The following is a 241674-nucleotide window of genomic DNA, read 5'->3' as shown; positions in this document are numbered from 1 at the left end:
TTTTTTTCCAAAGCGACTTACATTACTGTCATTACAGTATATTGTTTGAGCAATTGAGGGTTAAGGGCCTAACAGTGGCAGTGGTGGGGCTTGAACCAGTGACCTTTTGATTACTAGTCCGGTCATTCAGTCACAGTTGAAGAGCCGCAGCAATCATTAAATGCCAAGACAACCACAATACACGTTCCTTACAAGTGTGTGTAAACCTTGACCTCAGTCGAAACCTTTCTTATGGCCTCCTGTAGGCTTTGTTTAGTCAACTTGCTGTCAGGTGCTCTGATTTATACTAGGATAGTGGCATCTAGATACAGACAGTCAGAATCCCTTACGCAGAACTCAGACTTCCACCTTAAATACACACACTGACACAGGACATCAAAAACACGTCACACCAAAGAGGCTTCACACCGCAACACATCGGAGCCTCCGGTCACAGCCACACATCGGAGAATCGCAAGCAGCAACATGGAATCCATGGAGATATGCTACCTAATCATTTTTTATGTTCTTTATTTTGCTTTTCTTTTGGTGTATGTTTTTCCTTCTTGGTGAGCGTCTCAGCGTGTGAGCTGAAGTTCTTCCTCGTCCACTGGCCAGCACAAACGGCCTCACGAACTCGCCCCAGCTTCCTTTCCGGCTCTATTTACAGTAATGTCTTATAACCTTTAGAACCATCTTCTATATCCTGTACACTGAGGGGAGATTACGAAGTAACCAAATACTTCTTGTACTCTATAATGAATCGAAGTAGCCGGGGGGTCATTGGATTGGGGGATTGGAGTGCTGGGGACGTGTTAATGGGCTCCAGCCTGTTCAGTAGGAGTTTGTGCTGGACGGTGGCAGGAATGTGGCCATCACTAACCAAAGAGAACCACATCTCTCCCTGGTTACTTGCTGTGGTCACATGATCCCCATTGCTGTAAGGTGGAAGCCTTACCCATTCCTCATGGTCATCCTCAACTGTGTCCACTCAGAAACCAATGGGGCCTGTTCTCTTTGATGGCGATGGCATTCATTGTACTATACTCTCTCCTAAATCACACTGGTTCTGATTTGTCAGAGTTATGTACTAACCACATCTGTCTAGAACTTGGAAGTTGCCACATACTTTTTCTCACACATCTGCTTTATCTCGAATGAATAATTTTAATGGTTTATCTTTTTTTATCGGAAAGTGATAACCAGTGCAACTTAAGTTGTTGATGTGTTTTATTAACGTCCTCGAACGCTTCCAGTTCAATGAAAACCCCACATACAGCCTGAAAGAGCAGAGACCCCACAATCCACCCCTGCAGCCCTCCCAGCCCCGCCTGTGCCCATCAGAGTGTTTACCACTGCCTCATGCTGGCCCACGCAATTAATCGCAGCTCTCTCTGCTCTTCTCCTCACTGTAGGTGGTCTTTTCATTGACAATCCCTTTTACCAGCCACGGACCATCGCACCTTTTATTATTCACTTGGGTCCTCAAGATCTCTTCTCTGACTTCTAGAACCAACAGGTTGTGTGGCTCTAAAGCGTTGTACTGCTCCAGGCTTGACCAGGCTGTCTCAACCGCACAGAAACGTCCAAAACAACACCCCTCCCAAACTGATCTGTACCCAAACTTAAGGACGTGCGTGCACACGTGCAGCTCTTACAAAAGCAATACCTAATTAGACTCGTTCACCTCAGTTCGACTTGACAAATCGCTGGGGACGTTGGCAATACACCTGAACTTTTTTTAGGCTTTAAGCTTACCTGAGATTATGTGAATGTTTAGTTGAGTCTTTACTCCAGATCCGCACTGCAATATACTCATTTTCACTGTATATTCAACGTGTGTGGATGTGTAGTCATCATATAGATGTATGCGTATACAGATAGGTGCAAACATTTGCACACACTCACTTTAAAATGCTAAAATTAGTAAATAAAAAAATATTTATTTGACCGACAAGAAATTGAATGCACGTTGTGTTGCCTTATTATTACAAATAAGTAAATGATTTAAAAGTTTGCTTTAGGGAATTAACAGAAAAGAGATTAAAATGATACCTGCATTTCTAACAGGGAAAAAAAACATGTCAAGGATTCACTAATATTTGTGAATGCTGTCTTCTACTTTCTGCAAAGCTTTATTGCCTGGAGAAGATAGTATAACGTCATTAAAAGACAATATATTTAAAATAAAAGCCTTCTATCCTCAGTCAAGTGAAATAATTATAAGTGGGTGTATTCTGCAACGAGACAAAGTTCTTTAGGCTCCACAAACATTAAGGTAATGGGGCTTTGTGCTTATTCAGATCTCTATAAATACCTCTGTATGCCTGACGACATTAATTCCCCTTATGAAAATGCTGCAAACCACAAACGTTTTGGGCTCTTTCACATCAAAACTGTGTTGAGAGCTGATTTTAATTTATTGCTTTAATGGCACCAACTTGGTGACCAGAACCTTTTGTATGGAACACAGTTAAAAAGGGCAAACGATGCATCCAGGTGGCGCAGTGAGATATTTCGCTAGCACACCAGTGCCGAGATTCTCTCAACTCCTCGCTTTGAAACTCAGTGCTGCCACCGGTCGGCTGGCATCATTTTGATTGGCATAATTTTGATTCTTTTCTTGCTAATTCCTGAACATAAACTTTTACATCTTTGTAATAATAAAGGAACATCTGTAAAACTCAGCTTAATAAAATTTCTTGTTGGTTAAAATACACATAGATATGTACGTATGTATAATTATAAACTATATAGATTTAAATATAGTTGGTATAAATGATTGTAAAAAAATGTAACCCTTATCCCAGCGTATAGCTTCCTTACCATTTTATATCTACTGAGCAATTTAATCCTGTAATATAATGTATATTAACCTGCAATATGAAAGCCCTGTCTTCAATCTCTGCACCGTCATTGTTTGGTGGGTGTGACCAAAGCCTGGCGTTTTGGCTCCTCAGTGGAAATCATTTCTCACTTTCTATATGTAGCAATACACAGTTGTTCTCTCAGTGTGTGTGTGTGTGTGTGTGTGTGTGTGTGTGTGTGTGTGTGTGTGTGTGTGTGTGTGTGTGTGTGTGTGTGTGTGTGTGTGTGTGTGTGTGTGTGTGTGTGTGTGTATATACTTGAACACAGGTCTGAAGAAAGCACACATTTCTGCACAAATGCTTTCGCTGATCCTCGTCTGACTGGGGTGCACTTAACTCACCGTGCTACACAGAGGAGTGTGTGTGCGTGCGTGTGTTTGAGCAGCTAGTGTACACCGGTCATTCTGCTCGATTTTTTACACGAAGCACAATCTGGCTCATTTACTTATAACCTTAGACCCCCATTTACCCATCTTTACCCCACATTGTACAGGCTGTATCTTTTACACTCGGGCTGACTAATTACTATCATGCTGTTCAGTTCATTAATACTGAGTCCTATCCACTCTGATCCATCAGAATAAAATAATCACATGCTGTTTTAAATACAGACCAGTGACAAATTAAAAGAAAAGCAAATCAAGTGTCTCGGTGACGGCTCAGTTTGGCATTGGGTCCCCACAATCTGACAGAATAGCTTCAGCCATAAATTCTACATAATAATAAGTATTACAGTACAGATAAAGCACAATTCCTCCTAAAGAATTCCCAGAACAAATGTACGAGGGATCTTCACTCAAGGTGTTCGCACTTTTTAGGGTTAGGGTTATTCATGAAGAATTTCAAAAGCAGTTGACATCACGTTTCTACATGTTCACTTTCTGATGCATTTTCCCAGCGTCGTACCAACTTTTAATGCCATCAGCAAAAAACGTTGTTGGTTGAGCATGTAGCCACTGATGCAGCGCTAATTCACTCATCATCACATGAAAATCTTCTTTCCCCTAAAGCTTCTTTGAGCGTCCAAAAAGGTGGAAATCAGATGGCGCTTAATCCGGACTATAAGCGTCTCTCAGACACGACCGATTACTCCTCCTCCCACCCTCACCACTTATAACCAAAATATAAAAGTGAGGAAACTTTTTGAAGATCTTTGTTAATACAGCAATTCAACATTTTCCACGTTAGTTTAATTAAATTGTATTCTGCTGACAGTGAAGGTCAAATCATGTTATTTTCATATTCAAACCATTTAGTAAACCCTCATGCCCTGTAGATAAAGGCTTTGTCATTTTGGAAGAGGTCGCTCCTGTCACTATGGAGGGTTTAATCAGATAATCAGACAGAATAACTTGGTGAGAATTGGTTCGTTGACATTTGTTGACAGTCGCCTGGTGAACAGTTTCTCAACCGTAAGCTCTAATTATTCATGATGGCACAATACATTTATAAAAGCTTTCCTTTTAGTCACATGAGGGTGACACGGTGGCTCAGTGGGTAGCACTGTTGCCTCACAGCAAGAAGGTCTTGGGTTCGATCCCCAGGTGGTTGGTCCAGGTCCTTTCTGTGTGGAGTCGACATGGGTTTCCTCCGGGTGCTCCGGTTTCCTCTCACAGTCTAAAGACGTGCAAGTGAGGTGAACTGGAGATACAAAATTGTCCATGACTGTGTTTAACATTAAACTTGAACTGATGAATCTTGTGTAACGAGTAACTACCGTTACTGTCATAAATGTAACCAAAGTGTAAAACATGACGTTAAAATCCTAATAAATAGTCACATGATCTGTGCTTTAATATTAAACCCTATTCCAGAGACTCAGATCTTTTTCTTTAGATATCTTAATCTGATAACCTGCTCAAAATTTGTGTACATGCTAGTGCACTGTAGGACATTAAATGCTTAATTGTATTATACAGCTGTCAGGAAGCATCTGCACTTCATGTGGTTTCACACTCATTTAATCCATTTAATTCATCACTCGTCTGTACTTAAACAATGCGAGACTAAATGCTAACGCTTGACCGGATTGCCTTTAATTAAGGTTGTTGTTTTTTTTGCCATGAAGCTCAGAATGCTTATTAATGATCACTAAAGTAAACCTGTAAATACTGCAAAATGTTCAGTTGTAAGTACTTAGCAAGTATCTTTAACAATAGTATATGCATATAATGCTACCGAATAGTTGATTGTAGCTTTTAAGTACATATATGATTAAAAAATAAGAATTATTATATCTTTGTTTGATATTTATAAATCTATTGTTATATGAGCCAAAAAATGTCTCCATTAGAAGCAAAAAAAAATACAGCTGATCTCAGTCTTACTCAGTTAAAAAAAAAAGGTTTTATTTGGTTTAAATATATAACATTATGAATTTTTGCTTTTTATTTTACTTATCATTTAAATTGGTTCTTTTCAACACTTTTGAATCTCAAAAGCCCCCCGTCCCCTACCAGAAGAAAGACTTCAATCACTTTAAAGATGGTAAGTCATGATGTGGGTAAGTTCTGTGTGCCATGTTCTACGTAGATTAACGATTAATAAGCAACTGTCAAACACCCAAGTCTCTTTCCATGAACTCTGTAATACAACATTAATAATTATTAAAAAAAAATTAAAACTGGTGAAGAAAAATGTTATTGCATAGTTGTATGCCAAATCAAATGTAATTTAATCCTGTATTTGATTACTATACATGAACACAATATCCTCCTTCCCGAGTAGCACTGTTGCCTCACAGCAAGGAGGTCCTGGGTTCGATCTCCAGGTGGGGCGGTCCGTTTTATTTATGTCCTTTCCTTCCCCGTGTCCGTGTGGGTTTCCTCTGGGAGCTCCGCTTTCCTCCCACAGTCCAAAGACATGCAAGTGAGGTGAATTGGAGACACTAAATTGTCCATGACTGTGTTTGATATAACCTTATAAACTGATGAATCTTGTGTAATTAGCAACTACTGTTCCTGTCATGAATGTAACCAAAGTGTAAAACATGATGTTAAAATCCTAATAAACTATACATGAACCCATAACCCACCCACCCTTTGTGGTGCAGCTGGGAACTGATTGGCTTCCCTTTCTGACGTTGCTGTTTACTAGTCTCCACTATCTGCCATGCCATTCAAACCTGGGCGTTTGTAGGATTGTGTGGATGGTATTGGGTGTGTTGACATGGCCAGTAGCATCGCACAATATACATTTCAGCCCCTCTAATGCAATACTGGTGGCTGTTTTGTGATATGGGGGGGGGGGGGTGTTGGGGTAGGGGTAGAAAGTGATGCTTAAAAAGCAGGTGGGAAATGCCACTGCCTGACGCAGAAAAGTTTCAGAGCGTGTCAGCAAGAAGGTCTTGGGTTCAATGGTCCAGGTGGAGCAATCCGGGTCCTTTCTGTGTAGAGTTTGCATGTTCTCCCCGTGTCTGTGTGGGTTTCCTCCGGGGCTCCGGTTTCCTCCCACAGTACAAAGACGTGCAAGTGAGGTGAATTGGAGACACTAAATTGTCCATGATTGTTTGATATAAAACTTGTGAACTGATGAATCTTGTGTAACTACCGTTCCTGTCATGAATGTAACCAAAGTGTAAAACATGACGTTAAAATCGCTCCCAGCAGCACATGAACTGTATTTTGGACCTACTGACAGAGACTGGTTATACAGTAGAGTTTAAATTGACAGCAGATAAAATGAGTTTGTAGACTTAAATTTTAGATCATGTTGCTCGACCTTTTAACTTTGAATAAGGCTTTATAATTACAGCAGAGGACCTGCAGACATCCTGTTAAAAGCTTTACTTAACCACACATTTTTAGTCTAGTAAAGCTGTTACACTGAGAACTGTCTAATTAATGTAGTTTTTTTTTTTTTAATCAAATAAAATCAAATGGTGAATTTATGCTTTTTGTGCTTAGTGCTGTAGTGCACTTGTACAAAATGCAGCAGAAGTGAAAGCGCTTAGCATGATTCCATTTGCATAACAAACTTTTATATTAAATTTTTTTCTCCTTGTATAATCACGCTAATAATACAATGTTTAATTATAATAAAAGTGTTTATTAATACACTAAAGTTTGATACCCACCACCAATAATATATGGCACAGAGTAAAGCAGTAGCTGTGTTGTTTATATAATCTATAAAACATGAGTGTGTTTTAGGATGTGGTGGGGTAATAATGTACAGGAAAGCTTGGTGTATATTTCTCCTTGACGTTAGTCCCGTATCTCCAGGCAGCTTAGAGTTACAGATGCCTCCATTAACATGTGAGGAATCATATTTTAGTTTAATTCTGTTCACCAGGGGCGGCCGAAGCTAATCAGGCTGGTTTCAGATCTCCATCACGTATTAGAGAGGGATTTATTAAGGTGTGTGCACAGCTGCATCTCAGGTGAAATTAAAGGTCTGAAGATTAAGTTTGTCAGGTAGCCATTAAACACACAGAGCCGTCCCGAATTCCCGAAAGTAAACTGATCCAGGTTTAACGAGAGGAGAACAAATGAGCGAATTATTTTTAGCTTAATGGATGTTCTGTCGGAAATAACCAAGCGTCTTTGTTTTTCCAACTAACCCCTTTATACTTATTTCATTAGGATAATTTAGACTTGGATGAAAAAAAATAACGTTTATATTTTAAGAATGTTAGCTTAGTGGTTATCGTTTAAGCTTGTGATGGAAAGTTGTTTAAACCTCAGAATTGAATTAATTAATTAATTGAATTATCTTTAATAGTCTTTAACTAAACTTTAATTAAACTTTATCTTATCCTAAAAACCTCATTTTGGGAACCATAATTGGGCATAAAAGGAGGATCCACTAAAGGAAGTGGGTTGTGGCTCTCCACTTTGTCCCAAACTTGTTAAAATATTAAAGTAAAGTTAAAGTAAAGATTGGCATTAATGTGATTCAGTTAGTCGGTGAGCAAATTGACATGTTCTCCCTGTGTTGGTCTTTGGTTAAAACATACATAAGGTGAAGTGGCCAGATTGTATGAATGCTGTCCAGGTTGTATTTTCTTCCTGCCCAGACTGTTTCCCACTGTAACCATCATCAGGATAAAGCAGTTACTAAAGATAAATCAATATTAATTCATTACTTTTTAAATATTTAGTCTTTTTGTCAGCGGTTTCTTTGAAATCATTAGAAATCAGTTAATCAAACAGCTGATTTCTGGTGCCCTGTGCAGGTTCATGCCTTTCATTCAGTGTTTGCAGTGTCAGTGTTTGCCCCTGACCAAGATTATTTTATTTATTTTATTAGGATTTTAACGTCATGTTTTACACACATTGGTTACAACTATGATGGAAACAGTAGTGTACCGTACTGCACAAGATTCATCAGTTCAAAATTAATGTCAAACACAGTCATGAACAAAACTGAGTATCCTCAGTTTACTTCCCTTGCACGTCTTTGTACTGTGGGAGGTTTGTTTATTTATTAGGATTTTAACGTCATGTTTTACACACTTTGGTTACATTCATGACAGGAACGGTAGTTACTCATTACACAAGATTCATCAGGTCACACAAGGTTATATCAAACACAGTCATGGACAATTTAGTATCTCCAGTTCACCTCACTTGCATGTCTTTGGACAGTGGGAAGAAACCAGAAACCAAATTCACAAATTGAATTGCAGTAGAGCCCCGGTCTCCACTGTGATCCGAGGGCACGGGGTGCCACCCGAGCCTGGGTCCTTAAGGTCCCAGTCAATCAAAGTGTTGCAAAAGAGCTGAGCTTTGCTTTGAGTTAGGAATGTACTCGTGTTGAATGTATAATCAGTAAAAGAGCTGTGTGTGGGTATTTATTGAGGGTGTAACTGAAATAATTCATGTCCTTTTTTTGCCCTTTTGTGTTTACATTTCATGAGTGTGGCAGATTTTCGGCCCTTATGCTCTTCCATGATATGCTGCTGTAGATACGCTCAGTCTCAGCTGGGACTCGGCCTGTGCGCTGTATGATTCTCACTTATCGGGTTTAGATTTTTTAAATGTGATTTGAAGATGATATCAAAGATTTATCTACACTTGAACTGTTATTAAAAGGATATAATCGAATACTGTTATGTGGCATTTGTGCACACGTTGCGTGAGCAAGCTGTGCTTGAGTAGAATCAGTAAAAGACGGCAATAGATGTCTGCTAGCTGTGATTATTACGTTTAACCTTTTAGTGAAAACGTCATGATGGTCTCTGTCTGTTACCATATTTGCCATAAATTATGCTTATAAAATATCTGAGATGTACAATTTTTTAAACAATTAAACTTATCTACTAATTATAAACCAATCTGATCTGTTGTGTATTTTGTTTTTGTTTTTTTTATCTATTGTACCAAATTTGCACTAAGGGTGTGTATAAGCACATTATTATTAATTAATTATTATTATTAAACCAATCTAATCGAATTAGGGGGTTAAAGAAAAGCAATATAAATGTAATGGTAATTTAAAACAAGTGTGTCCACCACTGGTCAGTGAGTGTGTTGGGATACCTGTGTCACCTGATCATTAAACAAAACACAGAGTGGCATGGTGGAGCAGTGGGTAGGTCTGTCGCCTGCCAACAGTAAGAGCATGGGTTCAATTCCCAGTCCATTCTGTGTAAAGTTTGCATGTTCTTCCTCCGTCTGCATGAGTTTCCTCTGGGAGCTCCGGTTTCCTCCCACAAGTCCAAAGTCATGCAGTCAGGTTGATTGGCGCTACTAATAATTGCACTGCAGTGTGTGTGTGTGTGCCCTGTGATGGACTGGCGACCTGTCTGATTTATTGTTTGCCCAATAAATCAGAACCAATGCGACCCTGACCAGAAAAGGAAAAAAAAAGCAGATAAAGAATGAAGGAATGAATAAACAAAGCCTGATACTATTGTAATGTCTACCTATTTTCTATGTACATTTTTGGACCATAACATATAGAGTAACTTGTGGATATACATTTACTGACTGTTATTTACTGACTGTTATTTACTGACTGTACCCTTAACTACCACCTTTAACACAGCTATTAACAAAAAAACAACCTTGTGGAACCTCCACTGACCAGATGTTATTAGAATGGTGCACGCACATGGTAATGAGATGCTGGTGTGTGTTTATCTGTATGAGTGTATCAGATGCAGCAGATTGTTGGGATTTTTAAACACTTCAAAACTTGTGTAATGCTGTTTCTGGGTGGTACTGGATCCACTGTGACCCTTAAAATATGCACTTTAAAAGCACATGTAGTTATTAATTCATCTATATTGAACCAAAAAGAAGAGCAAGAAGACTAACAAACGCCATCACCACCATCACTGATTTAGACAAGAAGAACAGTCAGTTCTCTGTAAGGAACCTCCAAACCACAGGTAAGAACCAGCTAATGTTCTCCAGATCATGTTGGTTTTTTATTATATTTTATTTTGTAAAATTAGCATATTTCTAGATGTGTATGTCTCACACTGTTGTAAATGTGAAGCTGATGTGAAGCACTGTGAATTTTACTGACTCTAATTAAGAGACCGTCCCGTGTGTCTCAGCAGGAATTCCCAATTAAGGTTTGTTTTTCCTTTTATTTCTCACTCGGAGGTCCTGATCTGTTTTTTCTTTGCATTTAAACTCAAAACTGCAGGTCAGCATCACAACATCAAAACAATGTAAAATGTAATTTTTTTCTGAGAACAAATATGTAGTTTATTATTTGAAAGAGGAAGTGTGGTTTAAAGATTTTTTGTATTATTTTAAGCCTCTCTTGAATGGAAAAGCCATTATGGATGGTGGGTGTGTTTCAGTATCTGTCTCACTGCCAGGGATATTGGGCCCCATAACCCCAGGCCATGCCAACCCTGGAAATATAACAGTGTGGACGTGCATGAGACATTAGTCTAAGACTGATTTTCTCTGTTAGAAACATGTTAAAGGCGTCTTTTACAGTTTAAAGGTACATTTTTTTTTAGACCCTTATATTTCCTTTTCTCTCCTCTTTCCTGTCTTCTGTATAGTTTTATTATCATTCTGTTCTTAATAACCAGAATGTATTTTAAAAATGAGACATGATTCTCTGCTCCTCTTATGGTTTACTTTAAATAAAATATCCTGTTAATGATACAAATTTAATAATTTTCCTGTCAGTTAAAGGCCTTTAGAATCATCCTAATGTCACACCACACCCATTAACCTTTCATTGAAAGTTTCATTGGAAGTTCATTGGTCACTGTAGTTCAGATTATATTTTATTTAAGCTACCTAAAAGTAGCACATGTGGTTCAAGTCTTTTAGTCTTTGTTTTATTTTTATTTTTGCACAATACACCACACAATTGCACCTTATGATCGCTGCTACTTGCACAAAAATACATTGCATAACTGCACCTTTACAATGACTGCTGTCTGCCACTGTTATTTAATCTTTTATTCTTGTACAGTAACTAGTTTTAGCTTTTTTTAGTTTTAGTAGTTCTAGTTTGTCTTAGTTTCTATTTTTTTGCTGTCTTAGTTTTTGTATATAAAAAGTTTTATTCTGTCAGTTTAATCCTGTTTTATATATATACACACTGATCATCATAACATTAAAACCACCTCCTTGTTTCTACACTCACTGTCCATTTTATCAGCTCCACTTACCATATAGAAGCACTTTGTAGTTCTACAATTACTGACTGTAGTCCATCTGTTTCTCTGCATGCTTTGTTAGCCCCCTTTCATGCTGTTCTTCAATGGTCAGGACTCTTCCAGGACCACCACAGAGCAGGTATTATTTGGGTGGTGGATCATTCTCAGCACTGCAGTGACACTGACATGGTGGTGGTGTGTTAGTGTGTGTTGTGCTGGTATGAGTGGATCAGACACAGCAGCGCTGCTGGAGTTTTTAAACACCTCACTGTCACTGCTGGACTGAGAATAGTCCACCAACCAAAAACATCTAGCCAACAGCATCCCGTGGGCAGCGTCCTGTGACCACTGATGAAGGTCTAGGTCATCTAAATAATACTGTACCTGATCTGTGGGGGTCCTGTGGGGGTCCTGACTATTGAAGTAAAAAGTAAGTAGAGAAACAGATGGACTACAGTCAGTAATTGTAGACCTACAAAGTGCTTCTATATGGTAAGTGGAGCTGATAAAATGGACAGTGAGTGTAGAAACAAGGAGGTGGTTTTAATGTTATGGCTGATCGGTGTACACTCGCAATTGACATTCGGAGAACAAGCAAAGTAAGTACTATTAGTCAGTTCACCAAATCATCATGTTGCCAATCCTTACAGGAACAAAACAACCTGCTGATTCCAATAATCTGCCACATAACCGATATCCATTACAGTTCCTGTCATGTTCAGGTCTGAACCCTGCTGGATTGTTTACAGGGTCGAGGTTATATGAGATGAAGTGGGCACTGACTTACAGCCCGGGTCTGATTACATAATGCTGACGTTTGAGTTTCTGACTTGAGCCGGATCAGCTTTTAGGGTTTTAAGTTCCCACATCATCATGATGTACACAAGCTCCCGGGGTGCTAATTTTACAGGCATGTGCTCTATTTAAAGAGTTCTGAACCTGCACATGCTGAAACAGGGAGGATAATGTTATAGAAAGATGATCCAACAAATCATTACAGTGTCTCAAGTGAAAAAACATCTGGGCTCAGGTATAACTTATGAGTAATATTAGGAATCTTCCCTTTTTTATACAGTATATGAACTTTAGACTTGGGTTAGTGGGAAGTGCTATCCAAAAGCTATTTAGTACATTTATGTGCAATTTAAGAAGCAGCCAAACATCTGCAAATACCATAAATACCATAAATGTTAATATTGTACAATGTATTTGTATTTTTTCCAATTGTACAACTACAAATAATGTATAATGTGAATAGAATTCTTAAATTAACCTGTAAGAGATGAAACTTAATGTATTAACCATCTCACAAGCTGCCCCATTATTTTGATCCAGCAGTATCTGTGCTAAACAGCTTGTCATTAACTTAAGAGACACTATTTTACGATCACAAATATATTAAAGTAAGATATGAAACATGAAGCCAGTCATTAATTCTGACCTGTTAACTTCCCCCTCTGACTGCATGCGTGTTTTAGACCTTGTGCCACTGACAGTCACACATTCTTACAGAGCTCATGGGAAATATTTGGGGTCAGGTATCAGTGCTGTGCTACATATTGCAGTAAGGGGTGTCACATTCTGGGTGTGTTTGGGACTCAACCAGCTGACAGGAAATCACCTGACAACACTGAAATCTTAATATTTTATTAGATCATGGCTCTGAATTAATGGAGCTACGTTCTAGTTTATTCCTCACAAAAATAACAGCTAAGTAAAAGATTTTTAGGTTGTACAGGTATCTACATGGTTATTATGGTCTTTTGACCTTTTTTGTCATGTTTGGCTTCTAGTCTGCAAGAATGAAAGCATGCAAATGAATCGTCCACTTCTGGCTGTGGTGTGTTAAGGTTACTAAAATAAAATTGTATTTATTACATCATTTTCAAATTGCTGGGCAACAATGAAAATAAACGTATTAAGATCTTGATGTCTTATTTGGTGATCTGCAGGCTTATGTTCCTAATAATGTTGTTTTTATGGTATAATTTGCTGTTTGGCTGCTAAATAAAGGATAGAGAATAAATACAGATACTGTACATGTAAGCAGTAGTTAGTTATCTGATAGTGCTTGTAAGGGGAATTAATTCCAAATTGTTCCAAATTGCACACTGTAGTTTTAAAATAGTATCATTTTATACAATAATGTTAATTTATGTTAGACTGATTTAAAAAATAAAGCATGTTTGTCTACTGGGCGATTTTACGTTTTCTATCTGTAATGAATATAGTAAAGAGAACAGTGTAGCATATTTATTAACCTTATTCAATAAACTTTTCTAAGAGCAGTACATGGCTGAGAAACACAGCATCTAAAACACAGAGCTGGTCTGGTTTATTCTTCTCTTTAGTTGCATTACAGACTTCAGGAGCTCTTTTACTCCTCTACAGTAAATAAAACCAAAGCAGTGTAGTTTAGTCATGATTACAGTAGATAAGTTTGGATTTTGTAGGAAACACTATCCACTAAGGTCACTGGACTGACGCCGCATAACAACGTGGTTCTTCTGACCTGGAGAAACTTGCAGGTTATTTTGGGTTAACGGTGGGTGGGGACACTTTTATGAGGGCAAGACCAAACAGTTAAAATTTTACAAGGTAATCCATGCCCTCAGAAGATGAGACTCAAAGTGACCACAGCAGTTGAAGTGGACAGTCAGTACTTTGCTAAATCATGTGTCTAATTATTAATGGTACAGTTACACACTGTGTAAGCATGTAGGATGTTGTTAGGACACAATCAGGAAATGAAGTGTGTGTGTGTGTCTGTGGGTGGCATGACTAAAACATGTGGAATATGTGTTTTCTTCTCTGTCTCGAGTGGGAAGAACAGTGTGATAAAATAAAAGCTATTTTTAAGACAAACATTTGGGTTAAAGCCGACTGTGCTGTAGCTTTACAAAAACGCGTCTCTGTAGAGAACTGAATATCAAGTGAGCAGCTGTCAAGTCTTCAGATGTATTATTTTAAAAACCTCCAGTGTTTTAAAAAAACTGTTTATAGCCAAATTTCCAAATTTTCGGCAGACGTCTGATACGAGGGATTTTCAAAAAGTTTCCTCACTTTTATGTTTTGGTTGGAAACGGTGAGGGTGGGAGGAGTAGTAAGTGAGTAATTAGTCGTGTCTGAGAAACTGAGAGATGCTTATAGTCTGGATTTATAGATCTGATTTCTACCTTTTTGGACGCTCGCTCTAAGGGGAAGAAGATTTTCATTTGATGATGTAAAAGCAGCGCTGCATCAGTGGCTACACGCTTAACCAAAAACTTTTTTGCTGATGGCATTAACAAATACATCGGAAGGCGACTATGTAGAAAAATAATGGAGTTTGTTTTTGAAATTCTTAATAAATAGAGTTAAAACGTGCGGAAACTTTTAAAAGTACAACTCATTGCCAAAATACACACTAATAATAATAATAATAATAATAATAATAATAATAAGTGTACATGTGTATTATTCAACCACCAGAAATAAAAATAACAAATAACTGTACAGACACCGCTGGTTCATTTGTATGGGATCTTTATATTGAAACTGATGAAAGTTTACACAATGCAGCTACACTATTAGCATGTTCCTACATATGTAATGCTGGGGTAGGGGTACATTTTGGCATGTAACATGAGACAGTAGTCTAGTCTGACGTTTAAGACACAACAAAGCAAAAGAACAAAAGAAAAAGAAAACAGCTCATTTATACAGTAAAATTAAGCAACATTAGTAAAGTTATCATAGAATAAAAATACAAAATTAACAAACAAAAACATATACGCTTCTTATGTACAAGCCAGTGCCTCGTGGAACGACCCCCGGTCTCTCTCAGGTTTAAGGGCTTTTCTCTGAAATAAACAGAACCCAAGCGAGCCCACGACCCTTATAAATATGTCTGAAAAGGTGCAAAAACCTAAAAACCTACAGAGTGTTTCTCACACAGTTCACACACACACACTCGCTCACGCATACAAATTGTGACCAAGAGTAGGTCGGACACAGCTGTAGATTAGACTGTGGTTACAGAATAAGTGCATTAAGTGGAGGTTCACTAGTGTCATGTAAGACTAGATGAACTCATGATGAATAAGTGTGCAGTTCTTCCTCCAACCTGCACTAACAGACCAGATAAACTACAACTGATGCGGTTTGCAGTGTGTGTGACTCGTGATCTATTCACACTAGTGTGTACAATGAGAAAACTGAAGCTTGATCTTGTAGTAGTTTAATGTGCGATTATCTTTCCTTGCATTGATGTACGGAGTGTTTTTTTTAACGTAGGAGGAGCCAGAGCCTGTAAGTCCTTCAGCTCATTGTTTATCTCCTTCTTTCATTTGTACAAATGTGCTTTGTTTATAAAGGTCTCCCTCCTTTAAGACTAACACAGAACGTATCTTCACCAGACTGTCACTTTCAGTCAACGGCACCAAGTTCCTTAAAAGAAATACGTCACAGTAATTCAGCCGAACCTTCATCCACCACATCTTTACCACCCGTGAGAACCACAGAAACAAACTGCTAAGCATTTCGATAATTATTTATTAATATTTATTATTCATTCTATTAAAGATGTATGTTACCAAAAACTTTAATTCTGTAATGTTTATTTACATTTGCTGTGTTTAGGAGACACTTTATTACTTAGAATTATTACTGAATTTAATTTTAGGATTAATGGTAGCTCAGTGGTTTAGGTACTGGACTAGAAATCATAAAGTTGCCAGTTCAAGCCTTACCACTGCCAAGCTCCACCACTCCACCCTGAGCAAGGCCCTTATCCCTCAATTGCTTGCAATGTATTCAGTGATAACTGTAAGTCACTTTGGTTAAAGGCATGTGCTAAATGCCTAAAATGTCAAAATGTCACTAGTTTAAGTGATTGAGGGTTAAGGGCCTTGCTCAGAAGCCCAACAGTGGCAGCTTGGCGGTGGTGAAGCTTGAACCGGCAACCTTCTGATTACTAGTCCAGTACCTAAACCGCTGATCTACCGTTGCCCATGCACCACGGTTCATCTCTTCAGAGGCAGAAACATGTGGTTAAGCTTTATGGATCTAACTGTACATGAATAGAACAGAATCAGAAGCTGTAGCACCCCAGTGTTAATAGATGATATAAAGATAACTTAGCTTTGGTACAACATTCTATCTAACATATCTAACAGTCTAACATATGCAGCAGCCTGAAAGCTGGAGACACATCTTAGATGACTCTACTGCAGCGCAATATCACCTAACAACTTTATATATTGCTTGATTTTGCTTTTTTCAGACTTTTCTCATGTGTTTATGATTAGTCAACTCATAAAATAAAATGAAATAATAGTGAAATGTTGTAAGTGCTCTATTACAGTGGTAGCCACAGTGGATAGCGCTTTAAGCTATCAATCGGAAGATTGTCAGTTCGAATCCAGGCTCTGCTATGCAGCCTTGAACAAGGCCCTTAACCCTGTCTGCTCCAGGGGTGCCGTACAATGACTGATCCTGCACTCTGACCCTGCGCTCTGACCCCTGCTTCCAAAACAAGCTGAGATATGTGGAAAGAGTATATATGACAAATAAATGCATTCTTCCTCTTCATTCTTCTTCTATTACTCTTAATGATTCTCAGTGTCATCTGTTAATGTCATTATTTACAAAACAATCACTTATGCAGCGCTTGCTGTGCAGTTTTTTGCTATTTGAAGCCCACTACTGCTGAGATCTGAGGATCCAGGTTTCCAATCTCAGCTGTGCTATCGTCCAGACGGGTGTCTGCTTTGACATGATTGTCTAATGTCTGGAAAGAGGAAGGAGGTCTAAAACAGCCTAGCTTTTGGGACATGCACTTGCTAGTGTGCTCTCAGTGCTGATCCCAAGCCCAGATAGAAACATGAGGGTTGCGTCAGGAGGGGCCAAACTGTGCCAAGTCTGGTTTGCAGACCAGATCCACTGTGGCGACTCCTGAATGGAGAATAATTGCTATAACAAAGCAGTGGATTTAAACTCTGGTAAGCATGTGTGGAGTGGGTGTGAGAGTTACACCCGCTCTTAAACGTCCATTATAAGTGAGCTGATTGGTCGATGGATTTTCTGCCATCTGTGGTTTTTATATGTGCCAGATGTGGTAGATAAAGATTAAGCTAAAAAATGTGAGTATTGCTTTAACACACACACACACACACACACACACACACACACAAATATAGAATATAGCTCAACTAATCAATCTGCTAAGCTCATTGGCATCTATACAAACAAAACAAACAGAAATTAGAAAGTCTTTTCTCACTAACAGAGGACTGAGAGTTTATGGTACATGGGCGTAACTGAAGTGTGTGTGTGAGTTTTTGTGCAGTAGTCGTGAGTAAAACAGTAGCTGTATTGTGGTGTATTGTCCTGTGCGTGCAGCAGACAGGTCAGGTAGCGACAGAGCCCCTCCTGGTCCTCACTGCTACTCTTCAGTAGTATAAAGCCTAGCGCTACAGCCTTCTTTGCTTTAGTATAGTCAGTTCGTTTGGGCGAAGTTTCCACCCAAAGTTCTTTTTTACAAAACGAAAAAAACACGTGGTTCGTTTTGGCACAGTGGAGGGTCAACGCACCGGCCAGTAGAGATCAGACAGAGAGATATGGATAGATGATAGATAAAGAAAGAAGATTAGGTGGTCTCCTTGCCCTGTGCCCCCGTCACTGTCTTGATGGAGCTTAGTGTTCGGTTGAACCAGGTCTTTTTGGCTGCCTGAACCTCGTTGAGTGCCAGAGCCAAATGATGATCCAGATCCTACAACACAGACGCTGCATTTTAGTAAACGTCACGTTTACAAACATACAGGTTTATGTACAAAGTATTGATGTTAGTGGACGAAATCAGTGTTCAGTAATTGGGTCACAGAGGTTACATGTGTTTAAGTCACCTGATTTCCCTCTTTACGACAGTCATGTTTAGTAAGATATTTAGTAAGTTTAACCCGTGTTTTGTTTTAGGGATTAAAACTGTACCCTACTATACTTAACAGCAGAGAAAATACCCTAAATTATCATTTTTTAATTTGAAATTCCAAGCCTTGTTCTTAGAAAACACCAGATATCCCCAAACTGTATAATGAACGACAATTAATAACTTTAGTACCAGTTTCACAATAGACTGACTGTGACTGAATAATTTAACTGCCTCTATACAATCATACTTTACCAGAAATATACAGTGGTCATGACCACAATTAAAAACTAATTGTGTTTAATTTCCTCACAAATGTGTTTTATTTCCATGCAAATGTCTTGCGTTCCTTCACTACTGTTTTGCATTTCCTTGCCATGGTTTTTCATTCCCTCACAAAAAGCCAAGTTTCATATAATCACCAATATCAATGCTCTTAACTCTGAACTTCCTTCAGTTCATCCATCCATCAGTTCATCCTTCTATTCATCCATCAATCCATCCATCCTTCTATACATGCATCCATCAGTTCATCCTTCTATACATCCATCAATCCATCCATCCTTCTATACATCCATCCTTTTAAACATCCATCCGTCTTTCTTTACATCCTTCCATCCATTCATCCTCCCTTCCATTCTTCCATCAATTCATCCATCCATCCTTCTATACATCCATCCATCAGTTCATCCTTCTATACACCCATCCATCAGTTCATCCTTCTATACATCCATCCTTCTATACACCCATCCATCAGTTCATCCTTCTATACATCCATCCGTCCCTCTATACATCCATCCATCTATACATCTATACATCTATACATCCATTCATCCATCCATCCATCGTTTTAGTGGAGAGTAAAAATGTACAGCAAGCACACTATTTTAGTGGCAAGTTAATGGATTAATTTAATGCCATGTCTCCTATACAATAAAATATCCAAAAAGTTACAACCATTTGGAATTTGGACGAATTGCATTGGGATAATAAAGATAATAGTCAGCAAGCAAAATTAACGTGTAAAGAAACAACCAACCAAACAAGAGTTCCAGTGTTCACTGTGGCGTTTGTACCTGTATTTTACACTCTGCTTCCACCAGCTGCAGTTTGGTCTGGGCGAGTTCGAGCTCCATCTCTCTCAGCTGAACCTGCAGAGCCTCCTTCTCCTCATCGGCCTCGTCCTCAGCCAGCTCCTTACCAACACCTCCCACCTTCAGCCGACCCTCCTTACTGAAGAGACTGCTGCACTTCTCACAGCCCTCCACCTTCATCTACACACACACACACACACACACACACACACAGTTATCAGTGTCAGAGCAGGTGGAGCAGAGCAGTCTGACTGTGTATCTCTATCAGTGAGCTGGGAAATCGGCCTGAACCGAGCACAATATGTTTGTTATCAGTAAATGCATGAGCCGCATGATGGTGCCTCCCGACAGGAGAGGTCGACTCCCCAAACACACACCGTTCTGGCTTTTTCAATACGTGAGGCCATGCTGCCGACCGCAAGACCGCCATTCAAGATTTTCCACCTCATTAAAAACAGCTAGTCAATCAAACAGGTGGAAATATTTTCCTATAATACTAACTAAAATAAAATCGGACATTAATGAAGTGTTTCAGTTTATAATCCCAGGGTTACTAGCCCTGGCAAATTCACAGCTGAACTAGTGACACAGTCAAGCCAAATGAATTTATATAGTGCTTTTTACAGTATACATCGTCTCAAAGCAACTTTACAGAATCCAGAACCGACAGACCAAAAAACCCTGTTGAACAAACCAAGGGCGACAGTGGCAAGGAAAAGCTCCCTTAAAATTACAAGATGGAGCCGCTCAGGTGGTGCAGTGGTAAAAACACACGCTGTTCACCAGAGCTGAGATCTCAAATACATCAAACCTCAGCTCTGCCTTCCGGCTGAGACTGAGCGGCCACATGAACAACGATTGGCCGGTTGTTCAGATAAGGGGCGGGACTAAGCCGGATGGGGACTCTCTCTCAGACTAGTGCGATTACGACCTCTGCTGGCTGGTTGGTGGCGCCTGCACGGAGATGGGAAAGGAGTGCGGTAGAGGGTGTGGCTCTCCGTACACAGCGCTTTACTGCACTGCACTCGTCAAGTGTAGGTGATAAGATGTTCGATTGCTGTGCACGTGTCGGAGGGGGCGTGGAGCAGCCTCGTCCTCCCCAGTCAGGAACAGGGACCAGCATTAGTGAGAGGATGATTGACGGGCAGAAATTGGATGTGCTAAAGAAGAAACTTAGAGAGGAACCAGACTTAGCAGGGACCCCCAAAGTGTTTTGGCTTGAGCATCACGGTGAATCGTCATCAACAGTGTCACTGTGTGATGATACACTTCTAAACTAGTGCTGAGAAACAGTGTGAATCAGCTTCTCCTCCATGTTTGTACCGCCTGAGTTGCTTTTTCCACGTCTATGAAACAGTTTTGTCTCATTGGAGGCGCTTTGAAAGGGTAAAAGATCACTCAGACTGAACTTTGAGTGCCGCAGCATGTGCTAAAATTGTGAGCCAACATGGCAAATGTCTGCTACGCAGGGATATGCAGCGCCAAGCTAAATGGCACCACCACACTAAATAGGAAACATGGGCATAGCCAGCACGAAATCCGTTCTGCTCCGTATCTGGTAAATGTCTCGTAATTTTACATCACACTGTCGGCTGTGTGTGTGTATCGTGATGAGTTACTCACCCGGATCTTCTCTAGTTCTCCCTTGTTGGCTGTCTGTTGTTTTTCGAGTCGCTCGCTTAGCTGGGAGCAGATCTGAGACACGGACAAACACAGACATCAGCTTATTAGAGGCCTTTTTAAGAACTCAGGAACTTCAGTTCACTACTGGAACCAGGACCAGTTTTCTAATATTTACAGCAAGACAATAATAGATCAGCATCATGCTGGAATCAGTATTCCTCAGTTGGCATCAGTTTTACATAACATGGTTTCTGCAGAACACTATCAGGAGAACTATCAACTGAATTCTTTGACCATGTTTACATTTACAACTGATCAGGATTATTTATGGATGTGGTGTAAACGTAGGTGTAAATGCACCCAAGGCCAACACACTTCCTCACTCGTCCTTTCCCCCATTTTTAGCCTCTCACGCCTCTCTAATTAAATCATATCTGCCTCCGTTCTCTGGTCATTAGAAAATTAACAAATGGAGCACATTCATTCTTTAGACCACACATCCTCTCACTCCTGAGCATCAACACGTCTTCATTTAGTCCCTGCTTAGTCACTACACTTCATTTATCTTCATATGGAGGATATTACGTTAATGTGACCCACATGTTCAGGGGTAAGAGTAGTTTAAAATTTCTGCTGGTCCCCTCGATTTAAAGCATCATTTAAATTTTTTTTTTTTTTTTTTTTAACATTTAGTTTCTGCATTCTCTCCCTTTTTCTCCCGACTTTAACGCGTCCAGTTGCCCGATTGCGTCATGGTTCCTCTTCACTAATGCTGACCCCGGCTCTGATTGAGGAGAACGAAGTTAACCCACACCCCCTCCGACACGTGGGCAGCAGCCGTATGCATCTTGTTACCTACACTTGACGAGTGCAATGCGGATCAGCTCTGTGTATGGAGAGACACACCCTGATCAGAACTGTGACTGGTTTTTAATTTGGGTTTGGACAGGCAGCGGCTCTTCTCTTTCTGGTATTTCATACCACCACTTAATATTTGAACAGTACAAGGTACTGAACCGTTCCAGCCTGGTTTCAGCCTGAGTTAACAGACCAAATGGAGGCTGGTAATTAAAACATGTGGTAGCTCAGCGGTTAGGGTACTGGACCTGTAATCAGAAGGTCAGTTTAAGCTCCACCACCGCCAAGTGGCCACTGTTGGGCCCCTAAGCAAGGTCCTTAACCCTCAATTGCTTAAGTAATTGTACAGTGGTACCTTGTAACTCAACGTCCCCTAAACTAGAAATCTTTGTTGAGCAATTTATACCCTTAAACTCGATGCCACTCCCAGAACCAAATGAAGTCAAGTTTCAGGGTACAGCTGTATACTGCTTTGGATAAAAAGGTCTGCTAAATCCCGCAAATGTAAAACACACGGCTAGGCCTGAAACAGCCTAACCATTGGGAGGTGGATTGGTCAGTGAGCTCTCAGTGCCGTTTCCAAGCCCAGATAGAAATATGGATGGCATCAGAACGGGCATCTGGTTTAAAACGATGCCAAGTCTGATGTGGCGACTTTTAAATGTGGAAGCAGCCGAAAGAGAAAAAAATAATCGTTGTGGTTTGATGTTCCTCAGACGACACATTAAACATGGCTGATTCTAACGGTCACTTTGGGAGCATTAAACCATGCTGTGTTAACCTGCACATGTTACCAGCGCTCAGACGACTGCACCGCTGCACTTCTACTGCTGAGCTGTGCTTCCTTCTCCTAATTAAATACTGTGTGTGGGTCCTCTGCAGACTTGTGTGTATGGTGTGTGTGTTCATGTGTGTATAGTTGTACTCGGAGTACCCCATTATGGTGCTAAATCATGAATCATGCTGTCAGCAGAGCCATTAAACTCAGCTTTACAGGGACATAAGCATGACTATTTTATTCAAACATACACCAGTATCAGAACACACACACACACACACACACACACACACAATATTGCTAATGCAGGGGTGTAAATAGTAGTGATATACGGAATCATGTGTTTGGGTCTTATTTATCTAGCAAAAAGCAGGACACACACACGCACACACACCTAGGCCAAGTTCAGTTGGTCCATTAGGCCTGACTGCATGTCTCTGGACTTCAGAGCACCAGGAGGAAACCCACACAGACATGGAAGAACATGCAAACTCCACACAAAAAGGACCAAAGGACCCAGTATGTCCCACAGGAGAATCAAACCCAGGCCTTAAACTGTTGCTGCAAAGTTGGAAGCATATCATTTCTTTTATACAATTGATTTATTAAACCTGGTAGCGATTGTTGTGGCTGAATTCAATCATTAGAAGGGCTGTGCCAATATTCCTGTCCATATAGTGTGTGTGTGTGTGTGTGTGAGTGTGTGAGAGAGAGATTGTGTATGTGTGCTTTAGACTAACCTGTTTGTATTCTCCAATGATGGAGCCGTTCTTTCTGATCTCAGACTCTGATTTGTCCAGCTCTCGTCGACACATCTCCTTCAGCTGAGGACACAGAGAGGAGATCACTGGAGCGCCATACAGACATACATTTTGAAAATTGAAAACGTCATGTTTTACACACTTTGGTTTCATTCATGACATAAACGGTAGTTACTGGTTACACAAGATTCATCAGTTCAAGTTTTAAAGTCAAACACAGTCATGGACAATTTAGTATCTCCAGTTCACCTCACTTGCACATCTATGTACTGTGGGAGGACACCGGAGCTCCCAGAGGAAACCCACACAGACACAAGGAGAACATGCAAACTACACACAGAAATGACCTGGACTGCTCCTCCTGTGAATACACCCACCCACAGTGCTCAACTTGAGGTAAGTTGGGTGAGGGGGTGTACAGAACAGCAGACGGGCTACAGTCAGTACTTGAATAATTGTGCTGTACGTTCATCTGAGCATTATGTGTAGCTCATAAAATAATAAATAAATGAAGATATCAGACAGGTGTATCTAATAAAGTGCTCATTATGTGTAGTTTAGCATTAATCAAACATTTTTAACATATCGATACACAGTCTTTGATTAGTAAACGGTATTTCTGAAAACTAAACGTTGTTCATTCGTTCATCAGTTCAGCCGTGCTGCTAATTTTTACTCGCTCGGGTGTGAACACAGTCTGCTGCTCAACGTTTAATCTGCATAATTATATTTATTTGCTAAGTCTGATTTAATGTGTAAGCACGCAGCAGGACTGAATCCTCTGGTGTCACGACAAACCGGAAACAAACGTTTCTAATCACGTTACTGTGATTCTCTGCTGGAATTAAACAACAGGTTTAAAATGTGATCGTGCTGTAACCTCTAAAATACCTGCGCTCAGTTTAGACCAGCAATTTAATCATGAGTCTGTTTGTTTATGTTTGTTTTAAGGTCCGGACAGGACAGGTAGTTACAGGTTACCCATGATTCATCAGTGAAAATTCAATGTCAAATGCAGTCATGGCCAATTTTGTATCTCCAGTTAATCAAATTACACATATTTGTACTGTGGGTGGAAACCGGAGCTCTTGGACATGGGGAGAACATGCAAAATCCACATGGAATGACCCCTGTGTGTCAGGGTGAGCTGGAGGAAGACTTATTAAATACAGCTTTCACTGAATACATAAGCTAGGTGATTGATCTTATATAAAACTTTTACCCTACACTCTTTTACACCTGTACATCCACAAGGGAAATTAATCAGATATTAACCTGACCTTGTATGATCCAATATCTCCTCCAGTGTACAACACTAATGTTTTTAGGACTTCTCCATACCGTCCTGTATAACGTATAAACCCACATCCTACACGATCCTGCTGTGCTTTAATCCAGCATCTATTCTCTACACTGTCACTCAAACCCACTCCCCCGGATCTGCTCCCAAAGATGCGTCAGCACAAGAAAATAAATATACATTTTAATAGTGGGATGATTTCCCCTGAGTCACATGTGGAGGGATTGAAGGCAGAGAGGAGATAAATGGCTGACCTGTGCAGCTTCCTCCTCCAGCCTTCTTTTCTCGTCCTCTGAGTCGATCAGCTTCTGTTTGGTAATGAGCAGCTCTTTGTTCAGAGCATCAGCTTTCTCCTCTGCCTAAACGAAAAACATACACGTACATACGCTTACTTTAACACACTTTTCATAGAATCAATAACCTGTTTATTTACTTTAAGGATTTGAGACTTTCACCCTCGCAGCGTTCACACAGTTTTTAGAATTCACCTATTTATATTTACACCACATTTAGAAATTCTCTTTCATAACAACAAGAACAATGACAATAAAACTAGTACTAATACTATTACTAATAGAAATTATGATGATAAAACTGGTAATAATACTACTACTACTACTAATAATAATGATGATAAAACTAGTACTAATACTATTACTAATAATAATGATGATAACACTAGTGCTAATACTATTACTAATAATAATGATAAAACTAGTACTTATACTATTACTAATAATAATGATGATAACACTAAAACTAATACTACTACTAATAATGATGATAAAACTAGTACTTATACTATTACCACTAATAATGATGATAAAACTAGTACTAATAATACTCTACTACTAATAACAATAATGATGATGAAAACAATACTAGTAATAATACTACAACAAATAATAATACTGATGATAACAACACTAGTACTACTACTACTACTAATAATACTAGAACTAATACTACTAAGAATAATAATAATGATGACTAACTAATAATAAAAATATTCATGATAATGACAATTATGTATGACAATAAAAGTAAAATAATAATAATAATAATGTGAAGTTCCTCTTTTTTTTTATTATCTTTGGGACTTAAACACAAATGGACGTCCCACACCAGACAGGAAGCTCTACAGCACAAGGGTCTGATAAGGTGCATTGTTACACTCCAAGCCTGTTCATTTCACACAGGTGAAACTTATACACACATAATGTGTTCTAGATGTTCACACAGCACAGATCACACACTTCACACTTCAAAAACGGACAGAATTACACACTTCACCAAGTCTGTCCAAAAATAGCTAAAAAATCCATGAGTAAAGGAGCGTGAAACAGGCAGACTGGAGCACAAAAACAATCACTGGATAATCTTTTACTGCTTTTTTTGCCCCCGAGTGTAAAAATAAGAATGAGAAAAAACTCACAATGTCCAGATCTTTCCTTAGTGAGATCTTACTGCTGACCAGCTCGTGTGCTAGATCGTCGTTCTCCTGTTCCAGACGCATGTTTGCTTCCTGTAGACGTCGGTTCTCCCTCTGTGAACGAGAGCAGAGCGATTGCTTGAGCGTGTGATGATCTTGTGACAGTGTGTGTCTAAATAATGGTTAACTACAGCCAACAAAGTAAGCTTTAACAACCGTCCACATCATAACGGAAATAGTAAACAATAAAGTGAGAGCAATTCAGTTATTCAATCTTTTGAATCTGTTAGTGTGTGTGTGTGTGTGTGTGCGTGTGTGTGTGTGTGTAGATATACAGAACACTAATCTTCACTGGTTTATTTACACCTTGTGTGTACTTTTCTCATGAACACCTACTCAGAATAGGTAAGAGTGTGGACATCTGAGCATGATTCAGTTGAACATCTAATTCCAAACCCTGGGCATCAATCTAAAGTTGTCTCCCACTCTTCTGGAAATCTTTCCACATGATTTTGAAGTGTGTCTGTGGAAACTTGGTGGGTGTGGCACTGGGTTCGAGGACAGGGCAATGTGCACACCCCTAAAGTTTCTACAAACTACACTTAGATTACATTTAAAGCATTTAGCAGTCACTGAATACAAATTGAGCAATTGAGGGTTAAGGGTCTTGCTCAAGGGTCCAGCTGTGGCAATGTGATGATTATGGGGCTTGAACCACCAACCTTATGATTACTAGTCCAGTATCTTAACAGCTGAGCTACCACCGCCCATAACTAAACAGGTCTTTACAAACTTACTGTGCTTTGTGCACAGGGGTGAAGTCATACTGGCACAGAAAAGGGCCTTCTGGTGCCCAGGTGGCACAGGGAGACATTCCACTAGCACACCAGCGCCGAGATTCTGAACTCCACGGTTCGAGTCTCGACTCTGCCACCGGTTGGCCGGGCGCCATCTATCGGGCATAATTGGCAGTGCCTGCAGCAGACACTAATTGGCAACCGTGTCTGCCAGGTGGGGAAATTATTGGACTAAAAGGGTGGGGTCTTTAAACACTGTGCAAGGACCCTGGTTAGCGGATAGAAGGGGTCAGCTGGGCTGTGCACGTGTCGGGGGCACGTGAGCAGCAATATACCCTCCTCAAACGCAGTCAGGGATCCCCAGCAGCAGAAGACAAACTGACTATGCTAAATCAGGAGAAAATAAATAAATAAATAAATAAATAATAAATAAATGCATGAATAGAAAAGGGCCTTTCCTAAATTGGAAGTGTTTCATATAACAGATTTTATATACCTTGTAGTAACAAATAAAACACTTGGGTGTCCCAATACCCGATAAAATAAAACAGTGATTGTAGCTCTAAGTGAGGTTGCACCAAAAAATACAGGGCTACACACCTAAAAGAAATAAAACCATGTTTATAAAAACAGCAAAAGAAAACAAAATCCCTCACAACACACAGTTCTGTGTGTACATAAATGCGTATGCGCTCCACATGATTGACGGGTCAGAAATAAATTCTATTTATTTAGTGGTGGGGTGCAGTAATCAGTAATCATTCCTTTTCTCTAACACCCCTTCACTCTGTAATCTACAAGTCGGGGCTCCTCTCATATCGCTGATCATGACCGCCACAGAGTATGCTAATGAGGGACGGTGTGACCCCTCAGGTTTAATATGTATTCAGTTTTTCTATGAGCATCGTCTCAGCTGTCAGACTTCAAGCTCATCAATTTGAAACACACACAAGCAACGTGTTCATACAAAAACGAACCAAGCAAGTGTTACATAGATGACTTAAATATTAAAAACATCACTGAGCTTAAAAACAGCTTCAATGTTCACACGATCCTTTTTTATTAAATTAGGTAAGTAAGCTTTTAAGGGGATAATGTTTATCTTGCTTTACCTGGAACTGTATTCCAGATGCAAGCTTAAATCCCTGATGTCTAATTTAGTGCCAGTGCTGGTTCTACAAAACCAACCTACAACACCAACCAACCCTTGTGTTCGCTTATTAATCTGGATTTAAATGACTGATATTGAACATGTGGGGGGGGGTCAGTATATTCAAAATCTGTACCTGGATTAAAGTACTGAAATTATTTATTTATTAGAATTTTAGGGTGATATTTTACATTTTGGTTCCAGTCATAACAGAGCGGGTAGTTACAGGTTACCCATGATTCCTCAACACCATCATGGACATTTCTGTGTCTCCAGGTCACCTCACTTGCATGTATTTGGACTGAGTAAGGAAACCCACACAGACACAGAGAGAACATGCAAATCCAAACAGAAAGGACCCGGACCGTTTCACTTGAGAATTGAACCCAGAACCTTCTCGCTACCTGCAGAGCCACGGGTCACCTGAAGTACTGGAATAAAAACGATGACCCAAGTCAAGTATATATACTGTACATGCAATAGAATTAAAGGGAGTAATAAACTTCCTCAGGGCCACCAGTCAAACAGATGGAGGTCCAAACTTTAAACAAGAGAGAAGTTATAAACAAACAGAAGTGACAGGGCACGTCTTATGTCATACTTTCCATACACTACATGTATAGAACAGTGGTAGCTCAGCAGTCAGGGTAATGGAATCATAATTAGAAGGTTGCTGGTTTAATCCCCACCACAGCCAAGCTGCCACTGTTGCTTGTAATGTGGTTAAAAACCTCTTATATGGAATAGCTCAGAGACTGGATTGTGAGTAGAAAAGAGTTTTAATCTTTTCTGCAGAGAAAGGATCACATGACAGTCTCACACAGAGGCTCTGTGAATGCAATTACATAAGGAAAAAATAAACACCCTTATATATCTTGTTGGTGACCTTGTAGGACAGTGGAAGATTCCAGCGTTAACAGAGAGTTCATAGCTAGAACATATAAAGTGTCAATTGCATTGCATGACGTCCAAAACCCAGTTTTAGCTGGTTTACATCAGTTCCTATCACTTACACATCCAGTAATATTCTATTATAGCTGTATTCTTGGAATATTGGAATATGACTATTGGCAGTCATGTCCTAAGCATATCTACATGTTCGAAGTAGTGATTGAATATGTTGTAAATCTATCAAGTGTAAATTATTATTTTTCTCTCACAGTAAAATCAGGGTGTCTTAACATCTGTACACGTCTGTAACGTCCACGGTTAGCAGATTTACACACAGACACAGTTACCTCATATCGTTCTATAGGAGCCTCCTGCTGCTCCTGCTGCTCCCGCATGGTGTGGTACTCCTTCTCATACTTCTTCAGCTTCTTCTGACTGATCTGTCGTGCACACACACACCACACAAATACACAGAAAAGTGATGCAGTCACTGGTTGATGCTATATTATATAACAAAAGTCTAGTTACATTAATTTGTATAGGAAATTTTACAATGGAAATTGTCTCAACGCAACTTTACAGATTTCAGTACAAAAACTGTGTAGGAACAGAAGTGAGACAGAGTGAGACAGAGACAAGAAAGCCTGGACATTTTGTGCTTATTTTCGTACAGTTGTAATTTAGGAACATTAATAATGACCATGGAATTGATATTATATTAAACAGTTTGTTTGTGTATTAGGATTTTAATGTCATGTTTTACACTTTGGTTACATTCATGACAGAAAGGTAGTTACTCATTACACAAGGTTCATCAGGTCACAAGGTTATATCAAACACAGTCTTGGACAATTTAGTGTCTCCAATTCACCTCACTTGCATGTCTTTGGACTGTGGGAGGAAACCGGAGCACCCGGAGTACAGGGGATTGAACCAAGGACCTTCTTGCTGTGAGGCTACCCACTGAGCCACTGTGCCACCCTATTAAACAGTTTAAACATAATTGGGTGTGTGTAATAAATAATAAGGCACAAATCACCCTAACGAACATGAAATGACATTAAATGTGCTGCCGTCGTGCCTGTAATCTTTCTCATTTCTCGCTTGTGGAGGAGTCGGCTCAGTTACTGTGAGAGTGTATCAGATCAGTATCAGTCAAAACTCAGTGTCATGTTAATAATGGTCCACCTGGGTGATCTAAATACACTCTCAAACCCTGGATCCTCAGATCTCAGCTGTAGTGCTATTTTATTGTCATGCTCTTTTAATCACTAACAATTAAACACTCCTGCAATATTAATGTTTATCTGTTTAAGTGCCTTTTCTCTTTTGTAAAACCCTAAAAAATAATTTTGCAGAGTCCTCAGTCAAACGCTGATATAAATAGCCAGTAATTAGGTTAAAAGCAGCTCTGTGTTAGACTTTTCACATTCACACAGCCTGTCCCGTTTTGATCTCATATTCATCCTGCAGTTTAACAAGGCAGAAACTCCCTTAAAAATAAACCTAGATTAGATAGAACAAGCCTGAGACTGTGCTGCTGATATTTCTGGTTAGAATGTGTCCATTCTTTCTGAAAGCTGGTGTAAATGAGCTCTATTTAAAGAAACGCAGCACACTGCACTATGAGACAGCTCCCTGTTTAACAAATATACCTGAACACACTGGATTAACATGTGTGAGGGTGCTGGGGTGTAAAACTGAGGGGTGTGAGTGTGGGTGAACTGAGGCCTCATACAAAACAGAACACCAAGTGCAATTTAATACAGACAGAACATTCAGAAGCACAGTGCTCGCTTCAGGGGGTTGAGTGTGTGTGTGTGTGTGTGTTAAACAGAATAAGAACTTTGTGTTGGTAAGTGAGAGAGAAATCCTCAACTGACTGGAGTGAGACTACTCCAGGGCCACAGAAAAACAACAAATAGCACTATTAAAATAAAGGAGAATTTTGTTGAAGTAGGAAACTTTGAAAATCATAAAGCGCCTCTTTTTTTTCTTTTTTTCCCCTTTTTTATATTTAGCATGCGCTTTTATTCAAATAAACTTACAGTTGTGACCTTGCTCAAGGGCCCAACAGTGGCAGCTTGGCAGTGGTGCTGCAAGAACGAGTGAGCTTTAAACTAATAGCGCTAAGCTAGCACTGCCAAGCTGGTGTCTATCATAACTTTATAAAACAGCAGAGATAAAAGTAAACAGGGTAACTGAGCATACCCAAACTGGGTGCAAAAAGGGGTTTGAACCTTTCAATTCTTTACTTGTATTATTGTTCTTATCTCTTTGTTTATTCGTATTCCTGATGCCTCCTACTATTTACTTTTGTTTTTAAAGCATTTTGAATTTGTCAAATCTGACTTAATTTGCTAAAGCTTCCACACAATTGTCACATAAATCCACTGGCTGTTTTATTTCCTGTATTTACTAGTAGATATGAAGATATGTTTGTGTGACCTGATTTAATGTTGAACAGTTTTTGTTGCATTTGTGTTTTTTTTTTAATATCATTTATGGCTGCAAATTCTTCTCCTCCTTTTAGGTGACTATGATCTCAATTTTCTACAAAACTTTACAAAACGCTCTCTCTCTCTCTCTCTGTCTGTCTTTCTTTCCACAGGTTTTAATTCTTTACATTGGAAATTCTTTATATTACGCTAACTTCTAGGCTCAAACCTCAGAGATATTATCAGCCTGCCAGGCGTCTACACAGACATGACTGCCATTGTCTAAGGGGGATTGGCCGAAGCCCTTTGATGGATTGACACTTTGTTTAGGGTGTTCCTGCCTTGCTCCCAACGTTTTCTGGTGGAACCATAAAAAATATAAATTTACATGTTTAACCTTTATCGTTACATATTTTAGGGATAGTGAATTTATTGTCCCTCTGTATAAAACATATTAGTTTAATGATACATTTATAGCAGCATTCTCATACGGCCGTAATGTACGCTTCTTTTTTTGTTTGTAGGGCTAAATCGTAAAACTGTACGATAAACTGACCATAAATACATGACTAAGAACAAAATAAGTGCCCCAGAACAGACATCACATCCAGAGCACGTCACCAATTGCAGCCTTTACTGCTTGTGGAGAAACACAGTAATGTACTTTAATAGCTATAATGTTTATATTTATTAAAATTGATAATGAAGTTTAAATGTCCATGGTCCCTCTGTCCCACTTTACCAGCACACCACACGTTAGCTGCAGAGCTCGGTTATTTATATTCTCTGTAATAGGCTGAACGTCCTTGAAGATTCCTGCGGCGTCTCAACAGCGCCGCTCTTACATCAGCAGCCGAGTTGTGTTCAGCCGCCCCTGTGCTGACAGAATGAGGCTACAGGTGACGGCACCAAACTACCTCCTCGTCCTTTCCTCATCCTGTTCTACTTCCTACTAGCTCTTAAAACTCTCATCCTCATCCAGTTTCTAAAACGCTTCTAAAATGAATCACCATCCTAATATTGCAGACCCCAAAGCTGACTGAGAAGGCTGGTACCTGACACATCCCACCCCTGACATGTGTGCATGTAGCCAGCCACTTCTTTTCACCTGAACGAGGCGAGTTTACACAGGAATCAGAACCACAGACGGAGAGTCACACACTAATCTCCATTAGCAGCCGTCTCTGTGCAGGCACCAATGATCAGCCGGGTGAGGCTGCTATTACAGCAGCTATGAGGAATATGTTCGGCCTGTCCTTCCTCAGACACAGACAATCTTGTCTGTGCAGGAGCCTGGCTGGTCAATAGCACAGCTGAGATTGGAACTGAGGTAAGATAGTGCATTAGGCCATCTGAGCCACTTTTTTAAGGTGGATGAAGTGACAGTACTTCAGTAAATCACAGCAGTGAGCGTTTGCGCTAATTCTCTCGCTCACACACACTTAAATCCTTAATGTGTATCAACAATCAGAGCTCTCATAATGTTATTACACTGAACCGCCGGGGTTTGTTATTATGGCTGTTCAGATTCGCTCACTTTGAGTTGATTTTATTAAGCTAATGAGAAGATCTGCTATTTTTACAGCTTGTTTACCTTAATTAATTCATTTTTAAAACACAAATGATCCTTAATAATCATCACTGTGTGCTTACAAAAGACGCGTCTCAGAGCGAGAGCAGTCACATTCACTCATCACAGACAAATCTCACAGCTCAGGAGATTAATCAGTGTAGATTATGATGTGTAGTAAGATCCTGAACTGTCAGGGCCTGAAGGAACTTCCAGTATGGTACCACACTGCCCTCTGCTGCCTACTGGGAACCAGTGCAGAATAACTGGTCTGATATTCAGCTAAGGCACTCGAACTTCACCTCCAAGTTAAAATCATTTTCTTTTTGTGTTATTGTCATGTTTTTCATGATTTATCCTGGTCAGGGTCGTGGTGGAAACAGAGGGTGCAATGCAGCAACACACCCTGGACAGGATCCCAATCCACCGTGGGGGCTTGCAAACCACCAGAATCCTGGATTTAAACCTTGATCCCAGCAGTAGTGGGAACGTGTAATTGACCTTGCATGATTCCTTATGGCTGCTCCCGCCAGGCTTACCACAGTGGATTATTTGTCCACATATTTTGATTGGCCACAGTTTTTATGTCAAATGCCCATCCTCACACTGCCCTCCTCTATTCATCGCAGGGGTATCAACCTCACTTTCACTGAGGGTCACATCAGCATTATGGTTTCCCCTTAAAGGGCCGACATTGAAGGGTAACGTATCCTGTTGTGGTTACAGTCTGCCTTTTAATTCTTGGACTATTTGTTGTTTTTCTTGGAGGCTAAATTTAGCATACTTACCTCTGTGTTTGGTGTCAAAGTGAAAATTTATATTGTGTATCTATATCTATATTGTACTCCTATACCACAGACATTTTGGGATTATTTGTAGATAATCTTCAACTCCACTTGTTGGAAAACCACCTCAGTTAAACACTGATGTGGAAACACTGTCATCTAGTGGCGGGATGCAGGGTGCTGCCACTTCGTGGGTCACAAAATCTGCATGCATTGTGGGAGATGTAGTTTATCTATGATTTTGCAGTGTATTTTAAGACAATCATACGCCTTTTAAGCTCTCGTGGGCCACATAAAATGACATGGGGGGGCCTGATTCAGCCCGCGGGAATTGGGTTTGAATATGGTCGAGTATATTCGTTTTTGAGACGGAGCCAATTGCACTGTCGCTGAATGTTCTAGGATTAAATTGAACCATTATGGTAGGCTGTGCTGTGTATTGTAGCTTCAATGTATACTACATGTGTCAAACTCAAGGCCCGCGTGCCAAATCCGGAACGTCAGATCATTTTATGTGGCCCACGAGAGCTTTAAAGACTTACGAATACATCGTAAAATCGTACATAAACTGCATCTCCCACAATGCATGCTGATTTTGTGACCCACAAAGTGACCGCATCCCGCCACTAGATGGCAGTGTTTCCACATCAGCGTTTAACTGAGGAGGTTTTCCAACAAATAATCCCAAAATGTACGAGAAGAGAAATTTGAAGCAGAAGGAGGAAATTTAATGAAAGATGGGAAAGTAAAGACAAGTTTGTGCTTCAAGAAGAGAAACCGGTACGTGTCTTGTGTTATGAGGCCGTGTCTGTGGTAAAGGAGAACAATATTAATGTAGATATACATTATAAATATACAGTATATGGCATTTTGACATCGAACAGAATTTAGCCTCCAAGAAAAACAACAAATTGTCCAAGACCTAACAGGCGACTGCAACAGCAGGATACGTTACAATCGGCCCTTTGAAATGTGGCACTTTTCTCGTGAATTTAGTACGGCCCTACTAATAAGTGACTCTTGTGAATTGGTTACCTTCATGCTACATGCCAGCTCCATGAGTTTCTTGGCATTCTCTTCGGAGCGGTACCGTTTGGGCACGGGTACACGGAAGAACTTCAGAGCTCCTTCAAAGTCGGACTGCAGCAGGTCGTCCCTCGATGTCTATTAAAAAAAAAGATGATTTATAAGCTAAAAACGAACATGGACTCGACACTGTGTGTAAATATTACAGCATGTTGCAGCTCACCTTCAACAATGCCAGGGCAACATTAAATATGACACTGATACCCTGAGAACATAATAATAAATGTAATTTAGGCAAACGACAACATGGTAAATGAATATCAAATCATGATAAATAACTAGTATACAAATTCAGGATGAGTTCAGACCTCACACAGCAGCAGGTCGATGATGTGAAAGACCATGTAGAGAGGAAATTTCGCTGTAAAAAGGGTGAGGAACCACTGGGAGGCGTACATGTGTGCTTCCAAGCCGATGCTTAAGAAATGAGAGTACAGGTCTGGAATGTATTCCTGAATAGAAACAAGAGGGACAGCTCAGTATTTCACTTTAATTAAGGACACACATCACAAAATCAAACCATAATACTAATCACTAATCCTGAGTCCTTAATCACTAGTCATCAGCTAATAATACTGTATCAGGACACTGGCTGACCTGAGTGACCGCTGTGTGTGCTTTTAATGGCCGAAAGGAGTTACTATGGACAGTCTGACTGACCTGCTACAGTGCAGCCCCATATATAAAAGGGTTTGCTGCACATTCACTTTATCACTTTAAGCCACAGTAACTCTTCTGCTGGGTTGTACCACACTCCATCGCTTTCATAGCTTTTGGCATCAATGAGCCTCGGGCACCCAAGTACCTGTCGACAGTTCATGGCTTCTTCGTTCTCTGACCACGGTCAACGGCTATGCACCACAGTTGCTTGCTTGCAACCCAGTCGACTGGCCATATTGATTTGGCCCTCAACAAGGTCACTCTGGGTCTTTATGCTGATCAAATCTGCTGCATTAAACACTTGCATTTATGGCATTTAGCTGATGCCTTTATCCAAAGCAACCTTCAGTTAGTAGGGTGTATAATCGCCCACCAATCCCTTCTTGTTCTCCAATACTTCTGTGAATTTGCATACTTTTGTACAGGCGCCCTGGGCAACCAAGGTCCTTACACAGCGGTGATAACCCCACCTCTTATTCCAGTCTTTCCTACACAGCAGACTGGAGGCCATTTTTGTCCGCTACAGGCATTAGCCAACTGTACCTGCTCGAGGGCCCAGCCGACCGGTAGCAGAGCCAAGGTTTAAACTTGGGAGCTCAGAATATCAGCGCTGGTGTGTTAGCGGATTATCCCGCTGCGCCACCTGGGCACCCATATACAAGCTATTATATAGGATATTTAGAACCTGTGCTTGTTTAATAAACAGTGAAGAACCTCCTACTGTTCTGATAAACAATAGAAGTTTCAGCTGCATTCAAATGCACATCTGTGGAAACGTATCACAGCTTTAAACATGCACATTATTAAGAGAATCCACAAAGGTGCTGCACTTCTGCCCTTGATAAAAATAATAATTCCTAATGCACATAAGACTAAATGTCTCATGGTCATGTACTTATTTTTAGACATTAATCAATGGCATTGATCACAGGTGTGCATCTCTCTGGCCTCGATTAGCAGATCATTAGTGATGGTATTTAGAAGAACACAAGGACTCCAAAGTGTTTGGGATTTAAGATTTGGATTTGTTGCATCAGTCGTACAGACCTGCATGAGTCTCTCCAGCTGAAAGAACTTGCAGTGCAGATCTTCAAAATTCTGTTTAAAAAGTTCCCTGAGACCATAGTCGAACATGATCTTCACCAAAACGCTGAACGCCTGCTCCTCCGGCATCTACACACAAACATCATCACAAATACCATCAAAATATATCAAAACATCACACATATATCATTTTAAATGAGATGCAGCTGAAGATCCAGCAGTGTGAAAATTTCTCTATAGAAAATTCTCTACATTTCCCAGAATTCTCCACTACCAGAGAGAACATGTGATACTCGGACAAAACTCACATGCAGCAGCAGGACGGCAGCCAGGAAGGACTGGCCCTGACAGTAACCGATCTCTTCATCATACACAGAGTACGCCTGAGGAAAACACAGAGACATACAGGATCCTTTATTCCAGTACATGTAGTTTAAAGTTCAGATAAAAACACAAAGCTGGATTACAAACAATTAAAAATAGTCCATGATACACATGACATAGACCCTGAGCAGCATTTGGACAAATGTCCTCTGAAAAACGATACTTTTTGCCTATTAAACTAAAAGGATGGAATTGGTAATGATTATTTTTTCCTATATTTCCTATGTCCCTACATTCTTTAGCATTATTTATAACTATCATGTCCACTTGAGATGTTGAGACGTTAGCACACATGCACAAACATTTCACTGTGCTCTATATAATACAGATACAACTAAAATTTCAACTTCCCAAGAAAAAAATATAAAGGTATAAAACTCAAAACCTGACGCTTAGGTGGCGCAGCGGTAAAACACATGCTAGAACACCAGAGCTGGGATCTCGAATACATCGTATCGAGTCTCAGCTCTGCCTGCTGGCTGGGCTGAGCAGCCACATGAACAACGATTGGCCTGTTGTTCAGATAAGGGTGGGATATTAAAGCCGGATAGGGTCTCTCTCATAACTGATGCAATTACGACCTCGGCTGGCTGATTGATGGCGCCTGCACAGAGACGGGAAAAGAGTGCTCTCAGGGTGTGTCTCTCCATACACAGTGCTGATCCGCATTGCACTCGTCAAGTGTAGGTAACAAGATGCATACGGCTGCTGCCCACGTGTCGGAGGGGGTGTGGGTTAGCTTCGTTCTCCTCAATCAGAGCAGGGATCGGGATTGGTGGAGAGGAAGCATGATGCAATCGAGCAATTGGACACGCTAAAAGGGAGAAAATGCATAAAAACAAAATATAAGAAAAAAAACTTTCTACAGAATCAGATTTTGTGTTCAATTAAGTCTTTATCAGTCAAACAAACACAGAAAATGAATGATGTGGTATTTTAGAGTAGCAGGATACTTTGTTAATGCTGATTATTAACACACAATTATTCAACCCCTACATAATACTGCTGATCTTAAAACCTATTGCTAGTCTGAAGGACCTAAAGTTGGGCTACAGCATGATTAAACCATTGGGACTCGATAACACTGTTATTCCAGTGGTAAATTACAATAAACCACTACTGCTATCAGCCGGCCGGACATCTACATGTCTATCCTATTCCAGCTGTGATGCAGGATCTATTCATGCCATCCAAAACAACATGTTCTATTGCATTTTCCACACACTATTACTTCTAGTAGGTACACCTCTAGCACCAAGATCATCGTGTTTCTGGTTTACTTGGAACCACCCGGACAGAAAGCTGATCCATTGCAGGGCCTTATCCGCCCCTCTTTCCCAAATATAGCCAATAACGTCTGTATGTACATACTGCTGGAGATTCGAACCCTGGATCCCAGCAGCAGAGGGCTATCCTAATGTACCACTGCACCATCCTAGCACCCTTGTGCATATATATATATATATATATATATATATATATGTATATATTGGTTAATTATTGCTTATCTCCAGGCAGACTCTCCCCTCAGAACTGGGTTCATTTTTAAAGGGAACTTGCATTACAAACCCAGGCCACATTAAACCTGGTGAACTCTTAATTGAGCCATCGTGAGCTCCCCTGGGTGCTGAGAGCGTACTGTGAGCCGGCTGAATTATTAGGAGGTCAATAAAGGAAAATCCATGCAGCTCTGAGTGATGGTAGTAAACACCAGAAAGAGCGGTTGGTAAATTATTAACAAACGCCTTAAGACACAAATCAAAGCATTAATCTCACGGCCTTCATCCTTCACGCTCGTCGGCTAAACCGAGCGACCTCACGGGTGACGACAGGAGAAACCCGAGATGCTCCGGCTAACACGGAAATATTCAACTATAAACTGCCAATCGGAGAAAGAAATCAGTCCTAGCAAACAGATATGAGAGGTGTGAGAGGTGTGGAGCGCTCATGATCCTGTTTTTAATACAGTAACATACACTGATCAGCCATAACATTAAAACGACCTCCCTGTTTCTACACACTGTCCATTTTATCAGCTCCACTCACCATATAGAAGCACTTTGTAGTTCTACAATTACTGACTGTAGTCCATCTGTTTCTCTACATACTTTGTTAGCCCCCTTTTACCCTGTTCTTCAATGGTCAGGACCCCCACAGGACCCCCACAGAGCAGGTATTATTTAGGTGGTGGATCATTCTCAGCACTGCAGTGACACTGACATGGTGGTGGTGTGTTAGTGTGTGTTGTGCTGGTATGAGTGGATCAGACACAGCAGCGCTGATGGAGTTTTTAAACACCTCACTGTCACTGCTGGATTGAGAATAGTCCACCAACCAAAAATATATTCAGCCAACAGAACCCCGTGGGCAGCGTCCTGTGACCACTGATGAAGGTCTAGAAGATGACCGACTCAAACAGCAGCAATAGATGAGCGATCGTCTCTGACTTTACATCTACAAGGTGGACCAACTAGGTAGGAGTGTCTAATAGAGTGGACAGTGAGTGGACACGGTATTTAAAAACTCCAGCAGCACTGCTGTGTCTGATCCACTCATACCAGCACAACACACACTAACACACCACCACCATGTCAGTGTCACTGCAGTGCTGAGAATCATCCACCACCTAAATAATACCTGCTCTGTGATGGTCCTGACCATTGAAGAACAGTATGAAAAGGGGCTAACAAAGCATGTAGAGAAACAGATGGACTACAGTCAGTAATTGTAGAACTACAAAGTGCTTCTATATGGTAAGTGGAGCTGATAAAATGGACAGTGAGTGTAGAAACAAGGAGGTGATTTTAAGATTATGGCTGATCGGTGTATAGTACAATAGTGTAATAATGTCAAACTGTTTCCTGTGGAACCGGAAAAACTGGGCGCAGGGCAGGAACACCCAAAACTGGACGCCAGTCCATCGCAGGGTTTTGGGTTTTATCCCTGACCAGAATGACAATGAAAACCAATATAAATAAAAACAGAAATAAATAAATACTCGACAGCTCCACCCACACATCTGAGTTTTAGGGGTCAACACACACACACACATACACACACACCGTCCAGTTCATTTGGGTTACACATTTCTGGACAGCGTCACTTTAGCTCTGGTGGAGTCAGTGTTCAGGTTTGTTCATTGTTTTGTAGATTTATATGGTGAACTGGATTTGTAAAGAATAAATGTTGATCAGTTCTTTCTCAGGTTTAAAACTCATCATGTTCGGATAAACCATGAACGTCCGGTGCTTTCCAAAGCTGGTATGGAAACTTCGCTTTAAAAGCCGAACCATTAAAGTTATTTATATTTTTAAGAGAGGTGCTACAAATAGCGGAAAATTCTGCTCACCTCAAATAAGTGTATTAATATTTGTGTCTCAGACGTTTCATTAACAGAACATCTTGTTTATAAGAACGTTCATTTGAATAAGAACAGAATTTAAGGCTCTCGTGGTCTGTGTGAACTTTTCTCACCTTGCAGATCTTGTACAGCGAGTCCTGGCCGTCGCCTCCCGTGTCCTTAAAGTAGTCATGTGCTGGAAATGTGCGATTGATATCTCGGGTGATGGCACTGTCCTGAGGAGACTCCTGTACACACACACACACACACACACACATTAGCATAACGGAACCAATTCACATCTGGGTGAACTCGCACAACTCAATCAAACACACGTTAAGTTTATTTTATTTATTTATTAGGATTTTAACATCATATTTTACACTTTGGTTACATTCATGACAGGAACGGTAGTTACTCATTACACAAGGTTCATCAGTTCACAAGGTTATATCGAACACAGTCCTGGACAATTTAGAATCTCCAGTTCACTTCACTTGCACGATTTTGGACTGTGGGAGGAAACTGGAGCTCCCGGAGGAAACCCACTCAGACATGGGGAGAACATGCAAAGTCCACACAGAAAGGACCTGGACCGCTCCACCTGGGAATTGAACCCAGGACCTTCTTGCTGTGAGGCAACAGTGCTGCCCACCAAGCCACCAAAGACCCTGGTTAGTAGCCCAAGGTGCCTGTACAGAAAGTGGAAGAGCTTGGAGACCAGGGCGTGGCTCACCGCGCGCGAATTTACTGAAGGAGTGGGCGAATAAGAAGGACTGAGGACTGCACATGAGATGGAAGGAGCGTGAGGCAGGGAAAATGACCCTCCTTGGACATGATTGGAGTCTCCAGCAGTGGAAGACATACTGACTATGCTAAATTGGGAGAAAAATAGAAAATTCCTAAACAGAATAGCTAAAAAATGTTCCACGAAATCAAAACCTCCAGCCAAAGTTCATCCAGACAAAGTGAGTGTGACTGAGGAAGGTTTCCATGCTAGACAGGCTTGTCTTCCATGTGTATGTCAAGGTGTCTGAGATCAAGAGCTATGAGGTGAAGGAGAAATACCACAAAAAGTGTGTGTGTGTGTGTATTAACAATCGCTGACCCCTGGATTATGCAAAACATTAAAACTTCCATGATTTACCAGTGTCCGTCGCTCTGCTGTCAAAAACGGCACCATCACTGCCAGAGAATCTAAATTCAGTCCAGCACATTTGCATTAAGATGAAGTCTGATAAACTTTTGTTCCGCTGCACATTTAGCCAGATCAGGCAGAGCGATCAATTCAAATAAATAAGATAAATAAGATACGGCATGGCGAGGTCGTAAGTGGACACGTATTGTTTACTGTTCCACATCAGCAGCCAATAAAACATGTGTAATAGAATCGGAGGAGTGTAGGATATAAAGAGGACAGAGTGACAGCCGGAGCGAGACTGAGAGATAAAGATAACCGAGTGATGATGAAAAACAAAAACAAGAACAACCCTGGTGTCATGTCATCCACCGCAGTGCTGTATTTCTATATTTATGCAACACAGAGCACAGATATCATCACAGAACTGTAGAGGATACGGGTGCTTGGGTTGCACTGAGGTATATTACACTAGCTCACTACTACAGGGATTAAAAGCTCGAATCCCCAGTGATGCTATCAGCAGATCGGCTGTCTACATACTGACATGATAGGCTGTTTCTGGGGAAAATGGAAGGGCGTGTTCTGGCCAGGGCGTGTTACGGCATCGCACCCAACGGTTCCAGGGTACCGGTCCCGCCATATAAAATTAAATCCTGAGATGGACTGGCGTCCTGTCTAGGATGTGTTACTGCACTGTTTTCTCCAGTGACTTTGGGGGAACGGGACTCAACGCAACCCTGACCAGGACGATGCGGTGATTAAACATCGAAATGAAAACAAACTGTAAAAAAATCTACAAAAACCGGGAGGGAGTTAATTTGCTAAGAATAAAAGAATCACATGGCTTTATTCTAGTATGAGAGTACGACTGTCCATCTGTGTGTGTGTGTGTGTGTGAGTGTCTGTCCATTTCATGAATTTCCTTCCAGCTCATTTGTTTCACTAATGACACTCATTTAACCCACTTAAACTGTCTCATGTTGATCTGAAAAGTCAATTAAAGCCCAGAAATAAACCAGCGTCGGACCGAAACCTATTTTTTGTTTATTAGACCCAATTATCACGTACCTCAGGTGACAGATTATCATCAGTCAAGACATCTGTGCTCATGAACCCGCATCTAATCAGATAAACGTACGACTTCCACGTTCAGGTGAGCAACAATTCAGCACCCAGAAATCACGTGACCTTATAAACAGAGGCGCAGATGAAGCGAGTGTTTCTACTCCACTGTGGAATCATACAGCCTGATTATACACCAGTTATTAATGTGAACATGTTCTCACTCTTACTTTCACCTTCTAGATCATTCACACATAAATACCAAGACCAAAACAGAAATGAAATAAGAGAGAGCAGGAGGAAACAAGAGGAAAAAAACAGTCTGAGGTTAAACAGAAAAACAGAGACAGTCAGGGAGTAAATGAATTAAGACTTTGACTGGCATGAGGTCAGGGTCTCTGTACAGGACACTGGAGTTTCTTTAAACAAGGATTTTATTCATGTCTTTATAGAGCTTGCTTAGTGGACGAGGGCACAATCATTCTGGAAGAGCCTTCCCTAAACTGTTGCTGCAAAGTCGAAAGTGTACCGTATCCTTGTTAGCAATTGTAGTGGCTAAAACGCACAAATTAACTAAACAAAGAGATGTCCCAATACTTTTTTGTCCATATACTTTAGTGCTATCTATAGACTATATTGACAGCATGCTGTGACCACTGATGAAGGTCTAGAATATGAGCAAACAGCAGCAATAGATGAGCGATCGTCTCTGACTTTACATCTACAAGGTGGACCAACTAGGTAGGAGTGTCTAATAGAGTGGACAGTGAGTGGACACGGTATTTAAAAACTCCAGCAGCACTGCTGTGTCTGATCCACTCATATCAGCACAACACACACTAACACACCACCACCATGTCAGTGTCACTGCAGTGCTGAGAATGATCCACCACCCAAATAATACCTGCTCTGTGGTGGTCCTGTGGGGTCCTGACCATTGAAGAACAGCATGAAAGGGGGCTAACAAAGCATGTAAAGAAACAGATGGACTACAGTCAGTAATTGTAGAAGTACAAAGCGCTTCTATATGGTAAGTGGAGCTGATATCTATATCTTTATATATATATATATATATATATATATATATATATATATATATATAAATATAAATATATAAATGGTGAGGGTGGGAGGAACAGTAATTGGTCGTGTCTGAGAGACGCTTATCGTCCAGCACCATGTGATTTCCACCTTTTTGGATGCTCAGAAGAAGATTTTCATGTGATGATGATGTGAAAGCAGTGGTGCATCAGTGGCTACGAACTCAACCAAAAACATTTTTTGCTGATGGCATTAAAAAGTTGGTATGATGCTGAGAAAATGCATCAGACGGTGATTATGTAGAAAAGTGATGTATAACAAGTCTGGTCTGCATACCAACTTTATGATGGATGACCTTTCCTGACACGACAGAATCTCATGATTCTGAATAAGAGACTCATTGCTGAGCTATAAACTGTTCTGTTTTGTTTTGTTCACTGACCTTTGCAAAAAGTTTTTTTTTTATTTGTGTTTGAGTCTTTATGATGACTGGCTGCATTAATTATATGGCTTTTACTAGCAACCACCGCTGCATGCAAGACACCCATGCTGACCAAGAAGGGCCCCAGGCTAACACGGGCCCCTCCGACACTTGTAACACCACGAGCTATTCTTGTCACCAGACTGTAAGTGGCACCGCTGTTACAGTGGCAAACATGTGACTCTCAATCCAGCATTCCTTACTTAGATATGGCCGACCGTGTTTCAGACTGGCCGACAAGAAAAGTGGCACCGTAGCGCAGAGTTTGAATCCCATTCATTCTCGACTGGACACTCTCTACCAAACAGCATGTAAACCTGACTCCATTAAAAGTGCCTGAGGAGTGTTTATCTGTGTGTTTAGTCTCAACTGAACGATACTAAAGGTCCTAGCAAGCTAGACAGCAGTAAACCAGATTCCTCCCTCAGGCTGTAACATTTGTTCACTGATCAGTTTCCCAGCACACGCTTAAACAGCACATAACACAGCACCGCTCACAAACCCAGCTGCACCACGGACACTAAACATTAAAGACTACAGACATCAGCAGCTGTCAGGCCACATCTACACACTGCTAAAGCTTAAACCGCCAGTTCTCACATCTAGCTTTGAATCTGTGGAACAGCGCAGCAAGCCAAACAAGTTAAATACAAACTCCCTATCTGTGCCAGTTTCGGGTTTGTGTGTTAAAAGCACCTAATCTATAAGGGTCTGTCTCAGAATCTAGTGAGCTCTCTACATAAACAGCATTTATGTCCTCACAAGCAAATCCACCAAAAGTATTGAAGAATAAGGAAGGGATTGGTGGACTGTGCTCACATCGGAGGGAGTGTGTGTCAGGCGAATAAACAGCACAGCAGATCGGTAGCGTTAAATTGGGAGAAGACGGGGAAAATGCGTTAAAAATGAATAATTAGCAATTTTGGGTTTGTCAATGTAACAGTTCTGGGTACATGGAAAAGATGCTAGCTGTCATGTTAGTGGGTTAAATAGCCTAAGGCTAAACTGCAAAGGTGACCATGTTTAGTGATGTTCTACAACTTTATACCTGATCAACTACAGCTAAACAAGTCCATCTGTACCAACTTAACACTGTGTGTTAAAAGCACCTAATCTAGGGTTCGTCTCAGAACCTGTAAGCTCTCTACATAAACAGTATTTTATATCATCCTATCCGCTCCCGAAAAGAAGCTGTCTCAATTCTTAGATGCCTCAAAATGCTGCCTACTGAGATGCCTTATTCTGAGCGATATTCTACTATTCAGACTGAATAACAATGAATCTCTGTGTGCTTCCTCAGCCGAGAAACATTTCTGTTACCGGTCGGCTGGGCGCCCTCTAGCAGGCACTATTGTCTAATGACTGAAGCAAAAATGGCTCCAGTCTGCTGGCTGGGAAACGACTGGACTAAGGGGTGTAAAGACCTTGGTTGCCCAGGGCACCTATACAGAAAGTGGAGGAGCGCAGAGATCGAGGCGTGGCTCTCCGTACGGGTAGCCGACCTCACACGCAAATCCAACCGACTTTGGAGAATAAAAAGGGATTGGTGGACTGTGCACACGTCAGAGGGAGTGTGTGTCAGCTGAATATACACCCTCCTTGGACGCCATCAGGGTCCCCAGCAATGGATTGGCTACACTAAATCGGAAAAAAGGGGGAATAATGCATTTAAAATAAACAAATAATTTGCAATTTTGGGTTCGTCAGTGACAATTTAATAATTTTCATTATACAGAGGAGGATGTGAGCTGGCTGAATGGTCTGAGGCTAACTGTGTAAGCCTGTAGTAAGCTTACAAAGGTGACCAGGTTCAGTGATGTCCTACAACTTCATAGCAAGGCCTTCTAAGTTTTCCCTGATCCTAACTGACTACAGCCGGTGACTTCTCTGTGCCTGTACACTTAGCTATAGTTTGGCTGCAATAAAGTTAGAAACCATCACCCAGCTATGATTGATGAAAGCCTTTGGTCTGCATCAGAAAACCGCTAAAAATCTCATAGAGGAAGATGATCACCACTGAGCAGGTGTACAGGATGGCCAGAACAGAAAAAAGCTTCTGGACCACATTACGCCCTGCAAGCAGCATGTTTGTTTGTTTGTTTATTAGGATTTTAATGTCATGTTTTACACTTTTGGTTACATTCATGACAGGAACGGTAGTTACTCATCACACAAGGTTCATCAGTTCACAAGGTTATATCGAACACAGTCATGGACAATTTTGTATCTCCAATTCACCTCACCTGCATGTCTTTGGACTGTGGGAGGAAACCGGAGTTCCTGGAGTAAACCCATGGAGACACGGGGAGAACATGCAAACTCCACAAAGAAAGGACCTGGACCGCCCTGCCTGGGGATCGAACCAAGGACCTTCTTGCTGTGAGGTGAGAGTGCTACCCACCAAGCCACCGTGCCACCCGCAAGAAGCATGTTACTGTGGGCGTGTGATGTGGCTCCCACATGACAACATTGAAGACAGTATGACAGGACTTGTGGAAGAACTCAGAACATGAGGAGGAACAAGAATGAACTGGATTAACAACATCATGACGTGGATTCCATTATCAGAGGCTTGTATGCTACAAGCAACATGAGACAGAGGGCACTGGAGAAAGCTGACCCATCTGTGCAGCCAACCATCACAAAGCAATTATAGTGTAGTGACACGACATGAAATAATATAACATTAAATTATATTAATTAAAATAACAGTGTCATGCTTTGGGGAGTGGTACCTCAGCAGGAAGGTTATGGTCTGGTAATCAGAAGGTTGCTAGTTCAAGCCCCACAATGGTAAAGTTGCTACTTTTGAACCCCTGAGCAAGACCCTTAATCCTCTATTGCTCGAATTGGTCACTGTGGATTAAAAGCATCTGCTAAATGCCATAACTGTGGAAGTGTAGAAATGTTTACTGCATTTGACTCTCTGCTGCACACAAAACAATCGTCTCACCCACAGAAATCTAGAAGCATTACCGCTTCTGGATCAAGGACTTTTAAGTTATTCGTACTGAAAAGAAAAGATCCGTTTGATTTTAGTCTTCCCTCGATGACAGGCCTGTCAGTACTTTCCACCTGAATGCACCGATACGCTCAGTAAACAGCAGAGCTCACCTGGAGACCGGAGCCGTCAAACTCTCACTTAGCAATATTGCAGCTGTCCTCTGACTTCCTGGCATTAAAACAACAGCCGGAGAAGTCTGGAGGCAGGTGGGTCACAGCATGTGTGCTGCTGGAGGAGACCGAGGAGCTGGTTCAACTGTGTGAGTCAGCAGCACAGCGGGCTGGCGGCGACTCCAGGAGTCTTTAGTGAGGTCTAGGTCTAAGCCTTAAAACACCTTAAGCTACAAGAACTCAGTCTGATAGGGTTCAGAGTTTTGTGTGAATGTCTGCTGAATCTGGTTCCTCCTTAACATCAAGAAGATTTGGCTATTTCTCTCTATGGAAGCCACTTAGATCCTCGTCCAGTCACTTGTCATCTCTCAGCTGGGCTACTGCAACTCCCTCCTGGCAGGTGCTCCCATGTCCACTATTAAACCTCTGCAACTCATTCAAAATGCAGCTGCCCATCTGGTTTTTAACCAACCTAAACACTGCCACATCACCCCACTGCTGCGTTCTCTTCACTCGCTTCCTGTAGCTGCACGCATTCAGTTTAAAACTATGATCCTCGCCTACAAAGCCAAAATTGTACCAGCTAATCACACCCCACTCTGTACCACACAACCTCCGAACCACTAGTCTCGCTCGCCTTGATCCTCCACCCAGAACTCGAGGAAGACCAGCATCAAGGATCATTTCGTACCAGCACCAAGCAAGTGGTGGAACAAGCTTCCCTTGTCTGTCCGAACATCTGAGTCTCTCACTGTCTTCAACAGACTATTAGGTACTTAGGCTGAGCAATAACATGCACCTACTAAAAAAGCCTTTGTTTTAACAGAGTCACAGCAGATTTGTATCCTTGGACTGTTATCTACTTAAACTAGAGTAGAGAAAAGTTGGGAATTGAAGCCAGGACCTTCTTGCTGTGAGGCAACAGCGCTATCCACCGAGCCACCGTGCCGCCCGCTGTTAGGAAATACAAGGATAAGGATAACAGTATAATCTAGGGTTGACTGAATGCCTTTATTTGTCAAATATACATGTGTACAGCACAATGACATTCTATATTCACATATTCCAGCTTCTATGGAGGCAGGAGCCAAGATGGTTAAGAGCCTTGCTCAAGAGCTATGTATAGCAGAGCCAGGATTAAAACCCACAATCGTCCAGTTGGTAAACCACAGCTCTACCCACTAGGCTACCACTGACCAGATGTACATAAAACATAAAGACAGAACAGAAGGGCACTGCGTAGGGACCCTGTGGAATGAAAAACCTTCGCTTTAGTCTGTGAGTCTCTCAGTACAGAAGTACAGAAGATGCGGCTTCAGCGCCTGTCAGACCCCATCACAGGAGACGTCGCCCCTTTTAAGAATGGAAGACCATTTTAGTTTACGTACAAGCGCAGAGGTTTTTTATGTAAACAAGAAACTGAGGGCTTGTACTTGAGAACCTTCTCCTCAGGTTCAGGCACCTCTACTGCAGAGTAAGCTCATAAATACAAATTGATTTTGGGAATCTCCCTGGTTTCCCCATCACGCTGAAGCTGTGCACGTTTTAGCAGGCAAAGTCATGAGTCTTTATCTTTTATTCATGTCTGTAAACACGACCACGACCCTGTAACAGCAGAACTAATGCCAGAGCCCCATAATCTGCCTCTGTCCTTCACCATGAATGTTCCTCCCTCCTAACAAAATGTTTGCTGTTTTTTTCTTTTATTTACTGAACTTTATTTCATACCTCACACCCGGTTTTCCATTTCTTTACATCCACAGCTTCTCTTTCCAGGCATGAGCTACCAGGAAGGAAATGGTGCGCTACCCTTTCAGACATTAGAGCTCAAAGAATTCTATGAAAATGAACTAATGTGTAAATTAAAATGTACTGCTCATGCTTATATACTTGTTTGTTTGTTTATTAGGATTTGAACGTCATGTTTTACACTTTGGTTACATTCATGACAGGAACGGTAGTTACTCATTACACAAGATTCATCAGTTCACAAGGTTATAGCAAACACAGTCCTGGACAATTTAGTGTCTCCAATTCACCTCACTTGCATGTCTTTGGACTGTGGGAGGAAACCGGAGCACCCGGAGGAAATCCACGTGGACACGGGGAGAACATGCAAACTCCACACATAAAGGACCCGGACCGCCCCACCTGGGGATCGAACTCAGGACCTTCTTGCTGTGAGGCGACAGTGCTACCCACTTAGACTTATATACTTAAGCAGTGTCCTAAATGCTTGCTGTGACCCCAAATATTAGAGAACTTGTACATCACTGGTCAGAACCTTACAAACTAACTATCTGTGGAAGGGATTAAAGTGTTGGTGGCACTTTTTGGGACAGAGCTCATGTATATAAAGGTTCAAAGGTTCAAAGCTTTATTGTCATATGTACAGTAGGAAACGTGTTTCCCTGTACAATGAAATTCTTATTTTTGCTGTCCACACATGATGTAACAAGGTACAAATAGGTAATAATAATATAAAGTCAAATTAAGAAATAAAAGTTATGTACATTGTGCAAGAAAAGAGCAGATATATTGCAATCGGTTATGAATAAAAGTATGTACATTGTGCAAAAAAAGAGCAGATATATTGCAATCAGACAGTATAGTTACATGTGCAAAATGTAAGACAGTAGTGTAAACATACATGTGCAGATGTATGTGGACCTGTAAACAGTCATATGTAAGACAGTAGTGTAAACATAAATGTATGTAGACCTGTAAACAGTCATACAAGCTTGTAGCACAGAGCTAATAGAAATATTAGAAGAGACCAGCAGATATTTATCTCTTAATGACTCACGTTTACTTTGATTGACAATACAGACTTTGAAGAAACTCAGATTTGGCATAAACAAGTATTTAACCATGTTTTTTGCTATATAATACGCTACCAGCTTAAATGGAACAGAGGTCTTGACACTAGCCCACCATCACTGAGCTCCAGGTTTGAATCTCAGCCGTGCTATCGGCCAACCAGGCACCTGCGCAGGCATGATTGGCTATTTCTGAGGAAAGAAGAAGAAGGTGGCAGAAGCACTGTGATGGACTGGCACCCTGTCTTGGGTATCCCTGCCTTGCATCTACTATTTCCAGGCAGGAACGAACCGTGGAGACCCTGACCAGGATAAAGCGGTTGATAAAAATGAATAAATCTCTCTTCCAAGTGAATAAATCCATTTTTAATTAACTTATGAAAATAAGATCTATAGGCAACCGCTTTTTTTCACCTGCAAGAGGCGGGTTCATATGGAGATCCATCTAGCGCACAGACAGTCACACACATATCTCCATTATCCCCCGTCTCTGTGTGTGCAGGCACCATCGACCAGCCAGCAGAGGTCGTAATCACAGCAATTATACAGAATACCTTCCAGCAATCACTGTCCATACAGGCGCCCAGCCTGCCGGTAGCAGAGCTATGATTTAAACTCTTGTGTTTGTTTACAGCTGCGCCACCCAAACACCCCTGATTTTTTTTAAACTTAAAACAAACTCCTGTTCATTTATTAATCTGTTCAATTTAACATCAGAGGAAAAGTAATAAAATATGGCAGGTGTACATGTTCATTATTTTGTTTCATCATTAATATGTTAAACTCAACAAATAAATAGAAACTGTGCACTTAAGTTGTGTCCAAACATTTCTATAAGACTGTGTTGTTAATTAAAATTTTTCTTATTTTACATATGAGGGACAGTGGTAGTGTAGTGGGTAGAGCTTTGAGCTATCAGTTGGAGGATTGCCAGTTCAAATCCAGGCTCTGCCATGTAGCCACCGTTGGGCCCTTAAGCAAGGTCCTTAACCCTCACAGCTCCAGGGGCGCCGTACAATGGCTGACCCTGCGCTCTGACCCCAGCTTCCAAACATGCTGGGATATGTGGAAAATTGTACTGTACACAAGAATATGTATATATAACAAATAGATGCATTATTCTCTTTTTTCATGTCCACTTAAAATAAAGCCACAATGGCTGAATCCTTGTTTGTGACGACTGAATCCAATAAAAATGCTGCGGGATTTTTTTGTTTGTTTGTTTATGGAAAAAAAAATGCTGACGGCCACCATATGAACACCCTTTAAAGTGACCTGTCACAGGTCAGTGACAAACGACAGATAATAATCTGAATACAATTGGAAAAACTGTGGTTTAAGGGCCTTGCTCAGGGGCCCAACAGGGGAAACTTGACGGCAGTGAGGATTGAACTGGCAACCTTCTGTTTACTAGACCAGTACCTTAACCGCTGAGCTACCACTGCCCACTTAACCAAACTGTCTTGTTTTATTAAGCCTTCAGAAATACAGTATAAGGCCAAAAGTATTTGGACACCTGACCATGAGCTTGTTGTGCATCCCTCACTAGACTTTGTTTAAAGTATGTCTGTGGGAATTTGTGCCTATTCAGTCAAAATAGCATTTGTATGACTGGGCACTGTTGGTCAAGGAAGCCTCAGTTAATGTTTCAGTTCATTCCAAAGCTGTTCAGTGGAGTTGAAGTCAGGGCTCTATACAGGTCACTTGAGATTTTTTAGACTGAGCTTTTCTTCTTGTCTTTATAGATCTTGCTTTGTACACAGGGGCATATTCATGCTGGAACAGGAAAATGACCTTCCCTAAACGGTTGCTGCAGAGTTGAAAGCATATTCTTTATCATTTCCTGTATATCATTGATTTATTACACCTGTTAGTAATTGTTGTGGCTAAAACACATGAATTCAATAATTAGACGTGGTGTCCCAATACCTTTGCATTTAATACTATGTTAAAACGTGCAGTAAAGCACCCACATACACTCACGCCAGCTGTTACAGACACACTCGTGCTCCGTCCTAATGCTCCGAGCACTACAGCGATTCCAGTCTTAGCAAGCGTGGCCCATTTTCAAAGATTAATTATCCTCGCTCTCTATTATTGATGAAGTGTTTATGTGGAAGAGAGGAGATGCTAAATAATGCATCTGCAGCCCGCGGCTCTCCACTGACTCCGCTCGGTTCAGAAGCCACCGCTGTGCTAGTGTGAACCGAACGGCCTGAACCTCAGAAGCCGGGGACGTGTTAAGAGACGGGATGATGTGCTGTACTAGCGCTTGATGCAGGTGGACACTTACTGACCGGAGGGATGTGAGCTAATCTTCCTCTAGTCTTTTATCGGTGGACAGTTTCTGATCACATGACACTGTTGGCTTTATATTTTTGGTTGAAGAACTATTCTTCACCCAGCATTGACATTAAGGCATTGAAAATTCCCAACAACACTGCTGCACCTATTACACACTTACAACACAAAAGTTACCAGGTCATTAGCACATTAGTGACCTTGCTGTTCTGAAAATTGTCCACCACTCAAACATTATCTGGCCAGTGTGAGTCGCATTCGATTGATAACTGTGATATGCAAGTGACAAAGTTTTAGATAAGTATTAAAGACAGAGCATTAGATGGGCTACAGTCAGTAATTGTATACACACACAATCTGTATATAATATTGTAAGTACCAGTTTGATGTACCTAATAAAGTGCTTAGTAAGTGTATGTATCTTAATAAATGTGCACGGTTTGCAAGGATTTGTGATTTGTTTATTCTTTTTAACCTTTATTTATTATTGTATTTCGTAAATATAAGCAATTTTTGAATTTTGAACAAGTCACACATGCCTGATACACATTTCACTGAAAACAGTCTGGAAGGTCCTTTTCATCTATGTCTTAAGGAACTCAGCAACCTTTTTTCTGTAAAACAGCTGGAACTTGGACCCATCTGACCACAGCATGTTTCCACTGTCGTTTGGTCCATCTGAGATGAGCAGGAGCCCAGAGATCTCAACAGCATAGAATTGACACGTGGCTTTTTCCTTCAGGTTTCTCTTTTCTCAAGTTTTAATGCTGTGACCAACCGTGCTACGTGACAATGGTTTTCTAAAGTACTCCACATCCCCCTGTGACTATAGCATAGCAGTATGATGGTTTCTCATGCTTCGCAATTCAAGTGCTAAAAGGTCACACATTCAACACTGGTTTCCATAAATCTTTTCACAATATTATGTACGGTAGATGAGAAAAGAAATAAACTATTTACAATTTGAATTGAGAATTGTTCTGTTTAAACTGATTGACAATCTCTTACAAACTTTAGCAAAAAGTGATGAGCCACAACCCATCTCTGCTTGTAAAGACTAAGCCTTTGGTGGATGCTCTTTTTTTACTTTATCAGGATTCTCACCTGTTACCACTTCACCTGCCTACTGTAGAATGTCACAAAATAGTGTAACTACTATTAATATTCCAGATGTCAGCATTATTTCACTACTATTTTCCCCTGTCCCAACTTTTCTTCAATGGGTTACTTGAATCAAATCATTTCTGTTAGTCTGTCAGTTTAAAAAGGTTCAAGAAAGTTGCTCAAGAAAAAAAATGGCAGATTCTGACTGGTACTGGTATGATGCACAGAAGAACTGGTCTTTTAAATGATCATTAAAATCAGTTTGATTTCATCTCCACAATATTTCTGCTCTAAGCCAGAAAACAGCGGCAGATTGATCCTTGGCTAAAGCAGCAGCAGGATTTTCACCTGTAGGGGGAGCACTGTTCATAGCACTGTTCTAGTATTCTCACATTTACAATTGCAACTTCTATGCTACTTGCACCAGCTTCTCTGAACCTGTTTCACCTGTCAGACCTGCACCTCATACAGAGTCATGATGCACCGTCAGTGAATTATCCAGCACTTGTGCAGGAATCTGGACCAGCCAGCAGCGGCAAATGTGCAGCCAATCAAATCCGCAGCCAATCAAATCCTTTCATGTTTTGGGACAGAGGGACAAAATCCATGTGTGGCATGACTAGCTTTAAACAAGGTTTTAATTTTCCTTAAATAAATTTGCCAAATAGAAGAATGTAAACGATTTCTGTCCTACTGAAATAAACATTTAAACAAAACAGCTACTAACATTACATCACCATTATTATTATTAGCAGAACTGGCACCCAAAAATGACTCAGCGATCTATTATGGGAGGTGAGGACCGGCTCAGGCAATAATAGAGTCGCTCGATCACAATCTCTCTCACCTTTCAAACACGTCTAATGAAATTTCCAAAAAGGAAGGCAGAACCCAAAAGTAAGCAGCGACAGAATGCCAGGAAGAAGTGCGTTACTAACAAAGAATTACAGCAGGGAGCCAAACAGCAGGCAACTTCTTCCTCCATCTCTAGATTCTCTAAAAACGTTCCCAGGGCTGAACCACAGAGGACAAAACATAAATTACAGTTCATTTACTAACTGATCACAATTATTCAAAACACTGAGCTTTATAATCATATCATCATTGTATAAAGTGTAACACTGATCAAAACCAGCTCTTTATTTACTATCAGCCTTTTCTGGCATCTAAAACTCAGCACAACCTAGTAAAATGTCCAAAACCCTGTTTTAAGTTTTTAAATGAATTTAGTGAAACTAAAGTGAAAAGTTTAATATTTAAAAAGTGTAGAAACATGGAGTCTGTAGCTGTAAATATCTTTAACATGACTACACATGATAAATGGTTTAATATAATGAAAAGAGTCTCTAGTAGGTCGAGTCAAACAAGCGTGTGTGTTTTTATTTTTTTTAGATTTAATAAAAAAGTTACAGAGCTGATAATCCGAACATCCTCTGTGACACGACTGTAGAGTTTAAGATGCAATTTAAAAATACAACCTTTCAGTGGATAAGCTGTGAGTGATCCCAGAGATTAAATAAAGTCCTTCATTATCAGGTAAAAAAAAAATACAGCATTTAAAAAGCTACTAAATAATTATTAATATATAGAGCTGGTTTAATTGAAATTAAACATATTTTAATATATATTAATATATGTTTTGATAAGCTTATCTGTCAGTGGCGCATGTTCATTTTTTTACTATTAGTATTAGTCATTATTATTACTATTATTATTTTTTTTTTATTATCACTATTATCAATATTAATATTATATTATTATTATGTATATTATTATTATTATTATGTATTATTAATATGTATTGTTATTAGTATTATTCTTGTTATTATTCTTGTAATTTTTATTTTATTATCACTGTTGTTAATATTAACACAATTATTATTGTTATTATTATTATCCATATTCTTCTTATTCTTACTATTTTTATTTTATTATCACTATTATTAATATTAATTCCATTATTATTATTATTATTATTATTATTATTATTATCATTATTATTAAAACAGGGTAGTACAACAACGCTCTGTGATGGGTCACACACCACATAAAAAAACAGGAGCTTAGGATTTAAAACACTGAATTAATTAAAACAATGTAAAAATAAATGTAAATGTAAGATTATAACTAATATTTGATGACTTGTGTAGCTGTAGCGTCCTCTTGGTGTAGCCGTGTCGCTATAGATGGACCAGGTCGAGTTTGAAAGGCTTATGGAACTATGTAAAAGTAAACCAGTAATGTATTTGAGTTCATGTAGCATTTGCATTAGAGCTGTTATGGCTGAAATGACATGTTGGGCGTGTATGTGCACATGGGTTCGGGGCGTTAGGCCGGAGGGGGTGTTCATGGGAAACGCTGTACGTTTGCGTCCCCATTGTTCTTGGTGAACAGCAACAATGGGCAACATGGCATTTTGTTTTTCTTTGGGCAGGCTGATTATGAAACCTGGAGCTGACGTGATGAAAGCCCAGGGGAGGGAGAGAGAAGGACAGGGAGGGTGCTGGGTGGCCTGCGGTACCCTCAGTACCTCCAACTCCCTCTGAGTAGGTGTCATGGAGCAAGAGAGAGAAAATAAAGGATGATGGAGAGAGGTTTAAAGTCAGCGTGTAGGAAAAAAGGAGAGAACGGGAGGAGGCGTCTTTATTCCTCTTGGTTCTAATCTATCAGGGTTTGGAGGAGAGCTGGAGGAGATGTCAGGCGCTTAATGGGGTGAGAATATTCTGGAACGCCACAGAGCCCAAAAAGCGCCGGCATCTTAACGCTCAGCACTTTACCTCCATTCTGCACCCAGTCACACTGCAGATCCCAAAGAGGATACAACACAAGTTTCATAACACTGCAGTGTGTGTGTGTGTGTGTGTGTGTGTGTGTGTGTGTGTTATGGTTCCATTACCGTAATCTACTACATACAGTACATGTACTAAATACAGCACATAAACCAGCGCATTCACATGCACACCGTGACATTTGTGAGCTTTGAGGACATCTCAGCAAGGTTGGCTAAATGTGGCCAATAAAACAGGTCCTTGACCACTGTAATAAATACATCATATGGCCAAACGTTTGCTGAGATCTTGGGATCCAGGGTTTAAACCTCAGCGGTCTGCATGGACATGATTGGCTAATGTCTGAGGGGAAAGGGAAGGCCAGAACAGCCTAGTCATTAGGAGGTGCACTTGTCTGTGCGCTCTTAGTGCCGGTCCAAAGCCCTAATAAAACTAGGAGGGTTGCGTTAAAAAGGTTTAGGTGTGTGGACCAGATCCCCTGCGACTGTGATTGTTGTTACTACTATAACTACTACTATTATTACTATTATTTTTATGTTTGTTATTGTTATATTTTTACTATAATTGCTTTTATTATTGTCCTTGTTATTAATATTATTATTAATATTGTTATTATTATTATTATTATTGTCCGTTTTATTAATATTGTTATTATCATTCATATTATTGTTATTATTATTATCCTTATTATTTATATAATTATAGTTGTTATTATTATTGTCCTTATTATTAATATTATTATTGTCCTTATTATTAATATTGTTATTATTATTAATAATATTGTTATTATTATTGTCATTGTCCTTATTATTAATACTGTTATTATTATTATTAATAGTTATTATTTGTATTATTAATATTGTTATTATTGTTGTTGCACTTATTAAAACAAAGTTCAGGATTGTCTTTAAAAATACATTTACAGCATTTTAAAGGTAAACAATTCTTAATATGTAGGACTGGTTCTTGTGAAAATTCTAATAAAACATATTTTAATATATATTAATATATGATTTGATGTTTTGATATGCTTATCTGTCAGTGACGCATGTACAGATTTGACCCCCCCCCCCCCTTACTATTAGTCATTATTAGTCATTATTATTATGAATACCATTATTATTATTATTATTAGTGTGATTGCTGTAGGCAAGCACACTATTGTTATCCGAAAGTCATATTATTATTATTAGTGTGATTGCAGAATGCAAGCACACTATTGTTATTGTTATTTTCGTTTTCAATATATTATTGCCATTCCGCCCGTTTTTTGTCTCCCTTTCTTCGTCCGCAATTTTCGAGATATCGACCCCGTTCCAGTGCCAAATCGTCCGGCCCATACGGGAATGGACTGCTTGTATACAGCTTTTGGATCGAACCAACACTGTGGGCACAGTGCCCGTTTTAAGGTGCCCGTTTTGCCCCATTGACTCCCATTCATTTTGAAAAAAATGTCGAGCTATCAACGCCGTTCCAACCCTTGATCGACCGGGTCATTAATTAGCGCCCAAATCCAAAAAATCATCCGGATACGCCCATCCGTGTGGCATTTATGCCCGTATTTGCCCGAATTTTTGGACTAAAATCTTGACACCTTTGGCTTTCCACAGAACGTCAACGTGATGACGTAGGCGGCATCTTCAGTCCGTTCTGAGAACAGAAAATGGCCGCCGCCAAAAAATCTGACTTATTTTGGTCTGTAACTAAAGTATTAGTGATTTTTAAGGTGAAAACGCTGCACAGAATGAAATTATAAGCCAGTAACACTTAGCAGTGAGCGTCATATCGTTCGCGTTGCAACAGAAAAGAAGATATTTATATCCGTTAGCTTCAAGGCTAACAAATGCATTCAAATCAATGGCAATGGCTACATGCTAAAGGAGGGACCGAAGTGTGAGCACTGTGTAAGTGCACTATGAATGAAAGCTGTAAATGAGACACAGCCGATCATAGATTGCGCAATACCATTGACTTCCATTCATTTTTTTTGAATGGTTATTTAATGGTTATTTCTATAACCTTTATTTAACCTATAAGAGCCCCATTTACTTCCATTCAGTTTTTTGAAAGTTCGAGATATCAACGCCGTTCCAACTCTAAATTGTACAGCCCACTGATGTAACCCCGACTCAGATACAGCATGGGGATTCGAACCCACGCCCACCTGCCACGCCCGGTTTTCAGCCCCATTCACTTCCATTCATTTTTTGGAAATTTCAAGATATCAACGCCGTTCCAACTGTAAATCATCCGGGCAGTTAATGACACCCCAACCTGGATACAGCATGGTCATACGCAGCCCCGCCCACCTGCCACGCCCACTTTTTTTATATTTCGAGATATCAGCGCCGTTCCAACTCTAATTTGTTTAGCCCACTGATGACACCCCGACTTGGATACAGCATGGTCATACGCAGCCCCGCCCACCTGCCACGCCCATTTTTTTATATTTCGAGATATCAACACCGTTCCAACTGTAAATCATCTGGCCAGTTAATGACACCCCAACTTGGATACAGCATTGTCATACGCAGCCCCGCCCGCCTGCCACGCCCACTTTTTTATTATTTCGAGATATCAACGCCGTTCCAACTCTAATTTGTTTAGCCCACTGATGACACCCCGACTTGGATACAGCATGGTCATACGCAGCCCCGCCCGTCTGCCACGCCCGTTTCTGAGACGTCCGGACGTCGACGCTGTTCCGACTCTGAGCCGTCCGGCCCGTCGACGCTGCTCCCAGCTTCGATACGGCGTTCGGATAAGCGCGCACGCACGCCGACCGGCACACGGCAATCACACTCGCATTTTCTCCGGAAATGCACTCTCTAGTTATTATTATTATTAGTGTGATTGCAGAATGCAAGCACACTATTGTTATTGTTATTTTCGTTTTCAATATATTATTGCCATTCCGCCCGTTTTTTGTCTCCCTTTCTTCGTCCGCAATTTTCGAGATATCGACCCCGTTCCAGTGCCAAATCGTCCGGCCCATACGGGAATGGACTGCTTGTATACAGCTTTTGGATCGAACCAACACTGTGGGCACAGTGCCCGTTTTAAGGTGCCCGTTTTGCCCCATTGACTCCCATTCATTTTGAAAAAAATTTCGAGCTATCAACGCCGTTCCAACCCTTGATCGACCGGGTCATTAATTAGCGCCCAAATCCAAAAAATCATCCGGATACGCCCATCCGTGTGGCATTTATGCCCGTTTTTGCCCGAATTTTTGGACAAAAATCTTGACACCTTTGGCTTTCCACAGAACGTCAACGTGATGACGTAGGCGGCATCTTCAGCCCGTTCTGAGAATAGAAAATGGCGGCCGCCAAAAAAGCTGACTTATTTTGGTCTGTAACTAAGGTATTAGTGATTTTTAAGATGAAAACGCTGCACAGAATGAAATTATAGTGCAGTTACACTTAGCAGGGAGCGTCATATCATTCGCGTTGCAACAGAAAAAAAGATATTTATATCCGTTAGCTTCAAGGCTAACGGATGCATTAAAATCAATGGGAATTGCTAAATGCTAAAAGAGGGACCGAAGTCTGAGTGCACTATGCCTGAAAGCTGTAAATGACACACAGCCGATCATAGATTGCGCAATACCATGGCCCCTGCAGTGATAATCACATGTAAATGAATGAGTACTGATTTGTAAGCAGTACAAACGTGCAGAAATGCATTTTTTTACAGGTTTGGCTTTTCAAACACACCCAGAGTGAACTTGTGCTCACACCACAGCTTGTGCACAGATACAGTGGCCTGTCTGGGAGAAAGTATTCACACCCCACGCACCGCACCACTTCTAAACGCATGCGCGCCCCCGACCTGCGCACGCCCGCCGACCGGCACACGGCAATCACACTCGCATTTTCTCCGGAAATGCACTCTCTAGTTATTAGTGTGATTGCTGTAGGCAAGCACACTATTGTTATCCGAAAGTCATATTATTATTATTATTATTATTAGTGTGATTGCAGAATGCAAGCACACTATTGTTATTGTTATTTTCGTTTTCAATATATTATTGCCATTCTGCCCGTTTTTTGTCTCCCTTTCTTCGTCCGCAATTTTCGAGATATCGACCCCGTTCCAGTGCCAAATCATCCGGCCCATACGGGAATGGACTGCTTGTATACAGCTTTTGGATCGAACCAACACTGTGGGCACAGTGCCCGTTTTAAGGTGCCCGTTTTGCCCCATTGACTCCCATTCATTTTGAAAAAAATGTCGAGCTATCAACGCCGTTCCAACCCTTGATCGACCGGGTCATTAATTAGCGCCCAAATCCAAAAAATCATCCGGATACGCCCATCCGTGTGGCATTTATGCCCGTATTTGCCCGAATTTTTGGACTAAAATCTTGACACCTTTGGCTTTCCACAGAACGTCAACGTGATGACGTAGGCGGCATCTTCAGTCCGTTCTGAGAACAGAAAATGGCCGCCGCCAAAAAATCTGACTTATTTTGGTCTGTAACTAAAGTATTAGTGATTTTTAAGGTGAAAACGCTGCACAGAATGAAATTATAAGCCAGTAACACTTAGCAGTGAGCGTCATATCGTTGGCGTTGCAACAGAAAAGAAGATATTTATATCCGTTAGCTTCAAGGCTAACAAATGCATTCAAATCAATGGCAATGGCTACATGCTAAAGGAGGGACCGAAGTGTGAGCACTGTGTAAGTGCACTATGAATGAAAGCTGTAAATGAGACACAGCCGATCATAGATTGCGCAATACCATTGACTTCCATTCATTTTTTTTGAATGGTTATTTAATGGTTATTTCTATAACCTTTATTTAACCTATAAGAGCCCCATTTACTTCCATTCAGTTTTTTGAAAGTTCGAGATATCAACGCCGTTCCAACTCTAAATTGTACAGCCCACTGATGTAACCCCGACTCAGATACAGCATGGGGATTCGAACCCACGCCCACCTGCCACGCCCGGTTTTCAGCCCCATTCACTTCCATTCATTTTTTGGAAATTTCAAGATATCAACGCCGTTCCAACTGTAAATCATCCGGGCAGTTAATGACACCCCAACCTGGATACAGCATGGTCATACACAGCCCCGCCCGCCTGCCACGCCCACTTTTTTTATATTTCGAGATATCAGCGCCGTTCCAACTCTAATTTGTTTAGCCCACTGATGACACCCCGACTTGGATACAGCATGGTCATACACAGCCCCGCCCGCCTGCCACGCCCACTTTTTAATATTTCGAAATATCAGCGCCGTTCCAACTCTAATTTGTTTAGCCCACTGTTGACACCCCGACTTGGATACAGCATGGTCATACGCAGCCCCGCCCACCTGCCACGCCCATTTTTTTATATTTCGAGATATCAACACCGTTCCAACTGTAAATCATCTGGCCAGTTAATGACACCCCAACTTGGATACAGCATTGTCATACGCAGCCCCGCCCGCCTGCCACGCCCACTTTTTGAATATTTCGAGATATCAACGCCGTTCCAACTCTAATTTGTTTAGCCCACTGATGACACCCCGACTTGGATACAGCATGGTCATACGCAGCCCCGCCCGTCTGCCACGCCCGTTTCTGAGACGTCCGGACGTCGACGCTGTTCCGACTCTGAGCCGTCCGGCCCGTCGACGCTGCTCCCAGCTTCGATACGGCGTTCGGATAAGCGCGCACGCACGCCGACCGGCACACGGCAATCACACTCGCATTTTCTCCGGAAATGCACTCTCTAGTTAGTGTGATTGCAGAATGCAAGCACACTATTGTTATTGTTATTTTCGTTTTCAATATATTATTGCCATTCCGCCCGTTTTTTGTCTCCCTTTCTTCGTCCGCAATTTTCGAGATATCGACCCCGTTCCAGTGCCAAATCATCCGGCCCATACGGGAATGGACTGCTTGTATACAGCTTTTGGATCGAACCAACACTGTGGGCACAGTGCCCGTTTTAAGGTGCCCGTTTTGCCCCATTGACTCCCATTCATTTTGAAAAAAATTTCGAGCTATCAACGCCGTTCCAACCCTTGATCGACCGGGTCATTAATTAGCGCCCAAATCCAAAAAATCATCCGGATACGCCCATCCGTGTGGCATTTATGCCCGTATTTGCCCGAATTTTTGGACTAAAATCTTGACACCTTTGGCTTTCCACAGAACGTCAACGTGATGACGTAGGCGGCATCTTCAGTCCGTTCTGAGAACAGAAAATGGCCGCCGCCAAAAAATCTGACTTATTTTGGTCTGTAACTAAAGTATTAGTGATTTTTAAGGTGAAAACGCTGCACAGAATGAAATTATAAGCCAGTAACACTTAGCAGTGAGCGTCATATCGTTCGCGTTGCAACAGAAAAGAAGATATTTATATCCGTTAGCTTCAAGGCTAACAAATGCATTCAAATCAATGGCAATGGCTACATGCTAAAGGAGGGACCGAAGTGTGAGCACTGTGTAAGTGCACTATGAATGAAAGCTGTAAATGAGACACAGCCGATCATAGATTGCGCAATACCATTGACTTCCATTAATTTTTTTTGAATGGTTATTTAATGGTTATTTCTATAACCTTTATTTAACCTATAAGAGCCCCATTTACTTCCATTCAGTTTTTTGAAAGTTCGAGATATCAACGCCGTTCCAACTGTAAATCATCCGGGCAGTTAATGACACCCCAACCTGGATACAGCATGGTCATACGCAGCCCCGCCCGCCTGCCACGCCCACTTGTTTTATATTTCGAGATATTAACGCCGTTCAAACTCTAATTTGTTTAGCCCACTGATGGCACCCCGACTTGGATACAGCATGGTCATACGCAGCCCCGCCCACCTGCCACACCCATTTTTTAATATTTCGAGATATCAACACTGTTCCAACTGTAAATCATCTGGCCAGTTAATGACACCCCAACTTGGATACAGCATGGTCATACGCAGCCCCGCCCACCTGCCACGCCCACTTTTTTAATATTTCGAGATATCAACGCCGTTCCAACTCTAATTTGTTTAGCCCACTGCTGACACCCCGACTTGGATACAGCATGGTCATACGCAGCCCCGCCCGTCTGCCACGCCCGTTTCTGAGACGTCCGGACGTCGACGCTGTTCTCAGCTTAGATACGGCGTTCGGATAAGCGCGCACGCACGCCGACCTGCACACGGCAATCACACTCGCATTTTCTCCGGAAATGCACTCTCTAGTTATTATTAGTGTGATTGCAGAATGCAAGCACACTATTGTTATTGTTATTTTCGTTTTCAATATATTATTGCCATTCCGCCCGTTTTTTGTCTCCCTTTCTTCGTCCGCAATTTTCGAGATATCGACCCCGTTCCAGTGCCAAATCGTCCGGCCCATACGGGAATGGACTGCTTGTATACAGCTTTTGGATCGAACCAACACTGTGGGCACAGTGCCCGTTTTAAGGTGCCCGTTTTGCCCCATTGACTCCCATTCATTTTGAAAAAAATTTCGAGCTATCAACGCCGTTCCAACTCTTGATGGACCGGGTGATTAATTAGCGCCCAAATCCAAAAAATCATCTGGATACGCCCATTTGTGTGGCATTTATGCCCGTTTTTGCCCGAATTTTGAGAGAAAAATTTTGACACCTTTGGCCTTCCATAACACGTCAACGTGATGACGTAGGCAACCACCTCGGACTGTTCCGAAAAAGCAACATGGCTGCCGATTTGAAAACGAACTTATTTTGGTCTGTAACTAAAGTATTAGTGATTTTTAAAGTAAAAATGCTGCACAGAATGAAATTATACTTCAGTTAGATTTGGCAGTGAGCGTCAAATCGATCGCGTTGCAACAGAAAAAAAGATATTTCTATCCGTTAGCTTCAAGGCTAACGGATGCATTGAAATCAATGGGAATTGCTAAATGCTAAAAGAGGGACCGAAGTCTCAGTGCACTATGCCTGAAAGCTTTAAATGAGACACAGCCGATCATAGATTGCGCAATACCATGGCCCCTGCAGTGATAATCACATGTAAATGAATGAGTACTGATTTGTAAGCAGTACAAACGTGCAGAAATGCATTTTTTTACAGGTTTGGCTTTTCAAACACACCCAGAGTGAACTTGTGCTCACACCACAGCTTGTGCACAGATACAGTGGCCTGTCTGGGAGAAAGTATTCACACCCCACGCACCGCACCACTTCTAAACACATGCGCACCCCCAACCTGCGCACGCCCGCCGACCGGCACACGGCAATCACACTCGCATTTTCTCCGGAAATGCACATCTCTAGTTATTATTATTATTCCACCCGTTTTTTGTCTCCCTTTCTTCGTCCGCAGTTTTCGAGATATCGACCCCGTTCCAGCGCCAAATCGTCCGGCCCATACGGGAATGGACTGCTTGTATACAGGTTTTCGATCCGCTCGCCCGTTCACGTGCCACGCCCGCTTTTGTAGCGTTTTTTGGTCCCATTGACTTCCATTCATTTTTAGAATGGCATGTTCCTATACCGGCCTTCGGCTCAAATCGAGAGCTAGGATTCAGATAGAGACGCCTGTGAGTCTTCACCCACCCGACACCCCACATTACAGCTCTTCTATACAGCATTTAGACACGCTCACTTCCCACTGATGTAACCCCACTAACATACAGCATGGGGATTCAAACCCACACCCACCTGCCACGCCCGGTTTTTGTCCCCATTCACTTCCATTCATTTTTTGAAAGTTCGAGATATCGACACCGTTCCAACTCTATATCGTAAAGCCCACTGATGTAACCCCGACTCAGATACAGCATGGGGATTCGAACCCACACCCACCTGCCACGCCCGGTTTTTGTCCCCATTCACTTCCATTCATTTTTTGAAAATTTGAGATATCGACGCCGTTCCAACTCTAAATCGTAAAGCTCACTGATGTAACCCCGACTCAGATACAGCATGGGGATTCGAACCCACGCCCACCCGCCACGCCCGGTTTTTGTCCCCATTCACTTCCATTCATTTTTTGAAAGTTCGAGATATCGACGCCGTTCCAACTCTATATCGTAAAGCTCACTGATGTAACTCCGACTCAGATACAGCATGGGGATTCGAACCCACACCCACCCGCCACGCCCAGTTTTTGTCCCCATTCACTTCCATTCATTTTTTGAAAGTTCGAGATATCGACGCCGTTCCAACTCTATATCATAAAGCTCACTGATGTAACCCCGACTCAGATACAGCATGGGGATTCGAACCCACACCCACCTGCCACGCCCGGTTTTTGTCCCCATTCACTTCCATTCATTTTTTGAAAATTTGAGATATCGACGCCGTTCCAACTCTAAATCGTAAAGCTCACTGATGTAACCCCGACTCAGATACAGCATGGGGATTCGAACCCACGCCCACCCGCCACGCCCGGTTTTTGTCCCCATTCACTTCCATTCATTTTTTGAAAGTTTGAGATATCGACGCCGTTCCAACTCTATATCATAAAGCTCACTGATGTAACCCCGACTCAGATACAGCATGGGGATTCGAACCCGCCACGCCCAGTTTTTGTCCCCATTCACTTCCATTCATTTTTTGAAAGTTTGAGATATCGACGCCGTTCCAACTCTATATCATAAAGCTCACTGATGTAACCCCGACTCAGATACAGCATGGGGATTCGAACCCACACCCACCTGCCACGCCCGGTTTTTGTCCTCATTCACTTCCATTCATTTTTTGAAAGTTCGAGATATCGACGCCGTTCCAACTCTATATCGTAAAGCTCACTGATGTAACTCCGACTCAGATACAGCATGGGGATTTGAACCCACACCCACCCGCCACGCCCAGTTTTTGTCCCCATTCACTTCCATTCATTTTTTGAAAGTTTGAGATATCGACGCCGTTCCAACTCTATATCGTAAAGCTCACTGATGTAACCCCGACTCAGATAAAGCATGGGGATTCGAACCCACACCCACCTGCCACGCCCGGTTTTTGTCCCTATTCACTTCCATTCATTTTTTGAAAGTTCGAGATATCGACGCCGTTCCAACTCTATATCGTAAAGCCCACAGATGTAACCCCGACTCAGGTACAGCATGGGGATTCGAACCCACGCCCACCTGCCACGCCCGATTTTCGGCCCCATTCACTTCCATTCATTTTTTGAAAGTTCGAGATATCAACGCCGTTCCAAATCTAAATCGTAAAGCCCACTGATGTAATCCCGACTCAGATACAGCATGGGGATTCGAACCCACGCCCACCTGCCACGCCCGGTTTTTGTTCCCATTCACTTCCATTCATTTTTTTAAAGTTCGAGATATCAACGCCGTTCCAACTCTATATCGTAAAGCCCACTGATGTAACCCCGACTCAGGTACAGCATGGGGATTCGAACCCACGCCCACCTGCCACGCCCGGTTTTTGTTCCCATTCACTTCCATTCATTTTTTTAAAGTTCGAGATATCAACGCCGTTCCAACTCTAAATCGTAAAGCCCCCTGATGTAACCCCGACTCAGGTACAGCATGGGGATTCGAACCCACGCCCACCTGCCACGCCCGTTTTTTGTCCCCATTCACTTCCATTCATTTTTTGAAAGTTCGAGATATCAACGCCGTTCCAACTCTAAATGGTAAAGCCCACTGATGTAACCCCGACTCAGGTACAGCATGGGGATTCGAACCCACACCCACCTGCCACGCCCGTTTTTCGGCTCCATTCACTTCCATTCATTTTTTGAAAGTTTGAGATATCAATGCCGTTCCAACTCTAAATGGTAAAGCCCACTGATGTAACCCCGACTCAGATACAGCATGGGGATTCGAACCCATGCCCACCTGCCACGCCCGGTTTTTGGTCTCATTCACTTCCATTAATTTTTTGAAAATTTTGAGATATTAACGCCGTTCCAACTCTAAATCGTAAAGCCCACTGATGTAACCCCGACTCAGGTACAGCATGGGGATTCGAACCCACGCCCACCTGCCACGCCCAGTTTTTGTCCCCATTCACTTCCATTCATTTTTTGAAAGTTCGAGAAATCAACGCCGTTCCAACTCTATATTGTAAAGCCCCCTGATGTAACCCCGACTCAGGTACAGCATGGGGATTCGAACCCATGCCCACCTGCCACGCCCGGTTTTCGGCTCCATTCACTTCCATTCATTTTTTGAAAGTTTGAGATATCGACGCCGTTTTAATTTTAAATCGTAAAGCCCACTGATGTAACCCCGACTTGGATAAAGTATTGGGTTACGCGCGCCCGCCCGACCGGCACACGGCAATCACACTCGCATTTTCTCCGGAAATGCACATCTCTAGTTATTATTATTATTCCACCCGTTTTTTGTCTCCCTTTCTTCGTCCGCAGTTTTCGAGATATCGACCCCGTTCCAGCGCCAAATCGTCCGGCCCATACGGGAATGGACTGCTTGTATACAGGTTTTCGATCCGCTCGCCCGTTCACGTGCCACGCCCGCTTTTGTAGCGTTTTTTGGTCCCATTGACTTCCATTCATTTTTAGAATGGCATGTTCCTATACCGGCCTTCGGCTCAAATCGAGAGCTAGGATTCAGATAGAGACGCCTGTGAGTCTTCACCCACCCGACACCCCACATTACAGCTCTTCTATACAGCATTTAGACACGCTCACTTCCCACTGATGTAACCCCACTAACATACAGCATGGGGATTCGAACCCACGCCCACCTGCCACGCCCGGTTTTTGGTCCCATTCACTTCCATTCATTTTTTGAAAGTTCGAGATATCAACGCCGTTCCAACTCTATATCGAAAAAGCTCACTGATGTAACTCCAACTTGGGTACAGCATGGGGATTCGAACCCACACCCACCTGCCACGCCCGGTTTTTGTCCCCATTCACTTCCATTCATTTTTTGAAAGTTCGAGATATCAACGCCGTTCCAACTCTAAATCGTAAAGCCCCCTGATGTAACCCCGACTCAGATACAGCATGGGGATTCGAACCCACGCCCACCTGCCACGCCCGGTTTTTCTGTTCCATTCACTTCCATTCATTTTTTGAAAGTTCGAGATATCAACGCCGTTCCAACTCTTAATCGTAAAGCCCACTGATGTAACCCCGACTGGGGTACAGCATGGGGATTCGAACCCACGCCCACCTGCCACGCCCGGTTTTCGGCCCCATTCACTTCCATTCATTTTTTGAAAGTTCGAGATATCAACGCCGTTCCAACTCTATATCGTAAAGCTCACTGATGTAACCCCGACTCAGATACAGCATGGGGATTTGAACCCACACCCACCTGCCACGCCCGGTTTTCGGCCCCATTCACTTCCATTCATTTTTTGAAAGTTTGAGATATCGACGCCGTTCCAACTCTATATCGTAAAGCTCACTGATGTAACCCGGACTCAGATACAGCATGGGGATTCGAACCCACGCCCACCTGCCACGCCCGGTTTTCGGCCCCATTCACTTCCATTCATTTTTTGAAAGTTCGAGATATCAACGCCGTTCCAACTCTATATCGTAAAGCTCACTGATGTAACCCCGACTCAGATACAGCATGGGGATTTGAACCCACACCCACCTGCCACGCCCGGTTTTCGGCCCCATTCACTTCCATTCATTTTTTGAAAGTTTGAGATATCGACGCCGTTCCAACTCTATATCGTAAAGCCTCCTGATGTAACCCCGACTCAGATACAGCATGGGGATTCGAACCCACGCCCACCTGCCACGCCCGGTTTTTCTGTTCCATTCACTTCCATTCATTTTTTGAAAGTTCGAGATATCAACGCCGTTCCAACTCTATATCGTAAAGCTCACTGATGTAACCCCGACTCAGATACAGCATGGGGATTTGAACCCACACCCACCTGCCACGCCCGGTTTTCGGCCCCATTCACTTCCATTCATTTTTTGAAAGTTTGAGATATCGACGCCGTTCCAACTCTATATCGTAAAGCTCACTGATGTAACCCGGACTCAGATACAGCATGGGGATTCGACCCCACGCCCACCTGCCACGCCCGGTTTTTGTCCCCATTCACTTCCATTGATTTTTTGAAAGTTCGAGATATCGACGCCGTTCCAACTCTATATCGTAAAGCCCACTGATGTAACCCCGACTCAGATACAGCATGGGAATTCGAACTCACGCCCAACTGCCACGCCCGGTTTTGTGCCTATTCACTTCCATTCATTTTTTAAAAGTTCGAGATATCAACGCCGTTCCAACTCTATATCGTAAAGCTCACTGATGTTACCCCGAGTTGGATAAAGCATTAGGATACGCTCCCGCCCGACCGGCACACGGCAATCACACTCGCATTTTCTCCGGAAATGCACATCTCTAGTTATTAGTGTGATTGCAGAATGCAAGCACACTATTGTTATTGTTATTTTCGTTTTCAATATATTATTGCCATTCCGCCCGTTTTTTGTCTCCCTTTCTTCGTCCGCAATTTTCGAGATATCGACCCCGTTCCAGTGCCAAATCGTCCGGCCCATACGGGAATGGACTGCTTGTATACAGCTTTTGGATCGAACCAACACTGTGGGCACAGTGCCCGTTTTAAGGTGCCCGTTTTGCCCCATTGACTCCCATTCATTTTGAAAAAAATTTCGAGCTATAAATGCCGTTCCAACTCTTGATGGACCGGGTCATTAATTAGCGCCCAAATCCAAAAAATCATCTGGATACGCCCATTTGTGTGGCATTTATGCCCGTTTTTGCCCGAATTTTGAGAGAAAAATTTTTACACCTTTGGCCTTCCATAACACGTCAACGTGATGACGTAGGCAACCACCTCGGACTGTTCCGAAAAAGCAACATGGCTGCCGATTTGAAAACGAACTTATTTTGGTCTGTAACTAAAGTATTAGTGATTTTTAAAGTAAAAATGCTGCACAGAATGAAATTATAGTGCAGTTACACTTAGCAGTGAGCGTCAAATCGATCGCGTTGCAACAGAAAAAAAGATATTTCTATCCGTTAGCTTCAAGGCTAACGGATGCATTGAAATCAATGGGAATTGCTAAATGCTAAAAGAGGGACCGAAGTCTGAGTGCACTATGCCTGAAAGCTGTAAATGAGACACAGCCGATCATAGATTGCGCAATACCATGGCCCCTGCAGTGATAATCACATGTAAATGAATGAGTACTGATTTGTAAGCAGTAGAAACGTGCAGAACTGCATTTTTTTACAGGTTTGGCTTTTCAAACACACCCAGAGTGAACTTGTGCTCATACCACAGCTTGTGCACAGATACAGTGGCCTGTCTGGGAGAAAGTATTCACACCCCACGCACCGCACCACTTCTAAACGCATGCGCACCCCCAACCTGCGCACGCTTGCCGACCGGCACACGGCAATCACACTCGCATTTTCTCCGGAAATGCACTCTCTAGTTAGTGTGATTGCTGTAGGCAAGCACACTATTGTTATCCGAAAGTCATATTATTATTATTAGTGTGATTGCTGTAGGCAAGCACACTATTGTTATCCGAAAGTCATATTATTATTATTATTATTATTAGTGTGATTGCAGAATGCAAGCACACTATTGTTATTGTTATTTTCGTTTTCAATATATTATTGCCATTCCGCCCGTTTTTTGTCTCCCTTTCTTCGTCCGCAATTTTCGAGATATCGACCCCGTTCCAGTGCCAAATCGTCCGGCCCATACGGGAATGGACTGCTTGTATACAGCTTTTGGATCGAACCAACACTGTGGGCACAGTGCCCGTTTTAAGGTGCCCGTTTTGCCCCATTGACTCCCATTCATTTTGAAAAAAATTTCGAGCTATCAACGCCGTTCCAACCCTTGATCGACCGGGTCATTAATTAGCGCCCAAATCCAAAAAATCATCCGGATACGCCCATCCGTGTGGCATTTATGCCCGTTTTTGCCCGAATTTTTGGACAAAAATCTTGACACCTTTGGCTTTCCACAGAACGTCAACGTGATGACGTAGGCGGCATCTTCAGCCCGTTCTGAGAATAGAAAATGGCGGCCGCCAAAAAAGCTGACTTATTTTGGTCTGTAACTAAGGTATTAGTGATTTTTAAGATGAAAACGCTGCACAGAATGAAATTATACTGCAGTTACACTTAGCAGGGAGCGTCATATCATTCGCGTTGCAACAGAAAAAAAGATATTTATATCCGTTAGCTTCAAGGCTAACGGATGCATTAAAATCAATGGGAATTGCTAAATGCTAAAAGAGGGACCGAAGTCTGAGTGCACTATGCTTGAAAGCTGTAAATGACACACAGCCGATCATAGATTGCGCAATACCATGGCCCCTGCAGTGATAATCACATATAAATGAATGAGTACTGATTTGTAAGCAGTACAAACGTGCAGAAATGCATTTTTTTACAGGTTTGGCTTTTCAAACACACCCAGAGTAAACTTGTGCTCACACCACAGCTTGTGCACAGATACAGTGGCCTGTCTGGGAGAAAGTATTCACACCCCACGCACCGCACCACTTCTAAACGCATGCGCGCCCCCGACCTGCGCACGCCCGCCGACCGGCACACGGCAATCACACTCGCATTTTCTCCGGAAATGCACTCTCTAGTTATTAGTGTGATTGCAGAATGCAAGCACACTATTGTTATTGTTATTTTCGTTTTCAATATATTATTGCCATTCCGCCCGTTTTTTGTCTCCCTTTCTTCGTCCGCAATTTTCGAGATATCGACCCCGTTCCAGTGCCAAATCATCCGGCCCATACGGGAATGGACTGCTTGTATACAGCTTTTGGATCGAACCAACACTGTGGGCACAGTGCCCGTTTTAAGGTGCCCGTTTTGCCCCATTGACTCCCATTCATTTTGAAAAAAATGTCGAGCTATCAACGCCGTTCCAACCCTTGATCGACCGGGTCATTAATTAGCGCCCAAATCCAAAAAATCATCCGGATACGCCCATCCGTGTGGCATTTATGCCCGTATTTGCCCGAATTTTTGGACTAAAATCTTGACACCTTTGGCTTTCCACAGAACGTCAACGTGATGACGTAGGCGGCATCTTCAGTCCGTTCTGAGAACAGAAAATGGCCGCCGCCAAAAAATCTGACTTATTTTGGTCTGTAACTAAAGTATTAGTGATTTTTAAGGTGAAAACGCTGCACAGAATGAAATTATAAGCCAGTAACACTTAGCAGTGAGCGTCATATCGTTCGCGTTGCAACAGAAAAGAAGATATTTATATCCGTTAGCTTCAAGGCTAACAAATGCATTCAAATCAATGGCAATGGCTACATGCTAAAGGAGGGACCGAAGTGTGAGCACTGTGTAAGTGCACTATGAATGAAAGCTGTAAATGAGACACAGCCGATCATAGATTGCGCAATACCATTGACTTCCATTAATTTTTTTTGAATGGTTATTTAATGGTTATTTCTATAACCTTTATTTAACCTATAAGAGCCCCATTTACTTCCATTCAGTTTTTTGAAAGTTCGAGATATCAACGCCGTTCCAACTCTAAATTGTACAGCCCACTGATGTAACCCCGACTCAGATACAGCATGGGGATTCGAACCCACGCCCACCTGCCACGCCCGGTTTTCAGCCCCATTCACTTCCATTCATTTTTTGGAAATTTCAAGATATCAACGCCGTTCCAACTGTAAGTCATCCGGGCAGTTAATGACACCCCAACCTGGATACAGCATGGTCATACGCAGCCCCGCCCGCCTGCCACGCCCACTTTTTTTATATTTCGAGATATCAGCGCCGTTCCAACTCTAATTTGTTTAGCCCACTGATGACACCCCGACTTGGATACAGCATGGTCATACACAGCCCCGCCCGCCTGCCACGCCCACTTTGTAATATTTCGAGATATCAGCGCCGTTCCAACTCTAATTTGTTTAGCCCACTGTTGACACCCCGACTTGGATACAGCATGGTCATACGCAGCCCCGCCCACCTGCCACGCCCATTTTTTTATATTTCGAGATATCAACACCGTTCCAACTGTAAATCATCTGGCCAGTTAATGACACCCCAACTTGGATACAGCATTGTCATACGCAGCCCCGCCCGCCTGCCACGCCCACTTTTTGAATATTTCGAGATATCAACGCCGTTCCAACTCTAATTTGTTTAGCCCACTGATGACACCCCGACTTGGATACAGCATGGTCATACGCAGCCCCGCCCGTCTGCCACGCCCGTTTCTGAGACGTCCGGACGTCGACGCTGTTCCGACTCTGAGCCGTCCGGCCCGTCGACGCTGCTCCCAGCTTCGATACGGCGTTCGGATAAGCGCGCACGCACGCCGACCGGCACACGGCAATCACACTCGCATTTTCTCCGGAAATGCACTCTCTAGTTAGTGTGATTGCAGAATGCAAGCACACTATTGTTATTGTTATTTTCGTTTTCAATATATTATTGCCATTCCGCCCGTTTTTTGTCTCCCTTTCTTCGTCCGCAATTTTCGAGATATCGACCCCGTTCCAGTGCCAAATCGTCCGGCCCATACGGGAATGGACTGCTTGTATACAGCTTTTGGATCGAACCAACACTGTGGGCACAGTGCCCGTTTTAAGGTGCCCGTTTTGCCCCATTGACTCCCATTCATTTTGAAAAAAATGTCGAGCTATAAACGCCGTTCCAACCCTTGATCGACCGGGTCATTAATTAGCGCCCAAATCCAAAAAATCATCCGGATACGCCCATCCGTGTGGCATTTATGCCCGTATTTGCCCGAATTTTTGGACAAAAATCTTGACACCTTTGGCTTTCCACAGAACGTCAACGTGATGACGTAGGCGGCATCTTCAGTCCGTTCTGAGAACATAAAATGGCCGCCGCCAAAAAATCTGACTTATTTTGGTCTGTAACTAAAGTATTAGTGATTTTTAAGGTGAAAACGCTGCACAGAATGAAATTATAAGCCAGTAACACTTAGCAGTGAGCGTCATATCGTTCGCGTTGCAACAGAAAAGAAGATATTTATATCCGTTAGCTTCAAGGCTAACAAATGCATTCAAATCAATGGCAATGGCTACATGCTAAAGGAGGGACCGAAGTGTGAGCACTGTGTAAGTGCACTATGAATGAAAGCTGTAAATGAGACACAGCCGATCATAGATTGCGCAATACCATTGACTTCCATTCATTTTTTTGGAATGGTTATTTAATGGTTATTTCTATAACCTTTATTTAACCTATAAGAGCCCCATTTACTTCCATTCAGTTTTTTGAAAGTTCGAGATATCAACGCCGTTCCAACTCTAAATTGTACAGCCCACTGATGTAACCCCGACTCAGATACAGCATGGGGATTCGAAAACACGCCCACCTGCCACGCCCGGTTTTCAGCCCCATTCACTTCCATTCATTTTTTGGAAATTTCAAGATATCAACGCCGTTCCAACTGTAAATCATCCGGGCAGTTAATGACACCCCAACCTGGATACAGCATGGTCATACGCAGCCCCGCCCGCCTGCCACGCCCACTTGTTTTATATTTCGAGATATCAGCGCCGTTCAAACTCTAATTTGTTTAGCCCACTGATGACACCCCGACTTGGATACAGCATGGTCATACACAGCCCCGCCCGCCTGCCACGCCCACTTTTTTTATATTTCGAGATATCAGCGCCGTTCCAACTCTAATTTGTTTAGCCCACTGATGACACCCCGACTTGGATACAGCATGGTCATACACAGCCCCGCCCGTCTGCCACGCCCGTTTCTGAGACGTCTGGACGTCGACGCTGTTCCGACTCTGAGCCGTCCGGCCCGTCGACGCTGCTCCCAGCTTCGATACGGCGTTCGGATAAGCGCGCACGCACGCCGACCGGCACACGGCAATCACACTCGCATTTTCTCCGGAAATGCACTCTCTAGTTATTATTATTATTAGTGTGATTGCAGAATGCAAGCACACTATTGTTATTGTTATTTTCGTTTTCAATATATTATTGCCATTCTGCCCGTTTTTTGTCTCCCTTTCTTCGTCCGCAATTTTCGAGATATCGACCCCGTTCCAGTGCCAAATCGTCCGGCCCATACGGGAATGGACTGCTTGTATACAGCTTTTGGATCGAACCAACACTGTGGGCACAGTGCCCGTTTTAAGGTGCCCGTTTTGCCCCATTGACTCCCATTCATTTTGAAAAAAATTTCGAGCTATAAATGCCGTTCCAACTCTTGATGGACCGGGTCATTAATTAGCGCCCAAATCCAAAAAATCATCTGGATACGCCCATTTGTGTGGCATTTATGCCCGTTTTTGCCCGAATTTTGAGAGAAAAATTTTTACACCTTTGGCCTTCCATAACACGTCAACGTGATGACGTAGGCAACCACCTCGGACTGTTCCGAAAAAGCAACATGGCTGCCGATTTGAAAACGAACTTATTTTGGTCTGTAACTAAAGTATTAGTGATTTTTAAAGTAAAAATGCTGCACAGAATGAAATTATAGTGCAGTTACACTTAGCAGTGAGCGTCAAATCGATCGCGTTGCAACAGAAAAAAAGATATTTCTATCCGTTAGCTTCAAGGCTAACGGATGCATTGAAATCAATGGGAATTGCTAAATGCTAAAAGAGGGACCGAAGTCTGAGTGCACTATGCCTGAAAGCTGTAAATGAGACACAGCCGATCATAGATTGCGCAATACCATGGCCCCTGCAGTGATAATCACATGTAAATGAATGAGTACTGATTTGTAAGCAGTACAAACGTGCAGAAATGCATTTTTTTTACAGGTTTGGCTTTTCAAACACACCCAGAGTGAACTTGTGCTCACACCACAGCTTGTGCACAGATACAGTGGCCTGTCTGGGAGAAAGTATTCACACCCCACGCACCGCACCACTTCTAAACGCATGCGCACCCCCAACCTGCGCACGCTTGCCGACCGGCACACGGCAATCACACTCGCATTTTCTCCGGAAATGCACTCTCTAGTTAGTGTGATTGCAGAATGCAAGCACACTATTGTTATTGTTATTTTCGTTTTCAATATATTATTATTATTCTGCCCGTTTTTTGTCCGTGCTTCTTCTCCCGCAGTTTTCGAGATATCGACCCCGTTCCAGCGCCAAATCGTCCGGCCCATACGGGAATAGAGCGCTTGTATACAACTTTTTGATCGAACCAACACTGTGGGCACAGTGCCCGTTTTAAGGTGCCCGTTTTTCCCCATTGACTCCCATTCATTTTGAAATGAATTTCGAGCTATCAACGCCGTTCCAACCCTTGATCGACCGGGTCATTAATTAGCGCCCAAATCCAAAAAATCATCCGGATACGCCCATCCGTGTGGCATTTATGCCCGTTTTTGCCCGAATTTTTGGACAAAAATCTTGACACCTTTGGCTTTCCACAGAACGTCAACGTGATGACGTAGACGGCATCTTCAGGCCGTTCTGAGAATAGAAAATGGCGGCCGCCAAAAAATCTGACTTATTTTGGTCTGTAACTAAAGTATTAGTGATTTTTAAGATGAAAACGCTGCACAGAATGAAATTATAGTGCAGTTAGACTTTGCAGTGAGCGTCATATCGTTCGCGCTGCAACAGAAACAAAGATATTTATATCCGTTAGCTTCAAGGCTAACGGATGCATTGAAATCAATGGGAATTGCTAAATGCTAAAAGAGGGACCGAAGTCTGAGTGCACTATGCCTGAAATCTGTAAATGAGACACAGCCGATCATAGATTGCGCAATACCATGGCCCCTGCAGTGATAATCACATGTAAATGAATGAGTACTGATTTGTAAGCAGTACAAACGTGCAGAAATGCATTTTTTTACAGGTTTGGCTTTTCAAACACACCCAGAGTGAACTTGTGCTCACACCACAGCTTGTGCACAGATACAGTGGCCTGTCTGGGAGAAAGTATTCACACCCCACGCACCGCACCACTTCTAAACGCATGCGCGCCCCCGACCTGCGCACGCCCGCCGACCGGCACACGGCAATCACACTCGCATTTTCTCCGGAAATGCACTCTCTAGTTAGTGTGATTGCTGTAGGCAAGCACACTATTGTTATCCGAAAGTCATATTATTATTATTATTAGTGTGATTGCAGAATGCAAGCACACTATTGTTATTGTTATTTTCGTTTTCAATATATTATTGCCATTCCGCCCGTTTTTTGTCTCCCTTTCTTCGTCCGCAATTTTCGAGATATCGACCCCGTTCCAGTGCCAAATCATCCGGCCCATACGGGAATGGACTGCTTGTATACAGCTTTTGGATCGAACCAACACTGTGGGCACAGTGCCCGTTTTAAGGTGCCCGTTTTGCCCCATTGACTCCCATTCATTTTGAAAAAAATGTCGAGCTATCAACGCCGTTCCAACCCTTGATCGACCGGGTCATTAATTAGCGCCCAAATCCAAAAAATCATCCGGATACGCCCATCCGTGTGGCATTTATGCCCGTATTTGCCCGAATTTTTGGACTAAAATCTTGACACCTTTGGCTTTCCACAGAACGTCAACGTGATGACGTAGGCGGCATCTTCAGTCCGTTCTGAGAACAGAAAATGGCCGCCGCCAAAAAATCTGACTTATTTTGGTCTGTAACTAAAGTATTAGTGATTTTTAAGGTGAAAACGCTGCACAGAATGAAATTATAAGCCAGTAACACTTAGCAGTGAGCGTCATATCGTTCGCGTTGCAACAGAAAAGAAGATATTTATATCCGTTAGCTTCAAGGCTAACAAATGCATTCAAATCAATGGCAATGGCTACATGCTAAAGGAGGGACCGAAGTGTGAGCACTGTGTAAGTGCACTATGAATGAAAGCTGTAAATGAGACACAGCCGATCATAGATTGCGCAATACCATTGACTTCCATTCATTTTTTTTGAATGGTTATTTAATGGTTATTTCTATAACCTTTATTTAACCTATAAGAGCCCCATTTACTTCCATTCAGTTTTTTGAAAGTTCGAGATATCAACGCCGTTCCAACTCTAAATTGTACAGCCCACTGATGTAACCCCGACTCAGATACAGCATGGGGATTCGAACCCACGCCCACCTGCCACGCCCGGTTTTCAGCCCCATTCACTTCCATTCATTTTTTGGAAATTTCAAGATATCAACGCCGTTCCAACTGTAAGTCATCCGGGCAGTTAATGACACCCCAACCTGGATACAGCATGGTCATACGCAGCCCCGCCCGCCTGCCACGCCCACTTTTTTTATATTTCGAGATATCAGCGCCGTTCCAACTCTAATTTGTTTAGCCCACTGATGACACCCCGACTTGGATACAGCATGGTCATACACAGCCCCGCCCGCCTGCCACGCCCACTTTGTAATATTTCGAGATATCAGCGCCGTTCCAACTCTAATTTGTTTAGCCCACTGTTGACACCCCGACTTGGATACAGCATGGTCATACGCAGCCCCGCCCACCTGCCACGCCCATTTTTTTATATTTCGAGATATCAACACCGTTCCAACTGTAAATCATCTGGCCAGTTAATGACACCCCAACTTGGATACAGCATTGTCATACGCAGCCCCGCCCGCCTGCCACGCCCACTTTTTGAATATTTCGAGATATCAACGCCGTTCCAACTCTAATTTGTTTAGCCCACTGATGACACCCCGACTTGGATACAGCATGGTCATACGCAGCCCCGCCCGTCTGCCACGCCCGTTTCTGAGACGTCTGGACGTCGACGCTGTTCCGACTCTGAGCCGTCCGGCCCGTCGACGCTGCTCCCAGCTTCGATACGGCGTTCGGATAAGCGCGCACGCACGCCGACCGGCACACGGCAATCACACTCGCATTTTCTCCGGAAATGCACTCTCTAGTTAGTGTGATTGCAGAATGCAAGCACACTATTGTTATTGTTATTTTCGTTTTCAATATATTATTGCCATTCCGCCCGTTTTTTGTCTCCCTTTCTTCGTCCGCAATTTTCGAGATATCGACCCCGTTCCAGTGCCAAATCGTCCGGCCCATACGGGAATGGACTGCTTGTATACAGCTTTTGGATCGAACCAACACTGTGGGCACAGTGCCCGTTTTAAGGTGCCCGTTTTGCCCCATTGACTCCCATTCATTTTGAAAAAAATGTCGAGCTATAAACGCCGTTCCAACCCTTGATCGACCGGGTCATTAATTAGCGCCCAAATCCAAAAAATCATCCGGATACGCCCATCCGTGTGGCATTTATGCCCGTATTTGCCCGAATTTTTGGACAAAAATCTTGACACCTTTGGCTTTCCACAGAACGTCAACGTGATGACGTAGGCGGCATCTTCAGTCCGTTCTGAGAACAGAAAATGGCCGCCGCCAAAAAATCTGACTTATTTTGGTCTGTAACTAAAGTATTAGTGATTTTTAAGGTGAAAACGCTGCACAGAATGAAATTATAAGCCAGTAACACTTAGCAGTGAGCGTCATATCGTTCGCGTTGCAACAGAAAAGAAGATATTTATATCCGTTAGCTTCAAGGCTAACAAATGCATTCAAATCAATGGCAATGGCTACATGCTAAAGGAGGGACCGAAGTGTGAGCACTGTGTAAGTGCACTATGAATGAAAGCTGTAAATGAGACACAGCCGATCATAGATTGCGCAATACCATTGACTTCCATTAATTTTTTTTGAATGGTTATTTAATGGTTATTTCTATAACCTTTATTTAACCTATAAGAGCCCCATTTACTTCCATTCAGTTTTTTGAAAGTTCGAGATATCAACGCCGTTCCAACTCTAAATTGTACAGCCCACTGATGTAACCCCGACTCAGATACAGCATGGGGATTCGAAAACACGCCCACCTGCCACGCCCGGTTTTCAGCCCCATTCACTTCCATTCATTTTTTGGAAATTTCAAGATATCAACGCCGTTCCAACTGTAAATCATCCGGGCAGTTAATGACACCCCAACCTGGATACAGCATGGTCATACGCAGCCCCGCCCGCCTGCCACGCCCACTTTTTTTATATTTCGAGATATCAGCGCCGTTCAAACTCTAATTTGTTTAGCCCACTGATGACACCCCGACTTGGATACAGCATGGTCATACACAGCCCCGCCCGCCTGCCACGCCCACTTTTTAATATTTCGAGATATCAGCGCCGTTCCAACTCTAATTTGTTTAGCCCACTGATGACACCCCGACTTGGATACAGCATGGTCATACGCAGCCCCGCCCACCTGCCACGCCCGTTTTTTTATATTTCGAGATATCAACACCGTTCCAACTGTAAATCATCTGGCCAGTTAATGACACCCCAACTTGGATACAGCATTGTCATACGCAGCCCCGCCCGCCTGCCACGCCCACTTTTTTAATATTTCGGGATATCAACGCCGTTCCAACTCTAATTTGTTTAGCCCACTGATGACACCCCGACTTGGATACAGCATGGTCATACGCAGCCCCGCCCGTCTGCCACGCCCGTTTCTGAGACGTCCGGACGTCGACGCTGTTCCGACTCTGAGCCGTCCGGCCCGTCGACGCTGCTCCCAGCTTCGATACGGCGTTCGGATAAGCGCGCACGCACGCCGACCGGCACACGGCAATCACACTCGCATTTTCTCCGGAAATGCACTCTCTAGTTATTATTATTATTATTATTATTATTCCACCCGTTTTTTGTCTCCCTTTCTTCGTCCGCAGTTTTCGAGATATCGACCCCGTTCCAGCGCCAAATCGTCCGGCCCATACGGGAATGGACTGCTTGTATACAGGTTTTCGATCCGCTCGCCCGTTCACGTGCCACGCCCGCTTTTGTAGCGTTTTTTGGTCCCATTGACTTCCATTCATTTTTAGAATGGCATGTTCCTATACCGGCCTTCGGCTCAAATCGAGAGCTAGGATTCAGATAGAGACGCCTGTGAGTCTTCACCCACCCGACACCCCACATTACAGCTCTTCTATACAGCATTTAGACACGCTCACTTCCCACTGATGTAACCCCACTAACATACAGCATGGGGATTCGAACCCACGCCCACCTGCCACGCCCGGTTTTTGGTCCCATTCACTTCCATTCATTTTTTGAAAGTTCGAGATATCAACGCCGTTCCAACTCTATATCGTAAAGCCCACTGATGTAACTCCAACTTGGGTACAGCATGGGGATTCGAACCCACACCCACCTGCCACGCCCGGTTTTTGTCCCCATTCACTTCCATTCATTTTTTGAAAGTTCGAGATATCGACACCGTTCCAACTCTATATCGTAAAGCCCACTGATGTAACCCCGACTCAGATACAGCATGGGGATTCGAACCCACACCCACCTGCCACGCCCGGTTTTTGGTCCCATTCACTTCCATTCATTTTTTGAAAGTTCGAGATATCAACGCCGTTCCAACTCTATATCGAAAAAGCTCACTGATGTAACTCCAACTTGGGTACAGCATGGGGATTCGAACCCACGCCCACCTGCCACGCCCGGTTTTTGTCCCCATTCACTTCCATTCATTTTTTGAAAGTTCGAGATATCAACGCCGTTCCAACTCTATATCGAAAAAGCTCACTGATGTAACTCCAACTTGGGTACAGCATGGGGATTCGAACCCACGCCCACCTGCCACGCCCGGTTTTTGTCCCCATTCACTTCCATTCATTTTTTGAAAGTTCGAGATATCAACGCCGTTCCAACTCTATATCGAAAAAGCTCACTGATGTAACTCCAACTTGGGTACAGCATGGGGATTCGAACCCACACCCACCTGCCACGCCCGGTTTTTGTCCCCATTCACTTCCATTCATTTTTTGAAAGTTCGAGATATCGACGCCGTTCCAACTCTATATCGTAAAGCTCACTGATGTAACCCCGACTCAGATACAGCATGGGGATTCGAACCCACACCCACCTGCCACGCCCGGTTTTTGGTCCCATTCACTTCCATTCATTTTTTTAAAGTTTGAGATATCAACGCCGTTCCAACTCTAAATTGTAAAGCCCACTGATGTAACCCCGACTTGGGTACAGCCTGGGGATTCGAACCCACACCCACCTGCCACGCCCGGTTTTTGGTCCCATTCACTTCCATTCATTTTTTGAAAGTTTGAGATATCGACGCCGTTCCAACTCTAAATCGTAAAGCCCACTGATGTAACCCCGACTTGGGTACAGCATGGGGATTCGAACCCACACCCACCTGCCACGCCCGGTTTTTGGTTCCATTCACTTCCATTCATTTTTTGAAAGTTTGAGATATCAACGCCGTTCCAACTCTATATCATAAAGCCCCCTGATGTAACCCCGACTCAGATACAGCATGGGGATTCGAACCCACACCCACCTGCCACGCCCGGTTTTTGTCCCCATTTACTTCCATTCATTTTTTGAAAGTTTGAGATATCAACGCCGTTCCAACTCTAAATTGTAAAGCCCACTGATGTAACCCCGACTTGGGTACAGCATGGGGATTCGAACCCACACCCACCTGCCACGCCCGGTTTTTGGTTCCATTCACTTCCATTCATTTTTTGAAAGTTTGAGATATCAACGCCGTTCCAACTCTAAATTGTAAAGCCCACTGATGTAACCCCGACTTGGGTACAGCATGGGGATTCGAACCCACACCCACCTGCCACGCCCGGTTTTTGGTTCCATTCACTTCCATTCATTTTTTGAAAGTTCGAGATATCAACGCCGTTCCAACTCTAAATCGTAAAGCCCACTGATGTAACCCCGACTTGGGTACAGCATGGGGATTCGAACCCACACCCACCTGCCACGCCCGGTTTTTGTCCCCATTCACTTCCATTCATTTTTTGAAAGTTCGAGATATCAACGCCGTTCCAACTCTATATCGTAAAGCCCACTGATGTAACCCCGACTCAGATACAGCATGGGGATTCGAACCCACACCCACCTGCCACGCCCGGTTTTTGTCCCCATTCACTTCCATTCATTTTTTGAAAGTTCGAGATATCAACGCCGTTCCAACTCTATATCGTAAAGCCCACTGATGTAACCCCAACTTAGGTACAGTATGGGGATTCGAACCCATGCCCACCTGCCACGCCCATTTTTCAGCTCCATTCACTTCCATTCAGTTTTTGAAAGTTCGAGATATCAACGCCGTTCCAACTCTATATCGTAAAGCCCACTGATGTAACCCCGACTTAGGTACAGTATGGGGATTCGAACCCACGCCCACCTGCCACGCCCGGTTTTTGTCCCCATTCACTTCCATTCATTTTTTGAAAGTTCGAGATATCAACGCCGTTCCAACTCTATATTGTAAAGCTCACTGATGTAACCCCGACTCAGATACAGCATGGGAATTCGAACCCACGCCCACCTGCCACGCCCGGTTTTTGACTTTATTCACTTCCATTCATTTTTTGAAAGTTTGAGATAATGTCGCCCTTTCAACTCTAAATCGTAAAGCCGACTTACGACACCCCGAGTTGGATAAAGCATTGGAATACGCACGCCCGCCCGACCGGCACACGGCAATCACACTCGCATTTTCTCCGGAAATGCACTCTCTAGTTATTATTAATACCATTATTATTATTATGAATACCATTATTATTATTATTATTATTATGAATACCATTATTATTATTATTAATACCATTATTATCATTATTATTATTATTATCATTGTTGTTATTATTAAAACAAATTATGTGCTTTTGGAAATTGGCTATAAAAGCCACCACTCCCAGGAACGACGTTCTACTACATTCTGTGCCTGTGTGCATCTGTGACTATGTATTTAAGGTACATTTGTAACGTCAGGTGATGATGAAACTCCAATTAACTCCAAAGGTGATCAGTGGATTTCAGCTCAGAGCTCTGTGACGGCCACCAAAAACCATGTTTACATCTTTACAATTCCACTTTGTGTACAGAAGCACAGTAATGTTAGAAGAGAAACGGACCTGTATTTCCCCAAAGTATAAAACAAATCATTTTCAACAATGTTTTTCTACGCTGTTGGATTAACACTACATAACACTAAACGCCAAAGTCCCTTCGTAACATCTCCTAACACTTCTCTTCAAACCTGCTTTTATCACTGATGCTGTTTGTTCATTTTACAGGCAGTGATTTGACTCCTCTTAGTGAGAGGTCCTTTATATTCTGAAGCTGGGTGTAGTTTATTACCTGCCAACCTTAAAATCGATTTTTCTATTCACACTTATTTTTCTTGTTAAGTACTTTTAAGAACAGCATGTTTTATAAATGCTGAACAGAACAATTTATTCAGCTTTAGTCATCACATTCTATTTACTGGAGCACCTGGATGACCCCAAGCAGCTGTTTTGACAGAAAGTAGAGGTAAGGATCAAACCCAAATTTCTAAAGCTGTGTAACATCAAAACTTCTCTATTACACCAATGTGAGCTATCGATACACTCTGATCAGGCATAACATTATGACCACTTTCCTAATATTGTGTTGGTCCCCCTTTTGCTGCCCCATACATGTGATGCACTGTGTATTCTAACACCTTTCTATCAGAACCAGCATGAACTTCTTCAGCAGTTTGAGCTACAGGAGCTCATCTGTTGGATCGGACCACACGGGCCAGCCTTTGCTCCCCACGTGCATCAATGAGCCTTGGCTGCCCATGACCCTGTCGCTGGTTTACCACTGTTCCTTTCTTGGACCACTTTTGATAGAAACACCCCACAAGAGCTGCAGTTTTGGAGATGCTCTGACCCAGTCGTCTAGTCATCACAATTTGGCCCTCGTCAAACTCGCTCAAATCCTTGCCAATTTTTCCTGCTTCTAACATCAACTTTGAGGATAAATTGTTGACTTGCTGCCTAATATATCCCCCCCACTAACAGGTGCCGTGATGAAGAGATAATCAGTGTTATTCACTTCACCTGTCAATGCTCATAATGTTATGCCTGGTCTGTGTATGTAGAAAGTTAACATGATGTTTATAATGTGAGGGGCCACATTATAGGCTTGTCACCGCAGGGGCCCCATGTTATTGCTATGTTTGTTTGCCCTCATGCTTCCCCTCTGCATGCACACATACACACAAAGCAAAAACATTAAGATCACATTTATTTTTTTCAGTGCAGATATAACAGAATATAAATACATCCGACATTTAGTACTAAAACAAACATGACGTGGTTACAAAACGAACCGGTACAGTGGAGCAGTACCTCACACACCTACTACTCAACACACAGAGGTTAACAACATTACGGTTCTGAAAAGTACATTAAAGACAAACAGTTAACAGTCCAACCTTTTCTGTCTCGACACTCACAAAGGTTTTGCAGTGGTCTTAGTACTCTGTAAAAATACTCCAAACAAAACAAAAGGAAATCAAATCATATATATATATATATAACACCGATCAGCCATAACATTAAAACCACCTTCTTGTTTCTACACTCACTGTCCATTTTATCAGCTTCACTCACCATATAGAATCACTTTGTAGTTCTACAATTACTGACTGTAGTCCATCTGTTTCTCTGCATGCTTTGTTAGCCTTTCATGCTGTTTTTCAATGGTCAGGACCCCCACAGGACCACCACAGAGTAAGTATTATTTGGGTGGTGGATCATTCTCAGCAATGCAGTGACACTGACATGGTGGTGGTGTGTCAGTCTCAGACCTTACATCTACATAGTCGACCAACCAGGTAGGAGTGTCTAATAGAGTGTACAGTGGGTGGACATGGTGTTTAAAAACTCCAGCAGCGCTGCTGTGTCTGATCCACTCACACCAGCACAACACACACTAACACACCACCACCATGTCAGTGTCACTGCAGGGCTGAGAATGATCCACCACCCAAATAATACCTGCTCTGTGGTGGTCCTGTGGGGGTCCTGACCATTAAATAACAGGGTAAAAGCAGGCTAAAACGATATGTAGAGAAATAGATGGACTACAGTCAGTAATTGTAGTACTTCAAAGTAGTTCTATATGGTAGGTGGAGCTGATAAAATGGACAATGTGTGCAGAAACAAGGAGGTGGTTTTAATGTTATGGCTGATCAGTGTATTTATATATATATATAGTTAAGACAGGCCAGATCATGAACAACCTTCAAAGAATGAAATGTTTAAGAACATGAATATAAGTAAAGGGGACTCAAAAGGGGATTGTGGGTACTGAAGTGCACATAGATTTGCATGTGTGTGGGGTTTTTTTTTTAGGAGGAAGAACCCACACTGTTCCAGTCCGAGCCTCAGCAAAGTCCCACGTCCTAATACGGCATGGCGCAGGGCAGGAGGCACCATGGGAGAGGGCCTCCCTAGAGAGGCTAGCCCTTGACTCTGATTGCGAGAATAGAGACGTTTTCCCACAGGAAGGGGAAAGAAAACACTTGGCATGAAAAAGAAAACAAAAATACAGAAAGATCCAGGAAGACTGGCATTAAACTGTCCCAAAAATGACATCAGCACAAGGACGTTTCCCCGAATTCTGAAAACCCCCAAGCGCTTGGTATTGAGCAACACGTGGGAAATTTTACAAACGTTCACAGAGCTTCTCCTTCATTAAATAAAAATATATATTATATATAAATATCTTTAACTACTAACATGAAATATAACTGCAGACATGCTTCACTGAACGTATCTGAACATGTAGAGGTCCAAAGTTTTTATGGCAACAATAAAGACAGAATTGAATTCGTCTGACATCAGTACTGACAAAAGAACAATCTGAATTACTAAATGTTTCATTCACCATCAATAACAAACCCATTTTTTATTCATTTAAACCTCTTTAGGTGCTGCAGAATCAACAACCTCAATCACAAGGTTTATTCAGGACTGGTTAATACGGCAATAGGATACAGATATTGTGATTATATTTACATTACATTTATTTGAGTGTGTGTTATGCCTAGTTCACACTACACGATTTTTGCCCTGATTTTCGCTCGGCGACTGGTTGACGCTAAATTTCCCGGCTCGGGAGTAACTCAGCATTCGCTCGGCGATCAAAACTCGACTCTCAATCGCTATGTGTGAACTACCCAACAACTAGATCTGAGCGGCTCGCCGAGCGCAGATATCTAGCATGTCAGATATCTGGATCTGAGTTGCTCGACTGGCAATGAGTGCTATGTCGAACAGCCAATGAGAACGCAAGATATGGTGTAAGGTATAAGGATAAAGAAATTATATTTTATTAATAAAACTTTGGTCACAGATTCAGGCGGTTCAGCGACAAACTCTAACGTCAATAATAAAAAGATCGATTTTGTGTTTTTTGTTTTAAGGGATTTATAAAATAACATCAAATGGTTCAGCATTAAACAGTTCTTATAAATGAACCTAAACTTGTATTATTAATAATATTAAAAGTATTTTTGAACAAAAAGTCATCAAATCATTTACTCACAGAAAAATAACTGATGCAAAAATTATTGCAATTCCAAGTTGTCACGAATTACACGTCCCTTATGAGTGTATGTGAACTTTGAGGAATTGGGACTCCAGTACTCGTGTCTAGCAGTTATCTTGATATGTAGTTATAAAAGGTTCTAAAATGACACTTTTATTACCTTAATGCTGGATCAGAAATTTGAGCGCTCAAGTGGCACAAGGTCTGTCGCACTAACACATGACTACATAGTGTTTAGATTCACGAGTTTGAATCTCAGCAGAGTCACTGACCGGGCTGGGCATCCACACAAACACAACTGGCAGTGTTTGAGAGAGGGAGGACTGGACAGGGTATCACATGGAGCTTAGCATGGCTCTCTGTACATAACCCAACACTGGCAGGTGATAAGAAGGTGAGGCATGTTGGACACATGTCAAAGGGGACGTGTGGTGACCCGGCTCTTCTTGATCAGAGTAGGGGGTTGTGCAAAGCGACAGCGAATTCACAATCTTAAATTGGAAATAACCAGATTGGGAAAAGAAGAGGGAAAAAAATCCTTATATTCACTTATTAATACTTTTATAGTATTTTGCCATATTCACCAGTCCTGTTAACCATTAGAAAGATCAGAACAGAAATCAGAATTTGGCAGTAATCTGATGACCATGATTAAATGCACTTCAGTAAGATGATCAGTCGCTTTATCATTTATTTCTCTGTGTGGATCTGTCTGATGAAGGTCTTTACTTTGAGATAGAAGCAACATAAAACATAATTCATTTAACTGCCTGAGCAGCACTGATGTTATAATTGTATTATCGTAATGTAAATGATATATACCAGTGCTCTGCGGATTCTGGCTCTAGACCCATATGTGGATTGTTCAGTTCAAAACATGGAGGCACAAACAAGGAGAGGAATCATTTCTTGTTTAGCCAGCGTACCAACGTACAGGTTGAGGACTAAAAACAAACCGTTTTTTCCCAATAAAATACACCGACTAGGCATAACATTATGACAGGTGAAGTGAGTAACACTGATTATCTCTTCATCACGGCACCTGTTAGTGGGGGGGATATATTAGGCAGCAAGTGAACATTTTATCCTCAAAGTTGATGTTAGAAGCAGGAAAAATGGGCGAGCGTGAGGATTTGAGCAAGTTTCACGAGGGCCAAATTGTGATGGCTAGACGACTGGGTCAGAGCATCTCCAAAACTGCAGCTCTTGTGGTGTGTTCCCGGTCTGCAGTGGTCAGTATCTATCAAAAGTGGTCCACGGAAGGAACAGTGGTAAACCGGCGACAGGGTCATGGGCGAATAAGGCTCACTGATGCACATGGGGAGCGAAGGCTGGCCCGTGTGATCCGATCCAACAGACGAGCTCAGAATACACAGTGCATCACAGTTTCAGGGCTGTTTTTGGCAGCAAAAGGGGGACCAACACAATAGTAGGAGGGTGGTCATAATGTTATGTCTGATTGGTGTATATTTACTTGGGTTACATGTCTAAAAAACTATTATTTCGCCGAAATCACGGAACACTAAGAATCAGAATACAAACTCAACCAGATTATTGTTGTCTATAGGATGACTGAAATATCAGATCACTGCCAAACCCGACCATTATCCCATGATTAGTGTGCCAGTAAACACACTCATTGTTTTCTGAGTGTGACGGCACCTCGATAAGAACCTAAAAGAAGCAGCCAATCATAAACCATAAAGAACACACAGAGACAAAGTCGTGCGATTACTAAAGCAGAGAAACTGACTGAAGATGGCTGAAGACGACACTGACTCACTTGGCTCTTACTTCACCACTATAGCTACAGTCCAAACAGCGCATGGCCACGAGCCACCAAATTAAGATTTAGGTTTCATCACACAGCTGGAACACTTGGAACAATAAAAGCCCTTTTTTTTGTTTTGTATGCGATGTGTTCCCCACCCTCTCACTCAACGCTGAGTCCAAAAACTCTAAAACCGTTATATTGCACAGCGCCATGCGGTCACACGGCAGTTTAGGAACAGTCAACAGGTTTAACCTCTCTCACCATGACATCTTGGTACAAATACAACTTTTCCTCTCTATATCATTAAACCTCCTATTAAAAATCTATAGGCTATCAGGCATGCGTTTAAGTGTTGACATAAAAATAAATCTTGTTCATTTTTTTTCCTTTGAGAAAAGTAGAATATCTGTCACAGTTCATTATAAAACACTGAAGACGCACAAGTTTCGTAATATAATAAATAGCTTCTTCCAAAGCGCACACACAGCCTACAATACAGACTCAAACAGCAGTACTAGTGCGTACAGACGAAGGCATTTAACGTCTAAAACGTGGCATTTTTATTTCATTCATGATCACCTTTAATTTCATACACATTTACTCATAAACTCCAAATCAACGAATAACTGTGATCACTTTGGTCAACTAGAAAACAAAGCTAGCTATCGCAGATTGAACAGTACCGCTTCAGTTCTGACCAGTGTGACGGACAGAACGGACCGACTCACAGCAGGATAGAAATATCAGAGACGACTGACGGAGGTAAATTCCAGAGTCCTCCGTTTTCTTGGCACCTTCACATAAAAATGAGGAATTCTGTACAGTGTGTGTAAGAGAAGGAGGTCCAGTCCAGATTAATAATACAGACGCCATACTGGAGTGAGACGTGGAGGGCTCAGGAGACACGGAGAGACGTGGGTCCCAATAAACCACAGCGCTGGTTTTTGGGTTGTTTTTTTTTGCTTGAATCAGAGATTTTTATGCTTGTGTCTTTCAATCCAAATGGCCAAATACTGGCTCATCAACGTAATGGTGTTATTGTGGTGTTTTCCTGGTCTCAACCTCTCTAGCTGGACACATTATTCTCTTTGGCTCCCGGGCACATCGGCTAGCTGAGCAATGCCATGTATGCGTGCGTGTGTGTAGTGTGCGTGTGTGTGCATGTATTCTTCTTTTTATTATTATTATTATTGAAATACTCAGCCCTGTTTTTCCCAACCATTAAACCGACTCTACACCATATAAACCTGTAGAAGTTTGGGCTGAATACTTAAAACTAGTATTGACCATTCTGTATTGGCTGAGGACTAAATGTAGCATTTTAATCCATTTAATCTAAGAGGAACTCATTCAGAACACATTTACAACAGGGTTTTAAAAAAGCTCCTGTGGAAACAGAGAGTAGCTTTCTATGAAATCGGTTTGATTTATTGGCAAGAGACTCAGCTCAGAACACGGCTATGCATGCTAATTTTTGTAGCTGGCATACAATTAAAACTCATTTTATAAGGATCTAACCAAGGTGCCACTGCTCCTCAGTGTAAGTGGTATGGTTAAATTACTGAGTAAATTCAATATGTTCAATTTTTGACCTAGAAGATCTAGAAGAACAGAGTGGTTATATTTCACTGAAGCACCAAAACTGACCTACAACCGATGATATTAGGACACACTTTCAATTAAATTAAACCTGTGGTTGACAACTGGATGGAACAACTTCATCCACATGGCAAAACCATACCAATGACATCAATGTTTCTGTATTATGAAGGAAAACCTTCAGAACCCAAGAATAAATGCTGTAGCATAAAGATTAGCACTGGTTTAGCACTGGTCCCAGTGTAATACAGACCCAATGACATCATTGGTGCAGTTTTCTTTTCTTAGATGGTTAAAGAAGAAACATAATGCGTTTTTAAGGCTCTGGAATGACCCATCTTTCACTGTTACTGTTAAAAAAAATAGCCAATAGTACCTGTCCACCTTTAAAGATGCATAACGCTGCCATTATCTAAATGTCCCCCAGGATATGTAGAAAATTATTAAAGTATTTGACAATACATACGAGCACCAATCTGCTGAGAGGGAGGAACAAAATGATTCTGTTGGAAAACTGAGCACCTAGAAACACTACATGGAAAAGAGCCTATAATTAAAATGTATTTTAAACTGAATAAAATGTTTATTATTTTGTATTTGTACTCTGTGCCCAACCTTAGTGTCAGATTTCAAAAGGAAACCCGATACACCAAAACATCTGTACTAACATCAGTACAGACGCTTAACCATCCACACAGTCCACTGTGAACGCATCTGAAGCAAAGCAAGAAAATGAGTCAAGAGAAGTTTCTCTGCTTCACTCGGTCATCAATCACGTCTCCTCCGCTACGTAAAAGTCGGCCTGCTGCCAAGGGAAGAGGACGAGTACGTGGAGGAGTGCAAAATAAGCCGATGCTACAGAGAAAACGATGTGGTCTCGTGTCTCGCGGTGAAAAAGTGCATCTCCGAGCAATCTGGAACAATCTGGAGTCAGACAGAATAGACCGTTTGTTTGTTGATCCGCTCATACACTCGTCCTGTGACCTGAGGCGAGGTTATACAATCCCAAAAATCATGGTGCAAAACAAGCAGGAAGAACGTGGGAATATGGCACATTAGAACAGCACGATTACCAGCTTCTATTTTTTATTATTAACTTTCACTGACTGTCTAGAAGCCCACAGTGGTTGGTTATTTAGAAAGGTCAGGGGAAGCTACTGGTAGGAGCAAGACTGTAAATAGCCGTTAGCTAAATAAACTGAGCCGTATGACTAGACAGATGCTTCTGCGTAAGCATTACAAAAGCAGAGTCCTTATTCTGTTTATCCGCAACACAACGACATGATTGACATTCATGGCTGTTGTTTTATTCCGTGCTTCTTGAAGGAACAGCCCTAACAGCCCCCTCATCACTGGGGTAATGGGTCACTTCATTGCCTCACGGCCTTGGCACTACATTAATTGTAGACTCGCAGGCATCCACAGCCTCTGCAAGAAATGGGAATTCTTCCACATTTCCCATTCCTATTGAGCGAGACATACTGGCGAGACGCAATCCACTTTCCCTGGGCCGCTAAAGGTGCTACACGTGACACGCCGCCCGAGTTGAAGCAGGCGGAACTCCCGGCGTCTTCTTGGTGTCAGAGCGCTGCAGGCAGATCAGACAAAGGCGCTTCAGGCCTTTACGGAAAGTGCTGTTGGACAAGCTGTAGATGAGGCAGTTGCAGAAGCTGTTGCTGATTGCCAGCCATGTGGTCAAAAAGGAAGCGGCAGGGTGACGATATAATCCGGCACTCTCCACAAGAAAGTAGATAATATAGGGTAGCCACAGAAGGTAGAAGACGCTGGTGATGCGGAAGAGCACGGTCGCGTAGCGCTTGTCAGAGCACGCCGGTTCTCCCGGCTCATTTTCCTGTGGGCCGAACCTTGCCCGGCGCTCGCTGATCTGCCGGGTGTGTTGTCTACAAATGCGAAAAATGTGGGCGTACGTGAAGCATACGGTCATGGCCGCGGGTGCGTACAGCGCAGTCACTATGAAGGCAGTGAAGAGCGGCTGGGTGGCCCAAGACGACGAGCACCACTCGACTACGTCCCCATGGTACCCCGGTTTGCCCCAGCCGAAGAAGCAGGGCAGGAAGATGAGACCAGAGTAGAGCCAGATGAGTACGATGCAAGCGCGAAGACGGCACGGTGTGACCACGGCTGCGTAGGAGAGCGGCCGCGTGATGGCCACATAGCGGTCCACGCTGACGCACGCCAGCGAAGCCATCGAGACGCTCTTCAGCACGCACACCATGTAACCGAACACCTTACAGGTAAGTTCCTCATCCAGTCCCTTCAGGTGGTGCAGCAAGGACAGAGATGGAATGAGGCAGCTGACTCCCACCAGCAGGTCAGCATAGGCCATGGTCTGAATGAACGCGCTGGTGGTGTGGTGGCTAAACAGCGGCGCACAGTGAAACACTAAGATGACCACCAAGTTCCCGGAGATGATCAGAACGGTGAGGAAGAGGATAACAGCGACTTCCAACAGGCAGGTGTTAAAGATCTGAGAGTAACTGACGTCCAACAGGCAGAAGGTCCCGGAGCTCTGATTCAGGTCAGTTGAGTTCATCTTGTTGAAGGAGTGTGTAGGAACACTCGGAGCTAAGAGGGCTTCCTCAGGGTGCCTAGCTCAGCAAAAGCTTCACAGACTTATGCTGCAGGCCCCTACCCAGGCGAGAGATCTGCCCGTGCTTTCCGGCTGCCATGTCGGCAGAAACGAGTTTCCAGACAGTGCAGTTTATCTTATAAATGTCTAGTTCCTTGGTGCACAACGGCTACCACGATGCAAAGCAGGGCAGGTGGTAACTGAGGATCAATCACATAACATTGTGATTGGACGTGCCAGCATCCCTCAATTTCACTGTCGACCGCCTTGGTCCCGACTCGTCTTTTTTAACGGAGGCAAAAAAACTAACAGAGGCAAAGAACCCAAAACCAAACAGGATGCATCAGGGTTCCCCACCTTCACCATAAACTTCCTCTGTCCAGTGTTTATTTTCAGAGAGGCACAGCTGTAATAAAACCAGACAGACCAACACCGGAGGAAAAACAAAAGCAGAGGAAGTATAGTTCTCCTCACGGACTACAGGATCCCCATCGGTCCTCGTATCACTCGATTAGTCCACCGGTGAGAAACGGTCGAGTCCAAATCCAGCTATCCTAAACGCCGACGTCCCTCTGTTGTCGTCTTCTCTGTAACTTTAATCGTCCGGAGATGAGAGAGTGGGAATCCTCCTCAGTTTCTGGGCTCCCACACGCCGCTGTTCGGCGCACACGATCAAGAACGAGAGCTCGGCCAGCGGTGGATGATTGGCATTTTAAACAGTGCGAAGGGCTCTCCTCAGAGATGCCAGTGTCTGGAATGGTAATGAGGGAGAGAGTGGCGTGGTGCAGAGAGCACAGCCAGCCTCCCTTCCTCTCTCTCTCTCTCCCTTCCTCTCTCTCGCACTGATGTATTCGTCCTTTCTCCCTCCGCTCCCTCCCTTCCAGTCCTTGCCGCAGCACCCAAAAAGCTCCTCCCATTTCTAACTCCAGCCAGTTAGCAGATGTAGACACTGAGGCTTCCCCATCATTAGACTGGACGCCCTTTTTTCTTTTCTTAAATTCAGTTCTTAATCGTTCAGGTACTGAGACAAGTACAAACTGATGCTTCCTTTTATGCCCGTCATGCACCTCTATATTAAATACAAAAATAATATGACCCCTATACTCGCACCCAATACTCCTAGCATCCCTGTCTTTATCACCTGTCTTTAACCCTCCCATCCCGCCCATCTCACACGCCTGTACACAAACAGCAGCAGATCCCGAGCAGGCTTCATACTTTTCATACCGATCCACTCAAAACAAGCTTTATTTATCGAATAGTTTGTTACTGTTCTGCCGAAGCTGTTCATGTGAACTGTACTGGTACAGCTGGAGTATGAAATATTAAGCATCTACAGCAAAGATCGGACTGGATTCCACAGTGTCGGCACCATTATACCAGCATACAGACATACGGATAAAATACCTTAACATGATCCTACTGAGGCGCCTTATTTTGAAGCGATAATCTGACTGAATAACAAGGGAGCATCTGATGCTTCCTTAGCAGTGAAGGCAAACCCAGCATTCAGTGCAGCACAACTTTTCTTGCTAAAAATTTCAAATACAGCGGACGAATGCGGAGCAACAAACGGAGTTCTTTTCAAATGTAAAAAAATTCTCATTGATATTTAACTTGTATAAAGGTGTACATGTGTCATTTATTTGTAAATTTAGGCTCATCAGTGAAAATTTAACCATTTTTGGTACACAGAGGGAGACGGGTTGTGCCGCTTTAGCTCGTTGGTTGTCTGAGGCCAGGGGCACCCAGGTGTCACAGCGGGACATTCCGCTAGCACACCAGCACCGAGATTCTGAACTCCTCGATTCAAAACTCAGCATTGCCACTGGTTGACTGGGCACCATCTAGCAGGCATAATTGGCAGTGCCTGCAGCAGACACGTTTCTGCTAGGGCGGGATGGCCGGACTTTGTGGTTGGGGTCTGATAAGCAGATAGAGGGGCGCCTGTGCAGAAGCATGGATGAAAAAGGGTTCTGCTAAGGGCTGCGCACGGGTCTGAGGAGGCGTGAGCAGCAACATACCCACCTCGACTGCAATCAGGGATCCCCCAGCAGCGGAAGACAAATTGACTACACTAAACTGGGAGAAAATGCATAAATAAAATAGAAAAATAAATAAATAAATAGCCTGAGGCTAACTGTGTTAGCTTAATGAGTGAAAACCGTAGTGACATTATCGCCGTAATCTCTGTCTAAGTAGTGTGTCTAAAAAATCGGACTCACAAGTTTGATGTCTTATTAGAATCCTCTCTACTGAGGCAGCTGATCAGGTAGGACGTAGGCAGCAGGGCAGCTCACATCCTCACAGGTACTATTATAGAAGACTTCCTTTAATCACAATTGTGTTTGAATGTGTTCTAGATATTGCTTCATTACATTTAATAGAACAATAAAATCTTGGTGTACCTTCCCCCTGGATTTCTCCTCTTTATTTTCACTTGTTAAAATACAATGAGTCAGGATGAAGAAATAAAACTGGGAATGTGCCAGTCTCTATGCAAATCAGCTGGCATGAGAAAGAGACGGTGCTTCAGTAGCACATTTACAGCCACTACAGTATTAATGATTTGCTCTGAGAGAGAATCATCAGGGTAATAATGATATAACTAACATCTAATAACACCAAAACTTTGAGCAAAGATTTAATCAAGCACACGTGATCTTCTGTCAGGCTGTTGCCACCCCAGTTTAAAGCAAAAGACTGAGCACCCACCCACCCCTGCTGGTGCTTCAACATTTCGACACACTCCCCTGCCTTCACGCATTCCCTCAGCCTGGTACACGAGGGACTAAAAATAGAGCCGAGTGAAAGGTAGACAGCCGACCACATTCGGCTCATCCATTACAGCGAGGACAAAGACGACAGACTGAACGCCCGCCGAGCAGAGAAAGCTGAAAAGTCAAAAGCAAAACACGGTGGCTTAAAGGGGGTGGAGCGAAACTAAAAAGAGACAGATCTGAGCTCATTCCCTCCTGCGCTCTGCAGGTTTATTCTGCGGGTTGTCCAAAATTATCGCCTCGTCACAGCAGAAGGAGTCGGGGAAAAACACAGATGCTAACGCTGATACAGGCAGCAGCTCGGTCAGCAGCTTACGACTGTTAAACATGCACAGAAAAATATCTTTACTTACCTTTAACTCAGTCACCACTCCAAAAACTATTAAAGACTAATGAACATGTATCAACAAAAGCCAGGAATCGGTCACTCACGGGTTTCCATTGCACAAAAAACCTTAACTTCTGTCCATAACTTTTTTTTCCCCATTGGCTAAGAAATGATGCCAACCAGTCTTAAGAGGTAGACTTTCTGCAGACACCAGTCGTACCTTATATCACTTACCGGAGTAAACTCACCAAATTAAACTCACTTTAACAGAAACGTGACTGATCATCGACTGACTTTACAGCTAACCCCAGGCTGTAGTAATCAATCACAGAAGTGTAGCTAGCCAAAGACGTCCTAGTCTCAATAATCAGATTCCTGTGACCAATAAATACAGAACTCAGATCAATCATTGGAAGTTGACTAGTCTCATACACAAAGATGCCAACGTTCTTCTTCACTAAGCACTAACATAACCCTAGCTAATATAACATAATTAGGGCCCTAATAAATGTGCTTAATTTCCGGGACCTCACTGTTCAAAAATCACACATTTCACAGATTTTTTAAAGAAAAGAGCCACATTTCACGAGTCATTAAATTTCACTTAAAAATGGAAGCTACAATACACAGCACAGCTACCTTAATAGTTCAATGTACATCTAAAACATCCAGCAATAGTGCAATGCTTCATGTTCTATCTATCTATCCATCCATCCATCCATCCATCCATCCATCCATCAATCCATCCATCCATCCATCTTACTGTCTTATATTTCATAAATGATCACTTGTTATACATTTTGTGACAATGTGGGCTTCTCTTGATGTCAGTGCTGCCAAAAATAAAAAAAATACTTTAATAAAACTTAATAAAATTGGAAATTTGGGCAAGAAGGGACTTGGTCAGGGACACAAAAACCCAACAGTCACTCTTAAAGAGCTCAGAAAGTCCTATGCAGAGATGGACAAACACAGTGACCCTTAATGCAATGGAGCTGCTTTTCAGCAACAGGTAAAAGAAGACTGATGATAAATACGAGGTGGATAAATGCAACCAATAAACTAAAAAAAAAAAACATCCTCAGACTGGGTTAACAGGTTAGCTTTTAACAGGACAGTGACATTTTGTGACAATGCAGACGTCTCTTGATGTCATTGCTGCCAAAAATTAAAAAATACTTGAATAAAACTTGACTCGGTTACTTTGCTACTACAAACTTAAATGACTGTTTTCTTAGTCTTATGGTTCCATCAGTGAATCCAGCTTTAATGTGAGATACGACTAAACTGAGCCTGAATCAAAGATGACAAAAGCCCATGAACCCATGATCTGTACACCCTGAGGTACACTGATGGAGGCTATTGCTGAACACTCTTTTCAGTTCCTACTGTACCATCATGGTGCAGATAAAGGAACAATGTTCATCTTTATTATGTTAATTTGCACCAAATAATAAAACCAATGTTGCTGTTGGAACTTCAACTATTTTATTCGTCCCACAAGTTGGTTGCAAATCAGACACTTGACCTGTACTCGTACAAACAGCTGGCTAAAGATGTCAGTCAAAATCCAGTGTGACTGGACAAAATGTGTGTTAAACAGCTGTCTGTAAGTAAAGTAGTCAGTTTTTGATTAAGTACAACAGAAATAAATGGGATAGAAACACCACCAGTTGAATTTAAACATGCAGTGAAAATAAAGTGTAAGAAATGTGATTACTTCTTCTAGTACCCCCTATACTCTTTAGATCTGTAGGAAAACTAATGGATCAGGCGCCATCTCTATCCTTCTTCCAGACAAATGCCATCCAAGAAGTCTCATAACCCACATGCAGCCACACGTTAAGAAACCCAGTGTGGAGTTTACTGGGGAGCAGCTTTATTGCTTATTAAAAGAGGTGAAACCCTGAGTCCTGTTGTTAGTGAGCTCATGTTGTGGTTGGCACAGGGTAAAGTGGACACTCCCTTTGTCCTGCTGGAGTGTAAATGTGCGGGAGCCTGGATGAGTTCTGAGAGCTCGACAGGACCGGCTTTGTGCTGGACATTTGTTGTTTTTCACCGTATGAGGCAGCATGTGAGGAGCATCTGGACCCGTGTGTGTGTGTGTTCACTTACTTTGTCTGTGTTTATGGACAGGTCTACATCTGGATACGGCATGGTTTACACACAGACGGCTACAAAAAAGATAGAACAGCCACCAGCCTGTAGAACTATCGGTATTCATGATTCAGTGCTAAGAAACTGAGATATAAATGCTTGGAAGCACTTTGTAGATGTATGAAGGTAAGGCTGGTACTGATGCTGGGATGTATTTTACAGCTTCATGGCTTGCAGTAGGCATGAACAATACACTGGTGAAGGATGTTTTATCCATCACATTTACATTTTCTGCATTTAGCAGACGCTTTTATCCAAAGTGACTTACAGTACGGGGACAGTATACAGTCTGAGCAATCGAGGGTTAAGAGCCTTGCTCAAGGGCTCAACAGCAGCAACCGCTAGACTACAACTGCTACATCAGTACCTGTCAGTAATTGTCATGAAGCACATTACATGCCATCAAGCTATCAAGATGTTATAATAGTGCCCATGTGGCTATAATTTTAACAGTAACATGACAGTTTCTTATACAGCACCATCTAAGGACTCAAAGGTCACGAACATTTAACAGTGGTTTCCAGCCTTGCCCAACATGGACTGAGATATCTTCAGATTCTTTAAATCTTTTCACAATATTAAATAGGTAGATGGTGAAAAACCTGAATTATTTGCAATATTACCTTGAAAAATGCTCTTAAATTCTTCAAAAGTTTGGCACAAACTGGTAAATAAATGAGCCTTTAGTGGATCCTCCTCTTACACTCAACCATGATTCCCTCACTTGTTTTAAATTCACCTATTCAGATTGACAGCTTAGTAGATATAAATAGCTAGATAAATTCCTACACTTGGCCATCTGACCAGATTGGACATTTGGGCAAAAAGGAACTTGGTCACTGACGCAAAAACCCAACAGTCACTCTTAAAGAGCTCAAAAAGTCCTACGCAGAGATGGAGAAACACGGTGGCCCTTAATGAAATGGTGCTGCTTTTCAGTAACAGGTAAAAGAAGACTGATAAATAATAAATGAGAGGTGGATAAATGCAAGCAATTAAGAAGAAAAACATCCTCACACTGGGTTAACAGTTTAGCTTTTAACATTATAGTGACCCAAAATCATACAGTCCAAACATCACTGTGGCATCAGGGCACGTCTCTAAATCGTCATGTGTGGCTCTGCCAAATCCTTGACTTAAACCACACAGAACGTCTGTGAGGAGATCTGAGGATGTCGGTTTACAGCTGAAAGTGAACCAATCAGACAAAGTTTAGGTGGATTTTTCATGAAGAATGGGATAAACTGCCCAAATCCAGACATGCCAAGCTTGTATCCAAAACGACTTACAGTTGTAATTGATGGCAGAGGTGCTTCTACAGTTATTACACTGCAAAAAATACATTTGTAACTGGATTTTTTAAAATGATTTATGTTCCTCAAATGAAGCATAATTATCAACAAAATAAACCCTACAAAATGTTACATTACTGTTTGCAGTGATATCTTAAACCCTATCCCGACAGCATTAGTTTTACATGAAGGTGAGCTGATTTAATTATAACATGTGGAGCTCTGGGAAATAGAGAAAAGACAGCAGCTGTTCTTTGTGCCATCAAGTCTTTAACATTTTAATCAGTCATGTCAGCCATATTTAACAGATTGTGTTTATCCATGACTGAAAGGATTAAACCGCCTTTCACTGTACCTAAAACAACTTAAATAAATAAATAATTTGTGGATTAACAATTCAACACAAAGGTCGAAAATGACAGAAACTGATCGTGTAGCCAGATACCGTCTTTAAATATGTCATTTATAAACATGAACAAGTTTTAAGAACAGGACAACCAATGAGCTAAAACTCTTCATCCAATAAAGACAAACATTGTTATCATTCTAGAGATTTGAGTAATTTTGAACTATGGATGCTTGTAAGAATTAAAGGATTAATCTGGCAGACCCTTATTTAACAGCAACTTCTATTTAAGCTGAGCACTTGTGGGTTAATAGTTTTGCTTAAGGGTTGAACCAAAAAAGGTTTGAACTTTTTTGAACTTAGAACAAAGTCATTTGCCAATATAAAAATCCCTGTACATGCAATAGACTGGAATAATTAAAAGCATGTTTGTTTATACAGTTCATTCCCAGTGCACCTGGAGGGTAAAACCATCCATGTGCTGCTTCTACAAGGACAAGTGCAAGGAAATGCCAGGGAGAAAATGTGAAATGTTAAAGCTCCAGAGATCTGAATCAAACCTACTGTCATCTAGAGCCCTTAGTGTCGGGTCACGTCCCGTATTTATGCCCTGAGCCCCGATTAAAATCATCACTGTCTGGAGACGAGTTAGTGGAAACTGAGGAAATCCTATAAGTCTGAGAAAATGTAAATTACTGTAAATGTGAACAGAGTCACTTTAAGAAGAGAAAGCAAAGAACAAGCAGCAATCTGACAACTTTAAAAAGTTCTAAATAGAAACTCGGGTTATTCAAGAGTTCCATTGAATTCAACACAATAGTGAGGAGGAGATAGAGACTCCAGTCGTTCTCTGAGTCACGAGAAATGAATCATTCTGCCTTCAAGCTTTTAACATTTTTTAACACGAGCGTATGTGATAAAACAGGATGATGAACAATAGTTCGAACTCGACTTTTATAATCTACAGACGTTAAAACGAATAGTGTAAAGAATGACGATTATTTAAGGAACGCAGAATGTGTGTGGAGGAAATTAACTGTACAGTATCACAACACTTCTATTCTCTATTCTCAGTCAATTTTCTGACCCTAGCTTAATACAATTTCTGGCCAAGTTTTAAATTACATGCATATTTAACTATGGGCTTTTATGAACTAATATTAGTTTATTAATCAACACAATTATACAGTAGTGTGAGATCACTGCACACACACCAGGAGCTAGTGCTAATATATCAGGACAGTTGGCACCTCATATGAACAAGAAGGTCCTGGGTTCGATCCCCAGGTGAGGCGGTCCGGGTCCTTTCTGTGTGCATGCTCTCCCCGTGTCCACGTGGGTTTCCTCCGGGTGCTCCGGTTTCCTCCCACAGTCCAAAGACGTGCAAGTTAGGTGAATTGGAGACACTAAATTGTCCAAGACTGTGTTTGATATAACCTTGTGAACTGATGAATCTTGTGTAATGAGTAACTACCGTTCCTGTCATGAATGTAACCAAAAGTGTAAAACATGACGTTAAAATCCTAATAAACAAACAAACAAACCTCATGAACAAACAATAAATAAATAATAACCATCAAATCTAATAACAGCACTTTTTCCACCAAACCTCTATCACTGATGACCAGATTTACATTTGTGGCATTTAGCAGACGCTTGTATCCAAAGCGACTTAGAAGTATGACTGAATACAGATTGAGGAAGCATTAAGGGCCTTGCTCAGAAGCCCAACAGTGGCAACTTGGCGGTGATGAAGCTTGAACCTGCAACCTTCTGATTAGTAGTACAGTAGCTTGGTCACTGAGCTACCACGACCAGCTTCAAGTCACTGTACCGATCCTTTCAGCTTCTACAGTTACCAGCACTGCAACTGATTTCACTTGTACAGCACCTACACACTTCACACCCTGTATCTTACAGTAATAAGTAAATAATGTAATTCATAGGAACAAGTCAACTGTGGTGGAACTACTTCAAGCAGAAGAAACGTATTAAATTTTTAATGTTTTGCAGGGCTTTCTTCAGGCAGAAATGACTAATTACACAATTAAAAGTGAAGACAAGGGCACTCGGATGGCGCAGTGGTACATCATGGTAGCCCACCACCGCTGGATCCAGATCTCAGAGGTGCTATCTGCCACAGACATAATTAGTTATACTTGGTGTATATATATATATATATTTATATATATTTATGGTCCAGTTCCGATGCTCACGTGCCCATTGTTGGCGCTTTTGGCAGTGGACAGGGGTCAGCATAGGCACCCTGACTGGTCTGCGGCTATGCAGCCCCAAACACAACAAACTGTGATACTCGGTGTATTCTGACACCTTTCTATCAGAACCAGCATTAACTTCTTCAGCAATTTGAGCTACAGTAGCTCGTCTGTTGGATCGGACCACATGGGCCAGCCTTCGCTCCCCACATGCATTAATGAGCCTTGGCCGCCCATGACCCTGTCGCCGGTTTACCACCGTTCCTTCCTTGGACCACTATTGATAGATACTGACCACTGCAGACCGGGAACACCCCACAAGAGCTGCAGTTTTCTATCCATCACAATTTGGCCCTTGTCAAACTCGCTCAAATCTTTACGCTCGCTCATTTTTCCTGCTTCTAACATCAACTTTGAGGATAAAATGTTCACTTGCTGCCTAATATATCCCACTTACTAACAGGTGCCGTGATGAAGAGATAATCAGTGTTACTCACTTCACCTGTCAGTGGTCATAATGTTATGCCTCGTCAGTGTATGGGTCTTATATATAGATCTTTTCAGCCATAACAACAACCACTCTTTTGAGAAGGCTTATCACAAGACTTTGAAGTAAGTCTGAGGGAATTTTTGCCCTCTGTGCAGGTGGAGTTTCTTTAAACTGAGCTTTTCTTCATGTCTTTATAGATCTTGCGTTATGCACAGGATGCAGTCATGCTGGAACAGGGAAGGGCCTTCCCTAAAAGTTGGAAGCATATAATTTCCTTTATATAGTTGATTTATTACACTACTGTTACATTACTGTTAGAAATTGTTGTGGCTGAAACACATGAATTCAATAATTAGAATTGGTGTCCCAATACTTTTGTAAATATAAGTGAATAATAGAATTTTAATCAGTTTAGTTGTCACACTACCTACACTACACCCACACCCATATTAAAAGGACACAGTACTGACTTTCACCCCAGAATCCTCTGCACCCTCAGGTTTCTATAATGAATTTAAGAAAAACATTTAATCTGTTCCTCACACCTCAATCACAGAGGACCACTGCGCTCAGTTTAGCAGGTCTCAGCTGCAGGGCACCAGCGCATTTCAGCCATCAAGCACATCATGGACTGTTCTGTTAAAAAAATAATTAGCATTACGACAGACTCATTTCTCTTCCACAGTAGAGCTGAAGCAGATCAGACTAGACGTGTCTGTGAGTCTGTTATACTAACACTGATCTGTGTCAGTAACAGTACTGTGGGCATCGTATTTCTGTGAGCTGTGGTGTCTGTATCTCCTAGTGTTGGGTGCATTGGGAGGTTAGATGATAAAGAGGGTGACAGCATGATCATCGACAGCTCACAGTTACTGCCCGAGCCTCTTTAGAAACATCACTGAAGAACAGCAGCGACTCTGTGGAATAAAACACCTCCACTGTAGTCTGGACGTTCAGACGCTGTGGCATGGAAACACAGATGCAGCCGTGTGGAACCTGAGAACAGGATGGACTGAGGTGGTTCAGGTTACTGCAGAGCTATGTGAGAAACGTCTGAGGTGAAACCAATCAATGTTACAGTGAGGAAAAGGGCAGAACGAAACTCCCATCAAGCTCTACAATTCTCAGAATGATTCTGTCATTACAGTCAGTGAGGGTACTCGAACATAATAGCACAGAAACACAGTTATAATAAACCCTCACTCTGATACAACACAAGTCATGTGGCATAGCTAAGCTGTAGTGTATATATATATAAATATATATATATATATATATATATATATATATATATATATATATATATATATATATATATATATATATATTAGATTAGTATATTATATATTATAGCTGCATAGTTTATTACATTGTATTATATATAACTCTGTAGTATATTGTACATTGTGCTGTATTATACAGTGTATCACAAAAGTGAGTACACCCCTCACATTTCTGCAAATATTTCATTATATCTTTTCATGGGACAACACTATAGACATGAAACTTGGATATAACTTAGAGTAGTCAGTGTACAACTTGTATAGCAGTGTAGATTTACTGTCTTCTGAAAATAACTCAACACACAGCCATTAATGTCTAAATAGCTGGCAACATAAGTGAGTACACCCCACAGTGAACATGTCCAAATTGTGCCCAAATGTGTCGTTGTCCCTCCCTGGTGTCATGTGTCAAGGTCCCAGGTGTAAATGGGGAGCAGGGCTGTTAAATTTGGTGTTTTGGGTACAATTCTCTCATACTGGCCACTGGATATTCAACATGGCACCTCATGGCAAAGAACTCTCTGAGGATGTGAGAAATAGAATTGTTGCTCTCCACAAAGATGGCCTGGGCTATAAGAAGATTGCTAACACCCTGAAACTGAGCTACAGCATGGTGGCCAAGGTCATACAGCAATTTTCCAGGACAGGTTCCACTCGGAACAGGCTTCGCCAGGGTCGACCAAAGAAGTTGAGTCCACGTGTTCGGCGTCATATCCAGAGGTTGGCTTTAAAAAATAGACACATGAGTGCTGCCAGCATTGCTGCAGAGGTTGAAGACGTGGGAGGTCAGCCTGTCAGTGCTCAGACCATACGCCGCACACTGCATCAACTCGGTCTGCATGGTCGTCATCCCAGAAGGAAGCTGACGCACAAGAAAGCCCGCAAACAGTTTGTTGAAAGCAAGCAGTCCAAGAACATGGATTACTGGAATGCCCTGTGGTCTGACGAGACCAAGATAAACTTGTTTGGCTCAGATGGTGTCCAGCATGTATGGCGGCGGCCTGGTGAGAAGTACCAAGACAACTGTATCTTGCCTACAGTCAAGCATGGTGGTGGTAGCATCATGGTCTTGGGCTGCATGAGTGTTGCTGGCACTGGGGAGCTGCAGTTAATTGAGGGAAACATGAATTCCAACATGTACTGTGACATTCTGAAACAGAGCATGATCCCCTCCCTTCGAAAACTGGGCCTCATGGCAGTTTTCCAACAGGATAACGACCCCAAACACAACCTCCAAGATGACAACTGCCTTGCTGAGGAAGCTGAAGGTAAAGGTGATGGACTAAACCCAATTGAGCACCTGTGGCGCATCCTCAAGTGGAAGGTGGAGGAGTTCAAGGTGTCTAACATCCACCAGCTCCGTGATGTCATCATGGAGGAGTGGAAGAGGATTCCAGTAGCAACCTGTGCAGCTCTGGTGAATTCCATGCCCAGGAGGGTTAAGGCAGTGCTGGATAATAATGGTGGTCACACAAAATATTGACACTTTGGGCACAATTTGGACATGTTCACTGTGGGGTGTACTCACTTATGTTGCCAGCCATTTAGACATTAATGGCTGTGTGTTGAGTTATTTTCAGAAGACAGTAAATCTACACTGCTATACAAGTTGTACACTGACTACTCTAAGTTATATCCAAGTTTCATGTCTATAGTGTTGTCCCATGAAAAGATATAATGAAATATTTGCAGAAATGTGAGGGGTGTACTCACTTTTGTGATACACTGTATATATGTACACTGTAATATATATTATATATTTCATAGAGCTGTATAGTATATCATATTTTATATTATATATAGCTGCGTGATATATTACATTATACATAGCTATAATATATTGTTTATTATATTATATAAAGCTATACTGTATATTATATATTATATAACATTATATATAAGCTGTGTAGTATTTTATATAATATATTATACTGTATATATAGTTGCATAGTACATTATACAGTATATTATAGCTGTATAGTTCATGACATTGTACTATATATAACTGTGTAGTATATTATATATTATGCTGTATTGTGTTATACAGTGTATCACAAAAGTGAGTACACCCCTCACATTTCTGCAGATATTTAAGTATATCTTTTCATGGGACAACACTGACAAAATGACACTTTGACACAATGAAAAGTAGTCTGTGTGCAGCTTATATAACAGTGTAAATTTATTCTTCCCTCAAAATAACTCAATATACAGCCATTAATGTCTAAACCACCGGCAACAAAAGTGAGTACACCCCTAAGAGACTACACCCCTAAATGTCCAAATTGAGCACTGCTTGTCATTTTCCCTCCAAAATGTCATGTGATTTGTTAGTGTTACTAGGTCTCAGGTGTGCATAGGGAGCAGGTGTGTTCAATTTAGTAGTACAGCTCTCACACTCTCTCATACTGGTCACTGAAAGTTCCAACATGGCACCTCATGGCAAAGAACTCTCTGAGGATCTTAAAAGACGAATTGTTGCGCTACATGAAGATGGCCAAGGCTACAAGAAGATTGCCAACACCCTGAAACTGAGCTGCAGCACAGTGGCCAAGATCATCCAGCGTTTTAAAAGAGCAGGGTCCACTCAGAACAGACCTCGCGTTGGTCGTCCAAAGAAGCTGAGTGCACGTGCTCAGCGTCACATCCAACTGCTGTCTTTGAAAGATAGGCGCAGGAGTGCTGTCAGCATTGCTGCAGAGATTGAAAAGGTGGGGGGTCAGCCTTTCAGTGCTCAGACCATACGCCGCACACTACATCAAATTGGTCTGCATGGCTGTCACCCCAGAAGGAAGCCTCTTCTGAAGTCTCTACACAAGAAAGCCCGCAAACAGTTTGCTGAAGACATGTCAACAAAGGACATGGATTACTGGAACCATGTCCTATGGTCTGATGAGACCAAGATTAATTTGTTTGGTTCAGATGGTCTCAAGCATGTGTGGCGGCAATCAGGTGAGGAGTACAAAGATAAGTGTGTCATGCCTACAGTCAAGCATGGTGGTGGGAATGCCATGGTCTGGGGCTGCATGAGTGCAGCAGGTGTTGGGGAGTTACATTTCATTGAGGGACACATGAACTCCAATATGTACTGTGAAATACTGAAGCAGAGCATGATCCCCTCCCTCCGGAAACTGGGTCGCAGGGCAGTGTTCCAGCATGATAATGACCCCAAACACACCTCTAAGACGACCACTGCTTTATTGAAGAGGCTGAGGGTAAAGGTGATGGACTGGCCAAGCATGTCTCCAGACCTAAACCCAATAGAACATCTTTGGGGCATCCTTAAGCGGAAGGTGGAGGAGCACAAAGTCTCGAATATCCGCCAGCTCCGTGATGTCGTCATGTAGGAGTGGAAAAGCATTCCAGTGGCAACCTGTGAAGCTCTGGTAAACTCCATGCCCAGGAGAGTTAAGGCAGTTCTGGGAAATAATGGTGGCCACACAAAATATTGACACTTCAGGAACTTTCACTAAGGGGTGTACTCACTTTTGTTGCCGGTGGTTTAGACATTAATGGCTGTATATTGAGTTATTTTGAGGGAAGAATAAATTTACACTGTTATATACAGTGTATCACAAAAGTGAGTACACCCCTCACATTTCTACAGATATTTAAGTATATCTTTTCATAGGACAACACTGACAAAATGACACTTTGACACAATGAAAAGTAGTCTGTGTGCAGCTTATGTAACAGTGTAAATTTATTCTTCCCTCAAAAAAACTCAATATACAGCCATTAATGTCTAAACCACCGGCAACAAAAGTGAGTACACCCCTTAGTGAAAGTTCCAGAAGTGTCAATATTTTGTGTGGCCACCATTATTTCCTAGAACTGCCTTAACTCTCCTGGGCATGGAGTTTACCAGAGCTTCACAGGTTGCCACTGGAATGCTTTTCCACTCCTCCATGACGACATCACGGAGCTGGCGGATATTCGAGACTTTGCGCTCCTCCACCTTCCGCTTGAGGATGCCCCAAAGATGTTCTATTGGGTTTAGGTCTGGAGACATGCTTGGCCAGTCCATCACCTTTACCCTCAGCCTCTTCAATAAAGCAGTGGTCGTCTTAGAGGTGTGTTTGGGGTCATTATCATGCTGAAACACTGCCCTGCGACCCAGTTTCCGGAGGGAAAGGATCATGCTCTGCTTCAGTATTTCACAGTACATATTGGAGTTCATGTGTCCCTCAATGAAATGTAACTCCCCAACACCTGCTGCAATCATGCAGCCCCAAACCATGGCATTCCCACCACCATGCTTGACTGTAGGCATGACACACTTATCTTTGTACTCCTCACCTGATTGCCGCCACACATGCTTGAGACCATCTGAACCAAACAAATTAATCTTGGTCTCATCAGACCATACGACATGGTTCCAGTAATCCATGTCCTTTGTTGACATGTCTTCAGCAAACTGTTTGCGGGCTTTCTTGTGTAGAGACTTCAGAAGAGGCTTCCTTCTGGGGTGACAGCCATGCAGACCAATTTGATGTAGTGTGCGGCGTATGGTCTGAGCACTGACAGGCTGACCCCCCACCTTTTCAATCTCTGCAGCAATGCTGACAGCACTCCTGCGCCTATCTTTCAAAGACAGCAGTTGGATGTGACGCTGAGCACGTGCACTCAGCTTCTTTGGACGACCAACGCGAGGTCTGTTCTGAGTGGACCCTGCTCTTTTAAAATGCTGGATGATCTTGGCCACTGTGCTGCAGCTCAGTTTCAGGGTGTTGGCAATCTTCTTGTAGCCTTGGCCATCTTCATGTAGCGCAACAATTCGTCTTTTAAGATCCTCAGAGAGTTCTTTGCCATGAGGTGCCATGTTGGAACTTTCAGTGACCAGTATGAGAGAGTGTGAGAGATGTACTATTAAATTGAACACACCTGCTCCCTATGCACACCTGAGACCTAGTAACACTAACAAATCACATGACATTTTGGAGGAAAAATGACAAGCAGTGCTCAATTTGGACATTTAGGGGTGTAGTCTCTTAGGGGTGTACTCACTTTTGTTGCCGGTGGTTTAGACATTAATGGCTGTATATTGAGTTATTTTGAGGGAAGAATAAATTTACACTGTTACATAAGCTGCACACAGACTACTTTTCATTGTGTCAAAGTGTCATTTTGTCAGTGTTGTCCCATGAAAAGATATACTTAAATATCTGCAGAAATGTGAGGGGTGTACTCACTTTTGTGATACACTGTAAGCTGCACACAGACTACTTTTCATTGTGTCAAAGTGTCATTTTGTCAGTGTTGTCCCATGAAAAGATATACTTAAATATCTGCAGAAATGTGAGGGGTGTACTCACTTTTGTGATACACTGTATATATAGATGTATACTGTAATATATATTATATATTTCATAGAACTGTATAGTATATCATATTTTATATTACATATAGCTGTATAATGTATTAAATATATTTTATATAGCTGTATAGCATATTATATATTATATGCAGCTGTATTGTATATTATATATTATATGCAGCTGTATAGTATACTATATATTATATATAACTGTAGAGTATATTATATTTTATATTATATATAGCTGTACATTATATATATAGCTATAATATATAGTTTATTATATTATCTGTAGCTGCATAGTATATTATGTATTATATATAATTGTTTAATATACTATATATTATATATAACTATATAGTATATTATACATATAATATATTATGTATAGTTGTATAGTGTTATATAATATATATGGCTGTATAGTGCAATATACATTATTTTACTGTATACTGTATACTATATACTGTTTCGTATATCATATATTACATTATATATAACTGTATAGTAAATGTGCCTGTCTGATAGCAGAGCTGAGATTTAAAATGTCAGCACCGGTGGGCTAGTGTGTTTTTACCGCTGTGCCCCCTGAGCACCCGCTACACCCACGATTACCAGTTCCTTTAACTGTTTAAAAATGACTGGTTCTTTGCAGGCACCTTCATTAAGCTCAGTCAGGTGTCCACATTTGGCTATACGATGTACAAGAAACAGTAACTCATTCTGCACCTGAGAAGCTTTTTGTTTTAATGTGTTTGAACCCCAGGATAAATGATTACATGCAGGCTATGATAAAAATAATGGAAGTGGGGTCAGACGTGAAGATGCGCTGGTGTCTCCTTGTGTTTCTCATTGTGTTTCTCCTCGTGTTTCTCATCGTGTCTCTGCAGTCAGTCGTACTTTGAGCTCAGGACTAAATGAAGCTGAGCTGGGCCGAGCTGTTGGCGTGTTGTATAAATTGCCTCCGTCAGCTCTCCCAGCAGCCTCCTCTCTCCTGTCTCATCATGATCGATACGCTCACACAGCCTGATGCTAATGTAAATGCTAATGCTCGTCCTCTGCCGCTCAGCCTCCTAAATGGGTTTATATTGGGAGCGGATTTAAAACCATGATAACGCAGTGTGGATAGGACTGAAATTCGAGGCCCAAAATGCTCATTTCATTTTTTTATGGACTAAAAAGGCAGAAAACATAAATGAATGAAACACAGCTGAAGACAGAGGTGCACCGTTTATAAGAACGATGAACAGTCGAGGTGGAGCGCTGGAACACCTGAAATGTGTCGGTGTTCTGTGTGAAAGCATTAAAACAGACAGGCTGATGATCACGCTCGCTGATTATTGATGGAACTTTCTGCTCTTTAAGCACCTATTAGCTGAACCACTAGATTTACACTGAGAAAAACTAGCTTCACTGTTCTGTAATACAGACATCATTAATACTGAAGACTTATTCTGATATAAGCAAAAACAGTAGCACTAGATGATCAGCCTGCTGGCCACTTATATAATACCTGACAATTAAGAGAAATTATAATGTATTTAATATTACTTAGCATTTTGTTGAGGTGAAAAACTAATAATAATAATAACTAGAGATGTGCATTTCCTGCAGAAAATGCGAGTGTGATTGCCGTGTGCCGATCGGGCTTGGGTTCGAATCCCCATGCTCTATCCAACTCGGAGAGTCATCAGTGGGCTTCACGATTTAGAGTTGGAACGGCATTGATATCTCGAACTTTCAAAAAATGAATGGAAGTAAATAAAGCCAAACAACGGGCGTGGCAGGTGGGCATGGGTTCGAGTCCCCATGCTGTACCCATGTAGGGGTGTCATCATTGGGCTTTACGATTTAGAGTTGGAACGGCGTCGATATCTCGAACTTTCAAAAAATGAATGCAAGTAAATGGGGACAAAAACCAGGCGTGGCAGATGGGCGTGGGTTCGAATCCCCATGTTGTATCTGAGTCGGGGTTACATCAGTGGGCTTTACGGTTTAAAGTTGGAACGGTGTTGATATCTCAAACTTTCAAAAAATGAATGGAAGTAAATGGAGCCGAAAAACGGGCGTGGCAGGTGGGGGTGAGTTCGAATCCCCATGCTGTACCCAAGTCGGGGTGTCATCAGGGGGCTTTACGATTTAGAGTTGGAACGGTGTTGATATCTCAAACTTTCAAAAAATTAATGAAAGTGAATAGAGCCGAAAAACGGGCGTGGCAGGTGGGCGTGGGTTCGAATCCCCATGCTGTACCCAAGTCGGGGTGTCATCAGGGGGCTTTACGATTTAGAGTTGGAACGGCGTCGATATCTCAAACATTCAAAAAATGAATGGAAGTGAATGGGGACAAAAAACGGGCGTGGCAGGTGGATGTGGGTTCGAATCCCCATGCTGTATCTGAGTCAGGGTTAAATCAGTGGCCTTTACGATTTAGAGTTGGAACGGCGTTGATATCTCAAACTTTCAAAAAATGAATGGGAGTGAATAAAGCCGAAAAACCGGGCGTGGCAGGTGGGTGTGGGTTCGAATCCCCATGCTGTATCTGAGTCGGGGTTACATCAGTGAGCTTTACGATTTAGAGTTGGAACGGCGTCGATATCTCGAACTTTCAAAAAATGAATGGAAGTGAATGGGGCCAAAAACCGGGCGTGGCAGGTGGGCGTGGGCTCGAATCCCCATGCTGTATCTGAGTCGGGGTTACATCAGTGGGCTTTACGATATAGAGTTGGAACGGCGTTGATATCTCGAACTTTCAAAAAATGAATGGAAGTGAATAGGGACAAAAACCGGGCGTGGCAGGTGGGCGTGGGTTCGAATCCCCATGCTGTACCTGAGTCGGGGTTACATCAGTGGGCTTTACGATATAGAGTTGGAACGGCGTTGATATCTCGAACTTTCAAAAAATGAATGGAAGTGAATAAGGATAAAAACCGGGCGTGGCAGGTGGGCGTGGGTTCGAATCCCCATGCTGTACCTGAGTCGGGGTTACATCAGTGGGCTTTACGATATAGAGTTGGAACGGCGTTGATATCTCGAACTTTCAAAAAATGAATGGACGTGAATGGGGACAAAAACCGGGCGTGGCAGGTGGGCGTGGGTTCGAATCCCCATGCTGTACCTGAGTCGGGGTTACATCAGTGAGCTTTACGATATAGAGTTGGAACGGTGTCGATATCTCGAACTTTCAAAAAATGAATGGAAGTGAATAGGGACAAAAACCGGGCGTGGCAGGTGGGCGTGGGTTCGAATCCCCATGCTGTACCTAAGTCGGGGTTACATCAGTGAGCTTTACGATATAGAGTTGGAACGGCGTTGATATCTCAAACTTTCAAAAAATAAATGGAAGTGAATAGGGACAAAAACCGGGCGTGGCAGGTGGGTGTGGGTTCGAATCCCCATGCTGTACCTAAGTCGGGGTTACATCAGTGAGCTTTACGATATAGAGTTGGAACGGCGTTGATATCTCAAACTTTCAAAAAATAAATGGAAGTGAATGGGGATAAAAAACGGGCGTGGCAGGTGGGTGTGGGTTCGAATCCCCATGCTGTTTATGAGTCGGGGTTACATCAGTGGGCTTTACGATATAGAGTTGGAACGGCGTCGATATCTCAAACTTTCAAAAAATGAATGGAAGTGAATGGGACTCTTATAGGTTAAATAAAGGTTGTAGAAGTAACCATTCAACAACCATTCAGAAAAAATGAATGGAAGTCAATGGGACCAAAAAACGGTAAAAAAACGGGCGTGGTGGGTTAACGGGCGGGCGGTTTGAAAAGCAAAAAACAAGAAGTTATTTCAATAACGGGCCGGACGATATATAGTTGGAACGGCGTCGATATCTCAAAATTTTTTCAAAAATGAATGGAAGTGAATGGGACAAAATTTCCGGAAAAACGGGCGTGGCGGGTGAACAAGCGGGCGGATCGAAAACCTGTATACAAGCAGTTGATTCCCGTATGGGCCGGACGATTTGGCGTTGGAACGGGGTCGATATCTCGAAAACTGCGGACGAAGAAAGCCGGACAAAAAACGGGCAGAATAATAATAATAACTAGAGATGTGCATTTCCGGAGAAAATGCGAGTGTGATTGCCGTGTGCCGGTCGGCGGGCGTGCGCAGGTCGGGGGTGCGCATGCGTTTAGAAGTGGTGCGGTGCGTGGGGTGTGAATACTTTCTCCCAGACAGGCCACTGTATCTGTGCACAAGCTGTGGTGTGAGCACAAGTTCACTCTGGGTGTGTTTGAAAAGCCAAACCTGTAAAAAAATGCATTTCTGCACGTTTGTACTGCTTACAAATCAGTACTCATTCATTTACATGTGATTATCACTGCAGGGGCCATGGTATTGCGCAATCTATGATCGGCTGTGTCTCATTTACAGCTTTCAGGCATAGTGCACTCAGACTTCGGTCCCTCTTTTAGCATTTAGCAATTCCCATTGATTTCAATGCATCCGTTAGCCTTGAAGCTAACGGATATAAATATCTTTGTTTCTGTTGCAGCGCGAACGATATGACGCTCACTGCAAAGTCTAACTGCACTATAATTTCATTCTGTGCAGCGTTTTCATCTTAAAAATCACTAATACTTTAGTTACAGACCAAAATAAGTCAGATTTTTTGGCGGCCGCCATTTTCTATTCTCAGAACGGCCTGAAGATGCCGTCTACGTCATCACGTTGACGTTCTGTGGAAAGCCAAAGGTGTCAAGATTTTTGTCCAAAAATTCGGGCAAAAACGGGCATAAATGCCACACGGATGGGCGTATCCGGATGATTTTTTGGATTTGGGCGCTAATTAATGACCCGGTCGATCAAGGGTTGGAACGGCGTTGATAGCTCGAAATTCATTTCAAAATGAATGGGAGTCAATGGGGAAAAACGGGCACCTTAAAACGGGCACTGTGCCCACAGTGTTGGTTCGATCAAAAAGTTGTATACAAGCGCTCTATTCCCGTATGGGCCGGACGATTTGGCGCTGGAACGGGGTCGATATCTCGAAAACTGCGGGAGAAGAAGCACGGACAAAAAACGGGCAGAATAATAATAATATATTGAAAACGAAAATAACAATAACAATAGTGTGCTTGCATTCTGCAATCACACTAATAACTAGAGATGTGCATTTCCTGCAGAAAATGCGAGTGTGATTGCCGTGTGCCGGTCGGGCGGGCGTGCGTATCCCCATGCTTTATCCAACTCGGGGTGTCATCAGTGGACTTTACGATTTAAAGTTGGAACGGCGTTGATATCTCAAATTTCCAAAAAATGAATGGAAGTGAATGAAACCAAAAACCGGGCGTGGCAGATGGGCGTGGGTTCGAATCCCCATGCTGTACCCAAGTCGGGGTTACATCAGTGGGCTTTACGATATAGAGTTGGAACGACGTCGATATCTCGAACTTTCAAAAAATGAATGGAAGTGAATGGAGCCGAAAACCGGGCGTGGCAGGTGGGTGTTGGTTCGAATCCCCATGCTGTACCCATGTTGGGGTGTCATCAGGGGGCTTTACGATTTAGAGTTGGAACGACGTTGATATCTCCAACTTTCAAAAAATGAATGGAAGTGAATGGGACGAAAAACCGGGCGTGGCAGGTGGGCGTGGGTTCGAATCCCCATGCTGTACCCATGTTGGGGTGTCATCAGGGGGCTTTACGATTTAGAGTTGGAACGACGTTGATATCTCGAACTTTCAAAAAATGAATGGAAGTGAATGGGACCAAAAACCGGGCGTGGCAGGTGGGCGTGGGTTCGAATCCCCATGCTGTACCCATGTTGGGGTGCCATCAGGGGGCTTTACGATTTAGAGTTGGAACGACGTTGATATCTCGAACTTTCAAAAAATGAATGGAAGTGAATGGGACCAAAAACCGGGCGTGGCAGGTGGGCGTGGGTTCGAATCCCCATGCTGTACCTGAGTCGGGGTTACATCAGTGGGCTTTACGATTTAGAGTTGGAACGGCGTCGATATCTCAAACTTTCAAAAAATGAATGGAAGTGAATAAACCCGAAAAACGGGCGTGGCAGGTGGGCGTGGCTTCGAATCCCCATGCTGTACCTGAGTCGGGGTTACATCAGGGGGCTTTACAATTTAGAGTTGAAACATCGTCGATATCTCGAACTTTCAAAAAATGAATGGAAGTGAATGGGACCAAAAACCGGGCGTGGCAGGTGGGCGTGGGTTCGAATCCCCATGCTGTACCCATGTTGGGGTGTCATCAGGGGGCTTTACAATTTAGAGTTGGAACGGCGTCGATATCTCGAACTTTCAAAAAATGAATGGAAGTGAATGGGACCAAAAAACGGGCGTGGCAGGTGGGCGTGGGTTCGAATCCCCATGCTGTACCCATGTTGGGGTTACATCAGTGGGCTTTACGATACAGAGTTGGAACGGTGTTGATATCACAAACTTTCAAAAAATGAATGGAAGTGAATGGAGCCGAAAACCGGGCGTGGCAGGTGGGTGTGGGTTCGAATCCCCATGCTGTACCCATGTTGGGGTTACATCAGTGGGCTTTACAATTTAGAGTTGGAACGGCGTCGATATCTCAAACTTTCAAAAAATAAATGGAAGTGAATGGGGCTGAAAACCGGGCGTGGCAGGTGGGTGTGGGTTCGAATCCCCATGCTGTATCTGAGTCGGGGTTACATCAGGGGGCTTTACGATATAGAGTTGGAACGACGTCGATATCTCAAACTTTCAAAAAATGAATGGAAGTGAATGGAGCTCTTGTAGGTTAAATAAAGGTTGTAGAAATAACCATTCAACAACCATTCGAACAAAAATGAATGGAAGTGAATGGGAGCAAAAATCGGTAAAAAAGCGGGCGTGGCGGGAGAACGGACGGGCGAATCAAAAAACTTTTTTCACGAAGTGACGTCAATAACGGGCCGGTCGATTTAGAGTTGGAACGGCGTCAATATCTCAAAATTTTTCGAAAACGAATGGATGTCAATGGGAAAATTTTTTCGGAAAAACGGGCGTGGCGAGCGAACGGGCGGGTGGATTGAAAACCTGTATACAAGCCTGGGTCACACCAATGGGCCGGACGATTTGGCGCTGGAACGGGGTCGATATCTCGAAAACTGCGGGGCGAGTTAACCGGACAAAAACGGGTGGAATAATAATAATAATAACTAGAGAGTGCATTTCCGGAGAAAATGCGAGTGTGATTGCCGTGTGCCATTCTGGCAGGCGTGCGTATCCCAATGCTTTATCCAACTTGGGGTTACATCAGTGGGTTTTACGATTTAGAGTTGGAACGGCGTTGATATCTCAAATTTCCAAAAAATGAATGGAAGTGAATGGGACCAAAAACCGGGCGTGGCAGGTGGGCGTGGGTTCAAATCCCCATGCTGTACCCAAGTCGGGGTTACATCAGTGGGCTTTACGATATAGAGTTGGAACGGCGTCGATATCTCGAACTTTCAAAAAATGAATGGAAGTGAAAGGGACCAAAAACCGGGCGTGGCAGGTGGGCGTGGGTTCGAATCCCCATGCTGTACCCAAGTCAGGGTTACTTCAGTGGGCTTTACGATATAGAGTTGGAACGGTGTTGATATCTCGAACTTTCAAAAAATGAATGGAAGTGAAAGGGACCAAAAACCGGGCGTGGCAGGTGGGCGTGGGTTCGAATCCCCATGCTGTATCTGAGTCCGGGTTACATCAGTGGGCTTTACGATTTAGAGTTGGAACGGCGTTGATATCTCAAACTTTCAAAAAATGAATGGAAGTGAATGGAGCTCTTCTAGGTTAAATAAAGGTTGTAGGAATAACCATTCAACAACCATTCGAACAAAAATGAATGGAAGTCAATGGGAGCAAAAATCGGTAAAAAAGCGGGCGTGGCGGGTGAACGGACGGGCGAATCAAAAAACTTTTTTCACGAAGTGACGTCAATAACGGGCCGGTCGATTTAGAGTTGGAACGGCGTCAATATCTCAAAATTTTTCAAAAACGAATGGGAGTCTATGGGAAAATTTTTTCGGAAAAACGGGCGTGGCCGGCGAACGGGCGGGCGGATCGAAAACCTGTATACAAGCAGTCCATTCCCGTATGGGCCGGACGATTTGGCGTTGGAACGGGGTCGATATCTCGAAAACTGCGGACGAAGAAAGCCGGACAAAAACGGGCTGAATAATAATAATAACTAGAGATGTGCATTTCCGGAGAAAATGCGAGTGTGATTGCCGTGTGCCGGTCGGCGGGCGTGCGCAGGTCGGGGGTGCGCATGCGTTTAGAAGTGGTGCGGTGCGTGGGGTGTGAATACTTTCTCCCAGACAGGCCACTGTATCTGTGCACAAGCTGTGGTGTGAGCACAAGTTCACTCTGGGTGTGTTTGAAAAGCCAAACCTGTAAAAAAATGCATTTCTGCACGTTTGTACTGCTTACAAATCAGTACTCATTCATTTACATGTGATTATCACTGCAGGGGCCATGGTATTGCGCAATCTATGATCGGCTGTGTCTCATTTACAGCTTTCAGGCATAGTGCACTCAGACTTCGGTCCCTCTTTTAGCATTTAGCAATTCCCATTGATTTCAATGCATCCGTTAGCCTTGAAGCTAACGGATATAAATATCTTTGTTTCTGTTGCAGCGCGAACGATATGACGCTCACTGCAAAGTCTAACTGCACTATAATTTCATTCTGTGCAGCGTTTTCATCTTAAAAATCACTAATACTTTAGTTACAGACCAAAATAAGTCAGATTTTTTGGCGGCCGCCATTTTCTATTCTCAGAACGGCCTGAAGATGCCGTCTACGTCATCACGTTGACGTTCTGTGGAAAGCCAAAGGTGTCAAGATTTTTGTCCAAAAATTCGGGCAAAAACGGGCATAAATGCCACACGGATGGGCGTATCCGGATGATTTTTTGGATTTGGGCGCTAATTAATGACCCGGTCGATCAAGGGTTGGAACGGCGTTGATAGCTCGAAATTCATTTCAAAATGAATGGGAGTCAATGGGGAAAAACGGGCACCTTAAAACGGGCACTGTGCCCACAGTGTTGGTTCGATCAAAAAGTTGTATACAAGCGCTCTATTCCCGTATGGGCCGGACGATTTGGCGCTGGAACGGGGTCGATATCTCGAAAACTGCGGGAGAAGAAGCACGGACAAAAAACGGGCAGAATAATAATAATATATTGAAAACGAAAATAACAATAACAATAGTGTGCTTGCATTCTGCAATCACACTAATAACTAGAGAGTGCATTTCCGGAGAAAATGCGAGTGTGATTGCCGTGTGCCGGTCGGCGGGCGTGCGCAGGTCGGGGGCGCGCATGCGTTTAGAAGTGGTGCGGTGCGTGGGGTGTGAATACTTTCTCCCAGACAGGCCACTGTATCTGTGCACAAGCTGTGGTGTGAGCACAAGTTCACTCTGGGTGTGTTTGAAAAGCCAAACCTGTAAAAAAATGCATTTCTGCACGTTTGTACTGCTTACAAATCAGTACTCATTCATTTACATGTGATTATCACTGCAGGGGCCATGGTATTGCGCAATCTATGATCGGCTGTGTCTCATTTACAGCTTTCAGGCATAGTGCACTCAGACTTCGGTCCCTCTTTTAGCATTTAGCAATTCCCATTGATTTCAATGCATCCGTTAGCCTTGAAGCTAACGGATATAAATATCTTTGTTTCTGTTGCAGCGCGAACGATATGACGCTCACTGCAAAGTCTAACTGCACTATAATTTCATTCTGTGCAGCGTTTTCATCTTAAAAATCACTAATACTTTAGTTACAGACCAAAATAAGTCAGATTTTTTGGCGGCCGCCATTTTCTATTCTCAGAACGGCCTGAAGATGCCGCCTACGTCATCACGTTGACGTTCTGTGGAAAGCCAAAGGTGTCAAGATTTTTGTCCAAAAATTCGGGCAAAAACGGGCATAAATGCCACACGGATGGGCGTATCCGGATGATTTTTTGGATTTGGGCGCTAATTAATGACCCGGTCGATCAAGGGTTGGAACGGCGTTGATAGCTCGAAATTCATTTCAAAATTAATGGGAGTCAATGGGGAAAAACGGGCACCTTAAAACGGGCACTGTGCCCACAGTGTTGGTTCGATCAAAAAGTTGTATACAAGCGCTCTATTCCCGTATGGGCCGGACGATTTGGCGCTGGAACGGGGTCGATATCTCGAAAACTGCGGGAGAAGAAGCACGGACAAAAAACGGGCAGAATAATAATAATATATTGAAAACGAAAATAACAATAACAATAGTGTGCTTGCATTCTGCAATCACACTAACTAGAGATGTGCATTTCCGGAGAAAATGCGAGTGTGATTGCCGTGTGCCGGTCGGGCGGGCGCGCGTAACCCAATGCTTTATCCAAGTTGGGGTGTCATCAGTGGGCTTTACGATTTAAAATTGGAACGGCGTCGATATCTCGAACTTTCAAAAAATGAATGGAAGTGAATGAGACCAAAAACGGGCGTGGCAGATGGGCGTGGGTTCGAATCCCCATGCTGTACCTGAGTCGGGGTTACATCAGGGGGCTTTACGATTTAGAGTTGGAACGGCGTTGATATCTCGAACTTTCAAAAAATGAATGGAAGTGAATGGGACCAAAAACCGGGCGTGGCAGGTGGGTGTGGGTTCGAATCCCCATGCTGTACCCAAGTCGGGGTTACATCAGTGGGCTTTACGATTTAGAGTTGGAACGGCGTTGATATCTCGAACTTTCAAAAAATGAATGGAAGTGAATAGGACCAAAAACCGGGCGTGGCAGGTGGGTGTGGGTTCGAATCCCCATGCTGTACCCAAGTCGGGGTTACATCAGTGGGCTTTACAATTTAGAGTTGGAACGGCGTTGATATCTCAAACTTTCAAAAAATGAATGGAAGTGAATGGGACCAAAAACCGGGCGTGGCAGGTGGGTGTGGGTTCGAATCCCCATGCTGTACCCAAGTCGGGGTTACATCAGTGGGCTTTACAATTTAGAGTTGGAACGGCGTTGATATCTCAAACTTTCAAAAAATGAATGGAAATGAATGGGACCAAAAACCGGGCGTGGCAGGTGGGTGTGGGTTCGAATCCCCATGCTGTACCTGAGTCGGGGTTACATCAGTGGGCTTTACGATTTAGAGTTGGAACGGCGTCGATATCTCAAACTTTAAAAAAATGAATGGAAGTGAATGGAGCCGAAAATCAGGCGTGGCAGGTGGGTGTGGGTTCGAATCCCCATGCTGTACCCAAGTCGGGGTTACATCAGTGGGCTTTACGATTTAGAGTTGGAACGGCATTGATATCTCGAACTTTCAAAAAATGAATGGAAGTGAATGGGGACAAAAACCGGGCGTGGCAGGTGGGTGTGGGTTCGAATCCCCATGCTGTACCTGAGTCGGGGTTACATCAGTGGGCTTTACAATTCAGAGTTGGAACGGTGTTGATATCTCGAACTTTCAAAAAATGAATGGAAGTGAATGGGGACAAAAACCGGGCGTGGCAGGTGGGTGTGGGTTCGAATCCCCATGCTGTACCTGAGTCGGGGTTACATCAGTGGCCTTTACGATTTAGAGTTGGAACGGCGTTGATATCTCGAACTTTCAAAAAATGAATGGAAGTGAATGGGACCAAAAACCGGGCGTGGCAGGTGGGTGTGGGTTCGAATCCCCATGCTGTACCTGAGTCGGGGTTACATCAGGGGGCTTTACAATTTAGAGTTGGAACGGCGTCGATATCTCAAACTTTCAAAAAATGAATGGAAGTGAATGGGGACAAAAACCGGGCGTGGCAGGTGGGTGTGGGTTCGAATCCCCATGCTGTACCCGAGACGGGGTTACATCAGTGGCCTTTACGATTTAGAGTTGGAACGGCGTTGATATCTCGAACTTTCAAAAAATGAATGGAAGTGAATGGGACCAAAAACCGGGCGTGGCAGGTGGGTGTGGGTTCGAATCCCCATGCTGTACCTGAGTCGGGGTTACATCAGTGGCCTTTACGATTTAGAGTTGGAACGGCGTTGATATCTCGAACTTTCAAAAAATGAATGGAAGTGAATGGGACCAAAAACCGGGCGTGGCAGGTGGGTGTGGGTTCGAATCCCCATGCTGTACCCGAGTCGGGGTTACATCAGTGGGCTTTACGATTTAGAGTTGGAACGGCGTTGATATCTCGAACTTTCAAAAAATGAATGGAAGTGAATGGGACCAAAAACCGGGCGTGGCAGGTGGGTGTGGGTTCGAATCCCCATGCTGTACCCAAGTCGGGGTTACATCAGTGAGCTTTACGATTTAGAGTTGGAACGGCGTTGATATCTCAAACTTTCAAAAAATGAATGGAAGTGAATGGGACCAAAAACCGGGCGTGGCAGTTGGGCGTGGGTTCGAATCCCCATGCTGTATCTGAGTCGGGGTTACATCAGGGGGCTTTACAATTTAGAGTTGGAACGGCGTCGATATCTCAAACTTTCAAAAAATGAATGGAAGTGAATGGAGCTGAAAAATGGGCGTGGCAGGTGGGTGTGGGTTCGAATCCCCATGCTCAGGGGGAAGTGAGCGTATCTAAATGCTGTATGTGAGTGGGGTTACATCAGTGGGAAGTGAGCATATCTAAATGCTGTATAGAAGAGGTACAGTGTGTGTTTGGTGGATGGGGGGGTAAATACTTTATCTTTAAATCCTAGCTCTCGATTTGAGTCGAGAGAGGGTATAGGAAAATCCCATTCTAAAAAATGAATGGAAGTCAATGGGACCAAAAAACGCTACAAAAGCGGGCGTGGCTGGCGAACGGGCGGGCGGATCGAAAACCTGTATACAAGCAGTTGATTCCCGTATGGGCCGGACGATTTGGCGCTGGAACGGGGTCGATATCTCGAAAACTGCGGACGAAGAAAGGGAGACAAAAAACGGGTGGAATAATAATAATAATAACTAGAGAGTGCATTTCCGGAGAAAATGCGAGTGTGATTGCCGTGTGCCGATCGGCGTGCGTGCGCGCTTATCCGAACGCCGTATCGAAGCTGGGAGCAGCGTCGACGGGCCGGACGGCTCAGAGTCGGAACAGCGTCGACGTCCGGACGTCTCAGAAACGGGCGTGGCAGACGGGCGGGGCTGCGTATGACCATGCTGTATCCAAGTCGGGGTGTCATCAGTGGGCTAAACAAATTAGAGTTGGAACGGCGTTGATATCTCGAAATAATAAAAAAGTGGGCGTGGCAGGCGGGCGGGGCTGCGTATGACAATGCTGTATCCAAGTTGGGGTGTCATTAACTGGCCAGATGATTTACAGTTGGAACGGTGTTGATATCTCGAAATATAAAAAAATGGGCGTGGCAGGTGGGCGGGGCTGCGTATGACCATGCTGTATCCAGAGCGGTAGAGAGAACAGAGTGGCGACACTCCCATAGGGAACCGTTGGAAAGGGGGCGGGACATATTTTCTGTGCAGCTTCCGGGTTGTGGAGCTCTGTATAGTTCCAAACAACCCATAGAGCCCCATTCATTTCCACTACTTATCAAACATTTTTAGCTGTATGTTGCTTTGTTTTAAAAAAATTATGAATTTAATGTCATTAATATACTTAATACTGTTATTGTTTAGCATTTTCTCAGCACTAAATGTTACATGTTTATCTTAATTAATAGGTATAACCGAATTTAGCTTAGCCAGTTAGCTAGCTATCGAGGTTGTTTCACTGCTGAGTTTCAGTCAAATCACTCTTAGTTGTTGACGTAGGGTAAAGTTACATTTTAAATTGTTCTGGTTATCAACTGGTTTATGTTTACACTTAATGTTAGCTGCACTACTGCCGTTTTAGTGCATGGTTGTGTTAAAATGAATGAAAATTGATTTGGGTAACCTGACATTAGCTGGCTAGCTTGCTGGTTTTAGACAACCTCTTAGGAAAAACGAGTGAGGACACAGTGAGAGAAGCTGCTCCATGTGTATTTTCACAAGTATGTTAAATGAAAATTGTACTCTTCACCTCAAAAGAATATACTTTAAGTGCTCTTAAGTGTACTTCCTTTTCACAAGGGATATTTTTGTATTAACAGTATTAATGATTGACGATGGAACAATATTAGATTAATGATAGAAAACAATTAATAAAACAATTAATAAAAATATTAGAACATTATCATAAAGGCTCAAAAATAAAACACACATGAAACCAAAGGGATGAAGAAGCTGACATAACAATGTTTGTTTGTTTATTAGGATTTTTAACATTTTTTTTTTTCAGATCTCCAAACAGAAAGGACCCGGACCGCCCCACCTGGGGATCGAACCCAGGACCTTTTTGCTGTGAGGCGACAGTGCTACCACTTAGCCACCGTGCCACCCGGCATAACAACGACTAGGCTGGCATGACTTATGAGGTTATATGAGTGTTGATGAGGCTGTTGGAGCAACCAGGCTTCCAGTTCCTCCACAGCTTGAAACTGCAGCTGCAGGTTCACAACTAATGTTTATGGCATTGATCAAGGTACTTGACAGTGATGTAATTGTCATAGTTGTTGGTGCTGAAGAATATTTGGTCTTCTTTGCCCTTCGGCTCTGACTCTTACTTCCAAGATGCCCATCATCAATTTGCTTTTCCCTCCTTGCAGCTCTGATACACCTAGACTCTATTCGTAACCTCAGCCTGATGTACCTGGTGATAATTTTTTTTTTTAGATCATGGCATAAGGGAAGCTTGCTTTCCAGGAGCATGGCCTCTCTTTCCAGCAATGTCACTGCATCATGGAGCTCCATGATGGAAACACTTGTTCTCACCCGGAACAGCTGCTCAGCTCTACAGATGAGATCAAATGCTTCATCTGATGGCTGGTAAAGAGCACCCCTCTTGAACTCTTTCAGTCGTAGTAAAATGCTGCATTCTCCATCAGGACTCTCATTGTTGCCTGTAATTGCAGCTTTGCATTTCTCACAAACTGTAGAGTTAGTGATTACCTTCTTAACAATGTAGCCTGCAAGATGGTATAAAACACATGTGTCTGTTTTTGTTAGTTCAGGTGCTGCTCTTGAATCCAGTAGCTCCTCCACCCTCAGACCAGGACTACAGAAGCTGTCAGTTGTCTCCAGGAAGTCTGCTAAATGGTCACTTTCATCCTCCTGGTAGCTTCCAGTTTTCACTGTTGACAGAAACTGTCCAACTGTAATTGCTCGCAGTGCATAACTAAACTCCACTGGAGTTGGGACAGGATTCCTCTGTCTAATACAGCTGAAGGTGTTTTCCAGGCAGTCTTGTGTGAATCTGCTTGTCAACACAAACTTGTGTCCCTGGCTCAGCATGTCTTGCTGGATTTCCAGTATTGTTGATGTAGCCATCACAACTCCGGTTTGTACTGGTTTCCAGGTTCCCTTACAACCGATCTTCAGACCACGAAATAGATGGATCATGTCCTGTAGGAAGCTAATGGCTTTTTGATACTCATCTGGTTTGAATTGGCTCAAGGCTGTGATGACATGGCGTGAGGACATAAGATCAAACCAGTGGTCAACTTGCTCTAGAAACCAAGATGTTGTGAGATAAAATTTGGGCCGTTGTTCCTCTTCCACCAGGTACTTGAGGCCAGCACTTGTTGCCTTGCTGAAGACATGCATCGCAGAGCTCACCTTCATTTTTTCGAAGTGGCTGGGTTGAAGTGTTTTTCTGGAAAGATTTGGAACAATTTTTAAAGGCATCCCCTCTTGAAATATTACCAGATCTTGTAATGGACCAATGGAAACCTCATTAGATGAAAGTTTTTCCTTTCCAACCACATCTGGTGGAATGATAAACGTCTGTCCACGGACCAGAGCACTTTTCAGGTTCTTTACCAGATGTGGAACATCTGGCATGAAGTAAAGCCTCCTTTGCGACTGGACTGGATGTGGGACCGATGTTTGATTGTGGTGAACTCCAAAGGACTTCCACATTGCTCGGTTAGGGCTGCCCATGTCTGTTGTGACATTCACCACATGAAGCCCTATAGAGGCTGCCATTTCTGTTATGGTAAGGATGATTGGCCGGTATACTGCCCCATCAGTGGAATTACCACTGTAGTGGTATGCCACTATCTGTTTCCATCGTGTGGTGATTCCTGCCAACATAAAAACACAGGCATGTGTTGCAGCTCCTGTGTGATTGGGTAGCGTCACATCCCCATACACCTTGCCTGTCCCCATATGCAGCTCCACACTCGGAGTGATGGCCATCTCGTCCAAAGTAAGCACACACTCCCTCTCAAACTTTGTGAGGCCATCAGCTTTCAGTTTTAGCATCTCAAATACCTCCCCTAATACTCCTGGCTCCAGCTTAATGTGCTGCATCCTTCTTTGTATGGTTCTTATGTCCGGTAGTGGAATTTGCATTTCCTGGAGCATTTTGTAGCCAGTGGTACCTGCAGTGAAGCGGATTTTTATTGCTTTTTTTACAGTTTCATTTCCCCACCGCATCCCTCTTTTGTTCTTTAGTCCAATTGCTGTAATTTGATCTTTTGTTAAAAATGCTGCAAATTTCTTCTGAATCATAATGTTTTTCTGCCTCAGTGCTGCATTTATTTTTTTCTGCTGTTTCAGTGCGCTCTCTGCTCTTCTTCTCATTGCTCTTTCAGTTTTCAGTTCCTCTTTCAGATCTTGCTGACTGAATTCTGGCTGATTGGCTCCTGGTTCACTGCCTGGATGCTCACTGCCTGGATGCTCACTGCCTAGATGCTCACTCACTGGATGCTGACTGCCTAGATGCTCACTCACTGGATGCTCACTCACTGGATGCTGACTGCCTAGATGCTCACTCACTGGATGCTGACTGCCTAGATGCTCACTCACTGGATGCTCACTCACTGGATGCTGACTGCCTAGATGCTCACTCACTGGATGCTGACTGCCTAGATGCTCACTCACTGGATGCATTTGATGTACTGGAATATCCATCTCATTCACCTCACATTTGCCACAATCTGCACCCTCTCTTTCCTCAAATTCTCCCTCAATTTCTTTAAAAACAATAATGTGCTGATTAACAACATGGCAGGAATGTAGGCTAGACATGAACTGATGTGAAACGAGGAATATTATTAGAAACCCAAATCAGAAAAGGTTAGGATGGTATGGTGAATGTAAATGAAGAAATGAATTATTTGTAAAAGTACTTTTAGTTGGATTTAATTTCATTGCAGACAGTATGCATATGGAATATTTCATGTACAATGGTACAACCCAAATGCCTCCACTCCCACAGGTTTTTAACAGTGTTCTTACACATTTGCTGATAAAGTGATTATCTTCCCCCTATCTTTGCTTCCAAAAAACTTTCCTGGATGCATGCCTTTGTACATGCCTTTAGCGAATGAAATAAATGGAATAAAGCTGTAAAAGATAAAATATCCTTTGTTCATACTGTTTGCAATTCAATACAACTACATACATTTCTAAATCACTGCTTTATTTATTTGCATTTTCCATACCATCCCAACTTTTTCAGATTTAGAGTAGTATATATTACTGAGAGTTCACATGTACAATATCATACCACATGTATTTGTAGCATAGTAGTTGTGGTCACTGGTCACTGCAGTAACTGTTAGCAGTTCTTCTGGAAGTCTCAGTGAAGGGGCCTTCCTCCTCTTAGGCCTAGAGCGATGTACAAATACGGTGGGAATGGCATCAGCCCTCAACTTCATTTGGCCTTTTTTTGTGGAAATGAATTGATCCTCCTCAAAATGTGCCTGCAGAAAGGCTTGCAAGTTCAGCTTCCACACATGCTTTAGACATACCCCATAATGGTCAGTTGGATTTCTAATGTGCTCTTTGTTTAAAAACAAATCACTTTGAAATGTTTACCACAGATAATTTTCTATTTCACTTTACATATAACTTACTTGACATAGTTTTCTGTTATTGTAGTTTTGTGTGATTGTCATGTTGCTTCTGCTGACCATTGCTAACCATTTTTTTCTTCTGTCTCTTTCCTTTGGAAAGCCATACATCTGCATTCCTTTCTCTGACCGATTGGTGCATCCAAATGCTGCACAGCCAACCATGGTACGACAGTGAATCTACAAAATGTTACATGTAGTCATTTTTTTTATTTGCACACATACATTTTTGCTCATACTTCACCATTTTGTCTTGTCTTGTTGTTTCCTCTTACATTGAGGAATTCTTAAATAAATCCCTATATTTGAAACCTAAATTTGTCATTCTCTCTTCTCATGCTATGATCTCATCAACCAGGCAAAACATTGCCGTTTGTTGAGATTGTCATGATACATGCTTATGTTGTACTGTATGTCAGTGTCTTAAAATATAAAGGCTGTGTGGTTGAGCAAGGGTTAACTATTTTCTCACTGAACAGATTTTACATTAGACCTAAGTTACATGGAGAAATCCTGCTTTGTGAACACATATCTCAGAAAATACTGAGGAAAAAATAGTGTCAGATTAATTAATGCCACTAGAGTCTTTTCACCTAAAATGAGTTGATTAATCAAGAGTCTTGTTACAGAAATGATAATAAAACATTAGGACCACAATAAATCATGCTACTTTTACTTTCATACTTAAGTACATTTGAAGGTAAATGCTTTAGTACTTTTACACAAGTGGAGGTAAAGAGTATTTTACTTTCACTACTACTTTTACTGGAGTAATATTTTACCTTCGATATCTCTACTTGAACTCAACTACATGGTTTGTGTACCTTGTCCACCACTTACATTAGACAAAATGAACTTGTGCATATTCATAATGAATTCATTAATGTATTACATGTAGGAATCAATTATTAATCACTCATGAAATAAGAGATGAATTAATGCTATTTCCTGTACCTGCACTATAATGTTAAAGGTTACGGTAGTGTGTTTATCAATCTGTTCATTCAGTGCAGGTAAACCTTATGAATCCAGCCACATGGCTTAGTGTTTAACCAAAATTATTATTATTATGAATCCTCAGGAGAGTGAAGGGAGATTAGTTTATGCAAAAAAAAACCCCCAAAAACTTTAATCTCTGTACTGTATATTGTCTCTAATACTTAATGATATCGCATTATGTAATGTATGCTAATATAATGTACTGTGTGCTAACAAGAACGACCTATTACCAAGTCATTATAAACATCAATCTTCCACTTTATATACCTTCCACTTTATATTGACATTAAAGCAGATGCAGTAAATGTAAAGACAGGTGAAAATACCCAGAAACTGTACAATATTTTATTATTTACCGTTTAATATGTCAGTTACTGCTGCCTGTCCCATATGATAACATGACAGCGCCGGGTTTGTTTGGAACTATTGGAGGGTTACATGAACCACGTGACCGCGTAGCGGCGAGATCAAGGAGTGTCGCAACTCTCTCTATCTACGGCTCTGGCTGTATCCAAGTCGGGGTGTCATCAGTGGGCTAAACAAATTAGAGTTGGAACGGCGCTGATATCTCGAAATATAAAAAAAGTGGGCGTGGCAGGTGGGCGGGGCTGCGTATGACCATGCTGTATCCAGGTTGGGGTGTCATTAACTGCCCGGATGATTTACAGTTGGAACGGCGTTGATATCTTGAAATTTCCAAAAAATGAATGGAAGTGAATGGGGCTGAAAACCGGGCGTGGCAGGTGGGCGTGGGTTCGAATCCCCATGCTGTATCTGAGTCGGGGTTACATCAGTGGGCTGTACAATTTAGAGTTGGAACGGCGTTGATATCTCGAACTTTCAAAAAACTGAATGGAAGTAAATGGGGCTCTTATAGGTTAAATAAAGGTTATAGAAATAACCATTAAATAACCATTCAAAAAAAATGAATGGAAGTCAATGGTATTGCGCAATCTATGATCGGCTGTGTCTCATTTACAGCTTTCATTCATAGTGCACTTACACAGTGCTCACACTTCGGTCCCTCCTTTAGCATGTAGCCATTGCCATTGATTTGAATGCATTTGTTAGCCTTGAAGCTAACGGATATAAATATCTTCTTTTCTGTTGCAACGCGAACGATTTGACGCTCACTGCTAAGTGTTACTGTCTTATAATTTCATTCTGTGCAGCGTTTTCACCTTAAAAATCACTAATACTTTAGTTACAGACCAAAATAAGTCAGATTTTTTGGCGGCGGCCATTTTCTGTTCTCAGAACGGACTGAAGATGCCGCCTACGTCATCACGTTGACGTTCTGTGGAAAGCCAAAGGTGTCAAGATTTTAGTCCAAAAATTCGGGCAAATACGGGCATAAATGCCACACGGATGGGCGTATCCGGATGATTTTTTGGATTTGGGCGCTAATTAATGACCCGGTCGATCAAGGGTTGGAACGGCGTTGATAGCTCGACATTTTTTTCAAAATGAATGGGAGTCAATGGGGCAAAACGGGCACCTTAAAACGGGCACTGTGCCCACAGTGTTGGTTCGATCCAAAAGCTGTATACAAGCAGTCCATTCCCGTATGGGCCGGACGATTTGGCACTGGAACGGGGTCGATATCTCGAAAATTGCGGACGAAGAAAGGGAGACAAAAAACGGGCGGAATGGCAATAATATATTGAAAACGAAAATAACAATAACAATAGTGTGCTTGCATTCTGCAATCACACTAACTAGAGAGTGCATTTCCGGAGAAAATGCGAGTGTGATTGCCGTGTGCCGTTCGGGCGGGCGCGTATCCTAATGCTTTATCCAACTCGGGGTGTCATCAGTGGGCTTTACGATTTAGAGTTGGAACGGCGTTGATATCTCGAACTTTCAAAAAATGAATGGAAGTGAATGGGAACAAAAACCGGGCATGGCAGGTGGGTGTGGGTTCGAATCCCCATGCTTTATCTGAGTCGGGGTTACATCAGTGGGCTTTACGATATAGAGTTGGAACGGTGTCGATATCTTGAACTTTCCAAAAATGAATGGAAGTGAATGGGAACAAAAACCGGGCGTGGCAGGTGGGTGTGGGTTCGAATCCCCATGCTGTATCTGAGTCGGGGTTACATCAGTGAGCTTTACGATATAGAGTTGGAACGGCGTCGATATCTCGAACTTTCAAAAAATGAATAGAAGTGAATGGGGACAAAAACCGGGCGTGGCAGGTGGGTGTGGGTTCGAATCCCCATGCTGTATCTGAGTCGGGGTTACATCAGTGAGCTTTACGATATAGAGTTGGAACGGCGTTGATATCTCGAACTTTCAAAAAATGAATGGAAGTGAATGGGGACAAAAACCGGGCGTGGCAGGTGGGTGTGGGTTCGAATCCCCATGCTGTATCTGAGTCGGGGTTACATCAGTGGGCTTTACGATTTAGAGTTGGAACGGCGTTGATATCTCAAATTTTTAAAAAATGAATGGAAGTGAATGGGGACAAAAACCGGGCGTGGCAGGTGGGTGTGGGTTCGAATCCCCATGCTGTATCTGAGTCCGGGTTACATCAGTGAGCTTTACGATATAGAGTTGGAACGGCGTCGATATCTCAAACTTTCAAAAAATGAATGGAAGTGATTGGGAACAAAAACCGGGCGTGGCAGGTGGGTGTGGGTTCGAATCCCCATGCTGTACCTGAGTCGGGGTTACATCAGTGAGCTTTACGATATAGAGTTGGAACGGCGTTGATATCTCGAACTTTCAAAAAATTAATGGAAGTGAATGGGGACAAAAACCGGGCGTGGCAGGTGGGCGTGGGTTCGAATCCCCATGCTGTATCTGAGTCGGGGTTACATCAGTGAGCTTTTCGATATAGAGTTGGAACGGCGTCGATATCTCGAACTTTCAAAAAATGAATGAAAGTTAATGGAGACAAAAACCGGGCGTGGCAGGTGGGTGTGGGTTCGAATCCCCATGCTGTATCTGAGTCGGGGTTACATCAGTGAGCTTCACGATATAGAGTTGGAACGGCGTCGATATCTCGAACTTTCAAAAAATGAATGGAAGTGAATGGGACTCATAGGTTAAATAAAGGTTGTAGAAATAACCATTCAACAACCATTCAGAAAAAATGAATGGAAGTCAATGGGACCAAAAAACGGTAAAAAAGAGGGCGTGGCGGGTGAACGGGCGAGCGGATCGAAAAGCAAAAAACAAGAAGTGACGTCAAAAACGGGCCGGACGATATAGAGTTGGAACGGCGTCGATATCTCAACATTTTTTCAAAAATGAATGGGAGTCTATGGGAAAAATTTTCCGGAAAAACGGGCGTGGCGGGTGAACAAGCGGGCGAATCGAAAAGCTGTATACAAGCAGTCCATTCCCGTATGGGCCGGACGATTTGGCGCTGGAACGGGGTCGATATCTCGAAAACTGCGGACGAAGAAAGGGAGACAAAAAACGGGTGGAATAATAACTAGAGAGTGCATTTCCGGAGAAAATGCGAGTGTGATTGCCGTGTGCCGGTCGGCAAGCGTGCGCAGGTTGGGGGTGCGCATGCGTTTAGAAGTGGTGCGGTGCGTGGGGTGTGAATACTTTCTCCCAGACAGGCCACTGTATCTGTGCACAAGCTGTGGTGTGAGCACAAGTTCACTCTGGGTGTGTTTGAAAAGCCAAACCTGTAAAAAAATGCATTTCTGCACGTTTGTACTGCTTACAAATCAGTACTCATTCATTTACATGTGATTATCACTGCAGGGGCCATGGTATTGCGCAATCTATGATCGGCTGTGTCTCATTTACAGCATTCAGGCATAGTGCACTCAGACTTCGGTCCCTCTTTTAGCATTTAGCAATTCCCATTGATTTCAATGCATCCGTTAGCCTTGAAGCTAACGGATAGAAATATCTTTTTTTCTGTTGCAACGCGATCGATTTGACGCTCACTGCTAAGTGTAACTGCACTATAATTTCATTCTGTGCAGCATTTTTACTTTAAAAATCACTAATACTTTAGTTACAGACCAAAATAAGTCAGCTTTTTTGGCGGCCGCCATTTTCTATTCTCAGAACGGGCTGAAGATGCCGCCTACGTCATCACGTTGACGTTCTGTGGAAAGCCAAAGGTGTCAAGATTTTTGTCCAAAAATTCGGGCAAAAACGGGCATAAATGCCACACGGATGGGCGTATCCGGATGATTTTTTGGATTTGGGCGCTAATTAATGACCCGGTCGATCAAGGGTTGGAACGGCGTTGATAGCTCGAAATTTTTTTCAAAATGAATGGGAGTCAATGGGGCAAAACGGGCACCTTAAAACGGGCACTGTGCCCACAGTGTTGGTTCGATCCAAAAGCTGTATACAAGCAGTCCATTCCCGTATGGGCCGGACGATTTGGCACTGGAACGGGGTCGATATCTCGAAAATTGCGGACGAAGAAAGGGAGACAAAAAACGGGCGGAATGGCAATAATATATTGAAAACGAAAATAACAATAACAATAGTGTGCTTGCATTCTGCAATCACACTAATAATAATAACTAGAGAGTGCATTTCCGGAGAAAATGCGAGTGTGATTGCCGTGTGCCGGTCGGCGGGCGTGCGCAGGTCGGGGGCGCGCATGCGTTTAGAAGTGGTGCGGTGCGTGGGGTGTGAATACTTTCTCCCAGACAGGCCACTGTATCTGTGCACAAGCTGTGGTGTGAGCACTAGTTCACTCTGGGTGTGTTTGAAAAGCCAAACCTGTAAAAAAATGCATTTCTGCACGTTTGTACTGCTTACAAATCAGTACTCATTCATTTACATGTGATTATCACTGCAGGGGCCATGGTATTGCGCAATCTATGATCGGCTGTGTCTCATTTACAGATTTCAGGCATAGTGCACTCAGACTTCGGTCCCTCTTTTAGCATTTAGCAATTCCCATTGATTTCAATGCATCCGTTAGCCTTGAAGCTAACGGATATAAATATCTTTGTTTCTGTTGCAGCGCGAACGATATGACGCTCACTGCAAAGTCTAACTGCACTATAATTTCATTCTGTGCAGCGTTTTCATCTTAAAAATCACTAATACTTTAGTTACAGACCAAAATAAGTCAGATTTTTTGGCGGCCGCCATTTTCTATTCTCAGAACGGCCTGAAGATGCCGTCTACGTCATCACGTTGACGTTCTGTGGAAAGCCAAAGGTGTCAAGATTTTTGTCCAAAAATTCGGGCAAAAACGGGCATAAATGCCACACGGATGGGCGTATCCGGATGATTTTTTGGATTTGGGCGCTAATTAATGACCCGGTCGATCAAGGGTTGGAACGGCGTTGATAGCTCGAAATTCATTTCAAAATGAATGGGAGTCAATGGGGAAAAACGGGCACCTTAAAACGGGCACTGTGCCCACAGTGTTGGTTCGATCAAAAAGTTGTATACAAGCGCTCTATTCCCGTATGGGCCGGACGATTTGGCGCTGGAACGGGGTCGATATCTCGAAAACTGCGGGAGAAGAAGCACGGACAAAAAACGGGCAGAATAATAATAATATATTGAAAACGAAAATAACAATAACAATAGTGTGCTTGCATTCTGCAATCACACTAATAATATGACTTTCGGATAACAATAGTGTGCTTGCCTACAGCAATCACACTAATATGACTTAACAATAACAATAGTATGATTGCCTTTAGGCAATCACACTAATAATATGACTAACGGATAACAATAGTGTGCTTGCCTTCAGCAATCACACTAATAATAATAATAATAACAATAATACACTGCTGAAATAAACATTTAATCACGCTTCGGATTTGTGATAAGATAGAACATTATTTGTCCCGAAATTTCAAAATTCTTGTGCCAGCAGTTAAACAGAAAAATTATAGAAACATAAGAAAGAAAATAAAAAACAGTGCCTAATACACATTATTAGTGATTAGAAAAGTAATTTAAAGTTAATTTTATTAGCCGCTCAGATGGCGCAGCGATAAAAACACGCTGGAACACCAGGGCTGACACATTGTGTTGAATCTCAGCTCTGCTGGGCTGGGCGGCTACATGAACAATGATTGGCTTGCTCCTCGGTCAGGGGTGGAGGGTTGTATCGGTAGAGGGGAAGCGTAAAGCAATCAGGGTAATTGGAAAAGACTAGATTGGGGGAAAATTTGCACAAAAAAAAGTTAATTTTATACATTATTGTAAAGGTAATTGCACATAATACTGAAAGGATATTGCATAATACTGACATTATACTGTGGTAATATTATACTATGGTAAAGACTGAGTGGCATTCTGATGGATGGACCTTCACTAGACTCTATTTAAAACAGTCTAATGAGAAGATAAAAAAGAAAACCCCACATATGAGCTCATCAGCTACAAAAGGACACTGCTGTGTGTTTCTTTCCCTCTCTCACACACTCACACACTGTAGTTTGTTTGGGTTTTGGCGTGGGTGCTTGAGGGAGCAGAAGAGAACATCTTGCAGCCACCTGGGACGCCACAACACTGCGGGATGTTGATTTTTTATAATTGTGACCGATGGCTGTGCCCAGTAAAAACACCACACGGGCACGACTAAGCAAACAGAGCAATCCTTTCACCCACTCAGTGAAGAGCAGAGCTGCTCGAGATGTTTGGTTTACTAAAGATTTAATAACGTTAATAATGTCCTACTGAATCATTCACAGCTACTTTTTCAAATGAATGAGAAGCTCCGGACCCTAAAAGAATCGTTGCAGTCATTAAGAAAAAGATCCGACCTAACCTTGTCATAACAGATGCCATGTCACTCTGCAAATGTACCCGAGTTAAAGAAGCGTGAGAAAAACTGAAGCGAAGGACAGTCAGTACAGTATAAACACACATCAGCCAAAACATTAAAACCACCTGCCTAATGTTATGTAGGTCCTCCTCGTACCACCAAAACAGGATCATTTTTTATAATTAGTATTGTTTTTATACCTTAATTAATAGTGTGGTTTGCTACGCATGTGTTTCCAAAATGAGCTGAAACAGCTACTGCTCACTGACACAAATAAAGACGAGTTTAAAATGTACTGAGCTAAAATATTCATCACAATGAATTTTTTATATCACCAAGCTCTGGTTCCTAATAAAATGCATGAAGAGAGGGTGCCAGGGTTGCCACGCGTAGAGCAGAGCAGATGTGCCCACCTCACCACATGCTCCTGCACAGATGTGCTGTAAAAGCAGCGGTTCTCTGCCGTAACGCTCGATGTGACGGGCGAGCAAGAGACAGTTTCATCCATTCAATTACACCTTCAACTTAAATCCTGTAGATACTGGTGAGCTGTACCTGTATCAACTGTAACTGTGTAAACTGGTGAAGTGAGGCTGATTAAAAACAACCCAGAGTGTGAGGAAGGGTCGCTGCATATACACTATATGGAAAAAGTATTGGAACACCCCTTTTAATTTTTAAAAGATGTAAAATAAAAGCCCCTTAGAGCAGATTTGTGCTGGTGCAGTCTCGAGCATGGCATGAGATAACGTCCTGCGGCAGCTTTCTTTCAGCGTGCCGACTCGGGCGCAAGCCAAGATCTCTCGGGGTGGGCGGTGTGTCTGATGGCGGGGTGCGATGGGCAGGGGACATGAGGCTGACTGTTTGTCCAAATTTTTGCACTAAAACGGGCAGAATGTTCAGCTTACCAGTACTGGCTAGACCACAAACGGTAGGAGGCAGGAGGAACGAGGTGTTCTGAGAAAACCATTTCTTCAGAAAAAGATTCAAATAATCATGACTTAAACCATTATGGGTGGATACAGACGTTTCTGAACGGCATTTTAATCTAGAAGAGACTAAAAACTAACATAAATATAAATAATATAATAAATAGTAAAATATTTTTGTGTGTGTACATATTGGATGTACAAGAGGCTCTGAGAAACGAAAGGTAGATTAACATTTTCCCAGTGCTTCCAGTTCATGCATTAATTTTGTTTGTTTTCATAACGCTGTGTTTTCAGATTTGTGATATTCACAACATGAATCTGTGTTTTATGCTATTAATGTTATTGGTCTTGTATTATCTACACTGATTAGGCATAACATTATGACCACCTTTCTAATATTGTGTTAGTCCCCCTTTTGCTGCCCCATACGCAACAAACTGTGATGCTCTGTGTATTCTAACACCTTTCTATCAGAACCAGAATTAACTTCTTCAGCAGTTTGAGCTACAGTAGCTCGTCTGTTGGATCGGACCACACGAGCCAGCCTTCCCTCCCCACGTGCATCAAAGAGCCTTGGCTGCCCATGACCCTGTCGCCATCTTTTGATATGCACTTTTGATAGATACTGACCACTGCAGACCATGAACACCCCACAATAGTTGCAGTTTTGGAGATGCTCTGACCCTTGGCCCTCGTCAAACCATTTTTCTTCTTAGACTTCTTCTTTAGCCTTGTAGTAAAAGTGCTGCTATTAGCTGTGAGGTAACTTGAATACACATTAACCTAAACAGTACTGCTGTTATAGCCACAGAGACTCCTGATCTCTCTAATGAAACATTACAGACAACTCCAAATCAAATTACAGCACCATCATTTACTGTGAAAGCACTGATGGTGTTACAGGGAAAGACACACCTCACTAGAGAGAGAGAGAGAGAGAGAGAGAGAGAGTGAGAGAGAGAGAGAGAGAGAGAGAGAGAGAGAGAGAGAGAGAGATGCGAATCCCCACAAACCTGGTAGATAAAACCCCGGTGCAGAATCTCAGTCCATGGTAGAACAAAACAGTGACTGAGGCTTTAGAAAACAAGTACAAAATATAAAATCTGTGGAGCCCAGGTGGCGCAGCGGGATAGTCCGCTAGAACACCAGTGCCGAGATTCTGAACACCCCGGTTCGAATCTCAACTCTGCTACAGGTCGGCCGGGCGCCATCTAGTGCCTGTAGCAGAGACATATTAGCCACCGTGTCTGCTGGGTGGGGAAATGACTAGACTAAGTGGGCAGGGTCTTCAAACTCTGTGCAAAGACCATGGTTAGCAGCTAGAGGTGTCTGTGTAAAGAAGGGATCCGCTAGGACCGCGCATGCATCGGAGAGCACATGAGCAGCAAATATACCCTCCTCGAATGCAATCAGGGATCCACAGCAGTGGAAGACAAATTGACTAGGCTAAATGTTTATTGTTTGTTTAATGGGATTTTAACATCATCTTTTACACTGTGGTTACATTCATGACAATAACGTTAGTTACTCATTACACAAGGTTCATCAGTTCACAATTTTTTATTTTTTATTATTTTTTTTTTTTTTCTCCCAATTTTCTCCCCAATTTTTCTCCCAATTTTTAGCGCTTCCAATCTGTCTTCCGCTGCTAACAGGCACACCAGACCTGCATCCAAGGAGAGCACACCGCTGCCCCACGCCTTCTTTACACGTGTACAGCCCTCCTCTTCTCGTCCGTGCATTCTGCACGGGCGTCTCTTCTGCAAATCAGGGTCCTTACACAGCGCATGAAGACCCACCCACCCACATATAGTCCGGTCCCCCACCCTGCAGGCACTGCCAATTATGCCCGCCAGATGGCGCCCAGCCGACCGGTGGCAACACCGAGCCTCGAACCGGGAGGTTCAGAAACTCGGTGCTGGTGCGTCAGCGGAATATCCCGCTGCGCCACCTGGGCGCCTTCAGTTCACAATTTTAATATCAAACAGTCATGGACAATTTTGCATCTCTAAATCATCTCACTGCATCTCTTTGGACTGTGGGAGGAAACCGGAGCTCCGGGAGGAAACCCATGCAGACACGGGGAGAACATGCAAACTCTACACAGAAAGGACCCGAACCACTTTACCTGGGGATCAAACTCAGGACTCTTTTGCTGTGAGGCGACAGTGCTACCCACTAAGCCACCGTGCCGCCCCACTAGGCTAAAAAGGGCCAAGAAACAAGAGATAGTACAAGCATAGACGAGAGAGAGAGAGAGAGAGAGAGAGAGAGAGAGAGAGAGAGAGAGAGAGAGATCAGGAGAACTTACTGCACTTCACAACTCAACCCCAGGTAAACCCACCTGACTAAACACACAACCCTCACGCCACTGTGGTGCATTTATGAGGCGAGTCTCAAGAATGGAAGTTTCATCCTGATCAGCCCTGCAGATCCCAGCAGCAGCAGCATGGTACATGAGGGTATTAAATAAGGTCTGGTTAAAAATACGTAGAGCTGGAGAATGCCAAAAAAAACCTGCATGAAGATCAGTAAGGCTGACCAAAAGCTGACTGAAGTCAACTAACTAAACATGTTGAATTTGGCTTGTTAAACAACCCCATCACAGGCAGCACCTGCATGATGAAGCGAACAGCAAGTGTTTCATCCACCTAAACATGAATTGTATTTATCCATTAGCGCCGTGAGTAAGACTTTCATAATGGCACGGTCACTTCCTACCGACAGATGTGGCAGGCCGGGAACTGATTTCTCCAACACACCGAGATGGGAAAGAATGAAAAGCTTATAGAGAAGGGATGTGTTTGTGTGTCTTGGCACTAAAGATCTAAAACATGAACAAAAAAAACAAAGAAAAGAAAACAAGATAGCAGGACTGAACATGAAAAACAAGAGATTCGATCTCCAGAAATACACAGATTATTGTTCCTGAGGAAAGCACTGGAGAGGAATTCACGTGGCATGAAAATACATTCTTTTCTGTTCTAATAATGTCGCCTGGATTTGGGCGATGCAGTGCAAGAACAGAAGGACCTCACAGCATACACTGCATACACTGATCAGGCATAACATTATGACCATAATAACCATATTGTATTGGTCCCCCTTTTGCTGCCAAAACGTTCCCATTGTTGGCACTTTCGGCGGTGGACAGGGGTCAGCATGGGCACCCTGACTGGTCTGCAGCTACACAGCGCTATACACAACAAACTGTGATGCACTGCGTATTCTGACACCTTTCTATCAGAACCAGCATTAACTTCTTCAGCAATCTGAGCTACAGGAGCTCGTCTGTTGGATCAGACCACACGGGCCAGCCTTCGCTCCCCACGTGCATCAATGAGCCTTGGCCGCCCATGACCCTGTCGCCGGTTACCACTGTTCCTTCCGTGGACCACTTTTGATAGATACTGACCACTGCAGACCGGGAACACTCCACAAGAGCTGCAGTTTCGGAGATGCTCTGACCCAGTCGTCTAGTCATCACAATTTGGCCCTCGTCAAACTCGCTCAGATCCTCACGCTCGTCCTTTTTTCCTGCTTCTAACATCAACTTTGAGGATAAAATGTTCACTTGCTGCCTAATATATCCCACCTACTAACAGGTGCCGTGATGAAGAGATAATCAGTGTTATTCACTTCACCTGTAAGTGGTCATAATGTTATGCCTGTATGTTAGTGTTTTTACTTTCCAAGTCCAGGATAAGTTGAACACTGCATATAGATCAGCTGCAACATACAAACTCCAGATTCCAAACCATTTATTGTCTGTTAAAGTCAGTGCACCAGATAATATGAACATAATCTACATCGACAGGTTCAGCTTCCACCCCCCGACCAGGATGAATAATTATGTGACGACCATTTAACCATTTAATCCAAGCAAGTAAGACAAATCCAAAATGACTCTACACACGATTTGGCCAACACCACTCTACAGTAGAAAGGATAGAACCGACATTTTAATGGCGCGGTTCAGACACCTGAACACGCTCAGTACTTCATCTTGGGTTTCATTATGGGTGGGGAAACTACAATTGCTGGTGTGGACAAAACATAGATTTTTCATTTTACCAGGTAACTCATATCAGCATATTCAGTACTGACCAATATTTAGCCTCTACTGGCCATCCCACGGATCCTGCAGCCATAAAAATGCTAATATAAACACTACAGTTCAACAAAAGTGCAGGAATAAATACAAAGGCTCATTTTATCCCTTTAGATTAAGTCTAGATGGTGCATCAAATGCTGCCGATCAGTTTAGGATGAAACAGGGGTCAAGGTCCTTCCTACCTTAGTAATGAGTGTGCGGTACTCCTCCACCTGATGGTCATTATTGTGGCAGCCGGCCAGGAGCTGCCACACCTCCCCTCTGAGGGCTTCTGGGACACCACTGCGCACCAGTGCTGGAAGCTGCTTGGGTCGAACCGCCAGGTTCAAGTGCCTAAGAGCCAAACAGAAAATAATCTGTTTAAAACTGATTTATTTATTAATTTATTAGGATTTTAATGTCATGTTTTACACACTGTGTTACATTCATGACAGGACAGATAATTACTCATTACACAAGATGAATCAGTTCACAAGTTTAATATCAAACACAGTCATGGCTTTTGTATCTCCAGTTCACCTCACTTGCACTTCACTTCAATTGCTTAGACAGTATACTGTCACAGTACTATAAGTTGATTTGGATAAAAGCATCTGCTAAATGTAGATTTTTAATTACTGTTTACTTTTACTTGTATATTACAGTGATAAAGCTGAATTTAGAAAAACACAAGTAGGAGAGAATTGTTTTTAGTGTTTTTCTGCAGGTTTAGCTGCACTTGTTCCACCATTGGGGAATGAAAGATCCACACATACACATCTGCTGCACCAGGAATAGAATATTCGGTAATTACAGGATCTATTAGTAAGTCCACATGGTTTCCTTCCCTCTGTGTGTTAGTCAAAACTTTCCACACACCTGCCGTTATTATAATAATCTCAGTGATGAGTCTTTTTATTTTTAAACTTAAGCAAAAAAGAAAATCATTTGATTTCTTACACATTTAACATTAAAAAACACTTATTTATAACATGTTTTATGAGAAATTGACGTTTTATTAAGCCTTTCTACCACTGTTCTGTCTTTCGCTGAAATGAGACTTTATTTGAGCGATAGCCTACACTCAGCACAGATACACTAAATGGCCAAAAGTGTGTGGACACCTGATCATAAGCTGACTGGACATCCTATTTTAAAACTGTGGCTTTTATTATGGAGCCAATTCACCTTCTGAGTGTTTTGGAAGGTAAAGAAAGCTGAAGTACCTAGAGAAACACCACACAGACATGGGAACAAGAAAAAAAAAACCCACAGAAATAACAGAAACTAACCAGAGGTAAGAATTAAATCAGGCGCCAAGGATGCATATTTTTATGTGTCTACAATTTACCAGCTGTGCCACTGTCACATATTTCATTTTCATTGACCGTGTTATCCTAGGTAAGGGTTGCAGCAGGTCCAGTTTCACCAGGAAACATGCAGAAATAGGGGTGCAGCCACTCAGGTGGTGCAGCGATAAAACACACGCTAGCAAACCAGAGCTGACATTTCGAACTCGTCGGTTCGAAACTCAGCTCTGCCATCCGGCTGGGCGGCTACATGAACGATTTGCTTGTTGTTCATACAGGGTGGGAAGCTGGATAGGGACCTCATAACTGATGCAATAATGATGTGTTGATCAGTGTGTCGCTCTGCGTACACAAAGCTGAGCCGCATATGAACTCGCCTCTTGCAGGTGAAAAAATGCAGTCGGCTACTACACACGTATTGGAGGGGGCGTGTGTTAGTCACGGCTCTCCTCAATCAGGAGTGGAGATCAGCATTGGTAGAGAGGAAGTGTAATGCAATCAGGTAATTGGATATGACTAGATTGAGAGAAAAATTGGGAAAAATGCAAGAAAGAAAAAAAAAAAAAAAAAAAAAAAGAAATAAGGGTGTAAGACAGAAATACCCTGGACAGGTTACCCAGCCCACAAAACATAGCCAATCATGTCTGTGTAGATGCCTGAACATCTGTTAGCACCTCGGAGATTGGAACCCAGATCTCCGCAGTGGCGAGTGGGCTAGCGTTTTAGACCGTCACACCATCTGACCGCCATATACAAATACAGAAAACCATAAGTAGTGTTTGTGTGGTTTTATTAAGGATGTGATTGGAAAAATCAACACAGAAGCTGATTATTGTAGCGTCCTCAGATGCTCAGCTGAAAGGCATTTAGGGACAAAACCTAAACATGTCTTGCTGTTTTTAAAACAGGGAGAAGGTCCAACGACTGAGGGGGGTAGACAAAAAGTAAAACCAACAACAGATGTGCAGATGTGACACACACACCATTAAGCACAGAGCAGCAGCGGCCTGTAATTAAATTCCTGAGCTTTTTAATTGAATTCATCTTAAGATTTAGATTAAGAACAATGAGAGTAACGGTAACAGGAAACAATCTTAATAAGACCCTTATTGGGCTTTGACCATCCCCCCTACACTCAGTCTCCCTCATTCTCTCTCTTCCTCCTCTCTTCCTCTGTCCACCCCTTCACTCCCTGTACCTCATTTCCCTCCCATGAAATGTTCTCAAATTAGAATGCTCAGTGTGTGTGTGTGTGTGTGTGTGTGTGTGTGTGTGTGTGTGTGTGTGTGTGCTATTTGAGGTCCTGCCAGCAGTAAAAGAGGAATGTGGTGGACCCAGAGACGTCTCACTCACAGCGTAGCTTAATGTCCACTCTGCCATCACAGACAGTAAAATGTTTATAAATAATTAGCATATTTTAGTGTCCACTGTACAAATTACAGACAGGACGGCGTTAAAGCCAGGGTTTATGCTAGTACGTCTGTGCTGTGGAGGGCTGCTCAAGGACAATGCAGCAGAGGTCTGCACCTCCACATTAAACTCAGCACATCAGTTTATTCTGTATTTGTAAAGGATCTCGTTCTTTACCCAGAGTCAACACCACCGGTACTGCACCCAGCGGCTCATCATGGGACCATACGACGTTTAGCAGTGCCACATTAAGCATTCTCTCAGGGTCCAGAAAAAAATCATTTTAGAATCAACGGCTTACCCTGCATTTACACAAGCGGTTGCTACACAGGAACAGGAGTCACATTTAATCATTAAGTCTTATAAAAATTCATTCATTCGTAAATCATTTTACATAAAAAAAAATGCTACAAAAAAGTGTCACTGTGTCACTGTGTCTGAATTAAGGATGAATTTCAAGAACCAGCAACAGAGATTCAGTAGCACAGAACTAACAAGATGGAGGGGAAAAGTCCCTATGACTGGCAGGGGGCCCTACAAATTATTAGAACATCAGGTGTTTTTAAACCTTAAATTATTAAACTATACCTATTTTATTTGTTTGGCCAAAACATCCAAAGAGGCTCTGTAGTACACAGATAAAAAGCACAGGGGTGAAAAATGAGATACGACTACACCAGCTACTCGGTCCACCGGTGTGTGATATGAAAGAGAGAGGAGAACAGTATACGCTGGGTGGGAATTAAAAAAAGGAGCTGAGCAGTCAGTCCATCTCTGATGCAGGCCGTGTACAGTGTGGATCTGTGTGTTTGAGTCAAACGAGACAATTTTGTATCTCTGATTCACCTCACTGGACCTCCCCGAGGAAACCCACACAGACACGGGGAGAACATGCAACTCCACACAGAAAGGACCCGGACCGCCCCACCTGGGGATCGAACCCAGGACCTTCCTGCTGTGAGGTCACAGTGCTATCCACCGAGTCACTGTGCCGCCGGTAGGTCCAATATAACACTATTTATTGGTATTTTCTCAACTGTTATTAAATCATTATTATAACATCTGCTGCACATATAAACGCTACAAAAGGCAGTATTAACAACACTCGAGTGGTCCAGTCTGAGCAGAAACACAACTGGCCATGTTTGTGGGAGGAAAGGTCAGCGTGGTTTCCTCCCTCTGCCACTGTGATACGTGATCTCCAGGACTGGTCCAGGAGTTAATGGTCACTAGCTGATGATTATCTTGCTGGTGTGAATGTAGGGTTACATGGACAGTGCACAGCTGGAACCATGGGCATGTATATTCTGATTGGAGCAGAGGAGATGAGCGTGTACAGAGAGCTACCCATGTTCAGCTGCACTTACCATTTGGACAGCAGGTCTCCCCACGTCTCCAGTATTTTCTCTGCGCACTCTTTAGACACGTCACCAGAACCACTCAGCAACGGCTCGTCATTGTCTAAGAGAAAAACATAAAAATGCATCTGTGTACAAATATAAAACAAATCACACATTAATTTATTATCAATATTACAAACAACTTTTTAACCTCCACAACTGGTCATATTAGACTGTGTGTGATGTAATAACAAAATATAAGGACAGTTGTAGTCTAGCGGTTAAGGTACCGGACTACTAATCAAAAGTCGCTGGTTCAAGCCCCACCACTGCCAGGTTGCCACTGTTGGGTCTTGAGCAAGGCCCTTAACCTTCAATTGCTTGGACAATATATACTGTCACAGTAATGTAAGTCGCTTTGGATAAAAGCATCTGCTAAATGCCAAAAATGTAAATGTAAATAATAAAATCTAAATGTCCTTAATACCAGAAGTTACATTAAACATCTTTTATTATTTGACAATATGCCACAACCTAATGAAATTCCAGTAAAGCTGCTCAAATAAAAAATAAAAAAAGACGCTTCAAAACTTTCTCAGGCTGTAGGACCATGTTGAACCACAGTAAGAACCATTATCTCCATTACTATGTTTAGTTACTATATGTAGAATAAACATGATATACACTATGCATCTCAGCTCTGCTAGTCAGAGGGTGTGAGAGCTGCAATTACAACCTCTCCTAGTTGATCAATGGCACCCACATAATGAAATGGAAGATAATGGAAATTGGTGCAAGATTCTCCGTGCACGATACAGATCTCCATATCAACCCGCCAACTGCAGGTGAAACGAAGCAAACAGATACTGCACAGGTGATTCAAGATTTTAAAGTGAGTCTGGAGGAACCTCGAAATAGAAATGATTTATATTTTATACTGAACCACTACTACACTATATGGCTAAAAGTATTCGGACACCTGACCATGAGCTTGTCGGACATTACATTTCTAAAACAAATGCTATTAAAATAGAGTGAACTCTATGTGATGTTTTCAGCTATAACAGCAGCCACTCATGTGAGAAGGCTATGTCTATGGGAATTTGTGCCCTTTCAGTTAAAAGAGCATTTGTAAGGCTGAACACAGATGTTGGTCAATAAAGCCTGAGTTGATGTTCCAGTTCATTTCCGGTTCAAAGCTGTTCAGTCGGGCTGAGGTCAGGGTCTCTGTGCAGGTCAATGAAGTTTCTTTAAACTGAGCTTCTCTTCATGTCTTTGTGCCCCTGTGCACAAAGCAAGCTCATAGTCATGCTAGAACAGAAAAGGTTCTGTCCTAAACTGTTGCTGCAGAGTTGAACGCACATACTTTCCTGTATATAACTGATTTATTACAACTGTTAGCAATTTTTGTGGCTGAAACACATTAATTCAATAATTTAAAACTAACTGGTGTCCCAATACTTTTGTCCATACAGTGTAAATGACCTGATCTGTGAGGACATGAGAACACACTGGTGGTGTATCCAGTCCTTCAGGAAAATATGGAGCTACACAATAACAGACTAGTAATAATATACATTAGGAATTAAAGCAATTTATAATGCAGAGCTTTAATGGTTTATTAGACATGCATTACAAACGACGGTAATAATAAATCAGCACTAATAGAGTTCTGCAGTAACAGGGAATAATAATGTACACATTATAGATTAATGTTGACATAGTTTGTAATGCACGGCTTAATAGATTTTCTGTTTCTGAAAGTTAATTAGGTGGGTTTGTGTGAGCAGGAATATTTCTGCATGGTTGTGTTTGTTCACATGTAATCATTAATATTATTGATAAAATAATTTACCATATAATGTACAGAAATATAAACAAACAACGTTTTAAAATCCAGAGCAACTCAAGTTGGACTTTTTATTCAACATGCATCATCGAGGAAGCAAAACATCAGGACCACCCGCCTAATCTGATGTCAAAACAGCTGGCCAGCCGAGACATGGATTCCACAAGACCCCTGGTACCAGGATATTACTAACTGGTCTTTCAACTTCTGTACGTTTGAAGTGTTTGAAGTATCGTCCTACAGTGCATCCTGGTGACATTTCTTCCTCAGGTAACATGATGCACATGTGCCCGACCATCCAAACAGGACAAGTCTATCGCTCAGATGCCCACTTAAGTCACCTGGGTGCCCATTGTAGGTGCTTTTAAGGGTGGACAGGACACTTTGATTGGCCTGTGACTAAGGGAGCCCCATACACAGGAGGGTTTGAAGGGTGTGTGAAGCTGAGAAATGATTGCTTCATCCTTCAGTGTGGTGAGTGAGCGTGTGCTGCTCGTACTGACCTTCCTCCTCATCATCTTCAGGAGGCGAGGGCACCATGGAGCCGTGTGAAGCGGAGGCCAGGATTCCTGGACTCGCTGTGGTTTTCTTTCTCTCTCTCTCAGTCTCACTCTCCAGACTCACCACCTCGTACAGCGTGTCTGTGTTACTCTTCCGCTCCAGCTGTGACAGGGGCACAAGCACAGGCGTTAGGTACTTAGCGTCCTGTCATCTATAAACAAACATCACATGGCCTGTCATATCTCTGTGTGTGTGTGTGTGTGTGTGTGTGTGTGTGTGGTTCACCTGGCGCAGTTTTAAGTAGAAGGTCTCTGTGTAGCTGCGCTTGCTAAAGGGCCAGAAAAGCCTGTCGGTGGGAGGACACACTCTCACACGGGTCTCTAACAGGAAACGCACCGGCTCTTCCACCTCGGTGATCACCAGGTCCACTGCCGTCGTCATGTACATGAACTTATCTACACACCAAACAACCAAATACACAGATCAGGCATAACATAATGACCATCTTCCTACTATTGTGTTGGTCCCCCTTTTTGCGATTAATCTTGATTAAAATTGACAGCCCTAAAAACAATCATTCACACTAACGATATCAGACTTTGAGCACCACTTTATATTTGCCTCATAACCTCATAGCAAAACAAACATCTAAAATATGTCTTTGAATTAATACATCAGGGTTTAGGGTATTATTATATAAATAGTCCCCCTTAACTTTTACTAAAACAAAGATCTGAGTAAGGGAGCTATTCACATTCTCTCTTTGACTCCTGAACTGGTTGTTTTATTGATGCTTTAAAACTTTCACGGCTTTATAATATTTTAAATCTGCAGCAGTTCTGATTTTATGTGAGTGGAAGAGTGAGCCATTAAATCTGTGATTGATTACAGAATGGACGACACGTGGGTGCCACCGACCATCAGAACTGTGAACCTACCAGACATGCAGAGCTTCTGTTTGTTCTAAAATAATGTCTGAACCATCACGCAATGATGTTTCTTTTGTTTACTGATAACATCAGCTCATGAGGGGCGCTCAGGTGGCACAGGAGTAAATAACACTAGTAAATTTCAAGCGATCAATATTTTGTTCATGATTTTTACCATGACCCAGGCAACACAAACAATACATCAAAACATTACTCACAACTAGATATAACTAATTAATAAAAATGGTGGCAATCTGGTCCCACTTTTTGGTTTACAAGATGTAGCGTAAAGCCTCCACAAGGGGGCGTATGTGTACAAGTTCATTTCATAATTATGTGCCTGTTAAATTTGTTTATTTAATCATTCTTATTTTTCTGTGTTTGAAAAACCCAGCACTAGCCCACCACCACTGGTATCCATGACTGGCTGTGTCTGAGAAAGAAGTGCAATACAAATAAATCAGGCTTGGCTCGGGATCGTGTGACCCGTTGTACCTTTGGGTGTCTCCTCATTGACAGCCTGAAACTGAGGAGTGTTGGGATTCCAGCTTCCTGTGATGATGTAGGATTTCCCGTCTGAACTCTTCCCCATCGACTCCTACACAGCAGAGGAGGATTGTGAGGAAGATACGGCCAATGGGAAGGAGAGGGGGTAGAGGACATGAAAAAGGTAGAAATAAAGAAAGAATGTGTGTGAGAGAGAGAGAAGAAGAATATTAGTGAGCAGAAAGAGGAAGAGAATGAGAGGGGTCAGTGGGTAAGTGGACCACGTACCAGCTCCAGCAGGTGCATATCGCTGTTCCTCACGTTCTTCCCTGGGCTTAAGAGCAGACCGAAACATCTGCAAAACACACACACACACTTGAGTTTGAAATACCCCTTGGTCACAGTCATCCATGGCCAGTAGTCCACTAAATTTCCATAACCCAATTTATCCTGGTCAGGGTCACAACGTGTCCGGTTTCACTGAGAAACACTACACGCAAGGCAGGTAGACCCTCGAGAGAACCAATCCATTGCAGGGTTTTAGCCATCCCCACCCCGTCCCACACATAGGCAATCATGTCTGTGTAGATGCCCCGTTAGCTGACAGCACCAATGAGATTTGAACCCAGATCTCAGCTGTGGTGGGTTTGCATGGTCTAGACCACTGCACCACCCATGAACCACTAGTAAACAAGAGTCTTTATGATTTGCCAGAATAACTTAAGCAGCATAGTGGGTAGCACTGTCGCCTCACAGCAAGAAGGTCCTGGGTTTAAATCCCAGAATTCTTTATGTGTTGTGTTTTCATGTTCTCCCTGTGTCTGAGGGTTTCCTCCAGATGCTCCGGTTTCCTCCCACACATCCAAGGACATGCAGCCAGGCCAACTGGAGCAACTAAAATTGTTCTAAGAGTGAATGTGTGTGCCCTGTGATGGACTGGTGACCTGTCCATGGTGTTTTCTGCCTTTCACCCAACAAATCAGACCCACCACAACCCTGACCAGGATAAAGTGGTGGTAAAACCAACAATAAATGAATGAATGAATAACTTGATTATCACTGAAAAATGTAAAACAGACTCAGTACGAGCAAATTCTTCTACAATAATGAAACAACAATGTACAGGACAACACATCGCAGTTGGAATGGGCAATGGTCCAACAGGGTCCTCCACTAAAGCCCATTTGTCACTTTCCGTAATAACATGGTCATTCCCAAATGTGTATTATTACTGAGAGGATTAACAGCTGTTGGAAATGGGAACGTTACCTCTCGATGGCCAGCTCTTTATTGGACGTCTGTTGGACATAGACGACGATCTTCTTGTCCATGCCGGGGCGAAGCTTGAAGCTCTGCCTGTCCTTGTCCTTTGACACGACACTGTCACAAAGCGGTTGAGAAAGTTCCAGTTAGTGATTTATCACAATTATATACAACTGATAAAAGACAATAGAAAAGTGACGTCCAGCGAGGTCAACATGTTCCCAGGCAGCAAAGCTGGACAGAGTGGGGGTATAAGTCTTCACCTCCTTCTGTTATTCTTTCACAGCTTTAGTGTTACAATTGACAATGGATTTAAAATGGACTAGACTGGATTTGTTGGTTGTCTGTTGGTAGTTTAGCGTTGACATTATTTTGCTGTCCTGTCGAAACATGAACTCTGGGGTCCAATAAAGGTACAAAGGTAATGCCCCCATCACTAGGACTAACTGGTACAGAGGTAACTCTGGGACTGAGGTAACTGAGACTAACTGGTAAAAAGGTAATGCCCCCCTCACTGGTACTGATAAGAACATAGGTAACTCTGGGACTGAGGTAACTGGGACTGAGGTAACTGGGACTGGGAGTTACCCCCCCCCCCTTTAGGACTCACAGGTACAACGGTAATGCCCCCTCACTGGGACTAACTGGTACAGAGTTAATGCCCCCCCCCGATTCAAGTTTAAACAGGACTCCACAGTAGTTCAGTAGCAGAAACTAAACCAGAAGGGAAACAGTAAAACTATGAACTACTTCATCGTGTCATATTATAAACACAAACAGATTCCCACAGCTCTCCACAGTGATGGATTCCTGTCAGCGTGCTGGTGTGAAAAAGCTCTTTGTTGAAGGAACAGGACATGAGAGAGATGAATGAGAGGAAACGTGTTTGTCAAAGGCCAAAGTACATTTAAAAAAGCAGAAAAAGCAAAGCCAAGAGGAGCTTCAGTTTTATCTTCACGTTTACCATGTTTTCAAAACAGGGCATGTGATTTTATTATTATTATTATTATTATTATTATTATACGAGCATATAAATAGTGTTTCTTCTATTTGCGTCTTCAGGCTTCTTCATGGCTCGTTTATTGTTCCTTTAACTGTATCCATCCATCTCCGTTGTTGGCTGTCCTCTTTCTCTTGTACCTTCTACTCTTTCAAGCAAAATTGTCATCGTCATAGCTTGAACCACAGAGAAGATCCTAGTCTGGACAATTCTGATTCTTGTTTGGAGAGACGAATCTTCCTTCATTCTTGTTCTGCCAGTACCAGTCTGTGTCGTGTGTCCTGACTGACAAACATACTGTGTACTGAAAGGATGAAGCTGGACACAAAAACTTAAAGCTCTGGAACGCTTGTTCACAGCAGGACCTCACACACTGACCCCTCTAGGGGCTATTTACAGTAGCCAATCCATCTAGTGATATGTTTTTTTAGTTTTTTTTTTTTAACGCATTTTCTCCCTTTTTCTCCTGACGTGTCCAATTGCCCGAATGCGTCATGCTTCCTCTCCACCAATGCCAATCCCCGCTCTGATTGAGGAGAAGCTAACCCACGCCCCCTCCGACATGTGGGCAGCAGCCGTATGCATCTTATCACCTACACTTTGACGAGTGCAATGCAGCTCAGCACTGTGTATGGAGAGACACACCCTGACAGCACTCTTTTCTCATCTCTGTGCAGGAGCCATCGATCAGCCAGCAGAGGTCGTAATTGCATTAGTTATGAGAAAGAGAGACCCCATCCGGTTTAGTCCCGCCCATATCTGAACAACAGGCCAATCGTTGTTCATGTGGCTGCTCAGCCCAGACGGCAGGCAGAGCTGAGATTCGATACGATGTATTCGAGATCCCAGCTCTGGTTCCAGTGTGTGTTTTTTACTGCTGTGCCACCTGAGCGGCCTACTAGTGGTATGTTTCTAAAAGATCTTAGGAACCTGGCGTGGACAATCAGAGAACAATAAATTCTTCCTAAAACAAGATTTACCTGAAGGTTCCTTTCCCATCATCCTCTTTGATCTCTAGGCTGACAGTGAAGGTGAAGACGTCACTGTCTGGCGTGAGAGGCGGAGCCTGTGCTGAGAGGGTCGACTTGTTGGCTGATCGTCGAAAAGCTGTGGCGAAGCTGTAGAGTATTCTGCTGACCTGTACACACACACACACACACACACACACACACACACACACACACACGTCACAAATATAAATCATGGTAGTTGTACAGATTGGCATGGTACCACAGGTTATGATCAGTTATGATTGTAAGTCACTTTAAATAAAATCGTCTGCTAAATGCCATGAATGTAAATGTACAACCCCAAATCAGAAAAAGTTGGGACAGTATGGAAAATGCAAATAAAATAAAAATGCAGTGTTCCTTACATTTACTTTGACTTTTATTCGACTGCAGACAGTTGGAACCTGAGATATTTTATGCTTTGTCTAATCATTATTTGCAATTTCCATACTGTCCCAACTTTTTCTGATTTGGGGTTGTAAACATAGAGCTAAACTGATCTGGTGTCAAAGCATCTATACTATAAACAGCTACGTAGAATGATTCATACAACCATCACCCCCCAAATTAGTCGTTTTCATTTTGGGTGGCACGGTGGCTCGGTGGGTAGCACCGTCACCTCACAGGGAGAAGGTTCTGGGTTCGATTCCCATGTGGAATGGTCCGGGTCCTTTCTGTGTGGAGTTTCCTCCAGGAGCTCCGGTTTCCTCCCACAGTACAAAGACGTGCAAGTGAGGTGAACTGGAGATACAAAATTCGCCGTGACCGGCTGCTGGTCGCACCTTTATAGATTCTCCTTGTGTTCCTCCACTTCTCATGCTGCGCCTGGACCAGCATATCTCAGACACAACTGAACGTAAAATGTGTTTTTATTTTATTATCCACACTTCAGAGCTCAGCTTCTCTGTGATGATGTAGATGTAAACATTTTAGCTTGTCCAGTATTTATGTTTTGACTCAAGCTGACTGGACTTTGAATTGATAAGAGTAAATACATCTGGATTATAAAGACCTCCATAAAGACACAAACATCCTGAAATGTGGACACACTGCAGTTGTAATTAAGGACAAAGGGAAGTGGACCTCAAAATCAGTCAGCTGTCCTGTAGTGTAGTGCAATACAAGCGGTCATCAAGTCTCCCTTCTGGACATTAACACCCTCGTTAATCCTGATGGCGGTGTAGAGCGAGAGACCCGGAGACCCTGGAGTCATCTAAATCTACAAGCCCTTTCTTTTACTGACTGAAGTGTGAAGTCACTTATGCGCACGCACACACACACACACACATTCATCACAGCTTTACAACAAGCCACAAACACAAAATACATTACAGTCTGCCTGATTAATTGTATCTTGCAATCAGAAGATTTAGTTTCTTAATTAATTGAACATACTGCTGCAACACTGATGAGCTTTGATGAAGTTAGCTAATTAGCTAACATTAGGTAAAGCATTTTATTGATTGGTGTACATGTGGCAGGTATTGCGGGCACCCCATGGCTCAGATGTCCTAAAAAGACCTGGGTTAGATCCTGACTTGCAGCGACTGTACGTGGAGTTTAGTATTTACTCCCTGTGTTAGCCTGGTTGCCTTCCACATCCAGAAATCCCTTAGTGTGACTGAGTGAGCAAACGGGTGACGGGTGGTGCCCTGTGATGAACTGGCACCCTGTTCGGGCACTTTCCTGCATTGTGCCCAGTGTTTCTGGGTAATCTACAGACCAAAAAAGATCCTAATGAAGATGTTTGTTTGTTTGTTAGGATTTTAACGTCATGTTTTACACTTTGGTTACATTCATGACAGGAACGGTAGTTACTCGTTACACAAGGTTCATCAGTTCACAAGTTTAATATCAAACACAGTCATGGACAATTTAGTGTCTCCAATTCACCTCACCTGCACGTCTTTGGACTGTGGGAGGAAACCGGAGCACCCGGAGGAAACCAACGCAGACACGGGGAGAACATGCAAACTCCACACAGAAAGAACCTGGACCGCTCCACCTGGGGATCGAACCCAGGACCTTCTGGCTGTGAGGTGACAGTGCTACCCTTTAGGGCCCAATCAGTGTGCCAAGTCTTCTGTGACCTACTACATTGGACTAATGATCAAAAGGTCGCTGGTTCAGGCTATATGTCACTACTGGGCCCCTGAGGGCCTTAATCCCATTTTTTGTGTAAGGATTAGCTGTAATATTACTTGGTTACATGCAAACCTGAATGCTTTAAAAAAATGTAATTAAAAAGGGCCTGTTTTACATACACAGCAGGTACAAGTCAAAGAGCTGCAAATACAGAAATATCGAGTGCGCCCTCTACTGGCCAAACAGTCAAACTACAGAAAGTACCGTTTCAGAAAACAGTGGTTTTAAACCCTTTCTCAGTATTAAAATCAATATTAACGTGTTGATTTTATCAGTTAAGCTCAACGAAAAGTTGATTCATGATTCACTGTAGCCACATTTTAATGTTTTAATCCACATATAAAAAAGATACACTAAAAAGAACTAAATTCACAGGAAATAATAAATCATTATGTATAGCATTAGCGCATTAGCCAAATGGCTAACAGTTGCTATGTGCACAAATAATAATTGATTGTTTAATTACAGTAAAAAAAAGAAAAGAAAGAAAGATATAGTGCATTGTACAACCTTTAAAAAAAATCCTTTTTGGATTAGTTATTTATTCGGATTTACTTTTAAACACAGTTTTTAATGTCAAACACAGTTATGGACAATTTTGTATCTCCAGTTCACCTCACTTGCACGTCTTTGTACTGTAGGAGGAAACCGGAGCTCCCGGAGGAAACCCACAGAGACACGTGGAGAACATGCAAACTCCACACAGAAAGGACCCGGACCGCTTCATCTAGGGATGGAACCCAGGACCTTCTTGCTGTGAGCCGAAAGTTCTACCCACCGAGCCACTGTGCCGCCCTTATTTGTAATTCAATGCCACGTTTGCACATGTTTGTGATGTTCATGGCAGGTGTTTAAGGTCATTGCTGTTGTTGGTCTTTTGGTATCAGTCTAATATGTACGTTTTTAGGTTTATGTTTGTAAGAAATGTAGGAATTGTTTTTGTCTGTGTGATTATTTCTTCTGTTCTCTCAGGTATGTGTAGTTGTCATCTTTCTTTTTTGTATTCAGGGCATTCAGTCAAGATATCACGGTGATATTTCAAGTTACTGCAAGTTTTACATGCTGTTGGTTTATTTCCTGTTATTAGGTGCTGGTGTGTTGATCTGGTGTGTGTGCATCATGTGTGGACAACCTGGCCTATACGTTTTTTGAATGGAGCTAGTTTGGTTTCAGATATTGTGCTTGTGTGTCTCTCACCGCCTCTTGTATCTCACAGCGGAAGACGTGGATGCGGAAGATCTCGGTGTTGTATTGGCTCTCGGTGAAAGCGAAACAGTCGCTCTCTGGAGTTCCGTCATGGCCGCGCACACAGAACAGGATCTTGTACACGGGGTAGTTGGAGATCTCAGTGCCACTTTGAGGGTCCAACAATCTGAGAGATAAAAAAGGCAGAGAAATGAAACCCAAATAAATAGATTAATAATAATTAGGGCTGTTGTAGCCTAGCGGTTAAGGTCCTGGATTAGTAAACAAAAGTTCGCTGGTTCATGCCCTACTACTACAGGTTGCTGCTGTTGGGCCCCCTCTTAACCCTCAACTGCTCAGAATGTATACTGTCACTCTACTGTAAGTCACTTTGGATAAAGTTGTCTGCTAAATGTCGAAAATGTACAGTGTATCACAAAAGTGAGTACACCCCTCACATTTCTGCAGATATTTAAGTATATCTTTTCATGGGACAACACTGACAAAATGACACTTTGACACAATGAAAAGTAGTCTGTGTGCAGCTTATATAACAGTGTAAATTTATTCTTCCCTCAAAATAACTCAATATCCAGCCATTAATGTCTAAACCACCGGCAACAAAAGTGAGTACACCCCTAAGAGACTACACCCCTAAATGTCCAAATTGAGCACTGCTTGTCATTTTCCCTCCAAAATGTCATGTGACTCGTTAGTGTTACTAGGTCTCAGGTGTGCATAGGGAGCAGGTGTGTTCAATTTAGTAGTACAGCTCTCACACTCTCTCATACTGGTCACTGAAAGTTCCAACATGGCACCTCATGGCAAAGAACTCTCTGAGGATCTTAAAAGACGAATTGTTGCGCTACATGAAGATGGCCAAGGCTACAAGAAGATTGCCAACACCCTGAAACTGAGCTACAGCACAGTGGCCAAGATCATCCAGCATTTTAAAAGAGCAGGGTCCACTCAGAACAGACCTCGCGTTGGTCGTCCAAAGAAGCTGAGTGCACGTGCTCAGCGTCACATCCAACTGCTGTCTTTGAAAGATAGGCGCAGGAGTGCTGTCAGCATTGCTGCAGAGATTGAAAAGGTGGGGGGTCAGCCTGTCAGTGCTCAGACCATACGCCGCACACTACATCAAATTGGTCTGCATGGCTGTCACCCCAGAAGGAAGCCTCTTCTGAAGTCTCTACACAAGAAAGCCCGCAAACAGTTTGCTGAAGACATGTCAACAAAGGACATGGATTACTGGAACCATGTCCTATGGTCTGATGAGACCAAGATTAATTTGTTTGGTTCAGATGGTCTCAAGCATGTGTGGCGGCAATCAGGTGAGGAGTACAAAGATAAGTGTGTCATGCCTACAGTCAAGCATGGTGGTGGGAATGCCATGGTCTGGGGCTGCATGAGTGCAGCAGGTGTTGGGGAGTTACATTTCATTGAGGGACACATGAACTCCAATATGTACTGTGAAATACTGAAGCAGAGCATGATCCCCTCCCTCCGGAAACTGGGTCGCAGGGCAGTGTTCCAGCATGATAATGACCCCAAACACACCTCTAAGACGACCACTGCTTTATTGAAGAGGCTGAGGGTAAAGGTGATGGACTAGCCAAGCATGTCTCCAGACCTAAACCCAATAGAACATCTTTGGGGCATCCTCAAGCGGAAGGTGGAGGAGCGCAAAGTCTCGAATATCCGCCAGCTCCGTGATGTCGTCATGGAGGAGTGGAAAAGCATTCTAGTGGCAACCTGTGAAGCTCTGGTAAACTCCATGCCCAGGAGAGTTAAGGCAGTTCTGGGAAATAATGGTGGCCACACAAAATATTGACACTTCAGGAACTTTCACTAAGGGGTGTACTCACTTTTGTTGCCGGTGGTTTAGACATTAATGGCTGTATATTGAGTTATTTTGAGGGAAGAATAAATTTACACTGTTATATAAGCTGCACACAGACTACTTTTCATTGTGTCAAAGTGTCATTTTGTCAGTGTTGTCCCGTGAAAAGATATACTTAAATATCTGCAGAAATGTGAGGGGTGTACTCACTTTTGTGATACACTGTAAATGTAATAATATGGGTGTGGCAAAATAGAAAGTTACAGAATAGAACCAGACATAAATGATCGAGTGTACTAGCAAGATCTTTTGGTTTCACTTGCTGCGCAAACGTTAGGGACAGTGGTAGCCTAGTGGGTAGAGCTTTGGTCTATTGATCAAAGGGTTGAGGGTTTGAATATTGGCTCTGCCATGCAGCCACTTAAGCAAGGCACTTAACCCTCTCAGCTCCAGGGGCGCCATATAATGCACTCTGACCCCAGAACAAGCTGGGATATGAGGAAAAAGCAGTTCATTGTACTGTATATCTGTATATGCATATACGACCAATATAGACATTCTATTCTATTTAAGTCTCATCTGTGCCACCAGCCTGGTCGTCAGACAGTCAGCCTACTATATGAGCATGAGTAGGCCAGACTGAGAATCGGCTCACAACAGCGACCTCTGCTGTTTGCTAGAAGAGGAACACACAGAGAACAGCAGGATCTTCTGTGAGTGTGTTAGAAACCACCACTGACTGGAATAAATACCAATCACCACTAATCACTAATCTGTACTGGTATTAATGTGTGAGGTGCAGCAGTGTTGTTGGCATTAATGTCAGTGATGGGAGGGTCACTCAGGTGGCACAGCAGTAAAGAGCGCTAGTGTATATCAAATCCTAGTGGTGCTATCGGCCGGTCAGGCATCTGCATGGATGCAACTGGTTGATGTCAAAGCCAGCAGTACCCTGTGATCAGAAACCGCTAACAGAGGGAAAACACAGTGTGCATGAAAAAAAATAACCCATCTCTAACAACACACCAGTGTAAGCTAACAGGAGAGGTGTTCCTAATAAAGGGATCAGTCGGTCTGAATCATATTTAACCCCCCTCACACCCCCCTTTACCTGACTGTTCCTTCAGAGACGCCGGGCACGGAGAGTGTAACGTCGAGGGGCATCTGGCACTGGCTACGTAGGATGCTCATCATACGCAGCGCCTCCACTTCACTGCGGGGGGCGTTTACAGACGCGCATCCCAGATACGTCAGCTTACTGAACACCACGCTGTCCTCGTCCAGCATCGGCGTCCCGGGACTCACCGCTGAACCTTCGTCTAGAGAAAAAAACATCATGAAAACAATCAAGCAGCTGTAATAAAACCTTACGGACACAGAGAGAACGTCCTCACAGATAGTGATCAGAGATGAGGGGGTTGGTGGGGGGTTGTTGTGTGCTCTCAGTGCCAGTCTCAAGCCCAGATAAAAATAAGAAGAATTGCATAAAAACTCTTCCAAATCAGGTATGTGGACCAGAATAATAATTCCTTAATTACCTTTGGGATTAATTAATTAATTATCCATCTATCTATAATCAGCATTGATGGTGTGTGAGGATCTGAAACCAGTCACTGTGACTACTTACAAAAACAGAATGAATCAGACGGAGGGTGAATACTTTTTCATGCCGCTGTTTGTTTAGCCTCCAGAACGCAGTTTCATGTTCTTACCCTCTTGAGCTCCCTGAACCGGTAGCACCATCTTCAGTTTGGGTACAAAAGTGCAGGGTTGCGGTGGGGTTGCTGTAGTGGGACAATCCTGGTCTCCACCCCCGACATGATCCGGTCCAGGGGAGAGTTCGGCCATCGAAGGGTCCATCAGCACATCCTCTAGTTCCCTCTGCAACTGCTGCTCACTGCCGTTTCCTACAATCTACACACACACACACGTTTAATGTTTAATTATATGTACAAGTTAAAAATCTATTTTCTGAATCTAATACTCCTGAATATGTGCTACTCTTATGTTTTCAACTTTTTGTAAAATTCTGCACTGTTTAGGTGACTGAAAATCCAAGTGACAATACACTAGATGGTCAAAAGTATTTGGACACTGATCATAAGCTTGTTGGACATCCCATTTCAACAAAAGAGTAGTAAAAACGTGCAGTAAACAGCCTGTCAGCTACACGCTGCACCTAAAAGAAAAGGTGATTTAATAGTAATTGCAAGTCCATATAACGAGTGCCACACAAGATTTTAGACTAATAATAATAATAATAATGACGTGACTTTACTGATACTGTTTTAATTCTGATACCCAACACAAAACACCTCTGCTTAAAGAAACAGGGACAGACAAGCACATCGAAAATTTGCACATGGAAATGTAGACAAATCACCAGTCACCAGAAACAAAAATAGAAACTCTGGGAATATTTCAGCTCGTCGTGTCACCAACACGAACAGTGCTGTATCGATTCTGTAACTGCCCACAAGCACTTTTACCGCAGTCTTATAATCTAATCATTTTATTATTTTGTGTTTGATTACTTTTCCCTCTAATATTATTCAATACATTTTCCCCAATTTTCCTCCCAATATAATTACCTGATTGTATTTCACCTCTGCTGCTGCAGACCTCCACTCCTTACACAGGAGAGCCGTAACTAACACACGCCCCCTCCGACACGTGTGCAGTAGACCAGCGTTTCCCAACCTTTTTTGCACCACGGACCGGTTTCATACATGATATAATTTCACGGACCGGTGGGGAAGGGAGGATTTAATAATATTGCTTACAAATGGTGTGAAATGAGCTTTTTTCGGTGCAACAAGACGCTGCTCCCACCTAGGGGTGACAATAAGACAATAACACCCGAAATAGAGGCAGTGAAAACTGCTTTTCTAGCGATCTCTAATTATTCATTCCTTCTGTGCGGCCCGGTAATAAAAAGCCCGTGGACCCCAGGTGGTTGGGGACCTCTGCAGTAGACTCTTTTTCACCTGCATGAGGTGGGTTCATATAGAGTGACCGTACGTCCTCTTTTTCCCAGACATGTCCTCTTTTTTGGACCTAAAAATGCGTCCGGTTGGGATTTCTAAATAACCAAAAATGTCCAGAACTCATCTGTCCACTGATATCATCTTTATCTTTAGGTCCCACCTTCTAGTACAACTCTTAAAAAATGACCAAGCGCAAATAAAAATTCACAGAGGAATTACTGGAAAAATTCATGTTCTTGTCTCGGTCAGGATCCTTGGGAAGCAGAATGCATGACCTGCAAAGTGTCCAATAAAGGTGCCAGTTCAGCAAAACACAAAACTGCTGTGGCAAATGGATGTGGAAGGTTTCTAATGAACCAAAAACAAGCATATTTCTTTCACTCGTTTCATTGATTCTCATTGCATTTAATGTGAGTAGGTCTACTGGCGGGCCAGCACTAGAATGGAATGCTTAAATGTAATTAAGCAAGCAGGTAGCTTATAGACAGCAGGTGAGAACACTGGATTTGTATTTCATAATTACACAGCTGCAGCAAACAGAACACAGAGCTAACACAACCCACGGGGGGTGTATGGGGTTGTAAAGGCTCTTTGTAGTAAACACACACATATACAGGATATGAAGCCGAGCAAGGCCTGTGTGTAGCTCACACATCAGTAAGTAATCACCACCAAATCACAGAGAGAGAGAGAGAGAGAGCACGAGAGTGAGAAACAACAGAACTGACCTTAAAGTGGACACCTTCCTCAGAAATCACCTGCATAACAAACGAGAGGTTTAGAGAGCCTCGTCCAGGAGGCGTACAGAGAGACACACGGAGAAGAACACGGACAGGTTAATGGAAATAGAGCGAGACATGGACACGAGGATGTTCAGAGCCGGACCAACAAGCAGGTATCGGCATTACCATCAGACGAGAACTTCACTGACAAGAACAGGTTCTTGCAAAATGCTGGAAACATTTTGAGCTGAATGAACTGGACTGGCCGGGTGAATGATGGGTGCTTGAATGTTCCGGTAGCGCCCCTTAGTGGCTGGGTACAGATCACACATGATGAAGAACAGCAGGCTAAACAAAACTGATACATGTGAAATCTGGCAGCATTCTTTATCCCTTAAATAAAGAAACGTTGTCATTTATTCATTTATACACCGATCAGCCATAACATTAAAACCACCTCCTTGTTTCTACACTCACTGTCCATTTTATCAGCTCCACTTACCATATAGAAGCACTCAGATGGACTACAGTCAGTAATTGTAGTACTTCATTTTCTCTACATGCTTTTTTATCCTGCTTTCACCCTGTCCTTCAATGGTCAGGACCCCCACAGGACCACCACAGAGCAGGTATTATTTAGGTGGTGGATCATTCTCAGCACTGCAGTGACACTGACATGGTGGTGGTGTGTTAGTGTGTGTTGTGCTGGTATGAGTGGATCAGACACAGCAGCGCTGCTGGAGTTTTTAAATACCGTGTCCACTCACTGTCCACTCTATTAGACACTCCTACCTAGTTGGTCCACCTTGTAGATGTAAAGTCAGAGACGGTCGCTCATCTATTGGTGCTGTTTGAGTCGGTCATCTTCTAGACCTTCATCAGTGGTCACAGGACGCTGCCCACAGAGTGCTGCTGGCTGGATATTTTTTGTTGGTGGACTATTCTCAGTCCAGCAGTGACAGTGAGGTGTTTAAAAACTCCATCAGCGCTGCTGTGTCTGATCCACTCATACCAGCACAACACACACTAACACACCACCACCATGTCAGTGTCACTACAGCGCTGAGAATGATCCACCACCTAAATAATATCTGCTCTGTGGTGGTTCTGTGGGGGTCCTGACCATTGAAGAACAGCATAAAAGGGGGGTAACAAAGCATGCAGAGAAACAGATGGACTACAGTCAGTAATTGTAGAACTACAAAGTGCTTCTATATGGTAAGTGGAGCTGATAAAATGGACAGTGAGTGTAGAAACAAGGAGGTGGTTTTAATGTTATGGTTGATCGGTGTATATACAGTGTATCACAAAAGTGAGTACACCCCTCACATTTCTGCAGATATTTAAGTATATCTTTTCATGGGACAACACTGACAAAATGACACTTTGACACAATGAAAAGTAGTCTGTGTGCAGCTTATATAACAGTGTAAATTTATTCTTCCCTCAAAATAACTCAATATACAGCCATTAATGTCTAAACCACCGGCAACAAAAGTGAGTACACCCCTTAGTGAAAGTTCCTGAAGTGTCAATATTTTGTGTGGCCACCATTATTTCCCAGAACTGCCTTAACTCTCCTGGGCATGGAGTTTACCAGAGCTTCACAGGTTGCCACTGGAATGCTTTTCCACTCCTCCATGACGACATCACGGAGCTGGCGGATATTCGAGACTTTGCGCTCCTCCACCTTCCGCTTGAGGATGCCCCAAAGATGTTCTATTGGGTTTAGGTCTGAAGACATGCTTGGCCAGTCCATCACCTTTACCCTCAGCCTCTTCAATAAAGCAGTGGTCGTCTTAGAGGTGTGTTTGGGGTCATTATCATGCTGGAACACTGCCCTGCGACCCAGTTTCCGGAGGGAGGGGATCATGCTCTGCTTCAGTATTTCACAGTACATATTGGAGTTCATGTGTCCCTCAATGAAATGTAACTCCCCAACACCTGCTGCACTCATGCAGCCCCAGACCATGGCATTCCCACCACCATGCTTGACTGTAGGCATGACACACTTATCTTTGTACTCCTCACCTGATTGCCGCCACACATGCTTGAGACCATCTGAACCAAACAAATTAATCTTGGTCTCATCAGACCATAGGACATGGTTCCAGTAATCCATGTCCTTTGTTGACATGTCTTCAGCAAACTGTTTGCGGGCTTTCTTGTGTAGAGACTTCAGAAGAGGCTTCCTTCTGGGGTGACAGCCATGCAGACCAATTTGATGTAGTGTGCGGCGTATGGTCTGAGCACTGATAGGCTGACCCCCCACCTTTTCAATCTCTGCAGCAATGCTGACAGCACTCCTGCGCCTATCTTTCAAAGACAGCAGTTGGATGTGACGCTGAGCACGTGCACTCAGCTTCTTTGGACGACCAACGCGAGGTCTGTTCTGAGTGGACCCTGCTCTTTTAAAACGCTGGATGATCTTGGCCACTGTGCTGCAGCTCACTTTCAGGGTGTTGGCAATCTTCTTGTAGCCTTGGCCATCTTCATGTAGCGCAACAATTCGTCTTTTAAGATCCTCAGAGAGTTCTTTGCCATGAGGTGCCATGTTGGAACTTTCAGTGACCAGTATGAGAGAGTGTGAGAGCTGTACTACTAAATTGAACACACCTGCTCCCTATGCACACCTGAGACCTAGTAACACTAACAAATCACATGACATTTTGGAGGGAAAATGACAAGCAGTGCTCAATTTGGACATTTAGGGGTGTAGTCTCTTAGGGGTGTACTCACTTTTGTTGCCGGTGGTTTAGACATTAATGGCTGTATATTGAGTTATTTTGAGGGAAGAATAAATTTACACTGTTATATAAGCTGCACACAGACTACTTTTCATTGTGTCAAAGTGTCATTTTGTCAGTGTTGTCCCATGAAAAGATATACTTAAATATCTGCAGAAATGTGAGGGGTGTACTCACTTTTGTGATACACTGTATATTATATATGTTCTCAGTCTTATATTAGAGATTTTAGTTAAACCAATAGATGCTCATTGTTTTTCATCCTAAAGAATACTGCCAGCTTAAGCTGATGTGTGAAAGTCTGACACAAGCACAGATACCCAACAGAGTTCATCCAAACGAAGCACATCAACAGAGACAAAAGTAAAAGACAGAATGAAATCGCGTGTCCCTCTCCACAATTCCGATTCAAAGAAATGATGAACAAAGCTCCCGCAAAGCACCAAACATCACAAAACCAGACGAGCAGAAAGAGGAAAAGAGGAGAAGAAAGATGGATTTCAGAGAACACGCTGAAGAAAACGTGGCTCTTTAAAGGAAGTTCCAACAAAAGGATGAACAATGATCCGGATGAAACACACTCTGATGTACTGATGCACATGCAAGACGTGGAAATCACAGCAAGTGTGAAGAAGCAAAACACACAAACCAGCAACAACCAAGAACTGAAATATCGAAGCCAGAAATGAAAGCAAGAAAGTCAGTACAAAGTCAGCAGTGTGTGTGTGTGTGTGTGTGTGTGTGTGTGTGTAGTATTGTGATCGGATCTTGGCTTACACTATGACATTATTAGGGTTGGAGAATCTGTCGGGTCATTTTGGCTTAAAAGAGGAGTTGGAGCGAAGTCAGAGCTTAACGTTTCAACAGATCTGAAGCGGCTGTGTCACAAATTATACGCTGTAAGAGTCAAAAAAGGGACCACTTAGGGTTGGGCGGTAAATCGCGAATATCGATCGATTCGATATTACTTTTTACACGATGTTAAAAATGGCCATATTCGATATATCCAGTATGTCTAGGACACACAGGCTACCATTTGAGAACATTTAAAACAGAGCACAAGCGCTGCGCATAACGCTTTCTCTAGCGCACGAGCGGGTGGGCGCGTGCACGCACACACACACACACACGCAAACTGATTCACTGAGTTGAGAGTCAGAAACGACTCTTTTCGAACGAATTATTCATCGGAATCGAATCAGGGAGCTGTGCTCTTATCTATGGTAAAGATTCATTCGTTTTGCTCACACAAATGAATCAGTTCATTTGTGAAAGAGATTCATACCTGGTTCAAGACTTAATACACAACAGCTGTATAAACCAATCAGAGCTTCTGAATTCAGATTTTGGGCGGAATTTTAATCTCTCTCTTGATTGGTTTCAGCTTTTTACCTAATAGGAGAATAAACACAGTTGAAAAGGTATGAATATATTCTGGAAACACATATGGTGGCCTTCAAAAAAAACAAACAAGGTGATTATATCCCTAATGGAACAACACACGGATATGAATTTGATTCACAATTTGAGGAACAGAAGCTCAGGTAAGCAGTGGTTATGATTTTATGGTGCTGTGTGGTTGATCTGGGTCGCGGTGCTGTTGTTTAACGTGCGCTTTCATTATGCAATAATAGCAAAGCATTATCAAATATTGAATACTTTTTTTTATCATTTATTTGAAGTAAAATGGACAGTATAAATGTGAGATTCTGCTGGTTTGTTTAATATTAATGTTGTCAACATGAATACAAATACAGCCTGTAATAATACAAAATATAAACACTGCAATTCGGTCAGAATTTATCAGAACTGCAATGTTTGTTTTTTTTCCCCCTTTTTCTCCCACTTTAGCCCGTCAATCATCTCTCACTAATGCTGGTCCCTGTTCCTGATTGGGGAGGACGAGGCTGCTCCACGCCCCCTCCGACACGTGCACAGCAATCGAACATCTTATTACCTACACTTGACGAGTGCAGTGCAGTACAGCGCTGTGTACGGAGAGCCACACCCTCTACCGCACTCCTTTCCCATCTCCGTGCAGGCGCCACCAACCAGCCAGCAGAGGTCGTAATCGCACTAGTCTGAGAGAGAGTCCCCATCCGGCTTAGTCCCGCCCCTTATCTGAACAACCGGCCAATCGTTGTTCATGTGGCCGCTCAGCCTCAGCCGGCAGGCAGAGCCGAGAGTCGAGATCTCAGCTCTGGTGAACAGCGTGTGTTTTTACCGCTGCATACATCAATATAAGCTAAAATACGAGCAGTGGTCTGCCACTCTACTTTAAGGTTACATGATATCGTATATCGGCACTTCTCAAAAGCATATCGAGATATGAGTTTTTTAGTCATATCGCACAGCCCTAGGACCACTGTCAGTTTATCTAGAAATGTGCCGTGTTGACCGATGGGTCTGAGGTCTGTGCTCTTGGCTGAGAACCGGTTCTTGAACTTGAGCTATGCTGTCATAAGTATGCAGTTTCACAGATCTTATGCAGCATTATTTTCTGGTTTTTCCAGTTTTTCTCTGGACATTTATCAAGCAAATTCATCTCATACAGTTTTTAACTTTTAAACAGATCCGAGTTCTTAATTAAAATTCTGTCCTCAGTGATAAAAACCATTTTATTCTGTGTTGAGGTCGGGCACCTACACAGATATACACTGATCAGGCATAACATTAAAACCACCTCCTTGTTTCTACACTCATTACCATATAGGAGCACTTTGTAGTTCTACAATTACTGACTGTAGTCCATCTGTTTCTCTGCATGCTTTGTTAGCCCTCTTTAATGCTGTTCTTCAATGGTCAGGACCCCCACAGGACCACCACAGAGCAGGTATTATTTAGGTGGTGGATCATTCTCAGCACTGCAGTGACACTGACATGGTGGTGGTGTGTTAGTGTGTGTTGTGCTGGTATGAGTGGATCAGACACAGCAGCGCTGATGGAGTTTTTAAACACCAGTCACTGCTGGACTGAGAATAGTCCACCAACCAAAAATATCCAGCCAACAGCGCCCCGTGGGCAGCGTCCTGTGACCACTGATGAAGGTCTAGAAGATGACCGACTCAAACAGCAGCAATAGATGAGCGATCGTCTCTGACTTTACATCTACAAGATGGACCAACTAGGTAGGAGTGTCTAATAGAGTGGACAGTGGGTGGACACGGTATTTAAAAACTCCAGCAGCACTGCTGTGTCTGATCCACTCATACCAGCACAACACACATTAACACACCACCACCATGTCAGTGTCACTGCAGTGCTGAGAATCATCCACCACCTAAATAATACCTGCTCTGTGGTGGTCCTGTGGGGGTCCTGACCATTGAAGAACAGGGTGAAAGCAGACTAAAAGGTATGTAGAGAAACAGATAGACTACAGTCAGTAATTGTAGAACTACAAAGTGCTTCTATATGGTAAGTGGAGCTGATAAAATGGACAGTGAGTGTAGAAACAAAGAGGTGGTTTTAATGTTATGGCTGATTGATGTAATTGGCTATGTCTCGTGGAGGAAGGTGGTTGAACAGCCTCTTAGTGTTGGTCTCAGCCTGGATAAAAAAATAAGGACGACTGCACCATAAAGGGAATCCAGTGTAAAAACTGGGCCAGATCTGGTATGCCTGGTATGGCACAGTTTTTACTCTGGATGCACCTTTCACCTGAACCCAAGCGCCGCCCAAAATCAAAAACCATATAGATCCGATCACAATTTGTTCATTATTCAGATACAGATCAGGTGCCGTGGATCCATTAGCTTTGTTTATTTAAATGTAAAGCATTTTATGAGGAAACTAAAAGTCCCACCTTTAGTCCCGTCTTCTCATCGTCACTGCCGTTATTAGTGGAGGGGGTCTCGTCCCCGAGGCGGGACACCAGGACAAAGTCCTCACTGTTTAGGGTGGACACTGAATCCGAGGAGGCACTAATTTTCCCCACAGAGGCCATGTCATCCATGACTGCTAAACGGAGCCGGACGCACTCATGAATGGAGCTTAATGAGCCGAGTCACCTGAAAAAAAACAACAAAGTAAAAATTTAAGTAACATTTTGAGTTTTGAGTTATTTTCGGTTTCAGCTCATGAGTTTAGCTTAGCGTCCAAACTTTCTGTTTCAGTCATATTTCCATTTATTTTAAGAGAAGGTCATCGGGATCGGGAAGTGATCTATCTATCCGTCTATCTGCCCACCCATCATCCATCCGCTCCAACATCCACCTATCTGCCCGTTCATCCACCCATCATCCATTCGCTCAGACATCCACCTATCCGCCCATCCATCCATCCACTCATTTGCCCATCCATCCGCTTATTCGCCCATCCATCCGCTTATTCGCCCATCCATCCGCTTATTCGCCCATCCATCCACCCATCCATCCGCTTATTCGCCCATCCATCCACCCATCCATCCGCTTATTCGCCCATCCATCCACCCATCCATCCGCTTATTCGCCCATCCATCCACCCATCCATCCGCTTATTCGCACATCCATCCATCCATCCATCCGCTTATTCGCCCATCCATCCATCCATCCGCTTATTCGCCCATCCACCCATCCATCCATCCATCCATCCGCTTATTCGCCCATCCACCCATCCATCCATCCATCCATCCGCTTATTCGCCCATCCACCCATCCATCCATCCATCCATCCGCTTATTCGCCCATCCACCCATCCATCCATCCATCCATCCGCTTATTCGCACATCCACCCATCCATCCATCCATCCATCCATCCATCCGCTTATTCGCCCATCCACCCATCCATCCATCCATCCATCCGCTTATTCGCCCATCCACCCATCCATCCACCCATCCATCCGCTTATTCGCACATCCATCCGCTTATTCGCCCATCCATCCGCTTATTCGCCCATCCATCCATCCATCCATCCGCTTATTCGCCCATCCATCCATCCATCCATCCGCCTATTCATTCATCCATCCCTCCATCTGCTCATTCACCCATCCATCTGCTCATTCGCCCATCCATCAGTTTACATTTACTTTTTTTTTTTATTTAGCAGAAACATTCATCCATCCACCCGACCAATACATCTATTCACCCACCCATCATCCATCCGCTCAGACATCCACCCTTCCGCCAGTAATAAACAACATGCAAAGCACACAGCATCTCTATAGCAATATGGAAATGATACGTCCGGCTCAGCAGTCGCTGGTTCACACGCACACACGACATACATTAAAGTTCAACATACATTATAGTCTATGTATGTATGTATGTATGTATGTATGTATGTATGTATGTATGTATGTACAGTGTATCACAAAAGTGAGTACACCCCTCACATTTCTGCAGATATTTAAGTATATCTTTTCATGGGACAACACTGACAAAATGACACTTTGACACAATGAAAAGTAGTCTGTGTGCAGCTTATATAACAGTGTAAATTTATTCCTCCCTCAAAATAACTCAATATACAGCCATTAATGTCTAAACCACCGGCAACAAAAGTGAGTACACCCCTTAGTGAAAGTTCCTGAAGTGTCAATATTTTGTGTGGCCACCATTATTTCCCAGAACTGCCTTAACTCTCCTGGGCATGGAGTGTACCAGAGCTTCACAGGTTGCCACTGGAATGCTTTTCCACTCCTCCATGACGACATCACGGAGCTGGCGGATATTCAAGACTTTGTGCTCCCCCACCTTCCGCTTGAGGATGCCCCAAAGATGTTCTATTGGGTTTAGGTCTGGAGACATGCTTGGCCAGTCCATCACCTTTACCCTCAGCCTCTTCAATAAAGCAGTGGTCGTCTTAGAGGTGTGTTTGGGGTCATTATCATGCTGGAACACTGCCCTGCGACCCAGTTTCCGGAGGGAGGGGATCATGCTCTGCTTCAGTATTTCACAGTACATATTGGAGTTCATGTGTCCCTCAATGAAATGTAACTCCCCAACACCTGCTGCACTCATGCAGCCCCAGACCATGGCATTCCCACCACCATGCTTGACTGTAGGCATGACACACTTATCTTTGTACTCCTCACCTGATTGCTGCCACACATGCTTGAGACCATCTGAACCAAACAAATTAATCTTGGTCTCATCAGACCATAGGACATGGTTCCAGTAATCCATGTCCTTTGTTGACATGTCTTCAGCAAACTGTTTGCGGGCTTTCTTGTGTAGAGACTTCAGAAGAGGCTTCCTTCTGGGGTGACAGCCATGCAGACCAATTTGATGTAGTGTGCGGCGTATGGTCTGAGCACTGACAGGCTGACCCCCCACCTTTTCAATCTCTGCAGCAATGCTGACAGCACTCCTGCGCCTATCTTTCAAAGACAGCAGTTGGCTGTGACGCTGAGCACGTGCACTCAGCTTCTTTGGACGACCAACGCGAGGTCTGTTCTGAGTGGACCCTGCTCTTTTAAAACGCTGGATGATCTTGGCCACTGTGCTGCAGCTCAGTTTCAGGGTGTTGGCAATCTTCTTGTAGCCTTGGCCATCTTCATGTAGCGCAACAATTCGTCTTTTAAGATCCTCAGAGAGTTCTTTGCCATGAGGTGCCATGTTGGAACTTTCAGTGACCAGTATGAGAGAGTGTGAGAGCTGTACTACCAAATTGAACACACCTGCTCCCTATGCACACCTGAGACCTAGTAACACTAACAAATCCCATGACATTTTGGAGGGAAAATGACAAGCAGTGCTCAATTTGGACATTTAGGGGTGTAGTCTCTTAGGGGTGTACTCACTTTTGTTGCCGGTGGTTTAGACATTAATGGCTGTATATTGAGTTATTTTGAGGGAAGAATAAATTTACACTGTTATATAAGCTGCACACAGACTACTTTTCATTGTGTCAAAGTGTCATTTTGTCAGTGTTGTCCCATGAAAAGATATACTTAAATATCTGCAGAAATGTGAGGGGTGTACTCACTTTTGTGATACACTGTATGTATGTATGTATGTATGTATGTATGTATGTATGTATGTATGTATGTATGTATGTATGTATGTATGTATGTATGTATGTATGTATGTATGTATGTATGTATGTATGTACGTAATCTGAACAAAAACACAGTGAAACAGAAGAGATAAGGAAAAAAGAAACCAGTAGAGCAGGAAGGTGTCAGTGCCAGAGAGAACGCTGGAAGTGGAATAAAAGGCAAAGCACACAAGGTTTAGTAGAATGAAACCTGGCACTGCTGCTCGTGTGATGTATTTGTTATCTGTTAAATAATACGAGCAAATGCTTGTTTTCCTTTAATTTAGCTCCATAGTGGAATGGAAGCTTTATGTTGATGTGTTTTCACTTCAGACCTTTCGTGTGGTTCAGTGTTTAACTAGGCTGCAGGATTCATTTCCATGTATGATTGCAGACTGAAGGCACTTCCAGCACTTCTAACCCTTTCAACACTCCATGCTCTCTTACACACGCACACACACACACACACACACACACACACACACACACACACACACACACACACACACACACACACACACACACATTCATGCACTGTATTGTAGCATTCTACTGCTACTTTCCACCAACACTATAGAAATGATGAGTGGAAATCACATAATAATATTTGTACATGCTCAGTACACACTCTGTTCTTTTCTGTGTCAATGGAAAACTGAAAGTTTTTTAATTAATAAATCAATTATGGTGCAGATGGAACTATTGACTAACTAATCAATAATAATATATTACCAAATTAGTTATGTTTTAATTAGAATAAGTTGATTAGTTATTGAAACTCTGCTTTATAATACACCGATCAGCCATAACATTAAAACCACCTTCTTGTTTTCACACTCACTGTCCATTTTATCAGCTCCACTTACCATATAGAAGCACTTTGTAGCTCCACAATTACTGACTGTTGTCCATCTGTTTCTATGCATGCTTTGTTAGCCCCCTTTCACCCTGTTCTTCAATGGTCAGGACCCCCACAGGACCACCACAGAGCAGGTATTATTTAGGTGGTGGATCATTCTCAGCATTGCAGTGACACTGACATGGTGGTGGTGTGTTAGTGTGTGTTGTGCTGGTATGAGTGGATCAGACACAGCAGCGCTGAAGGAGTTTTTAAACACCTCAGTGTCACTGCTGGACTAAGAATAGTCCACCAACAACAACAACAAAAATAACCAGCCAACAGCACCCCATGGGCAGCGTCCTGTGACCACTGATGAAGGTCTAGAAGATGACCAACTCAAACATCTTTACATCTACAAGGTGGACCAACTAGGTAGGAGTGTCTAATAGAGTGGACAGTGAATGGACACGGTATTTAAAAACTCCTGTGGGGGTCCTGACCACTGAGGAACAGGGTGAAAGCAGGTTAAAAAAGTATGTAGAGAAACAGATGGACTACAGTCAGTAATTGTAGGACTACAAAGTGCTTCTATATGGTAAGTGGAGATGCAGAAACAAGGAGGTGGTTTTAATGTTATGACTGATTAGTGTATAAATTAATGAACAATCACAATATTAATATTTTGATATATAGATAGCATAAAATATGCCAGTAATACACCACTAAATACTGTTTACCAGAACGGCGCCAATTAAACATTTGATTTCAGATTTGTGACGATTGAAGTTTGAGGTGTAAAAACAAACAGAATTCAACAATAAACCAACAGAAAAACGACATTACAATATTATTGGCACCTGCTTAAGAAAAACTAGCTGTATCTTAATAAAACAGGGCGTTTAGGATGATGAACTTTGACCGTGCAACAATCAAATGAACGACTTTTAATATCACAATGCAGATACTGATATCAGACAAAGTTAATCAAACAACACATCAAACATGGGCGGGTCACTTTAAATGTCAATAACAAAGAAACACAAACAAAAGTTTCTCCTCCACTGAGCTTAGATAAACGACGTGACTTTGAAGACCTTGTAGAAATTTATTTATTCCAGATTTTCCAGTAATTGTAAATATCTGTCGATTTTTACAAACGTGTCCAGTTCAACAAAACATGAGGTGAGGAGATAAAGTCACAAATTTTATACTACAACTAAATAGTACAGATTATGGTCAAAAGTATGTAGACATTCCTCCTACTTACTGATTTCAGGTGTCAAATTTATTTCAATGCCCATAATTGAATAGTTTTATTTATAACATTAAAACAGGATAGTTTAAAAGATCAGTTGCTTCCAAACTCTTGGGCCTCGGTCATATACAGCATGTTCAAAAACACCAGTAGTGGTTCAATACTTGTGTGTATTATTGAGTGCAACAGTTTGTAGCTTGAAACACAGCTTGTGAAAAGTTTTTTTTCATGGCATTAACTGGCTGTTATAAGAGTTCCATGTATTTTCACCTCTTTTCTAAATGAGGACCCCCTCCCCCCCCCCCCCCCCCCCCCCCCCCCCTTGCAATGCTGTGATAGCCTAGTGGGTAGAGCTTTGGTCTGTCAGTCGACAGTCGCCATGCAGCCACTGTTGGACCCTTGAGCAAGGCCCTTCCAAACATGCTGGGACATGCAGAAAAAATGTCATTGTACTGTACTTGTGAATATGTATATATAATAGAACAGCTAAAGGCACTCTTCATACTTCTTCTACGTAGGAGTTGTGTTATCATGTGTACACATTCGTAACACTTGATTGTCTTTAGTTCCTAGCACTAAACGTTTTAGAATTTCATAAAAATGCTGAGTATCAGTGGTGTGCATCCGGCTGTGTGGCTTCTTTGCCGATTGGGCCACTTGAATGATTCAGTCAAGAGTCACCACAGCAGATTATCTGTCCACGTATCTGATCTGGAACAGTTTTCACACCGGATGCTCTTCCTGTCACAACCCTGCAATTCATTTGGGCTTGTGACCGGCACTAAGGGTGCACTGATATGGCTAGCTTTACATAATGCCACGCCATGCATGCAGCTTACTTTTTGTATTTGTGAGCCCAACCTGGGATTCGAACCATCATAACTCAGGCACTGATATTAGCACACTCGAATAGAATAGAACACCTTTATTTGTCATATATACATATACTAAATTCTTTCTTCGCATATTCCAGCTTGTTTGGAAGCTGGGGGTCAGAGCGCAGGGTCAAAGCGCACTGTACAGCGCCCCTGAAGCTGAGAGGGTTAAAGGTCTTGCTTAAGGAGCCTTAAAAGGCTGCATGGCAGAGCTGAGATTCAAACTCTCAACCTTTTGATTGATAGTCCAAAGCTCTACCCACTATGCAACACTGTCCCTTTGGTCACTTAATCTGTATAAACGGTTGGTCCTTCATGTCTGGCATTCAAAATGAAAGGTTATTTTAATTCAGCCGGAACACTTCAGAGGAAAACCTCGTGGTAATACTTACCCAGCAAGATAAGCTTAGCAAACTTCAGCACTTTGCCATCCAACCAATGAGCAAACAAGGTACAGAGACGTGTATCAATCCACATATAGCATTAACAAGACTAATCTAAGGTCTAATTTGCGCTGGCATGGCGACTATCATTTTATTAGTATGCTGGTATCATGTGTTTGAATATTTAGTACGATTAAATATTCTGATAAAGGAAATTTGGCCCTGTCGCACTGCAGACATGACACGAGTGGACACATTTACATTTGCGGCATTTAGCAGGCGCTCTTATCCAAAGTGACTTACAGTTATCACTATATACAATTCAAGCAATTGAGGGTTAAGGGCCTTGCTCAGGGGCCCAACAGTGACAACTTGGAATGAGAACCGGCAACCTTATGATCCAATACCTAAACCACCAGGCTACTACTGCCCAGAAGTCATTTACATTACAGTTTACACTGACAGCATTTAGCAGATGCTTTTAAAGCGACTTATAATTATCACTGAATACAAATTGAGCAATTGAGGATTAAGGGCAACTTGGTGGGGCTTGAACCGGCAACCTTATGATTACTAGTCTAGTACCTAAACCACATTTACAGTTTACATTTACAGCATTTAGCAGACTTCAAATTACCACTGAATACAATTTAAACAATTGAGGATTAAGGGCCTTGCTCAAAGGGAACTTGGTGTTGGTGGGGCTTGAACCTGCAACCTTACGATTACTAGTCCAGTAACTTAACCACTGAGCTACCAACACACTACACGACACTTACACATCTGGACAAACATGGCTAAAATTGTGTGGTGTGTGTTAAGTGTGTGTCAGATATTAAACAAAGAGCCGAGAGGCGAGAGAGGTCAAGCAGTGGACGCAGATGAGCACAGCATGTGTCCCCAGCCGTGGACTTCAAAGCGGGCTTTGTGAGGTGCTGTTTTGCTGAGCGTGTGTATTGTACTGTGTAGTGATGGACACAGTCAGCACTATTCTTCAGACCTACAGCCACCAGCACAAAGCACCAACAGCCCCAGTGTTTCATGCGCATGCTGGGTCAGAGGCATTTCCTCCAGCCCAGAGGGGGTCAAACTTAACTGCATCGTGTGGTGCTTTCTCAGCGCACACTAGAGCGGAGAACACAGGAGGTTTGATCTGCTGTTTCATGCTTACCTACGCTGACCGCTCGTTCTCCAGCTCCCACACTTTTATAATGGCTGCCTTGTTTATTCTCTCTCTCTCAGCTAAATGGAAGGAGATCGAGAGAAGCTGAAACTCAAGCTTGTGATGTGCATCTCAGTTTAAAGCAATACGATGAACGGTGAGACACTGAGGGTCTGTCGGAAAACCTAGTGGCCTCTCTACATAGTCACATTTTACATCATCCTACACTCCCGAGAAGAGGGCATGTCTAAATTCTTAGATTCCCTATAAGGCTGCCAATTGAAGTGCCTTAATTCTAAGTAATAATCTGACTGAATAATAAGGAGCTCTGTGGGCTTCCTTAGCGGAGAAGGCAATCCCAGCATTCAGTGCGGCACAACTTTTCTCACAGAAAATACAAAAATGGCGGAAGAATACGGAGCAACCAACGGAGTTCTCTTCAAATATAAACACATTCTCATGGATTTGTATTGATTTTATATTGATATTTATATAAAGGTGCACAAGTGTCATTTATCTGTAAATTTGGGCTCGGTGGGTAGCACTGTCGCCTCACAGCAAGAAGGTCCTGGGTTCGATCCCCAGGTGGGGCGGTCCGGGTCCTTTCTGTGTGGAGTTTGCATGTTCTCCCCGTGTGCGCGTGGGTTTCCTCCGGGTGCTCCTGTTTCCTCACACAGTCCAAAAACATGCCACCAGGCTAACTGGAGACACTGAATTGTCCTATAGGTACTTAGTCGCTAGATGCACAAACCAGTGCATTGTAGTTCCGGTCCCAAGCTCGGATGAATAGGGAGGGTCGTGTCAGGGAGGGTATCCGGCGTAAAAAAACTGTGCTATATCTCGCCGGCGACCCCTAACGGGAAGAAGCCGGAAACGCCGACCCCGCAACCGAAAAACGGGACAAAGGCTGAGGAACAAGAAGAAGAAGAAGATTTGTAAATTTGGGCTCGTCAGGAACAGTTTAACGTTCTCGGTACACAGAGGGAGACGTTAGCTGGCGTGCTAGCGGGTTGTGCCGCCTCAGCCCGTCGGTTTGAACGGCCTGAGGCTAACTGTGTTAGCTTAGTGAGCTAAAACTGTTGTGACGTAATCGACGTAATCTCTGTTTAAGCAGAGCGTCTAAATAATCTGCCTTGTGAGTTCGATGTCTTATTAGAATCCTCTCTAATGAGGCAGCTGATCATGTAGGCAGCAAGGCAGCTCACTAGGTTTTCAGACAGACCCTTAGACTTTATTAGCATCAGCCCATCTTCCGATTATGTGAATCCACTGCCGCTTACACAACCGAGCTGATCAAGAAGAGCCGGATTACCACATGCCCACTCGGACTGGTGTCCAGTCTGTGACCACTTCTTATCACCCGTCATATCGTGTACAGAATGCCACGTCAAGCTCTATGCAACCCTCACCCCCCTACAGAACAGTCTCAGAGATCACATATTGCAGCAGCAACAGGACGAGACCTTTCCTCCCTTAAACATGGCGTTTGTGTGGACATTCGGCCAGGTCAGTGGCTCTGCTGAGATTAAAACTCACGAGTTTTGTTCATGACCAGTGTTTCCGGGTGGAGTCGTGCCCACCGTGACCCTGACCAGGGCAAAGGCCTTTTTTACAAGATGCTGTAAACACACATAGGATGTGTTACTTAACCTATAATAAACTTTGTGTGCTGCCACACCGTGTGTGTGTGTGTGTGTGTGTGTGTGTGTGTGTGTTTCCACTGGTTACTCAAACTGAACCCTGGTGTTATGTAGTGGCTCTGGGTAGAATCACAATCACACTCGGCAACATCCAACATTCTCATCAAACTCTGTTATATAAACACCTCTCAAACACTAACACTTCTACACCACACATCCAGGAGCTGAAATCCTCATCATCCAATCGTACGAGTGATTCGGTACTTCCGGATGAGAGAAGAACAGCAATTCAGTCCCATCGGCCCCGGTGGACTGTGTTCCCAAAATACCATCACTCCCACGCCTTCTCTCTAAACAGAAGCTGCCTAATTCAGCAGCGTGTTGGGGAGTGTTTGTCCATCTCAGAGAGAAAACATCTGCAGCCGTGTGTGTGGAGCTGTTGCTTATCAGATAGATGGTTGTGGATATGCATCCTGGCTTTGCTATGCAGCCACTGTTGGCCCTTGAGCAAGGCCCTTGGCCCTTTAAGCTTCAGGTTGGCTAAAAAGCCTAGTCAGTAGATAAAAATTCGAACGGTTGTATCAGGAAGGGCATCTGGCATAAAAACAATGCCAGATCAGATGTGTGTGTGAGTGGCGACCCCCTAAATACAGAAGCAGCCAAAAGAAAAACAATCCGATCTCACATCATTTACTTTTACAGCATTTAGCAGATGCTTTTATGCTGGACTTACAATTGTGACCCCTGCTCAAGGGCCCAGCAGTGGCAACCTGGCAGTGGTGGGGCTTGAACCACAGACCTTCCAATCACTATTCCAGTACCTTAAGTGCTGAGCCACCAATGCCTCCAATTTAATATGGTTATATATGAAATACGTAGATTTATATAAAAGTCTTAATTTGTTTATTTATTAGGATTTAACGTCATATTTTACACACTTTGGTTACACTCATGACAGGACAGGTAGTTACTCATTACACAAGATTCATCAGTTCAAGTTTAATGTCAAACACAGTCATGGACAATTTTGTATCTACAGTTCACCTCACTTGCACGTCTTTGGACTGTGGGAGGAAACCGGAGCTCCTGGTGGAAACCCACACAGACCCGGGAAGAACATGCAAACTCCACACAGAAAGGACCGGACCGATCCACCTGGGAATCAAACCCAGGACCTTCCTGCTGTGAGGTGACAGTGCTACCCACTGAGCCATCGGTCATGTCTGAGAGACTGAGAGACGCTTATAGTCCGGATTTAGCTCCATCTGATTTCCACCTTTTTGGACGCTCAAAGGAGCTTTAAGGGGAAGAAGATTTTTATGTGATGATGATGTGAAAGCAGCGGCGCATCAGTGGCTACGAGCTCAACCAAACACGTTTTTTGCCGATGGCATTAAAAAGTTGGTCTGATGCTGGAAAAAAATGCATCAGAGGGTGACGATGTAGAAAAGTGATGTAGTTTGTTTTTGAAATTCTTAATAAAGAATTAGAGTTTAACAGAATCTTTTTGAGGGACCCTCGTATCACCAGTTTAAAGCTCAAAAATGCCCCCATCCTCCATGGCCAGAAGTCAGAGAGCATAACTGTATCTGCTCTTTAAATAGAATGACATTTTCATCAATCAGAGCAACGCTTTCCGATCATGAGCATCTGTGAGCTTGTGTATACCAACATGGAGCAGTTAGCATCCTGCTACAAGCATATTTACAAGCAGCAGCAGACTAAGAGGGAACGTTAAGTTAATGTGGATGAAAAGTGCAGACTGACTCTGGGTTACTAATGACTGTACCGAGAGTACAGTGTGTTTACAGTGGACAAGGTGTGTGTGTGTGTGTGTGTGTGTGTGTGTTTGGCACCTCTGTAGAAACAACTGCATTGGCAACATACCACTGTTATTATTCAAGAACATATTTAAACAAGAGGACAGAGAACTGTAACAAAGGAACAAGTTCATGCAGACGTTTAAAGGACTGCTTTGTTTTCTATTAATCTAAAGATGTAACAGTTAGCTTGTTACGGTACACACAACTGAGCCTCATCATCACGTCAGGTTTCTGAATTGCCAGCACGAGAAGTTGCAAATTAAAATTGACATCACTACTACAATTAGTAAATAACAGTTACAATTATTTATTTTAAAAAAGTAAAAAGAAGCGGTCAGCTGCTGCACACATATCAGATTTTTTAGTTAGTCGCATCCCTCCTCGGTCAGGAGTGGAGGTCAGCAGCAGTAGAGGAAGCGAAATGTGATCAGGTAATTGGATATGACTAGATTTGGAGGACAATTGGGAAAAATGCATTAAACAATAAGTAAAAGCATAAAGACTTAACATAAAGCTGATCATGCACTACAACTGAAGCTATCGATGCCGGTGTAAAGTGAGGTCTTGTATTATACACAATGCAACATGTATGCAAGTCTTGTGCTGACAGAGAAACTGTGGTTTATAAACTTAACTGAAGTAAAAATAAATGAACTATGAAAATGAAACTTGCAGATGTTTTATTTTAGTTGCATCTTCAGTGTGTGTTAATGTAGATTTGTTTTCATTTTTTTTATTTATTAGGATTTTAACGTCATGTTTTACACACTTTGGTTACATTCATGACATGACAGGTAGTTTCTGGTTACACAAGAATAGATTCATCAGTTCAAGTTTAAATGTCGAACACAGTCATGGACAATTTTGTATCTCCAATTCACCTCACTGGCATGTGTTTGGATTGTGGGAGGAGCGCCCGGAAAAATATTTTATTTTAGTTGCATTGTTAGTGTGTGTGTGTGTGTGTGTGTGTGTGTGTGTTACATTTTATTGTAGTTGCACCCACTGTGTGTGGATATGTTATTTTAGTTGCATTGTTAGTGTGTGTGTGTGGATATTACATTTTATTATAGTTGCATTCCATGTGTGTGGATATTCTATTTTAGTTGCATTCCTGTGTGTGTGTGTGTGTGTGTGTGTGTGTGTGTGTGTGTGTGTGTGTGTGTGTGTGTATATATTACATTTTATTATGGTTGCATCCCCTGTGTGTGTGTGTTACAATTTATTATAGTTGCACCCACTGTGTGTGTGTATATTCTATTTTAGTTGCATTCCTGTGTGTGTGTGTGTGTGTATATATTAAATTTTATTATGGTTGCATCACCTGTGTGTGTGTGTGTGTGTGTGTGTTACATTTTATTATAGTTGCACCCACTGTGTGTGTGTATATTCTATTTTAGTTGCATTCTTAGAGTGTGTGTGTGTGTGTGTGGATATTACATTTTATTATGGTTGCATCACCTGTGTGTGTGTGTGTGTGTGTGTGTGTGTGTGTGTGTGTGTATTCTATTTTAGTTGCATTCTTAGAGTGTGTGTGGATATGACATTTTATTGTAGTTGCATCTTCAATGTGTGTGTGTGTGTGTGTGTGTGCGCTTCAGTCCCAGCATTCAGTATTAGTGTTAGTTGGGTGGTCTGGGCTGGGTACCTATCCACCATGTTTCATGTTGATCACTGCACTATTAAACAGCCTGGGCGCTACTACAATACAACATTATTCTGCACACAATGAGCCAGAACAAACACACGGCATCATGATGAGAAGAGTAAATAAACACACTGATGCATTGCTATAGTAACTCTAATCCAGTTTGCTAGTTTGTTGTGCAGTGTGTTTTAATAAACAAATTCCGCATAGAATGTATCAAAAGTACACAGAAACGGCATGTTTTATGTCAGATCAGGATCATATAAATAATGCAGACTGAACATTTTAAATACTCGCGTTCTGTCCTCTAAAACTGAAACAAAACACGGTTTGGGCCAGAAAGCCACAGTAACAGGAGTATAGCTAACTGCGTTATTGTAATTCCACCCATATTCCTAAGAGCCCGCCCATTTGTTCTGGGCTCTCGTTAACCCAACTCGTGCTCTGATTGGCTGCCTTCTAGTCAGTGTGAAGAAATATCCAATCATAGCGAGGGAAGCCAACTTGTCTGAAAATAGGTGGGGAAAGCAGTCGCTCTCAAATAGGCGTCTCTACAGAGGCTAGGAAGCTAACAGAGCATCTCTCTATATTATAGATTTACATGCAGCAGCTGAAAAGATCCGCAAGAATAATGACAAGATTCGCATGCACTCTACACATAAAGACAGATAGAAGCGATGCCGATAGCTGTCCTACCTGTTTTCTCGAAATGCTTATTTTATTCCGCTCAGGTTTGACAGAACACGGCACAACAAACGCCGTAAACACAAACCGAACCTTGTTACAAATGCGCATGCGCAAAACCGACAGTAGATAGCACATGCGTAGTACAGGCTTCCTTCCAAATTCGCTTTAAGGAACGGGTTTGACTCTCCAGTTCTTATCTGTAGGGCAGCTGCAGCCTAGTGGTTAAGGTATTGGACTAGTAATCAGAAGGTTGCCGGTTCATGCCCCACTTCTGCAAGGTTGCCACTGTTGAGCCCTTAAGCAAAGCCCTTAACCCTTAATTGCTTAGATTGTATACTGTCACTGTAAGTCACTTAAATGCTGTCTGCTAAATGTAAATCATGTACATGTGTTCACTCCATAGGAAATGTACTATGAAGTAATTGAATGTTAACTGATTAATGATTAGCTGGCATGTTTTAAGGATAGGCATATGATCTGGATTCACCACGACCTCAACCAAATAATGCACATATTGACAATAAGTAAGTTCCAGACCACTTCGACCCTGATCAGGTTAAAGTGGTTACTGAGTAAATTAACTTGTAAGGGTACTTCAGCATTTTTTAAGCTAATCTCAACAATAATGGCACGGTTAAAGTGGCTGTGTGACTCCAGAGATATCCACTAAAACAGCACCAGACCAAATGAAACATTGAAGAATAATCTGCTGTGGCAACCCCTAACAGGAGCAGCCAAAGGAATCAGTCTGTCCCTTCTGAACTTCATTCTGATTGGATCATGTGCAAATTTTAAACATGCATCTCATTGCACCTTTTTTGCATGAGTTGTAGAAACAGTGATGGTGATGCAGTTTATTGCTTAGACTGTTGTTCCTACTGTCATCCAGCAACTCCTCTTAAGTGACTACTGTTTTCTGTTACATTCCCTATTCATAGTATAAATGCACACTATCTCACCCGTATTTCAATTTCAAATTGCAAAGGTGTTCAGTTGGGTTGAGGTCAGGCCTCCATATAGATAATGTAGAGTGTATTGCACCTTGTGTTGAGTTGGCTCCGGTCTAAATTAGTGTATAGCCGTTAATTAGGATTAATCCGTAAAAAATCGGTGTTCGTCCTAAAATAAATGTGATCCCTCAGACTGACTAAATCCAGTGCAGAAAATACGTGATCAAAAAAACACAAATAACGACACATCTGATGACAAATCTTTATTACCTTAGCATGCAATTACAAAGCATGACCTTTAATTTGATCTTCTGTCATCAGTTTGCTCAGTACAGAGGAGCAGATCTAAACAAGATTTGCAATACGCAAGAATAGAGGAGACAGTAAGAATCCACTGCAGCAATTACATGTTTATTCATGTATTACACCTGCTTTACATGGCCTTAAGCACAAAGGACATCTGATATTCTACTTTCAAAGTAAACACTGCATTAAAATACAGTTCATATTTCATTAAAACATTTGTAATCTGCATTATTTCTGATAAATATCTTCTTATACATATCTGATCAAAATAAAGCTGTGCAGTAAGCCCATCTAACGATGGCTGTGACTATATAAACTGATGGATGTGTACCATCTTGTACTTCATTTATAATTAAATCGAACAATAGATTTGCAAGAAAATAAATGTCTAATACAGACATAAAAATATTTAACAACAGCTTCCTCCACAGTCGCACATCAGCCGAGCATGCATATCATAATGAGCATCAGCGTACTGCATTATTGTAGCTCTAACATCTCACAGATTTAAACAAGGCAAGTCGTGGTTCAGAGAGTTCATGCAACATTATTTTTGAAAAACGCTGTAGTAGTCAAGGCTGTAGGCAGGTAAACTTGAAATCAAACATTTACATACACTCGTATGTATGGCACGGCAAGAAAAAAATAATAAATGACTGGGATAAAAATACACAAAGCAACTTGGATTAATAATTTGGTGGTGCATAAAATTCTAAAAATCATTTAATTTTGTAGCACCTCTTGATTCCAGTGATTATGACAAGGAGATACATGGAACAGAGGTCTCCATCAAGGTCTGAAAGAAAGACTTTCACCTTGTGCTAAGGTGTCATTTGTCTACAACAGCAGAAAAACAGATCTGCCATAAATTAGAATCTGTTGGAACACAGACGACATATGCAGTATAACACATGATACCAACAGCAGATGGCAGTGTGGTTCAAACTACCCATCATGCATGTGTGACTGTGAGCTGAACTGATCAGAGCAACAAATATTAGGGAATCACTCTCACTCACTCACTTTCTTAACCGCTTATCCAGTTAGGGTCGCAGGGTGTGCTGGAGCCTATCCCAGCTTTTCAATGGGTGCAAGGTACGCAGTAACACCCTGGACGGGGCACCAGTCCATCCCAGGGCAGACACATACACACACACACACACACATAAACACACCCATTCACCTGTAGGGCAATTCAGTGTCTCCAGTTAACATGATTGCATGTTTTTGGACTGTGGGAGAAAACCAGAGCTTCTGAAGAAAACCCACGCAGACACAGGGAGAACATGCAAACTCCGCACAAAAAGGACCCGGACCACCCCGCCTGGGGATTGAACCCAGGACCTTCTTGCTGTAAGGCGACAGTGCTACCCACCGAGCCACCGTGCCGCCCATTAGGAAACCAAACAAATCCAAATCACTGAAAAGCATTAAACTAATATTTTCGTAGCTGTGATGCTACACGAGTAAGTGCATCTGCCATCAGTGCATTATTACTGAGCAGCAAATAATCTAAACATGGTTGGTTTTGTTTTTCTTTATTATTACTGAAACCCACCAAAAATGACATAATGAACAGTGAAAAACATCATGGCCAGGACTACAGTCAAAATTCCCTCTTTCCTTTCCAACATGACATTTTCTCATGGGCAGTGAGTGACAGTTTAAGTCTGACTTGGAAAGCGGTCACTCCAATGTGGAGCAGCTTTGCCAGCTTTCATTTTCACAAAGAATTGTGGGAGATGTGTAGGAGAGAAACAGTCCGTCATCAAACACTACTCCCACTGAAACAAGGTCTTCAAACACTCAAACAATAACAGGCGTGTTTTTAAACAAGCACACAGATACACACACAGATACACACACACAGATACACACAGATACACACACACACACACAGATACACACAGATACACACACAGATACAGATACACACACAGATACAGATACACACATGCACACACGCTGCTGTTCTGGCATTAAAATATAACAGACAAAAATAAACCAGATTAATGTTCCAGTGTGACGATCATAAGGGTACCAAGCTGGTCCCTCAAAAAGTTCCCTGTACAAATGGTAGTTCATTGGCAGAGAGATAAACCGATCCTAAAACTGATATGTTGCCAATGTCGCTCGTATTGGATTCTGGAGGGGACATGAATTATGAACCTGCTTGCAGATGTACAGTGCTGTGAAAAAGTATTTGCCCCCTCCAAATTTCTTCTATTTATGCTCATTTTTCCAGTCGGGAATTTGAACCCCCAGGAACCCCAGGAGGCAAATAGTTTTTCACAGCACGGTATCTCCTCTACAGCTACAGTGTTTGACGTATGAAGATTTCAATATAATTGGGGTTCTCAGTGTTATCCTTCCCAAAACCAAACAAAACCAGGGAAAAATGATGCATGATTAAATACACACCAACCACAGGGATGTGACACTGGATTTTCACACTGATAGAACACTGAGGTTTGCTCTGCTTACAAACAATTTAGCCATTGCTAACATACAACAAGACCTTTCCTCATAATTTACTTAAAATGTATGTTTAATTCTCTGACAGAAGCCTCACTACTGCATGCAGTGTGCCAGAATTATATATTTAAGCAAATAAAAAGTTCTCAAAAAAATTATTTTTTCCTGTAGGACAGATTGAGTGCAAATAACAGCAACAGAAAATACAAACCCTTTTTAAGAGATCATTACCAATCACACCACCACTATGACCGCACAAGCATTGTTAAACAGCCTGGAAACCTTTAAAACATGCTGTTCACACTTGTTACATATTTTTGCAATAACAAAATGAGCAAAGTTGAAGAAGAAGATTCCTGATACAAAATATTCAGACAAACAACTTCACAGAAGTTATCCAACGTTACATTCGAACACAGAAGAAAGATCAGAGGTCGGATTTTATCTGAAGGAAGGGCTGCTAAACCTGATCCAAAACCAGAGCCAAAATACAGAATCAGAAAAGGTCGGCATGCCATGCTAGCCAAGGTTACTTAAAATCTAAAGTAGAAAGCTAAGAGCTAAAAAATACAGATACTGTTAACACGGTAACTAAACAAAAAACCTTGTCAGAATTTATTACTGACTTAATAAGTGCGCCTGATTAATATCAAGCATTGAAACCAAGAAGCTGTGTACAGTTTGGACACACTGCAGCTATAATACAATACAATACCTGCTATTACAGATGTGTTCAAGCCATAAACAGCTGGCAGTTTTAACACAGTAAAAAATATACTGTACCACGTCATAGGAACATTACACAATAAAGCAGGTTTAATACAAAACCTGAGATCACAAATACGAAAGCACTCGTGCCTTTTCATTCAGCGCTTCATAATGCGTGATGACACAAGCAATGTGCAGTATACAGACCCAGCACCAGGCCTATATTTACTATTCATATTAAAAGAATATGTATAATAGAAATTTACTATAGATACAGCTAATTATCAGCCACAACTAAAACCTCACTACCGAGCTGTCACAGATGCAAAATAGGAAGCACCATGACTTTTCTAACTGGGTGCCCTGAGACATCGCATAAGCATGAGGAGGAAATTAAAGAAAGAACAAAAATAAATCTGAAAACATTGCCAGTCAAAAGTCAAACACACTTTGTGCTGGTTAAGTGAGCCCTGGCTTTAAAATGAATACAGTGTGTATGTGAAGTGTTTATTTATTTTTATTAGCTATTTAACTAATCAACTAATCGTAATACAGCGGTACCCTAAAACTCGACGTCAGTTGGTTCTGGGACTGGTGTTGAGTTTAAAAGGCATTGACAACCACAGAGAAAGCTGTGAATAACAGTTTGCTGTAAAAACTGGAGTTTGTATTAAAAGAGCTCTAAGAGATTGCTCATCGTGATATCTATGGTGGCCTCATGACATAAGGAGGCATTTACACTTCTGTGGATCTGCTTAGCTCCCGTTCAGAACGATCTCGGGCCCCTGGCTCAGGGTGACGCCTTCTGCAGGTCTTAGTGATCCAGTTTTCATGGCTAGATTGCTCACACTGAGGGCATCAGGACAACGAGACTTCCTGTAACAGTAAAGACATCAGCTGTTAGACAGATTTCACTGATTAGCCTGATTAGTCAATTTCAGCTTGATAAATGACCAAGTATTGCACAAGCAGATCTCTAGTCACTATCTGATTGATTCTAGGCAGGGTATGGAAATTGTTTGTTTGTTTATTAGGATTTTAACGTCATGTTTTACACTGTGGTTACATTCATGACAGGAACGGTAGTTACTCATTACACAAGATTCATCAGTTCACAAGTTAATATCGAACACAGTCATGGACAATTTAGTATCTCCAGTTCACCTCATTTGCATGTCGTTAGACTGTGGGAGGAACCCGGAGCACCCGGAGGAAACCCACATGGACACGGGGAGAACATGCCAACTTCACACAGAAAGCACCCGGACCGCCCAACCTGGGGATCGAACCCAGGACCTTCTTGCTGTGAGGCAACAGTGCTACCCACTTAGCCACCGTGCCGACCCGGTATGGAAATTAAGTCATACAAACATTGTTTTAATCCAAATTCAAGTCACTCCTGTTACTACATTTAATTCTCAGTCCCAACATGTAGCATTAGAGTAAAGCAGTACTGATGCTAACCTGAACGTCGGCACCTTCAGTAAATGAGGATCCATGTGCTCAGTTATCTCTTCTGTCTGGGAGCCTTTTGTTGAATCTCGAAACACACTGGAGAGATGATTACCAGATCTTTCCTCCAAAGAAACCTGACGATAGAAATGAAGATAGTTAGCTATGTTGCTAGGTATAATACAAACTGTCTAGAAGTATGTCTGCCACAGAGTCAGAGAGCTAAACTGATTATATTTGCTGCAATGATTCTGAAGCAAAGGCATCAACCTCCACTCCACCAGAGCTATGGAACTATGTCATTACACAAAAGCTTGAAAAGAGGGGTTCACATTTTGCCAGTTTCTTTAATTTATAACAATATAAGACTAACTTCATAACAACACTAAACATTTTTTATGAAAAACAATGTGAGAGAGAGGTAGGTTCTGGATTGGGTGAAAGGGAGTGGTAGCTCAGTGGTTTAAATACTGTAATCACAAGGTTGCAGATTCCAGCCTTACCACCACCACCACTGTTGGGCCCCTGAGCAAGGTCCCTAACCCTTAATTGCTTAAAGTGTATCTGTCATAATTGTAAGTCACTTTGGATAAAAGCGTCTGCTAAGCTAAATGCTGTGTACAGTGTACTGTAACCCTGAGTGTAATCATTCCTGCATGCAATATCAATAAAAAATCATCTACAAATTACAGTTTACATTTGCTTCCCAGTACAGCTTGTACAAAGACTACAACATCTACCTCAGCGTGCATCTCTTGTGCCTCTGACTCCATGTTAAGAACACACAGCTCCAGCTCGATGTCTCGGTCTGGTTGACTCTCTGGTCCATCTCGAGTCAGCGTCTCCACTCCTCGTCTTCCTGCGCCGCTGAACCAGCGGTGCCTCTGATCACTGATTCACAACAAAACAGTACAATTAACATAAATACACATAGCGTGAAAATGGGGTCTCCTTCATGCTCGTTCTCAGACGACCCAAAACTTATTTTTAAGATCAATTTTATCACCTGTAGATGCTTGGCTCAACAATAAACAACTAAGGTCCTACCTAATTCACAGCATCTATTAATTGTTTCCTGTGTAATATGCAATTTGCTGTGAAATTCAAAATGTAAGTTTTGTGTTTAGCGATTTAACATTTTTCATTTGTGTAGCGTTCCAGTGCCTCACGTTCACTGGTTAATTAAAGTCACAAATTCAATACAAACGAGACATTGCAAATTACATCTACACAAACGCGAGTTTAAATAAACTGCTAAGAACTATGGGTAAGATGCGTTACCTCTCTAGAAAACTGGAACGACTCGAGTCAAACCCACCCGGACTCCACCGACACTCACCCGGCCCAACATGAGCGCTATAATCTGAAAAGAGAGAGAGACAATGAGAATGTTAAGACTGTTCTGAAGGTGTACTTACACGCCTGACTAGGAAACAGGACAGAATTCAAAATTGGATTCATGTATTAGCACCGTGCCTGACCCCTACTCCGTAGCGGTATCACACACACACCCACACACCACACACACACACCTCTAAAGTTGATGAGAGTGGTGGTGGTTCTGCCATGCGCTGCCGTGGCCTGAACAGGTTCAGTGGTGTGGTGATCGGTCCGAGAGGCGCGTGAAATCGCACCCCACTTCGAGATGATGGGACCCTCGCTGAAAGGGATGATGGGGTCCTCCTCTTTCACGCGTCTGTACCGATCGAAAACGGGCAGCCAGCGTTTACTGGCACATTCAGCATCCTGCAGCGAGATCAAGATGTTTTTCATTTTTAATAACTGTTTCATTTTTAATAACTGACCAATTAATAATAATAAGTTTCACAGTGGATTTTGAAAATGTGCACTTTTGCATGTCTGACTACAAGCTGACTTCAGACCATTCATCGATATAATACAAGCAAAGTGCTGAAATGGAAATGCTCATTTATAAGGTTCTGAACTGAACTGAAAGTCGTATTTATAGTTCTTTTTAATAGATCCTGTTCTAAAGAGAACGACCCCAGCAGAGCAAGCGCATGCGAGCGTGGTTTAATATGAATCAGACAGGAATGTGATGTGGAGTGACTGTACTCACCGTGTGCTGGGAACACGAGTGGGAGGACGAGTAAAGATGCTCTGACTCAAACGGGCTGCCAGCGCCACACGACCAGGGCGAATAACGGCCGAGGGGCGTTTTTCCACCCCCGCATTTACAGCTTATACACATGCCCCTTTCTACATGCTACACACACAGACAGAGAGAAGTATGAGGCAGGTTGGACAGTGATTTAAACTGATTTAAAACATATATATTTCTTCAAAGTATGCTTTATAGTACACTTATGAAAGATTTTATTTGTTCATTCAACAGTTGGTTATAGACTCTATGTACCCCCATGACAACAAACCTAACTCGATAGAAATTTGAAATATGGGCACTCAGGTACTTATTGGTCTAATGCACAAGCCCACCACCACTAAGGCTCCCAAGTGGTGCTATTGACTTGACCAGGTGTCCAAAGAAACACAACTGGCACAGCCTGAGGGAGGAAGATGGACTGGATTCCGATGCCACTGTGCAGCATGGCTCTATGCAAGTCTCTGTAAAACTGATGCAGGTGAAAACATGTGGCCAGCATCTGCATGTGATATTCTCACCACAAGGGAAGTGCAAGCAAAAGTAAAGCTGATAAGAATAATTCTGCCCACTTAAATGCAACAGGCTGAATAAAAAAAAAAAGTGAGTCAAGCAGCAGGTTGTGCTGCCAACACATCGCCTCCATGAGCTCATTTACACACACACACAATTCCTCCTCAGATTTATATTAGTTGCTGAGCAACAGATCCACTTTAAATAGCCTAAACTGAAGGAGGAGGACGGTTGTTTCAGGGTAACACCAGTTACAGTTTTATTGAAGGCACCTCACTGATACTGTATAACTCTCTCACACACACACACATACTTCAGAACTGAGATCTACAGTTAACACAGGAGAATGTTGAGCTGTCCTGCTCGAGTTCTGGTGCTGATGAGGCCATTGCTCCGGTCTGATAGTGTAGAAATCCTCGCAACCCAGGGCGGCATGACCATACAGCTCCTGCAGCACAGAGGGGGGGCAAGTGTTACACCCATATCACACACAACTACAAGCTACAAGCATGGATAGGTTAAAAACTATTAGGTAATTTTAATATATAAGAATCGTTCAGTCTTAAATGCACCCATTTGGCTGCAAAACGAAATTGAAGAGCTTTGTTATTTAGTTTAATTTAAACCAGTTTGTTTAATAAGATTTTATGCATTAAGTTCTGAGGATGAATAAAAAAGTAGAGCTTTTTATGCTGGATATTTAGAAAAATAAATACATCCACACTGCACTAAGGTCCTCAATTATTTTATAGTTGCATTATAACTATTAAGCATGATTAAGAAGGACCACAATTGATGGTAATTTTTTACAATCTTTTATTTATCCTATAAGTTTAATGCATGGACCAAACCACATCCAAGTTCAAAATTTTATATAAGTATAAGCTCTCCTCGGTCAGTGCTGCCGCAAAGAACCTGCAAGTGTGAATTAGAAACAACTGGATTGGGCCAAAAAAAAAAAAACACAGGTTAGAGTGCCACATTTACTTTTACTGTGAGGCCCTCATTTTACTGTATTTTAATATTTTAATGAAGTTATAATCCGCTAGCACACCAGCGCTGAGATTCTGAGCTCCCGGGTTCAAATCTCGGCTCTGCTACCGGTCAGCTGGGGGCCATCTAGCAGGCATAATTGGCTACTGCCTGCAGCAGACAAAACTGGCCTCCAGTCTGCTGGGTGGGAAAGAACAGACTAAGGGGTGGGATTATGAACACTGTGCAAGGACCTTGGTTGCCCAGGGCACCTGTACAGAAAGTGGAGTGCAGAGATTGGGGTGTGGCTCTCCGTACGGGTAGCCAGACTTCACGCACAAATCCCCTGAAGTATGGGAGAATAGGAAGGGTTTGGTGGATTGTGCACACATCAGGTGAATATTCACCCTCATTGTACACCATTGGGGTCCACAGCAGAGGACTGGCTATGCTAAATTGGTAGAAAATTGGGAAAAATGCATAAAAACATAATAAAAAAATAAAGTTACAAGGTTACTGATAGTAAATAACATTGGTTATCTACACCTAGTTTCATACTGTTATTGTCAGCATTACTTTAGCTAATCCTGTTTATTCAACCTTATGTAGCTCGTACCTGGTGCAGCGCAGCTCTCCGCTCTGCTGCGCCACAGTGGGCGCTGTCTAAAGAGTTGAAGCGCTCTCGAAGAGGAGGATGGTAGATAGAGGAGTGCAGCACTTCCAGAGGGAGAGAATTACTCCTGCCATCCTGTCTGTGGTGCAGCTGAGGCCTCCAGAGCCGGCGACTATCATAGAGCGGTGCAAACACCCCGGGCCCGTGGGGGTGATTATGGGGAAGATGTGTGTAAGGGGGACTGGAGGAATACGGCGAAAGGCCTAAACGGGAGGGAAAAGGTGGCTCTGGGTAGGAAGGGGAGCGAGGAGGTGGGGCAGGTGTATCAGACGCGTGGTTGGAGCAAGAGAAGTGTGGCAGACAGGAGCTGTGATGACCGCGTACGTAGTAATTACCTAGAAAGCAGTCACGTACATAAACTCATTATAAACTGCTGTTACTAATCAGACAGGATATAAATATGTCAGTGCAACAAGTGTAAACAACAAGACACACTCACCGGGCGGGCAGGGTGGCATCTCATGCGAGGGGCACTGCTCGTGAAAACAGGGAACATCCTGGTGACCTCTTGATAAAGGGGGGTGTCTGGGCAGCACTGCACCTCCATTCACAGGAGCCGAGCTAGAATGAGGCACTAATGCTGGAGTCTGACAGGGACTAACTGGAGTCTTTGGAGAAGAAACGATTTTTCTGTAAACAAGGGGGAAAACAGGTAAACATTAGATGATCAAAAGCATTGGGACACCCCTTCTTAAGTTTGGATTCTTGTGTTTTAGCCACAACAATTGCTAACAGGTATAATACATCAATTATATTAAGGGAATTATATGCTTCCAACTTTGCAGAAACAGTTCCTGTTTCAGTATGACTGGTTCCAGTACTAGACTGTGCAGTGGGAAAACATCAAATATGTTTCTGATGTCTCTAATAATCAGTGTGAGCGTGTAGTGTTAGTGTCTCTCACAGGTCTTGACTTGATGGATGTCCGTTAGCGACTTCTTTCATCGCTTCCTCATGCTCCTGCTCTCCTCCTCTGGGGATGAGACGAGTCGGGGAGAGGCTCTCCAACACCACGCCCTCATGATCACTGAAAGCTGCTTCATCAGCAGTGAGCAGGGAATTACTGCTGTCTGATTTAGGTGACGCCGCTGAGGTCAGGAGGGACGTCCTGGCTCCCCCGCTGACCTTCTTATTCCTCGTTCGAAACCTTACAGAAGAGAAAAGAACGAAAGATATGAAAAGTAGAAAGATGTAGGAGGAGCACGAGAGATTCACCGGGAGCCGAGCTGTCATGTGGGTGTGTGAGTGGGTGAACATGAATAGAAATAAGGAGCCAAGAACAGTTTGCTTCGAGACCATGTGCGTATATTCAGATCCGGAATTATTAGCACCCTTAGTAAAGACAGGCAGAAAGGCTTAATGTTAATTAGATTAATCACACAAACATTTTGAAGTGTATAAGCCCCTTATTTGAGATATCGAATCAAATTAAATCACTTTGTCACGTCACATTAACACGTGTGAAAAGTAAGTAAAAATCTTAGGTGCATAGTCTCTCACAGTTGTAATACACATTAAATAAAAAAATATACACATTTACTTACATATACTAGCACCATCTGTTTAATGTATACTCTCCGTGTGTGAATGCACGTGCTTACTTCTCCAGCTCGTCCTGCGTGTGGGCGAAGGTGCAGTTGACACCCCGTGGACACGTCCCGTGCTGCCGCAGGTCTCGGCACATGCTGGTCTTGTACTTGCTGTTGGGCTGTTGAGACTGAAAAACACAAATCAGATGAATGAAAACTAAGAATTAAATGTGAACATTGTTTAAAATGTTCTGTAAGCTGCAGGTGAAAGGGCCATGGAGCTCTGAATTTACATTTATGACATTTATCATCTAAAATGACATTTTAAGCAACTTACAACTGTGACTGAATACAGTTCAAGGAATTAAGGGTTAAGGACAGTGCTCAAGGGCCCAAAAGTGGTAGTCTAGCAGAGATGTCTAGAACTAGCAACCTTCTGAATTATTTTCAAATGTACCTCTTATTATAGAGCAGACATCAGATGAACTCTAAAGCCTGGTATGTATTTCACTTTATACAGGAACAAGACACCTCTGGACGAAGCATTTTGGAAAGCATTCTACGGCATACTAAGTGCAAATTCATACTGGGTACTTGAAAATGGAAATAGAAGCATCTACTTTTATGCTTACAAAATTAGTCTGTGCTTAAGCACATTGGAAGCAGACACAGCATCAAACATAATGTTGTACTAACAAGTACACCAAATCAGTGCTTAAAAGTGCACTCAAATGGCTCAGACAAGCACACCAGTGGTTACATCCCAAACTAATTATATATACATATATCTAATTTATCTGAGGGTAGGACGGCTGCAATTATGAACTGTGCTGGCCGGCACAGAGACAAATAATGGAGATCGGTGAGTGACTCTTTGAGCCCATCACAGCTCTCCGTATGAACCAGTCTCAAGCAGGTGATTGAAGCGGTCAGCTACTGCACACGTGTTGGAGGAGACGTGTTCATTACGGCTCTGCTCAGTCAGGAATAACAAAAGAAATGTGTTGTGTTCAACTAACGCAGTGATCTTCGTTTATCACAGGCTCTGTATCGGGGTATTTATCTCTTCAGAAACTAACAGGATTAACACAGCAGGCACCAATAATCCTGAACTCTGTACTGTGAAAACAGAAAAGCCCAAACTGTTCTGACACCTGGAAGAAAATGTTGTTCTCCCAAGGCCATAATCACAATATATATTTAGCAGGGAAGGGGGCATGGCAAATATTCATGGGACTCAAAATGCCCCCCCATTACGCTACATTAGGAGCTGTCAGTGTTCACATCAGTTGTTGATACGACAGTAATGTTTTAGAACGGTAGGACCCCCCCAAAGGTTCAATTCATGGCTCAAGGCCAGAAAATTATGTATATAGAAAATAAGTCGACACCTCTGGCTATGATTTAACACTTCTCAGATGCGCTTCTTAGTAGTTTTATTAAAGACAGAAACTGTAGTTACTCGTTACACAAGATTCATCGGTTCACAAGTTTAATGTCCAACAGTCATGGACAATTTTGTATCTCCAGTTCACCTCACTTGCACGTCTTTGGACCCAGAGAAAACCCAGGACCTTCTTGCTGTGAGGCAACAGTGCTAGACGTAGAGCCGCCCTATTATTATTTTATAGCTTAATGTTTTGTTTCCAGTCATATTGCACTTATTTCTTCAAACCTGAAAAGAAGATACTGAAGGCCAAAACAAGCCAATATTTTTACTAAACATTTATTTAGTATAAGGACCCTTGATCATATACCAGTATTAAGGTAACATGGCATTGATTTGGATTTTTGATGGCATACACATGCTCTCTTCGATCCCATTCATGAACAACTTTGCATATCAACTATTCTAAATCCTTGTAGACTAATGTACCAACCTCATAGTGCCACCCACACCTATTGTACATGTGCAGGGAGAACTTTACCAGAGAGAGAGAACCTGGCCTCGGTTCTACCGTTCTACTACGTAGCAGTATAAATAAATCCCAAACTTGCAGATATCGGACCATACGGCTATTTTATTTTTTGATGTTTTATTTTACAGGCAGTACTGGTACACCAAACACACACACAAGAATTACAAATAAAGTTCAAAATATTTATTTCTGTACAAGCAGCACATTTTCCAAGCTCAGCTGAAGCAGCACAGTTTGAGAACCACTGCTCTACCTGAAAGGCTTCATGGTTCTTTTTGCTGAAGTTCTGGGTGAACTGGACCAAGCCATGGACCACGATCTTTACCGCCAACATCACCTTGTTTAGCTCCTCCCATAAGGGTGTAGCAGCATCTAAACACAGACACACACAAAACACACCGTCAAACATAGTAATACACTTCTTTTAGACTTCAATAGTGTGCTCGGTTTTCTCAGACTACTATAAACTCATTTTTGAGATCAGGTGAGAGAATCAGTGATTCCCCACTCAGAATCTGCCCTATGAGTAATCATCACTGAAACCAAGCACATACAATGAACAATTCTTTTAAAAAAGCTCCTGTATAACAAGATTATATCCACTTTATCTATTGAAGTAAAAACATAAGCTATGTTTGACCCACTACTGATGTAAAAACATTCACCTGGGTTCTGGTCTATGCCAGCCAGCAGTTCTAGGGCAGCTCGGAGACTATTCAGGTTGGCTGGGTCTCCTGTTCTTTGCAGCACTATAGTCAGCTCCTGTACGCTCTTCGCAAAGGATTCTGGAGACTGGAGCTGAAGAGAAAGAAGTAAATCGACTCATTTCCAAGGACAGGATACAATTCAAGCAATGGAGGAAGTTTCTTGATTTTAACTATTTAATTTAACACCATGTTTTCACTTATTATTTACATACATGGCAAAGTACTTTGTTTCCCTTGCACATCCCCAAACTTATGTTGGTGAGGAAATTTAATACTGTTTTATTCAAGTTAAAAGCATGTTTGTTTTAACACCATGTCACATTTATGATATTCACAGCAGGAAATGGTGTTTTATGCCAGTTTCATTGGGTAGTTGTAGCTCTGCAGTTACAGTACTGGACTAATAAGCAGGTCACTGGTTCAAACCCCACCACTGTCAGGCTGCCACTGTTGGGCCCTTGAGCAAGGCCCTTAACTTTCAATTGCTTTGTATACTGTAAGTCAATCTGGGTAAAAGCTGCTGCTAAATGCTGAAAATGTAAATGTATTGGTCTAATTGGAGTAATTGGGTGAGGATTTATTTTATGGTTTGGGCATATGTGGTCTTTGTCACCGTTGTACTTTGGGCATTCGTTCAGGATTCCTTTGATGGTGATTGGTGTCTGACGTTCTTCGCAAATTCTGGGGTCTTCTAGTATTAAGTGCTAGCGAGTCAATCTAGAATGGCCTATTCTACATCCAGAATACATAACTTAACCCTTTGATGCACAAGCTAAGCAAACCCCTTCTAATGCACAACATGGGTCAAAAATGACCCATATTCATCCATTCAAGAATATTTTCATGTGCACATTTGTCAGTTATTCATGTATTTGCTGTCTTAGCTAATAAAAGCTATCTATACTAGAATATGTAAACAGCTAGCAAGCAAATAGTATTGGACATATTCAAGAGCCTAATCTTTGGTTGTCTTTCAAAAGATCAGTAAATATGTTTTTGACTACAAACACAAATGTCAGTAGTTCCTGTCAAATTCCATAGTAAATACATGAGGGTCATTTTTGACACATGTGCATTAGAAGGGTAGTGATACAAAAATGATTTTTATTAAAAAATATAAAACTGAAATAAGGATTTGTGATGATCAAAAACAAGTTAATTGAGGAATTCATGGAAGCTTGAATGACAAAATTAATTTATTGCAAAGATATAGAAAATAAAAACTCAGCTGGGTCACTCTTGACCCAGGTTGTGCATCAAAGGGTTAAAACTGTCTTTCAAAGTTCTGGCTGGGGACTGTCATCTTTCTCTTCAGTACTTGGGGTACAGTCAGTATTAGTTTGATGTGCTTAAATTGTGGCAAGAATTGCTAAAAGAAAAAAATATAGGTGACAGGTGGCATGTTAGTGAGGGGACAATAAAAAAAGGGTGGTACCTTGTCTATGATGGACTGCATGTGGGATTTATGAGCGAGATCCCCATACAGCAAAGACGACCACTGTTCAGGAGAAATACGGAGTCCAGCCTCCATGGCAATGTGGACGATCTGGGCGTCGTGTTCACGCCTCAAAGTCTCGTACGTACGGAACTCCTCCTTTAGTTGCATCAGAGACGAGTCCTCATCACGCTTCATCACCTGAGAACGAAAGCACAGGAAGAGGTCAGTTTAAATACATCTGCCCACATGAATTGACATGACATTAGAACAGACTATAATGAAGTGTGCTTGGTGTTCTCAGATCATTATAAACTCATTTTTGAGATCAGGTGAGAGATTCAGTGTCCTCCCACTCAGAATCTGCCCTATGAGTAATCATCACAGACACCAAGAAGCACTCGCACAGGACCGAAGAGTAAATAGCAGGCACAGAGCAGAATGCTTTACTTAGATTGTGTTACTCAGTAAGAAAACTGGCACAATAACTCCCAGGATTGAAAATATGCCCAATTTTACATTATTAAAATTTGGGTGGGTATCAATGCCAACTTGAGTGAAATTAAAGATGCAAATATCAGACAACAATAGTGTTGATGGCTACACACCTAAACAGATGCTCAGGTGTTTAAAAACAGAGCAGACTGAGAGAATCAGGTCATATTTTCATTTGATCTGAGGAAGGCAGCCATCACTTGCGTCTAGAATGCAACAGGCAAACATAGTGCACTGGTGCATCTTGCAACAGAGGTAACATTCCTGCCCTGCCAAGCACACCACATGACGAGCACACGAGTTTCTTTACACAGCTGAGCTGGGATTAGATTAATTAGCTAAATTGCCATCAGGCATGGAATGGTAAAAGTGCAATGTACACCATGGTGCAAGACTAAGGGAGTGTTTATACTTGTAGCTGGGTTCCCTTGGACCAGACCAAACAGGAAAATAATAAATTGTAAAATCTCAGTCCTGGTTTGCTTAGGGATCACATACACAGAAATCTAGAAGTATTAAGAGTATAAGTGGGTATAAGTATATAAAAAAAGAAAAGTCTTGTGCAAACCAGTTGCTAGAACAATGGCACTACACTGGGGGTTGTGTACCTTGTGGTACTTTTACCAACTAGAAACCCAAAAAAGGGGATAAAATGGATAAAAAGTCCAAATAGCAGCAAAAATTCCTTTGTTGCACACACCGAAAGTGGTACTCAGTTGTGGCATCAAGTTGTGTGGCATCACATGTGTTCGGTTTGTTTAGATGCCTTTGTTTTGTATTGTGTTCATAGCTGATATGAATCGCACATGAATTTCTTTATAAACATACTGAGACCCCTGTTTAGGTGGTCTTAGCCAGCTTTTTAGTATATAGTACTCGTATATAGCTGAAATATACTTTCATGAGTACCTCTGCAAAGCTGGAAACAGGACAATAGCCTGTTAGGTACGACATGGACAATTCTGTATTTGATAAGAGTATTGTAGGGTACTATGCAACAGAACAGAAGAGCCCTAACCTCATATTACTTTTAATCTGACCCCTTTTGTGAACCCATGAAACAGCCCTGGGTCAGTTTTGACATTTGTAAAACTATCAAGTTCCCACCTTAAAGCATGAGGCTCGGTACAACAGCTGGACCACGTGGCCAATGCTCGTCTTGGAGGCCTGAGGGAAACGGGACTCCAGCTTCTGCACCACAAAGAGCACTAGAACCTTCCGTGACAGAGCCGAGCCATCCTCGAGAGCAAGCAGTACCAGTTTCAGAGCGTCCTCCTGCATTGCTGAAACAGACGGAGGCGAGCGTTAGGACATGTTCACTAGTGTTAATTCAGATTAGGTGGAATGACTGCTGTACGTGGTGATCTCAGACTATAAAAACTCATTTCTCAGATCAAGCGAGAGGTGTCCTCCCAATCAGAATCTGCCCTATGAGTAATCATCACTGACACCAGTTGAACATTCCAGTTTAACTTACTGGAACAACGGCGTGGTCACAAATGCCGGAGAGAACCAACACCCATAGACTTACCGGGACCGAGAAACTGGCACCCTCGTGCCCGGACAGCAGCCCACAGGTTGGCTGAGAGCTGCTGGGGGTTCTGGTGCTGCAGGATGAGCTCAGTAATGGTGCGTTCACCCAGAGAGCGAGCAGCACGTAGAGCCCTCAGTCGACCCTCTGCTTCCACGAGCTGACAGTTCACCAGCGTCACTAGCTTTCTCTGCATGGGTCGACTGAGCGCGCTCGAACCCTGAGCCGCCACGCCTGTTATAAAGGGATAGAAAGGTACATGTTAGAATGCCACTTGTTCTCTGTTCACAAGGCAATAAAACAGACGTTATCATTTGCTAAGGAGCAGCTTTTAATTGGGCTTTTGCTCACATGCTTAGGCATTTAATTGGAAACGTACAATTATGGGACAATAACAATCAATTCAAGCACACTGCTATGGCACAGCCAAGCAATGTGTCTTAGCTAGTCTAAATGTTACCCACATTGATCTGTCAATCACTATGTAGTGAGTACTAATTTTCTCCCATATTTAAATTATTTATTTGGATTTTAACATGTTTTACACTTTGGTTTCATTCATGATACGACAGGTAGTTACTCATTACACAAGATTCAACAGTTCACAAGGTTATATCGAACACAGCGAAGGACAATTTTGTATCTCTAATTCACCTCCCGTCTTTGTACTGTGGGAGGAAACCAAAGCTCTAGGAGGAAACCCACAAAGACAAAGGGAGAACATGCAAACTCCGCACAGAAAGGACCCAGACCACTCCACCTGGGAATCAAACCCTGGACCTTCTTGCTGTGAGGCGCTGTGCTACCCACTGAGCCACCCCCTCCCATATTCATAGTTGTTTACAATTTTAATTAATCTACAGTACATCACGGTTTTTTAAACTTTTAACTCAAGCAACCCACAATTTGTCCAGACTTTTTAACCAGGCAACTCAAATAATGCATCAACACAAAACACACACAAAAAATAAGCTTAATTTATAAATAAATAATGTCAATCTGGTCCCACTGTGGTTTACGAATGTAACGTAAAGCCTCCACAAGGGGGTGTTCATGTGCACGCTAATTTTCTGCTTATGTGCTTGTTAAAATGTGTTAATTACTAGTGTTTTCTCTACAACCCATTTTTGGCTCACGATAACCCAGGGTCACCCTGATCTACATGATGTTATAAATTCTAACAATTTCATCGTACAGAATGAGATGCAGCTCAGTGATAATTGCACCTCATAACATATGTGTCAGACCAAAAGCATGGAGCCTGCATGATGGACTGCGTACACATGTGACCCTCTGACACTATTCTGAGGGTCACTATTCTGCAGGGTACCATGAACACCCACAAGATAAGCTGTGGATTCACATGGATACACATAGCTTAAGCTTTTACAAGTCAGGTTACTTTGTACTGAACAGTTCATGCAACTGATCAGAGGACATGTTAAACCTGATACAGCAACACTGTGTTCTTTAACAAACTGCTTGTGCCTCTATTACACGCTCTGCTACTTTAACCTGAATTAGTTGCTCTATTTAAAACAGACAAGCGAGGCTGCAGCTCTGCGGCCTAAAGCTCAGGTCATGACCACACATCCCGACTCGCTAAAGTACCGAGTCTGTGACGCACAAACGCAACCGCACGTGGTGGAAAACAGGAAACCCTGCTCTACACACACCTTGAAAAAAAAAAAAAACGAACACCTAGAGGACAAAAGAATAATCATTTTGGTTCTTATTAGTTGAACACTACACTGTCAAACATTTAATCAACTAGATTTACACCTGTTACCTTTTCCTGTGCTTATGGGTTTGAGATAGTGCGCCAGCTCCTCCACACATGCACGGCACACTTCATAATGTTTGTCGTCTTCAGCGCTGCCCACACACACACCTCGGCTTTCAGAAACCTACAACAACACACACGGATGTATCTGATGTTCAGTGAAAAAAAACATCACTGCTTTTGTATTTAATAGTTACAGTAAATATGATCAAAATCCTCAATTATTTTTAGTGGAATTCAATAGAGAAGACTTTTTTAAATGTATATTAAACATCTTTGTGCCTCTTTTGCAGCAGACAAGTTGTATGTAGGACGTAGGTACAAAGATTGTTGTTTCTGCCGTTTTCAGGTTATCCAGCAACTTACCCAACTGTACAAAGCTGGATGTTTAAGGTGTTTGCTATGACTAGCTTATTTTATTCTGGTGTTTAATAACATTTTCCCTCATTTATAGCAATAATACTGCATGTAGACAAACTTTTCCTCTTTTCAAACTAGATAAGTGTGAAAATGTTAAATAAGACATGAACTTCAGTCAGCAATTGTATATACTGTGTTTTTAATGTGTTTTTTTTCCGCCAGTGTATATATGGCTCTGAATCGCACCGCAAAACACACACACAATGACACAATAGTCCGTGTTGTAGATTGGGTATAGTGGAATAGTGTATAGAGCTACAGTTTTGCTTCAGTCAGTAACTGTGTACTCACACAGTATATCTATATGGTAGATGGACCTCAAAAATTTATTTACAGACTATAAGTCTCCTTACTCTCAACATCCCCACCCATCGTTCTCTCTTTTACCCTGCCGTAATCCCTGGCTCACCTCAGCTCCTACCAGCAGTAAAAGGGCACGGTTGACGGGCAGAAGCTCGATATCTGTGCTGATGGAGGTCTGGTCGAAGGGACAGGCTTTGCGGCGCAGCTTGTGCAGACACGTCTTACACACGGTGTGTGAGCAGCCCAGGCTGATGGGTTTGTGGACGCTGGCATTAAACTCGTTCAAGCAGATGGGGCAGGACAGGAAATCTGTCCACTGCGCAGCCTGCACTGGCATACTTGCACCTCCAAGGGGGTGATCACATGCTCGGGTACATCATATGACTCCAGGGTCCAGCAGTCCATGCATGTCTGTAAAGAAAAGGTGGAATTAGGTTTACATTTGATTTCATTCCTTTATGAATTTTAAAGCATGGACGACATGCAATATTCCCAAAATAAGCTAATTAGTTTCTTAAAAGCTATATTTAGTACCATAACGGTTGCTGTTAACATTCCCGTTTCCATTTCTGATATTCAGACCTATACAATGCTCAGAGCCGTTTGGGTGCATATAAAATTTTAACTGCTTTGCACATTCCTGTACATCACAAAGTAATTAATGGTTTCACACAGTGAATTATAGGTGTACAAACCTGATCAATTACAGTTTTAAGACGTCCATAACAACTGGGGTGCACAGAAGTAGTCTAAAATTATTGTAAGGTACTCAATTTATCCTTCCTATCTTTTATTTTCCACTTACTATGTTTAGTTTTACACAAAACATAATACTGAATTATCAAAGAGTACATATAATGAAAATGTAGAAAAGAAAATTAAAAACCTTAGTAAATACAAAGCAATTAAGACTGTACAAGTGAAAAAGATATAGTAAATATATAACCAGCATATACCAGTTATATAAACATAAATGCAATACATTATACATTTTTCTTTTAGTTATATATTTAACTTAATAATACATGTACTTTTATAAAGGGAATATTTTTAGTGTAAATAAATACCCACTATGTGAGCAATTTTTTTTCACCTGGTTGAATATTTTTCTGCTTCTACCTCCTTTTCATACTGCTGTAACAAGTTAATTTCCTCAAGGGGATCAATAAAGTGTTATCTTTTATTTAAACTGGTACCACCCCAAGCAAAATCACCATTACAATAATTCATACGGTTTTATATCTGCATTAATTGTAAGTAAACCTGAACAGTGTGCAATACATGTTATAAAACAGTGCAATATTTGTTCTGCTTTTTCAATTTGTTCATGGTTTTGTAATGAATTCTTTTATATATCATATATGCTTACATTTCTATTTTAAATTTAATATATGAATAAACACATCCATATATTCTTGTAGAATAATAAGTGTATCTTACTAAAAGCATGAACATAGTTCCAAAAAAGGATAAAGTACATTAGTACAGTTTAAAATGTCTCAATTACACTTCACGTCTATGGTGCAATACAAAAAGTGCAATATATAACATATTACAATAAGTGCAATATGTATATATTATATTTTTACGTTTATACTGTATATGTATATATCTGTTCTTAAAGGGAATATTTTTAGAGTAAATAACTACACATTATGTGTGCAATATTTTTCACTTAGCTGTATTTTCTTCCTGCTTTCAATCTGCTGTAACAAGTTAATTTGCCCAAGGGGATCAATAAAGTCTCATCTCTCTTATCTTAAATTAAAGTTAATAAACATAAATAAGATTAAAATGTGAACACAGTCAGTATAAAATGCATAATAGATTATTTTTATATACTGAAATGCTGAACACGGTGCAGGAATAAACATAAATTATAGCAAGGCACCCATTAACACATGTACTCGACCACGTGGGCAAGTGAACGCTTATAATCCACCTTCTGCACTCTCTTAGAAGGTGCGAAGAAAACTGGAGCAGAAAGTCAAAATGTATGAAATCAATTATGCAAAATGCACAAAATGTAAATACTGGACAGTAACAAATAAACTCGATGCAGTAATAAATACAAATAAAAGAGTAACACACACACACACGAGGTCAGAACACGTGGTTCAGTGCTGGGCCTCGAAAGCACAGAATTCCACATCTGCAATTACAGGCGGATTTCTGCTCGATATTAAATTTTAAACAAACAAACAAAACAATAAAGAAAACATTAAACTTAATATTCGTTAACCCAACACCACGTGTTCTTCAGCTAAAAACCCAGGCCTCCCACTACAACATATTTACCGTGTATATTAATTCATGGTCGCTGTGAGTAAAACCGGGTATAAAACACGGTATAACCGGGTGGTAGAGCGTTCTTCTCGGTCCAGTAAGGTTATTGGTACCATTATCGTACCAGTTCATCATGTTTCTCTCCAGCATTATGGCAGAACCACCAGCACACAGCTACACCCCTCTCACAGCACTGAGCAAACTAAGAAGCCTGGCTCAAGAAACGTGGTCCACTGATAGGGTTCAACCCAATATCTGTCCTTGACCCTATACAGGAGCACTATATAGTGCACACGCGAATGCAATGTGCCCTCTTTCTAGTGCCCTACTTATCCAGTAGGGAGCAGTTTGGGATTCAACCAAAGTTTTTCTTCTTCCCTCGGTTTATGATGAATGTTTGGGTGTATATTTCTAGCATTCTGCCCCCTAACGTGTAAACTCAATTTCTAAAGAGTGGAATTCATTCTTTTAGCACCGATTTAAGCTGGTCAGGGTTGCCGTGGGTCTGATTCATTCGGCGAAATGCAGGAAACAGCCCAGACAGGTCGCCAGTACAGTACACTGCATTTTAGTAACTCCATTTAACCTGACTGCATGTCTTTTAACTTGTGGAAGGAAACCAACACAGACAAAGGGAGAACATGCAAACTGCAAACAAAAAGGACCCTGGCCATCCCAGGCCCTTCGTGCAGTGAGGTGACAGCACTACTCACTGCACTACTGTGCCACCCAAAAAGATGATCAGTTTAACTGTTTGTTTCCGATATTTATTTACATCCTCATCAGTAACCCAAGAACACTGAGCACATATCTGGAGTGCACAAAACCACTTACTCACAACTCAGTCACAGTCAGTCTGATCACACTCACGTGAGCTGAGCTATTGGGCTGAGCTATTGGTGCATTGGTGTAACAGTTTGTAAAAAGGTATAAACTAGTATTACTGGAATGTCTTACAAATTACTTAATACTTATGTGTACTAGGTACTTAAGTATGTGCTTTTCAATGTATTAGAACCTTTACTAGAGAATGCACACCTGAAGAATATAAAGGCACATAAGAACAAATGGATTACAAAATGCTGCCTGTGTTTACTTTGCCATATCTTATATAATACTAATCCTTACATACTTTGCGTCTGTAATTCAATAATTCAATAATTTCCTTTGGGATAATTAAAGTGTCTATCTATCTATCTGTCTGTCTGTCTGTCTGTCTGTCTGTCTGTCTGTCTGTCTAGCTTTACTTTAGACAATAGCAGTTAGTGTACTGTGTTGCAGATTATATTAATGACACAGGGTAAACCCCATTCTACATTGTAAGTAAGTACAAGTAAAACTGCAAATAAAAATAGAAAGTAGTAACTGAGTAATAAACTGACTTTTAAAGCTAGGAGTAAAGATCAGTCAAGACTGGTTACTTTGCACAGAACTGTGTGAGCGATTTGTCCAGCAGTTTAAAACATTTAATTTCATAACATCATTATAATTCAGAGAATCTGAGGAAATCTTTATGTCCAAAGTGCAAAGTTGAAACCAAATTACGAACGTTTGTAATCTGCAGTACCTTAAATGCAAATTAAGACTTTACTACACAAAGTAATAACATGGAGAAATGCAGCCCACCTCTCTGGGACTGATGCACAGTAAAAATGGGTGATGTGGTCTGACCTGAAGTCCACATTTTAAATAATTTTTGAAAATAAGACACTGTGTTCTCTAAGTCAAAGCAGAAAAGAACCGATTTGACTTCATGTTTTGGAAGGTGAAAGGAAACCCCAACACCCAAATGAAATCCATGTGGACTTATCAAACACCTCACAAGCAGTGACCTGAAATAAGGTTCAAATCCAGGTCTCAAATAACCTGATACCTAGATGGCAGCCACACTACCATGTACCAGGTCAAAGGCTAATTAATTTTATTCATACTAATACTCCACACTAAACACATTTTCAATTAGTTGCAGCACTGTTGTTGTATTTATTCAGCACACTGATTATGATAGTTCGTGTACAGTGATTTATTTCTCAGCTGAGGTGCAGAACTGAAGCTTTACCCACAGCATTTTAGACATTTCTACTAGCCAACACTATAACGGTGAACAGAGATTTTGGAATCCATCTTTCTTACTGCAGTGCACACCAATAGGCTTAAAGCATTAGACACTTGTACAAACATTAGTATAAAGTAGCATCCAAGCAAAGCACATTTAATAACTCTACAAGACTGCAAAGGTTTCACAGTAATTATTTTTTAATATGAAATGAAGTAGCAGCTCTGTTGGTTACTGTTTGGGTTGATTATTGTTTGTAAGTGTACAGTGAATAAAAACTATACAGTGAATAAAGAATATGAAGATTCATCACTCACAATTTAAACCTCTCGGTTTAAGTAATTCAAGTACTCATAGACAGTCTGATGTGAAAAGCACTGATGGACAGTTGCTTGTGTGTTATAAGAATTGACCCCCCCCCCCCCCCCCCCCCCCCCCCCCCGCTTTAATTTGGCACTGAGAGAACCTGAACCCCGGGAACGCTGAGGAGCGACAGAGGGTGAGGGTCCGCAAAGATCATTTTTCAAGCATCACCAAGTGCACTGCAATAGAAGTGTGACCCTAGTGTTGGAACATCCTGTCCCTACACACACATTAATGGCCTCTCAGGCCACGGGCAACTGGCTAACAACATTACACACAGCGTGTTTACACACACACAACACGTCTAGACACTTCATGATTTTGGCAGATACCAGATTTCATTTTATTTATTTAAAAGCAAAAGTAAACAGCTTAATATTTGATGTTATATTGGATTAAAACGAGGGTTTGTCATTAACAGAATATACAGTATTTAAACAGCATACATGACCACAACCACAACTTAAATATTGGTATTTAATTCAATATATCTTATAAAATAACACATTACTCTTGATTTTTAATACTTTACAACTTAAAATTACAACAGCCAATATAATACTTAGTTTAATAACAAATGCACATAAATTAGGACTAACACCCAGAAATATGCAAGGCAATGTCTATTTTGTAACAATTGGGCATGTTATGTTCAGGGATATTAAATGCTGAGCTGATGGTAGTTACTCTTATGCACATCAGGCATAATGACATCCAACAGTGACAATCTGGGAGATGTGGGGCTTGAACCAACAACCTTCAGATTACTAGCCCTTTACCTTAACTGCTTAGCTACCACTGACCCTATACATAAAAGCGGACGCTTTTATCCAAAGCAACTTACACTTATGACTAAACACAATTTAAACAATTGAGGGTTAATGGCTTTGCTCAGGGGACCGACAGTAGGTACTTGGCAGTGGTTGGGCTTGAACTGGTAACCTTCTGATTGCCAGTCCAGTACCTTAATGTATGTGTCAGATCTGGTGCATGTTTTATTTTCTGATTTTAGTCATGCACACATAATAATGACTACTTATGTATCAAAACAATCTTTTTTTCTGCCAGGCTGCATTAATTCTCTCACAACAAAATAAATAAAACTGGTATATTCAGTCAATTTAGGATAATCAGCACTTTTAGAAAGGTTTACAGAGCTTCAATGATCTATTTGTTTGTTTGTTTATTAGGATTTTAACATCATGTTTTACACTCTGGTTACATTCAAGACAAGGAACGGTAGTTACTCATTACACAAGATTAATCAGTTCACAAGTTTATATCAGACACAGTCATGGACAATTTAGTGTCTCCAATTCACTTCACCTGCACGTCTTTGGACTGTGGGAGGAAACCGGAGCTCCTGGAGGAAACCCACGTGGACACGGGGAGAACACGCAAACTCCACACAGAAAGGACCCGGACCGCCCCACCTGGGGATCGAACCCAGGACCTTCTTGCTGTGATGTGACAGTGCTACCCACTTAGCCACCGTGTCAATGATCTATTTCACTGTATAAACAGTATTACAAAATGACCACTTTTATATGAGTAGGCTGTGAAACTTGGTTACTAGAGATCAAGGCAAATATAAATCTATATTAAACGGAAATGACTGAAAGCTTTTATTAGCCTAAGTTGTTGCTATAGTGACTAATCCACTACACAATAAAGAGAGGAATAAGATTCGATTTAACCAAATACAATAGTGAAAACCAAACCCACATTCAAAACTTCCTATACGTGAAAGCTATGAAAGTGAAAGTTCTGCTTCAAAAGAGGTAGAGCTGGCTGTACAAGAGCACTGTTATAATTTAGCAGTTTGTCAGATAGTGATGAGAGATGTGACTTACTACACTAAATCTATTGTTTTAAAGAATCAACTAAATGCATTCAGTGGTGCACAGCTGCAATCAGAATATTCACCCCCCCCCCCCCCCCCCTTCCTCGCCTTAAATGGTATTACGGTAATGTGTTAAAGAATAAATTAAAATGTACAGCAAGGAGTCTCAGTAAACAGAGAATAAATGTGCTTCCAGCTCATCTAAGTTTGTTGGCTTTTGTGCTAAAGCTGCTTTCTTTAAATCTCATTTAAATGAGATTTAAATCTGGAGACTGAGAAGACCCCTCCAGGATTTTTCAGGACTGTAATATAACAGCATTCTGTAATATGACCGAATAAAAGTTTACCGCATAATATGTTGGACACTTGTGAAGATTTTGCTTTCTTATTTACACTTTGGTTACATTCATGACAGAAACGGTAGTTACTGGTTACACAGGATTCATCAGTTCACAAGTTCAATGTCAAACACAGTCATGGACAATTTTGTGTCTCCAATTCACCTCACTTGCACGTCTTTGGACTGTGGGAGGAAACACACACAGACACGGGGAGAACATGCAAACTCCACACAGAAAAGACCCGGACCACCACACTTGGGGATCGAACCCAGGACCTTCTTGCTATGAGGCGACAGTGCTACCCACTGAGCCACCGTGACGCCCTAACACAAGAAATTAGTGTTTCACACATTATTTTTAAGTTTCCTAAATATTTTACAACTGTGACTTTGTTCTTATGATAAGGGTTTACATTTGCTAAACAATAAATTGGAAACAAATTAAGGCATTTAAAGAAGGACACAAGCAACCTGTTCATTACTGCTTTTGTCATTTTGTGCAGACTATATTCTATAATCAGGTAATATAAATAGTTTTGCTAGGACTTTCTGCTTTGCTTATTTTCATAGTCTATACACATGACTGTATTATGAGCAAAATATATTACAGGAAGAAAACTTCCTGTTATGCAACCAATTATATGATGAGTTGGAAAGAGTAAGATAATTAGGTGTTATTATAAATCTGAGTAATGCAAACCTGATAAAAGAAAGTTAAAAACTGGGTCAAAGCTTTTGGAATAAATGTCTAATAATAAATGAAGACAAACTCAACTATTAGTGCATATCTGTATCTGTTTAAGTCAGACACTTGATCAAATTTCATGCAAAATTACTTTACTGAAAAAAATAATGCAACGAGAAAACTCAAACATATAAATACTAATAAATACTATGCATATACCTGCATGCATTGCATTATTAATTCTGCATTAGTGCATTCACTGCGTCTTAACAGCTGAGTGCAACTTCACTTACCTTAAAGCACAGTTGCAATCATGTCATAAATATCCATAGTTTACTTCCTTTGGCAAAGGAAAAAATTGATCAAATCAATCTTAAATCCACAGAAAGGAACCCGGTCTAACTCTTCCCTGAATTATAAACTGCACTGTTTTCTTTTGCACATTGTATTTTACACCCTGCCTGTAATTTCTAGTAACTGCGCGCTCCCTGTCACGCACTCCTCAAACATGCGCGCTCCCGTGGGCCCGTTCTACCCAGCCCCACAACGTCTAATATCCCTCCGCCACAACGTGTTTGACTCTCCTGCAAACCAGACACGCGTTTCTATACTTCTTAGATATATATTCAGAATTTTTAGGCACCAACAAATGTATCAACTGCGTTTTAAACTATTTAAACACACATATATATGAGGTACTATTTTCGTCGCAGGGATATCAGACGTAAACAGGCAAAGCCGGAACAAGCCGCTTTTCGAGGCGTGGGCTTATTATGCGTGTTTATTTTTTTTTAAACGGAAATAGTTTACGTGCCTATATGCACATTACCGTTCTGATTAGTGTAATAAAATAGTACATCAACTTAATTTTATACTGTTTATTACACCACTAGGTTTTCCAGTGTGAAGCAAAAGACAACCCGCGCTTTCTTGAAACGGTTGTAACGAGCACAGAAATCGTGGAATCGACACCGAATCCGATTCCTAGATTCCTATGCTAAGTAATGGGGATCGATGAATCGATTCCAGACATCGCCTACACGAAATATTAAATATTTTACAGCACGTTGTTGCGTTTATTTTGTACCTCAGCTGTCATCCACGTGCCCTACTCATGGGTCCATGATAATCATGACTGTGCTCTAAGTGGCTCACGCTGAAGGGAATTATTGTTTTTGGGATCCACATCATTTTTTTAAAGTTAAAAAGCAATATTTTAAATAGATAAGGCAATGCCTACTACTGAGACTACATTTCAAAGTCATGCAAGTGAGGTGAATTGGAGATACAAAATTGTCCATGACAATTGTGTTCGACAGTGGCGGCTCCTGCCAAATAAGTGAAATCACAATTTAAAAATGACATTATTTACTTGTAACTTGTATTTACTTATATGATTTCCCCCCCTTTGTAGATACTTGATGTTTAAATTTGGTCTGGGTGGCCCTAATTCTTAAGTTGCTCATTTATCCTGATTACATGATGGAGTTGCTCCGAACTGAGGTGATGGTAGTCATGGTGACGAGATTGCGACACCAGGTAACGTGACGCAAGCACGTAAGTGCGTGCCCTCCCGGAACCCATTCAGAATGCATTGCAGCGCCTGCAGTTCGAAAAAAAGAGCCTTAACATGAGAGTCTATGAGAGCAATCCGAAAGGGGCGGTACTGTACCGAACACAACTCGACGCTGATTGGACTACGATATTTCGAGGCAAGACTGACTCCAGAACAGTCACAGCTGTGATGGAAAAATTTCTTCCCTTTCGCCCTTTGGTGGTGCGTCGCCCGATCCGATTTAAATCACAGGTCAAATGTGTCAGATCTAAAACATGTTCTCAGGCCAGCTGGAAGTGCTAAATATTGCCCTAAGTGTGAGTGCATACGTGTGTGTGTGTGAGTGTGAATTATTGGGAAACTGAAACTAAAGCTCAAAGTAAAATGCAGTGTTATTTGGCCCTAAACAGACACTACAGTGCAGCACATTATCTGAGCACAGTATCCGACCCTAAATTAAGAAACACCTTGACGAGGTACAGACTGAGCACACACAACCTGGCCATGGAGACGGGGCGACACACCCGGTCCCGGCTGCCCTGGGAGGAGAGGTTGTGCCAGCACTGCACTCTCGGTACAGTAGAGACGGAGCTGCACTTCCTCACCCAGTGTACCAAGTACCACCACATCCGCTCCCAATTCTTCCCCAAAGTTAACACCATCATCGCCAACTTTAACTCCCTCCCAGACCCCGACAAACTGCCCCACCTACTGGGGGAGCACAGAGAGAGCTGCACACTGGCAGCACTCTACACGCACACGCACACACACCTGCCACCAGGTGAGGGACAGTGGGTGACCATGTCTCACACACACACACACACACACACACACACACACACACACACACACACACACACATCAAACATTACTCATTACTGTAAATGTTATAATTTTTATTGTTATTATTTGCACAGTTTATATTATTATTTTATTCTATTTAATTTTTTGCACCTGTAACTGTTTTGTATATATTTGTTCTTTCTTATTGTTACGTTTATTTTTCTCTGTAACTGAGCTTTGGCAATACAAATGTCCTTATTTGTCATGCCAGTAAAGCTTCTTTTGAGTTTGTGTGTGTGTGTGTGTGTGTGTGTGTGTGTGTGTCTTCACTGTGATAGACTGGTGACCTGTCCAGTGTGTTTCCTGTCCTTTCGCCCAATGAATTAGACCCACTGTGACCATGACCAGGATAAAGTCATGGTAAAACAGACAATGAATAAATTATCAGAGGTCTACATTCTACACATTGTCTACAATAAACTTTCTTGTGCAAGAAATAAGACTTTAGTGTTTGTTGTTTACATTCAGACATTCTTCTGATATCTAATAACTATCATGTTTATCATGATATTATTTTATCTTCATGATATGCTGCTTCTTTTTGAACTGTTCCTGGCCATGACACATCAACAAAGGAAACATGAATGGAGCAATGAACTGGAGCATATCAGTGAAAAAGCTAATTCTGGAAATATGATGTGAAAAAGACAACCCCAAATATATAAGCCAAAAACCTTGAATAATATAATTAAAAAGAAGGTGACAGTGCTTACATGGCCTGGTTTGAATCCCTTTGTAAAGTCCATCAGAGAACCCTATAAGATTTAGGGATGTTTAGTGAATTTTACTACAGTGCTGCAATCAGCTAATTATATACAGATTTTTCTGATTTAATAAACTTAACTTTTAACTTAACTTGTGTGTCTGAATGAGACTCACTGCAACAAATGATTACTAAAAATGAATAGATACATAAATGAACGAACTGGTCCACAGCCAGAGACGAGGGAAGAGAAGATGGGTGTGCTGGGTTCATGTGTCCTCCAGACGGCGCCATTAGTCTTTTATACACAGAGGACCTTCATCAAATTTTGGAGTGCTGGGTAACGACACGTTGGTAAGCTTGGGTTGGTTTGGGTTTGGAGACTAAATTTGTGTTACTTTTACTCCTTTTTAAATCATTTATTTTGTTTGTAATTTTGTATTTTTTGGAAGTGCACCCATCAGTGCATGTGTCAGAGACAAAGCTATAAATCATCAGTTACATTTGTTTATTTTGCAAAGATATTTTTTAAGGTTATTTGTCTAACAAGTATAGTTGGCAAGATGTTTAACTATATTGTGGTACAGGGTTGTGCCAAGCTTCTTCCGTTTCAAGATTATTAAGGCCACTGTAGTTTTGGTAACACTTAAAGCCTTTAATATTATATATAATAATGATATATTATATATTATGTACTAAGTGTAGATTGATGGGCAAAAATAATTACACTGCTGTGAAGAAGTATTTTCCCGATTTAATCTATATTTGCGTCTTTGTCACTTGCATATGTTTCAGATCATCACTACTAATGTCAGATAGAGACAACACAGATAAATACTAATTTAAATTATGGTGTCATTTATTGAAGAGCTCTCTCTCGCCCATGCAAATTTTCTCCCAGTCTATTCATATCCAGTTACCCAATCACATTTTGCTTCCTCCACTGCTGCAGACCTCCACTTCTGAGCGGCGAGCCGTGGCTAACATGACTAATCCGACCGCTTCTTTTCACCTGCATGAAACGGGAGTCTGTGTGAATCTGTGTATCAGTTACGCACCGACCTCTATTTTCCATCGTCTTTGTGCAGGCACCATTGATCAGTCAGCATTTAATTAATTAGGTGAAAGGCAGGAAACAACCCAAACCGGTTGCCAGTCCATCACAGGGCAGACACATAACACACACAGACACACAGACAAACACACACACACACACTGGAGCACCAGAGTAAACCCATGTGGGAGAACATGCAATTCCACACAGAAAGTACCCTGGCTGCCCGACAGGAGAAACAAAACCAGGCCTTCTTGCTGTGAGGTGACCCACTGCACCACATTAAAACACAACCTTAAAAAGTCTACATTTTGAGATAAAAATTCTTAAAATATTTTTAGGACTGTGGTGGTGGGAGTAGGCTTCGGATTTCATACTCTTGCGGTCTGTGGTTAGGTTACGTCACTGCTAGAGATGTCTTGCACGTCTGTGCTGTGCATGTCTGTACTGATCCTGATTGTGGGTGGACTGTGTTTTTGCAAGATGCCAGTTAGCCACACAAAATATTTAAACACCACTCTGGTGTTGTGAGGATTAAACGTCTATGGAGAACATTATTTACCTGTATGCTGTTGGATTGTCTAGACTGGAGTGTAGGAGTGTTAAGCTGGAAAGGAGTTGGCTGTGTGTACACACTCTGTTTGCTCTGGAATTTGCATCTCTTCCCTCACGTAGTCGGTAAATAATAAAAAAAACCCTCTAACTATTATTAGCAGTAATGGATATACTTGATGTATGTTTATTATGTACATTTAAAGTCTTTACATCTGTTATCCTTTAATAAACCTACTAAAAGAGCCTCAGTAACTGAATAAGATTATATAATCAAGATTATTCAGTGTAAGGAACTAAATACACATGAACAAGGCACCAATCTATCACAGGGCATCTCAAATTAGTATAATTAAAAATTAAATTAATAAGAGAAAAGTATTCAGTTACTATGTATATTATCAATGTATATACAGTACAGTGCTCTAAAAGAGTATCTGTCCCCACATGATTTCTTCTATTTTTGCCAAATTGTCAAATATAAATGTTTCAAATCTTTTAGCTAATTTTTTTTATAAGATGAACACGACACAAGTAAACATAAAATGCAGCTTTTAAATGATCATTTTAATTGAAATTTCAGCCAATAAAATTTTCTAAACTGTGTGATTAAGTAGCAACTACTGTACATTTTCACCAGGGCCGGGAGGGCTGGACAGCATTTTCTTTCAATAATAGAAGGACATTTTGAAAAAGCATAGTGAACACTGCACTACCACAGCACCAGCTACTCAGTCCGCCAATGTGCGATTTTGGAAAAATAAATAAAAGAGAGATAAATTCAGTAAATTCCAGGCAATTAAAAGAAGCAGAGCAGCCACTCCACTACTGACACAACCCACGTCCATTGTGGATTTGTCTGTGGGGCTCCACTTGAAAGGGTTCCGTTACTCCATTGCTGAAGGCAACCTTTCGCTTCAGGTTGGTTAATCTGGGGCAGTTGTAGCCTAGTAGTTAAGGTACTGGACCAGTAATCGGAAGGTTGCCAGTTCAAACTCCACCACTGCCAGGTTGCCACTTTTGGGCCCCTGAGCAAGGCCTTTAACCCTCACTGCTTTGATTGTACACTGTCACAACTGTAAGTCGCTTTGGATAAAAGCGTCTGCTAAATGCAAAAAATGTAAATGTAATCCACAACTCCAGCTGCACCAGTGAGCCAACAAGCAATAGTCCCAATGAGCATTTTAAAGAACTCTCCCAAGTGCAGTACATTACTGCTGATGAGTCGCAGAGACTGAATAAAGAGCCATCTGTGCCTCCATGCCCTCTGCCGGCCATTAGTGGCAAGGCAGATGCATGTGAGTCTGTGCTCCGAGCCCCCTGCTGATCTCCATGAATAGTGGGCCTGAAAAAATGCTTAATTCATTCCTTAAAATTATTCGTAAAAAAATCAGTGGCCAATCAGGTCACTGTGGTTGTATCAAACAGGTGAAAAATTCAATTATATATTCCAGACTACCTTTTAAAAAAAATGCATCTCACATTTATGCTTTTTTGCCTTTTGTACAAATGTAGGAAAACCTTTAGTCATAGAGTTTATTTTTATAAGTTGTCAAAGCCAGAAGTATCTAGAGAAACTAAAAAAAGACCTGCTACAGTATCAGTGCTGACTGCATGTGTCCATTACTTCTGTTGTCTATGAACAGCGTGTTTTCTTCCCCCCTAAATTAACGTCTTTAACTCATAACCAAAGACAGACTTTACACTGCAGACAGAACACCAACATTTAGTTGCTTCTGTCATAACCCAGTCACTAATTAGGCTCTGGAATAGACCCGTCCTTAACACCTGTACATACCCAGCCATCCAGAAAACAGGTGGGACAAAAATCTGCAAGGGTTAAAGTGTCTCACTGAAAGAGACTTAAGGATAGGAGGGCTTATCCGAGTGGAAGTGCTTGGTGCTCACCGTTATTAGCCCTCACACAGCAGAGAAATGACTGTCTACAGTGCTTTTACAATAACAAAACATCAGAAACACTGAGCGCAAGCTGGAAACACACCCAAAACATGGCATTAATACAGACAGGGCAAAACTTTGAATGATTATTTCCATGCTTATATCCATATTATGTCAAAAATGTATTCCTAATAATTAAATCCATAGTTTTTAACAGTTTAGATTGATAGGGAAAGCATTGTGGTACCATTTGATAAATTGCCTTTAATTCCATAAAAATAAATGATCTTTGATGGATTTTTTGTTTAAAAATCCTCCATATTTTCAAAAAGATTTAGGCCATCTTGGCGATAACATGCATTCACCTTCAATTTCTTTTCATAGAAACTTGAATGAGTCTTGATTTATTTTATGTTTTTAGGGTTGTTGTCTTATATCAAGACTTAGTTTCTTGGCTGAGGATATATTCTTTTCTAATATCCCAGCCCATCGGTCCATTTATGTTTCCTTTAATGTATTTTAGATATACCAACATGCAAATGTTACATTCATGTTCCACATAACAACATTGTGTCTACTTCATACCAACCTGTAAGAAAAAGATAGCACTTGTGTATTTTGTGGGTTGGTGCCAACAAAACCAACAAACAACATTCAGATAAAATTGCCACGTGGTTCACCATTCTTAGCTGGTGTAATTAGTAAAAGGTGCACCAGACCAGTAATCTGCAGTAAGGTTCTCACTAAGGTTGTTGTCACGCTGAAGAAGCAAATTAAAATGTACCAGTTGTATAATAAATATCGTGTTCAATGATCACAAGCTCAGGATCAAATTCCCTGTGTAAGAAAATATCATATTAGGTCCATTATGAAGATGATCAGCCGCCCAAACCCCCACCCAACCCCCGTCACCCCCCGAAAAGAAAGAAAACCCAAAGAGCTGAGAGATGTTAACACTGCTGATTAAGAGGTAGTAGCTGTAATTACAGGTTCCTCTGCTCCTGATGCACATGCTGTAAGAAATAAAGAGGTTACAGGTGACTGGATGACCGGCTTTTTGGTTTATTTGGGAACATTATTATATCTTTAATATGTGCAGCCTTTTGATCTTTGTTGATGTTTTGTTTTACTGGATCAGGATCAAATTTCTCAAGTTTCTGCAAGGAGACGACTCTTCTCTGTAGGAAACCTACATTCTTACTATTTTTACACAACAAGCATTTGTCAAGAAAATAATATGCAAATGTTACTACAGAGCCGATCTTTTTATAAGGAAATGCACCTTCAATTTGAGCCTGGATCAAATAAAACAAATAAAACAATAAAAATATTGTTTGCGTAAAAGGAACATGAAGCTTTATGTTGAAAATGGATTTTTTAAAGTACTTTTTAGAGCAGAGTAGAGTAAACCCTACTTTAAAGACATTAACCACTTTGTTTGTATTCAATATGCAGTTCATCCAGTGAAAATATCTACTTAAATGTATACACATTATGTATTTTGTACTTCTAATCTAAACTAAAATGTATGTAAAGGTGTGTAATTATAAACTCAAAATTATAAACCCAAAATCCTGGGTCATGGTGGGTCCGGTTTTCTCGGAATCACTGGGTGAAATGCAGTTACACAACCCAAATACTCACCAATTTACACTTAATGTTCCATCGTGAATAAATGTTTTTAAAAGTGTTTCTAAAATGAATTAAATGAATTAAACAATGAGCCCCAAATGCCAAATGCCCAATTTGGCCTGACGACCAGCTTCATGTTGAGGCAAGCCTCTTCCATGACTGATGCCACTGGTAACACTCAGAGCGCTGGACATTAGTTATTACTTTTTATTAGATTCCCAGAGTATTTTTTATTACTTTCTAAAAGAGAAAGAGAACACTAAACACAAACAAGTAAAAAAAAAACAAAAAAAACAAAGAAAAGTCAAATATATATTCTGATGAACCAAAACATTAGGACCTCAGAAATGTGCATCGCAGGGATATATTGAATGCCGGGCTGACTTGATAAAGGACTGGTGATCAGAAGGTTGCTGTTTCAAGCCCCACCACCACCAAGTTGCCACTGTTGGGCCTCTGAGTGAGCCCCTAACCCCCAATAGTTTGCACTGTATCCAGTCACAATTGTAGGTCACTTTGGATAAAAGCGTCTTCTAAACGCCAATAGTGCTCTCTCACATGTCTTGGCAGGTCAGAGCTCATTTGACAGCATTTTAAGTGGGTGGTTTTAATGTTTTGGCTTCTTACCTGAACTCAAGCCTACAGTATCTGTCCTATACAGCACTATTAAATTAATTAAAATAATCTCACAGAAGCAAAATGCTAATACAAATAACAGCACATACAAAATGTTTGTTTTGTGAAGGACTTTATTTTTATTTTACAGTTTTATAGACAGGTACCTACTCTACCAATCATCATCTCAAAAACAAAACTTACTACAAAAGATAAGATGCTACTTTCATCTCTTGTCTTATATAATCCTAGAAACTAAATTTCAAGCAGGAAAAGGAAAAGCGGATTCTCAGTTTGATAAAAACGTTAAAGCAGAACAAAGGCAGGACTTGTGTGGTGTGGAAGGGGGGGCCTCTCCGGTAATGTGGACTCTTTGTTTGAACTGAAAATGAAGTAGGAAAGATGATCTTAAAAGGCTTTGATGAGACTGAAACTGATATTGGAGAGTAATTCAGAGGGCCTCTGAGAGGCGAGTAGCGAGTACAGACCCTTATAAACAATGAGAGCTTTATTTTGGGTTAAAATGCTCTTGTTTTCACTTCTTAGACTCCTCAATTTGTTCAACCTCACTCGACTCGTCCACCACTTTGCCGTTGACCATGGTCTGGGTTACCACCTTTACAATCTTCCTGGTACGGACTTCAGGTTCTTCTACAGAGAAAAATTAATACACAAAACAGTAACAGTCAAGAAAGCTCATGAGTAATCTGGAGAGTAAAGGTGTAACAATACATCGTATGCTTTAGAGCTGTTCTTTCTATATTAAAATGTGTTATTTATTAAGGTAGCACAGTGGCGGAGCAGATAGAAGCAAAGCAGCACAAGGGATCTGGAGACCTGTTGGTAATGACTTTTGCATGTTCTTCCAATGTCAGTGTGGGGTCCTCTGGATAGTTTTAATTTTTTCCACCACCCAAAACATACAGAAGGTGGATTGGCTCACTCAAACTGTCTGTATAGTGATGCACGGGTGGGTTCCTGCCCAGTGTTTCTGTGTGGTGCCAGACCCACCACAACCCTTAAATGAGATTAAGTAAACAACAAGTAACAATTTGATTTTATCATACATGCATTGAAGCTGTACAGATCACAGCTGGTGACATCCTAATAAATAAAAATAAAGCTTGGTCGGGTTTGGGTTAAAACTTTAGAGCGTAAGGTTATATAAAGCCAAGCTTACCTTTCTCGGACTGTCATATACATGAATCCCCTGAGAGCGAATATATGATTCTGTATGCTTTATGTTAGCTGTGGTCGAAATAAAAGGATTGTATTGCCACGCCTTACCTTACTGAGTCATGCATTAGGATCCCATTCCCACAGCTCATTCAATTGTGGACACGGCTTAATTATCTCGTTCTCACGCTTTACTGTGTCATGACCACACGTTATATGTATTTATACAGGTCACCAGCAGGGCTCCATAAGCCGTAATTACCAACAGCAGTTTTTAACAGTGTGCTGATGTTATTTGTTTGTAATGTGTGCACTTTTTATGTTAATTTTGTTTTTCTATGCACATATTTTCATTTCTGATTATAATGACGTACTTTCTTGTTAGTACAAAGTCAAAAGGCAAGCGTACATCTGAAGTGGATGTAGGCACTGCAGGTAAGTATATTAAATGAACACACAAGTTGCATTAAGTTTTTTCCTCCCAATCTAGTCGTATCCAATTACCCGATTGCATTACGCTTCCTCTCTATTGATGCTGATCCCCACTGCTGATTGAGGAGAGCGCGACTGACACACTCCCCCTCTGACACGTGTGCAGTAGCCGACTGCATCTTTTCATCAGTTCATATGCCGATCAGCTTTGTGTACGGAGAGCCACACCCTGTCCACATTATTCCTTAACTCTGTGCAGGTGCCATCAACCAGCCAGCAGAGGTCGTAACTGCATCAGTTATGAGGAGTCCCTATCCGGCTCCCACCCTGTATGAACAACAGGCCAATTGTTGTTCATGTAGCCGCACAGCTCAGCCGGATGGCAGAGCTGAGTTTCACACCGATGAGTTCGAAATGTCAGCCCTGGTGTGCTAGTGTGTTTTACTGCTGTGCCACCTGAGCGGCTGAACATTTTGAAAAGTCTTTAACTGTTATCACTAAGGTGGAGGCTGGATGTGTCAATAACACAGAATGTCCAGGTGGAAAACCTGGAAATGTTTCCAAACTTTTGTAATGATTGAGCTTATTGTGTATAAATATGTGTAAAGTTAAAATTTGCCTCCTGCAGATATTTGAAAAATGTTTTTTTAATTAGAAAATAAAACATAGTTTGACCCAGTTGAGTGCCTAAAAGTGTGTGGTAAGACACACTGCAGGTTTCTGAAACACTAGCCACAGGCCAGGAATATCCTGGACAGGTTCAAATCCATGGCAGGGCTTTGGTCAACCAAACCCCCGTTCCTGCTCCCCCAGACATAGACAGTCATGTCTGTGGAGACGCCAGACCGACTGATAGCAATGTTGGGATTCAAACCCTGGTGGGCTAGCACATTTCATCCAAGCACCCATCAATAATTTTTCAGAATTGAGTAATTAATTAAAAAAGCAAGCCGTAGCCTAGTGGTTAGGGTACTGGACTAGTAATCAGAAGATCGCTGGTTCAAGCCCCACCACTGCCAGGTTGCTGCTATTGGGCCCTTGAGCAAGGCCCTTAACCCTCAATTGCTCAGACTGTATACCGTACTGTAAGTTGCTTTGGATAAAGGTGTCTGCTAAATGCTGAAAATGTAAATGTATACGCACACAGGCTGTGTCCCAAATACCTCCCTACACTCTTGATGTGAATACTATAGTCAGCATAGTCAAGGTGCAGAATAATCCAAGACATTAGAAAGTACAGGAGAACATTCAGACTCAGCTGTAAAGTACACACAGACAGAAAACATTTTTAAGAGTCACGCCAGCACACACACATGGAGGTGTAAGGTTTGCGTTGCCAGGGGTGTGCTGCTGTGTTTTGGGAGGTTGCTCTTTTAACAGCTTTTAAAATGCCATTAGTTTAAAGATACAGCCTGTGTTCGGAGCTCATACAGGACCTTCAGTCATGTGAAAACTACACAAACTAGTATGCAGCTATTTAATACCATTTATTAACTTTTCTAACAAATATTTTAAGATCAAATCATTTTAATCCTAAATTATCTTTATGTCTGGTTTAGTGTGGTTAGAGTTGTTGGTCTGTTACTGTATCTCAGGACAGTGGGTGCGTTTTGGGAAACCAAGCATAGAAGCTGGCATTGTGTTTACAGCTCTTATCACAATGTATGTAAGTCACATGATTAAACTGGTATAAATTGATCATTTATTATTTAACAGTTGACATTGAATACCCTGCAGACTCGCATACTTACTCTTGGGAGGAGCAGGGACTTCCTTAATGCTGCAGGAAAGAAATAAAGATAAAATAATAATCACTTTAAATAAAATGCCCTATATACAATTAAAATGTGATCTCTAATTTAATAGAAAAGAAATCCAGAAAACCCATGGTAGTTTTAGATTGAAGAACCAATAGCAAAATTAGACACTCACGCCTCCTCTCCCTCCAGCAGGCGCCTGTAGGTGGCGATCTCCAGTTCCAGGTTCTGTTTAATGCGCAGCAGCTGCTCGTAGTCGGTCTTGTTGCGCTGCATGTCGAGCCGAAGATGGGACAGATCCTCCTCCAGCTGGTTCAGCTGGGCCTGCAGGTGCTCCATCTCCGCCGCGTACTTTTGGCCTGTTTCACCCAGGTTCCCCTCCAGAGCTGCAACCTAGAAGACACGATATTCCAGTCAGACAGTGAGCGCAGGTTACATAGATTGGCAGTACGGCATCTGGTATGATGTTGTATTCTTGCTGTGAGATGACAGCGCTACCCACTGCGCCACCATGCCACCCAAGCTGATAATTTCTAAAAATAAATAAAGATGCAAATCCTGAACTGTTTTAGCTTCTTGGGAATTTTTATTCCCAGCGGCGTGGGTTTCTTGTTTCCTGACCAGCTGGTTTAACAGGCCTGAACGGAGTAAACTTGGCAGCTTAGAACCAGGTTTTGCAATGTAAATTTGGTGGAATGGTATGAGAATGAGTACATTAATATTGATGGAAAAGCTCTGGCTCACTGTGATGATATATACAGGTTTTGTAATATGATATTGTGTTGTAAAACACATGTAGGTCTGGGTCGAGTTGCTGTTCCTGTTTTGCTGTACACAAATTTAACTAACAATGCATTGTATAAGATTACGAAAAGAATGCGTTTATTTGTCTCATATACGTATACTGTATATATTTATACTGTCTACAGTACAATTAAATCATTTTTCTGCATATCACAGCTTGTTTGGAAGCTGGGGTCAGAGTGCAGGGTCAGTCATTGTACAGTGCCCCTGTAGCAGACTCAAGGGCCCAACAGTGAACCGACAATCTTCTGACTGATAGCCCAAATTCTACCCATAATTATTAATACATAATAATAATGCCTATAGAAAACAGAACATGGCATAACTATATTAAATACACTATTTTGTAGAATGCACAAAAGTACTCCACACAAAACTACCGATCTGTAAGGATGTGGGTGAACATGCACGCTGAGCCATCATCTCTTATATCTGCTGCAAATATAACCAGGCTCTAAAGGAGATGATTCTGATTCTCTACTGATGGAGTGTAGACAGAAACATTCCAGAAAGCAAATAAATGATGGTTTCCTAGATTATTCATCTTAAAAAAGCTGAAATCTTGACTTACAGAAACTCTATGAAAGTCTATGAAACACTGTGCTCTTGTACTACCGTAGGTCACCTGGGGTAGATCTAACCATTTCATTTAAAGCTATAGCTTAATTTCAGAATAAGAGCAAGCTATAGCCTAGTGGTTAAGGTACTAGACTACTAATCAGAAGGTTCAAGCCCCACCACTGCCAGGTTGCTGCTGTTGGGCCCTTAAGCAAGGCCCTTGACCCTCAATTGCTCAGAAAGTATACTGTAACTGTAAAGTAAGTTGCTGCTAAATGCCAAAAATATAAATATATAAATATAAATATAATATAATATATATAAATATTTTAGTCATGGACAATTTAGTGTCTCCAATTCACCTCACTTGCAGGTCTTTGGACTGTGGGAGGAAACCGGAGCTCCCGGAGAAAACCCACACAGACACGGGGAGAACATGCAAAATCCATGCAGAAAGGACCCGGACCGCCCCACCTTGGGATCGAACCCAGGACCTTCTTGCTGTGAGGCGACAGTGCTATATATAACATAAGAGGTCTCCAAATTCCCAAAGGTTATATACTATAACTTTAATTTCTGTTGAGTATAACAGACAATATTCTAAAAGCTAGTTTATTTTTATTCTGGTTTATTTTATTACTTTTATTTCAGTTTATGTTACTTCAAATTTTTCAGTTATATTTCAGTTTACTATTTTTTTTTTTTTTACTAGTATTTTAGTTTAGCAGCTTTGTTAGCTGTAAAATAGGGAGTGTAACTTGAAGTAAAATTACATAAATGTTTGTTACTGAAACAAATTTTTTGCTAGGAATAAAACAAAACATTGGCTTTAAAGATACAGAAAAGTTTATACACAATTAACACACGCCACCAGGTTCACTATGAAAGTGGTGCCTTAGCAGGTTGAGTCAGGATGTGTGTGTGTGTGTGTGTAAATCTGTTCCATCTGTCAGTAAAACATCCTCATTAAACACAGTCATCTATATTCAGTTCCTACTGATAAGGAACTGATACACACATCAGCACACAGAGTCTCGTTATAACTGAGCCTCCATTTACAACATTTCTATGTAAATGTACTCATTTTACTCACTAGATAAATTTATTCATTTATCTACAGCGAGCTCTTTATCAGGTGCAGAGCGGTGTGAGCTCGGTCCCATACAGCCTGGGCACGAGACCGGTTTATTACAGGGCATTGCATTTATTTACATACTTATGAAATGTAAAGTAAATAACCACATGCTTAGCCTGAGTAAACATGCCAAACGGCACAAAAAATACAACTACAGGAACAAACTAACGTCTGCAAGGAAGTAGAAGAAGTGTAAAAAGAGGCGCAGCGTGTCTGGTGCATGTTAATGGGGAGCCTCAGTGGCTGCGAAGTGGCAATGATGTGTTGCACAGCAAGAAGGACCTGGGTTCTATTCCTTTCTGTGTGCAGTTTGTATGTTCTCCCTGCATCCATGTGGGTTTTCCCCGGGGTCTCCAGTTTCCTCCCACAAGTCCAATGGACTCTGATTGGAGCTAAAAATTGCCCTAAGTGTGTGTGTGTGCCCTGTGATGAACTGGCGACCTGTCCAGGGTGTTTCCTATCTTTTGCCCAGTGAATCCGACCCACACGTCCCTGACCAGGATAAATGGGTGGTAAAACAGATAATAAATGAATGAACGTTTTCTTTGTAATTTCCTCCTACTTAGTCACAGCTGTAACAAAGGGCTTCACTTACAAAGACTCTTTCAAAGCTGAACAGCCTATCATTTGTTTGCCCAGCAATCTTTGCACCTGTCGCTGGATTCCCTCCTATCCACAATGTTTTGGTCAATTTCACAAGGCCCCCTTCCATTCATCTTCTCATTCATGAACAGCTCCTTAACATCTGGTGAAGTTCCTACAGCTTTAGATAGCAATACTTGACCCTGACCTCAATAAGACTTCAGACACCAAAGACTTTAATAAATAAACCAGTATCACTCCGTTTCTTTTTGTCTAAGAATCTTTTACAGTATGTGCCGTCTACAATCAGCTGTCTATCTTATCTATGTCTATGTAGTCACCGGTTCGGTGAAGGTGTGGGCTTGTTCACGCAACTTTATACTGCTCTTTAGACTGAAACATGCCAATACATAGCTTTTCCTTGTGTTCTCATGCTGTATCCATAAAGAGACCATGTCCTTTCAAACCTGGATCTCAAAATGTCTTGTAGACATTTCATTATGAATGTCAGCTCATGGTTTAATGTTCAAAATTAAACCAATAACTATTCCTTGAGGTATGTATATGTATATAAAATCCCTGTAGTCTTTTATAAAAGCTTAATTTTTGTTGGAGGGCCCTTGACACATGCAGTTGCCAACCACTTCTTTTCACCTGCATACCGAGGTGTTGCATACGGAGAATCACGCAACCATTTTCCATTATTCCCGTCTATGTCCAGACACAATCAACCAGCCAGCAGAGGCCATAATTGCAGCAGCAATGAGGAATGCTTTTGGCCCACCTTCACCTGGACATAGGCAATTATGTCAATGTAGGCAAAGCTTTAGAGTTAAGCTTTTAACTAAAATGCTTGAAATCTCAATGGCAATGGTGGGCTGCCATGTTTTACCGCTGTGCCACTCAAGCACCCACATCACTCTAGTTGTTAACTTTAAGACAATGTCATGACCTGGTTATTCAGGTTCCAGCATCAGGGGAATTTAATCATTTCATTCCATGGATGCCACTCAGGTGCTTGGTTAATCATTCACCATCTTGAGACTGGACTAATACTGTCTTCTGGCAGGTCTTGCCTTGTGCACCATCACAACACTGTAACTGATTAAAAAGCAGCTACGCAGATACCCCACATCATCACACTGGCGTTACATTTAACAATGTGGCTGCCTACAAAGCCAAAATCCTGCCTCCATCCTAAAGAGAGCACCATTTAAACCCACACTTTGTACTTTCCACCTTTAAGCCACAAGTCTTGCTCATTTTGTCAGGTGTGAAGGAAGACAAGCACCATGAAACTCTGTACTGTCTCACAGGAGGTGAAATGATAGATATCTAGCTGTTAAATCAGCTCAACTCTTTTCTAAATGATCACTTGCCTGACCTAAAACAGTGGCGTGTACTTTCCAGTGTGTCCCTTCATTATTAACTTCTTTCTAACCCAAGTTGTACCTATATTATGGTTTTAAACTGCTGCATAGTTATACAAGCATAAACTTTCTCCAAAGGAGAACATTAAGCATTTGTGAAAATAATGGAAATGTAAAAAATAAAGTGATTTATAATGATAAAGTGATTTTATGCTTAATATAGCCTAATTATTAGTTTTATGCTGTTTATGCATTAAATCCTTAGTCACATGGTTGCTTGAGATGTGACTGGGAGACTTAAGTACAGAGATAAGTAACATGTCTGTTGTAACAACAGTTAGCACAGAGTGTGATGTGACTAGAGCAGTATAAAGGGAGGCCCACAGCTCTGTTCCTTGTTCTTCAGCTATTCCACTGCTGTAAGAACCCACGATTCTGCCAATAAATTCTTCCAATCCAGTCAACTGTAATCTTTGTTTTCATTTATTATCTCACCTTATTTTTCCACGACAGTAGTCAGGTTGGGTTATATGGTATAAAATATCAGTTAATATTGTGCTGATTAGGGGTTTTACCAGTCTGGACCTACTATATGGCAAGCACTTGTCCTTTAGAAGTGACCACACCAACGCACTTGTGCAAATTAGAAGTCCAAGTTCAACAAGTTTGAACTTTTGCCTACCAATCTTATTTGCACTGTGAGTTTGCCATGTAAAGACTGACTGCTGTGAACTCATGTAAATGACTGACATTTTACTGACAAACACCTAGTGCTGATAGTCCTGCACTGAAAATAAAAATTTTTTCTACTCTGTATAAAGAAGTCTCATGAAAAGGCCGAATGTAAAAAGGTAAAAAAGATGTGGATGTTTGTGTTATGTTTTGCATGGCATTGTCAGGTTCCTGCAGTGCTGAAACTGTAACCAAACAGACCCCTATGTGATCTGTTTACTTAAATAAATTCGAGTAGTTCAAATCAGCAGAAATAAAACAGGCCGTTCCTGATCCAGAGCGAGATTGGCTCTTAAGTGAAACGTAAACTCTCATGAGAAAAGCTGCCTTTCATTCGAAGTGATACTGAGGGATTATTGAGTGCACCGTGGGCACAAATGCTCACTCAGGCAGGCCACATTAGCATCACATTCTTGAGTTTGACCTGAAATTGACTGACCCAATCAGTCTAAGGATCATGTTCTTCCACTCTGGACCTAAAAAGTAGGACACGACAATGTGTCCGCGCAGCACTCAGGGATTTGTTTGGTACCACAGTGAAAAGGGCAGCGTTTTAAATTCCCCTGCTGTGCTGAAACTGTGTAAGCATAAGGGTTGAAGTTCAAGCTGGAAACAGAAGCACTGGTTTAAATGTCCCTTCCCTGTTAGTGGTTCTGACCTGTTTGTGAAGGCTCTCCAGTTCCACTTCAAGGGTTCGCAGGAAGCGCTGTCTCTCAGTGAGTTCGCTCTGAGCACCCCGCAGTGCCTCGTTACTCTCACGTACCTCCGTCTGCACCACCTCCAGCTACAGCCATAAGACAGCACAAGACAGGAAAGGACGGGCAGGTGTTAGTCAAAAAATGAATGCACTACCAATGATACATATGCATATTATTTACTGTACACAACATTGGAATGACTTCAAGTTATTGTATACAGATACATACACACATACAGTACATATTGTTGCATGCCATTAACAATGTAGTTAAACCTGATCATCCCACTTTGCATTCACATCATTTTACAGACAAAAATCTGTGGATGAGTCTGTAACCTCCTGGGTACTGATGTCTATACGTGACACAGTAACAAAAAATTTTAGGTGGAGATATTCTCAAAGGTCTGCTGTATTATGTGCTCCGCACCTTTATTAGTAGTAGACACACTTGTGCAGACACAGACACCAGTGGCTGTTTTTGAGAAAGAAGAGACCGGATGTGAACCTCTTTTTTCACTTGAAACAGTAAGACTACTGTCTCGTCAAGGCATCGGTGTAGGTAGGGGAGGAGTTCTAGGAGTATAGTGTGTTCCTCTGTGTATGTTATGGCCCTAAGTAGGAGTCTGTTACTGTATGGTAAAATGAAAGCCAGAAGGTTGCACAGAATGTGTGTTTGTATGCTGTCTTGCTCAGCCACCGTGCAAGTCATGCATGATGCAGTGGTGGCCAGTACAAAGAAGGATGAGGGGAGAACATGTAAAATATTTTTTTATTGAAAAGTACATAAAATACTTTATCACTAAGTTTCTGTGTTTTATTATTGTAACCACAGCACCCACACACTAGAGAACTGCTACACAGAAGCTAAAAATTCCTTCACCACAAAGACCAAAATGTGTCCGATAGGTGACCGTTATACTAACAATGATATCACTCATGAGGTTGTATGGGTGACTGCATCTTCACCCCACTCTCCAGCCACTACTGACCTTTTTGCGGTACCAGTCCTCTGCCTCGGCTTTGTTCTTCTGAACGATACCTTCATACTGAGAGCGCAGTTCAGACAGCACTGTGCCCAGTTCTGGACCACGAGCAGCATCGACCTCCACATTGACTTCTTCCTGGGCTATGCGTGAACGCAGGTTATCTTTCTCCTAACAGAAAGAAAAGAAAGAAAGAAAGAAAGACAGACAGACAGACAGAGAGAAAGATAGAAAGCAAAGCAAAGTAAAAGTGATTAATTTCTTGTAACACTTTTAAATGTTATTTGATTATGTTAAGTGTGTGTATGTGTGTCAGTCCAGTGTTTGCTTGCTCGGGTGTGGACTCTGCATGTGCATACAAGTGTGTATGTTAAGAACTTGATACCACGCTGTAGCTCAGAGTAGGTGGAAGCTCCTTCATTATTAACTTAATTATTAACTAAGTCTATAAATATTTGATGAACATCTTACATTACCTACTGTTGTCTTTAGCGTTTGCACATGAATAGACTCATGCATGATTTGGTATGTTAGGCTACTAGCATTATAGCAACTTTACACTAAGACCAGTAACTATTTACAGAGATGATGCACCACATTTAAAACCAGTCCAGAACATCACAGGGGCCAAGATATGTGTTCTCTACCTTTAGAACAACTTTCTAATTTATTTTATGCATTTATCTCCCATTTTTCTCCCAATTTGGTGTAGTCAATTTGTCTTCCACTGCTGGGGGATCCCTGATTGCAGTTGAGGTGGGTATATTGCCTCTCACGCCTCCTCCGACCCGTGCGCAGCCATTAGTGGAACCCTTTTTCACCCATGCTGCAGGCAATGGCAATTATGCCCGCTAGATGGTGCCCAGCTGACCGGTGGCAACGCCGATGAGTTCAGAATCTCTGCACTGGTGTGCTAGCAAAATATCCCGCTGCACCACCAGAGCACCTTAATCGAGTAATTATCAAAATGACTCTTGCTTTTACTTGAGTAATAAACTGTCTGCCCCAATCTATATACATGGACCTACAGGTGGCTGAGAATGGAAGAGGAAGGTAGAGGATTAATTATGCTCTAGGACTCCTGGACACATATGAATTTGCTTTAGTCAGGTTTAAACCAGTGGTCTCTCAACAACATAAAGTTTTTAGCTTTTTAACCCTGTATTTCACCAAATAAAAAGACTAGAAAATATTAACCAGTTGTAACTGATGTACATCGGCAGAGCAATATGTACCTCCTCATGGTTCTTCCTGAGGAAGTAGAGCTCCTCTTTCAGGCTGTCCAGGTCTCCACGGAGTGTGGCGATGATCTGGTCATGGTCTGACTTTGCTTTTTTTAGGGCCACACAGTCCCTCTCCACTGACTGACACATAGCACTTTCAGTTTCCCATCTGAAACGAGAAGAAACGTCTATCATTAGCTAGTGTTAGCATTACGTTTAGATTTAAAGATTAGGCTCAGGATGACACCTTTAACTAATTATAATGTGACCAGCCCTGATCTAAAAGAGCCACCTGCCAAAATTTCCATCTAATTCAAATATTCAGCCACTACCTAAAGGCCTTGCTGGGTTTAACCGCATCTGTTAGATTATGGTTGAAACTAAACAATAGCACAAAACAATGGTACTGTTGGTTTTAGACTGGTCATTATTGGTCAAGATTTGTTTAATTTCCAACAGCAGCAGCATCATGCATATATAAAATATCTTGTTTTTATTTATCTGTTAAATTTACATAGTTATTTATAGCAATAGGGTGGGTCATGAAAAAAAACGTTGCATGATTTACCACCTTAGTTCATGTGTATTGAGTAAATCCTCTAAAGAGTCAATTCTTAGATTCTAAGCATTGACAACTATCTTGCCATTGATAATCTTGGCACTTTTAAAGAGCACATGCACATTTGTGTGTGCATACATGTTCATACATAGGGTACATAAGGCAGGACAAAAGTATTTGGACACCTGACCATAAGCTTGTTGAAAATCCCGTTTTAAAAACAAATATTATTCAAATTAAGGGACCTCTATGTGATCTTTTCAGCTATAACAACACCCAGTCTTCGAAGGCTTCTCACAAAGTGTGTCTCTAGGAATTTGTGCCTTTTCAGTCAAAAGAGCATGTGTATGACTGGGCACTGACATTGGTCAAGATAGCTGTTCAGTGGGGCTGAGGTCAGGGCTCTGTGTAGGACACTGTAGTTAATTTAAATCGAGCTTTTCTTCATGTCTTTATTGATCTTGCTTTGTACACAGGGGGACAGTCATGCTACAACATGACAAATTCGAAAGCATATAATTTTCTTTATATAATTGATTTATTACACATCTTAGCAATTGAAGCTGAAACACAGGTGTCCCAATACTTTTGTTCATATAATGCCATAGAACTACACCCTAAAAAGTATAAACTCATCCCATTGCTCTATAATGTATGCTGTGACTAGACATACAGTACTCTTAAAGGACATCCAGCTGAGATGGTAGGTTACTAGTTCACTTATTTTAACCAGCTGAGTTAATATAACCACGGCTCATGTCACTTATTTGACATGAATGCAAATAGACAGAAATAAACTCCACCTAGTTTGGATGTCCCTGTGACCTGTACATAATACGTATATAATGATGAATAACTGAGCCCCTCAAAAAGTTAAATGCATGGCGTCCATGCTCAACAGTCATCTTCCCTCACTTGATTCTGAAGTCATCCGCAGCCAGCTTGGCATTATCAATCTCCAACATGATGCGAGCGTTCTCCAGCGTCTTCTTCCTGACCTGGGTGACATTGGCATACAAGAATTATTAGCCTGAGAGCACATCATTTAATTTCTGATGCTTCTAAATATTTAATCTCCATCTTAGCTCCAATCTAATTAAAAATCACATTCCTGATAGGTTAAAGTATAACTGCTTGGTCCTGGGTAGATGTTTGGGTATGTGTAATCATTAAAGGTTGTCTAATAATTAGCAGAGATTTACAGTAAATGAGCTGCATCTCAGGTATGTTTGACTTAACGTCTCTTTAAAAGTCCTGCTGACAGGGTTCAGGTCTTTAAACCAAGATGAAAACAAAGACCTTCACAGTTCTTTAAAGATATAATGCAGCCCAAGTTGGTACCCCATGATGAAGTATCAGGGTGTACAACATTGAACTTGTGCTTTAGGAGTGATTCCAACAGCTCTGTTGATTCAGAGCTATTCGAATAGAATAGAAAGCCTTTATTTGTCATATAAACATATACTTGTGTACAGTACAACAAAATTCTTTCTTCGCATATCCAGCTTGATTTGGAAGCTGGGGTCAGAGCACAAGGGTCAGCCATCGCACAGCGCCCCTGGAGCAGAGAGGGTTAAGGGCCTTGCTCAAGGGACCAACAGTGGCTGCATTGCAGAGCTGGGATTTGAACTCTCAGTTTAAACCTTTCAGTTGATAGCCCAATGTTCTACCCACTAGGCTATCCCTATTTTGTTCTCATCCTTTCTTGCACCTATGATGATGATGCAGAACATCTAAAATCAGCTGTAATGTTTAAACTTCCTGAAGCTGGAGAGAAGATCAAAAACACCAAAGTCTACAAACATTATACGATCGCATTTATTTTTTGGATTATAACAATTCTACAGTCTTTCCATTGAGTTGGTATGCTGTTAATGGGCTCATTTATTTCAGACAGTGGCAACCTGAGATGCTGACCCCCGTACTGCTTCACCGCTTTTTCTTTGGCCATCATCAGATCAGGTGGCTTTACAACAAAGGCCATGATCTGGTAGTCTGGGGGTTCATAATACTGTCTAAATGACAAAATATATGCTTGTGACCAAGGGCAGCATGGAGAGGCTGGATGGCATTGGGTACATAGACATAAAACCATTTATTTAATACCGCTTCATCCTTTTGTCTGTATTTTTTGGCTAATTTAATCATTGCCAATTCACATCTACTAGTTCTAAGTTTGTCCTATTAGACATCGGCAATCTGGCAATGTAACGTGCTTTATAAAAGACCTTATACGATAACCACAGAGACTTTTTAAACCTTTGTCAGTGCACTATCATAAAGCATGTATTAGGGGACACTTACACCCCACTACGTACACAAGCTTTATGTAAGCGTTTGATTGGCAGGTTGCTTCAATCAACCTTTTTTATTCAGAGTGCAGGACCAATGACGCCTGGCAGAGTACTGGCCTAAACTAATAATCTCCTGGGAACAAGAAGAACATTTTACTGTTGAGCCACTCAGAGTTCTTTTTATAGAAATTTACGCATACCTACAAAATCAAATTTGCCTATTAAACTTTATATAAACATTATGTAATACATTTGGTGAGTTTAGAAGGTAAACATATAGCAAAATTTTGATCATGAAGTGTGCATTTTACCTCGTGTTCCAGAGAATGAGCCTGTGCCAGCATGGCATCTATGTCGTGGCCTTTGGGCACACGTTCTAGCATAAGCTGCTTGATGCGGAGCTCAAGGTCTGCGTTGGACTTTTCCAGAGAGCGCACTTTCTCCAGGTAGTTGGCCAGTCGGCTGTTCAGGCTCTGCATGGCTTCTTTGTCATTGGTGCCGTTTCCCAAACCATTGAGTGACATGTTAGCCAGGCTGTTCAGGTCAGCCATGTTCATAGAGCTGGAACGAGAAAGGGGCTTGGCTGCGGCAAACGAGACGGCAGCTTTGGATCGGCTGCGCCCACTGTCCCTCAGAGACAGGTTGGAGAAAGAGGGCTGCCTGCCCATGGAGTAACTGCGCATAGAAAGACTGGATGCCATGATGTCTGTAGAGATAGAAACAAATACAGTGTATCACAAAAGTGAGTACACCCCTCACATTTCTGCAGATATTTAAGTATATCTTTTCATGGGACAACACTGACAAAATGACACTTTGACACAATGAAAAGTAGTCTGTGTGCAGCTTATATAACAGTGTAAATTTATTCTTCCCTCAAAATAACTCAATATACAGCCATTAATGTCTAAACCACCGGCAACAAAAGTGAGTACACCCCTTAGTGAAAGTTCCTAAAGTGTCAATATTTTGTGTGGCCAGCATTATTTCCCAGAACTGCCTTAACTCTCCTGGGCATGGAGTTTACCAGAGCTTCACAGGTTGCCACTGGAATGCTTTTCCACTCCTCCATGACGACATTACGGAGCTGGCGGATATTCGAGACTTTGCGCTCCTCCACCTTCCGCTTGAGGATGCCCCAAAGATGTTCTATTGGGTTTAGGTCTGGAGACATGCTTGGCCAGTCCATCACCTTTACCCTCAGCCTCTTCAATAAAGCAGTGGTCGTCTTAGAGGTGTGTTTGGGGTCATTATCATGCTGGAACACTGCCCTGCGACGCAGTTTCCGGAGGGAGGGGATCATGCTCTGCTTCAGTATTTCACAGTACATATTGGAGTTCATGTGTCCCTCAATGAAATGTAACTCCCCAACACCTGCTGCACTCATGCAGCCCCAGACCATGGCATTCCCACCACCATGCTTGACTGTAGGCATGACACACTTATCTTTGTACTCCTCACCTGATTGCCGCCACACATGCTTGAGACCATCTGAACCAAACAAATTAATCTTGGTCTCATCAGACCATAGGACATGGTTCCAGTAATCCATGTCCTTTGTTGACATGTCTTCAGCAAACTGTTTGCGGGCTTTCTTGTGTAGAGACTTCAGAAGAGGCTTCCTTCTGGGGTGACAGCCATGCAGACCAATTTGATGTAGTGTGCGGCGTATGGTCTGAGCACTGACAGGCTGACCCCCCACCTTTTCAATCTCTGCAGCAATGCTGACAGCACTCCTGCGCCTATCTTTCAAAGACAGCAGTTGGATGTGACGCTGAGCACGTGCACTCAGCTTCTTTGGACGACCAATGCGAGGTCTGTTCTGAGTGGACCCTGCTCTTTTAAAACACTGGATGATCTTGGCCACTGTGCTGCAGCTCAGTTTCAGGGTGTTGGCAGTCTTCTTGTAGCCTTGGCCATTTTCATGTAGCGCAACAATTCGTCTTTTAAGATCCTCAGAGAGTTCTTTGCCATGAGGAGCCATGTTGGAACTTTCAGTGACCAGTATGAGAGAGTGTGAGAGCTGTACTACCAAATTGAACACACCTGCTCCCTATGCACACCTGAGACCTAGTAACACTAACAAGTCACATGACATTTTGGAGGGAAAATGACAAGCAGTGCTCAATTTGGACATTTAGGGGTGTAGTCTCTTAGGGGTGTACTCACTTTTGTTGCCGGTGGTTTAGACATTAATGGCTGTATATTGAGTTATTTTGAGGGAAGAATGAATTTACACTGTTATATAAGCTGCACACAGACTACTTTTCATTGTGTCAAAGTGTCATTTTGTCAGTGTTGTCCCATGAAAAGATATACTTAAATATCTGCAGAAATGTGAGGGGTGTACTCACTTTTGTGATACACTGTATATTCTTCATGATCTTCCATCGGAAGTGTGCTGTTACATCACATGGTTTGGAACTATGTTTGGCTGATTTTACCATCCAATTGCAATCAAACTATAAAATCACTCATATTTGACAGTACCTACAATTCACGGAAATGCACTATGACATTAATAAATTGAAATAAAACACATTTTCACCCACTTCTTATTTAATATACATTATATGCCCATGAGCGGCACGGTGGCTCGGTGTGTAGCACTGTTGCCTCACAGCAAGATGGTCCTGGGTTCGATCCCCAGGCGGGGAGGTCTGGGTCCTTTCTGTGTGAAGTTTGCATGTTCGCCCTGTGTCTGTGTGGGTTTCCTCCCACAGTCCAAAAACATGCAGTCAGGTTAATTGGAGACACTGAATTGCCCTGTAGGTGAATGGGTGTGTGAATGTGTGTCTGCCCGGCTCCCCATCTAGGATGATACTGTGTGCCTTTGTTTCTTTGTTAATTTAATCAAAGAAATTAAAATGTGATTCCATACTGATCACCCTCAGCCTGATAATCTGTACTCGGTCCTTTTTTTAATCTGTACAATTTTTGGATGAGGGGTAGATTGTAAGCAAATGCTTACTGTAATCAGTGATAAAACTTATGTTTGGTGTGAAAAGTCCTTAAAATAAGTCCTATAAAATAAGAAATCACCTCCTGTGCTGTATTTTACAGGTAAATAGTAAATGTAAATAAGATGATAAATGTCTTTCAGTGGTGAAGAATCACTTTTTTTATGGTGGTGAACACACCAGTCCCTTCACACCTCTATAAAATCCATTTATCTCTTATTGTACAGCGTCTGTCTGTTCCTTCTACATTCCTGCTGGGAGTTAACACAGCTATAAGAACAGCAGCAACGAGTCAAATACTTTATCTAATACATTTTGACTACTGTGATACTTTGAGTTAACAGTTAAAGTTGTGGTTAAGGGTAGAAACAGGCATTAGAAAATAGTATATAGTACTTAAATATTGTGTAGTAAAATATACAGATACACCACCACAGGTTTCTTTCTTCTTGTTGTGTAATATTCTGTGTTTCAAATATATTACCACAGTTAGGTTATGCAACATAGAAAAAATGTGTGTGTATAATATCTGGGCTAGACTAAAGTCTGCCTTCTTTGCTTACTATGAAAAATATTAGCATTTAATTTTATGAGCAAAATGAATAAATAAATAATATATTATAAATAATATATTAAACCAACAATATCTATCTATCCATCCATCCATCCATCTATATACCTGGCAACCTGTCAGGAGTATTTCCTGCCCTTTGCCCAATGAATCAGACCCACTGCAACACTATGATAAAGTGGTGGTAAATAAGACAATGAATGAATGAATGTTATGGATGTTTGAGCTGGGTTCTTGTTGGTTTAATGTCTTATTTTTATGACACTTTATTTCGGCATTTTTCTCATAGTAAGCAAAGAACCCACACTTTAGTCTAGTCCAAATATTCCTCAGCAGCAAGTGCACATGTCGTTTCTCTGCTTTCCATAAAACCATTAAGCTCGACCTACCCAAAACAAAACCCATTTTGTAGGACAGCTGGGAACATTTTTCGTATTAAGACAGAGTTCCATTACTTGATGAAAAGCTGGTGTGGACGGAGACAGTGGGCATTGTCCTGTATTGGCATATCAAACAGTCGTCTCCGTCTGGCCAACTCTGGATTAGTTGTCCAGGACACAATGCTGTCCTTTTTGCTTAACCCAGTTTCAGTTTCTCCAGATAAGAAAACACAATTAGCCTGACGATTACTAAGATCCCTTTCACTTAGCCCCCCTCCATTTGTACTCCATCAGACCTAGTCAGGTTGGTCTTTTTGGATAAAGTCTACACACAATTTTTAATAACCTTGGATTAGAGAGAAATGACAGTGGAACAAGTTATACATTAAGCAGCTGTTCAGGCTCTGAGTAACACTGAATGAAAGCCATTAATGTAGACGTGTTGAGAGACTGGAACAGAGATCTTACCTTCAGACAGTGCTGATGGAGGGACGAGTGGAGTGATGAATGCTAGGATGAGTGTAAAGGAACAGCGCTTCACTGGAAGGTAACAGTGGTTTTATATAGCCAGCAGGAGGGAGGGAACAGCGTACCTGGATACCTGTGGGAGGAGTACAACCTCTCCTTCTCTTTCATACACTCTCCTTATACTAACAACAGCAATAATAATGTTAATAATAATATAAATAATAATAATCATTTTAACACTACACATGGAACGATTGCTTTGGTCGGTTGACTAATATGTTTTACTTGGGACAACACTTTATGTCAGGGGTGTCAAACTCATTTTCACCGAGGGCCACATCAGCATTATTGTGGCCCTCAAAGGGCCGATTGTAACGTATCCTGCTGTGATTGCGGTCTGCTGTTTTTCTTGGAGGCTGAATTCTGCATTTATATTGTCCTACTTTACCACAGACACGGCCTCATAACACAAGAGACGCACCGGTTTTTCTTCCTGAAGCACAAACTTGTTTTCACTTTCATTAAATTTCCTCCTTCTGCTTAATTTTCTTATTTATCTTGTTGTACATTGTAGGATCATGTTTAAATATGTGTAACATCATCTACTGGCGGGATGTGTCACTTTGCAAGTCACAAAATCAGCCTGCATTTTGAAAGATGCAGTTAATGTAGGATTTTACAGTGTATTTTTAAGACAATTGTTCTGCCCTCTAATAGTTTATCCCCCTTGCTCAGTTAGACAGACAGACAGACAGACAGACAGACAGACAGCTCCCTTCAGAATACAGTCGGTTTTATTTGCTCGCCAGCTGTGTGATACACTGTGTGCACCAGAATGAAGTAAAAATACAAACAATAAAAACAATAAAGAACTTAATACAGTACAAGCACACAGCTGTAGTCGAGTGTTACATCTGGTACAATATGAGATTTAACCAAACGTAAAATAGCGCTAACGAGTTTGTAACTAAGCGCTGCCGATATACTCACTAAACAATTACAAACAACTGAGAATATAAACGCCACTACTTACAGACGATGCTTTGGTATTATACTGCAAGATAATTATTTATATTTATTTATTATTGTTTACGTTACTGACTACGCTACCCCGCGTTCTTTTGCCGTAAAAGTCACATGGCTACTCAGCGAGGTCAAAGTTAGTTGCCATAGGCTTGTTCGAGATGAACTGCGCCTCGCCTTGGTGGTCAGCGAGAGCTGCCGGTTGCAGTTGGGGGAGGAGGTTAAAGGAAAGCCGTCAAATTAAGCCCAGCGTTTGTTTTCCAAATCCATAGTGGTGAATATAGATGACCATAAAGTGTCAAAATAAGTTTCTGTAAATAAATATATAGGCAGTTTCAGGAATTCTTGTCTGAGCTGAAGATGTGCTTTACTGAGATCCGCTGGCTGAGTCGGGGCGAGTTTTGAAATGTTTTAACGTCCTGCTCCCGGAGATCAACGCATTTATGCATCCAAAATCAAAACTTAAGCACATTGTTTAATTTTTATGCTTCTCTTTCCATTGCTCCCCGATGTCAATAAAACATGCACTCAAAGTAACTACCGTTTTCGACAGCATCTACTTCTGTGTGCAGACTTTTTCGAAGTTGAAACACCTTAAATCTCCAACCAGATCCAGACTCACTGATCAACATTTATTAGCTATTATGACTGGCAGTAACAAATATGGAACCTGACGCTTACTCTCATCAGGCAAAAGCAGGCTCACAGTTCACACTGATTTTTTAAGGAAACACTGTACGAGGTAGGATAATGGAAATTATTGAAATAAATAAAATTTCTGCATTATCATTATGAACTACAATTATACAAAGCACAGACAATACATCAAGTATACATAGTAAATAGCTTTTTTGGGTGTGTTTACTATTTCACCTGCGGTCCGGCCCCCGAAACACTGAAGAACAGTAATCTGGCCCTTTGGTTAAAAAGTTTGAGGACCCCTGGTCTACATAATTATTTTGTCTACGTAAGGACTTAATCACATTTACCCTTCTTTAGGCTTGTTCCAAAAACACAACATTTTGTAGAGGATGTTGTCCCCCTCTATAGGGGGACAACATCTAAATTCTCAGAATTTAGAGGTCATTTCAGACTCACCAAAGGACAAGTGGAGGTACGTAGAGTATGTGGAAGCCACATAATCATCCAGATGGTTTCAATGTTATCATGATAACCGTCTTTTCTCTCACTTACTATTTAGGATCTTATAAACACGTTTGGCCCTGTCTATATGAATCCACAGCAAACAAAATTGCCACTGACAAAGAGTGTCCTAGCCTGTCTATGGACACTGTCGAACCAGGAGTCATATAGGGGTATTTCAGACCGATTCAGTATCACAAAATCCACTCTTGCCAAACATCTCCATGAGTTTTGTACTCTGGTAAATACACACATGGCACACCACATTTCCTGTCCTTTAGGACAAACCCTGCACAATTCTTTGTTAGGCTTTCAAGCAGCTGGATTTCCAAACACTATCTGTGCAGTAGATGGATGCCACATTCATATTCAGAAGCCACACTATGAAAACCCCTTGGCATATTTTAAGAGGAAACAGTTCTATTTTATCATTCTCACTGGATTTCTGAAAGCAAAGTTTAGGAGACTCTGATGCCTGCACATGAGGAATGTCCAGTCCATCAGCTCAGCAGTGTCAGCTTGTTGCATTCTACACAATGTTTGCTTGGAGCCAGGAGACCAAGGTGATTATGTGCAGGATGAAGAGAATGATGAACAGCATTCACTACAACCTCACAACCAAGATGCAGTTTATTATAGAGACATAATAAAAAAAAATTTTTGTGTCATCTTTAACTTTATGCCTGTTGGAGATCATTTTATGTTCAACTTGCTTAACTGTTCACAGTAACAGTAATTTTAACCGGGGTGCCCAAATGTTCGCACACCACTGTATTTTATAGATGCATTGTTAAACAGTAAACTTCAGTATGCTCACCAATGTGCCCAGTATGATTCATTAATGAATAATGTGGTTAATAAGTACATTGTACAATTGTGTAGAAGTTTGTGCTTCTTCGAGCACTGACAAATCAGTTATTTAGGCATTGATGATGAATAGTGGCTGTGGTTTATTGAAGATGAATCTCTTAACACAATCATCATCTGAACAAGATTGTTTTGTTCTTCCAGAACAGCTTACCTTCTGGCCTTGGTTCTTGTAAAGAAACATGACACCATGCTCATCCACACATTTTTATTCATGTAGCATTTTTAAAATGTTTACAAAGTTTACAGAGAAAAATGAAAAATAAATCAAAGTGTAATAGTGATAGTGGTATTAAAACAGTTAAGATATAAAATATTAAAGCAACTTAGATTGCTTTATATTAATAAAATTAGAAGACAAGAACCATCAGAAGTTCTAGAAAAACATCAAGATAAAAAGATCTGTTACATTAAAGAATATCAGGTAGCTTACTTGAGTCTTTTCATGATATGGAATGATAATTATGACATATGTTGCAATTTGTACGAAAATAAACTGTCATGCTACTAGAAAGCATGATAGTATTTCGCACATATCAGGTCTTTAAGAATGAAACGAAACAACCGCCAGAGGATTCAGCGGAGCTTCTAGCCAATGAGGATTAAGCTCTGTCGTCATCAAGCCGTCTCTCAGGCAGCGCAGCCCGTGGAGAGCAACTGCAGCGACTGGTTCCGCCGCCTGCAGCCGCCGCGCTCTCGCGAGATTATAACCAGTCTGTCACCGAGACGCGCCGGTGGCGCCGACGCAAGTCGGACAAAAAAAACTAACCGGCATGCACCGTACCGAGCCAGGCGGCGATCGGTCTGCGCAGCGCCGGGTTAAGTCGAACAAGCCTCATGACTACGAGGTCACCAGTTTGAATTTAAAGGCGCAGGAGCGCATTAAATTATAAGCGCGTCTCTGTAACGACTCGAACCATCACAACAATCATACAGTCGCTTAAGCTCTCGCGGGCCGGATCAAATGACGTGGCGGGCCGGATCTGGCCCGCGGGCCTTGAGTTTGACACCTCTGCTTTATGTTTTAGAATTTCTTTTTTCCCCAAGGACCTTTCAAATGTAACACGATTGTTAGACATTAATTTAAACTGAGTCTGAATTTTATCACCTAAAACAGTTTTGAATTATGTCCATTCCCAACACCAACCACCTAGTAAACTCAGTATAGAACATTTTACATATTAGTAGCTTCTGATCATGAAAAGAGGTTTAATCAGTGATGTTGACTGTATTTTTGGCACCATGCTCACCATTATACTGAGGGTCCCAACAGGCCGGCAAATTGTAAAATGAGCCAATTTGATTTTTAGAACATATTGAGAAGCTCATACCCAATATAACCAGAATGACAGCTAGAGTTAGCAATCCTGCTGTAATTCTGAGCATTTAAAAAGTCCTTTTTTAATATTTCTGATGTATGTTGCAGGGTTACATCAGAAGCATTGGGACAAGTGGCATGTTTGGGTTGTAACACTTCATAAGTAAGTTTGCACATCATAACCACCATATCAAAGTCAGTCTTACCGAGTTCTGCTTCCTGATTAGCTGCTTCTGCCTTGCTTTTCAAATGCTTTCACATATAATGTTCCTTATCTTGAACTGACAGGCTCAAAAAACCTTAAAATACTGTATTAAATTATCAACCTGTTAAACAACCCTGTACATTGTCCACCAACAAACACTGAGTCCAACAGAAATCTCATAGATATCATTAATTGGTAGGTCTATGTGAGGCCACTATTAAGCTCACAAAGACCAGAGACAAAAATGCTGACCAACTCTTGTTCTGCATTTTTTCTGACTGTCATACCAGTTACAACTTTGGGACATCAAGACAATTCATTCGGTCATAATATGTCCATTTGTTCTCATTTTGTTGTCCTGTTGCAGTTCAGTGAATTCATACACATCGGTTCAATAGTAGTTCAACAAGCAGAGTCTAGCTTGTTATGGTCCTCAGGCCTGTTATGGTGTTTGGCTTTGGCACATCCAGAATTACCCTCATACAGTCCTTAATTATCACCCTACTGTGTTGTCACAAACCAGCATTTTCATCCTCTTCTTCGTGGTGTATTTATTCTTATATGCTGCAGCCTCTGTTGGTTACTAAAATTCTGACTTTTGTTGAGCTGCCAGCAATGCACTTTAAAGAGTCCACGCTGATCAGAGCGCTGGCATGTTTTAACCTTTCATTAAACATTAAAACATCAATCCTTCCCTCCCGCAGCAACAGCCACATACTACCCTCCTCCACATTAGTACACTGGTCTGGAGGCTGCTTCTTCTGCTTGTTTATAGACATCAAGCATCTCAATAGTCCTTGACAGCAAGTCCATGTTTCAGAAAAGAATGGTATCATTTGCTTTGCACGTTGACAGAAAGTGTGGATTAGTGTAATCTATTTCTTTTTGATTTCCAGAACACCATTCACTGTATCCATCATGTCCATCCACCACTGCATCTACAGTACATATGCCATTATCATGGATGGAGATTCATCTGCTTGCTGTTTTATTGAAGTCACATGACTTCAGGGGTATAAACCACCAAACTGTTTTTGAATAAGCAAGACAGCACCAGCAGACTTTGGCAGCTGCTGAATAATGGTTCATTTGCACACTGGCCATGTCAGACAGCAATAGGTGTGGTATTTTGGCTCCTTTGACTTTCTTACAATTCCTTAGTCCTTTAGCCAGATGACAATTCCAAGCTTTCTCGATCAATTGAGAACAAAAGTTCAGATTTTGGAGGGTGAAGGTTCAGAGAAGTAGGATGGATGTAAAGCCATCTTCTCCTTTAAATGTAGTCCAGTCTAGATACCAGGTATTCCTTCTGGACTACCTGTAGTAGGGTAATCATCAGGGATGGCAGGATATACTGCTGGTTACTCTTTACCCAGGTGGATTTTAATGGTAAAGCTTATTAAATTATTTTTAATTTAATTAAAATTAGTATTAGTATTAGTATAGTATAGAATTAGTTTCCTTAACTCTATTACTGTTACTCCCCTACTGACATTATTGTTCTAAAAGCATTAGTCCAGATGATCAAGCATTCTGTGCTGG

At 42.1% G+C, this 241674-nt stretch overlaps 4 protein-coding genes across 6 annotated transcripts; all 4 read right to left on the bottom strand.

Annotated features, from left to right (window-relative positions):
* Positions 1–14932: 14932 nt before the first annotated feature.
* On the bottom strand, positions 14933–180259 carry LOC134332271 (rab GTPase-activating protein 1). 2 transcript variants are annotated; one of them, XM_063013836.1, is made up of 27 exons: positions 180183–180259; positions 166709–166913; positions 160163–160192; positions 158160–158361; positions 157559–157766; positions 154617–154791; positions 151245–151402; positions 149271–149381; positions 148290–148356; positions 148011–148113; positions 146872–147041; positions 146589–146748; positions 144264–144357; positions 140380–140530; positions 40457–40570; positions 36907–36981; positions 36602–36727; positions 35203–35346; positions 35058–35099; positions 34844–34972; positions 29363–29455; positions 26181–26291; positions 25000–25104; positions 23425–23508; positions 21049–21120; positions 19408–19605; positions 14933–18175 (listed from the first exon to the last, which is right to left on the bottom strand). In XM_063013836.1, exons 2-27 carry the CDS (start codon positions 166856–166858, stop codon positions 18053–18055), a joined length of 3195 nt encoding a protein of 1064 aa, XP_062869906.1. In that variant the 5' UTR covers positions 166859–166913; positions 180183–180259; the 3' UTR covers positions 14933–18052. The 2 variants fall into 2 exon arrangements, with proteins under 2 accessions (XP_062869906.1, XP_062869907.1); XM_063013837.1 differs by lacking the exon at positions 160163–160192.
* LOC134332744 (probable G-protein coupled receptor 21) lies at positions 92307–93490 on the bottom strand. Its single transcript, XM_063014527.1, has one exon. It carries the CDS (start codon positions 93368–93370, stop codon positions 92339–92341), a length of 1032 nt encoding a protein of 343 aa, XP_062870597.1. The 5' UTR covers positions 93371–93490; the 3' UTR covers positions 92307–92338.
* A 2692-nt stretch (positions 180260–182951) lies between the features above and the next one.
* rc3h2 (ring finger and CCCH-type domains 2) lies at positions 182952–202932 on the bottom strand. Its single transcript, XM_063013548.1, has 19 exons — positions 202765–202932; positions 200573–200877; positions 199750–199867; positions 197961–198194; positions 197537–197712; positions 195935–196135; positions 194458–194590; positions 194046–194164; positions 191946–192061; positions 191249–191491; positions 190784–190974; positions 190288–190679; positions 189013–189147; positions 188145–188291; positions 187597–187810; positions 187346–187427; positions 186805–186955; positions 186077–186201; positions 182952–185488 (listed from the first exon to the last, which is right to left on the bottom strand). The coding sequence occupies exons 2-19, from the start codon at positions 200801–200803 to the stop codon at positions 185368–185370; spliced, it is 3129 nt and encodes a 1042-aa protein (XP_062869618.1). The 5' UTR covers positions 200804–200877; positions 202765–202932; the 3' UTR covers positions 182952–185367.
* Positions 202933–217008: 14076 nt separating this feature from the next.
* On the bottom strand, positions 217009–236261 carry si:ch211-243g18.2 (uncharacterized protein LOC559906 homolog). Of its 2 annotated transcripts, XM_063014119.1 has the most exons (9): positions 235577–236249; positions 231509–231903; positions 229819–229901; positions 228357–228513; positions 227128–227292; positions 226097–226222; positions 220433–220650; positions 220252–220280; positions 217009–217543 (listed from the first exon to the last, which is right to left on the bottom strand). In XM_063014119.1, exons 2-9 carry the CDS (start codon positions 231896–231898, stop codon positions 217428–217430), a joined length of 1284 nt encoding a protein of 427 aa, XP_062870189.1. In that variant the 5' UTR covers positions 231899–231903; positions 235577–236249; the 3' UTR covers positions 217009–217427. The 2 variants fall into 2 exon arrangements, with proteins under 2 accessions (XP_062870189.1, XP_062870190.1); XM_063014120.1 differs by lacking the exon at positions 220252–220280 and having other exon boundaries at positions 217456–217543; positions 235577–236261.
* Positions 236262–241674: the final 5413 nt, after the last annotated feature.

The sequence above is a fragment of the Trichomycterus rosablanca genome, chromosome 18 (genome assembly GCF_030014385.1).
Source record: "Trichomycterus rosablanca isolate fTriRos1 chromosome 18, fTriRos1.hap1, whole genome shotgun sequence".
Classification (NCBI taxonomy): domain Eukaryota; kingdom Metazoa; phylum Chordata; class Actinopteri; order Siluriformes; family Trichomycteridae; genus Trichomycterus; species Trichomycterus rosablanca.
Note: the sequence above shows the minus strand (reverse complement) of the source record. Positions and strands in the feature narration are given on the sequence as shown.

Excerpts from the sequence above, each read along its gene's own strand:
- LOC134332744 (XM_063014527.1), bottom strand. The coding sequence starts at position 93,370 with ATGAACTCAACTGACCTGAATCAGAGCTCCGGGACCTTCTGCCTGTTG.
- si:ch211-243g18.2 (XM_063014119.1), bottom strand. The coding sequence starts at position 231,898 with ATGGCATCCAGTCTTTCTATGCGCAGTTACTCCATGGGCAGGCAGCCC. Across the intron at positions 229,902-231,508 it reads CTCATTCTCTGGAACACGAG|GTCAGGAAGAAGACGCTGGA; the intron begins GTAAAATGCACA and ends AATGTCACCCAG. Across the intron at positions 226,223-227,127 it reads AGGACTGGTACCGCAAAAAG|CTGGAGGTGGTGCAGACGGA; the intron begins GTCAGTAGTGGC and ends TTATGGCTGTAG.
- rc3h2 (XM_063013548.1), bottom strand. The coding sequence starts at position 200,803 with ATGCCAGTGCAGGCTGCGCAGTGGACAGATTTCCTGTCCTGCCCCATC. Across the intron at positions 189,148-190,287 it reads GGAGAGCTGCGCTGCACCAG|GAGCTGTATGGTCATGCCGC; the intron begins GTACGAGCTACA and ends TCTGTGCTGCAG. Across the intron at positions 186,956-187,345 it reads CGTTCCAGTTTTCTAGAGAG|TGATCAGAGGCACCGCTGGT; the intron begins GTAACGCATCTT and ends GTTGTGAATCAG.
- LOC134332271 (XM_063013836.1), bottom strand. The coding sequence starts at position 166,858 with ATGGATGACATGGCCTCTGTGGGGAAAATTAGTGCCTCCTCGGATTCA. Across the intron at positions 146,749-146,871 it reads TCTACTTAAAACTGCGCCAG|CTGGAGCGGAAGAGTAACAC; the intron begins GTGAACCACACA and ends CCCCTGTCACAG. Across the intron at positions 34,973-35,057 it reads TTGCCCTGGCATTGTTGAAG|ACATCGAGGGACGACCTGCT; the intron begins GTGAGCTGCAAC and ends TTTTTTTAATAG.